Here is a 238,061-nt window from a genome sequence, read left to right on the forward strand (position 1 = left end):
AAATTATTTGAACGTACATTTATGTAAAAAATTTGTATAAAAATCCTTTATTAGGCCAAAGGATTTTATAAGTGATAATAATGTATGGAAATTAATTATTACACTTTATTAAAGACATTGTAACTTACCACAATAAAAACATAGTTTATTGTGAGCTTCTATTACAAAATAGTATACATTGCCCGTGGAAAGATTTGCCAGCTCCAAAAAAAATTTTCCCAGCGTTGGGTAGACCCTTGTCTTCGAATAATACACTATAACAGTGTTTCCCAATATTCCTCCACCCACCCCCCTCCCTATGTAACGTATACATTTTTAATATTACAGCAAAAAAGTTTAAACTCGTATCCAGTCCATTTTTGAATTGACCCACTTAACCAAATTGCCCCCCTGTGGGAGGTTAAGCTACAAACATTGCACAATGAATATAATTAATATGATTACGGCACATTTCGAAATTTTTATTGACATTGGGACAAAAGTATCAATATTATTACATATATTACTTCGTTAATACAATGGAGATGTATGGTGAAGAAATACAAAATAAAACACATTTTTCCATACAAACCATAGACTATAAAGAGTATAGCTATCAAATATTTGACATATAGAGCATTAAAAAATTAATCACAATATTATTGAAATCATAAATTGTATGGGACAGAAAAATTTGTATGTAGTTTTTGTATGTAATATTTTTTTCATTATAATTTATTCACGTTTCACATTGGATTGCGCCGGGTCTACAACTATAATGCATAAGAGCAGCTAGTATATACATCTTCATACATATATGTACGAAATTTCAATGCATGAACTGACTCATCAGGATATCTCTGGAAACAAAAGTCTGGGAGACTTGAAATTTAGTAGGAATACCCCTTCGCCTTAATCGCCAAGTAGAGATCAGCTAAGAAAGGATTTTACTAAATTCTATCCGGAAAATTTCTAAAGGGTGCGTTCATTGAAAATCTCTTTTCGTATTAAACATGATCAAAACTTTTTTTGCATGCAAATTACCAAGATTGGATTTTATGAAATTACATATAAAATAGGCAGTTAGATAAAACAAATTTATGTGATTTAGTGGACCTATCCACAAATATACTGACTCATCAAGATATCTCTGAAACCTTAAGTCTTAGAAGATGGATATTTGGTAGGAATATTCCTTTCGTCGAGTAGATATCAGGTAAGAACGCAACGAAGTTCCTCTCGCTAGGGACTTAGGGAATTGCTAATCAAGTCCGCGAAGCTGGCACGGTTAGTGTTTTATATTGAATTACTACAGCCTTATAATAGGGCGTGGAAAGACCCCACTAAATAGACCGCCGACATAATCAAGATGTGGGCAATCGTGGGCAGCGAAAGATCGGTCATAGTGACGATATTTGAGAAAGGCCTGTACCTTGTAGTGGGTCTGTATCGGCTGAGATGTATGAATAAAGCTTTTAAATTCTGACAGTAGAAAGTCTGTGGGGTAGCTAATTGTCATATATATGTATAGATCACGTCTGTTACCACCTTAATATAATGCGCACGCAAAATGTTTCCGTCCAGGTGTTGAAATCCTGGGCATATTTCACAAGGTAAAGGTCTTATAGTTTACGTTGAGGTGTCGAGGATCTGGGCGGCATGTGTCGCGAGGTCGAGGGCGCGGGGGCTCCGAAGAGTCGAGGGCTGCGCGGGCGCGGGCTGGGCGGGCGGCGCGGGCTAGGCGGGCGGCGGCGGCAGTGCCGCGGCAGCAGGTGCCGGGCGAGCGAGCGCAGCGCGTACGCCGGCCCTCAGTCAACCCCTGCAAACCCTTGCGAGCCCTCAATCGCCTTGATCAGCTTCTCGCGCAGCTGTTGGTAGCTCTCATACGGCGGCAGGTCGATCCGGTTGAAACTGAAAATATTCAATTGATGCTATTACCGCAAACGGGTAGATGGTGAATATGCACCCACTAAGTGAACCGATGGTCAAAAGCCGGTCATTATAGTGATCTAGGAGGAAGACTAGAGGCAGTATAGAAAAAGTCCGAAACATCTAGGCGCATTTACGGATTCGCATTGTTTGCCGCATGCACATTTATCAGCGGGCTAGCGGGCGATGCACTTTATTGCACGACTACCACTGCATGTGCAGAAGTTTCTATATATTGGTCCTTTTCTTACTTAGGATGAACTTCCGCAATGTAACGCCTGAATCCATTAGATATATCCTTTAATTTTAAAACACCGTAATATATTTTATCAATTTAATAATTTATTTTTTTAATTATGAGAGAATTTTATATTTACCATGTATGCGCCCTGGGATAGTTTTCGGGGGTGCCCCACTTCTCAATGGTGAACAGCTGGGGTCCGTTCGAGCCGTACAGCTCCTTGAAACCGTTCATCGGTACCCTGGAAGTACCCGTCACGAACTGGAGCAACCGGGAGCGCATCTCATTGGAGAAGGAAAGGACCACCTGCAAAGAGTTTTAACCAATTTAAACGAAGTTCTACTACTTTATATCACGTTGCTGTGGAATACCTGAAATTCCAGTTAAAGAGTTAGCGGCTTATTAAAAGATATTTGTAACACTTTATCAATTTATTTAACACACGAACAAATTTTTATTAGCGCTTGAGTGCGAGCAAAAAGGACGTGCATTCGTCGTAGGACTCTGGGGCGGCAATGTGCTCTGCGACCGAGTGAAAGCGGGCAATAGAACAAAGGCGCAAAAGAAACAAAAGTAACAAAAGGTCTGCGCCCGCGTCACCGGTGCGTGCATGTGCCCGCTGCACTAATTCGGCACACTAAGTTCGCCCGTCGGCTACGCTCGCCCACAAAATCTTACACCTATTATTCATTCGGACATCACATCAGTGTATATACGACTCCCACACAGTCATAGCCCAGTGGTAGAGGAATGAAAGAGCGATCAAGAGTCGCAGGTTCGATTGCTGGGATTAAATGTTATTGCGCATTAGTTATATAAGATTGTTACAGCTCACAAAAAAGTTTCAAGAGAATGGGCAGCAGTCCTGTGCATATCATAACACCAGTAAGAAAAGGACCAATATTTAGCCACTTCCGCACATGCAATGGTAGTCGTGCAATGAAATGCACCGCCCGCTAGCCCGCTGATAAATGCGTATGCGGCAAACAATGCGAATCACACAACCGCCACCACCAAATCACTCAACACGTGTTTCACCCCTCCACGGGGCATCTTCAGGAGTTATGTTACACCGATTAGTGCCAAACACAGAGTCACAAATCGGTGTAACATAACTCCTGAAGATGCCCCGTCCTTTTCTTACTTAGGATGGACTTACGCAAAGTAACGCCTGATTCCATTAAATATATCATAACACCACATTGATCGCCAACCCGCCTGCCAAGTGTGGCGATTATGGTATATCCCCCATAGATATCTATGGGGGGGAACTTGCTTGATAAGTGGTAATTACACTTCTTTACACGAAGACGGCATCAAATTTTGAATGTAGTTTATATTAATATAAAATTATACTAAGATATAGATATAAATGTGCCAAATGCCAAAATAATAATGTAATAAGTGATTTGTACTTGTATAAAGATAGGTTAAGTTAATATATAAGTTAAACTAGATATCAAAGCCGTAAGGCTTTCCACAATAGAGTGGATAGTACGATAATTTAAGTACAGTACCAGGCGATAAATATTGCTCATCGACTTTTGGAAAGAGACAATCGACCAATTTCGACTTTGTAGAGCGTTGTCTCTGTCGCACGAAATACAACGACTGACAAAACGTCACATAGGTAATGTGGGACAGAGATAGTGCTCTACGAAGTAGAAATTAGCCGATTGTCTCTCCAAAGGTCGATGTGCAATATTTATCGCCAGGTACTATATAACATAGGTCGACATAAATACTTGAAAATAAGAAATTAAAATTAGACCAAAAGTAGAAATAATGTAAAATAATAAAGTAGATCTTAAAAAAAAAATAGAATACGTAAAAATGTTAAAAATTTTTACGTTACTAGAAAGTCTCTGCCAATTGACGATAGAGATATGAAGGCTTAGAAAAACCAAGCACGAAAAAATGAAGTTCTATAAATCTGATTTAATTTTTTCTTCATTGATTCTTCTGAACCATGAAACAAGTGAAAATGACATGACATAAATACTTACTAATAAAAATTTAAAATTAGACCAAGAGTAGATATAATGTAAAAATAATAAAGTGTAGCTTTATTATAAGTAATAGAATAAGTAAAATTAAAAAAAGAGTTAAAAATATTACGTTATATAAAAAAAGGTTCTACCACTCGACGGTAGAGATATGAAGGCTTAAAAAATGTGGCAGGAAAATAATGAGGTTCTTTCTATAAGTTAGATTCATTTTTCTATTCCTTTGAACCATGAAACAAGTCTAATATAATCTGTATTCATAAAGTTATGATCAACAAATCCAAGAGCTATTAACTCACCCTCCAGAACCACTGTACGACGAGATGATTCGCGTGGTAGTCTCCCTTGTAGAGGGTGTTGGCACGCCAGTCCCGCACGTCTATATGCTGGATGCCGCAAAGCAGCAGTTCCAGCTCGTTCTCATCGAAGATCTTCAACAGAGGTAGCGGCACCAGCCCGTCGAAGCCCTCCAGGAACGCGTACATCTGTTCCTGGACCCGGCTCACGAAGCGCCACTGGATCACCAGCCTATAGGAATACGTTATAGCCAACTATGCTTTAACAAAGACGAACTTATATATATAGCTTTTTTCTGAATAAATGACCTAAAGTTCATATTTGACGTTAGTGTAATACCAAAGAGAACGAAGTGATATATGTAAGAAAAGGACCAATATTTGGCTACTTCCGCACATGCAGTGGTAGTCGTGCAACAAAGTGCTCCGCCCGCTAGCCCGCTGATAAATGCGTATGCGGCAAACAATGCGAATCACACAACCGCCACCGCCAAACCAATCAACACGTGTTTCACCCCTCCACGGGGCATCTTCAGGAGTTATGTTACACCGATTAGTGCCAAACAGAGAGTCAAGTGATATATCACCGGAAAGAAATTAGTTTAAAATTATTAATACTTTTAATGTTATTTATACCCAAATATCAAATTAGTAGCAATTATTAAAAATCAAACAAATCAAACTTATGAAATTTTGTCATTTCATAAGTATATCGGAACGTAACTTCAGACAGCGCCACTAGATGGCGCTCATAGTCGTACAAATGTGTTTACATTCTGTATCGAGTTTCAGAACAAGGTGAACAGAACATCGGGAAACATTAGCCATCCCATTGGAAAACAATGCAGAGATGATAAATCAAACAATACTGACTTGATATATTCGAACTTGTTCTCGTTGTCCACGGAGATATTGGCACCGCCCGGCTTCAGCTCACGCTGCACGGTCTTGCCCAGCTGTTCCTCGTCCACGGAGAAAGTCAGGTACAGTTCCGATGGATCGTTTTCCTACGCACAACCAACGAAACTATAAGGGTGCGATCTTAAAAAACGCTATCTAAAATTTCACTTCGTTATTTCAGTTCATATACGCCTACTACAGGACATAGGCTTCCGCCAAAGATATCCGTAGGGGGATATATCATAATCGCCATAATTGGCAAGGGGATTGGCGATCGTAGTGTAGTATTATGGTACGCAGGAGACGCTGCTGCCCAACTCCTGGAAATTTGTAAGCAGTAACCGATAACCACTGGGACCCTAAGGTTCTAGAGTAAACACCACGAAGCGACCAGAACAGCATATAAGGTGGACACCACAAGTGGACACCCAAACTTGTTCAGTTCATTGGATGATGATTATATTGGAAGTCTTTGTGGAAGGCCAATGTCCAACAGTGGACTTATAGCTGTAATAATATATTGTATATGTTACCTTAATCCACATGAGCGAGTTGTAATACTCCAAATCGACGGACTCCATGTCTTGAAGGGCTATCGATTTTCCCAGCATCATCTTGTAGAATGGACGGATAAAGAAAGCTGCAAAAAGTGATTATGATCCTGCGTTATTGGTGACTGGCACGAAACTTGTTACTGACTGACACTAAACTACTTAGAGAAATCAATCGTCGTGACAAACAAGACACTTGGTTTAGAACGCGCCCATCATCATTGACTGACGCTCAAGTTTTAAAGCGCGTATTGTCGGTGACTGACACGAAACTAGTTAATGTCAGTCATCGAAAATTTAATCTTATACCTATACTTTAGTGCCAAAGTATTTAAACGCATCAATCGTCGCGATTATCACGAAACTACGTTTGAAACGCGTCCATCATCAGTGACTGACACTAAATTTACAGGCGCATATTGTGGGTGACTGACACGAAATCATTTAAAAAATGCGTCAGTAATCGGTGACAGACTTGAAAATACATTTCTAATCCATCAGTCGTTCCGACTATCAAGAAACTAGGTTTGGTATGCATCTATCATCAATGACTGACACTAAAGTTTCAAAGCGCGTTTTGTCGGTGACTGACACAAAACTATCTAAACACAACAATCATCGCGACTATCACGAAACTAGATTTAGAACGCGTCTATTATCAGTGACTGACACTAAAGTAAGGTTTAAAAAACCTATTGTTGGTGACTGACACGAAAGAAGACTCAAAACGTCTTAAACTACCTCTATCTTAATTAAAAAGATTCTATCTCAGTATCAGCCGTAAGACGATCACTACAAGGCACAGGCCTCCCCAAAGATCATAGCCCCAACAACCAGTTTTGAGGTGCTACTTACTTTCCAGCTTTTCATGAGCAGACAAGGTCAATGTCGTCGATCTACCTAGTGGGGGCGTATCTATGGGGAGATATACCATAATCGCCGATTGGAACTCAGTGTGGTATTATGGTGAGCAGAGAACGCTACTGCCCATCTTCTGGATACTTGTTTTTGAGCAATGGCAATCATTTATAATTATTGCACAAATTAAATTACATAGGATTGCGTTCCGGAAATCGAAACCATCGAATCGAAAGTCTCAATCCTCAACCGCTGATTTACCACTGCTCGTATAAAGAGTGTTGGTCCATGAATTTCGAAACTTACGTCCTGGACAATAAGGTATATTCAACCCCCCATACCTTGGGTGGAAGAGAAGCGTGCAGCACCTACCGTCAAGGAGTTTCCCATGATAGACAGCCATACCGGCAACTCGACCAATGAACTTGAAGTAGTTGAGATGTTCCTCGTTGCAGACGCCGCTGTTGGGGTTTATCTGCAGCGTATAGTTGTCCATGGCGGAGTACTCGAAGAGGCCGTAGTAAGGGTTGAACATCTCCTTGGACAAAAGGAAGAACCACTCGCGTGCCAGTCCCCCATAATCTGTAACACATCACCTGCTGTTATCATCACCATCTATTTATCATCTAATTTACTATTACATAGATCACACAATAGATTTATTGACAGCAAATATTAGCTAACCAATCACCCTGTATATAGAAACAATGTCCTAAACATCTTGAATTTTTCTTCTACCGTCCACATTTCTGCATCCTTAGTAACACTGTATTCATGACCTGGTCACATGTCAGGAAATTCCTGTCAAAATTTTACGACATCCACAAAATTCACATTAATTCCTAATTTTCATGAAGGTATTTCAGAAAATTAACTTACCAAGCCCCACTTCGGATTCGAACTCCACCCACAGCTTTGTCTTGAGCAAATCCAGACGGCTGACTGAGCTGATGGTGCGGTAAGAATCTTCTAGAATATAGTTGCGTCGTACTTTGATCTCGAATTTGTTTGGCACATTGCTCTGTTGAAAATTTATGAAATTTTTTTTGAATTTTAAAGAGTGTCGATGCGAAGGTCTAAAGAAGTAGATGGATATGAACAGTGTTAAATTAGACATCATGGCGATCTTTGAGGAATCCAATAACATGCAATAGTCCTTTATCAGCTGACACGATGATTAAAGCTTTTTAATGGGGAACAGAAAATTGGAAGCTAAAAGATCCTATAAAAAGAGTACAGGATGCCGTCTCCTGATGCCGAGTGGCTCGAAGTCCCGACCAGCTGATCGTAATCCAGCTTCTGATAAGAGCATAGGTAACTTTAGCTCAAAAGAAATATTACTTATGGTTTTAATATGCCTGTAACAAATTGCCAATCAGCTGGACTGTGTGGGTCATTTTCGTTTGTCTACAGATATCCTCATTCCTGATTATATCTCGCAGAGAAATACCGAATACTGTCTTCTCCATGGCTCGTTGACGGCAAGTTTGTCAATGAGGTCTCAAGTGATATACTACGTTTCAGTACCGTGAGCCATTGCCGCTAGAATTTGGTTATATACCTTTGTCGAGAGGCATTTTGAACGAGAAAATCATTCGTAATTTCCCGAATGATGCCGAATTGAATTAGACTTGATTTCTTGATTTCTTTTTTAAAGTTTGATTTAACTTTTGACTGTTTGCCCCTATGACATATACGAGTGTGGACATTCCTTTCATTATTCGAAAAAGTGTGTGTTATATGTATATGTGTATATATATATATATATATATATATATATATATATACATATATATCGCTTTTTGAGAAATAATTCTCTATATGTCTACATCATAAATGCGAAAGCGCAAAAACATTTGGCGCTATTTGTAAAAATTAAGGCGCGTTCACATTATGACCTTACTTTTGCGCCAACTGTTATGTATCCGTTTTATATTTACGTTGGTGAATATATTCGTAATTTATATAGCAAATATCGATACCTAGATATGATCTTTTAACAGCTATATTAAAGTCAATATATTTGTATGTGTGTGGTGTAGGTACACCTAAGAAATGTGAATAAATAAAAAGAGTATGTTATTAAATATAATCTGTGTTAATTAATTTAAAAAGACTGTGACCTAAGAATGTAGATGAAGAAAGAAACGAGATGCAAATAACGGAAAAATACATTTACATAAGAACGCTTAGTATCGCTGACCACTACGGCTTCAATATTTTTTTGTTTTAAATTGAGAATTTGAATTTGGAAGCCGTTAGTGTTCTCACCGCTGGTTTAGTAACAAATACATTCAAGTTCACCTCCGTCTGCTTCACGTGTATATTAGTGCCCCGAACGTGATTTTGTTTGTTTGTGATAAGAGTACATACCGGTTTACGGAGCTGACTCTTCAGGTATTCATATTTACGCTTGTAGTCCCTCGAGTACGGTACGGCAGGGCCAGCGATCTGAGGGTTGGAGAGACGCGGGTCCTCCCACTGCGTCGTACGTGTATCTGTAAAAACATGTATGCAATAAAACAGTCGGTTTTCCGATCACCCTTTTGAATTTCGAATTTTCTTTTTTTAAATCACATGAAGACTTATTCAGAAGTCAATATTGGCTGTTTAGTTGAAAGTTCTTTCTTTGGACAACAAGCTAGTATACATAACCGTTTTAAACGGTTTTATTTAGTTCGACCCATACGGAATTTATTTGAGTCAAAATTAGAAATTGAAATTTAAGCACGTTTCCGTTGTCAGATTGATCTGAAATTTGGTACACACATTTAATTTAGATGACAATACAATATAATAAAATCAATAACATTATAAATCTAAGATGGATGCCGATACAAAATGACGGATTACATATTTTTCCTTAACCCCCTCGATATGGATATCAAATGAAAGGGCTACACTAGTAAAACACGATGATTATGTCAAAATTTAAAATTCAAGATTGACGCCGTTCCAATATGGCGGACTAGGTACATATTTTTCTACAACCACCACAATATGGGTATCAAAAAACCGTTTAACTTAAAAGTTTTTTAAATGTATTTTTTAAGAGCACATATGTACATACGGGATCCTAATTTAAAAAGTCGCCAACTAACTATGCAAACTTAATTATGAGTCATAAATTATAATACTTTAAATTCAAAATTCAAAATATTTTTGAGTAGACATTTACATGTGCTGTTGGATCGTCCATTATTTTAACATTATAAGCAGTAAGCTACCACTAAATGAACGCTGATCTGTAAATGAACTAAATGAAATTTAACAATTTTACATATATACATTATATTATCAAACATGTGAATAAGACAACAGACCAAGTTCACATTTCGATGAAGTAAAAACTCTTGTATGCTATTATAATATTTATTTAATAATATACTTTTAAATTTATATTTAAAACTAAAAAAAGAAAGGTCTAAGATATCTTGCGGAACTTTATTATATATGCGTACACCCATACTCGTGAAGGTTTTATAAACTTTTTATGACGAAATTCAAGCGTCATGAGATTATTTTTATTCTATGCAAAACAAATATTAGAACACAAATTACTTTAAAAAATAAATCTTATTGAATTTCTAGATTTTAACCCTTAATAGCCTGATTTACGAAAGCGATTTTTTTTATATTTATGTGTATTTGAGGGTCTAGATGAAGGGAAAAATAGATTTTTTTTTAATTTCGTTGGAAAGAATATTATACAACAGTAAAATACGTACAGCCAACCTATAAAACAAACTAATAGTAATGTGAACATTCGGTTTAAAAGATTGGTTTCAAAATTGAAACTCTAGGCTATTAAGGGTTAAGTTATAAATAACCCGTATAGTCCCGTTTATGTAAAAATAAATATAGAATTAATATCGGCTCCACTGTCCTACAATATTGTTACAAAGCACGAGTTACAGAACCCTCTAAACAATAAACACATAACCCTAGGATCAAGAAGTGTAAACACGCGTGACCTTGAAGTTATTTATAGATTTTTGTGTACAGTTCTCGGAAATTCAAACCCAGTACTATCTCGAACTTACTAGAACCTTCTTTGTAGTATAAATAGGTGTACTCCCTATGTCGACAGTTCGGTGTTGTTTTTCGAGTTATAAGATTAAGATCTACGATCAGTGATACAAAGTGATTATTTGGTTAAGTTATTTGGACAGTGATTTCTTGAGCGATTTGGAAGCGTAGTTTAGACTAAGCGAAAGTATTCTTTGTGTTAAAGTAGGGTGACCATCTGATTTGTGAATAAAGGACTCCTTGTGAACCAGTGGTGTTTCATTCCGAGTCAGAACCCACAATACGTAACAAGACTAACTGACATTAAAGTCCATGGGGCAAGCCTGTATGATGGCCAAGGTGGCGATGAAGAGCTAGCAATAGAAAGAACACTGACTGTGATCAATGAAGAATATGCGGCCATCAGTGTGCACTCTCTCCTCCCAGCCCTCTGGAAGAGGTCCGAGCTCGTCCGCTTCTGCTGCGGTGCTAGTCTGTGCAGCTGTAGGCAGGCTCGACGCGCAACCTGAAATAAACCTTATCGTCAACCACAAAAAATTCTATTTCACATAGACACTAATATTTACTTGGAATACAATCTAAAAGCTTTCCTACGGGGTCCAGGGTTGGCCAAACTGCGGCTCGCAAGCCACAAGAACGATTATTTTTGATTTGAATTGATTGTCGAATTATTTCAATATTTAAACTTATATAACGTATGCCAGCTCGTGGGAAATCGAAACGAATTACTGATGTGAATTATAATTATTATGCTACTATAGATTTAGCGAAATCCAAATGCCGATCATAATTAACTAACCGGCATCTTAAGTATTATTAAGAGTGCTGTCATATATGTATGCCATTATTTCTAAGCCCGATACACATATTTTTTACTTTTGTTTTAAAAATTTTAATAAATTTGATTTTAATAAAATAGTCTTTTGCGTGTTTTAAATACGTATTCTATTACGGCTCGCAAAAAATTAAAAATTAAAATTTCAAAAAATGCCTCTCACCATCAGAGCTTGGCCACCCCTGACACACACAAAGAGTTGCATTTAGCTTGAATCCTTTAACAATCTATTTAAAAAATTACCTTATACCTATAGGAAGAGAATTTAATGATAATCCATAATTATAATTACGCAATTCAAAATCAACTTTATTGTTCATCACAGAGGGTAGAAATTCAATCAAAAACTGAAATAACTTTATGGGCAATCTAAAATCAACTTTATGACTTATGTAACAAATTTGACATTTCAACTACACTGAAATTAATAGCTGCATTTTCATAGTATACATGGAACTCGACTTAGACTTTACCTATATAGTTCCAATAAGACCAAAAGAATACTGTTCGGTGACAAATGAGTCATAATTTATTTACCAGTTCTAGGGTCAATCCATGTGGTGGTCTTCTGATTATGGTCGATGAAGAATATTCTACCATTCGGAGCCCGTTGCATACTCCAGCCGGGTGGCAACCCTGAAAGAAATTCATCACACTATGTATACCTTGTATCTCTACTTCTACTTCTCTTTTATAACTATGTAGAAGATTTAACTATGGAGGAACAGGGGGAAGAAGTTGCGATGTAGCTCTTCCAAAGAGTCCACATATCTCGGTACTTCTTTAGTCATGGATCAGCGCTGTTTGTTCGTACATAATCTATGGTATGAAAAATCATGGTATTGTCGTATTAAGTACTGAGAGCAATTTATTGCTAGAACATTCCTTCAAAATCCATGGGAAGCACTTTATAGTGCATGGTGTAGTAGCCTAAAGTATGAAGGTCCATGGTGTTGTAACCTTTGGTATGGTATACTTTAGTTAGCAGGCTATAGTGTGACAAATCATGGTTTAGTTGTATAAAGCATTACTGCCTATGGTGTGGAAGCCCATTCTGTGGTTACCCTTGGTACAATTAAAAATTTAGCGTTCCTAGGCAGTCTATGGTGGGACATACTATTGTATATTTGTCTAAAAGCATTATGGTCTAATGTGTGGCATTATGGCCTATGGTGTGGCAGTCAATGTTATGATAACCCTTGGTAAGATACTTTAAAATATAGCAGCTCTTGGCAGTTTATGGTGTAACAGACCATTGTTTATTTGTCTAAAGTATTACGGTCTGTGGTGTGGCATTATGGCTTATGGTGTGACTGTCAATGTTATGATAACCCTTGGTAATATACTTTAAAATATACCGGCCCTTGGCAGTCTATGGTGTAACAGACCATTGTTTATTTGTCTAAAGTATTACAGTCTATGGTGTGGCATTATGACCTATGGTGTGGCAGTCAATGTTATGCTAACCCTTGGTAAGGTACTTTAAAATATAGCGGCCCTTAGCAGTCTAGGGTGTTACAGACCATTGTATATTTGTCTAAAGCATTGGTCTAATGTGTGGCATTATGGCCTATGGTGTGGCAGTCAATGTTATGCTAACCCTTTGTAAGGTACTTTAAAATATAGCGGCCCTTGACAGTCTATGGTGTAACAGACCATTGTATATTTGTCTAAAGCATTACGGTCTATGGTGGGGCATTATGGCCTATGGTGTGGCAGTCAATGTTATGATAACCATTGGTAAGCTTCTTTAAAATATAGCGGCCCTTGGCAGTTTATGGTGTAACAGACCATTGTATAGTTGTCTAAAGTATTACGGTCTATGGTGTGGCATTATGGCCTATGGTGTGGCAGTCAATGTTATGATAACCCTTGATAATATACCTTAAAATATAGTGGATCTTGGCAGTCTATAGTATACTTGTATACAGTGTCTGTCACACCATGGTATGGTAGCCTAAGTTACTACGATCCATGGTGAGGTATTCCAAATGGAATCCAATGTAGTATAATACTTTAAATTATAGCAGACCAGTCTATGGTAAGTTTGTATGGTGTGACAAATGGTGTGGCTGTTAAGTTTTATTTTGTCACTCCGTGTTTTCTATTCCATGAAGTGGGAGACACCATCAAATGCTTCTTTTTCTTCTTTTGAAGGTTTTTATTATTTGATGATTATAATATAGGTTTATTATATGGTAGTCTAAGTACAGTATGGAAATCTATGAATAGGAGTACACAGATTCTCTATATAAATAGTCGAACAGGACAAAGCAGGGGGAGGGTATATGGATATTTAGTTATTGAACGCATCAAACCGTCGCTGTTGGGCAGGTTTTGACTCTGAGAACTGCTCGCGCTGCTACTCCTTGTCGTGTCCGTCGACGCGTCCGTTTCGTCCTAAAACATACCAGCCGCTGCAATCTCGACTTTAATACCCGGGACAACACAATTGAAATTTCAACAAGATAATTTATGCAGTGACGTCATCAAAAACAGAACTACAATCAACAGATGAACATACATTTAATAAATTACGTCAAACTACTATATTCTCAAACAGATACATAAACAATACAACATGCCAGCTATATAACACTAAATACAGATAACATATTTTTACACAACAATATTACATAGATTATATACGCTCATCGCAAAATACAGAGTATACACGAAACATGCATATCGTTTACAGGTGAGAATTATAATATTTAAATAGGTAAGCGAAATAAAGCAAAGAAGCATAAGCTATCTGTTACTTCGTGTCATCGTGTGCAAAAGTTATGTATAATCTGTAATAAATGTCAAAGTTAATGTCAATGTATATCGTAGAGTATTATATATTTTTGTCTATGCTTATGCGTATCCTGGAAATATTCCTATATGTTTTTGATTTTGCGACTGTCTATACAATAACTGTGTATCCTTGCTCGCTTTGTACTGTCGGAAGTTATCAACCTGTGGCATTCCAATATAAAAATAAACTAATGTAACTTATTTTAGAGTGATCGCTATATTTATAGATTAAATATGAATTAATTAAATATTTTTTGTTCGTTAAATACTGGCCGAAGCGCCTGTTGAAGGTAAATTAAAATTTAAATCTCGTGAATTGTCAAACGCGCGAAGTTCATATCGAACTGTCAAATGTACAATGTTACAATAATCATTACATTTTCTTATTTCTTTTTTTTATCCGTAACAGCCATACAAAGTATGAGGAAAATTATTTAAAAAAAGATGAATGAAATTGGTAGTCTAATAATAAACACCATAAAAATGATCTATATCAGAATTTTAAAAAAAATCAACAAGGGGAATGGTTTAAAGTGGAAAAACTTTAAAGGTATGAATGTGTATCTTATTCGTAAGCAAAATAGTTTAAAACCTTTTCACACAAATATAAAACGATCACTTTGAAATATGTTACATTATTTTTTTTTTTTGCTACAGTCAAATAACTTCTATCTATACCAAGTTTGAAGGAAAGACAGTAAATAATAGTTAATTTTAATATGTAGTAAAAACTAATTTTGAAAACATTTTAAAATAGAAAGTACCATACAAGCTTTTACGACTATAATTAAACACATTGTAGATTATTGAAAATTCTTCCTTCACTAAAAATTATTTAAATCAAAATAAAAAAGTTTCTATATTTTTAAAACCTAACGTCATCAATTTTCATAATAGGAATATGTCAATATTTAACAACATTAATAATTTAAAAAAATATGAGTTTTATGTAAACCTCTACTGTTAGTGAAAAGCGTTAGCATGTTAAAAATTGCCGTCCTCACCGCCGTCATAGACAATTGTGTAAAGCGTCGAACACACGTGTTTTGTTCATACGGCCAGTATTTCAATTTGGAATCGAAATGTTTCTGCCGAATTAAAAAAAAAAGTCTGGCCAGACGAACCTATTAGACCAGTGTTTCCCAACCTTTTTTGTGTCATACCCCACTTAAGTCTCTAAAATTCCTATTCCCACCTTATGTGGCATACGTCATTTTTATACTAAAAATTGAATTGTGTTAGAAATAAATCATTGGGAAATCTATAGAATGTACATTATTTATAAAATCAACGAACTTTTACAATAGTTTTACGAAGTTATACCTACAGAACGAAAGATCTACATTTTTTGCCACCCTGTGGAGCGTGGGCCCCACGTTGGGAAACACTGTATTATACCAACTACATTAGCGTGTACTTTTGAAGCCATTTCGTGTACAGCATCTCATGACTAATTTCTACATATCATCTTCGGTTGTCATTTCTTAGGGTACTGCCTATTTGAATAAACAATATTTTAGTTTCAAGCTCAAACTATAGGATTATATCATATTTAGTCACAAAATCTTATAAACATTATTCAAAATCTGATAAAAATGTCACTATATTATAACAGAAAAAAAAATATATATCGAAACGTTGAACTTTTTTGACTCATTTATAAGGTCAATACTATACTGTACATATCGGTATTAGCTTACCACTTATATTTTTAAAATTGACGATTCAAAAGTGCATGTAAATGCAATACAGATAATAAAATACATGACAATGTACAATGCACATATCAAGTTTAAATGTAATAATTCGAATTGAATTTTAAACTTTGACTATAACATGATGTATTCGCTATTCGAATGTTTTGAATTTAATTTTTGACACATAGATATGCATGTGTCAAAATTTAAATTTAGAACAACGCTTTTTTTTTTGGAAGAACGCATTAACGAATTTAAAAAATTTCAACCGTAAATTTTTACTAGTTCTTATTAATAATCCAAGCTCACTCATCACACGTGTTATAATAAAATATTATGTTAACCTATTAACTGTACTGTATGCTCCTAACAGAGATATAGAATGCAACTTTTTGAGTCGACATAAACTAAAGATGCTTTTACATTAGTGGCAAAACATTAGCGTTCATATTCAGTGAAAATGATACAATTGTAATGTTACCGAAACTGCGCGTCTTAGGAAACCACGGCTAGGAGGAGCCAGAGGAAAGAAAATGAGGCCAACACTCCCCCCATAGGTGTGTACATATAAGGTGTACGCACATAGTTTCCGCCTAAAATAAATAATTTCAAAAATATTATTGTGAATATTAAAATTCCACATACTGATATAACTTTTAAATGTGCTAAATGAACAGACTTAAAAAAAATTAGCCACATGTAAACGCATCTTTAGATTTATTAACAATCATCGGAGCCAATTATAATCATCTATCCCTTTCACTCAAATATTAAGTCTGTAAAGAGAATACAGTATAGGAATTGTGTTTTGATTGGTTTGTACTTTATGGAAGTCGTTCGAAGCGATACTAATTGATAATCGGTGTGACCAGGACAAAGGTACTGCTATACACATTTTGTACACAATACAACACGTCACTCCCGCAAAACTCGTGTCTTACCTCCGAGTCCTCCATGGAGCTGGCCGTGGTCCTCCTTCTGCGGGAGGTCGGTGACCTGCCTTCTGGAGTACCTCCGGTTGGAGTGCTAAAGTGGTTTTCATCGAATGTTAATGACTCTGCTACTATTTCTATTAATTCTACTTCCTCGTCTTCTTCCTCTATCCCTGTTGTCTCTTCTGCTACTCTTGAATTTTCTTCATTATCATTTAATTCTCCACTTGCATTAGTTTCGTCAGTCCCGTTCGATTGAACGTCGTCATTTTGTTCTACATTAACTTCTTCGTCATCTTCGTTGCTCGCTGCCGGTGGTACAGTGTCGTCAGGAACATTGTCTATAATATTAACTTGACTAGTGGTAGCGGTTTCGTTATCACGAGTATCTTGAGCTTCTACCGGAGGACTTTCAACGCTGTCGACAGTTTCTGAATCGACATCTTGTTGAACGTTGGCGTCCACTACATCATTTCCATCTTCATTTCTATTCTCTCTTATAATACTATCACAGTCGTTGCATAAGTTAGTTGTCTCCGTGGGTACGTTCTCCCCGGCCGGTTCCGGTGAAAGGACGGGTGTGGAGAAAGGAGTCATCTCAGCGGAGACGCTATCGGCTCGCCTATCGCCTATATCCTCCTGTCAGACAGTTTTATTTGATACCAACTTGCAAGCATCCATCAAACCATTCTCAATCCTCATAACCATATTAAAAAAACCCCCCCAACATTTCAAATGACATTTAAATATGAACTTTGATAGATATATATGATTGCCAATTCGACATCTAAAATTTATTCAGTGATTTTTGACTGTAAAAAAATTGATACGTAAAATTCCAATCGTGAAGTAAATTCCAAATTATATTTCACATATTTCCTACTAAACATTCTTGGCGCCCAAAATTGTCTATGGCAAGGACAACATGCCTAAAATGGCGGTTATATATTAAAAACAGAGAAGCTAATATTGCTGGTTAGAAAAAACGAAAAGCCATTAATTTGAAACCAATAAAAAAAAAACTTCGTTGCAATTCTTCCATTAAATGTGACAGTCATGAAACCTGTTAGTGTGCAAACATGTTCGAGTTATGTAGTGTCCATTTCTATATCTTGAAGGAGTATATATATCTACCCTAATAATTTTTATATCTGTGATTTCTGCATTACTCCAACAAGATACGATACATGATATATGTTAGTTGTCCCTTTATCCACAGAAGCCCATGCTGCGAGAAAAAAAAATCAAATTTATGAAGACAAAAAAAAATAGATAATTGCATTTTTGTATAAAGTATACTGGATTTTTTTTATCCGTATTAACAGCAAATCGATGCGATTTCAGTGAAAAAATCATAATTATACATACGTGTTGGTAATTTTTTCAGCTATACATATCTTAAAACGGCAGACCTTATATTACTGTGATCAAAAATATAGTGAAACTATCTTTAACATATGCCAAGAGTCTGTTTGTCAAAAGTTGGGACATCATTTGACTCAAACCCAAACATTTTAAAAAATGTATTCTGTTTATCGCGTCAAGTCTCGATTGGTAGATGTTTTCACTTGTTTTTGACGACTTTTTTGCTAGAAACTAAACTGATATCTTTCCGTAACCACTGTATTAGCCTGATTTAGCTTCGTGCGATATCTGGCTATTCAAATTCAAAAGCTCAATGCCGTTTTGACATAATTGAATATACCACCAGAAAAACAGTACTCCGACTATTACTTTGCAGGGGATGAAATTCATTTAGAAGATTAAATAAAAAATTTACGGTGTTGTATTATTTCACACGAATTGCAAAGTATAAAATTACCTCATGTTTTGACTTTCAAAATATCCAGTATATTTTATACAAATCACTTCTGCGTTTCGTATACCAATACATCGAATTAATGATGTCTTATTCAATTACCATCATGCAATGACAATTACATGCAAAGATTTTAAAAACAAAATAATGCACGCTTCACAAAGACGCCCGTGTTTTAAACACAATTAAATATTTTACATTCAAATATAAAAATTATTAACATAGCTACGTTTATATCAAGACGTCTGTGTGACGCGTGTCTAAGAATAAAGTCTAAAATGCATAAACTTTTTATAAACTAATATTGCCACTTAATAAAAAGTACATTATCATCATTTCGACCTTTAAATGTCCTCTGTCGAACATTAACTTCCACTATTGATTTCCAATAGAATTTCTAATAGATTCAAGCGTTACTTTGCGGAAGTCCATCCTAAGTAAGAAAAGAACTAATATATAACTACTTCCGCTATGTAGCAGTAGTCGTGCAATAAAGTGCACCGCACGCCAGCCCGCTGATAAATGCGTTAACACCGTTAACCGGTGTAACATTACTCCTGAGGATGCCCCGTGGAGGAGTGAAACACGTGTTGAGTGATTTAACGGTGATAGTTCTGTAATTCGCATTGTTTGCCGCATGCACATTTATCACCGGGCTGGCGGGCGGTGCACTTTATTGCACGACTACTGCTACATAGCGGAAGTAGCTACATATACTAGTACTTTTCTTACTTCCAATAGAACTGGTTAGAATATGTCTTCCCATGACCTTGACAAGGTCATCCTCTCATGCTGTGGTTGGACATCCTACTTAGCACTTATTATGCGTAGCCCAGGGGTAAATGACAGAGGCCTTCAATCGGGTTTGATTCCCGGGATACGATCTTAAGTAGATCGCACTTTGTGCATTAATTATGCAAGATTGTCACACAAACAGATTTCCAAAGGATGGGCAGCAGTATCCTCTGCGTATCACATAACACTTCTATCACTAAACCGCCATCCAAGTGTGGCGATTATGATATATCTGCTAATAGATATCTTTGGGAGGGGCCTATCCCTCGCAGGTTACAGTTGCCATCTATTCTGCAATGTGACTTGCCCACTACAACTCACCGATTCAATAAAATATACAAGGTAAAATGCTTAATATTATAAGATATACATAAATATCATCATAATATGCATCTTAACCTAACTCATGTCACTGGTGCGATTATCGGTAAGTTCATGTCATAAAAAAAAACATTTCACCACCACTATCATTGACTGGACTCAGTTCCCAATGAGAACATATATGTTAATACAATAAAAAATATATATATTATTATAAGTACAAAGTAAATACTATGACGAATGGTGTTTTTTTGAACATAGTATATCCTCTTATTTATATTATCTACTTACCCTTATATGAATCGAAAAAAAAATTAAAAAACTGACAGCTGTCATTTATAATCTATGGTCATATTGTTCAATTCAAGTATAAAAACCAATACGTAATTCCTGCCTTAATGTAATAGCAGCAGAGTTCTTTATTGAACAACTAAGCAAAATCATGCATTCTCTGATATGTTAATACGAAAGCCGACCGATTTAGAACTTTATTGCTACAGTCTTACGGTACAAATTTGAATGTCAGCTGCGACTAAAATCGAGATTTAAGTAAGCATCTCCAAAATTGCACTTAAAACTGATGGCGTAAGGTTGAATTCTAGTTGTCGGAGTACCTGATGGTTCGAAGCTGACGGGCTTGGGGTGTGGTCTTCATCGGCTGATATATGGAATCGCCTTTGAAATTCCGTCGCAGCGGTCTCCATTCGTTCAGCCTGCGTCTCCGTGCTGATGTTCCGGCTGGGGTATAACACTCCTATTAAGCATTACGTCTTAAAAGGTCAGCAAGACGCATCTATAAGACTTTTCTAGCTCAATAAAGACCACGTGGGCTATACACGCAGATCTGACGAAGTTAAAAAAAAATGAAATATTTAAATACAGGACCCGGCGATAGATACTGCACATCGACCTTTGGAAAGAGACGATCGACTAATTTCTTCCATTTCACTATCTGTGCTCTCAAAGAGATCAATGTCACAGTCTGGGAACTGAACTGAGAATAAGAATTATCATTATTTTTATATTACAATGTCTCATTTTAACTTCAGATATAATGGTGTTTATTATGCACAGTTGTAATTTTCCTAAATAAATAAACACGTTTTATTTTATTTTATTTTACCCAAACTTAAAGCCACCATTTATAGACAAATTGGTGTAGTTTATACAAAGAATAAAAATTATTATCGAAAAAAGCAAATGATACTTGTTTTAACAGCTCCTTATAGATACCGGACTATTTAATTTCGTGCGACAAAGATAATGCTCTACGAAGCCGAAATTATACGACTGTCTCTTTCCAAAGGACCATGTGCAATATTTATCGCTATATATTGTATATATATTATATAAAATTCTCGTGTCACGGTGTTCGAACTTGAACTCCTGAAACGGCTTGACTGATTTTTACCAAATTTAATATGCGTATTCAGTAGGTCTGAGAATCGGCTACTATCTATTTTCTATACCCCTAAGTGATAAGGGTGGTCCACCCCTAAATTTTATTTTTAATTTTTTAGACATTTTTTTTGGTTTTTATTTTATTATGATACAGCATACAAAAATACATACAAACCTAAATTTTCACCCCTCTACGATCAACCCTTATCTTACATTTGTTAATTAAAAACTTTAATTTTTTTTGCAAAACAACATTTGCGGGATCAGCTAGTATTGTATATAATTCTGCAAAACTGTTTTTGGATCTTATAAATAAAAGGTTGAGTACCACTGGAATAGACTATAAGTGAGTGAATCTTACGTGAATGTTGGTCGTTCCCATTGCGTAGACCTCGCTATATGGTTGACGTAGTACGTTCTACCGTTGGCATCCTGTCGTTCCTCCCAGCCCGGTGGCAACGGGTCGCCACCGATCGTCTGCAACAACGAAAATTACCTCCAGCTATAAACTCCTGCGCATTTAACACACCACGTGAATTTCGACTAGGCATTTACAATTCAACATAAAATTTCTATTCTCGTGAAGAATACTTTATTTATTTACTTTATTGGAGATAGACAGTAATAAAAGGCAGTAAGAAAGTACAAATTTAGAAGCTTAGAAATATAAAATTAGTTACAGTTGTTACCTTATAACTATCTCACTGAGAACATATAATGATTTATAGTCAAACAATGAAAAAACAAAAACATTACTAAACAGGGATCAAGGACTATGGTTTAAAAATTTATATTATGTTTGTTTAAAAATAATTATGGACACCGAAAAGCTTATTCTCGGATTTCTATCGTCTAAATAAACACGGTTTTCTTTTATATTCAAATAAGATCATAATTCAAAATAACTTTATTGAAGTTGACATTTACATGTGTTTTTAAATCGTCGATTTTTTTAATATTATAAGCAGTAAGGTACGATCAGATGAACGCTGATCTATTGAGAAGTCGATCAGAAACTCAACAGTTGCACTTTTAAATGAAATTCAACAATTTTACACATGTACATTATTATATCAACCATTCAAATGAGTCAACAAACGAAGTTACTCACATTTCGATCAACTAAATATCTCGAGATCTATAATAAGATTTATTTAATAATATACTTTAATTTTAGATTTAAAACAAATAAAATGACGGTGAAATATATCCTGTGGAACTTTATTATATATACGTACACACACCCATAAAGGATTTAACTTTTTGAAGAAGAAATATATGCGTTAATTTTATTTATATTTTTCAAATTTATCATGTTTGTTACTATTTGATATATAAGATTTTAAATTATGGCGTATAAATATTATGTATAACAGTGGCGCCGTGTACTCGCGCCAGTCGAACGCGGCACAAAATGGCGACGGAGCTGGCCAGCGGACCGCAGTAAGCGCGCGGCCGCGGCACGCGAAACAGCTCCGATATGTCTATGCAAACACCCAGTCCGCGTCGTACGTTATATATTTTAATAAAAATATATTGCAAAGCAAGAATTTCTTCTCTTTTTCTTATCTCTTAAATAAACATAGAACGCTTCTAGACAAGCTTGTGTCCTTGATTAGTTTAGTAAATCGATCATTATATTTCAGATATGACTAAGCATCTTTTCAACATGAGATATTATATTTATATATATATATATTAGTGGGACCGGAAAGTAACGTCGTTTCTGTCGATATGTTTTACAGAAAATCCGATTGATTTTCACATTCAAAATGTGTATACTAAATGGCAAAAGGTCGTTGATAACGATGGTGAATATATTGTTGATTAGAAATAAAAATATGTTAATAATGTAGTCGTGTGAATTTAACTTAAGAAAGCGACCTTACTTCCCGATTATAAATTAGCCGATTGTCTCTTTCTAAAGGTCGATGTGCAATATTATTATAAAGGTTAATCATGAAACCGGATTTCAAAGAAACAAATCAATAAAAATATTAAAAACCAATTAAATAAGGCGTAAATGCAAATTATTAAAAAAAAACAAAACACCTACTAATTGATTCATCAATGTCGTCTCCACCAACTGCCAATCACCGTCTCCCATAAAGGAAGCTACAGTCTGACCCGAAATGGCAACCTAACAGTGCAAAAATGAACTCTATCACTATTAGTTAATGGAATCAGGCGTTACCTCGCGGAAGTCCATCCTAAGTAAGAAAAGGACCAATATTTAGCCACTTCCCCACATGCAGTGGTAGTCGTGCAACAAAGTGCACCGCCCGCCAGCCCGCTGATAAATGCGTATGCGGCAAACAATGCGAATCACACAACCGCCACCACCAAATCACTCAACACGTGTTTCACCCCTCCACGGGGCATCTTCAGGAGTTATGTTACACCGATTAGTGCCAAACACAGAGTCACTCAGACTGTGTTGTGGCTGGCGGTGCATTTCATTGCACGACTACCACTGCATGTGCGGAAGTGGCTAAATATTGGTCCTTTTCTTACTTCTATCACTATTGTAATAAGGTGCAAATACCAAATTAACGACAAACCAGTGGTAGAATACTAAGACATGCAATAATAGGTCGCGGGTTCAATTCCATATAGTTCATACTATGTGCATTAATTGTTCACAAATAAATTTCTAGAATATGGGCAGCAGTCTTCTTACTTTTCTCTGCATACCATAATACCACACCGCGATTACCCCATAGATATCTTTGAGAGAGTGCTATGAAATATAAAATAAATACACCTATCCCCCGATTTAAACGGTAAATACGTTCCCGAGAAAAACGTGTAAATCGAAAATTAAAAATTTTCAAGTCAAAACCGTGTAAATCGAAAAACTTGCAGAAAATGCATGATTTTGCTATTTAACAGTTGTGATTTATTTCGATATTTTTAGGTGTACACAGAAATAAAAATTGCATTGACAAGTTAAAATATTTAATATGGAAACACTGTTTTTTTTATTTAATTACAATACATTAAAGAGAAGAACAAAAAATAAATTACTCTCATTCTTTTTCGGAATCGAAGGCTCGAATTCACTTTCATCACTCCAAGTTATTTGTGCCAATTCGATGTTTGAAGCAGAAATATTTACATTATGAGAAATAGTAATAAAATCGGTTATTAAAACAAAAAAAAAACTTATTTGAAAAACCGTGTAAAAGCGAAAACGTATAAAACAAGTACCGTGTAAATCGAGGGATAGGTGTACAGTGCTTATTTATTTACTTTATTGGAGATAAACAGCAACAAAAGGCAGTAAGAAAGTACAAACTTAGAAACTTAGAAATATAAAATTAGTTACAATTGTTACCTTATAACTATCTCACTAAGAACATTTAATGATTTAAAGTCAATGAAAAAACAAAGAAAAACATCACCAAACAGGGATCAAAGATCCAGCGCATTCTGTATATCACACCGCAATAATTACGAGTCAGCAAGCCGTCACGTTCCAATGAGGTTTATTGTATTGTGTGTACTCAATAATTTCGAACGAAATTGTCTTTTAAAAGATACGAGAGAGCACGAGAATATATCAATATCACTAATATATAAATTGTGGAAGTCACACATACTATATAAGTGTGCACGTTTACCAATATTTGTATTAGCAGTTGAGAGAGAGAGATCTAAAACGCGTTCTTGCTGCAGGAACTGTGCGATTGAATCTAGTAATATGTAAAAACTTTTATAGCTACAATAGATTGCTCATTTATTAGCAAAAAAAAACTTTAAATCATCTACACCTATCTCATAGCACCCTGTATGTGATCACTCGAAAATGTTACATCAATTTCTACATATACTCTATTTTTATTATCCTCGTTCCTAAGGATCCATTCCCATTACCATATATAAACCAGGGATGTTATATTTCGGGTAAATAAATTTTTCAGTTTGTTTTTTTACTTTTTTTACATACTTCTTCCTTCACAATATCTTTTATCGTTCGCATATTCTATCTTTCATTTGTACATCTTTCATACATCGTCTTTCTTCTCTCATCTATATTACCTTCATTTCTAGTTTTACAATTACAGTTAAAAACCGTTCTTTTTTAAAAAAAAAAACATTATTTTGCCTGTGTTGCTTTTTATGTATTTTTATCAACTGATTTTTTTTCTTGCAAGTCAATTTTTTTTAATTCTAATGCGACTGGCCAATAACTTTTGTCAGTCCAAAGTCTGCAAGGACAGATAATTAAATATACGTAAATTCGATTACTCCAAATTACGAAAACTCTTTTTATTTATACGAGGGCCAAACTGAAAGTTTTTAGAACTGGCAACTTAAAAGCATTATATTAAAAAAATAAGTTTAAATTTTGAAAATAGAACTCTTTACCAATAATATTGAGTATACATTTCATTCATTTGTCATTTGTTTTACGATTTGGCGGCAAATTGAAAATTGTCTGTGCACGTCAGAATGAATTTAAGCCGAGAAAATTTTCGTGCAATGATTTTTTATGACTTTCGATGTCATATAAGTCAACAAGAAAGTTATGATAGACTTCGATTGGCTTTTCACGATGAAGCCCCATCTCGTGCCACAGTTTACAACTGGTTTAATGAATTCAAACGTGGTCGAACTAATCTCACCGATGATTTGCGTGAGGGACGGCCTTCTACAGCGACGACTGAAGACAATATCAGTGTTGTGCGGCGTATGATAGAGACTGACAAAAGAGTGACCTATCAGCAGATTCGGACAAGTCTAGGCATAGGTATGAGTCAAGTGCACAAAATCCTCCATGAACATTTAGCGGTCAGGAAGCTTTGTGCCCGCTGGATACCGCATAATTTGACCGAGGCTCAAAAACTCCGTCGTGTTGATTGGTGCCGAGAAATGTTCCAAAAATTTAACGGAGGTGACTCAAATGCTGTGTTCGACATACTAACGGGTGACGAAAGCTGGATTTACTGTTATGATCCGGAAACCAAAAGACAGTCTGCTCAGTGGGTGTTTCCTTCCGAAGAGTTGCCAACTAAAGTGAAGAGAGGTCGAAGTGTTGGAAAAAAGATGGTGGCCTCGTTCTTCGGAAAGACAGGTCATTACGCGACAGTTGTCTTAGAGGATCAGAAAACGGTTAATGCAGAGTGATAGACATCTTTCTTCTTACATTGTACAATTTCTGTCTTACTTTTCCTTATTTATTACCGTTCATTCATCGCCCCACTTCCCATGTCTCTTTCCTCAAATATCACAGATCTAATTTATCACATTTATTTTCTTAGTATATACTTATTTACCAAAAAAATTTGCTAATTATTGCTATATATCACTGTTCTACCTTTCTTTTTTTTTCGTCTATCGATATTAGCACTGATATATTTCATAAATTGCAAGTAAACACAGGACAAAATAACTAGTATTTAGGGTCCTAGAAAAGAACGCAATCTACGAATTATCTCGTGGTTGTAAATCAACATGTTAATATACCCATGACTTATATGACAATAGTTATTGAATATAGTGTTAAAATTCACGTGCAAAAGCCTCAAGCGAAATTAAATAAATTTTCCTTACCGGTTGTACAGTTCCAGTTTGAGACTCTGGTTCAACCATCTCCCAGCCATCGGGAGCGGCGGGGGCTGCAATCGGCTCACTCTCATCTTCCGTCTCCCCCACTCTGCTGACCAGCGCCGCGTATACTTCTATATGACCACGCACTCTAGACCTGGCACTGCAAATATATATTTGTTAGTCTTGATACTTCACTTTTAGTAAACAATCTAATAAATGTTAAGCATTATAATCATAAACCAATACGTTACAGGAATTCCACAAATATCTTCAGATATGATTTAAAACAATTCTATCCAACAATTAAAAGTTCTGTTGAAGAATTGCCTTCCGAACCAGTGGTAGCTTGCTAAAGATTAACAAAACCGACATTTTATGTTTATCAACGAATCAAAAATGCTTGTAACAGCCTATTCAAATAAATAATATTTTGATTTTTAATTTTACATACGCTCATATTAAACATGTAAGTTAAAATTAATTAAACAACACTTGGAAGACATAAATAAAAGGTAAACAATCAATCGACCCAATGATATATTTTTAATCATATAAAATATATATAAATTAAAACTGATAATAAAACACTGTACCGCAACTACCTTTACTTGTGTGAAAGATTCATTTACTTATAGGCATTTATTTTACAATTACGATATTTCTTAAGATCAGATATTCGGATAATTACACCTGTATATCATATTACTAAGAATCTATTAAGTTTATTATAAATAAATTGACTAATTTAACTATTTTACGTATAGTTTATTCTAACATGCCAATACGAATGATTGTTTCTAAAAGAACTTTCCAGAATATTCGAACATCAAATCTCTAGGACATGGATTCACAGACCGCGGCCCGCCGGTCGAATACTGGTGGCCCGCCGGCAGCAAAAATAATACTCTCGTACATTCGAAAAATATCGAATTCTATTCCAGTATAAAACCAAAAAAAAATTTACCTATACTTCTGGCGGCCGGCCCGCCATCAGTTCATGATTTGCCCGAGTGGCCCCTAGTCTCAATAAGTCTGTGCAACCATGCTCTAGATTCTATTCATAACATATATATCATCTATAGGTGCATCACACGGAAAAACAAAACGATCGAACGAAAGCATTAAACACAAGCGCAAATAACAATTGAAATAATAAAGATTTCATATCTACATCTAATAAATGTGCACACTGCCATATACAAACGCATGCACGACATATGAACTTACAGTAAATCTATCTTCAATAGCATAATGCTGGTATGTTCCGATGTGATCTTATATAAACTGCTTTCCCTTTAATGATATAATGAAAAAATATCGACATGTTTTAGATTTATATTTTAGGTAATCGATTGATCTTTCTGAATATACGATACGAAATAAATATGTCCACTTATACAGGATGTTACACGACTAATTGATCAAACGTGGCACAGGAGTGGTTGAAGATACACATATATATCTCCTCTATAGCACTACGGGGATTTCTGAGGTAACGTGAACTATATAGGGAAGACCGCGTGGCGATGCCTAACCAGCAGAAATAGCACAAAAGGCGATCACCCGGGGGAGTTTAGTGGGTTTGAATCCCACTTAACCCTGTCCTTCACCCAGGTCATCTTGAACATTCGGAAGATTCCCCCCACCCCAAACCAAAAAAATAGGGGTTGAACTCAATCTATCTAGGTATCTAAAATAGCACAGCGCAAGAGAAGGCCGCGTGGCGATTCCTGACCGGGAGATACCGCGGTCCTCCGTATAAGACAAAGGCGATCACTGGGGGGTGGGGTTATTGGGTAAGAATCCTACATAAACCTGTCCTCCCCCCAGAGGCCATCTTGAACATTCTGAAAATCACCCCCCCCCCCATGTCAAAAAAAGAGGAATTGAAGTCATTACATATTCATGTCTCCATTTTCAACGGTACGGCATTCCTTCAGAGAACTTTGTGGCTGATAATTTTGTGGCAGGTTTTTGGCTCAAACTAGCTGTACCTTTTGTTTATGACCCCCCCCCCCTTGGGGGCCTCTCGTACCCCTAACGAGTTTGGGATAGGGACTTTTATTTATTTTCGCGTTTTTTTCTATGCATCGGAAGATCTTTCATTAATTTCCTTACTTTCCACATTTCATCTGTCTTACTCTTCCATTCCATTTTCTCTCTTTTCCGATACCTTGTGTTGTAACATAACATATATATATATATATATATATATATATATATATATATATGTCGTAATGTTGACTGCACTATATGTATATACAAAGTTTTACAGTATTATTTCTTATAAGTGTATAAGTTTTAAACCGGTGAATATATATCTTGTTAGTCGGCAACACCTTGAAGCTATTTTACCTATTTCCAAACACTCTGTATAAGAACATCACTCTGAAATATATTACATTAATATTTTTTTCCAATTGAATGCGACAGACCTAATAACTAAATATAGTCTGCAGACAGATAAGTAATACTAAATTTAAATATATATTAATTCCAATTTTTAAACGCTTTTTCTTCCTATACTTTAATAGTTATTTATTGTTCTTTAAGCTACTGGTTTTTGAATATCGAGTATCATAATTGGATAGCAAATTAGTCATAAATTCACCCTTTTAATGCTTCTATAGCTATAACTAAACACCCTGTATGTTATAAGGTTTCAAATTAAATAGTAAAAGTCAATAAAGTATACTCACACTTAACATCCAACACGCAACGAGCTACAGAATCTAGAAAACTCAAGAAAAAAAAAGGCATCGCATGCACAAGTCACTACTTACACAGACCTTCGAGGACGCAGGGGGTACTTAGCGGGGGGAGGTCTTGGCGCCGCTGCAGACTCTGTAGGAGCACCGGCGAGAGGAATCTCCACCATGCCGAGGAAGTCATCCCTCGTCAGCCGGTTCTCATCGAACACCTGAATCAGCAGCTTCTGCTCCTGCGGCTTTACCTGCATAATATTTCATGGTCATGTCATCCAATCACACTATCGCTTCACATTCGAAAAGAAGAAGAAAATTTATTTATTAACTCTCAATAATCTATAACTTTTGGCGAGGTTAACAAAATGATAAACGGAATACGATAGCGCGATTTAAAAGACAACTGGCGCCATCTATAAATTTCATGGAGAACTATTCTTAATAATAAGACAATAATTTCGAACAGACGCCGACTACAAGGCATAAGCCAACTCTAAACATCATCACGATGATCATTCCTGCGTCGCGTCTACCAGCTCCTGGTCGCCACTCTTCAGACATATTTACTTATGAATGATTTCATCATAATGCCATACAAAGAATGTCTATTTCCAGAGATAATTCTCCGCCAACGATCACCACAAAAAGCGGTCTTACTCTAACTGCGTTTAGCGACTTTTCGGGTCCTTGCACCCAGTGGGGGGGTATAACTATTTCTTGATCATCATCACCAGTTCAACCGTAGAACGAGGACAGTTACATATCCCCTACTCTCACTGTATCACACGGTCTACTAATACTTGTGGCATCTTAAGAAAGTTTGTCCCACAATATGTTACATCTGTGCCGATCTTCGGCTATATATTGCTTCAACTAGCAATATCAATAATGATCAACAAATAACTGTAAACTTTAAAAGCAAAGTTAACCCTTAATTAGGCGCATGGGGTCAGGGCCGCTTAAAATTCAAAAAATAATGGCTTACAGTCTTCAGAGCGTACTAACGCTCTTTCTAGCTTCCTCACTCCCCCCGGGGTACGCAAATTAATCGCATCCAGAACATTAACTCTTGCACACACATCGCTGTCCCTTAGAGAGCTGACCCCATGCGCCCAGTTACGTTCCATTTTTTGGCAAAGGTAAGTTTTTACTTTTGTGATTTTTTTTGTGTTTATATTAGTATATTGTTTACTGTTTATCTTTGTATGTGTGTATTTTGATACGGTATGATTTCTTTATGTATTTTTGAGTTTTTTTCTATGCTTTTTCTTTTTTTTTGAATTGAAATGCCTAACGACAAACTAATATTGCAATGGCTGGATGAAGTGCTTGATGAAGAGCAAGATGTTGCTGGTTCGGATTCGCAAGACGAAACTTTAAACGATGCTGTCATTGATAGTGCTCATAATTCAGAAAGCGAAATTAAGGAGTCTGAACATATCCAAGACATCCCTGTATCGACGGAAGATAATTATTTTTTATCTCGACATACTCAGAGAAATGGCCCGAAAGTGAAATGGTTAAAGTACCACCAACGAACGCAGTAAGGATCCGAGCACAAAATATTATTTTACATTTACCTGGAGTATAAACATATCTGGAATCAACCCATTTGTCATACACAAAGCGAATACTGAGAAGACTTTGACATATACAAGACGGATTTTCTTGAAGAAAATAGCTGCGGCACATGTGGAAGATCATCAAAAACGTTGCATACAACTACGTGCTGTACCAGCGACAACAAAAAGACGGCTCCATGAAGTTTATAATGTGAACAAGGCGGTTTATCAATCGAAAACTAAGCGCGGGCGCTGTTCATCATGTCCTAGAAAGGACGACAAAAAAGTGCTACCAAAATGTTTCAAGTGTCGTAAATTTATTTGTCAGCAACACTCAAGGATTTACTGCGTCGGATGCAGAACAGAAGATTCCGCTGATGAGGCTGAATAAACTTTATTTCTTAAGTTGATCTTGGCTATGCCAAAAAAATTAGTTTAAAGTGAGGTTTACTGTTTTTGTTTTTTTTTTAATATTTTTAATGTCATAGTAAGTATTTGTTTCTTAAAGTTAAGTATATTAAAGTACTTTATTAATTACTAAAGAAATCCATTAAGTTTTATTCCTTTTTGATACTCTTTTCTCAATATTTTTTTGGGGTCATTTAAGACCCCATGCGCCTAATTGAGTGATTTTCTCAATGCGCCTAATTAAGGGTTAATAGTAATAAAAACGTTCCAATACATCGTTACGGAATGACGTAACGGAACGTAGATCTAGTTACGGGTCATAAAAGCAACCGTAAATTCCATTATACGTAATAAAGTATTTATTTGGCGCCAGAGTTCTTTCTATATATCTTTTATATGCGCCTGTATGAGAAATACTACTGTTTATAGAAATATATATCTATTATGAGAGAAACCCCCTATTTACCCCCCCCCCCCCCCCCCCGCTGCCTCCATCACCACTTTGTCCTGATCATTAGTTCGATCAATCTTCCTTTCCTAGAAAGTGTTCTTGCTTTAGAATAAACTATCCACAGGAATTACTAATCTGCAAATCGACATTCTTTCAAAAAGAAAGTTCGAGAACTATCGATAGAAAAATATTACTAATAAGTTGTATAATAGACCCGAGGATTGTAAATAGATATAACACATTTTTTTTTCTATTCAATGCTGCAGGCCATAGTAGATCACGGATTCGATTTTCGGTGATACAATCGTATATAATTCACAATTTGCGCATTAATCATTTAGGATTGCCACTGCTCATAAACAAATGACTGACCCCAACGCCCTCTGCGTACCATAACACCATAATGCTATCCAACCCGCCTGACAAGTGGCGATTATGGTACATCCCCCCATATATATATTTAGGGTTGGCCTATGCAGTGGGCATCTATCAGCTTAAAAAAGAAGTAAAGCTATGGATTTACTCCTGCTTTACACTTATAAACAATCATCCTCTATTTTTGTCCCCTCCCTGCCATGTTTGGAGCAGGGGAATACTTTTCCTCGCTTACATATATTTTTCATCATCCTGTACATTGTACTTGTACTTGCACTTGTACAACCGTGGACTTCTGCCTCTTTCCCAGTCACTATCAAGCATTCTTAGTTATTGTGATCTGCGACCAAAAATATGGCCAAAATACCGTGTTGTGGTCAGACATGAAGTGATCTCTATTTTTATAGCAAGACATTTGAAAGATATACTCACCCTGAATACGAACTCCTGATTCCATACCGGATTCAAAGTCTGTAAATGAAAATAATAATATATTAGATACAATTTACATATGTACGGATTCTTCTACCATGAGACGGTAGACGCTACGATGGTATGCCCACTACTAGATGGATGGATGACATAGTTGAGGTAGCGGGAAGTTTCTGGATGCTGGCAGCACAGGATCGGCCATCGTGGCGATCTTTGGAGGAGGCATATACCTCTCAGTGGGCGTGTATCAGTTGCAAATAAACAAGACATTTTCAAAACTCGACGACGCCTTTAAGATTCGAACCAACACAACGTCAAATTATCTTTATAATCTTATATGAAAAATAGTGACAGACACATGATAAATACAAGAAATAAAATAAAGAACCAACACTACAACAACGACTTAACTTCGTCTTCAAAATGCTAACAAATCCTTCACGGCTGTGTGTACGCATATATAATAAAGTTCCACAGGGTATCTTACACCTTCCGTTTCTTTATATTAAATCTATATGTGTGTGTGCGTGTGCGCGTGTGCGTATGTGCGTGTGCGTGTGTGCGTGTGTGCATGTGTGCGTGTGTGCGTGTGCGTATGTGCGTGTGCGCGTGTGCGCGTGCGCGTGTGCGTGCGTGCGAGCGTGCGACCGTGCGACCATGTATGCGTGCGTGTGTGTGTGTGTGTTAGACGGAAGACTGAAATCATAAACATTGCGAGAAATTGCGGAAGACACAAATTTATACTAAAAGAAATATAAAAGAAAGAAAACACTCATGAACATTGAATGGCGTATTTTATAAAGTTTTCCTCTCTGTTGCGATGCTATAAATAAAAACCCGACAATGTAATTCTGTTGAAGGTTTTCATGTCTTTCTTTAAGTTAATTAGTTGGATATTACAATTTTCCCTTTCACAAAGGCGATAACCACATCGTGAGAAGAATATATTTCATTAATAACACTATATGACAGTGGTATATCAAGTCAATATTATGTTGATGATGAATCGACGTAGATTGGAGGAACTAGGAGTGTTTTAAAAAGAATAGTGTCATCAACTATGACATATTTAATGGAATCAGGCGTTACCTTGCGGAAGTCTATCCTAAATAAGAAAAGGACCAATATTTAGCCACTTCCGCAAATGCAGTGGTAGTCGTGCAACAAAGTGCACAACCCACCAACCCGCTGACAAATGCACAAATGCGGCAAACAATGCGAACTAAACAACTGCCACCGTCAAATCATTCAACACGTATTTCACCCCACCACGGGGCATCCTCAGGAGTTATGTTACACCGATTAGTGCCAAACACAGAGTCTGTGACTCTGACTGGCTAAATATTGGTCCTTTTCTTAATCAACTATGACGTCACCGACATCATTTCGGTGATTATTCTTCCACCAAAAATGTTTCGAAGGATCTTTTGTATTCTTCGAAACCCTTACCAAACTATTCCTTACTTAAGTTTTGCTACAACAAAACTTACGAATAATGGTCTATGGTAAAATTTTTTTTCAAGAAATAAACCATCAAATCAAGTAATATATATCAAGTGATTTTTTGGAATGTGTATTCCACGCCATGTGGGGCGTATACGACCCCCGTTGCACTTTCCGTTCAGGCCATTTGCAATTCTCATTGGAAAACAAATGATTCTTAAAAATGAATTGTAACCTCAAATATAGATAAATTCACATCACGTACGCGCGTACGTAATGCATATTAAAATTTATAACTTTTTCCCGCTAATTATAGCTTTGCAGTTTTGATAAAGTATAAAGCGTTCGTCCTTAACGACTACTTTTAATTTTTAAAGTGTGGGTCGTATACACCCCACGCGTCCTGAATGGAAAACTTCAAAAATTGTCGCGGCACGGAACGTGTTAAAATACATAGCTGCCCGATTTGTAAATTTTTTTTGTTGAGGGTAGACAGATATTTGTTTAATGGAAACAAACGTTATTTTGCGGAAGTCCATTCTAAGTAAAAAAGGACCAATATTTAGCCACTTCCGCACATGCAGTCACTGTTGTTTTGCACATGCATGTTGCACGACTACGACTGCATTTACGGAAGTGACTGAATTTTGGTCCTTATCTTACTTAGATATTTTTGTTTTAGTGGGTATAAATAACTATGCACAATTAGCACAGATAGAGTTGTCTCTTGAACCGCCGGAGCGTTTGGATCTATCAAGACAGTCCCTAGACGTTCTTTGAAAGGCATAAGCCTTCCGAAAAGTTATCTATAGAGGGATATGCCATAATCGCCTCGCTTGGTAGGCGGGTTGGCAATCGCAGTATGGCCACATCTTCTGGAAACTTATTTATCAACAGTGGCAATCCTTTATAATTTGATGCACAAAAGAATGAAATATATGTAACATAGTATCCCCGGAATCGAACCCGAGATCTAGGATCGCAAGGCTCAAAACATTGTTACAAAGTCTAACATAAGAAGATTCTCAAAAATTTTGTAATTATCTCCAAAATTATTTCAGTGATGACGACAAAGCTGAAATTGCTCTAGTAGAAGCTACATTACGCCATCAGCGTCGCTTAGAAAAGGGGAATCCCACAGAAATATAATTCTTTGTATACATCGTGCGAAAGAGAGCGCTATACAAGACTGCTCGACTTGTGATTGGCTGACGATTTTTATTGGTTGAATATTGTTTTCACACTTCTACTTCGGACTTCGTGTTGTCATTACCTTTAAGACAAAATTCCACTATTTCTCAGAAGTATGCAAGCGAAGAAATTTAAAAATAAGTAACGTTACCTTCTTCTTGGTCTTGGTGAGGAAGGTCTCAACGGTGACGTCTCCATCAGTTTTCTGAAGCTCGACACGGACGTAGGGATCGCTGGAAAAAAGATAATTCTAATTAGTGAAAAATATTTAAACTTTTTTAATTATAAAACGAAATAACATGTGCAGCCGATGACAGTTGGGGTCGAAAGGCGACCACCAGGCGGTGGAGGCCTGGTTGGAACCTCTATTAGGTGGAGCACGACATAGTCAAGTCGATGAATTCCGGCAGCATAAGACTGATCATCGTGGTGATCTGCGCTTTGCAGTGAACATCAGCTGTTATGATGACGATATGAATCCAAAAATTACAGTTTATCATCCCAGCAAGGAGTTACTGTAATTGTTCACGTCAAACCAACATGCAATAGTAATGACGCAGAAGACTGCAAAGATCGAAGAACATCAGAGCTTCTCATACACAGCCGAAGACCTGGATGTCGAAGTAGACTTGGCGACGGATTCCAATCCACGATACGTATCCTGGCCTGGTAAATAAGCGGCTGTTACTTGAAAAAAATTTGCATATTCCATATACAATACAACGTGTAGACTTTTAACGTGCCGCCGACGACAAAGTTAGGTCACATACAAAGGGATAAAATATGATTTATACGCTTACAAATACTTATTCGTGATTGGAACTCAAACTTTAATGCAGTTTACATATTTATCGTCAAGTTTATCAACTGCAGTATGTCCAATGGAATCAGATTAATTTTGAATGACGTCTTTCAGAAAAAAATTCAGCGAACTTCTGTACCAGAACAACACTACGGTAGTATGCGAAGAAGTTTCGGTAATTTTGACATATATCAATCTCAATGTATTTACTAGGTAGCGCAAGCTATGCAAGAGATAACATATATATGTCCTTGGACTTTGACGAGTATGTTGACTCAAAGATAGTGTAGACATCCAATGTCCTGTTCGAGAAAAACAAGTCAACAACTCGTAGGACATCGAATGATGATAGAGTCGATATCTTAGGCTACGAGGAAAGTCGCTGTTCACCAGAGCTCTAGCTTAGACTCACGGAGACCAAAACTCGACTTTAGAGGAATCTCTCTACATTACAAATAGTCGCAAAATCGAATCTCTCTATATTAGAAATAGAGTCCCAAAATCGATTCCAGGAGAATTTCTCTACATTAGAAAGAGAGTCCTAGAAACGATTCCAGAGGAATTTCTCTACATTAGAAATAGCGTCCCAAAATCGATTCCATAGGAATTTCTCTGCGTTTGAAATAGAGTCCCAAATTTGATTCCGGAGGAATTTATCTACATTAGAAATAGAATCCCGAAATCGATTTCAGAGGAATTTTTCTACATTAGAAATAGAGTCCCAAATTCGATTGCAGAGGAATTTCTCTACATTAGAAATAGAGTCCCAAATACGATTCCAGAGGAATTTCTCTACTTTAGATATAGAGTCCTAAAATCGATTCCAGAGGAATTTCTCTACATTAGAAATAGAGTCCCAAATTCTGCTCTTAACGAATTATAAAATTAAGATCTACGATCAGTGATACAAAGTGACTATTCGGTAAGTTATTTGGACAGTGATTTCTTAAGCGATTTGAAAGCGAAGTTTGGACTAATCGACAATACACTTTGTGTTAAAGTAGGGTGACCATCTGACTTGTGAATAAAGGACTCCTTGTGAACCAGTGGTGTTTCATTACGAGTCAGAACCCACAGTACGAAACAATATATACCAACATACATATGTATACAACATATACACCTATAATAAATACGTTTAGATCTCACGCCACTATGGCACACACCTCGGTGATTAAATTATTAAAAAAAATTAATTTCCCATGTGTTATAAATGTAAATTTTCCTAAGCTTTTTAATTTTTAATGTTTTCAACTGAACAGCCTGTAGTACAAACAGTTATAATTATTTTTAAATAGCGTTCATTGCTAAGCGGGCAACTTGACCTTATGCTTAGTCGTCATATGCAACTTAAGACGTTAGACAGCTGCTTATTATTACATAAGCGCATCACGTGCAACTTACAACCAGTTAGCAAACATTATACTGCCATTGTATGAATTCGCTAATTTTCAAACTTAAGTTATAAAATCCAACTTCATACGAACAAAATAAAATTTGTGATACACGAAATTCACATCTAATTATGTTCATCACCTGATCACCACCTGTGCCCCTATTTGGCGCAGAGAGTATTGACTGCCAGTCTCGGTTGCAGGAGAGAATAGAGGAGGGAAACATTACCAAGCTGGTACAGGCAGAAGAAAGGCGCCGAATCTCCTCAGAGTATTGTAAAAAGATAATAAATATGATAATTAAAAGCAAGAAATACTAGTCCGGTAAGTCAAGAATGAGAAAACGATCTGTTATAAGTATGTGATATAGAATTTAATAAAAACAATTTATAAATATATTACATATAATAATATTATGAAGTGGCCATTAGTATATTTATATGTGATTTTTCCTTCTAAATTTAATTTTAAATTTTTACCATATTTTTCATGTTTTATGACATTATCTAGTTTAACCTGCTTTTATTAACTAAGAAAGGTACTAATATATAGCCACTTCCGCACATGCAGTGGTAGTCGTGCAATGAAGTGCACAGCCCGACAGTCTGTTGATAAATGTGCGTGGGTTAAACAATGCGAAACACAACTACCGCCGTTAATTTACTCTACACGTGTTTCACCCCTCCACGGAGCATCCCCAGGAGTAATATTACACAGACTAGTGCCAAAAGCTTACTCGGTGTTTGGTAGTATTAATCCCTTTATTAGTTAGAATGGACTTCCGCAAGGTGACGCCTGAATCTATTAGACATAATAATGTTCTGTTATTACTTCTACAAATATTTTTTTTAGTGATATACACCCACTGTTAGGTAAGGTTAGGTTCGTGGAGGGCCGTGGTCTCTTTCTGTGAGACCGTCATGGTCCAGAAGGAGGCGGTCGAACGGGATCGGCAGAGGACAGATCCCGCTTGGAGACGACGCCGTCAGCGCAGGGACGCACCTCGCAACGGCCCTCCGGTCAATAGTGCTCCCCTACCATAAACGGGGCCTTCGGAGTCGCAGGAGTTTAGGGTGGGGGCCCTAAACTCCCACTAGCTTCGGCGACTCTGAGGCGGACGATGGTTCGACGTGGTCTCGAACCATCGTGATAGCACCACGACAGTTTCGGGGGTAGCGTATACACGCATACCCCGGGACGGGCTATCGAAAATAGCACAGCGCGAGGGAAGACCGCGTGGCGATCCCTGACCGGGAGATACCGCGGTCTCCCGTATAGCGCAGAGGGCGACCACCGGGTGGAGGGGCTAGTGGGTAGGAATCCCACATACTCCTGTCCTCCCCCCAGAGGCAGGGCATCTTGAACACCAGAAGATTTCCCCTACCGAAACAAAAAAAGGTTAGGTTAGGTTAGGTTATTGACCTCCCCAAATTCATCCAATGGGGTATATACCGTAATCGCCACGCTTGGCAAGTTAGCGATCGCAGTGTGGTATTACGGTACGCAGAGGACGCTGCTGTTCAAGAGCTGTGGCAATCCTATATAATTAATGCACAAAGTGTGAATTATAAAACATTGTATACTGGGAATTGAACCCGCGCCTATAATCACAAGTCACAGCACTCTGCCGCAGGGATACCGCCGCTTAGATCCGATACAACGCGATAACGACGATATAATTACGATATAATGGTTCATATTTCATAATAACATTCAGCAAAGAATCATAAATTTCTTCAATTGTCATGGTAAGTGTTCAATTCTCTGACATATGCCCCCGCGATGCGTATATATAAATAACATGGAACTCTAAATTTTTTATATACTTTAAATACTAAGATTTTGACCTCTGTCTCGCCTCATGTGAAGCTACGACGAGGTCTACGATACTATATGCTCGCTTAGAAACCTATTCAATTTTAACTTGATGACTCCTAAATTATAATTGTCTGAAATTCGACTTAAAATTGTTTGATGCCACTGTTTCTCTCTTAAAAAATAGATGACAAAAAATTCTTGTTCTTATATTTCATAGATAAATAAATAATATTATAAGTCGTGCTAACAACTAATTTTCAATTTTATTAACTCACGTTTATTTTCCTCTTATTTTTTTTTATTTTATGATGTTTAGTTAGTCAGGATTGATGGAATTTTTTATAAAATATGTAGACTGATTTCTTTATTTAAAACAGAAATGAATTTTTATAGTACCGACTGCATAATTGTTAACATATATATATATATATATATATATATATATATATATATATATATATATATATATATATATATATACATATATATATATATATGTTAAATTATTAGTATATATATATATATATATACTAATAATTAAGAGATGCTACAATGTCCTATTTTAAAGGCGAAGGATGTGCTCTTTTACCATTTTTTTAAAATACTGACAGCTATTTAGCGCATCTATTTAGTTCTGGTAGCTCATTCCATAACCTGACAGCGACAACTGTAAAAGATTTCTCCATAAACATAGTAGAATGATCAGATATACTCAATTTCAAGTTCTCCGATGATATAAGCAACTTATAATGAGTAACGTAAGAAAATAAATCTAGATAGAAATAGAGAAGCGAAAGAAAGTATGCTTAGTACGAAATTTTTATATTAGACTGTTCGTTACATTTGACAGAAGTAAATATAACATTCTACCACCTACTAAGTAAACCAACTTAATCCTTCGTGTTATATTGCTCGATCTATTTCCATCGCACGCACTGCCGCCCAGACGTAGATATAATTACATTAACACGCAGCAATGTAACGACTTCGCGTATTATCGTCGCATTTGAACGACTCACAATAAAAAAATTGATTTGCTGAGATGTAATTGTTCAAGTAAAACCCCTCACGTAGCTTGTGTTTCAACCATTTAAATGGAAGCACAAAAAATAAAACCAAATGTGTTTTATTATCCTTCATCAATGCCAGAAATTACTCTCATTCTTTTTTTCGGAATGGAAGATTCGAATTCACTTTCATCACTCGAAGTTATTTTTGCCGATTCGATGTTTGAAGCAGAAATATTTACAATATGAGAGATGATAATAAAATCGGTTATTAAAACAAAAAAAAAACTTATTTGGAACCGTGTTAAAACGAAAACGTGTAAAGCGGGGGATAGATGTAGTAGTGATTTGTGGATCTCTTTATTACTTGACTAATCTAAGGGCAGGCCCGCTTCTAGTTGGACGGACGCCATAGTTCAGGTCGAGGGTAACGCAAGACCAGTGATCGTGGTGATCTTTGGAGTAGACCTATGCCATGCAGTGATCATCTATCGGCTGATACGATGATGATAATGAATATACGTTTCCTTAAGTATTAACTGTATTTACCAAAGATCATATATGATATTATACAAAAGATCAAGATAGATCTAATTATAGATTCTAGTACATTCATCAATTATGAGGATTGCCATGATGAGTAAATATTAACTCGACATTAATGTCCATATATATTTACAAGTCTAGATTAATGTTAGTCATTAATTCTGACCATCGTTATCAAGTTAAAGTGTTAAGACCTAAATTACGAAAACTAATTTTTTCGCATATGGAAACCTAGAGATATATAATTAAAGCTGCAAAAAAAAATTGATATCCATTCGCTAGTATGGAAATCTATTCTTACTTGGAATTATATTTCTGTCTTCTTTCTCCCTCCCCCTCCCTCCCCTTCTCTCTCTCTCTCTCTCTCTCTCTCTCTCTCTATATATACATTCTGTATATAGAGAGAGAGAGAGAGTAGTATATATATACAGAACAGTGTCAATAAAAAGTACGGTGAAAGTGTTTACAGAATGTAAATTCTTTATTTATTCTTTCAAATCAATTTCGTCCCCTACAAAGTAATTCCGGCAGATTTTCCAGTTGAAAGAGTAGAAAGTCTTTTCCCGGTACATCCTTCGCATCCTTCTACTATTCTGTATATATATATATGACCCCCGCTGCACTTTCCGTTCAGGTCATTTGCAGATCTCATTGAAAAACAAAGGACTCTTAAACAAATGAACTGTAAGGCTCGAATATAGATAACTTCACATCACGTACGCGCATGTAATGTACTGTATGTAATGTACGTAATGCATGTTATAACTTTTTCTCGCTAATTATAGCTTTACAGTATTGAAAAAGGGTAAAGCATACGTCTTAAACAACTTTATTGTGGGTCGTATACGCCCCACGCGTCCTGAATGGAAAATGCTCAAAAATTGCCGTAGCACGGAACGTGTTAATACATACGCAACTTTCTTAACTTACAACACTCAGTTTTGATCGATAATATTATTATTTAATTCTTTCGGTTTATCGTGTACCGCCATTTTATTATTGTTGATTATATAACAATATATCGATGATAGAAAGTCGATAAAATAAATTTAATTTTAGAAATACTCGGCGGGTCGCATAGACATGTTTAACGGGCCGCTAGTTGCACACCCCTGTTTTAGTACATATTAACCTACAACTATAAATGCATGACGAAAAAACCATTACCGATGAAGCTGTAAAAGCCGCAAGGCTAACAGCACAAACTTCACACGAGACTATAGACTATGACGAAAAACTGCAACATACCACTTAAACGTCAATGTATAGTGTTGTACATCTGCAACATTATATATATTAATTTATATTTATATATATATTTTAATAAAAAGGTATAAAAAATATTACATATATTTCATTTCTTTTCTTCATTTTTTTTTCTTTTCTATTTTCCCTGCATTGTAGTGTACTTATCTGCATGAAATATTTTTTAAAGTATAAATAAAAGTCATGCATTTATGGGTCAATGTAATGAAGTATTGAAATAGATGGCTGAAGCATATATATATATATATATATGTCATAGAGGAAAAGGCTTACCTGGCACCAAAAATGTCTTTTTTCGCCAACGAATAAGCGCCAATTATCTTCAAACGAAGAAGAAAGCTGTTTTCGTCCGTCTGAAAAAATATATACACAATTATCGATTTTTATTTTACAATATACCCCCATAATAATAATAGTAAATGTAAATTATTGCGATATATTAGGGGGACCGGAAAGTAATGTCCTTTGTCGCTCTAGCATTGGTTTTGTATACTAGATGGCAAAAGGTTGTTAATAACGAAGGTGAATATATTTTTGACTAGAAATAAAAACTTGCTAAAAATGTAGTCGTGTGAATTTAACATAAGAATGCAACATTACTTTCCGGTCCCCCTAATAGACAGTAAGGAAATAGAAGTAAGAATAAATAAGTTGTTAAACAAATGATAAAAATAATAAACGTAAAATTGTAGTACTCTGGAGATCAGGCGAAGAGAGTGAAGCGATGTATGGAAATGAATAAAGATATTGTGAAGGAATTTAGAGTTAAGAACGAAAGATGAGTATTGAAATAAAAAAAAATTGAGAAATTATTATTCAAACAAAGATCCTGTCCACCCATGATAGGGGTTGAACGAGAGGCTTTAAAAAGCGGAGTAAAAAAGTATATATTATAATACTGGCCAGTACGTCCATAATTATTTTTAAATTAATATTACGCGTTCGAATTTCAAAATCGGATGCGATCAATAATATACACCAATACCTCACTTTGCGTCGTAGTTACGTTCCAAAGAAACACGACGCAAATTGAAACGCCGCAAAATGAACTAAGATTTTCTATAGCAAACCATATAAAGATCGAAGATAGGTTTCAGGGTTACGAAAACACTACTTTTTAAAAAGAAAATTGAACAAAGCAAACATTTAAAAAAACAAAAATAATATTACTCCGCCAATAAATAAATTGGAAAAATATTTACTTTTTAGTAACCAGAAACAACACGTAAAAATTTATATAAATTTATCTTTTTAAAAAAGCACAACACCCTACATTACAACACACTAAGTAATTGAAACTGTACTCTAAAATTAGCAAAACAAAGTAAAGATAAAACTGTATTGCGTTGTTTTTAGTAAGAAAGGGAATCCCCGAGTTTTGATGGCATGACGCAGTTAGAAACAAGTGTTGGTCTTTTCGAAAAAAAAGAAAATTTAAAGACTCGAACCCAAAACAACGCAACCTCGAAAATCTAACGACGTACAGTGAAAATTAGTACTAATTAAGCAGCGACGCAACTTCGAAAAAAAACGCAAAACGAAACGACGCAAAGCGAGGTATTGGTGTAGTCGCTGCCATTGCGTTTGGGACAAAATAGTATACGCTTGTGAAATATACCACATCGTTCACACCTGGCGGTATTTTTCCTTGCCATCTAAGTAGGAGCATACGCGCACTGGTAGATTCTCACAGCTACCCCTAATACGCTTATATTTCAGAGAATCTCCCATAAGGCCAGAAATCCTTCAAGTAGACGTCAAGGTCGAGTTAGGTTTAACAGGAGGTAGACATAATTTAAAACTGTTTTTGGGTAATCGAGGTTAATATTCGAAATTTGAAAAACCGGGGTACCAGTATTAAAAACGGTATTATTAATAAAAAATTTACTTGTCATGTTCTTATTTATTTCAGTTGTTATATGGACTTGTTAACAAATAATATATGAAATCCAATAATAACAGGCTTGTATGGCATTATATAATTGAAGAAGCAAAATATATAATTAAATAGAGAGTATTTATGAAATAATATTTATATCCTGCGTTTTGTTTATTAAAGTGTGCTCTTAAAAACATTAACAATCAATCTTTCATCATCAAGCGAGGACGGATTTTTTGTACAAATTAAATTAGACTTATATTGTGCATAAATTCAATTTTTATCAACTAATGTAATACGAAAATACCGGTATTTTTACATGAATACCGGTTTTTAATATCGGACAAAAATCTTCCGGTATCGTATTGTAAGCCCTAGGTGTTCTTACAACTTTCAAGATATATAAATTTTTAGTTAATTCTACCGCTGATTTTTTCAGCAGTTAAAATTTTTATGCACATTCCGAAACAAAGTACAAATTTTTCTTCATCATCAGCCATAGGTCCACTGTTGGACATTTGTCTCCGCCATATATCACCAATAGACCCGGTTGCAAGGGTCCTGTATATTACGCAGCGCTTTTTAATCTGTGGTATCCAGAACTTTGTGTACTAGCCCCTGTTTTTGGGTACCTTTCGTTCACCCCTACATCTGGGATAAGAACTTTCTTTATTATTTTCATCATCTATCATTCTTCACAATATCTGTCACTCTTTACAATCTTTGCATTTATTTCAGACTTCCTCTTTCATCCCTCTCTTGCATTCTCAGGATATCACAGATTCCAGAGACTCCAGAGTTTTACTGACCCAGCAGTTACCTGTTCAGCGTCAAATGGTCAACAAGAAGGGAAGTCCAGTATCGGACAGAATCACTGTGTTCCAATTCCCAAAAATATATTACATATAGTAATGCAAATACTTAAGTCGTTGCAGTACCAGATTTTTTTTTATTTCATAAGAATGTAACACTACTAAGGCACCATCATCAAGTAAAATTAACAAATATAACAAGGTTATTGAAACATCGGAAGTGTTGTATCAGAAACCGGTGTAACCAAAAATGATATCACATCTAGAACCTCCAAGGCGAGAGCAACCTTCGAATTCCGTCAGGTATGGCATTCACGAAAATTTATTCGCAGATTTAAACTCTGAGTACTTCAATACAACATAAAAACCGGTATTTCTGTACGAATGTCAAACGAGGAAGGTCACAAGGTCATTGCCGAATCCATGGGAACGCTGCTATGAGACCTATGAGACCCCGGTAGATCAAACACCAGAAATGGAACTAGATAGGCCACATGATCCAAAATGAATATATACCAGGTAAACCCTTGACCTGAATCCCAAGGAAATCGAAAACATGGTCGTCCTAAGCAGTCTATGTGGCGGACAATTGCAGAGGCGAAGCAAATAACTGGCCCAAGTTACAATTCCAGCCTCAAGATGGCGACTGCATTGTGAACTTCCTCTGCCCCACGTGGGAGACATAGCATGACAAGCAGAGGTGTATGTGATCCCAAGCAGTATAGTGAGTGACAACCACGAGTCGGTAGACGGGAGGTGAGTAAGACTCCCACTATGGATGGACTGATGACATAGTTAAAGTTATGGGAAGTCTTTGGCAGCGCAAGATCAGACATTGTGATGATCTTTTAGGAGGGGATAATCCTTGAAGTGGGTGGTAATTGGGTGACATGATAACAGTACATGGTAATCATCAAAACCTTGCATATGTCTCATGATTCATCATCAAGCCCTAACAAAAATCTTGAAATAATTACTTCCATCCATAATGTTTGATTGTCGGCTTAAATTATCTTATTTATTTTCTATTTTACAATTAATTGCATGAATATCATCATAATAAAAAAAAATATTAATCTATACATTATTAGTTTAAGTAAATAAAAAATTTCAAGATGAACTAAACATTTCAAGATGACCCATAAAGGATGTTTACCAATGATATTGGGAAACAACCTAGATAAAGCTGTAGGTAGACGCTAGATCAGTGTTTGTAAACCTTTTTTGTGCCATACCCCTCGTAAGCCTTTCTAAAATTTACGCCCCTATATGCAACATATATAATTTTTATATTAAAACAAAAGGGTTAAACTTGTGTCAAGTCTATTTTCAAATTGCCTCTCTGTGGAGTGAGGGCTCCACTGCGCTAAATACATGACACTTCAAATATGTCCTACTGCTTAGAGTGGCATAGTGGAAATAGGAGCATTGCTTGCAACATAGCTTCACTTTTGGAAGAGGAAGAGAGTCACCACACTTTTTTGAGGTTGTTGCAGGGTGGTGGGTGACGTAATTAGGCACTACAAAACCTTGTAACAGGAAGTGTGGTGAGGGATGGGAGGCGATACGTAAATGTAATGTGAATGCTGTGTATTGAATAGATGCTAAATGATAGAAAATATGAAGGATGAGAAAAGGAAGGTGAAAGTAGGAGAGTATATCCCTATCCTGAAAATGAGATGGAAAAGAGAGTATTTTTAAAAAAAAGGTCCCACTGAAATTATGGGGGAGGCTTGAACTAAAACAATGATGAAGTCTATCCATTGTTAAACTGTTAATAAATAAATAAAGCTGTCATTCACTAAACATACTTTAATAAGGGTGATATAAACATTAAATCACTACATTGTATGTATCAGGTCAGACCTTGAAAACTTGTAGTGGTGAATACCTACATAGGTTGATCAAACACTTCACAGCCTTATTTTCAAAGTGAGTACTCTGAAGGTAAGGCTGAAGCATTGTGACAAAAATTTCCATTTGTCATGTAGAATCACAAAAGGGCTATGCTCCTGGATTTCCCTATAACTTTGAATCAGAAATAAGAAAATCCATAGATGAACAAAGATAATTGTGTACAATTGGACCACAAAGTTAAAGTGGCACTAGGCAGGCCACATAACATGCAAGGGATAGCCACTAGAGCCTTAATGTTCTGAAGTAAAGACCATAAACCTGCAAGCACTGTCTGATGACCTTAAACAACCCTTTAAGGTCTTCGGAAGATGCTATGTACAGTCTAACCAGTTCCATGAGAATTCTATCGAGTAGACCTATGTTCATGATCTCATTTCTATGTTAACTTTAACTTTAAATAAACTTGAATACCCACCAAGGATGCTAAGTTCAAAATTGCCTATAGTTGCTTGGCTAAATTTACATGCAAGTCAAATTACAGTAACATGAGCATTTGTTTACATCTATACAACCTTATATGTAAGTTGCAGATGTAGCAATTGGTTCCTTTGTAACTGACATACAATATATAACTTATTCCATTATAGTGGTTAAAATGTAGACTGCCAGAAGGTTGTGCTGAAGGAGTGGGACACAGTTAGTAGGGATATAATGCTTTGTTTTCAGAAATTAATTAACTAGGGACTATTTCAACAAGGGTTCTAAACAGTTTAACCATCATGGTCATCAACAACTACTATAATTGTTTTAACCTGAGGAAAGTCCTCTGAGATAGGGCAGAAATCATGATCAGTAAGAAAGGGACCAATATATAGCTACCGCTATGTAGCAGTAATCGTGCAATCAAGTGCATCGCCCGCCAGCCCCCCCTGATAAATGCGCGTGCAGCAAACAATGCGAATCACTACTACCACTGTTAATTCACTCTACATGTGTTTCACCTCTCCACAGGGCATCCTCAGGAGATTTTACACCAACCAGTGCCAAACACCGAGTTTATCAGCGGGGGCTGGCGGGCAGTGCACTTTATTGCACTACTACTGCTGCATAGTGGAAGTAGCTATATATTAGTCCCTTTCTTACTTAGGACGGACTTCCGCCAGGTAACGCCTGAATCTATTAGATATTTGAAATCATGACCGTTTCATAAATACAGGCAAGGTTGGTATCAGAGAGGAAGCTTTTAAATTTATGTGATGTTGTTCATAGAAGAAATAAATGTTAAGCATTTAAAGGGAGCAGGAAGCATGTAGTAGAGGTAGGTAGCTTTTCTAAGCTATGTAACTTTTTTTCTGTTTTCATAAACCTATACTATTACTAAGATACATTTAAAGAATATTAGAACCTTTAGTAATAGAAATTATTAGGGCGACTAGAAAATAGTGTTGTTTCTATCAACATTTTACAGAAAACCCATTGCTTTTTACCAAATTCATAAACTAGATGGGTTAGAAGGTTATTGATAATGAAGGTGAATATATTGTTGATTAGAAATAAAAACTTCTAAAAAATGCAGTTGTATAAATTTAACTTAAGAATGCGACATTATTTTTCGGTCCCCAAATACATTTTCGCTGGTTAACAATAGTTAGGTAATAACCTATATACTTAAAGACAACTCAAGTACAGGTTAATTGGTTATAGGTGTTAAAGCTTTCGAGGAGTGAATGGATAGCCAATTTACTGTCAATTAATGTATGGTACACACCATCACAAAGAAATAGTTTAAAAAAAAATAACAATAATATCATAGCCAGAAATTTTGTTATCCAAATTTGTCAGCCAATAGACACATTGCAAGGCCAAGGTTTTTTTTCCAAACATTGCCACAATAACTGGTCAAGCTCTGCCCACTGACTTCCTGCATTCTTGATTACATTGTCAGCCTACCTAGTGCTGGCCTACCTACACTGCATCCACCAACTCATGAATAAATAAATAAGGTAAATAAAAATCACTACAAATTAACCCTTTGCACTAGAGAACGTTTCCACATAGACCATCCAGCAACTCGAGACATTTCTGAACATTTTTGATGAATTTACTACCTCCAATGTAACATAATTAGACACACAAAACTTTTATATTTTAGTATCTTGAAATCTATATGAACATAATTTCTTAAACATTAGTCTTTGTAATTTTGTATTGTTTGATATTTTATGAAACAATTGCCTAAATGAATGCATGGGTATTCAGAACTAATATTACATTAATATTTTGTTTAATGTCCTTTGGCATGTTCATTTCATTTAGAGCTTTTGCAATCTTTTCTACTCCAATTAGAATGATAAGTGTATCTTTTCGGAAATTTTTTACATTTTACAAAAGAATTTTACAAAAGAATTTTTTACATCACCATTTCAAAGATTCAAACTTCAACTTTTCTAGACTATTTGCTGCAGCTGTCAACTTCACACTGAAAGCGATAATATAATCCGTTTCACAGTTGCATATTAATTTCAAATAAGAAAATCGCATATGCATTTGAAAGTGTATGATTTTTAACTCTGTGAGATAATATAAAGAGAGAAGGAACATTACCAACCATCAAGAGATAATCACCTTTCAAGTTGCAGCATTAACCAGCATGGTAAACGAGACTCATCTTTCAAGTGCAAAGGGTTAAAAGTAATTATCTTATCCCTGTAGACTTACGTACTTCTATAAGAAATTGGTCGGTCACATTCCAGAAGAAAGAAGAAAGAGTGAACACTTTATAAAGTGTGATTAGAAATATGTGTAAAAGCATTGAAGCTTTTTACTAACCAATGAGCTATAGCTATATATATCAACCTTTTAGCAAAGCTATTATTATACTTTCTAACAAATATTATGCATATGTTGTGTACACAACAAATTTTATGTATATATAAAAATGCCTATCGGAACCAGAGAAATCTTAGAGATATATTCACTAAGTTGTTATAGTGGTAAGTAGTTACAAAGACAGTGTAATGAATTACAGACAGATAACAAAAAGAAGCAACTATTTAACCTCTATCTATATGAAATCAGGTGTAGTCTGTTATCTCACTCATTCAAACAGCTAAAATTATCTAGCTGACTCACTCTAGCATTCCGGAAGTTTATCAATTCAAATTGTACAATACAACATACTGACAATACATAATGTAATAATTTAAAATAAAATCATTAATTGGCAGCTAATAAGACATATTTTCACCTAATTAAACCTTTACACCTATAACCAAGGACCCCAAACAGGACATAATTTAAGAGATAGCATTTTTCTTATTTGACTTATGTTTAATCCATTATCAATACCCATAATATTATTGTACTGCCACATTTTGATACTATATGCTGTTTTAATAAGTAATAATTCAAAAAACTACCATTACACACTAAATCTACCACTTTTAGGTCATGAAATTTGGTAACAATATTTGTCTATAATGTATTATAATTCCAGTGATAAACAGTGATTTTTAGGGCAATGCAGTGTGGTTAGGCTCCATTCTAGGTGGGACTACAACATAGTTAAGGCTGCATGAAGTCCCTTTTGGACCAGTCTTATGCCTTGCTGTGGGTGTCAATCTGCTGTAAAGGGATTTGTTAGGAAAACTTCTAGAATAGCAAAAATATATTTAGCAGATTTACAAGTCTATGATTAAGTTATTAATCACTTATGTACAGTAATTTCTCCTACGACATACTATTTTGTTATGCATTAAAAAGTATACATGTATTTGTATATATCTACATGTATATTCTACAAGAATTTCCAATGTCTACATGTTGTTAATTTGTAATGAAATGCAGTTTATGATTATATGTGTAAAAGTTATATATTTAAAATGAAACAACCCTAATTTTAATAAAAATAAAAATACATATTTTATTTATAACATACTTTTTCCGAGAGATTTAACAAAAAACGTAAAATTCCTTTATTTATTATATACACAGAGACATTTGAGTGCTTTATAGGAGAATGATTGCACAATATCACTTACTGTTTGCAACTATCTCATATCTGCTGTTATAGAGAGGATTACTATATATACATCTTATAACACCTGTTCAGACTTCAAAATATTAATTTGAACAAACTCTATCCAATATAAAATGAGGCTATTTAAAAATATTTTGTCTTCAAAGTTTATTTAAAACATAAAAAACACTGAACTTTATAATGTATAATATTATATGTTATATTAACGATATTAATAACAATAGTATTTTAAGCTTTGACTATTATACGTAATATCAAAAATAATGACTTAACATCTGGTAAAACATTAATAATGATATAAAAACAAGTTTACACCGGTTTATTTTCAAGGTATTAACATCTCAAAAACACAACAATACATCCGTTCGTGAAGACATCAACCTCGGAAGAAACAGTCGTTTAAATATTAAATCAATTACGAGGACATATTTACATAGCAATGAAATACAATAAGACTTCCGATTAGCTAAAAATGCACTACTTACACGTGTATCTGACTGCCAAGCCATCACCCATGTGAATATAAACTAATTAATAAACGGAACCGTAAACAAGTTGGGCACTTTACGTATTACATCGGTTGGAATAACTTAAAAGTAATGACACGTTAGCTAGAGAATTCTCTTCTGCGACACCATTAAACTCGTTCTATTCCTTGAGAACATCAGAAACGCGCACTCTTCGGGGGCCTTGAGAAAAAACCCAAACACAACAATCATACGAAATACTACAATTACTAAAACTTATAAATAAAAAAATAGATTATCACAAAACTATCCACTGCGCTTAGTATGACAAATCAAGTGACAGCTTGACAGGCTTTGTCATTACACTTTTACGCATTGTACTCCTTTGCACGCAAAATAAACAACAAAGTGTGTCGCCCACACAACGAGTTTAATTGTAGTCGCTGACATTTAAAAGATGAAAATAAGAAATGGCTTTCGTTTGATTGTATTTTGTGAAGAAAATTTGTATAAATACGGACTTAACTGAATGTTCTTAGAAAATGAGTTTGGTAATGCGGAAACTTTTTTGAAAAAATGAATGAAAATACATATTACCTATATTTCTAGTTATTTTTTAAAAAGATGTCATATGAAAAAGATAAGAATTTATATTTTACTTTAATTTGAGTCAAAGGGACTAAATGAAGTAAGTTAAAATGAACTTATTTAAGATATCGTGTATTTAAGAATTGATAATAAAAACTTACAACTTCTTTAAATTGGTCTATCCTCAAATAATGTCATGACCAGTTACATTAAATCTCACACTAAGCGGCAAAAATTAATGATTTGATATTATCGTATTATTTTAGATTTTTAAATTCTAAGTCTACAGATAAATAACATTCTTAAAAAGTTTTATATTCTATAGCGATGGAATAACCATTAATTTACTAGAGAAACTGCGTTGTAATATATATAATTACCTCATATTGTAAAGAGAATCTTGGCTCTGTTCTTTGTGGATAGTTATGTCTCCTCCATGATGACCAGGACGACGACCGACTCCGATGCGGCTCAATAGACCTTGTAATAAACTCCAACGGTCTAACGTTATGCATGACTGTTATAGATCGATAATCTCTCATTTCGAAACACAGCTACACATTTTTTCACCATCACTTTCGTCTTGTTTTACAATATAACGTCATTTATTTCACTATCATACCGACAAGAACAATATTCACGTATGATTTCTTTACAAAGTGGCGCTGCAGTACACCGTATGACTGTCGTAATCTTATCGGGCCGAGAAATGAGCACGATAAAGAGAGCGTGCTTCAATAATTAACTACAAGATGATAACTGGATTCGGCCTAGAGAAGTAAAGTTCATATTCTTTGTTTATCATCATTTTTTTATGATAATGCTATCAGTCAGTCAATATTTTCATACGCCTTCCTTTGTAATTGCATAGAAATATATTTTAAAGACTTCGGTTTCTACGGACACTGTTTTAAGTTTATGGGCAAACATATTTAAATTATCCTAAGCAAAACATGACAGTTCATTTTTTTATAGATACGCCAACATGAAGTGTAAATTTGGGAAAGTTTTTTCAGTGTGTAATAAAGAAGTCGAAAACTAGTTTTCTTAATTAAACAATGGTAAATTTTAAGTTAACAGTATTTATTATAAAATTTTTACTTTATTTGCATATTATGTAAAAATAATAATAAATATAGTATAATGTAACCTAATTTTGCAATGTAACGATTTCTATGTAAAGGGTTTTTTGGTTTTAGTTGTGTAAGTTTTAAAGGGGTAAAAGTATAGCACGTTTATCAGCACAAAGGTTTACCTCTATTCCCGATCACCTTATATAAAGTGATGACTCTGAAATTTGTTACATACATTTAATTATCCTATTCAAATGCGACAGCCTAATAGCTTCTTCCCCCCGCATCGTTTAGTTTTTTTTTTTTAATTTTGGGATTGTTCACAGGGCCGATAGGTCTTGGAGATAATGATATCACGAAGTCCGAAGTAGAAGTGTGAATATTCTTCGAGCTTCTTCTTATTATATTTCTATGGAATTATTCTTGTCGATGCGCCGCTGATAACATAATATAACTCCTACAAAATAACATATTTTTGAATTTCATAATAAACGTAAGTGGTTATCGATTCGACTTCGCTTGAATGCACGAATAACACGAAGGATTAACTTGGTTTGCTTAATAGGTGACAGAATTTCATATTTACTTCTGTCAAATGTAACGGTCTGATATAAAAATTTCGTAATAAGCCCGCATCCTTTTCTTTCTCTATAGAATCTTGTTTAACCCGCTTTCTCGCTCTTACCTTAAAACTTGAAATCGTTTTTTTACGTGACTCACACAATAAGTTGTTTAGATCATATTTAAAATTGATTATGCCTGCTCATTATACTATGTTTATGTAGAAATATTTTACTGTTGTCACTGTTAGGTTATGGGTTGAGCTACCAGAACCAATTAGATGCGCTAAATCGTTGCCAACTCTTTAAAAAATGGTAAATGAACACTTTCTTAATCTTTAAAATAGTATTTTGTGTAGCATCTCTTAATTATTCGTACTTTAGCCACGTAAATTGCCCTCACCTTCATGTCTCTCATTTTTATCCAAAGGTTGTCTGGTAGAAATCTATTGAATATAATCTATTATGAATTGTTAATTTTTTCTGTCTTATATTTATTGTCTATGGTGTACAAAAACGTGTTAATAATATTAATAATAATAATCGTGCTTAAAACACAATTGTGCGACCAGATACCTTGATTAACACAAATAATCATATCTTGGGTCACTGATTCATAACGCAGATAAAAGCGGCAACTACAATCATTATGGCAGCGCGCATTAAATTTAACAAATATATTGATTGCTATAAAAACTAATACTTCTATGCTCAAAGCTAAGAAAATTCTATTATTTCATTAAAAGCACAGCATTTTAAATTTAGTCGTTACGTCGTCGTCGTTAAGAGTTTTGGAAATGTAAAACACATCGTCGTTAGCAGCGTATTATGTTATACTTAGGCTTACCATACGTCCCGGTTTGACCGGGATAGTCCCGGTTTGAGATCTCTGTGCCGGCGTCCCGGCCGGTCTGCATTAGCGTCCCGGTCAAACTTGAACAGCACCGACACCCCAACCAATCGTTCCCCCGTGCCACCCGCGCCGAAATTCAAATTACTACGAGAAACGGGTCCAGCAATTCACCCATTTTCACAAGCACAATATTGAGGTGCCAAATTTAAGAAAAATTGTGGAGTTTGCTATGTGTCTACCCGGTACTTCAGCGCCAGTGGAAAGATTTTTTTCACAGATAAAAAAATTTGGTCTGACGATCGGGGGAGGATGGAAGAATGCGTTGTGGAAGCCTTGCTTACGTGCAAACTCAACTTGAACATGTCATGCAGTGAATTTTATGACAAAATTAAGCACGACAAAACGATTCTGAAGAAAGTGCACTCTCACATAATAAAACCGGGCAAATTTTTAGTGTTGTTTGTATTAATTGTACTTTGTCTCCTTTTCTTTTTAATAAAAAATATATTCACATTTATTAAGTTGTTTTCAATTCATAATAATTTTGATGGCATTTCAAATATGAAAAACACAAATTAAGCGAAAAGCAAAATGAAAATGAGCCTCTTTCTCTTCTGCGTCCCGGTTTGGCACTTCGTAATTATGGTAAGCCTAGTTATACTGCAAGTCGATTTAGGTTTTGTGCAGCTTCATGAAAATTCAACTCACGAAAACAGGTGTCCGTGAGCTAAAAATTACTATGGGATTGTATTTCAGTTACATCGATGTCGTTCACACGAAGAGGGGCTATACTCTTGGAGCTGTATAGTGTTGTGAGTGTTATGAAGGTTTGCCAAGAGAGGACTTCTCGGTGGTCAACGCCTTTATTTTCTACCACCTGTGGAGAAATCTTGCATGTAATACCCCTCCGCTGGGAAGGCAATTTAAGGTTACGCTGACTCCTATCGGCTAAAACCACACGGTCTTCATCAACGCTTTTATTAAAACTACGGAAACGCTTTCGCATACTACAATGGTTTTAACGGCGGTAGCCTATTGTCTCAACATATTGGGAAGCCTCGATCATAAGCGAAAAAGACACCAAACAGTCATTCATCACCCTCTGCAGAAAAATCGTAAAAAATTCTATAGAAAGAAATAAATCGTAAATATTGCAAATAAATAGATAATGAAGACAAAATAAGAGCAAAATAATATACAGTACTGTGATATAAAATAATTATAGAATTTAAGTAATAAAAATGTGATATAAAATAACAATGTAATTATGAAAATGTAAAAAGAAAAGAGAAATGAATGAAAGGTGATACAGAGCAAAAGAGAAAGACAGCAGAATTGTGGCATGAAAGAATAGACCGAAAGACAATGTGAAGTATGAAAGAAGAGAAAGTAAATAATAAATAATTATGTGAATAATTGAATTTGCCCGTAAAGTCCCTGTCCCACAAAAGATAGGGGGTACGAGAGGCCCCCAATAGCGGGGGCCATTAAAAAAAAAACATCTTGAGCTGCAGTCCCATCGCACCACCAGGACATACGTGCGGCGGGTCACCTTGAATCCATCGCCAAGGACACGTTATGGAGGTTGGAGTTGGGCGCGGTATAATCCACTCCGACGTCCAGGTCTTCGACTGCGGATGAGGAATAAAAATGGTCTCTCTCTCTCTCTGCAGCCTCTTTCTGCAACATTATACCAGCTCAATGACCGCTAGTTTTGTACAATCACCCTAACGAGGCCTGGCAACGACAGGTCAATCCCTGCAATATTCTCCAGACAACCCTCCTATGTGCGAAGAATTCTATTCTATATCTAATGTACTGTATTATTTTAATAGTTTTAGAGATTTGTATTAACTTTATTTATTTTAATTCTATTTTTACTCATTTTGGCCATGACCATGGTTGCACATACTTATTAAGACTAGAGGCCACTCGGGCAAATCATGAACTGATGGCGGGCCGGCCGCCAGAAGTATAGGTAAACAATAAAGAATTGATAATAATTTATTAAAATTGAAAAATAATTCATTAATTTGAAGCGTGGCACTGCATAGTGCTTACAATCTTTTTTTATATTTGGCTCAAATTTATTTGTAGCAACACGTAAAACTGCTTCCAAACTTTCATTTGCAAGGCGGTTTCGTTTTTTTGTTTTATTATTATTTAGTATTGAAAAAATTTGTTCACATATATAGGTAGAACCAAATAAACTGGCACATTTCAGAGCGTTTATGCGCAACACTTCGTACATACTTTTATCAATGCAGCGGTAAAAGTTCAGCAAGTCTTCTTCGTTGAATTTGTTGCGTAAATCTTGGGCGTTTTGAATGTCGATAATTTCTAACTGCATTGACTCTGGCGCATTTTCATATAAAAATCGTGAAAGGATTGTTAAATATGTCCAGCAGAGGTTCACTTTTTAAAATTTCGAAAACCTGTCTTGAAAGGATTGAATCAAAAAATCTATCTTTTCTACATAACTGAAATTAATCGCAGTTTTGTTAAATTTTTCAGCCATTCTCTTATAATTCGAAAAATGTTTGTAATTTCCAGAATTCAATTGTGATCTTGATGAACACTTCCGCACATGCAGAGTCGTGCAACAAAGTGCACCGCCCGCCAGCCCGCTGATAAATGCGTATGCGGCAAACAATGCGAATCACACAACTGCCAACGTCAAATCACTCAACACGTTTCACACAGAGACTCTGTGTTTGGCACTAATCGGTGTAACATAACTCCTGAAGATGCCCCGTGGAGGGGTACAACCCGGGAACAACCGGCTGTTGGTGTCGATAGTTTCGACGAGCCAGTAGACGCGGCGTAGATTCTCTACCAGATGAACCAACGACAGTTAAGGAAACGGGAACTCGCTTGACACAGACAGCGCAAGATTAGTCATCGTGACTATCTTTGAAGGTCTCCCTCTTACCTTGCAATTAACGACTATCGGCTGACATGATGTTGACCAAGAATAATTTTAAATTAAGAAATATTTTTGGGTGAAATTTCAATTCTTTTGGTTTCGTAAAATGTGTCAAATTTCGGATCCATAATCCGGGCTAAAAAAAAACTCATTATAGCACTATGTCACTTATTATTGGAAAACATTACGCATACTAATCACACATTAAATGTGATAAGTATGCGCAACTAAATTTAAAAAAAAAGCAATGTAATGTATCATACATAAATAAATGTACATTATCAGACTCATAAATAAAGTTGAATCATGATTGTACGATAAAACTCCCCCGTCCAAAAGTCCATATTATGGAACATTGTCCTAGTTTATGAAAGGTTTACTAAAAGCAGCTGCTGCTGCATACGGAATGCCCCTAGCTATGTTCTCTTAAAATATAAGAAAACCTCAGACATAAACACAAGCGTTGATCAGTCAATGTTTATTTCTGACATCGTAAAACAAAAAAAAATAGTTGAATGGTTTATTTCAGAATTTAGCGTAGTTTACCTTTAACTAAAACCATGCTCTTAAATTGTTTTCAATAATATGTTAAATTATAAAAAAATCTATTATTAATAGTCGACCGAGTCAATGTTGCGATGGAGTCTTTCGAAAACGGTATTTTCAAATGTCAATTGAGAAATCACAACATGACACACAGCAGCAGTTACCGGTGATGATCTAAAAGATTGAGAGAAAAATTTAAAAAATGATGAAGATCAAAGTATCACCATTTCAAATAATGGAAGGATGACTTCTAAGTCTCACTATGATAAAAAATTATTTTGTAGAAGCTTCATTACATGATCGTCAGCGGCGCATTAAGAAGGGGAATTCCACAGAGATATAATTATTTATATACATCTAGCGAAAGAGAGTGCTCAACAATATTTCTTGACTTGTTGTTGGCTGAACATTGTTTTTATAGTTTTAAATCTGTATAATATCTAGAAGCAATCTCATATATACACTTCTACTTCTACTTCGTGATGCAAGCCCTAGTAGTAAGAATAGTTCCACAATAACTTGTGTATAACCCATGGTTAATGAAACAAGGGAATCAGTTTTCAATGTGTTATATTTTGGGTAACTATAAGTCACACATTACTGCACCTCTGATCGAAAAAAAAATTCAAAAAGAAACTAATTACTTACATTTATAAAATTTACTACATCAACAATTTATCTTTATAACTTAATACAAAAATCGAAACTGTTTTTGTGTTACTTATTTTGTAAGATAATATTTACCTATTGTTTTTTAATTCCTTTATTTTTTAATTCACTGAACTAATAGTCAATCGGTATATTAAACAACTTGTGATACAGCGGATACACAAAAATAATAGCTCGAAAAAAATTGTCTATGTTTCAGTGCATTCTGTGCTCCATAATTTCGGATACATCTTGAAACAGATGTTTCATGAAGTGTTCCAAATTATGTACAGATGTACACATTTTGTATTACACTATTTGTTAAGTACGGTGAAATGTAAAACCTTAATTTTTATTTAATACATTAATATTCTAGTTAAAATTTACTTCATAATTATTACCCCTTTAGTGAAAATCAAAATAACAAACGATTTGAAAAGCTCAAAGTTTAAACTCAATTTTCTGTAAAATAATTATAACTGCACCTGTTCATTAAGGGGCACACCTAGTGTGACAGCCAGAAAAAAAAGCGATTTTTGGGAATTAATAAAAAAAAAACTAGTGGATCAATCGTTTTAAAATTTTGAGGGTATATTTATACATGTTTTGAGAATACACAGTATAATTTTTGCAATAATATATTAAATATTTTTGAAATAACACGCGATCTCCAGCGGCGCCAAAAAAAAAGGTCCTCCACTGCTGGAGTGATTGCAGCCTTCTCCGTTGATAAAACCTAAAAAAAATAAATTCTCGTTAAATAAAAACATATTGTCTGTACGATGACCCTCGGACGAATCAAATAATCAAAAATTGACAAAATGGCGGCATGTTGAAAAAAAAAGTTAAATTTTACCCAAAATTTTGGAGGTTTTTGGCCTACCAAAATCCGATTTTTGATCAGATCAAAAAACTGGAGGGTCATCGTATGGAGAACTATATAGAGAAGATGTGAAAAAAATTTGATAGCGATCGGATCATTTGTCTCCGAGTAATCACTCCAGCAAATTCGAAAAATGCTGTTTCGAGAAAAACGCGTTTTAAGATAAAATGATCGTTTTCACTGTTATAAATGGATTAAAGTCATACTTACAGCTAATCTGCTATTCCAGGCCCATATGTTTCACCTTCCTCTTCCTCAAAAAGGGCTTGTTGAGCTGAAGAAGCTGTCCACAAATTTTTAAAACATCCATCAAAAGTTTGATGGTAAAATTTGCTGCTAGATCCATTAGTCCGCAAAAAAGATTGATCCCATTTATTCCGACGTCCAAAAGACGCATCACAGCAACAAGACGTCTGTTTATTTCAAATGCATTATCGACCTTTGGTCCAGAATTAATGTACGAATTACCACATTCACAAATGATAGCTTTTTTAAACCCCAGGCCTCTTGGACTTGCTTGATTAAAAGTTATTTTCTTTGTGACAAGTTTTGCACATCACTAAATTTCTGATACCTGGAGGCTCACAAAAGAAACCTGAATCCTATTTGCATAGGTTGGAAAAGACGGTAGACTCTGAACAGTATCAGGTATGTCCCGTAGCCAATGCAACTACCTAACTGCCGAGCGGCTACTCTTTTAAATGGCTGTAACTCAAAAACTATTTAAGATATCGATTCAAAATTTTAGTATGTTATTTTTAAAGGTATAACCTATCGAAATGTGAAAATAAAAAAAAAATCGATTTTTTGAAAATTTCACACTAGGTGTGCCCCTTAAATGTTCCATAGTATGACCATTGATATAGCCTAGTCTCAAAAATTTTGAACGTTTTTTTAAGAAGCTAATTAGTATTTAATTATTAAAAAAAATCATTATTCATTTTGTTGCAAAAATAAAGAAGTTTTACTTAAAACTATTACAATGTATAAAATTCAATGTACACAACGAATCGTTAACTATAATACCGTTGACGTAAATTTTGACGTTTGACATTTGAGAACACAGCTGGAGATGCGAGCTGTGATTATTACAATTCTATCCAAAACAAAGCTTTGATATAAACTAGTTTGTATTTAATACACGTTACAATGTCACAGCAACATATAAATGAACAAAGCAAATACATTTTAGAGTATGTTTGCTATTTTAACTTATACAAATGACACATGACATATATTTATTTTAAATGTCTTAAAATTTGGCTTGCAGCTTATTCTCCGAGCAGACCATTGATTCGCAGGCTTTGGACACGCTCTCCGCACAAGTGCAGAAGAGGTTTCCCAAATCTGAGCATTTTAATTGTAAGTTTTTATGCTTCGGTTTTCGTCCCAAACGTTGAAAGATATTTCGATATTAACGGGTAATTACATCACTTAATGGATGCTTTTATTTTTTTTTGCTTATATTTTATTTTCTTTTTTTTTTTGATTACCGAAATTAAATTGTATGTTTTTAATTGCATATTTATTAAAGGAGGAACAGTTTGCTGAAAAAAATTGGTTGAACATTCTCCATTTGTTAAACTTCAAAATTTAAAAATGGTGGAATTATCTGATTATCTGGACTTTTTTGGAATAAATGTTTTTGATAGAGATTTAAGAAAATAGTGCAAAATTATTACTCAGTGGTATCCAAGAGTGGGCCAAATAAAGAGAAAGATCGTTAAAACGTTGGGAAAACAATGTTTGAGAGGTAGCTAGAAGGATATATTTACAGAGAACAGAAAAGGCACATGCATTAGAATCACTGAAAAGGTCTGATTAAAAGGATACATATGCCTAATGGTGCACGAAATTAAAAAGAAAATAATATTCATAATGTGTGCTTGTTGAGTTGTTTGTTGTTTGGTAAGGGGTTATTCTCGTCTTGTCCTAATACTGGACTGGTTTCCAACTATCAAGCAATACTGCTCATTTTACATTGGAGTTGGCAATGCTAAAGCAACCACTAGAATCTTAGCACATCTAAAGGTCATTATTACAAAAACTATTTTTTTGTTCACAGTATGCCTCCTTCTGTCATCGCTTGTTACTGGAGGTGACTTGACTCTCCCTGGTCAGCGTGTGGTCGCCTTAGCTATAGTCTTTGATGCATACAAACAAGACAATCCATTCAGTGCCCTTTTCCTGCACCTACTCGAAGGCAAGCCAGGGTTGCTACCTTTGGCTCCACAGGAGAGGCTGTTCATTGGACAGCTTTTTGGATTCTTGCCTGTTAATATTAAAGATGTAAGTGTTACTTAAAAGATTTAAAATAGGTGAGATAGCATTTTTAAAAGTAGAATGTGTGATGTCAGCTTTACCAACAACAGCACACTTTCAATACAAAACAATATCAAACAACACACAACTTACAACTTAATTTGTGCTCATGGCCAGTTTTTGGGGCTTCTTGTTCTTCCTATCATATATGAAGGGTGATTCAGGTGAAATAGGTTTTACAGGTCTTAATTTTTATTCTGTATTCTCCTATCTTCCTTCACATTTTCTTTTTACCTTTCTTATATATTTCACATGATCTATCTTTCCTCAATTACATTGCTTTCTTTTATATACATACCCAGATGACAGTTGTTTATACAGGGTGGGCCAAAAATTTTTGCAAATAGCAACAAATGAGTTTTCCAAAGTTTACGTAGTCGATTACAGGAGTGCCAACGGCGAGACGGAGCACATCTCGACGATGTAATTTTTAAAAAATAAATCTTAATAAATGATAATTACGGTAAATAAATCATAAACAAAATAGCATTTGTACTTTTATTTCTACACATGTTTCAAAAGTGCGAAAATTTATGGCCCACCCTATATTTGTTACCACATATTCTTTGACTTGTTCTATTTATTTACATTTTGTTACTGATTTTCAATTAGGCAGTAAACACCATATTTTTAATCAACTTTATTTTTACATTCTTTTTCCTATATTATTTACTCAACTTAATTTCTAAACTTTTTTTCAGAGTGTCACTCAAACTTTTATTTTAAAATATGAGTCATTACTATAATAAATATTTTATATTTCTATTAAACTTCCAACCATACTTCCTACCTCTATCTTTTTCCCCATCTTGACGGCATCAGAGCACTGTCCTCTAAACATAGTATAGCCGGCTATAAGGTGAACCATGGTCTGATCCACCCACAGGTCATAGATGCATGAGGAACCCTTGATGTGCTCAAACCTGTGAAGGTACTTAGAGAATCCCCTGTGAACATCTGAACCGGATATGTGTTCAGCTGTACTCTCTGGATTATGTGATGCATTAGATTGTATTAGCCAGTGTGAGTTTGAGAGTGGTGAACATTTAAAGGAAACATGATGATGAATATTACTGTTATACCTCTCGTTTAAAAATTACCTTTTTTTTTTAAGGTAGGAACAAATATAAAAATTACACACTCTACATTTTGTTGGCTAGGTGATAACATTTGTTCACCTTTTACCCAAAATTTTTAACTCTATAAAATCTAGAATAATAAATCTATTCTTTATAGGTATTAAAAAAATCAGCAAAACAGGTGATGCTGACTGAGGTATCATCAAAAGACCTAGAGTTTGACTATTCTTCGCTCCAAACCTTGGTGGCCGATAGGACCACAGACACCAGCTCCTTGGCGAAGGCCACCGCCCCAGCGCTGATACCACTTGGCGATGGGTATGTTTTTTTGATGATTATTTTTTAAAAGCAGAAAGTGTCATATGATGAAATAATAAAATCAGTGATCAAATTTTTGGACAGTAAATTAATATTACATTTATTTCACAATTTTAAAATAGCTAAAAGACTAATAATAAATATTTAAACAAGCTACAAGTTTGCTGACAGTTTGCACAGATTATAGCTGTGAAAACTTTAAAAGAGGTAATAACTTTATGAATAAATTCATAGTTTCATAATTTAAAAATAACAATGATTAAATAGAAAGAAAATTCAAGTTTTGAAAATTCAGATTACTACATATTAAAATTTATTGTTTATCTGTTTCTGCAGATTTTGTAATGACAGAAATTATTAACCTTTACATAGCAATAGAAAAAAAATAATTTGGCATATTTCAGAGTGATTGCTTCTACATGGAGATTGCAAATAGGTATAAAAGTTTTAAAGGCGTAAACATGTAACTCATTTGTCTAGAAAATGTTTTAACGCGATAGGTTAATTTCTGGCAGCACAAAGTGAAGGAGGCAATAAACAACAATTTATTTTATTATGCAATAAACGAAATTTTTAAAACGCTTTTTATTACTATTTTATTATTCTGAAACCATTAATTTTGAATAAGCTGTACCTATCTTAATTAACAGCAAATTAATATACACATAAACTCCTCCAAAACTTGTACACCAATTACCAATAATCCTGTATAAAAATAAATCACGTATATTCATATTCATTTAATATAATATACAATTAATTTGATATATTTCAGTGTGATAACTTTATAAAAGATGATTGGAAATAAGTATAAAAGGGTTTAAAATTTTTTGAGTTAAACATTTACCCTATAAAGATTTTAACCATTCAACTAATTTAGTATAGATTTTCAACCTTTTATGGACTACCGCAAACTTTATAAGAAGAATAAAAGATGTTCCATAGGAAAACCAAATATTAATTTTTTTATGGTTTACCTATTTCAGAAGTCCACCAAATCGTATGGCAATGAAGGAGTTACTAGAAGCGCTTATGTCAAATGAATACATGCCATTACATAGGACCCTGAAAGCCACAGGGCCCATACCGCCCCCCACATTCCTTCTTGACCCCACGGAGATATCATTTGCGGATGAGGTAATTACATATGTAAAGTCAAAACTCTATTTCTCTCGCTAATTCATTATTATATTGTAATTATTATTAAAAACGTTTATTTTTTAAAACTAAACAGTTGCTCTTTTAAATGAAATTTAAAATTTTTTGTATATTATCATGATCTCAACTCCACAAATTAGTCAACAAAGTTCCACACATTTCAATCAACTAAAAACTCTTGAATGCTATAAAAAGATTTATTTTATAATATACTTTTAATTTAAAATTACAAGGAAAAAGGAGGTCATAGATATCATACGGGACTTTGTTATATATGTGAACACTCAGACCAATAAATAATTTGCTAACTCAATACAAGTATGACTGATTTGTATATATTTATGTAAGGATATTATAGTTTTGAGTACGTTTTAATAATTTTAAGATTCCAGGGCGTTTGGAAGAACCTAGTGAATCGTGGTGCTTACGTGCCCCTGTATGACACGGAGTACGAAGGCCTATTGGGATTGAAGCCACCAGAGAAGGTTCCAGAACGCCGAGTCGTCCAACAGCACAAACCTAAGGTATCTTCCTTTGTTGTCAACTTCTGCGGAATGTTGTCTATCTTTAAGTCTTCCTAAGTATTTGGTGCTTCAGCTCTGGACAGAGCTTTGGTGCTTTTTTGAACCAACTACTGTGCTTTATTTAACTATAACTATTATATTAGGTATTTTTTGAGGTCTGCAACTAGTATTTGAATCTAAAATCAAAAAAAAACTTTATTTATTTTATTTGTTATTTCACGCCATTTATTAATTTGAATTATTAAGAATAATTAAAATAATTATTCCAGACGACACTATTTTCTTAGCACGTTAAAACAAAGCGATTGTGTAATTTGTAAATATAGGAGGAGAAAAAAGAGAAGAAAGAAGAACGGGAAGAGAAGAAGCCGGAAGAGAAGGACACGGTGTTTCTTGTCGCCGAAGCGAAAGAGCTGACGCAGCTGGCTCTCAAAGGTGCTCTCAGCGTTCAGCATCAACAGAGACTCCTGACCCTGCTCGACCAGGACCCAAACATCGTCTACGAGGTCGGAGTAACTCCGTATCAGGTACTTCAATTTAGTTTATTGTTCATCATTATTTTTTGACTTACACAGTCTTTCTCCGTTGATTTACAATAATACTTATAGATCTCCATATTATTTCCAAATTGGGAGACCACTGAGGTCTTAGATTACTTCGGAGAACGCTTCCCTTGCGTACCCCCTAAGCTTTCTTGACTTGATCGGTTGTTATTTCCTGGTTATTATCACTACTGCCACTTCGGACAGTGTTAGCACTGACAGAAGAAGTATCGGAAGAAACTCCAACAACGCTTCTATCAGGATGATCAGGACTTGGTGTCGCCTGTAATATACGATCCGGTATAGTTTCCAATGAATCAGGTTTGTTATACAATAACAACGATGACAGGATTCAGTGTATGATTTCGATTTACGTATTGAAATTGAGTTTATAATCCTAGGCGACACCTAGATAACACGTTTAAGTCACCCATGGCTCTGGACCATGAGTGTGATCAGAGCTGGTAGAGAGGAGCGGTCGCACTACGATGACGGCATTGCCGTACTTTTGGGGGGATTATTTACGTTCCTCCATTTCAGGAACCATCGTCTGTTGACCTTGTTCTGGAGATGTTTGGTGATGGCGCTAGTGGCGTCACTAGAAGTGTATGTGTAGATGTCGACTGCAAATAGTTCGAGCTATACACTTTGACAAGAGACCACGTTAGTGTAGAGCGTGTATAGAAATAGTCCAAAGATCGATGCTTGGGGTACGCCCGCCCTGACGAGGAGTAGTCAGGAGCGGACTCCTTCACGCTATACTAAATCGTTCGATTATTCAGAAAATCTATTATGTTTACGAGACAGGAAATGTCTCAATTATGTAGAACATTCGGCAAGTGATTTGGCACAATAAATTTCGACTGCCACGTTCTCCGTCTTGGAGTTACAGTAAAGTTTCTCATCAGTTTACGAAACTTGTATTCGAATGACATTTGAAAACTTAAGAATTGGCAGTCTGAAGTGGCAATGGACGATGGCCGTTGGAGCTAAAAGGTTTTCGAGTGGCAACGGGTCCACTAGGACAACATAAAACCGGTCACCGTGGCGATCTTTGAGGGTTGACCTTGCAGTGGGCGTCTATGAGCTGAAAAGAAGAAGATACAAGACGGTCCAACATCACAACTTCATAGATTTACATCCGGAACATTCTATCTCGTAATTTTAATAATTACTAACAAAAATATATTCAGGGAATGCCATTAATGTCTTAGATGTATGATAATGCTTTCACAGCTACCAGAGCTGGTGGAGAACAACCCTATGGTAGCAATATCTGTGCTTCTGAAGCTGATACATTCCCAGCACATCACGGAGTACTTCAGTGTCCTTGTTAACATGGAGATGTCGCTCCATTCCATGGAAGTTGTGAACAGGTAAGGAAGCAGATGTTCATCATCTCAGGATAGAGATATCTCTTATTCACAAACTCTTTACCCTGATTTAATACCATCAAAAGTTATTGACCTCCGCAGTCTAAAGCAAAACATATTTCCTATAAGAATGATCATAATTTATTGTTTTAAAGTCTTTATATTACTAATACTATTTTTAATTCATGTTTTTTTTTGGACCTCCTTTTTGGGACCACTCGTTCCCCTTCCTTTGTGTGAGGCAGGGTCATTACTGTGTTGGTACCAACTGGAATAAACTTTGAATTGTTAAGGTACCTAATGCTTTAAAAATAGATTATTTTTTATATGTTTTTCTATCTATATGAGTTACATATATATCTTATGTATAGCTACATAACATTTTATTTACAGAAGAAATTAAATAATTTCCAAACTAATAAATAATTACCTAGATCAATATATATATAGACACTTAAACATATTGTCCGTACCTAACATTAATATGTAGTATGTATGTGTATGTATATATGATTGTATGTATGTTTTGTACACGTCAACTACCCATTATTTATATTTATACTGTTTTCATACTATGTTTGTCTTGTAGAGATTGCCTCGTCTGATGAGACCGCCCATTGTACTTTCTTTATTATTATGAAACTATTTAAATGTATCTTAGTGTGTACAATAAAGAATATTAAATTATATGTAACATTGTATGTTATGATATCATATGTACTAAAGAGCATATGCTCCATTTTTGAATATATATTTTTTTTAAATTTAATAAGGTTAACAACATCCGTGGACCTGCCAGTTGAATTCGTTCACTTATATATAAGTAACTGCATATCCACATGCGAGACCATCAGAGACCGCTACATGCAGAACCGTCTCGTGAGGCTCGTCTGCGTCTTTCTGCAGTCTCTCATCAGGAACAAGATCATTAATGTTAAGGTCTGTATCATTCATACTTTGTTTATCATCATCAGCAATTGGATGTTCACTGCTGGACACATCAATTTCATCACCTTCAAAGTAATCCCTATCCGATAAAACATACTATTTTGCCAATGGTTTCTGCAATTTTTTATCAGGAACAAGATTATTAATGTTAAGGTCTGTATCACTCATACTTTGTTTATCATCATCAACAAATATGATGTTCACTGCTGGACATATCAATTTCATCACCTTCAAAGTAATCCCTGTCTGATAAAACATACCATTAAAACATACTATTTTGCCATTGGTTTCTGCAATCTCTCATCAGGAACAAGATTATTAATGTTAAGGTCTATATCACTCCTACTTTGTTTATCATCATCAACAAAAGTTATGTCCACTGCTGGACACATCAATTTCATCACCTTCAAAGTAATCCCTGTCCGATAAAACATACTTTTGCCAATGCTTTCTGCAATCTCATCAGGAACAAGATCATTAATGTTAAGATCTGTATTACTCTTACTTTGTTTATCATCATCAACAAATATGATGTTCACTGCTGGACATATGAATTTTATCACCTTCATAGTAATTTGTCCGATAAAACATACTTATCCAATGATTTTTCTAGTCCTGGAAGCAGTAGGAATAGTGTTGGGTTAGGTTTTGAAAGTTGTACTGTAAGTCTACTTTGTAGATTCGATTTTTTTCTCCTCAATCGTATCAAAACTGCGTCCCCGAATTTTTGCATTTTGAGTTTGGTGAATAGCATGGAGTCGCAGGAGCCAAATCAGGTGAATACAGTGGTTGCTGAACGATATCAGATGAGTTTTTGATGTTTGACAAAAGCAGCTGTATCTTAGATATAATGAAACCTTTTTGACAAACAGACTCTTGGCAAATGTTATAGACAGTTCTACCAATCTTGGAAAAAATATCTGCCTATTATCCGGGAGTTTCAAATGACAATTGCACCTTACTTTATGATAACAGTAGCATTTATTTCACAGGAGCTCTTTATTGAAGTGGAAGCCTTCTGCGTAGAATTCAGCAGGATCAGGGAAGCGGCTGCACTGTTCAGGCTACTCAAGCAGTTGGACTCTGGTGAAGGAATCGGACACAAGGAAGTCAAGGAAAACTAGCAAACGGAGCCTACGGAGGTCTACTACTAAGACACGTTCGTCGAAGGGCTCTAAATAGACCAACTAAAATAGTATATTACACGGCATGTGATTTGGCACGTGGGTCAAAAAATTGTAGAATGTTGGACAGTGCTCTGGCAGCCTGATATATATAGTAACAGAGTGTATAGAATCTTAGTAACAGAGTAATAGAATCCTCATATGTCACGTTACACCAGAGTTTCCCAGATCTATTTCTCATAGTGGTTGAAAATTGATTCCAGTGGACCACTTGCAGCTATATTTCTAGAATATTCCTAAAGTTCAATAAAATGATTAACAATATCAAATTTAAAAAAAGTAAAAAATGAACGTCCAGTGACATCACTATTTGATCCGACTTTGTCTGCATATATGAAATCTGGTCATTATTTTAGTTCTTTACTATCAAAAGCAGATATACTTTCGTGAACTCCCGCTAATTAATTGTGAACAGTCATTCTTTTCCTCCCGTGGACTTTTGGAGGTCCACCTGGCGCTTTGAAATCAACGCTCTACGACCTCTGTAAGGTATAAGTCTTCCACAAAGATCGGCATGATGACAGGGCCTGTGCTGCCGGCATCCAGCGACCTTCACTATGTCATCGGTCCGCCTAATTAGATGCCTACCGGTCGCCATTCAAACACCTTTCGATCCACGCCCATCATTCACTGCCACTTCAGACGCGTAAATCTTCCTTAATTTTTCAACATCATTCGAACCCTTGTAACGCATTTAAAGTCTTAAAACCGATAATTTATAAGATAGGTTTTTATATCCGACGTGCCAAATCAATTGCCGGGTACTACAAAAGTGAGACATGTTACTCACGTACAATTGTAACATTTAAGACTTGAAAAAAAAACTATATTTTAGTATATGAACTATAAGTAGCATAAATAATGTAGTTAATTTTAAATTGTATTAAAAATATTTGCGATTTCTTTCATCAATGCCGTATACTCATATCCCGCTCTGAAGTTGATTATAAAAAGTACAGTCTGAGAGAAAACGTTTATAATATTTATTTATTTTACCAACTGTATAGGAACATTTAAAGTGACCATTGTATACGTAATAAGAATGCCTAAAGAAGAAAAGCCCAATTTTTTAAAAACTACAATCAGCAACAAAAGTTCCTAACGTCATACATAATAACACAAAATAAATAAACAAAACAGTACTGAGCGTGATTGTACTTTGAGTAGAACAAGCGTAAACTCCATAGACATTTTTGCTGCGTTCAAAGCGTACTAGAAATTTGCTGTGAACTGTACCTCTGAACAAATTGCGTGATATATCTAAATATACCATACAGAATTAATATTTATTTTCTTTACGATCCAATAAATTCAAGCCTGACATTAATATGAAGTCAGAAGTTTTGTTATATAAAACCATATGTGTTGAAGTATGATTACTTCACCACATACAGTTTAGTGGTAGTGGACATATCGTCCATGTAACCGAAGACCATAAGGTTTCAGAGACCACCAGATGAACCAACGACATAGTTCGGTAAACGTGTGATATGAATATAGCTACTTCATCATTTTTATCTAATATATAAAATTCTCGTGTCACGGTGTTCGAACTTGAACTCCTCTGAAACGGCTTGACTGATTTTTACCAAATTTTTTATGCGTATTCAGTAGGTCTGAGAATCGGCTACTATCTATTTTTCATACCCCTAAGTGATAAGGGTGGTCCACCCCTAAATTATTTTTTTTATTTTTTAGATAACTTTTTTGGTTTTCATTTTATTATGATACAGCATACAAAAATACATACAACCTTAAATTTTCACCCCCTCTACGATCAACCCTTATTTTTTTTGTTAATTAAAACCCTATTTTTCTTTGCAAAACAACGTTTGCGGGAACAGCTAGTATTATATATATAAGTACGCTGTTACTTCGTACGACGCCGATAGATGGCGCTAGCAGTATATTACCTCGCGCTATAGTTTTGCGTCGAATAATCACATACACATTAATCAACGGTGACATGTTATATATTAAAAATGGTAGCTAATTGCTGATATCTTCACGGTTTTACAAGGAACTACTATATATGTATGTAGTAAATAAAAACCTGAATAAAATTATCTTCTCAGCCGTAGGACGCTGAACATAGGTACCTAAAGTGAATGGACTGCGCTGCGCTCGTATTTGTGCATCGAACAAATTAGTATTTTTAAAATACCAACAGTATAGCAATACAGATAATCCATGAAAAGCATAAAAACGTCTTGGACAGATCTGGATGCTATGACGGTTCAAGACAATTATCTTTTCTTTGTCGTCGGTGTGCCTTTATTAAATAAATAAAAAAAAAATTATGCCAACTATTCTTCAGTAATTAAGTTTTACAGTGTTTGATCTTACAATGATAAATCTTCTATAATTACGCAATTTTTTTTTTTAAAAAGTGAGATGAATTTGTTTAAAAAAATCGTTTTTTATTGTTCCAATTTCAACCACTTCAAAGTAATTCCCGTCTGATGAAACACACTTTTGTCAACGCTTATTCCAATTCAAGGACTCAAAAAGTTCAAGACTTTCAATTTGGTTTGTATCTCTTCAATTGTATCAAAATTCCATCCTTGCATTGGCTTTTAAAATAGCCAGAAGTCACACGGAGCCAAATCAGGCGAATACTGTGATTTCGGTATGATAAATTCGCGAAGAACCAATACAGGCTTGACGTGTTTGACACAAATCATTCAATATGATTTTGCTCGAACCAAATAATATTCCAGCTTTTCACAAACAGATGCTTGGCATATGTTATACAACCTATCAACGCCAAAAAATTACCTACCTTTAATACCTGGGGGTTTTAAATGATAAATTTAACTTTCGATTTTATCACAATAGTATATTATTTAATGTTCAGGGAAGTTTAAATATATAAATTTGACAACTTTAAATTAATCATGTGATAAAAATAAATAGACAAGTTCGACAGATTAACAAATAAAAAAAATTAAATTAAGAAATATAATCTAGGGAAAACTAAAAATTAAAAATTCTCAACTATTTATCCGTTTTCCAATCCTTTGAATTTTACAAAGCAAGAATCAATATGTTTCAATAAGCGTTCCAACTAAACAGCCTTTGAAAGGTAGAAATGTCAAAATATTTTTTTACATATAAAATAAATACCTTAACTAACGTAAGTAATGTCATAGATATTTGACATTCGGGTATCTTGAATATAAATATTGGCTTGTTATGTAAATACCTTTTTTTTAAAGAAATCGAGAAATTTCGAAACTAAAATAGAAGGAAAAAAACGCATTCAATTCTAGAACGTTCTAATGCTCACTATTATGGAATAGATTTTCGTTTAAAAATCCTGAATTTCAGTATCAATATAGTTTCTTCTAATTTATAGAATTATATGCATTTTTAATTATTTATGTTGGGTACATGGAATTTATTTTAGAATCCAAAATTTACAGAATTTCAGTATCAAAATTATTTCTTTGATTTATAGAATCGTATGCATTTTTAATTGTATATGTTGGGTACATGGAATTTATTTTAGAATAAAATATAATTGAGCAACTTCAGTATCAATGTTTTTTGTTCTGATATATAGGTATGTATTTCTACTTATGAAAATGTATAGAATTTATTTTAGAATAAAAAATCCGGAATTTCGGTATCAAGAAATTTTGAGTTTAAATTTAAGGAATTGCATGTATTTTTAATTTCCTTTAGATTGTATTTTACAATAGAAAAAAATCCGGAATTTCGAATGAATTTTCAATAATGAATTATAGGTTCTGATTTATATAAACGTATGTACATTAAAGTTATTTTAAGTGCTACTTGTGTTCTTTAAGTGCTATTTTAAGCGTTAATTATTCAATTTATTTCAAAATAAAAAAAAATCCGGAATTACTGTTTTAAAATATTTTGAGTTCTAATTTAAAGAATTGCATATACATTTAATTATCATAAAATTTTAGCTATAAATGAATGTATATTGCAATAGAAAAAAATCCGGAATTTCAGTTTCAATGAAATGCAGATTCTGTATTAGGTAATCAACGTTAACGTTTCTTTGGGTATTAGATATTTTGCAATGTATTTTAAAATGGACAAAATTCCGGAATTTCTGTATCGATTAATTTTAAGTTTTGATAATCCAAGTGAATGTTTTCACATATTGGCTCAGGTTTGAGAAATAACTAAGTGATTTGTGTTTCTCTCTTACATCTTGCATATTAATTTATTTATCTAATATATAAAATTCTCGTGTTACGGTGTTCGAACTTGAACTCCTCCTAAACGGCTTGACCGACTTTTACCAAATTTTATATGCGTATTCAGTAGATCTGAGAATCGGCTACTATCTATTTTTCATACCCCTAAGTGATAAGGGTGGTCCACCCCTAAATTATTTTTTTTATTTTTTAGAGAATTTTTTTGGTTTTTATTTTATTATGATACAGCATACAAAAATACATACAATCTTAAATTTTCACCCCTCTACGATCAACCCTTATTTTTTTTGTTAATTAAAACCCTATTTTTTTTTTGCAAAACAACGTTTGCGGGAACAGCTAGTACTGTTATAAAATTTTAATTGTTTATAATATTCACTTGTATACTTCAAGGTAAAATGGTATCCGAGCTTAATTAGATAGAAACTATTATCTGATTAATAATATTTTATAATAATAAATAATTTTTAATGTCTTGGTTAAAGCTCACTGTCCACGGCGACTTTGTACGATGCAATAACAACACTCGCTGCATCGGTACAGTCGTGACGCAAACGTGGTACTGTCGCGACAAAAAAACTATTCAGCAACTTCCGTTCTTTCTGTCACGAACTAGTAGCGCATTGCAAATGCGACTATCACTCGTTGCAAATGCGACTAACACGCGGTTTAAATGCGACTAACACGCGTTGCAAATGCGACTAAAACGCGTTGCAAATGTGACTAACACGCGTTGCAAATACGATTAACACGCGTTAGTTTGTTTTTGTTTGTTGGCCAAAGGGCCTGTGAAGCCGTCTCTATCTTTTCCGAGCTTGCAAATTGAGTTACGTGTGCATGCATCTTTTTTCCAATCCCTTAAAATAAACATTACATTGTGATGAATTTTAATTGCCGAATTTTTAATCAATTATGTATTAAGAGTGTGTAAATTGTATCAATTTAGGTATTTTAATGTTCTAGACATATATATGTGTATTTTATATATAAGTTATGTTTGTCTAGCGGTAGGGGACTGAGACTTCTAATCTCAGAAAACAATTTATATAAGATTGCAACTGCTCACAAATAAGTTGCCAGAGGATGGACAGCAGCTTCTTCTGCGTACCATAATACCACACTGCGATCGCCAACCCGCCTGATAAGTGTGGCGATTATAATATCCTCCTTGAATATTTTTGGGGAAAGGCCTATCCCTTGCAGTGGGCGCATATCAGCTTCTTATAGTTCGTAGGATTCTTCCTATAGGCTTGGAAGTAATAACAAGACGAAGTCCGAAGTAAAGGTATATATATTCATCAAGCTTAGCCCATATTTATAACGATTTAAAACTATAAAAACAATTTTCAACCAATAAAGTCGTGAGTCAATCACAAGTAAAGAAGAATTGTATAGCGCTCTCTTTCGCACGATTTATATAAAGAATTATATTTCTGTGGGATTCCCTTTTTCTATGCGACAATGAAAATGTAGCTCCTACAAGTTGTACAACTATATATAAGAATGTTACCTTGCCGTTTTATATTTAACATAGTGAAATTATCAATATACATTAAATTCTGATGCATGTTTAAATATATATGTGATTATATATGTTATTTGAGTGGAACTATGTAAAATTTGAGAAATTATGTTTATTAAATGTTCCGGAACTATAATGCTACCGAATATAAGTGTAATTTGAGTGATGTTTTAATTTTAGCATTAAAGAGAAGTCTGCAAAGGTAAAGTATATGTATGTAACAATAGATGTGTATGCCTCACCATAGAGTAAATAAACATTTATTAATTCAAAAAATAATAATACATTATTTTTAAATAAACTGATGTTAAAAATGTGTGTACTTTATTATAGCATGTATTTCTTAAGTAATTGATTTGCAAAAATTCATAATTAAAAAATATTTTCGAAATTCTTAAATATAAGCCTCTTGAAAGATATTATTTTTTAAATTAATATTACATATTATTGGATGTAACGATTAAATTTGAAAATCTAATTTAAAAACTTTTTTTAAAAAAAAAACCTATTTGTTAAAATATAATGTTAGATTACTCATTCTGCGTGTTGACATATAATAAATTAATACGGATTTTTCAAATCCAGAAAATAATAATTATAATACGATACAAAAATTATCTACAAATATATGTGTGTACTGATAAATTCGGTTGCATAATATTCTCTATAATTTTTTGAATTTTTGTGCAATTTCCGATTTTAGTTTTTTGTTGGGCCAAGAATTCGTCAATATTTAAAATGACGAATGATTTCTAGGCACTAGAATCTTATCTGTCGCTGGAATTTGCTACCTAAAATCGTAACATGGTTTCAGCAAGATGGATCCACTTGTCTAGATTCCCTGCCGGTGGCAAAAGAAATATTTACGAAAAAGCTTATTTCTAGACAAAGCGACATCTCATGGCCACTCAGGAAATCAGATCTATCCCCTGCAGGTTTTTATGGAGTTATTTGCATCCATAAACCAAAAACGCTACTCAGACTGAAAGAAAAAACTTGCAGACATATCGGCAATTTTGCTAAGTATTGTTAAAAATTAGCACTCGTTTAGATGAGTGTAAAAATCGAAATTAGTTCTAGTAAATTATTTAGATTTAAAATTTAAATTTAAAATATAAACTTATTATTACATTTCTTGAAAAGTAAAAAAATTAAGTATATCTAATAGTTTATTTTAATTAGAATCAATTATTTACTAAAACATGACTCACACTATACAAAGTAATATAAAGCTTAAACAGAAAATTTATGAAATTGTAGTCATTCTCATGTTGTGAAAATAGGGATTCATTTTTATACACGATGATTGGTATAAAGTGTACAAACCTTGAAGTTGTTAAATTATATATTAATTTTCAATTAAAATATGTACAGCTTATTCAAAGTCAATGGTTTCAGAAATTATATAAAAACATAGTAACAAAAAGCATTTCCAAAATTTGGTAATGACATATTAAAATTATTGTTTACTGTCTGCCTCTGTACTTTGTGCTGCCAGAAATTATTAGCTTGTCGCATTAGAACTTTTTGCTATCAAATGAGCTAAATATTTACGCTTTTGTACCTATTTCCAATCTCCCTGTGTAAAACAACCACTTTGAAATCAGTAACATATAATATTTTTTCTATTTTAATTCAACAGGCCTATAACTTCTCGCAGTACAACATATGTAGAAACAGATAATAAACAATAATTAAATAATCAATTTAATTATAGTACTTGCTATATTATTTTTTAAGCCATTGATTTTTTGATATACCATACATTAATTAACAACCAATTGGCTTTACATTCACCCCTTTAAACCTTATACATCTATACAACCAATCACTATAGACATATACTTTGAGAGAATGTATGAAATAAATAAAAACCTTTAGTGTAAAATTTATTTTAATCTGGAAACTAAACATACAATACTAACTTAAGAGCTATGACTACTGAGCACCTTCCAGAATGTTCCTAATCTCTTCATCAGAAGCCACATCTAGAGGAGTGTTCCCTTCCTCATCTTTAATAATTGCAGCATTATATTTAACAAGAAGTGTGGTGGAATTCACATGGCCACATGATGCGGCATAGTGCAGAGCGGTTTGACCACTGCTATCAACCGCATTGATATCACAACCACCTTCAATGGCAGCTTTTAATGCAGAAACAGCATCTCTATCTGCCGCCCAATGTAATGCAGTTAAACCATCTTCATCTCTCTCATTCTTAAGCTTTGGAAACTGTGTCAATAACTCCATTACCCTCCCTCCCAAATCTTCCCGAGCAGCATCAAGAAGAGATAGTTCATTGTGGACTAATTCTGGTTCTGGACTGTAACGGAGTGATGATACAGCAACCCATGTCTCCTTTGCACCACCCTTATTGTCAGCTTTGACATTACAGTCTGGATCATACTTCTCAACTAATGCAATATATTTTTCCTTGGCTTCATGAGATGGCAATTCTTGTAAACTATTCCAGGCGTCCCATTTTTTACGTCCCCTGCCATCTAACCAACTTGGTTTTGGAATATTGCATTTACCTTCAGTACTTTGTTTGTACAAGCCATAGAGCTCTAACAATTGGTTGTTATTTAACTTTGATGTTAGTTTTTTTACATGGTCAGCTGCTTTGTTAAAAGATACATCTAGTGGTGACAGATCATCATCGGAGAAGTCAGAATCTGGATAATCTGGTAGTGCTACAGCCATTGTCATTCCTTTAATTGTTTTGTATTTGTACAGTTAAATTTGCGTCTTCTAAAGTGTGCACTTGTTTATTTGTTACATTAGCTACTGCAGATGGACTCACAAATTCTACAAAACCGAAACCTTTACTTAAACCAGTTGATCTATCGAACACTACTTTAGCATGTTGCACAGGGCCAAACTGGACAAAGTAATCTTTCAACTGACGATGACCTACTGTCCATGGAAGATTGCCTACATAAAGGCGAACCGCTCTTGCTGTACTTGCCATGCCCTAAGCAGATATTATTTCAAGCAAATGTAATGACCTGTCTCCAATCAAAGCCCTGTAGTCAACCCCAGAACTTTCACTCAGTGAATCTAAATCCAATAAAGCACCTTTCAGCCCCCACTTCTTTAGCAAGGCTTCTATAGACCAGTCGGCGCTCCGCTCCTGGTAAGCACACAAAAATCGTCCGTCAGTTCCGTCTAGAAGATAAGCTACTGTAGATATAACCTCTTCGAATTGTGACGGCTCGTAAAAGCAGTCCGAAGCTAAGATCAAATCTACGGGTCGTAAGTTATGAACATCTGCTAAGAAAAGACCCCACGCTAGTCCAAGCAATTGGACGTCACGGCCAGGAACGAGGCCGTTAGCTTCGCAACACGCTGATAAATGACGCAGGGATCGTGGCAGTGCGACGCTATCGGTCAACGTAACGTGAGCCCCACACTTCGCAGCAAGTATACCGGGGAGACCGGTGCCGCAGCCGAGCTCCAATACTCTTAGCCCGTGTAAGTGCCGCCTCTGCGTCCACAAATACCAAGCCAGGAGCGGCGCAGATGGCCACGTGTAAAACGAGTAGCCAGCCGACAACAGTTCTGGTATTACAATTTCCAAATATTCACCTCTCGTGTCACCGTTGCTGGCGGATTTTCCACGAAATACAAATTTCTTCAATTGACCGCTTACAGGACGACCATCGCTCATTGCATAAGCATATTCTGTAGATAGATGAAATAAATAGATAAAATTCACGAGTACTTTTTGACAGAAGATTGACGTAACAGACTAAACATACAATATTTAAAATTTCGCTTATTAGTATAAATTATCGTCTAAAATACTTAATTTAATTCGTCCCGTATTCTTAATTTATTTGCACATTTTGGTGTATATATGATATAAATAATATACCACTTTATCGTTTTTCACAATAAAAAATTATTACTCCCCAAACACATAAAACAAAACTCATTCATAGTTGCATTTAAGTTTAAAAAGTTAACAAGCTTACTTATTAGATATGTGTATCTTATTATGCTGATTTTTCTGATTTATTAATTTTAGCTTAGTGCGAATTTTATATAAATGTTAATTGTAGTTCGTTTTAGACAGTAAGGGGTCGGAAATATAAATGTATCTATTTTGAACCGTAAATAGTAACGCCAGCAGTTTCTAATGAGATATGCTGCAAAGGTGTAAGGTAATGAAATGGTTAATAAGAAAGATTAAAAAAAAGTTAATTCATAACAAAAAGAGCAAGGGTGGTAGAAAAATAAACGATTATATTATAAAGCTGCTATTAAACATAATAGAATAGCTAAAGAATAGCATAGGTTATTGTAAGAGAGCCTGTGTCAATTACTTTATGCAAACCTTATTATATAAATTAAGATCAAATTATATAAATTAATTAAATTATATAATTAAAAAAAATTATATAAATGAACGCCTTTGCAAATACAATATAGACGACATTGTATCCGCCGGACCAATTAATTATCAGAAAATTAAACAAAACCAAACAAAACTTATTTTATTGTTACAAGACTTAAGAATGCGTTGTAATGCGATATTAGTATTAAAACAAAGTAGTTTTTAATGATAATAATTATGTACATAATTATTATCATTAAAAACTACCATACAGCATGCTATATTGCAGACGGAATAAAATATGGTGACGACTACATTACTAAAAGTATAAAATCGTGATTAATATTAATTTGGACCATTTAAAATAATTATTTACTAATAAATACTTAATCACAAATACACGCAAATAATATTTTTCAAAAATAACGTTATTTACCGTTTTAACACTGAGACTTTGTAACGATAAAAAACTGTTGATAACTTCGAATGCAGTGTATTATCTATACTGTAAGTACCGGGTCGCGTCATATAGTGGTACTGATCTTTGCTCTCATCAATAAAGTTTTATTTTTGTGATTTTTATTGTTAAATAAAATAAAATAATGTCTGTCGCTGTTAAAGGTATGTTTACCATTTATTGTAATACTTCACTAAATACACTAGATGTTTATTACTGGTTTATCTTTTGCAGTTTTATCGTAAGGTCAAATTCCAATTTCTATTAAGAGTTTCGTAAATAACTTTCCATATTTAACTTTTTTGCTAGTATTTACGAAATAAACAAGTCAAACGTGATATGTATTATTTCTTTTGAAGTATTTTTTTATCTGTAACGTAGAATTATAAAATTATTTGTTTGACTGTGTTTGGCGGACTCAAAGAGTTGATGAAAAAATTTATCGAGTGTGTTTATTCTGATTTGACTTGGACTTTGGCACAAGATTGTAATAACAAGCTATCTTACGTGCCAAAGACCAATAAGTCCAATAGTTTCACAAGCTAAGACTTTCAAATTAAAAAATGATTTATGTTCCATTTTTAAATAAATTCATCGCGTTACGGTAAACTGAACGAAATGTTAAAGTAAGTATTCATAACGGTTTTAACCAAAGGAAACCGTTATTGTCTTTTAGTTAAGTACGAAACAGCTGGCTGTATATTAATTATAAACACAAATACGCCAATTTATTAGGCTTAATCTTAAATTTTGTCACACATGGTCAAAGTCCAATAGGCATCGATTTTTTATCTTGAATTTAGAAAAAATAGCACGTTGCGATGCGTTTTTTTTTTAATGCTGCTCTTTAACTCCATTGTGTAATTTTTTTGTGGAGAATTTAAAAATGAAACAAAACATCATAGAACAAAAGAATTTATTTTTGTGTGAGAAGGCACAAAAATAAAACCTTATTTTATCCTGGAAACAGCAGCTGAAAAGACACTGTGCTTCTCATATTTTCTACAACAATCAAACAGTATTATTAAAACTTATTGTTCTCTTAGAAACAAACGTACGTAATGACGTGAATAATTTGTAATAAAAGTATTATATGAAATTTTTTGTTACCTTATAACTATCTCACTGAGAACATATAATGATTTATAGTCAAACAAATAAAAATAAAAACATTACTAAACAGGGATCAAAGACTATGGTTTATATATTTATATTATGGTTTATATTGCATTGTATGTACTCAATAATTTCGAACGAAATTGTTTTTTAAAAGATACGAGAGAGCATGAGAATATATTAATATCACTAACATATGAATTGTGGAGGTCACACATTCTATATGAAGGTGCATGTTTACCGATATTTGTCCTAGCCGTTGATAAAAAAAAGAGATCTAGAACGCGTTCTTGCTGCAGGAATTCGAATGTTTACCTCGGACAACAGTTCCAAACAGTTAACATTGCCACAAATATTTTTAAGTGTAGTGGCGTCCATTAGTGAACGTCGATCCTTCAATGATAACATTCGGTATCTCTTTAACCTTCTAACTGCCAAGCTGTTTTGGCCATGACTTCCCCAGGTGCCAAATGGTAATATCAAGTGTAGACTTTCCTTATGTGAAAAATTTGGGATCTTTACATTCTATGAATGAATATAACACAATATGTATATCATTATGTACTGAGACCGCCGGCGACCTTCATGGCACTTAAAGGCAAGAGAGTACTCGGTGTGCCAAGAGGTCGCCGGCGGGTCACGTTTTTGTAACACAGAAAACACGATAGGTTTTCAAAGCCAGCTTTGAAATATGAATAAATTGTGAATTCAATACAAAGAAAGGTTTCTATATACACATTCTAATGTAAATTTTATATAAAAAGTGAGGCCGCCCGCGGTCTCATTGGCACCCATGGTAACCGCTTCTAAAACATGCTGCAAATCGTTTACCATCCCGTGATCCAGTTGCTAGGTGCCTAATGAAGCTAATAATTATCGGAGGGTCGGAAAAAAATAATATTCCTTAGATGTACAGGTGAAAAATTGTGAGGTAGCCGGCGGCCCTCACGGCACCTATTGTTGGGTATCGTGAGGTAGCCGGCGGCCCTCACGGCACCTATTGTTGGGTATCGTGAGGTAGCCGGCGGTCCTCATGGCACTTAAAAGGTTAAAAACATTTTATAAGAATCCCGGGGGCAATTCATTCGGTAGTTCAGAATACGAAGGAATTTTTTTTTGTACTCTTTCAATTTTATTTTCGTAGACTGCATACAGTGGATTCCAAACGGGGATTTCAATCAATAATGCTAGAAAACGAAATGCTATCTATTGTATTAAGGATATTGTTAAAATAGTTACAAAAAAATTATACTATGATAGGCAAGTTCTTACTCTAGCTTCTATTAAATTTTGTTCTTCTTTCATTCTTCTCATGATGTATATATGTGATCATTTTCAAAGATATTTTGTGAATAATAATACAAATAAATTGTATCACCATCATCAGAGAGATTAGACGTCCCACTTCTGGACATAGGTCCACAATAGGACATACAGTGTCTTCGGAAGACCGTAAAAATGTCTTCTGTCCATCTCGTCGGACTTCCTACCTTACATTTTAAGTAAGAAAAGGACCAATATATAGCTACTTCCGCCATGCAGCAGTAGTCGTGCAATAAAGTGCACCGTTTCACCTCACCACGGGGCATCCTCAGGAGTAATGTTACACCGATTAGTGCCAAACACTCACTCGGTGTTAGTCGTTGGTAGTTGTGTAATTCGCATTGTTTGCCGCACGCGCATTTATCAGCGGACTGGCGGGCGGTGCACTTTATTGCACGACTACTGCTGCATAGTAGAAGTAGGTCCGTGGCTTCCACTCCAGAAAGATAAGACGCCTGTGGTTATCTATCTTACTCGCCAAGTGCCTTATCTATTGCCACTTCATCATTCCAATAATCTGGACTATGTCAGTACTTTCGTTTGTTTACGAATATCCTCACTTTTGTTTCGACCTAGAGGTGATATCCCGAAGATAGCTGTCTCAATACCTCGTTGAGATACTTTGAGCTCATCTATGAGACACAAGGTGACAGTCTACTCCAGAATCTCAATGGTATCACAGCATCTGGTATTTGTTCCAAGGTATATTCATCGTGGGGGCGAAACGCACCCCGTTTGGTACATTCGGGGGCGTGTTCCGGAACACGTCTGCCACTGAACTGCAAACAGCTGCAACGGTGGCTGCACTGCGAGAGGCAGGTGTTGCACCAGGTCAGGTGGACAGTGTCGTCATCGGACAAGTCATGTCGGTAAGAGATTCTCATCTTTGCTCGACCATCAGTCATAAACAGGGTGATACGTAACTAATTACTTCATTAAACGGTTTTATTTAGTTCGACCCGTACGGAATTTGTTTATTTGGGTCAAAATTATAAATTGAAATTTAAGCACCTTCCCGTTGTCAGATTTATCTGAAATTTGGTACACACATTTAATTTAGATGACAATACAATATAGTAAGATCAATAATGTTATAAATCTAAGATGGCCGCCGGTACAAAATGGCGGATTACATATTTTTCCTTAACCCCCTCAATATGGGTATCAAATGAAAGGGCTACACAAGTAAAACACGATGATTATGTCAAAATTTAAAATTCAAGATGGACGCCGTTCTAATATGGCGGACTAGGTACATATTTTTCCACAACCACAACAATATGTTTATCAAAAAACCATTTAACTTAAAAGGTTTTTAAATGTATTTATTTCTTTTTAAATTAAAAATCGTATATACAATAATTGTATATACAGAGTGATTAGAAATAGATATAAAAGCTTTATATGTATGTTATGTGAAGGTATATCACATTTGATGTCAATTAGTGTAAGATACACCCTATCCAAAAATCGATGATTTCAGAAATAATAAATAATGTAAGTTTGAAGTTTTTATTTATTATTATATTTATAATTATGTATTATACCGTATTTATTATAAGTATGTTTGTCTATATGTACACGTTAATTACCCGTTATTTATACTTCTACTACAGTGGCGTACCTAGAACTTTTGCCGCCCGGGGCGATCTCCAGTTTGCCGCCCTTTCTATTATATGTCAATCAAATAGTAGTTTTTGATTTTAAAAAATATTGATATATCACTTCAAAGTAATCATATAAACTGTTCAAAAGAAATGACATTTATAAACTGACATCAAAAAATTTTAATTACGAAAGATTGCCGAACAAAGTCGTGAAGATTCTTTTACGAATTCAACGAATTTTAATGAATACAATAAAATAAAATTATTATCTTGTTCTTGAATTAGAATCCAAAATTTACACTAAAATGCATTTATATACACCGAGGAATAATATTCGAAATAATAAAGTTAATCATAATGTATATAAATCAAATATTAAACTTATAATAATCATTTATTATTCAAGAAAGAAAATAAATTTGAAATGAAAAAGTTGCTTTTTAAAACTATAAGTAAATATAAAAAATGCCGCCCCAAGGCAAGTGCCGCCCGGTGCGGTCCGCACCCACCGCCCCCCCCTAGGTACGCCACTGTTCTACTATTACATACTATATGTTGTCTAGAAGACAAATGTGATATGACCGTCCACTGTATTTTTTTTACTATTACGCAACTATGTATATATTTATTATAATGTACAATAAAAAACATTTAAAAAATGTAATATACCGTAATATAGTTATGTAAGTATTAATAGAACCTTACGAAAGTATAGCAGTGTATTCTTATTGTTTTGACATACTAAACATATAAATGTTAATCGAAAGGTTTCTTTATATCCCCCGTAATTGGGACTTCTCGTAGATTCCAGTCTTGGATACACTATATTCTTCTCAAAAGGTTCTATATTTTATTATTATTCTTAATTTTTTAAAGTAATATCTTTACGTGTTTGTTCAGGCATCGCAAACAGACGGTATCTATACTCCGCGACACTCATCACTGAAAGCTGGTATACCGCAGGAGAAGCCGGCACTCGGCATCAACAGACTGTGTGGTTCTGGGTTTCAATCCATCGTCAACAGTGCACAGGTACCGTGCTTTGTTGTTATCATATACATTACCAAGGTCACTGATGTTGTAAAAGTTGCTCATCTAAAGTGGCAGTCAGTGGGGTACATTCGGAGCACAGGAGGAATGGTCCTGCCGAAAATCTCCAAGCAGAGAGGGGTAGGATTCCCTGGTGGTTGGAACAGCTCTCTCTCCTCAAGGCAGATGCCGAAAAAAGAGACGGATCTGAAACGCGAGGCCGGCCCGTAAATATCTGGTCCGGCGTATGTCGATGTGAAGGTGGCCTAACCCTTCGAAGGCTAGACGCGCACAGACCCAAACTTGGAAGCGGTTCTGTGAGAGGCAGGGGCACAAGACCATGTGGGACGGTCTATCGAGGAGAGAGAACGTCCCCCTCGTCCAGTCAGGTCAAGTGTTGGATGCAGCGTGATCTCCCAGGTTGCTGGCGGAGGTCTTCTTCCTGGAAGACAACCCCGGGGAGTACAATGCGGACCATTGTTATGTAAGAGCTAAAGACAATGAAGCCAATTTGGGGGACCATTATGAAAAAAAATACTCTGGGAAGTTATTTGTGAGCAGAGCCAATCCTGTATTTAATTCACAAAGTGTGAAATATGTAAGATTGTATCCCGGGAATCTAACCCGCGATCTTTTACCGCAAGTCGCAATCCTCTACCGCTATGCTACTACCCCTCGTTATATATATAACCATAATTAATGTCATAAAATTAAAAAAATGCTATAGGATAATAAACTCCAACGGGGACTTTGATTAAACAGGTAAGCACTTCAACAAGTTACAATAAACGGCGATAAATATTGCACATCAAGGAAACCTAGAATGTAGTGGTTGAGGATGGACGTATGGCTAATGGAATGAAAGAGAAAGACTGGGAAAATTGTAGAATGAATGAAAAAGTACGACAGATAATATGATATATGAAAGAGGAGAATGATAATAATAAAAATTTATATGAATAAATTATTAGAAATAAAATTCTCTGTCCCACGCGAGGTAGGGAAATGAGAGATCCCCAATAGCGGGGACCATAAAAAAAATATTGCATATCGACCTTTGGCTTCGAGCACTATCTTTGTCCAACACTACCTATGTGACGTTTTGTCAGTCGTTGTATTTCGTGCGAGAGAGATAACGCTCTACGAAGCCGAAATTAGTCAATTATCTCTTTTAAAAAGTCGATGTGCAATATTTATCGTCGGGTACTGTAACATACCTTCACAATGGCATAGATTAACAAAGACTTTTGAAGTATTTTAAGGTTTATTTAATCTATATAAATACTTAAACTTTGAATTATTTGTTTAAACCACTTATAAGTTTACTAATCCTCACAAATACTTCGTTAAGATACTGGTCATTAAGAATTATTTAAAGATATGTAATTCATTTTAAACAAAAGGTTATATTCAATAAAAAAAAACAATAATTTTAATGTTCGAGGCGTAAATTTTAATTTAAATTTGCTGACAGAAATTACATATGATCAAAATTAAAACTCTATAGACGGTTTGCAATCAACTAAGTACACCTGTCCCCCGATTTACACGGTAGATACGTTCCTGAGAAAAACGTGTAAATCGAAATTTTAAAATTTTCAAATCAAAACCGTGTAAATCGAAAAGCTTGCAGAAAATGCATAATTTTGCTAATAAAACAGTTGTGATTTTTTTCTATATATTTAAGTGTACACGGAAATAAAAATAAAATGCATTGACAAGTTAAAATTTTTTAATACATTACGGAAACACTGTTTTTTTATTTAGTTGCAATACATTAAACAGAAGAACAAAAAATAAAACCAAAGGTGTTTTATTACCCTTTATCACTGTCAGAAATTACTCTCAATATTTTTTTCGGAATCGAAGGTTCGAAATCACTTTCATCACTCGAAGTTATTTGTGCCGATTCGATGTTTGAAGCAGAAATATTTACATTATGAGAGATGGTAATAAAATCGGTTATTAAAACCAAAAAAAAAAACTTATTTGGAAAACCGTGTAAAAGCGAAAACGTGTAAAACAAGTACCGTGTAAATCGAGGGATAGGTGTACTTTTATTACAGATTATACATACATCGTTAGTTCACAACTAAGACACTAGATGACGCTAGTGGTAAATAAATATTGTTTTGTTATATTTATTAAACAATCAAGACTAGTTGTATACTTTTGATTGTTTTTATAAATAAATATTATACATTGACCATTACACTACACAGCATTACGTCACTACTCCCATTACATAAACTACCATTACATAGCACCGCGTCAGGATATTCGTAAGACGGACTCACCTGTTATTGTAAGGAATAGTTTACACGAGTTAATTTTAAAACTAAATTAAATATACATTACTCGCCGATAAATATTGCACATCGACCTTTGGAAAGAGACAATCGGCTAATTTCGGCTTCGAGCACTATCTCTGTCCCACACTATCTATGTGACGTTTTGTTAGTCGCGCGACAGAGATAGCGCTATACGAAGACGAAATTAGCCGATTATAGAATTCCATACGCGAGAAGAGATCATCCCACAAGTAAACTCGGGGTATTTTTTGTGGTCATTTTTACAACACCCTTAATACAGTGATAGAGCAATTATTTCCATTTATTATCATCTAAATATCTTTCAGAATATATTACGTATTTTATGTGTTAGAAATATATAAATGTATATATATACCACATATACCACAGGACATCCTCACCGGCGTGGCAAACATATCATTGGCTGGCGGTGTAGAGAATATGTCCCAAGCACCGTTCGCTGTGCGTGGTGTTAGATTTGGAACAGCTCTTGGAACCTCTTACGCGTTCGAAGACACGCTTTGGGCTGGCTTAACGGACTCTTACTGTAAACTGCCCATGGGCATGACCGCGGAGAAGCTGGGCGGGCAGTTCGAAATAACCAGAGACGAAGTTGATAACTTCGCATTGAGATCCCAACAACGGTGGAAAGCCGGTGAGTTCACTTATATTTTAATTCCGTTTATCATCTATCTAATATATAAAAGTCTCGTGTCACGGTGTTCGAACTTGAACTCCTCTGAAACGGCTTGACCGATTTTAACCAAATTTAATATGCGTATTCAGTAGGTCTGAGAATCGGCTACTATCTATTTTCCATACCCCTAAGTGATAAGGGTGGTCCACCCCTAAATTTTATTTTTAATTTTTTAGACAATTTTTTTGGTTTTTATTTTATTATGATACAGCATACAAAAATACATACAAACCTAAATTTTCACCCCTCTACGATCAACCCTTATCTTACATTTGTTAATTAAAAACTTTAATTTTTTTTTTGCAAAACAACGTTTGCGGGATCAGCTAGTATCAATATAAGGTTAACAAAAGAGCCTTTTTAGGTAGAACTTGTCCATCTGTGCACGTAATGAAATTTTAATACTGAAGTATAAAATAAGGCAGTAAAAATATCACAATACCAAAACACTTGGTTGCAGCCAACGACGCAGGTATATTCAAAGCGGAGATAGAACCGTATACCTTGACCATCAAGAAGAAGGAGGTGAAGGTGGAAGTTGATGAGCATCCGCGTCCACAGACGACCCTCGAGGGTCTTAAAAAGCTGCCGCCTGTGTTCAAGAAGGATGGACTGGTTACTGCAGGAACTGCTTCTGTGAGTGTTCATTTTGATATTTGACAACCTAGTAAGTAAGAATACCTTTGATGAAGAAGAATTATAGTTCTTTCTATTTTACAGAAAACTAGCATTTTGAAATTATGATTATTTTTCGAAAATTTCAATATTGTTATATTATTTAAAAAGAAAATATACAATTTCATAATCTATAAAGTTTAACTCAAATCATTTCACATAAACATACACAAATTCTTGCATGATGATAATCTTGTGTAATGATACGTAACTGTATATAATGCTCTCAATTATAATATAGATATTGAAAAATTGTCATAAAAAATGGCAATGAATCCAATAATATTTGAATTTTTTATATAAAAAAATATTTCGATCAAAATAATTATATATTTCGACACATATAAGCAAAGTTCTACAATACCAGTGGCGTACCTAGGGGGGGGCGGTGGGTGCGGTCCGCACCGGGCGGCACTTACCTAGGGGCGGCATTTTTTAAATTTACTTATAGTTGTAAAAAGCAACATATTCATTTCATATTTATTTTCTTTCTTGAATAATAAATTAAATTATCTTCGTTCTACAATGAGTCAATTAGGACCAAAAACTCTTGCAATATTGCCAATAGAACAAGAAATTACAAATAATTTTAATTTTGAGAGCATTATACACGATTTTTCTAGTATGAAAGCTAGAAAGAAGAGTAGATATTATATAAATATGTTTACGAGTGCATACACATATGTCTAAAAAAATTTACTTTGTGTATTAATTAATATTGATTAAATAACTTAATAATTTATTTATGTGTATCAATTTATAAAAAACCACTATTTGATTGAATTATAATAGAAGGGGCGGCAAATTGGAGACCGCCCCGGCAAAAGTTCTTGGTACACCACTGTACAATACTAATGTGCATGTTCCCTAATAATAAATGACGATAAAAATACATTGCATGTATAAATATTTTGACTAAAAAAATGTACTAACTTTAAATTCACATACTGATTTGATACACTTGTCAATGTGACTTCATAACATATAAATCTAAAGATATCTGGTCACCTTTGACCAATAAAATATACAAATAAAGATTAGATTGTTATAAAAATAAAAAAAGGTATTTCTAACATATTTAGGTTCATTTACAGTTGCCATTTGTATATGTCAAGCTAGTAATGTCAAAAAAGCCTTTTTTAATATACAACATAATTGAATTAAGTTCAACTATAGAAGTGTTTCCCAACGCAAAGCTCGTGAGAAAGTGGACTCGACAAGAGTTTAACCCATTCGCTTTAATATAAAGAAAATTATTTATGTTACAAAGAAAGGCTTAGGTGGAACATTGCACAAATAAGGTTGTTAAGTGATATAGTATCCTTTAATAAATCTACGGAAAAGCCTTCAACAAACAAAGACGATTTTTCAGTCACAATACACTGTTATATATTTTTTTTTACAATTTTTTTAGTGCTATTATATACATCGCTGCACATATAGAGGGTGATAGGTTATATATGTAAAAACTTTTAAAGACGTGAACCTATATCTCTGACTTTATATATGATGATTGAAAATAGATGAGAGAAATCATTTTATATACCGACTATGAATTTTCATAAAATTTTGTTAGTTTTTCAAATTCACATAAAAAAAAATAATATAAAATTAATATAAAAATTATTATTTCAAATTAATATAAAAATAATTTAGTGTGAAAAGAACCAAATAAAAAACTATATATGATAACATATGTAACAAGGTTTTATTATTTAGTTTTAATTTCCAAAGATATCACGTTTTGAAACAATAAAGCAAAGTATGAGGTACAGAGATATTATAGTATAAGATACAGAGATAGTATAAGATACAGAGATTTCGAAAAACTTTCAAAAATTGAAATACTCTCAAACATGGTGTTATAAAACCAAATATACTTTACCATTACTGATGTTATCTTTGACAGGGAATAAGCGACGGTGCCGGAGCCCTAGTGCTGGCGAGCGAGGAGGCTGCGAAGAACCTGAAGCCTTTAGCACGCCTGGTCGGCTGGTCGTTCGTCGGCGTGGACCCCAGCATCATGGGCATTGGACCCGTGCCAGCAATTGAGAACCTCCTCAAAGCAACAAACCTGACGCTCAACGACGTTGACCTGGTTGAGGTGAGAAATTCATTGCATAAGTCATGTCTTCCTTGATTCTTAGGGCTCCTAGCCTAAGTGCTCTTTTAAGGTAGCGAAGTTCGTAGGCTTCCAAAAGTCTGCCACAAGGGCGTCCGCGAGGGTTGAACCACGACTTTTGTCGGTGACTATTACCTAGGTAACACACAGTTTTCTTTTTTTTGGGTTTGACTTTTTTAATACATTACTACACTTTTCTAATTCTATTTTAGTCTATTTTGCTATTATTAATTGACTAGTTATTTTATGTGCAGTTTAATTGGTACCTACTTATCTATACTGTTTTATTCCTTTTAACGGTATCGCTCACCACCGTGCGAGCAAACGATAGAAATGATGGGCGAAGGTTGTCGTCGCTCATCATTAAGGCGATGCTCTCCATATCTACTTTAAGTTTTATAATCGTTTCCAGGGCACTGCGCATCCCTGCATGTGCGAGACAATAGCGGTTACTCACATCATACAAAAGCATATAAAATCAACTAAATCATCAATATTGTTACAGATCAACGAGGCTTTCGTAGCACAGACGCTGTCCTGCGCCAAGGCACTGAAGTTAGATCTTGAAAAGTTGAACGTGAACGGCGGCGCCACTGCCTTAGGTCACCCACTCGCCGCGTCTGGCTCACGCATCACAGCGCACCTCGTCCATGAACTCAGGTACGAAACCTTAACTTGATAAGTACACAATACGATACCTTATTGGTATGGGCTGAAACATACCAAGTACACTGTACAGCTATATACTAAAACATAACGAGTACACTGTACAGCCATATGCTGAAACATAACAGGTATACTGTACAGCCATATGCTGAAACATAACAGGTATACTGTACTGACATATGCTGAAACATAACAGGTATATTGTACTAACATACACTGAAACATAACAGGTATACTGTACTGACATATGCTGAAATATAACAGGTATACTGTACTGACATGTGCTGAAACATAACGAGTACACTGTACAGCCATATGCTGAAACATAACGAGTAAACTGTACAGCCATATGCTGAAACATAACGAGTACGCTGTACTGACATATGCTGCAACATAACAAGTACATATACTGTACTGACATATGCTGAAACATAACGAGTACACTGTACAGTCATATGCTGAAACATAACAGGTATACTGTACTGACATATGCTGAAACATAACAGGTATACTGTAATGACATACACTGAAACATAACAGGTATACTGTACTGACATATGCTGAAATATAACAGGTATACTGTACTGACATGTGCTGAAACATAACGAGTACACTGTACAGCCATATGCTGAAACATAACGAGTACACTGTACAGTCATATGCTGAAACATAACAGGTATACTGTACTGACATATGCTGAAACATAACAGGTATACTGTAATGACATATGCAGAAACTTAACAGGTATACTGTAATGACATATGCAGAAACTTAACAGGTATACTGTACTGGCATGTGCTGAAACATACCGAGTACATTGTACAGCCATATGCTGAAACATAACAGGTATACTGTACTGACATATGCTGAAAGATAACAGGTATACTGTTCTGACATGTGCTGAAACATAACTGGTATACTGTACTGGCATATGCTGAAACATAACTGGTATACTGTACCAGCTTATGCTGAAACATAATAGGTATACTGTACTGACATATGCTAAAACATAACAGGTATACTGTACAGCCATATGCTGAAACATAACAGGTATACTGTACTGGCATATGCTGAAACATAACGAGCACTCTGTACCGACATATGCCGGTACATAACAAGTACACTGTACTGACATATGCTGAAACATAACAGGTATATTGTATTGGCATTTGCTGAAACATAACAGGTACACTGTACTGACATATGCCGAAACATAACAGGTATACTATACTGGCATGTGCTGAACATAACGAGTACACTGTACTGACATATGCTGAAACATAACAAGCACACTGCATTGGTAGGCGCTGAAATATAACAAGTACACGGTACTTGCATGTGCTGAAACATAAAGGGTACATTATACAGGTAAACGCTGAAACTTAACGGGTATGCTTTTGTGGCACATATTTTTTTTCGTGTAACGAAATCTTTGAAAGATTTTGTAATACAAAATGTTAATTTCTATAAGCTTTTCTAAAGTTAGATTGTGTAAGTCAAAATCTAATTATTCTTTTTGTTTTATTTTTGTAAGGTTTTATATTAAATAGGAGTATCTTATTTGTATTACAAAGACTTTTGATATGATTTTGTAATGTAAAATTTTGTTTAAGTACACATTCTTTTCATCCAATAAGGTTACAATATGGAGTGATTGTTACAGACGCCGTGGTCTCAAGCGGGGTATCGGGTCTGCGTGTATTGGAGGCGGCCAAGGCATCGCTCTCATGGTGGAGACTGTCTAGTTGGAAACCCAAGCGTGGACTGTGGATCTAGATACGATAAAAAGAAATCACAAAAAAATCTACATTAATCATGAATTTATAAGATGTTAAAATATACACAATTATTTTCAATTTGTACTATATTTATATGTCGTATATGTGGTACATTATCAGTGTTAATTCAAGATAGTGAAGTTACTGGGCAAATTTAAATTTCAATTTTTGGAAGACAAAAGATGAAGGCCACCACTAACCGTCCCTTTACAAAATCTAGGGGGGGAGGCCTATGTCCAGCTCTGGATGGATTGCATAAATGATAATGATAGTTGGTAACCTGTTAATAAGACATTTAATAAACCCGTACATATGTTACAGAATATATATATATACAAAATTTCAAATTACGTACTAATTTAATAAAATATGGAAATATAAACTCTGCGCTTATAACAGTTCGCAATGAAATTCGCGCGTTTAACTGTTCAAATTGAACTTCGCGCTTTTGACAGTTCGAGAAAGAGAAAATTAATTTATATTCTTCTATTAAACACTAAATAGAGTGATCACTGTGAAATATGTCGCATTAAATTATATTATTTGTTTAAATGCGACAAGCTAATTATTTCTGGTGGTTTGGCGGGGCCGTTATTTTTCAATAAAATATATTTTGTATCTTAGTGTTTTACATATTGTACTAAATATATGCTAAAATATTAATGAATATTTATAGATACATTTACATTTGCTTATAATTTGTGCAATTTTATGTAAACTTTAAAAAAACTTTCTCATTTTATGTATTAAAATTTTTATATGATATATCTATATTTCAAGATATTTTAAGAGTATGAATCAAGATATTTTGTATCACATTGTTTGTAAATTGTAAACGTTTATTATAAATGTTGATTTATTTTAATGAGTTTTATTCGTGCATGATAAATTTATTGTTCTAGAACTTTTCTCAACTTCTTCTTTAAGTGTAAGTATGATATTTATTTATTTACTTTATTGGAGATAGACAGTAACAAAAGGCAGTAAGAAAGTACAAACTTAGAAGCTTAGAAATATAAAATTAATTACGATTGTTACCTTATAACTACCTCACTGAGAAGATATAATAATTTATAGTCAAACAATGAAAAAACAAATAAAACATTACTAAACAGAGATCAAAAACTATGGTTTATACATTTATATTATGTTTGTTTATATATTTATATTGTGGTTTAAATTGCATTGTATGTACTCAATAATTTGGAACGAAATTGTTTTTTAAGAGATACGAGAGCGCAATTATACCAAGATACGGGTTATGATGAAGATAAGTTATGTGACATGGTCAACCAAAGTAGTAAAAAAAATCTATTTTTATGAGACTCGTTCAAGATATAGATAATAATTAAAAAAAACTTTTACATAGATACAGATTAAAAAAGTTCCAGGCAATAAAGATTATACAAATTTGTTCATTATTTTTGGTCATTTCGATAAATAAAATTCAAATATATTTAGACGTGTTGCTAATCGGAAATGACTGAACCATTTTTAAGTTTTCTATACAACACGAAAATTCTACATAAGAAATAAAAAAAAATAGCGTGTTTATTAAAGAACAATGTTACCTTTGCCGACATCTAACATATAATAATATCGACATAACACGTAATATCTTTACTATCATATTTAGAACCTCTGGACCCTATATCTATAGATAATAAATAGCAATGCTTAATCATAAAAATGTTCGGGGGTCGTTATCGGGCCAAATTGATAAAAATATATTTAAAACCGATAGAAACAGATACGTGCAAAAATTGAAGTTTTGAACGTTTATATTATACGGACATGCTATAAAAATAGAATCATAGAAACTGAATTATTAAAATAGCGGATAAAAACTAATCCGGTTCATAAATCGATTGGCATGAAAATCGATATAAAGTGTCGCTAATGCCCGGTAGTTTTAAATGACAACCTTACTTTTTGATAATAGTAGCAAAATCCTTAAGGATGTGGTGGTGATATGTTTTACACCAAACTTATTCCAATTTTTAAGTACGTTGTTACTAAAAGAAAAACTGTTAAATTGGTCTAATTTAAAAACTAATACAGTACCTGGCAAATACAGTACCTGGTAAATATTGCACATAGCATGACTGACAAAACGTCACATAGGTAATGTGCGACAGAGATAGCGCTCTACGAAGCCGAAATTAGCCGATTGACTCTCTCCAAAGGTGTATGTGCAATTTTTATCGCCGGATACTGTAGCTATTTAAATTTTTCAATTTCTATTTTTTAATACAGAAATTTCAGTACCATCTAACGTTGTATGACAGTCTAAAATTTCAAACATAATTCACGCTACGACACTGGCTGTGTAGAGTTTATATTTTTTACTTAAAATTAAATTTTATTGTAGTATCAGATGTTAAAAAAATATCATAAAAAAACAAGAAAAAAAACTTCAAGCGCAATAATTATGCGACCATCTTGTAGTGTAACAAACGGATTCCTCTTACAAAGTCCATTTTAAACGTGACAATACAGATAATTTTTATTGCTCGCGGTTTTAAATAATACACATACCAAAAGATACAACGATTTCACGAAAGATTAATTTGATTATTTACATTCCGTTCATATCGGTTTATATCGTCAGTCAGACGTGTACGTGTCGATTGATTTAGCAGTGAAATAATGGCCGTCGCTATTAATAAAGGTGAAGTAATTGATAATTTTAAACTATTTTACATGTTTGTTAAAACTCTACAATTAATAATTTTCAAAATTATTCCTTTGATTATTTACACAAATTTAAAATAAAAAGGTAAATAAAGTTTTTTTGTTTACTTACATAAAATATAATCAGTGATGGTTCATTGCAAAGGTCAATGACCGATGAAAATACATGATATTTACGTAAGTAATGTTGAGAATGTTCAAAGATAATAACAAACTAAACAACGTGAATGTGAAATAACGTTATAACACTATTATATTGTATAGCGCTTTTAATAAATAACTTGTTTTAAAATAAAATATTTTATGAAGTAAACAAATTTAAAAATCATTTCAATAAATATCTTATTTTAAATAAGTATATATTTTATTATCAAAACATAATCTATTGTGCACAGTTTAAATATATCGATAATTTAGCTATTGATAATAGTTTAAAAACTTTCAGTTGGTAAAATATATTTTTTGGAATTAATAACAAAATGTTACATTATAATAAATGAAACAAAAAACAAGGTTTATTTAATTTTACCAAGGTTATTACATAGGCCCCCATAACAATTATCTAAAATAATATTTTTAAATTAAGATATTATGGCAGGTTTTATATATATATAACAACGCAGTTTTCACAATTGTAATAGTTCAGAAACTCAATTTTCGCATAAAATTATTGTTGATTTTAATTGTTCATTAATAAACGGTGATAGCTGTTATTACTTTAATAATGATACCCTAAGTATATAATTATTACTACTATTAAATAAGTTTTCTTTAATTAAGACGTTGCAGAATAAATGAATCGGGGTTGGGGAGAATGGGTTGAGTTGCCCGTTTTTTGCAATTGCCATCGACTTTTGGAAAGAGACAATCGGCTTATTTCGGCTTCGTAGAACGTTATCTCTGTCGCGCGAAATACAAACAGTCGGGTATTTACTAGGACCTGTTAAAACAAGCATCATTTACTTCTTTTGATAATTATTTTTATAATTTATATAAAATACACCATTTTTTCTATAAGTGGTGGTTTTATTTTTTTTATTATATTATTTTTGGTTACATTATTAGAAACAGCTGTTTTAAAGAAGACATTGTTAGTAGTGGCTATAATAAATAACTTTTTAGAAAGGATTTTTTCAATGACATTGATAATTACCTCTATTTTAAAGAAAGCTTTGTTAGAGAGGACTATTTTAGAAATAGTACGTAAGGAACAGTTGTAGAAATCACCTGATGCAGGAACTACACTCGTGAACTGAATTCTGTTGTCTCAGGTGTGTTCATAGTGGCAGCGAAGAGAACTCCTTTTGGGAAGTTCGGAGGATTGCTGAAAGACGTGCATCCTAGTGACCTGCTCGCTGCTGCCGCTAAAGACGCCTTCAAATCTGGCAACATCGCTCCAGCTTCAGTGGATACGGTCAATATTGGACAAGTATACGTGGTATGTATAATTTTTGTATTTCGAAACAGTCTAGAAGTTCTTGTAAAAGTGAATATTTCACTTTGAATTAAATATTGATTTGATTATTTTGCACGTACACTTATGAACATAGGTCTCCCCAAAAAATTCTGAAAGGAACATATGGAAGTGACCTAAATACATAGTCTGCTAAAGACACAAGGTCGTCTGTCAACCAGCGGATTTCTGACGGCTGTTCTTGCCGCTCCGTGGTCTACACTCCAAAACCTAAAGGCCATAGCAGCGTCTCTTCTGCGAATTATATAGTCAACTTGCCAATTCGCTAAACTATATACGTACTTTCATTCATCAACATACTCGTATCTAATTCCTAATTAGATCTCGTAGGAAAATTACAAGCATTGCTCCAAGATTCGTCGAGCAATTTGGAGTCTTTTATATTTCATAACCGCATTTGAATTAGTTGATAATGAAATAAAAACAAATGAAAACTTATTTTATTGTTTTTTTTTTTAAATATTTAGTCTAATTTTGAACTTAATCTGATCGATCGTTGTCCAAATGTTGAATTAAAAACGTAAAAAAATCATATTTTAAATTTCGAATAGTTGCGTTTCATTTTTAAAGACCTAATTTTTTAAATACAAATTAGGTCTTCAAAACTTAGTTATGTTAATCTATAACATAAACTTTATAACATGTTACTTTTTCATTTATTTAGCAGCATACTACTAAGGGGTGGTTGTTTGTACAGGCCCGTCGTTCTTAATAAGAAATCCTATGTAAGGAAAATATTTGCCAAAAGTTTTAAACATATAATGTAATATCACAGCATAACAATCTAGATCTGAGTTACAATAAACTTTATGTTGCTACAGCGGTTGGAGCGACGCTACCAGTCCGTAGCACAGCGCGTCAGAGAGAGCGAGATACACATAGTCTAAAGAGGGAGTAGAAAAAATAAATGCGTTCTTAAATAATGAGTTTGGGTGCGTTCTAATGAACGTCACATTACTATTGTTTCTTCATTGCTAAAGGTCGAGTCAGTTATTGGCGTTGGTCTAAGAAATAATTTTACCCTTGTAAAATTTTCTATTGGAAATAAATAGGACAAGTCTGTCTATAAATGTTATAAAATCATTGTATAACATCGTTGTATAACATCATGCAGCTGAAATAATATTGATGATGAAAAAATAATATCTAATTTCAGCTAGGTGGCTCTTCAGATGGAGGACTCTCTCCTCGTCATGCTGCCTTGAAGTCTGGTGTGCCGCAGGAGAAACCTGCTTTAGGAGTTAACAGACTCTGTGGGTCTGGCTTTCAGGCTGTGATAAATAGTGCTCAGGTAAACAAGAGCTCTTATCTAAAAACCTTTAATGATTTCTCAAGGTCAAATACTTCCTTATGTCGAACCCATGTGCATTGCGCTGGTCTTCGGCGAAATATATTGCTTCTTGTGCTGTGGTATCGCAGGGTTTACATCTGATTCGAGCATTTCATGGGTGCGGTCTGATCGTCGCCTTCCGTCCACTTTTCCGGTGAACGAAAGCCTTACAAATTGTCACCACTTTTTCTGGCTCAGTGATAAAAAAGGATTCAGGGGAAATCTTGGTAGAATTATTTTTTTACTACTTGAATATAATTTAATACTAACAGCCCCAAACTAAATCAATTAGTCATTATATTACATGTACTGAAAAACGGAAATACTCTTTGAAAGAGAACACAATAACAAAGTGACTTCATCTTAATAGAGACAATAAGAAACGTGTTAATGGATACATACTTAATATATTGTCTTGCAGTTAGTTTCTGTGGGGTTTCTAATGAAAGGTAGATACACCGTATAAAATAATATATATATATATATATATATACATACATATACATATAATTTCTTCACTATCCCATAATCCTCCCCCATGGATTTCCGACCGATAGGTAACGGCTTAAGGTTCTATTTTCCGAAGACTCTAATAAGGGTGGGTGTCCACCATGTTTTTTGGTCTTTGGTCTTCACTCCAGAACCTTAAAACTCTAGCAGTCGACAGACAGTACGACAAAACAATATGTTAAACATTTTAAATAACTCTACATGACCGTGTAAAGCGCCAAAAGTAAGTAACATCACCGACCCTGGTGAAAACAATTGTCCTGGACCTTTGACAGGTCTTTGATAGACATTACCTTTCAGGACATTCTCACAGGAGCAGCACAGGTTTCTCTAGCTGGTGGAACAGAAAGCATGTCCTCCGTACCATTTCTGGTGAGGAACATTCGTTTCGGAACTCCTCTTGGAGCTAAAATCGAATTCGAGGAAGCATTAAGCAAGGGTTCACTGGATACGTACTGCAACTTCGATATGGCCGGTACCGCTGAAAATCTGGCGGAGAAGTATAATCTGAAGAGGGAAGAAGTGGATGATTTTGCCTTGCTTTCACAGCAGCGGTGGAAAAAAGGTATTATTCTTTTTTATTGCTATCATCTTCTTATGTAGAAGCAGAATGCGTAAGGTTATTTACTTCCCTCCATGTCTCTTGTTAGGGTATAAAGAAATGCGCAACCAAGCGCATGGCCAATCCAACTCAATGTCGATAAAAAAGATAATATCAGTCCAGAAGACCATGGATTCGTTGGAGGCTTCGGATACCGAAGACTTGGATTATATGACTCACAGTGGACTGGACACACACGTACACTTGGATATTAATATTTGTAAAAATCTATAAAGATGTGTTTACACGTGACTACACTTTTATCATTTATTTATCTTATCTTCATTTAGGTTGTTGAAAAACGCGATCCAAAAAATCCAATTCAACTTTATTGTTAAGTTTTGTCATTTACTTGACATTCTTTGTCTAGGAAACACGCAAAGTTACAGGTTGACCAGAAATCAAAGTAAAAACATTATCAAATTTTCACCGGTATGAAGTCTACTGCTGAACTTAGGTCTTCCCCATTGATTTCTAATGTAAGAGCACGTCAAATTAAATTAAAATTGACACAAAAACTGTGTCATAAGGTAAATAGAAACAGATGCATGTAAACACATCCTTATGTTCTTATTACTAACCAAGGTGATAAGCATAGATGGACATTTAAGATTGGCAAGTTCATTTTGACTCGAGAAATTTAATAACTGTTTGTTTTTAACAGCACACGACAGCGGAGTGTTCAAGACTGAGTTGACGCCGGTGACGGTGAAGGTCCGAAGACAGGAGGTGGTGGTGGACACGGATGAGCACCCGCGACCACAGACCACGGCTCAGATGCTCGCCCAGCTGCCAGCACTCTTCAGGAAAGGAGGAGTGGTCACCGCCGGAAACGCTTCGGTAAAGTACCTTGCGACGGCGACTTTTTGAACAGTTGCACATTATTAAAACTGAAACTCTAATTTTAATATTATAATGTGGTTTTATACTATATATAAATGAAATGAAATTAACAGCTCAAATCGATATTAGCGTTCCGTAGATAACATCAGCGCGGTTTACTTCAAACAACTGTCTTTTATTTCGTTTAGGTTGAAATATCTCACGTCTGTAGTAGTTTTTTATTACTAAACTACCATTGCAGTAGTTTGGTAACTCTCATATATTTAGTAGAATGTTACCAATTAACACGTTCACTGCGGCTTGAGGTCGATTCAGCCTCATGGTAAACTTTGCACTGGTGCGGCGCGTAAAACTCGTGTTTTCTCTCTAGTGCGGCGGCTGTTTACACTCAACCGTATGAGGTATGACAAAGACAAATATAGCTTTCTTTATGTCTGCGAAGCATTGACTCAATATTGTAAAAAATATTGATGAACATGAGGCAGAAAAGGCCTCAACCGCACTACTAGGAAGTTCAGCTTGAGGCTGATTCGACCTCACCCACACCAGCTGAAAGTTCTTCAAAATTGGGCCCGCAGTGAATGTGTTAAATATACCTGTAGAAATGTCTTCTATGTTGGTATCATAGTGTATAAAAAGAAATGTTATTTCAGGGTGTAAATGATGGAGCGGGCGCTTTGCTTTTAGCGAGTGAGGAAGGAGTGAGACAATACAATCTAAAGCCTTTAGCCCGGCTTGTGGGCTGGTCGTTCGTGGGCGTAGATCCTAGTATCATGGGCATCGGACCCGTGCCCGCGATCGAAAACCTTCTCAAAGTCACTAACATGAAATTGGACGATGTTGACCTAATCGAAGTAAGTAGGTTAGGTTAGGTGAGTCCTTGCTTTCATCACCCATCATCATATCACCCGTAAGACGTCCACAGGTGAACATAGGTCTCTTCCATATATTTACTATATGTCCGGTTGGAAGCAGATCATCCGATAATATTACAAGATCGTTGCAACTTGTGACATCCTACGCCGCACTTACCTGGCTGTAATCCACACTCCAGAAGCTATCTGTTATGCGAGCTATATCTTCTCTTCTCATTTCTGAACCGAAGACTATAAACTGTTTTTTTTTTTTAATGACTCTCTCATTTTGGGAGCCTCTCGTTCTCCTATCTTTAAGCTGTGACAGGGACTTTTACATTATTTAGTTATTATCACAATTTTTATACGCATTCTCTTCTATCATCCTTCTCAATCTTTACTACTATGTCATGTATAAGTCTTCACAATATCTTCCATTCTCTTTCCTTTGGTTCTTAATATTTTTATTTATAAAGGAATTTATACATAAACCAATAACCAAAATTCATGATATATCCACGCAGATAAACGAAGCATTCGCACCGCAAACGCTGGCGTGCGCCAAGGCTTTGGGATTGGATCCTGGCCGATTGAACACCAACGGAGGTGCAATCGCCATGGGTCACCCAGTTGGAGCATCTGGCGCCAGGATTACGACACATTTGACTCACGAGCTCAGGTATATCTCTCCTCATATGATGATATGTAACTTCTCAGCATTTCATGGCTTAATCGTGCAGTTGCCGGATCTATCGAGAGAGGCAAATTAAAAAACTCGGGGCTGACGACCTACGGAACAGGTTTAAGGAGTCCTTTTTTGATGGGTATTCACCCTTATCGTCCTGATTTCACTCCTTGCCTGTAAATATTGTAAATAACCTACCAATGCAGCCTCGGAAGCTTGTTCGGAAATTAACTGACGTTTGCTATTAAAAGGCTCAAATCCTATAGTATATTACAGGAGGTCTCTCTATTATATCCTAACTCTATCTCAAAAAAAAATCACTATTAAAATTATTTCTAGTAATTTTGCCTAAATTGTTTTTAGGTATATTTATATAAGACAATTTGCCTCGACTATGTAAGTATATGCTTCAAATAAACAATAGAGCGTTGTTCTGAAAACAGAGATTTATTTTAAAAACTTTAAACGCGGTTGGCAGGTAATAATAATCACGCACACACTGTTTTACACCACTAACCTACCTGAAAACACAAATGAAATTTAAAGTTTATTATTTAAATTGTCCCTTCCTTTTAAAAGTTTACTCTGCAACATTCTAAAATATCACTTTGACCCCTCAAATACCAACTGTTGTGTTACCGACCGGCGACCGTAATGGACGCCATCATAACACCATTATTAACAGCGCCATCTATGAAGTGTCAAGGTTAAACAGCCACTGCTTTACCGACATTAAATAAACGCGGCACAATTCAAAATAGAATTATCAAAGAAAGTATTGTTTACATTTTTACATTTTTTCCCCATGTTTATTTTTGCTTCGAGTGTTTATATCATGTATATAAGACTTTCTGGAAAAAAATCATTATCTCAAAAAATCTAAATTAAAAGTATCTTTATTCAAGTAAGCTACCATCGTCTTGGAATGCTATTTTGTTGAGAAGAGCCGACCAGAAACTCAAATATGTATATTATAATATCAATTATATAAATGAGCCAACAAACCAATTTCCACACATTTCGATCAACTTTAAACTCTTGGATGTTATAATAAGATTTATTTAATAATATAAATTAAATTTTAGATTTAAAATCAAGAAAAGGAATGTATAAGATATCTTGTGGAACTTTATTATATACGTACACCCATATCCATAAAGGTATTGTTATATTAAAACTAAAATAAAGTTTCTTTTTAAAGTCTTCAAACTTGAACTTTGATATAATGTGAACGTCTGAAGATAAAACCATCATAAACATTATAAAGTATAATTATCTTTTTAATTGCGTACCGCAGTTTTATTATTTGCAAAGATAACCTTCATTTGTTTCTGATATAGTCATTGTAAAATAATGTATAATCTTGTTGATATTAAAGCCAATAAATGATTGTGACAGATGTCAAAATTTTGACAGCTGTCATGTTTTGTCTTGTTGTTGTATTCTGTTGCAATAAAGCCAGCATGAAGATACCTTTGGTGTTTCGTTAAATGTTATAGTAATTAATATGATAGAATTAAATATAATTTATTGTATGAATCATTGCACATTTACATTTATAACGACAGATTTTTAATATTTCAGACGGAGAGGCTTAAAAACCGGTATTGGGTCGGCTTGCATCGGTGGCGGACAAGGCATCGCTCTACTTCTCGAATCCGTTTAATTTCTTGTAATATATTCTTAAATAAATATTTTTTTTTCACACTAACATATTGTTTTTTATTTTATAACCTTTATTCTTAATTTGAATTTCACTAGGGGCGAACACAAGCCAGAAGACACGCCGTAGATATTTTTTTTAACGGGGCCACTCGTACATCTATCTTGGGTACAAAGGGACAATTTTTAATTATTATTTTATTCACACTCCAATATTATTTAATAAGTTCACTGGACCCTTCTTTTCCGTGAACTCAGTGTCGCTGAAACAATAAAAGCCCCCGGGTTAACAACAACAACTTCTGCTAAACAAGAGTAATCTATTATTATCTTCTCACTTTTCTTTGGTCCCTCTCAATTTCTCTAACTCATTCTTCTTTTTTCCCCAACATTATCTTTTGTTCCTTTTCACACGGCGTAGATAGGTTTGACAGACGACATACTTAAAGTCGCTAGAAGCGCTGAATACCGCGATCTTTTAGTAGACATCTATCGGCTGATATGATGATTATTATCACTCGATTGTGTCTATAAAATTAACTACCGCCATTCATGGCATACAGTCTATATACATCTCGCGCTCCCCTTGATTATTTACTGTGGAAATTAACCCATAACCTAATTCTATTAAAATTTGAAATAAACTGACTAAGAAAACCAAGAAATGAAATGAAGACGGAAGATTTGATTTCATATTTATTTTAGAGTATATCAAATGTTACGAGTTATCTGTACAGCCATTTGACAGGTCACATAGATTTAATAGTTACTAAACAAATGAGAGATATCCAATAATATATAATGCGCCAGCTAAACAAGAGATTGTATCTATTTCTTATGACCTAAAAGCTGCTTCAAAGATGGTGTAAACATCCGTCATCCTGTCAGAAAAAAACCCCTCATCGACTCCACGGAAATCAGATGATAGAGTCGGTTCTAATTTAGGCTGCGGGGGAATCGCTGTTACAAGAGTTCTACCTTAGACTCACAGAGTCCCAAAATGGACTAATGGAGAATCGCTCACAATTAGAAATAGAGTCCCAAAATTGGTTATAATAAGTTGAACACATGTTTAATTATATTTTTTAAGTGTCTCCGATTGATGAAACTTCATTATCTTTTAAGCAGAAAGCTTTAAACTTACACCTAAGCATAGTTTTATATCTCAAAACACGGGGTAGCATATCATAACTAAATAAAATAGCACCTAAATTCACTTAACAAGTTATATTTTTTATTATCTGTACCTCAGAAAATCATTGACCACATGCAGGTATTAAAAAATTAAAAATAATAATCATTTCTTATCTTCTCGATACTACTTTCAATTGTTGCTAATTTATATTTCAGGACTGAAAATATTATTCAAAAGAAAACATAAATTATTTAAATAATGTAAAAGCGATATTAAATCATTATAAATCTTACAAGAGCTATTTAAATTATATTAAGTTATTATTAAATTAATATTTATATAACTAAATTAATTTTTAAAAATAATTGTTCAATAAAAACCATTAATAATTTTACCAAAAATAATTAAGCTAATTGAATAATTTAGTTCAACAAAAACAATGCATTATCATAACGCAGATTTAGATAAAAAATTATCACGAACTAAATGTTTATTTTGTTGACAGCAATGTTTATCAAGAATTACATGGGAAGCGAATAACAATAAGCGTTATATTGTTTTGGCAAGGTCACACCTACATATGGCACTCAAATGTAAAGGTAAGTCAATTTATAATTAAAAAACAATATATAAAACAATATACAATCCTTAATTTTTACTATATTTAATTAAAACAACTTGTGTTTTAAAATTTATTCAAATAAAAGAGTAACGTTGTCAGAAAAAACATTAAAGTTTTCAGAAAAACCCAAATGAATGTAAAGAAAATAAAATAAAACATAATTATACTTATAATTTTGATAAACACAGGTAACATAAACAGTATGCTTATTTACATACAGTGTTGCCATATAATATATGCATTTATTAATACATATATCTAAATTATTATTTTAATTTGGATTGATAAGTAATATTAATATAATAGTGTTCAATAGTTGGTCTCAAAAAATGTACTTTATATATTTTCTTGTATTAATACTTCAATTTCTCAATACCTATAGCGTTTCCTCAATTAATCCGCTTACCTTCTAAACACTTTCAATATCTTTTAGATTCTCTTCCGCATGATTAAAAATTACTTTCTCGATAAAATATACTTAAAAAGATATTTATGTAAATAAAATATTCCTATTGATACTTCTACATAATTATATAATTTATTTTTAACTTTTACTTTTCAAACAATAACAACCCTGATCTTGTCTTTAAAGTCAAATTTCTATTTAAACAGTTTAGTACATGTTATATGTAAACTTCGATATACTAGAATAAACGTATTTATGTAATTTCAGGAATATTTGTTGTCGGGGCAAAGCGGACGCCTTTTTGTCGCTATGGTGGATCACTTCGTAATATGCAAGCGTCACATATTTTCGCAACCGCGGCAAAGGAAGCGATATGTTCTGCCAACTTAAAGCCAGATGTTATTGATAATACTGTGGTCGGGAATGTTAATTTTGTAAGAATTTTTTTCAAAATTATTATTAGAAACCAATAATCTAATTTTTTAAAGTATTCATAGTGACTGAAGGATAAATCAAGAGATTTGATAATTTACCAAGTCTTCTCTCTTGTGAAAAATATTTTTTTTACGTGTACGTAAAATTATTTTTAAAAGTTTTTTCTTTAACATGTCAATATTTTATTTTTAAATATCTGGGCATTATATATAGAACGCTATATTATTGCGTTATTTTTAACAAAAATATAGCTTTAATTTTTATTAATTTATAAACATCTACATACAAGGTTTTAAGTGTAAATGGGTGACTCTATAGTTAATTTCTTTTTAAAGCTCTTAAACTCATAATCAATCACTATGTTAAAGTCAACTAACTTTACGGCAGACGGAGGATGTGACAACCCTTAAATCATAAAAAAAATTATGTCTGCGAATGTCGCGGTTAAAGAAAAAAGGCGGGAAATTATAAAAATGGCGTGCCACTGTCATGGCTACTCTGCCAAGATAACGTCATTAAGAAAAAGAAAATTTATAGATTTTTTATTAAAAAAAAAATTGTTTCAGCTTAGTCAGTGCGACGGTGGTAAGACTCCAAGGTACTGTGGAATTTATTCAGGAGTTCCGATAGAAAGACCTGCATTAGGAGTCAATAAAGCCTGTGGTAGTGGATTACAGGCTATTATAACAGCTAGTGTTGTAAGTTGCTATATTTATTCCGTTTAGACTTGTAATTTCTTTTATAATTTACATTTTGACTGTTTGACGTTTTAGTCCTTAGACGTCAAATACAAGGGATAGGCTCATCCAAAGATATCTGTGGGCGATATATCATAATTGCAATACCAGGGATGTGGTTTGGCGATCGCAGTCTGGTATTATGGTAGTAGAGGGCGCTACTGAGCAGTGGCAATCCTATATAATTAATGCGCAAAGTCTAAATTATATAAGATTGTATCAGTATCTGTAAGACCTACGATCGCAAGTATTATTCCTCTACCGCCGGGCCATCTCTGCTCATTTTTTTCTTCTTTTTTATGAGTTAGGATTACTTTGCCTATGTTTTTTATGAAAAAAAAATTTGCAAAAATTTATTTAATTAATTACTTGCGAAATAAAATTTACCATATTTTGGAAATTGCCATCGAAGACGAACGCCGTTATTATTTTTAAAATTAACGGAATCAAATATTGTTGATGCGCAATCGGGAAACTAATTATTTTCGCGCACTATTAATAAAACTATATTTGTATTGTCGAGTTACTCGCCGGCTTTTCTCAGCAGAACTGCGTTCCGAGACGGTGGTAATTTCCTGTAGGGACAACAACGCCGACATTTTATGTAGATTGATGATTCGAATAAAGAATATTTCGATTCTTGAATTTAAATATAAAACTTATAAAAGTAATGCCTCTTGCTGATCTACACAAATTTAAAAGCACATTGACCAAATCGAATGTATATATCTATTTAATCGTAACATGTTTTAGGACATTTTAACAGGTTCAGCTAAAGTATGTCTAGTTGGTGGAACTGAACTTATGTCTTCGATCCCACATCTTGTTCGTAACATTAGATTCGGAACGACTTTGGGAGTTAAATATCAAATGGAAGATCCAATAAAACAATTGCAGGACAGCTACTGCGGTATGACAATGGAACAAATAGCTGAACGCATTGCAAAAAGATTTAAACTCACTAGAGAAGATGTAGATAAATTTACTTTGGATAGTCACAAGAAATGGGAACTCGGTGAGTATTTTTATATTAATTTTTAAAATGTGTTAAATAAACTAGACATTTATATGCACATTTGAAATCGTCAATAATTTTTAACACTATAAATATATCACTGAGGTTAATAAGAAACTTAACAATAGTTATTGTTAAAAGTTTCATTTATTTGTTTTAACTAAAAACTATAAATGAGATTTATACAATAATATGCTTTTGATTATAGATGTAAAACTAATAAAAGTAAGGTATAGAATATTATTACAAAGCACGAGTTACAGAACCCTCTAAACAATAAACACTGGACCCTATTATCAAGAACACGCGTTACCTTGAAGTTATTTATTAATTTTTGTGTACGGTTCTCGGAAATTATAACCGAGTACTATCTCGAACTTACTAGAACCTTATCCGTAGTATAAATAAGTGTACTCCCTATGTCGACAGTTCGGTGTTGTTATAAGATTAAAATCTACGATCAGTTATACAAAGTGACTATTTGACAAGTTATTTGGACAGTGATTCCTTAGCGATTTGGAAGCGAAGTTCGGACTAAACGAAAGTATACTTTGTGTTAAAGTAGGGTGACCATCTGATTTGTGAATAAAGGACTCCTTTAGAACCAGTGGTGTTCCATTATGAGTCAGAAACCACAGTACGTAATAATATGTTGTAGAACTTTATTATATATGCATACACTCAGACCCGTATAGGATTTGTCAACTTTTAGTGGACGAAATTTATGCTTTACCAAATTGTTATTATTCATTCATTCAGTTCTACCATTCGTTGATTTCCAATCATCCTGTATAAAGTGATCACTCTGAAATACGTTACACTCATTTTTTGTTAGAATACGACAGATCAGTAATTTCTGGCACTACATAGTCTACAGGAACAGATATAATAAGTAAAAAATTATTAGTTTTAATGTCATAATTCGAATTTAAAAATATGGTGGACGCGGCGTTGGTAGGCCTCCACTACGTATAAGTATGGGGGACAGTGAATCGAATATCAAAAACCTATAAGAGCCAATTTACTAACGCGATATATGAAATCTAATAAGCAGTTGCAAGCTGCTATTAGCTTTTAACGTTGGCAGCTGTTTTGGGTTACTAATTTAGCGTTGCTATTAGCGTTTATTTAAATAAGGACGTTTCAATTGTGATTTTATTTCGAAAAATGACTTCTATTTATATGTGCGAATGAGGGCGCTTCATTTGGCGTCCCTTTCGCATATTTTAAGAAGGGAGTGCGGCATAAAACGCATGTTCGCGGTAAGCCGGTCCTACAACACCCGTTTTTAGTGAGCGGCCGCCCGCTCTCTAATCGCGAACAGCGTGGGCGAACCGTGGTTGGATCCGGATCCCTCTTCGGCTCGCCTGTGGTCCACGCTGCCGTCCTAACCCCGCAAGCACACTCCAGCAACACACCCCGTCAAAGCTCTACCGCGAAGAGTCTTAACAACGTGCGAGCGTCCCCGTGCAACTGGTAGGCGCCCCACCAGCTTTCAGTTTCTACTTTTAAATCTAGTTCACGGACCCTTCCGCTCCGTGAACTCAGTACCGTTGAAGCTGTAAAAGCCTTAGGGCTAACAGCATTAACATCTTCAGAAACAATAGAATAGCCGGTCCTCAGTAGCTGTCGAACGGCGTACGCGCATGGAGCTGCCACAAGCTAGAGCTGCAATTTAAATTTATTGGCTATAATTTAAATTTTATGCATAATAACATCCCGAGTATAAACTATGAGAATGAAAGTGATTTTAGAGCGGTGTGCTTAAATTAGACCAAATAAAAATATATATTCATGCGATTTTTTATTATTAATAATATAGATTTTTCAATACGGAAATATTAAATATAAAAAAATAATTGTAATACTAATTTATATGCATAAACATAATGATATAATGGCCATTGAAAGTATTTACAGCTATTTTTTTTTCTTTAAAAAGACACGGGTTAAATATCACTACCTAAGTTCAGACAACATTTGAGTGTAGCAATCTATAGGGAAGCCTATGTCATACAGTAAGGCATCTAACCGCTGAAAAGAGAGAGAAAAACAAATTTTAAAAGTAGTGTTTCTTTCTTATATTATCATTATATTATTTATTATTTCGAAAACCCATTTATTTTTAAATAAATTGTACCATACATAAATTAAGTGCAATGCAGCGATACATTCACACCTTAATTTTACACCTATCACCAATCTGTCTTTATATTGTTAAAAATATTTTTTATTATTGCTTATTGGCGAAGCAATTGACGTCTGTCTCGATTGATGTTAAGAGAGACAGATGTCAAATGCTTACATAGATACATATTGACTCTTTACTTGACTTTTAAATTAATATCACAGTGTATATATACTCGCTTAAACTATTTTAAGTTTTTTTTTGTCCTATATTCCACAGACATTAGCGTCCGAGCCTTTATTTGTGTATTTAAATTTATTTTTTCATATATAACCATTTCGTATTTGGTTGCCGCCATTACGCTTCCCAAGCCTATCCTCAATGGCGTCATCTTCATTGCTAGCTGTTTCAGTAGTCATATAGTACTTTATTGTTTTTATATAAATTTTAGCACAAGAGACGAAAATCTTTGATGCCGAAATAGCACCTGTGACAATAAATTTAGAAAATGAAATGGTGTACAACGACGAGGCTAGGTCTTATTTGAATATACGTGACCAAAATAATTATAGTATTATCACATCTGAGAATTCTGCGGTGCGTATAATTATCATTATTGTTTTAACCTTAAAAAGTATTCACAGCTAGATATAGGCTATCAGTCCAGCTTGTAGCTTCCTAAGCTGCGCTTGCCGATCCGTAGCCTTCATTCCAGAACCTTAAGGCTCTAGCGGCCATTTATTCAGTGTGCTATGTGACTCGTCCAGTGCCTCTGACACTTGCTTCAGGTTAGATTACATTCGTTCGTCTACAGATAACGTAATTCCTCAATCGATCTCGTAGAGAAATTACGTCTCCATGTCTTGTTGAGCGAGTTCCGTTCCCCGTACACAGTCTTTTACTTATAATTCATAATTTGTGAATCAATTACATGGAATTTCCACTTCTCGCAAACAAGTTTCCAGAGAATGGACAACAGCGCCCTCTACAAAGCGTGACAATTATTGTACATCCATCCATAGATATCTTAGGTGGACGCTTATGCCTAACATTGAACGTCTATACGTTGAAACGACAAAGATAGACTTGCTTTATTTATAACTTTTGTATTAATACTTTATTAACAATAAATAGCACGGTAAAGTAGATAGCTATATACTTAATCTCATAGGTTCCAGCAGATGGCGCTGCTGCATTGATCTTAGCTGACGAGGAGTCAGTGAATAAACACCAGCTGGTCCCATTGGCGAGGATCTCTGGATGGGCTTGCGTTGGAGTGGACCCTGCTTACACCGGCTTGGGTGCGATAAGCGCAGTCCATAAGTTGCTCACCGTTACAGAGAAAAAGATAGAAAATATTGATCTATTTGAGGTAACTAAACTATTATTTAAAAAAGGATCTATTCCCGTTCAGCTATATTTTTATAGCTAATTAATATAAGCTATTTAACCATAGAAGCTATTTTAATGACAACATTTTTAGTCTGTAAACTGATTGACTTTATTTAAAGTTTAGCTGTCACATTTGAAGCTTCATATGTTATTGCCATATTTCTGTCGATGCAAGAAATCTTTAATAGCATTCTGTGTTGAACTGTTATGTGGTGTACTTCAGTGTTTCATTACATAAGGTGCATAAGGATTTAGCTTCTCTATTCCTTAAAACCTAATCATTTATTCCACAAGCTTAAAACGATTATTTTAAATTTTACTTGAGTTCTTGACAAAATGCTTTTCATTTTATTTCAAAAGCATCTTAGGCAAAAATAAAGGCTATTATTTGAAAAAACGTCAGTCGTGTACACAGATCATAACGTACAAAAGCGCGGCAAATACAATTAGAATGACTTTGACATCTTTCACTTTGTCAATAATTTCTGAATAACTTCTGACAATACAGGGACAGATTATAAACAATAATTAATTTAACATTAAATAATTAGAATTTTGTTAATAATTTATACGCATTACATTATTTATTATTTAAAAAACCATTGATTTTTAGATAAGGTGTACAATACATTATTTACGAGCAAATGGGCTATACTTCTTTCTATAAACAAATGCATATAGATTATGTTTACATTGGTCCACAGGTGGACGAGACATTCGCCTCTCATTCGTTGGCGGTTATCAAGGAATTAAATATAGATCCTAATAAAGTAAACGTCAGTGGCGGAGCTCTAGCGCTTGGCCACCCAGTAGCTGCGACTGGCGCGAGAATGGCCACTCATCTTACTCATCAAATAAGGTATGTATTCGCCGGATATTTTCCGTTATTGTACAATTTATGTCATAGTTTAGTTGCATTAAGTTAATAATGTATTAACTACTCCTTTATGACCCGATTTGTTTTCACACGACCTTCCTTCTTCAGGAAGGAAAAGTCTTGTTTCTTACTGTGTGTCGTCAGTCGGGACTCGCAAGTAAATTATTGGTAGTATTAGTCATTTAATATCGGTAAAATTATCACTTCATAAAACTATTCCATATGGAACATATATGCGGTTTACCTCACCTTACAGTGTTACATTTTATTAATTTAATATTCTTTATTGGCTAATTTTATTTATGAATTATTCTTTATTTACACTATAGTACATATTTAAATAATATCATAATAATAAAGAAAAAAGTACAATGGGCGATTTTATCGCATTATTTTTGTTAGGATATAACTTTTCAAGTCGCTGTATTTAATGATTCGCAAAGAGCAGCCATTTTGTTTTAATGATTTCAGAAGAAACAACGCGCGAACGACAATAGCCACTTCGAACTGCGGCGCAGGACAAGGAATTGCTGTCATGTTGGAATCCATTTAAAGAAATTAATTATCACAATAAAAATTAAAAAATACCACCAATGGTATATTGTCTACAGCTATGGTGAAATGAAACTAACGTCGCCCGCATCTAATAAACCTGTATTTCAAAAATCAAATTTTACAGGAGAAGCAAAAAAACGAATTTATTTACTAACTTCCACTATATTCAACCTACAAGGGTTATTTATGTACAAAATCAGAGCTATTTTTTCTGCGTGCATACATGTATTTAATTTCTCGAAAATCGGAGTTATTACGGAAAATAGATTTTACTGGTATTAAATTTAAACGTTTTCGAAAGTAATGTCATTTACGATGTTATTCGTACGAAATTTGATATTGACCGCCATCGGTAAGGATGCAATACAATATTATTCATGTGTACATTTCTGTGAACTCCTTAGCCGCATTAATTTTTTTCGAGTCACATTGGCTTAGTTTGCGATCCTTTCTTTATAATAGATTATAGTAATAAGAAGTTACCGTAAATATATTAATAAAAAAACTACAAAAGCAGCCAAAGTGGCGGTAGATCTAAAAGATTCTGGAGTATGCCATCTACAATCTATAACAATTGAAAAACGTGTAATGAATTGTAGGCTATATATTTTTTTTTATGTATGCATGTTTTAACTTGTAATATTTTTTATTTATATATATATATATCTCTTTGTTATCTTAGTTTATATTCTTATACAGTATTTTGTAAATTATCTCGGAAAAGTAGCCTCAGTAATGTTTTTATAATAAATAAATGATCTTCGCCGACGTCACCAAAAAAAGGTTGAAAAATCTTCTTACTTCACTGTTGTAATCATATTTCAAAAATAATTATTCCTATTGTAAAAGTCGAATTATTAAATAACATTACATTAACGACAGATTTTTTAAAAAAAAAACTTCATGTCTTTGTCATTAAGGTTAATAAAAAAAAAATTTTTCTTTCTATATCTTTAATTTTTACAAAAAAACTTAACATTAATACAATTATAAACACATTGCGAATGATAAAATTGTGTAAAGCACATTTAAAAATTACATAATTAAATTTTCCAATACTACATGTTTTATATAATAGTAAAGGAATGCATTACATGTGTTTTTGTGTTTAAACTATATTAGATATTTCCGATAACATTAATTAATAGGCGACCATGAGACTTGTGCTAAAACATATAGGAAAACATTACCAAGTTCACATACCAGGTTTTCATTTTATACCCTACTATTAAAATCTTAATTTCACTCAGAAGTGACGGACCAAGAAGCGCGACATAGAACCTTCACTTTAGACAACCTTATGGTTATGCAGGCCGCTTTCAACTAGCACAATTGGAAATCTATAGTCCAGTTATGGACATCTTATTATATACGTCATACACAATACATATAGAATATTGCCTCGTGATTTTGAAATACAAAATTTCGTGCAACACTATTTATATAGGAATAAATCAGTACTATATGCTATGCATAGACTATGCCAAGACTAAAATTTAGACCAAAATATGTGTTGCCATCAGTAAAAAAAAGCCCAACTTTATAATGCAACACGATATTAATTAACATCAAAACAGCCTCTAGATTATGTTCATTTTAATAAAATAATTGTCTTTTTATTTATTACCAACAAAATACAATACAACTGTATTATTAATTGCTCATAATAGATCAAACACCTAGTACATTTATTAATAAATGAATTTTTTTTTGTTGGATTATTCAAAAACATATAAGATCAACATTTATACCAATTTTCTTTTTATAATTTCATTGATTATTTCTTCTAAATTGAAAGTTTAAATAATTTCTACATTGAGATTTTTTTAGTTATATCTGTGAAAACTTCAGTTAATTCAGATAACAAGATCATTATGCTTGAATGTGGTCTTGAAATTATATTTAAATATGTTCTCGCCTTTTATTAATTCTCATATTTAAGTCAGTGTTTCACCTTTAGTGACCTGGAAATAAAAAAAAAAAAAAAGCTATTTATATTGTCTATAGAGCAATGTATACAATTTATACACAACAGATATTGTAAGCAGTGGACATTAGAGCAAGAGGTATAACAGTGAAATCTTTATATCCTGCTGAAGGATTCAAACCTTTCAAAAGTGAACATCAATCATTCCATATTTGGTAGGAAGAATAATCTGGTCTGCGAAGATGATGGTAATGCATTGGATGCATTAGCATTCACCTTTTTTCACTGTAGCATTCTTATTCAGCAAATTTTACTACAACCCTGAACACTATATTGAACTTTACAGACCCAGCACCCTTACATTAAATTTAACTGTTGCCATATACAGCTTTTTTTTGGCCCCCACTATTGTGGACCTCTCCTTCCACCCCCTATTTAATTGGGAACAGGGTTTTGTATTTCTTAATAATTTTGTCACTTGAATTTTATCTTCATTCTTGTCTTCCGTAGTACACAATATCTTTTTTTCCTCCTTCTATCATTCTACGATTCTATCTTCCTTTCTCAATCATTTCATTCCTTTCGTAAATCCTTAAACACTTCAGTTATCCATTTCTATTATTTTCTCGTGTACATCACCATATACAGCTTTTTAACTTATTAGAACACTGAAGGTTCATAGTCTTAGTCTCTTATTAATCACCAAGATGGAGGTCTCTTCTTAGAGCTGTGGCTTAGGCCCTTATGATATATTCTACAAATATAGGATACCATAGCAAGTACACATGGTGATTATGTGCAAGACCTTCAAAGAGATGACATCAGCATAGGCTGACAAACATTTCATAATAAGTCTATGTTAAATGGTGAAGCTACTACTGAATCAGTTCTTATTACCAGAATAAAATGTTGCAGTGTTTCCAAATAATATGCTAACAGTGCAGTAACTTTTGGGCATAAAACAGTAATGTCTTCCATATTACTGTTTTATGATTTATATAGTTACAACTTTATTTTAATTAAAGTTGAAATTATTGTTTACTATGCAAAAAACTTTTATATAAAAAATCACAAAATGTACACTAGTGACTGAGATTTATAGCTACATTGGATTAAGCAAATGCAATGATAAAATACACCTAATAGTGATAAAACTGAAACGTAGTTGGCCGAGTATGGTATTAATACCACTTATACAACTTTTTAGTGAAAAAAATAAAACTTCAGATCAACATGCATCTAAATGTGAACTTTTGCTCGGCCAAATAACAATGGTTATAGAGTATTTTGACCAGAATATATGTATGTACAGTAGTAGTAACAGAAGCAAAGATATACAGTTGCATTTACGCAATGCCTTTTAAGGCATACGTTTAAAGCAGTGAGATATTTTGTAAACATCTTGTTACAGAATCAAAAAGAAAATAAAATGATTGTAGATAATAATTTACTCACACATGCTTCCAAATAATCAATTTTTCTCTCTAAAGAAGTCAATTTTTCATTTAAGGTCGCAAGTCGTGATCGGCAAGACATATCTGCAATACAGAACATGAAGAAATAACTAATGTAAACACGAAAGAACTTTATGAACATAACTTTGTAAACAAATTTGAATTTAACATATAACACATATCAAATTTATAAATAACCAAATATTTGTTTTTAATTAATTTAAAAATAAACCTTCCACTTACCAAATGAATTAAGAAAATCTGTAATTTTTTTAATACTTCCTGTGATAACTTCTATATATTCCCTGTTTGCCCAATCTTGTTGGATTTGTTTTTGTATTGTTTCTCGTGGCGGAGTGGACATTTTACTTATTTATTGGAAATTTAATTAAACACTATATTAAATAGGCAAGTATAAAATTTTAAAGACAAAGATTAAAGTTTTATGTGAATATGAAACGACAGTGAATTTTTCAGTGTTACTATGTTTAGTCCAAGTGATAATAGTATTGTTACAAGGGTAAGATAAAAAATAACACAGAATTATAATATACATTTTTTAAGATATTATTTAAAACAAATTTATAACTTTATTGTATTTTTGTTTTTAATTTAAGATGTCCAATATGACTTATTACAATAGTGTTATTTATATTTTTATCTTAACATGAGGTTCAAAGTCTGAAGAAATTTCATTTACAAAAAGATTTAAACAAAATAATTAAAGGTGTCCTAAGAAGTAAGATTGATACCTAATAAAGAAAAATAATGTAGACTAATGAATGTATTTGAACAGCTGACTGCTACTACGAAAATTTAAATTGTCAATCTGACAAATCGAAGTAAACACGATACGTGTAAATTTTAATAAGAAAATCCTAAATATAAATTAACATGGACGAAATAGAATATAAGTTAAAAACTAATAACAGTGTTCTAATCGTAAATGCTATTGATAAGTTAATCTCCACCATAAAGTCCAAATATAAGCCGGCTGAAAGACAGAAATTCGTTCTAGAGAATGAAGAACTTAAATTTCTTAGGGAGAAATGTTCGTCAGAGAATACCCTTGTTAGTCTTACTGCATTTCAGGGGTTATTGGCCCTTGTGGAGCTTGGAGTTCTTGAAATTGGACACACTATGTCCACTGTCATAACCTTGCTTCCAAGTGCTCAGTAAGTTATATTTACAATGATATATTAAAAAAGCAAACATACTTTATTTATAATTATTCTTATACGAAAGTCATAAAGGCAGAATTATTAAATTTTTATATAATTTTAAGCAATTACTCTGCAACAATATCGACAATAGCCGGCCTTTTAATTCTGGACCTTCGATCGCGTCTGATGCCTGGTCAGCTGTACAAGTGTCAATTTTCGCTTAAATCTCCGCAGCATCCTCTAATATCTGTACTGGAGAAGAATAAGGATTCGGAAGATGATGTCCTTGCACAAATGCATGCATTATGCACACACCCTGATTACAAGTAAGAATTTTATTTATATAACTGTTTATCAAAAACACTGCTTCTTCTTTTAATGACATCACTTAATATGCACACTCTGTTCAATTGTCTTTGACTAATTAGTCACCTTTACTAAAGAAATAATGTTTCTGAAATCACAGATAAAAATTGGTTAACCTAGGGAAAATTGGGATGAATGGCATCAGAGATCTACCTCCAAGGAGGCTTTCAAGAATAAAATTTTTAGGCAATGCAAATATATCTTGCTATAAAATTTTATATATATAGAAATGTCTAAGCCTATGTCCAGGAATTGATATCTTTTGGCTGAAGCAATGATGGTCCATTAATCCATTTTGTAATTTGTTTTCAGAATTTCATCAAACAGTTTAGAGTTACTTCGGTCAGTGTTCCTATGGCTGACATGTAACCCTCAGAGAGGTAGTGCAAGCATTAGACCATGGCAGCTGTTGCTAAGTTTGCAACAGACTGCTGCCCAGGCCTCACTTCTTCTGGACTGCGTTTGCTGTCAACAGGTATAGTCAACACAGAAGACATAACTGGTCTATGTAAATTCTAATAGGCATTTAAGGAACAACATTGAAAAAAATATTTTTGTTGTTTGTTTCAATTTCAAGCAGGCTCATAATACAGGATGATTTTTTTTTTTTTTTTTTTTATGACCCCCGCTATTGGGGGCCTCTCGTTCCCCTATCTTAGGTGGGACAGGGACTTATTTTTCAATTTATTTTTTTCACAGTTATTTTTATTTTCATACTCTTCTGTCGTTCATCACATACTCTTTCGGTCTTGTCTGTCTTTCGTGCTACATTTCTACTTTCTTTCTCGTTCGCTCTGTTCGTCTGACATTCTTCCCTTTTTTTCTTTTGACATTCAATTTGTAATTTTGATTAACATTTTCTTATCATTGTAACTTATACTATAATTATCACATATTTGTTCTCTTAGCCTTTTATTTTGTTTTATCTTTTTTATAAATTGTTTGTTTTGTTTCTTTCAATCGCTTTTTTGGCGATTTCTCTGCATAGGGATATAAATGTCGTTTTGTTTTCGCCACCAATCAGGGAGGGTATTGTCTCCTCCCTGATTTGAACCCCAGACCGGCACTCGAAGCCGAACCGGAGTCCCCCGAATGCGGGACACCGGGCCACAAGGTGGATCACGGTCTGGTCCACGCCCGGTTCACAGTAGCACGAGGGGTCCTCCTTGAGCTTAAACCTATGAAGGTACTCAGAGAACCCCCCGTGCCCCGTGAAGAGCTGGGCCGAGACCGCGTCCACCTCGATGCTGCGGAGCACGCGGTAGGCTGAGACGGCGTCCGGGAAAAACATCCTCGTTACCGAAGCCGTCGTTCCTTCCACATACCTCCTGTTCCATTCGTCGAGCGACTCCAGTCTCAGTTGCCGCTTGACGAATGAAACAGGGCATCTCTCGTACTCTGGTCGTCTTTTACTCTTCAGGGCCGCTTCCTTGGCCAGCTGGTCCGCCCTCTCGTTCCCCTCCATCCCCGCGTGCGCTTTCACCCAATACAACCTTACATCCTTCCCTTTTTCTCTCGCTTTCATTACATTCTCCTTCACTCTTAACGCTAAGGGATGGAGGGTGTCCGATCTTGCGACAGTTTCGAGAGCGGACCGCGAGTCGCTCAGTACGGCGCAGACTTGCGCCGACTCGCCGGCCGCGTACCCTGTTGCCTCAGCTAGAGCCAGCAGCTCTGCCTGGTATACGGTGCAGAAGTTGCCCAACTTGAGTTTCTTTGTGTATGACTCTACGGCGCCCCGCTTGACGCAGAACGCCGCACCCACCTTATCCTCTATGCGGCTGCCGTCGGTATAAATTACCAGATCGGCAGCCGCGGTGGCAAGTCGGACTTCCTCCGCACTTTCCCCCAGACAGGAGAACTCCACACCAACTTGACCAGACGGGTGTGGTAGTCTCAGGTAGCTGACCGGTACCTCCAGGTCTCGGTCCTTTACCACCTGCCGGGAATGACCCTTTCTTATTTCAAATAAGCGGGCTGCTTCTTGGACCCGAAGGTCCAGGGGAAGCAACCCGGCAAGTATAAGGGCCGAGTGCAGGGACGCGGTCCTGTGGGTCCTCGCGATCTTCTGCGCGAAGCCCCGCTGGACCGCGCCCAACTGCCTGCGGACCAGCAGCTTCCTAGCCGCCGGCGCCCATGCACTCGCTGCATACAAAATCGTCGGCTCCAGCACCGCCAGATACATCGTTCTGATCACCTCCGAGTTCAGACCCCAAGATACCTTCGCAGCCCTGCACAGCTGACGATAGAGGCCCTGTGCCTTCTTGCTCACGTTCTTCACGTGACTGTTGAACGTGAGCCTATCGTCAACTGTGAGGCCTAGTATCCGGACCTCCCCAGTCCGGCCAAGCGGCTCACCTCCCATGCTCAGTAATGGGTAGTCGAACTTTAGCTTGTTGGTTAGCACCATCACCTTGGTTTTGTGTGGTGCGAACCTCAGCTTGTTCCTGACCCCCCACTCATGAACATGGGCGAGAACGGCGTTGGCCCGACTCGAGATGTCCTGGGCCTTCTGCCCCGAGAAGACCAGCACGACGTCATCTGCGAACGCCTGGCAGTGTGTCCCGGTCTTTGCCACCTCCTCCAGGAGAGGGTTGATGAGGAGGGTCCAGAAGGTTGGGCCGCCTACGGATCCCTGCACGCACCCCTTGGTGGTCTCTCTGGCCCACTCTGCCCCCGCGTACCGTACGGACACCTTGCGATCGCTAAAATAGCTGTCAACAAGACGCCGCAGATTCGCGGGGCAGCGAGTCTCTGCCAGTCTGCACCGCATAGCAGGCCACCAGGCGTTATCGAAGGCTCCCTCTATGTCCAATGATACCAGCACCGCGATCTCCTTCTCCTTCAGCCGGGTTCGCAGATGCTGGATCAGGTCATACAGGGAGTCTTCGGTACACCTCTGCGGCATGAAGCCGTATTGGTGGCTACTGATATACGGTGCAGTGTACCACCGGATCCTACGGACCATCATTTTCTCAAGGACCTTGCCGAGAATCGGCAAGAGTCCGATGGGCCTGTAGGATTTCGGGTGCGTGTAGTCCTCCTTGTCCGGCTTCCGCAACGCTACGACCACTGCCTCCTTCCATCTCGTGGGGAAGTGGGAAAGCGCGAGACACCGGTTGGAGAGCGCGAGGTACAGAACGGGGTCCACGGCGACGGCCGCACGGCAGATGTCCGCGGTGAGTCCGTCAGAGCCAGGTGCCTTCTTGGCGTTGAAGGTCGATACGGACCATCGGAGCTCCTCCATCGTAAACGGGGGGTCGCATGTTCCATCATGGTCCCCCGAATTGACTTCATCGGCCTTAGCTCTTACAGTTCTGTGGTCCGCATTGTCCTTCCCGGGGTCGTCCTCCGGGAAGAAAACCTCCGCCAGCAGCCTGGCTGATCCCGCTGCGTCCAGCAGTTTACCTGACTGGACGAGGGGGACGTCCTCTCGCCTCACCTCCGTGCGACGCATCACACGGTGGATCCCGTCCCACATGGTCTCGCGATCCTGCCTCTCGCAGAAACGCTTCCAGCTATGGGTCTGAGCGCGCCCCGCCTCGAGGCGGTATGCCTCCTTCGCGTCGCAGTACTCGCGCCAGACCAGCTCCTTACGAGCCGGCCTCGCGGCCCTGCTCCTTCTCTTCTTCCTCAAGACATCCGCCTTGAGGAGAGAGAGCTGTTCGGACCACCAGGGCAATTCCGTCCTCTTCCGCTTGGAGACCTTCGGCAGGACCAACTCGCAAGCGTCCCTCACGGTTTCCACATACCGACCGACCGTGCTGTCCAACGCCCCCTTTTCGGTGATCTGATTCACCTCGGTAGGCGTCAGACAGCGATCCGATAGCAGCCGAGCGACAGTTCGATGGAACTCGCCCCAGTCTGCCCTACGGGTAGTGTACTGCCGTGTGGTCCGCTTGACGTCCGTGCCTTGGGACCTCTCAAACTTAAAATACAGGATGATTAAAAGTAGGCGTTAAAGCTTTGAAGTGGTCAATATAAAGCCTATTTGTTGCCAATTAATGTATGGTATGGTGTAGAATTGGTAAATAATGTAAGATATATTGTTTTCAAAATTATTTTTGTGTATTAAAATTAATTATTGCTTCACCAACCACCCTGTATAAATTTACTGTTTTACATCAGTCATACGACTGGTTTGTTTCATTCCCACAAGCAGATATAGCTATGTCCATCTCACACATTTGTGTTTCGGATTTTTTTTCATAAGCTCTTTCCATAATTAGCCGACCATTTTTCCGAACTATTTATCCTATTCGTCTATACTTAAAACTGGTTATCCTATATATTCAGATCTGCAATCCGAAGATGTTAGAAAATGCTTTTGCAGCGTACAGTGTGGTGGTGGATGCAGCGGTGTACCAGCAGATAAGGGAACACGTGATGGCTTATGTTCCGATCCTGGCGAGGATATCCTACGAAATGCTTAAAAATGGGTAACCTAATTTCTCTTGCCTGAAACCTGAATGTTGTTAAATTTGACAGTTCTCTGAGTATAATTTTTACTCTATTTAAAATATACTTTATTATGTTGTATATATATACATAGAATATATTACATACACATATATAAATTATAATGATCCCTTATATACGCCATGAGGAAGCCCAAAATAATTTCCATTATAATTGGGAAAAATGTGACCGACAAAACTTATCGGATTGACAAGTTAAATAGGCAGTAGGTATCCATAGGAGACAGAACACATTACCTCTGGGTGCTTAGGGTTTTGAAGATACCACGAGCCGGTAGGTGCAGCATGAGACATCCAAGATGGGTGGATGGCCTGGTTAAGGTTGTCGGAAGACCCTGGTTGTGGGTCGATCCCAGTCAGTCCTATTAGAAAATAATGGAGAGAGGCTTATTCCCAGCAGTTTATTAGAGGGTGGTACCGTCCCATGAAAACGCACTAAGGGCGTTACCGCCTCATGAAAAATGCACTAAGGGCGTTACCGCCTCATGAAAAACGCACAAAGGGCGTTACCGCCTCATGAAAAACACACTAAGGGCGTTATCGCCCTGTGAAAAACGCACAGGGCGGTACCGCCTATTGAAAAGCGCACTAAGGGTGTTACCGCCCCATAAAAAGCACACTAAGGGCGTTACCGCCCCATGAAAAGCGCACCAAAGGCGTTATCGCCCCATGGAAAGCGCACCAAGGGCGTTACCGCCGCATGAAAGGTTTAAGGACAGTAAGGCCCATGAAAGATGCACTAAGGGCGTTACCGCCCCTTATGAGATCCTGTGACTTATGATTCATGATATAACAAAACGCAACTTTAATAATTGATACTTAATACAATCATAGAAATTTCCAGATACAAATAAAGATATTTATTAATCCTGCAGGTGAACCAGTCATATTGATTATCTGGAAAAAGTCTGTGTCCAGCTGTGGACGTATGGTTCAAATGATGGTAATGGTTCCTTTTTGTCTATTTTAGTCGAGACCCACGTGCGTGTTATAGTTTGATAGAGCGTTGTTTCGGTTTGGACGCACCTGAACTAAAGACTGTTGCTGGATTCACATTGATGCTCCTCACTGAGAACCTGACCCTTAGCTCCGCTCTCTATCTGCACGAGCTCTTCAATTTATGTGAGTTTTACTATACTACCTAGTAGATTCAGGTGTTATTTTGCGGAAGTCCATCCTAAGTAAGAAAGAGACCAATATATAGGTGCTATGTGAGTGACTCGGTGTTGTGTGTGTTATTGTGATGCCCCGTGGAAGGGTGAAACACGTGTTGTGTGAATTAACGGTAGTAGTTGTGTTTCGCATTATTTACCGCATGCGCATTTATCAGCGGGCTGGCGGGCGGTGCACTTCATTGCACGACTACTGATGCATAGCGGAAGTAGCTATATATTAGTCTCTTTCTTATTTTACTCTACTGTATTGTCCGGACTGTTGAATGTTTCTTTCTTTTGGCCAATCTAGAGGAAAATAAATTCTAAATTCAAATCACTTCAATTCATAGACTTTAGTAGCACTTATAAGAATAAAAGAATTTTTTTAAATTAAAACAAAGGTTTTCCTGGATGATAAAATCGATTCTAAACTTCAATGGAGGCCATACATTGAGTATTGCAGTCAGACTTAGTGCTGCAACTTATGCCGTTAGGTAGATAAAACGTTACTCTGATATTATTTCTGCTCGGACAGTGTATTTTAGTTTTTAACCAGCATTATGTATTATGGATTGAAGTGTTGGTGTAGAAGATCAAAGGTATTTACGCTTTAGGGCTGTGAATCTCCTTGAGATATCGGTTTAAAGAAGTATTTCTCCTTTCATTCTTCACAATTTATTTCCCTCATCTATATTCCTTGTTAACCCTTAATAGCCTGATTTACGAAAGTGATTTTTTTTAATATTACTGTGTTTGCTTGAGGGTCTAGATGAAAGGAAAAACAATTTTTTTTTTATTTCGTTGGAAAGAATATTATACAACTATAAATTCATACAGCCAACCTATAAAAAAAAACTAATAGTAATGTGAACATTTGGTTTAAAAGATTGGTATCAAAATTGAAACTCTAGGCTACTAAGGGTTAAATTTGGTTGTTATTACAGATTATTCTTAATAGCACTTTTAATTTATAAATTTTTGTTTGTTAATTTACTTTTTATTTAGTTAATTACATCTATAGTTGACTTGATATCTCATAATATTTCGTGTTTTTATGGTCTGGTTTACCCGACCCTTTATCTTGGTTTTTACAGATAGTTTCCTGTGTCACTTTGCAGATATTTAGGAACCTTATGCATTGTAATAATATTTTCAATTTCAGGTTTAAATATAATAAGTAAATATGAATGTGGAATGCTCAGTTTGAATGCATTCACTGGTTTATCCCTTCAGTGGCTTCATTTACCTTCCTACATGACTACGAACGCATTAAAAGTTGCATCAAAGATTCTAGATGTTTACCAAAGTGAGAGTACAGAAGATAGTGGGTTGTACATGCCTAATTTGATGGCAAATAAAACCTTCCAAACTCTACTCTACACCGATGGACATATGTGTGAAGTATTCAAGTTAATTGAAACATGGGAAAGAGTTAGAGATGAACCTAGTAAGCTGAACGAATGGATTGATTCTCTTCTCCTATCAAATGATACCATTAAACTTAACATCTTACCATTCTTCGTTGGTTTAATATTTGAAAAGAGAAAAGGAGAGTTTGAAGAAGTTATGTTGAAGGTGATCAGAGTTGTGATTGGTCTTGTTGAAGTGAAAAAAGATGTTTCAGTTATTGTTTTGCCTATATTATTGTATGTGATAGCGAATGACCCAAGGCCAAAGGTCAAGCTTGAGTGTTTGAGGGGGCTTCCTTTGATGGCGAAGACAAAGGTATGTATTTATCTATATATTTTATATCAGATTTAGTGTTACCGAAACTGCTGTACCGCGCCTAGGATGAAACTGGGGGAGGGAGGGTCAGACGTTAAGCCAGGCTTCTGTCAACTCGCGGCGGCGCTAATGTTTTTTTTCTCATGCACTCCCACCTCTCACCAGTTTCCTCAGGCGCGGTACAGCGGTTTCGGTAGCACAATAAAACATTTTTTTTTTAACTTATCTAACTTATTAATTTTTTAGGAGAATGTACCGTCTATAGTGTCGATACTGAACAAGTTGAAAACTAACAGGGGTGTTCCAACTTCGCTTCTCATTATGTTATATACGAGCTTAGCTGAAACACAGGTAAATGTCTTGTTAAAATAATGTTTTATCATCCTGTATTTTATAGGGATAGGTACTTACATAGAAGATTCAGCTTCTTGGTTCGTACGAGACAGGATCCATCTCTTAGTTCAGATCTGTGGATCTTTTCATTTCTTTTCTCTGGGTGACCCTGGATCTTCTTATGAGTCAATCTTAAGCGACCACGTCTTGGATCCTTGGTCATTGGTCAACCTTCACCTTGGAACATCGCTGTATTTTGGATGAAATATTTCGGAGCATGGTACGCTATGTCAGACATCAATTGTACATGCAGATATATTTTATATCCATTAGCCTTTATTTTGACATATTCTATTTTAATGAAGATTTTTGTCTTGAGTTTATATGTGATTCATAAGTGTCATTGCAATATGAAATAAATGTTTATATATCTATCAAATCCATTAACACACTCTATAAAAGAGTACTAAAGGGTGGTGCAAAAGTAATGTCATAATTCCTATTGCTTTGTTTCTTTAAAATTGCTTGTATGATTAACCATTGAGTATATGGTTGCACGGAGTCTAGTTTTATATTTGTTTTTCTTTTGCTGTTCAATAATCAAATCGCCTAGTTGGAATCGAGGTAGGTTCGTATATGATAGGGGTCGCCAGCCCAAGATAGATGGAAGCGTTGATCAAGTTTCTTCTGCCAATTCTTTCAACGCTGACATTTTCTGAAGTGCTGGCAATGTTGGCCAGGTAATATTAAGTGGCGCAAAAGTAATGTCATGATATTATGACATTACTTTTACGCCGTTCACATGAACGCGCATTAATTTTTACAAATGGCGGCAAATGTCACTGCGCTTTGACATTTATGATGTAGGTATAAAGAGAATTAGTTGTCAACTAGCGATGGAGTATATACGAGTATGTGATAACTGGCGCCATTTGTAAAAATAAAGGCGTGTTCACATTATAACATTACTTTTGCTCCTTTTGTTGTTATAGCGCTACTTATATGATAGTTTATTGGTTCTAAATCAGAGTTCCCCAAACTTTTTCATGTCGTAGACCCCTTGCCATGTTTTTTCGTGTTAGGTAGACCCCCTAGTTACCTGATATTGATTTCATGTAAATTTCTAACTGTAGTGAAGTTTAGTGTTAAAAGCTTAAAGTAAAAACACATGTTAATTTAAACAGTTATGAGTTTTTACAAGTTCCAAATGTATTGCGACCACAAAGCGAAAACCAACATCCTACAACTTCACAATTTTATTAACATATATAATATTTTTTTTTACTTCATAGGTACTTTTATAAATAATGTAAATGTTTTGATATAAGATAGTTTGATGTAAGTAAATAGATACTATCAGTGTATGTGTTGAGATTCACTATCGTGGACCCCCATTTACATTTCATGGACCCCCAAATTTTTATTCGCTGACGTAGACCCCTTGCAGGTTGTCATAGACCCCTAGGGGTCGATATAGATCATTTTGGGAATCACTGATCTAAATCTTTAAGAAAGGATCTAAAGATATGTATAAATTTTTAGGTTCGATGTTTCCCGTATCTTCAAGAGGTGTTAGTTGATCCCGGAGTTGGTAGGTCCGATGACCTCAAATGGGAAATTGACGTGGCGAAGGCCGTGGCGGTTAAAAGAATATGTGAATTGAGGTCAGAATAATTTATTATATTATACTTATAGATTATGATAAGTTTTCTAAGTTTTAAATTTGTTGCCACGACATGTACTGTATTGTTATCTGTCAAGTGTTTTTGTTAATAATTTCAAATGGTACCGTAATGTCCGAATCTCTGGAACATCTTGTTTGTATTGGAAATGACACCAATTTAGATCAGCTTAGCCAGACTGGATTATAAATATTTAATGGAATCAGGCGTTACCTTGCGTAAGTCCATCCTAAGGAAGAAAAGGATCAATATTTAGCCATCTCCACATATGCAGTGATAGTCGTGCAACAAAGTGCACCGCCCGCCAGCCCTCTGATAAATGTTTATGCGGCAAACAATGCGAATCACACAACTGCCACCGTTAAATCACTCAACACGTGTTTCACCCCTCCACGGGCCATCTTCAGGAGTTATGTTACACCGATTAGTGCCAAACACAGAGTCACTCACATAGTAGCTATATTTTAGTATCTTTCTTACTTAGGTTGGACTTCCGCAAAATAACGCCTGAATCTATTAGATGTATATATACGGGGTATACATATGTATATGTATATATATATTAAAAAGATATATATATATCTTTTTAATATAAAATAATGCGGATTAAAACAAGACTCAAGAATATTACAGGGTAAGGTAGGATTCTACGGCAAGTAAATTTAGTAAAGCAGTAAATATAGTAAGAGAGAAATATAAAAATGGTGCTAGTAAAAAGATAAGATATACACGTCACACTATCTATGTGACGTTTTGTCAGTCGTTGTATTTCGTGCGACAGAGATAAGGCTCTACGAAGCCGAAATTATCCGATTGTCTCTTTCTAAAGGTCGATGTGCAATAATTATCGTCGGCTAATGTAAAACTTGTGTATCAGGGCTTCTAGTCACGGATTGGAGGTGGTGTCAATAATCTCTTCGATCCTGAACAAGTGCACGGATAAAAATGGAGCAACGGCTACCGCGCTCGCACTGGAGGCACTGGCTGCACTTTGGAGGGGAGCAGCCGTCGCTCCCCCCAGCACCTGGCGAGCTCTGGAGCCCCGTCTCGGCAAGGACTCACGACCAGCTGTGCAGATCAGGTAATCTTGAATAAGTCCACATAACTCTTCATATTTTTGTGCACGTTTTTCTCACACATACACACACACATTTAAATTAATTGTATATGCTGTTGGTTTTTTTTTAATCAATTAAAAAAATTATTATTAGTAGTCATATACATTTCACACTACTTATATATATTGGTTTTCAAAGAGTATTTGTCACCATGATCAAAATCACTTCGGATTTATGTAGACATGGAAACCGAACATAAATTCATAAACTATTCCGTTTACAATAGTATATTATGATTACGATTTATAATGATCACAACTCGTTTTTGTTATAACATGTTGTGATCATAGTATGTTATGTTCATAAATTGTTTTTTCTTTTGGCCTCGGTTTTTGTGAGCCTTTCGTTCCATCTACCTTATTTGGGACAAGGACTTTATATTTCCGGATAAATATATATACATATTTTTAATATGTTAATTTTATTCATAATTCGCTTTTCATCATTCTCTCTTTTTTTATTTCTCTTTCATATGTTCCTTCACAGATCTTCTTTCCCTCTTATTACTAGATTACAGATTAAAAGAGTGTCACAGTTTATTTGACTCTTATATAACACTAGCTGATCCCGTAAAAGTTGTTTTGCCAAAAAATTAAAGGGTTGATCGTAGAGGGGTGAAAATTTAGGGTTGTATGTATTTTTAGTGCCGTTATAACGTTATAAAAAAAATTTCGTCCAAAAATTAAAAAAAAAATTTAAGGGTGAACAACCTTTATCACTTAGGGGTATGGAAAATAGATAGTAGCCGATTCTCAAACCTACTGAATACGCATATAAAATTTGGTAAAAATCGGTCAAGCCGTTTCGGAGGAGTACGGTAACTAAAATTGTGACATGGAAATTTTATATATTAGATGTATTTATGTTTCTGTTTTTGCTTCCAGGCATAGCTTATCATGGATCTTATTAGATCCTTTTGTATATCCCTGAGTCTTTGTTTTTCTTACACTAGACCTTTATATAGAACTCTAGAAAGACAAGGTGACATTTATACTCGTCCATGATGTAGGCAAAGTTCTTCCTTTATTCTCTGTCATAAATTGGTTGTGGTCTGTCAGCTTGTGCAAGCTGCTAGCAGAGGCGCCGCCGCTACGCGTGACGTCACCGGAGTACGATCGGATGCTGCAGGAGACGGCGCGACGGTTGTGGTGCTGGGTAGCGGATGCCCACCAGCCCGCTGTGGCTGATGCTGCATGCGACGCCCTCGCTGGATACCGGCTCGAGGACTTTAAGCTTGCTGATATGCCCGAGGTACATAAGCTAGTAATATGAAATATATGGAGGACCAATATTTAGCCACTTCCGCACATGCAGTGGTAGTCGTGCAACAAAGTGCACCGCCCGCCAGCCCGCTGATAAATGCGTATGCGGCAAACAATGCGAATTACACAACTGCCATCGTTAAACCACTCGACACCTGTTTCACCCCTCCATGGGGCATCTTCAGGAGTTATGTTACACCGATTAGTGCCAATAACTAACATGCATGCCACACAATAACATACGACTACCACGGCATGTGCGGAAGTGGCTAAATATTGGTCGTTTTTTTACTTAAGATGGACTTCCGCAAGGTAACGCCTGATTCCATTAAATATTTAAAATATATACTACTGATAGAAAACAAGCACGCTCTTCGATAGGTGTATGCATATATAATAACTTTGACAAGTTAGTTAAGTCTAAAAATAAAGGTATATTATTAAATAAATCTTATTACAACATTAAGAGTTTTCATTTTATCGAAAAGTGAATTTGGTTTGTTGACTCATTTACATGATTGATATTATAATATGTATTAAATCCAGGCGTTACCTTACGGAAGTCCATCATAAGTAAGAAATGGATTAATATATAGCTACTTCCGCTATGTAGCAGTAGTCGTGCAATTAAGTTTACTTCACGTGAAAAATTGTTAGATATCATTTAAAAGAGCAAATGTTGAGTTTCTGGTTGACTTCTCAACAAATCAGCGTCCAACCGATGGTAGCTTACTACTTGGAGAATAAAGATATTTTGAATTTAAATAGGTTTCCCCAAAGATCGTGATGATAAATGGTCTTCTGATGCCCGCATCCAACGGTTTCATCCAACCTTAGCTATATCCTCAGTCCACCTAGTGGGAGGAATACCACCTGGTGGTCGCCACTTGGGAATCTTTCGGTCCCAAAAACCAACTTAGCCAAGCGTTGTACCCCGCCCACTGCCACTACGACCACTTCTTCGAGCTATGTCGGCGATTTTGGTTCTTCTGCGTATGTCCTGATTCCTGATTCAATCTCCGAACGTAGCCCTCGTGAAACTTAAACCTATGACACGAGCTGAACATCCTACATCCCAGATTTATAATGGGATCGATAGGAAGCGACATTTATCCAGCATCTTCAGGTTATCTTCAGTTATCTCTCTCCCTTTAGTGGACGTACTACGCAGGGTCATGTTACGAAGTGCAAATTAGCAAAAGTATATGTTAATTATCACATCAGCTACCTGCCTGTATAAGCCTCCTATAAATCACTCCAGCCATTTCGATGACTAACTGGAACAAACAGACGGAATAAGTAAAAAAAAAATGTAATTTTGTCAAATGTATCGTATATATCTAATATATAAAATTCTCGTATCACGGTGTTCGAACTTGAACTCCTCCGAAACGGCTTGACCGATTTGTCAGTATGTCTGAGAATCGGCTACTATCTATTTTCCATACTCCTAAGTGATAAGGGTGGTCCACCCCTAAATTTTATTTTTAATTTTTTTAGACAATTTTTTTTAGTTTTTATTTTACTATGATACAGCATACAAAAATACATACAAACCTAAATTTTCACCCCTCTACGATCAACCCTTATCTTACATTTGTTAATTAAAAACTTTAATTTTTTTTGCAAAACAACGTTTCCGGAATCAGCTAATATTCATATGTATGTAGTAAATAACGGTTGTTTTAATATTACAAAAATTAATTGAGTAACATTCTGCAAAAGTTGACTTTTAATCTGTGGCTTTTAATCTTTTTAATCAGATATACAGACGGACTGTGAAACTGCCGGCATCATACTGCAAAACTCCTGCTGATGCTGCAAGGAAGCCTGAAGATGTCCTCGATTATATACCGTGTATGAATTTTCATTATTACTTGATCTTAGTTAGAGCAAAGACCTGATCATTTTAGGGCCCCCGCTATTGGGGGCCTCTCGTACCCCTAACTTTTTGGGATCAGGGACTTTATAATAATTTTTTTTCAGTCTTTTCTTTATTTATCTCTCTTTCACGCGTCACAATATCTTTCATTCTTTACTTTTGTCCTTGACAATATCTTTTGTTTTGTTCTTTTATACCTTCTTTCTTTCCTCGCCTTTCTTCCATCATCTTTTTGGGGTGTAGGGGTCCGAGTTCTCGTGGTAAATCCAGTCTGGCCAAGCTGATCTAAGTTGGCGTCAGGTCCAATACAAACAAGATTGATCAAACTGAGACCTGATCATTTCAATCTTAAGTTGTCTACTGGAGGACTAAAGCCTCCGCCATTTCGAAAGGTTGTATCCAAAAGATTGATTACGGGGCTTGGTGAAATGACAGGATATCTTGACCTATTAATAGGTGTGGCGCCTAGCTCATACACATAGCTATTGGGACAAAAAAGTTTCTCGAGTGTTTTAGGTACCCCCCCCCCCCTCTCTAGTTGGACCAACAACTTAGATCAGGGCTTCTTAAGCTTTTGTCATTCACGACCCCATTTATGATTGCGAGTTTCTTGACGACCCCATACAAATATAAAAGTAAAATAAATTAATATTTTTTTGATGAATTACTTATAAGGTAGCAATGTACTGCATACACATGAAAATATGTATATAGTTTTAGAATTCGTTTTGTAACATACAAAAATCTCAAATTAAAAATTTCACAATATATAACAAAATTGAATTTATTATAGTTTTAAAAATAAAAGTGGATTCTTACCGTCTTAATTCGCTCGAATATATTCAAGCAGTAGTAAAATGGTATGTATAAATATTTGTCATTAAAATCTCCCGACCCCATTTGGGGTCGCGACCCATAGTTTAAGAAGCCCTGACATAGATAATATCACGGAAAATCCCTAAGAGCGGTTCTCGTAATGACTGTTATGAGAAACTTTGCAATGGGCGTGTTTCGGTTGACATGACAATGTCCTGACCAGGTGAGGTGTGGCCGGAGGTGTTCAGGTGTACGAACCAGGCGTCTCTGGGTGGTGTACAGCGCCTGGCCGCAGCGCTGATCCGTCGCGAGGTACGAGGGTACCGCAGCGGGGTGTACTCTACGGAGGGACGCGGTGAACAGCACTCCTACTCGCACCTCAGTCCCTCCAGCGTCCTTCGAGGGCTCATGGAGTGCTTCAAGAAACAGGCGAGTTGATCATATAATGCATCCTAACAGACTTATGAAATAGAAATCGTATACACATACATATGGTAATCGAGATGCGGGGATTGAATTTTAAAGTGTTTCGTTGGGCACAAATATTTATTTTAAAAAGAACACCTAACCTAAACTGCGCACGCACTTTCGTCGTTCAACCGTCGTCTCCCTTCCCCTCACACCTCTCGCTTGCACCATCTGACGTTAGTATTCACGTATGCTAATATCCTTTCCACATACATATATCATAGCTTGCAAAATTTTTTAATACTTGTTAAAAGATGGCGTTAGAGACGCTGTAACTTCGAACAGTAATAATAGATGGCGCTGGATGTTGTTGACTAATATAAGAGTCGATCATTTCTCTAGTTTTAGCACCAGTTAAATTCACAGGTAGTTAGAACTACCCGGCATCCTGTATTTGTATCCTCTATATATAGTTGGTACACCACAAGATGTTTAAGTAAAGTTATTGATATGCCTTAAAGATAAAATAGAGAAAAATTGTACACGTTTTATTTTACTTCCTCCTCAAAATATGTTATCTTACGACTAGATTATTTTGGCTGCAATTGATCTTTCGAACGTCTTTGATATTATTAAACAAAACTAAACATGAATATCATTGACAGTTTGTACAATTATAAATCTTATTACGTTCACCACAAAGTACATTGTGATTTTTACAAATAGTGTAAACACATAACTTTGGTTCCTGTATCGAGTAATGCGTAGTACAAACGACCCGGCCTCACTCTGACCGCCCGTTCATTATGAAAACGAATTTTTTTTACGCCATCGTAACTGTCTACACTGGCTTCGTTTACCCAAATCTAAACAATAATAAAATCCCAAGTGAATTTAAGTACCATTGCTGATTAACTGGATCATTGTTCTTAAACTAGTCAATAAGACCGTTCATGTATATCAAAATGTATTTATAGTCGCATTAAAGTTTATAATAATTTTGATTTTCTACGTATATGCTATAATTACACCAGCTCGATAGTGTTATTGCGACGTTTCAATTTAAAACCGTCTACTTATATACTTTATCAAATATAAGTTTTATTGATTTTAATTTATACTGATCACTTCTCGGATCCTATGAGTAGAGATCTGTACTATCTACTAAGATCCTATTCATGATTATACAACTAGAGTTTCCACGAAGGAATAACATAGCCCCGAGTCGACAAGCAGGAAACACACACGCAATCCCACTGTAAAATAAATATTTAAACTAAATAAAATATATTTAATATAGTTTTTAACGGCTTCGAGTGCCGGTCTGGCGTTGAAATCAGGGAGGAGACAATAGCCTCCCTGATAGGCGGCGATGACAAACAGGCGTTCATATCCCTTTGTAAAGAGATCGCCAAAAGGGCGATAGAAAGAAATAAAACAAACAGAGTATAAAAAGATAAATAGATTAAAAACGTAAATTGAAACAAAACTGTGATAGAAATAATTATAGAATAAGTAATAATGTGTAAAAAAAATGTAAAATAAAAATATAAATCAAAAAATGTAAAAAGAAAAGGAAAGAATGATAGACGATCAGAGCAAAAGGGTAAGAAAGAAGAAATGTGGTATAAAAGAATGGAATGAAAGATCATGTGAAGAATGGAAGCAGAGAACGGAATTAAAAAAAAAAACTAAATGAAAAAAAAAATTGCCCAAAAAAGACCCTGTCCCACCACAAGATAGGGGTATATAAAAAAAATATAGTTTTTAAAATTATCACATGTAAACTATTCCTTACAATATCAGGTGACGAGTCCGTCTTACGAATATTCTGACGCGGTGCTGTTGGCAATCCTGGAGACCCTGACGATGGAGTATCCTAAGCCGCTGCCGCCCATAGACCTGTGCTTCATACACGAGGCCGTGCACCGTGGTGCAGCGTGGAGATCAGGATGTATAAAGCTCGCAGCTAGACAAGCTCAGATTTCACCATCAGGGCGTCGTCTGGCGGAGAACTTTCTTCTTGCCGTTCAACCTGACAAGTCTGACGTGAGTTCATTCTCTTACATTCGATTTTTTCCAGGCGTTCAAGTTCATCGAGCTTTCGTAGCTTAAAGATAGTCATTATATTATATGTGTAAAAGGTTGATATGGGTAATATAGTAAGTACACGAATACCTCGCTTTGTTTCGTTTTGAGTTTTTTTCGAAGTTGCGTCGCTGCTTAATTAGTACTAATTTTCACTGTGCGTCGTTAGATTTTCGAGGTTGCGTTGTTTTGGGTTCGAGTCTTTAACCCTTAATAGCCTAGAGTTTCAATTTTGATACCAATCTTTTAAACCGAATGTTCGCATTACTATTAGTTTTTTTATAGGTTGGCTGTACGTATTTTACTGTTGTATAATATTCTTTCCAACGAAATTAAAAAAAAAATCTATTTTTCCCTTCATCTAGACCCTCAAGCAAACAGTAATATTAAAAAAATCACTTTCGTAAATCAGGATACTAAGGGTTAATTTTTTTTTCCAAAGATGGCAATACTTTTGTTTCTAATTGCGCCATGCCATCAAAACTAGAGGATTCCCATTCTAATTAAAAATGAACGCAATTTTAATACAGTTTTATTTTCACCATGTTTTGCTAATTTTGGAATTCAGTTTCAATTACGTAGTGTGTTGTAATGTAGTGTGTTGTGCTTTTTTTTAAAGAGAATAATAAATTTATATTAATTTTAACATGTTGTTTCTGGTTACAAAAAAGTTATTTTTGGTTTTTAAATGTTAACTTTGTTCAATTTTCTTTTCAAAAAGTAGTATTTTCATGACCCAGGAACCTATCTTCGATCTTTACATGGTTTGCTATAGAAAATCTTAATTCTCTTTGCGGCGTTTCAATTTGCGTCGTGATTTGAACGTAACCACGACGCAAAGTGAGGTATTGATGTAAATACTTTCTAAGTTAAAACCAAAATTCGCATAATTTATTATTTTGTGTGTTTCAGGAGCAAGATATAATGTTGGTGTTTGAAAATTTAGATATATTTTCTCGAAGCTTGCCCCCTAACAGCCTTCGTTCCCCTCTGGAGCTGTGCTTAGGAGCGTCCTGGACTTCCCTGACCAGTAATCCTCGGGAAGGGACCGAGGAACCTCTTTTCGTCACTCAACTGCGTCATATCCGCACAGCCCTCGCCTGCGACAGGATCCACGAGGCAAACAGGACTCTCATCTCACAGATCCTGGAATCCTACTTCTCCGTTATAGATATTGACAGTGTGGTAAGTCCTTTAATGTAACCTCATTTTTTTAAATTCCTTTGTAAAAATACTATGCTTCATAGGTTTTGGTACTTGATTAATTGTAAATAAAATTTTAATGTCAAACTTATACAGGGTGATTGATTAGTTGCGATCACTGTCACGATACTACACTAAATATATAAGATATAGGAACAATAAAAGATATATTTTTTAATTTCTTTATTATTTTAAAATCAGTATATTTTGTGACGTAATATTTTCAGGGAGTGAGGGGGAGGGGTTAGATTGACTCCAAATTTTAGTAAATCAAATTAAAAACAAGGGTAATCTTGTTTATGATCTGCAGGCATGGCCAGCTTACGTGGAATGCTGTTGTCTATTGTCCGTGAATTACCTGGAGCGCATGACGGCACCAAGCGGCTGGTGGGAGGTGACCGGGGCGGTGTTAAGACGCGCCTGCAGTGTCCGCGGAGCCCTAGCGGCTGCTCCTGACTGCAGCGCGCCGCTGCCATGGCTCAACGAGCTGGTGGACGCTTGCGCAGCCCTAGTGCCGTGAGTACCATTCTAAACTGATGACTAATTTCTGATCTCTTCCCTCTTTATATTTTTGAGACCTTCTTTATATAAGTCTGCTTCCCAATGTGGTTTAAGTAGACAACAAGGGGTCCGGCTGGATCCGAGAGGTTCAGGTGGATCCCGAAGGGTCCAGGTGAATGCATAGCGGTCCGGGTGTATCCCAAGGGGTACATATGGATCCCAAGGGGTCTTGGTGGAGCCACTAGGATCCAAGGGAAACTCGACAGAAGTTACGTAGGCCTGACAAAAAATCCAGGTTCACAATTCATAAGCGGAGCAGTTAATAATTTTATCCGCTGTCGATATTGAAGAACTAATATGTTAGTTTATCACCTACTAATGTAGCACGGCGTCTGTTACTTGTAACAACTAGCATATTAAGTATATGTCGTGTTCAGATGTACAAACGGACGACATTCTATTAATAGATTTACTTTTAATGTTTTTCGAACTTTGAAATTACGTTATCTTCAGGAAATCTGGGAGTCCTTTCTACATGGATCGATCTTGCCAATGAGACTCGAAGAGATCACGTTTGAATTCCAATGATCAAACATAATGTTTGAATGAAGATGATGTCATAGCTGAGTAGGCAGTTTCTCCCTTCCCCCACAAGGGGGATGTCGACAAGGTCACGGGAATTTGCTGCTCATCATCCACCTCCCATATCAAACACCATGACAAATCAACAATGAAACAAATATTTATTATTAATTGTCTTTGCTAAACACCTTCAAAAATTTAAAACAAACATTATAATGTACATTTAAATATGTATTCGTACATAGTATTGTTAATTTCAATTTTCTTCATACACTAGGGGAATTGGAATGTGATATCGTTTCTGTCGAAATATTTTACAGAAAAACCGATTGATTTTGTATACTAGACGGCAAAAGGTTGTTGATGTCGAAGTTGAATATATTGTTGAATAGAAATGAAAACTTGTTAAATATGGAGTCGTGTGAATTTAACTTAAGAAAGCGACATTACTTTCCGGTCCCACGAATGGTAGACGAGACATGGTTTACCCCCACTAGGTAGACTATAATTAAAGGAAGCTGGCAGATCATCGTGGTGATGAAGGCCTATGGTAGTGGACATCCATCGGCTGACATGAGGTCCTCGTTTGCAGAGAGCAGGAGTACTCGTTGCGGTGCATGGTCCCGGCGCTGCAGAAAGCGCAGCCCGACGCAGAGAGCACCCGGGACTGGTTCCTGCAGCTCATGGCACGCACGCAGGTCGCCTTCAAGGAGTAAGAGCATTTCTCATACAGTTACCAAGATCCCAGTGTATTATTTTCCACAACAACTCACTGAGAAATATCTAGATAGGTATCCAGGCACGCATAAAGTCTAGGAATCAAACGACGCTGTATCCTTTTCAATAGTCATGTCTTCGCAGACTGGAACTACCTTATATAATAAAAACATATGTAGATATACCTATGTTGCACTAAGTTTATGGAAATTATTTTTATTTCACTTTATAAATAATGTGTAACAATGTTGAAACGAATATATATTCGTTACAAAAACATTGAAAACTGAAAGTACGTAATTTTTTTTATAAAAGCACAATCATATCCGTCCAAAGTCAAGTGCAACCTCCCCTCCCCCCAAAGGTCTATCACCGATCTTGGGCTGCCTGCATCCACTGACGTTCCACGACCTTAAGTATGTTTAATGGAATCAGGCGTTACCTTGCGGAAATCCATCCTAAGTAAGAAAAGGACCAATATTTAGCCACTTCCGCACATGCAGTGGTAGTCGTGCAACAAAGTGCACCGCCCGCCAGCCCGCTCGTAAATGCGCATGCGACAGACAATGCCAACTACACAACCGCCACCGTAAATTCACTCAACACGTGTTTCACCCCTCCACGGGGCATCTTCAGGAGTTGCTGCACCGATTAGTGCTAAACACAGAGATCTTAAGTATGTTGTCGATCTACTGTTTGTGGGGGGTAGGGGGAGGGGGGGAGCTACCCGCGCCGATTTTATCAGCTCGAAAAAACTTACTTTTAAATATAAATAAATTAATGATACAGAACGGAAGATGAATCTGCGAAGCTGTACCTATGTGACGTGTTCATGTTGAGCGCGATCGTGTTCAGTGGAATATGGTCGTTTGAGCCCGGCAGCGACAGGCTGGTGACGAGTCGAGCCGTGCGCTGCGCTCTGCTGCCTCCCGCCGCGGCAGCCTTGTTGGCACGCGACGCCTGGAAGACCTGCACCCTGCAGGTAATATATATTCACACTACACAGAACCTTGGATGTAGGGAGAGAGATTGTCTTTCTTGGTTGAAATGAAAGATTATTGTATAAAGCAGTGCTTTCCAAACATTTCTGTATCACGCCCCCACTTAAGCCTTTTCAATTCTTGCACCCCCCCTATGTAATATATAGGACATAATTTTAATATTTTTATATATATGTATATTAGCAAAAGGATTATAATTGTGTCGAGTACATTTTCTAATTGCCACTCTTAAAAGTCAACTTCCCCACCTGTGGGGCGTTGGCCCCACGTTATAAACACTGGTATAAAGTATACCGCATGACAACGATACATATATATTATATGTATATATATACCTACAGGTTTAATAGTATGAAAGGCATTTCAGCCAAAGTCAACAAAACTATTATATTGGCGCCGATTGGGACCCGCAAGTTAACAAACGGATAAAATATGAAGTTCGAAGTAGCAGCTGCAAACGGAATAAACTAAACACCTTTTTTTAAATTTCGTATTCCAAAAGTTAACAAATCAAAAAACAAAGTTCACTAAGATATCTTATACATTTTATTAGTTTTAAATCTAAAATTGAAAGTATATTTTTAAATAAATATTATGAAAGAAATGTGTGGTACTTGGTTTGTTGACTCATTTATATATGATTCAAATTATAATTAAGAAAAGGACTAATATATAGCTACTTCCGCCATGCAGCAGTAGTCGTGCAACAAAGTGCACCGCCCGCCATCCCGCTGATAAATGCGTATGCGGCAAACAATGCAAATTACACAACTGCCACCGTTAAATCACTCAACACGTGTTTCACCCCTCCACGGGGCATCCTCAGGAGTTATGTTACACCGATTAGTGCCAAACACAGAGTATATATCTGATATTATAATGTACACATGAAAATATGGTGAATTTTATTTAAAAGAACAACTGTTGAGATTCTGGCCCGATTATTAACAAGATCAGCGAGCTCAAGTAAATGCCTTTTTGAATAAAGATATTTTAATTTGAATACGTTCCTCGAAGACCGCCATGATGTCTTCCGCTACCCGCATCTAACTTCCCCTGACCTTCAATATGTCCTTTGTCCACCTAACAGGAGACCTACCCACATCAGCTACCAGATCTTGGGCGTTCTTCAAAATTCTTTACATCCAAAACCATCGAATGTACGAACGACTCTTCGAGCTACGTCGGTGATCTTGATTCTTGTGAATAACTCCTCATTACTGATTCTATTGGCAAAATGTCCAGCATAAATTATTTAACTTTGCAAATATGGTTTCGTTTGAATAAGCCATTGATATGCTTTAACTAGATTTGGTGTATACTATACCCAAAACCTGGATCGTCTCCAAGATTTGTGAATAATTGACGGGTTGGTGATACAGATGTTGGAGTGGCTCTGTCACACACGAGGCGCCACTCAGGACCCCGGCATGGCGTTGAGCTGCCAGCGGAGTCTTCTGGCCCTTCGTCACACCGACCAATTCATCCATCACAAGATCTGGACACGGCTGTGAGTTTATCACCTATCATTACATACGTTATTTACGAAATTAACATTAATATATATATATATATATATATAGTAATACCCCGTTTTACGCGACCCCGTTATACGCGGTTTCACTATAACGCGAATTGCAAATTTCACGCTCAAATGCCTCGAATTACGCGAAAGAGTGCATATAAATATAATGTAGTCATCAACTTCTCTATGGTGTCTTGACCATCTGTAAAACAATTAAAAACAGTGTTGGGTGTTATGAACGTATTTTATAAGAACGTAAACAAAACGTTACCCAAAAGACAATAGATGCATTTTTCCGTAAAAAATAAGAGTATATATTGCATAAAATGATCAAAATGATTTGTATTTTTTTGTAATAATTTTTGACTATGTTTAATCATAAACCTCGTTATACGCGAATTTTAGTTACCGCGATTTTTTTTTGAAACGTATACCTCGCGTAAAGCGGGGTATTACTGTGTGTGTGTATATATATATATATATATATATATATATATATATATATAACTTATATGTCTCTTGTGTTTTATTACAGGGAGAGCCACTTTGCCATTATCAACTCCAGCAGCAAAGACGACTGAATATTTTAGACTGACTACATACTGCTCTATTCTAGTCTACTCCCATACTCAGTATTTTTCACTCGATCTCTTTCTGCCACTCTACTTGTGTTATTCAGCTACGATGACATACAATATGTAATCCTTAGATGATATCCAAATAAATGTTTAGATTTTATATATATGTATTAAATAGGCGATTCTTAACACATTTGTTAAAGTGATTGATTAAAAAGTTTTGCTATCCAATACAGTGTACTTTTGTCTCGAAAAGTCCAGACTTTTAATAATTCTAATAAAAACTAGTGTCTGTTTACTGTAACAATTGTTATGCTATGTTGACTTTATATGCTATGTTTAAGATCTCATATAAGCATTGTAATTGTAGAGTGAAATGATATTGTTGTGCCAATGTTTTCTTAATAAATATTAATTTTTATTATGTTTGTGATTTAATATCTCGTCATATTTATATGAAAGCTTCTATTATATGTGAAGTGCTTTTAAAGACTTGCGAATTCATTATAAATAGAAATAAATAAAAATAAATATAATTCTGAATAGATTGGAACAGGAATAAATTAACAAGCTGCATTAGAATATATATATTTGAAGGATACTTAATACTGGGCTATAAATATAAGCAACCACTATACAGATATATTGTTACATACTGTGTGTTCTTCAAGGAGCCCTTCATTCACAAATCAGATGGTCACCCTACTTAACAAAATATACTTTCGCTTAGTCCAAACTTCGCTTCCAAATCGCTTAAGAAGTCACTGTCTAAATAACTTAACAAATAGTCACTTTATATCACTGATCGTAGATCTTAATCTTACAATTCGAAAAACAACACTGAACTGTCGACATCGGGGAGTACACTTATATATACTACGGAGAAGGTTCTATCAAGTTCGAGATAGTACTCGGTTTGAATTTCCGAGAACCGTAAACAAAAATCTATGAATAGCTTAAAGGTCACACGTGTTTACACTTCTTGATCCTAGGGTCCAGTGTTTATTGTTTAGAGGGTTCTGTAACTCGTGCTTTGTAAGAATATTATAGATGTAAAAACTTTAACACTAAATATACCGTAATGGGTCAAAATGACCCATTCGGGTTCATATTATTGAATTTGCAAATTTTTATATCATGACTTTTTGTTACTAATCAATCTACAGCTATTTACACAAATTAAATTTAATTTTTATTTCCTTCCTAAGAAACTTATTTCATACATTCAAGCAGGATACAAAGTCGGGTCATTTGACCTATTGTGGTAGGAATAAGTACTTAATAAGTGTTGGTATGATTAGTGTTAAAGGGGCTAACAAATAGTTTATTTGTCAGCAAAAAGATTTAAAACTTTTACATGCAATACGAAATACCATATGTATATAAGGAAAACATATCTTTAATTATAATCTGTTTGAATTATTTGTAATTTCATAACTGTCAATGTCAAAGTGTCAATGACTTGTGTGAAACAAACTTTTTAAACAATTTTTTTCCTAACCTCTAAACTTTAATCACGAGAAGAAATGTTAAAACTAATTAATATGAGTTAAATGCTTTAAATGTAGTTTCTTTAATTTCAGGTAATTATCCATAATTTGTTTACTTATATTAAATTTGTGTTTTGTATTAACGAAAATAATAATTTTCAATTCAGAAATAATTACTCCGAAAATATAATATAGCATTATTTGTATACATATATATAATTCGAACTAACGGCGTTTCTTTCGACAATATTTCTCGAAACTTCTTAAACATGGCTGTCTGCTGAACCTAATTACATTAAAATCAGAAAAAAAAGAATAAATTAGGTCAGATTTTTAATTTAAGTATTTGTTTAATATTCACATTTATTGAGAAATAAGGATTTTATTTTATAGTCACGTATTGTATTTCAGACTAGCAACATTGCAATATTTATATTTAACACTAAATAACAACACCTTTGAATATAAAATTAATACATAAGTATCATATTATTATTATCTACAAATGATATATATGAAAAACTATAGAAATATCAAATCAAATATCACCACTGGCCAAATTTGGGTACACCCATAATATAACTTCTTCTAATATAAGTTTTTTAGATACACCTTACTTAGCTATGCGCCCTATTTATATATACATACATATATATATATTTGTATATATATGTATATATATATGTATATATATGTATATATGCATATGTATATGTATATATATTTATATATATATATATACACATATATAAATATTTTGAGTCGTGGTTACGTCCCAATAAAACACGACTCAAATTGAAATAACGTGAAGTGTTTTAATTTTTTATATAAATGACCATGTCATGATCGAAGATAGGAACCCAAGAATGTTAAGAAAATACTAATTTTTAAACACTTCTTATACTATTTATGTCTAACGACGAACTTAACCATTGATAGTCTGATTCACGAAAGTGATATTTTTTTAATATTACTTTGTTTGCTTGAGGGTCTAGATGAAAAGAAAAATATATTTTTTTTTAATTTCTTTTGAAAGAATATTATACAACAGTAAAATATGTACAGCCAACCTATAAAATAAACTAATAGTAATGTGAACATTCGGTTTAAAAGATTGGTATCAAAATTGAAACTCTAGGCTATTAAGGGTTAATGCTGAAGGCTTTCTATAATAGTAAACCGTTTAGGCAGTGCAGAGATAAATTAATGACAGTAAGTCAAAAAAGTAAATACCAAAAAAGACAAAAAAAAATGTAAAACCAAAATGAATAGGAAAATAATCACTAAGATAAAAAATAATAAATAAATATACTAATGGTTACTATATTTTCTTACATCGAAAATTAAAATTAAAACCATGTCAGCTGATTGACAATTTCATATTACCATGAGGAATCCCTTCTTTCAATATCTTCTGTAATAATTAATACTCCTAAAGCCGAATTCCAGCAGAATATAGCAAGTTTTATCAAAGTGAATTGAAAATTATTAGCGTAATTAATATATTATACATTAACAACTTGAAAATGAAAATAAAAAGTACAAAAAATCAAGTTACTCTCTCTAATGGTAATGATTTTAAAAATGCGAGAAAGATCTTTTTATCTAATGGATTCAGGCGTTATTTTGCGGAAGTCCGTCCTAAGTAAGAAAAGGTTCAATATATAGCTACTTTCGCTAATGCCAATGCAAAAATCTTTTTGATCAGATTAATTTTTTTATATTATTGGCATCTTCACGGATTAGACTTTTTCTTCTTCATATCTAAATTACAAATAATCATACCAATGCTGAGAAGTCAATTCAAAAAATAAGCTGAACCAAATTTTTTCAGTTTCGTGGCTGCTTAATTAGTACTAATTTAATTACATTTTCAAGGTTGCATTGTTTTGGGTACCTGTCTGTAATTTTTTTTAATTTTCTTATATTTTCCTAAAAGATTGCAACGCTAGTTTCTTATTGCTCCACGCCATCCAAACTCGTGGAATTCTTTTATAAATAAAAATCGACGCAATTTTAATACAGTTTTATGTTCACTGTGTTTTACTAATTTAAGAGTATTCATTTTTTTTGAAAGAAAGCCTAATTATGACGACAGCCTCATTAGACAGTGATTTTAATTTTGATATTGTTTATCATAAATTAATTGAATAGTTTATTTTGTTTTTTGTACATTACATATGTATCAAATTTTATATTAATTTTGTTTTTGAAATTTTTACTTTGTCCAGTTTTATTTTTAAATAAATAAATATTATATCATGAAACTACAGGTTGATCATACAACCAAATATACAATTAACAAAGCTATGGTATACTCACACTACACTTTAGGCTTTATATACAAACACTTAAGGATCACATTTGAACCACTTTGTTCTCTTTTATTCTTTTCTTTCTTCAAATCTCGTCCGGTTCCAAGCCGCACCACGTTAGAGAGTCTTGGCGTCGTGGCGGGCACGCCGGCCTCACACGGCCGTCTCATCTGCTGGAGCCTTCACCAGCGGCTCCGTGGGACTCTTCACTGGCACTCTTATGATCTCGTCCTCCATCTTCGAATCTACTGGCATATTCTGGAAAATTAAATTTTTCAGATAAGAAATATTACACTGGAGAAACAACTCATCATGATATCTATTTTACCATAAGGATTTAGATGCTTAAAATTTGGTAGGAATATTCCTTTCGCCTAGTAAGAGTCGGCTAAGAATGGAGTTTACGAAATTCCGCCAGGAAGAGATTGTGGATGTGGTCATTAAAAAATGCTTACTTTCAAACTATGGTATAGTGTTATATCTACTCATAGATATAAAACTTAAGATTTATTTTAGTATGCTAAAAATGACAAAGAAAAAGCGAACATAGCCAGCGGGTGTCACCTACTACATTAAACATATAAAAACTTAATATATATAGCATGTTTGTAATCTCACCTCTAGAGCAGTGTACTGGTTGTGTAAAACTGCCGGCAGTTTGTTAGCCCCTGGCAGGGCTGCCAGGGCAGTGGGGCGAAGTCTTGCTGGGTCCAGGAGCCTCGCTGGACGTCGCTGCGGACTGTCCCTTGGAGAAGTGCGGCTACAGGCGCCTACACTCTTTAATAGCCGAGCCCTGAGAATAAGCAACATAGTGTTTTAATTTATTTTCTCATTTAGATATACAGTTATTAAATCTGCAGATGATTTATTGCAGAATAATGTGCAGGTTAAGCAAGAAACAATATCTATCCTAGACTTATCTTAGCAGAACATAGCTTAACATAGCTTATATGTGCAAGGCTATTTATTTAAACATCCGACGTCTCTTCCAAGAAACACAACAATATGACAGACACTGGATGGTCTTAACATCAGTCCAGGGTTAGATTAGGTATTGCTTTTTACTGGAGTACTAGCTCAGCCCCACAAACTCTCCAAATGGAGTCTCAATAAGTTAGCCCAGTGTTCTTGCTCGTGCTTCCAAAAGTGGTCTATATCGACCCCTAGGGGTCTATGACAACCCATAAGATGTCTACGTCAGCGAAAAAAAATTTGGGGGTCCATGAATTGAAAATGGGGGTCCACGATAGCGCATCTCAGCACATACACTGATAGTACCTATTTACTTACATCATACTATCTTATATCAAAACATTTACATTATTTATAAAAGTACCTATGAAGTAAAATAATTATTGCTTATGTTATTTTATTCATAGTTTATTTTATGTTTATTTAATGTTACATATATTTTACAAAACAGATACAAAATTTTATTTTGAGTAGTTTTAATTTAAATTCAAATGATAAATGTATAAATTAACATGTGTTTTTACTTTAAGTTTTTAACACTAAACTTCACTACAGTTAGAAATTTACAGGAAATCAATATCAGATAAGTAGGGGGTCTACCCAACACGGAAAAACATGGCAAGGGGTCTACGACACAAAAAAGTTTGGGAATTCTGAGTTAGACTATAGAAATATATTCTATTTTAACTTTTTTAAGAAAGGAGTCTCTGATTTATGAAACTTGACTATATTCTAAATTGTATGGATTTTTGATAAGCGCTAGGATGTTGTTGATTTATTGAAATGTGTTATAAACTAGCTGTACCGACAGACTGTACTAAAAGTCATTGGCTAGTGACACAACCCAATTAAAAAATAAAATTATTTCTTTATTTATTGAATAAATTAATTTTGTGATCAATAAATACTGACCAATGTATATAGTGTATTTTCTTTACTTTTAAATTGAGGAACATATCCTCAAATTTACCTAATGACACATGTATTTTTTTAAATGTAAGGAATTACATGTGTAAAGATTTGAGAGTGGATGTAAGAATAAAAAGCTCACATTATAACTATGTATAAGTTTTGCCTTCATCTATAATTGAAAATAATATATAAGTATTTCATCTTACGCATCCAACAACTTGAGTAGAAGTCTTCCGTAAGCCCTGTATTCATCCTCTCCAAACTCAGCCGGGTGGTGTCTGGCACACTCGTAGGTGTCACAGAACTGGTGCACCAGCTTCTGTCCGCGGCCGTCGAGTGGCGCCGCCAGCGAGGACAGCAGGAACGAGCGCAAAGACTCACGGGGACGTCGCCGGAGCCCTGGATCCTGACGAGCTATCTCCTCCTCTGCAACAGAAAAAGTTGAACAGTGGGTAGAATCTATAGAGCGCACAAAAGACGACATTTGGGACTCGATTCTCGATTCAGACCTATAAACTAGTGACAATCTTAATAAAGTTAAGAGTCTAAATATAGACCACTTCCAACCAGTCCTATTGGAAATTAAGATGAGGCTTATGTTCAGAAGTCATTATTCTACAATTGAAATTACTATTAACTTTGTTTTTAGAATACTCTCTGTTAAAGATTTATATATTAATTTTTATTATAATCCATTAACAATATTTTAGAGTTATCATATGTGTCATAAGAATGCCAAGCGCCTTTTTGTTTAGAAACAAGAATCAATTTGAGCCTTCCTATTATGGCATACGTCAACTGCTAGAAGGGTTCCCAATGCATTCTGGTGTGAAAGAAACCCGGAACAAACTTAGATTCTCTATTTGCGTTCTCCTCTCTCGTTTTTCAAAATTTCTCTTACTAAATTTTCTTTCATTCATCATATTGTCTTTTGTTCTATTCCTTTGTTTAACAACAAATTTTGTGGAGTATAGTAATGTTCCTATTTTTCTTAGATGTATTAATATTTTTATGGTCTGAAAAGAAACTATCATGTATACTATATTAACATGTGTAATTTAAAGATAGTTAAACCTTTTAACAAATCTTTCTAAAATTCTTAGGTCCCTAAGTAATATATATTTTTTTTTATTAAAATGAAAAGTGGTAACTCATGTCGAGTCTTATTTCAAATTGCCCCCCTTAACAATCAAATTCGATCCTCTATGGGATGTGGACCCCATGGTCCATGGGATAGAATGGGGTCCTACATGGGTAGGGAAACATTGTTATTAACAGTCCAACTAACTGAGAAAAAATATTACCAGCCTTCCAAATGCCTGGGTTTTAAATGACAATTTCACCTTACTTTTTAATTATAGTTTTATATCAACTATATACTGTCTTAATTTTATTGTGACAAAACTTGTCTTTAAATGTCTTTTACTTTCACTAACAATTATCTTTTTTAAAACAAAGATTATATAGACATTATCCTATAAGTCCCATAAGAAATATCTCTTGTATTTTGTAGCTGCAGATGTTCCTGAGGAAGCCATTAATTATAAGGGGGAACCGTCATCTCCAATCTTTAGAAACTGTAAATTCTCTTATAGTATAAAAAAAACTCCTAACCCAAAGTCACAATAGTTATTTACCTAATGTTTTCACATCATCAACAGCTCGAAAGCGGTAGTGGTAAGGCTGCTGTGGTTCCAGGATATAATGTGAAGGTTCAGCACTCAGAAGCCGAGGTTCATACACAATCCAAGGAACTGCTTCTATCCGTCGCTCTATCTCCTTCTTCAGGCTCTGCAAAACACATTCAAACATGTGTAATAGCTTAGTGTGTGAATAATCATGCTCTCAAATCAAAATTCCAGTAAATACTTATACACAGACCAGGGCATTGGATTGCAGCCAAAGAGCTATGGGGAGAAGTATGACTGGTTTTAAACTGGATAAAGTAAGACACAGTGTAAAGAGAAAAAAGTAAAGTTGCTGGTATCAACACCTCTGCCAACCAACTAAAGTGGAAATTGTCCAAGACCAATGGCAAAAAGGGTGCAAAATATTGATCCACTGGTGGACTTACACACACAAGGAGTGATGACTAAAGGCATAACATCATTGTAAGACATTTGCACAAGATAGAACCAAAGTGGAGATTCGTTAGAGAAGGCCTATTCCGAGAGGCAAACTGAATTATTGTACATACTCTGATTAAAACTAAAACACTAATGAGACCTAATGTATTGTTCACTTTATCAAAAGATCAATGGTTGCGGAAATAATGTGATGACAATAAATTAAGATATCAATGTTTTCAAAATTCAGATTACTACCTATTAAAATTGTTTATTGTTTATTATATACTCCTTCAGACTTTGTACAGGCAGAAGTTATTAGCCATTTGAATATTACATGTTTCGGAATGTTTTTATTTCATTTATTTTTTTTTCATCCTATATATTTACTGTCTTTATCATCATCATTTTTTGATGTCCGCTGTTGGACATACTTTTAGACTTTTATAGATTTCCAGCAAGATCGGCCGAGGGCAGCCTACATATAGCTGTTTTATAGGACCTGAACACTTAGTTATAAAATTTCCATAATCAATATAATACTAAAATCACAAAGCCTGTCAGTTTGAGATCTTACTGAAAATTATTTTCATAAGACACACATTTTTAATAAAGTATATATATTTAAGTTCAAATACCTTTTTCGCGTCTGTGCCGATTGGTACATGGGGACCTCGTCTAGATCTTAATGCAAACCTCGTAATTTGTCGTTTAGCAAATATAAACAATATAACGAACGTTAAAACACCCCCACTGATTATAAAAATTATATTTCTTATACTTGTAAAAGCTTGCATATTTGCTTTGTTGATTAAAATCCAATTAGTAATTTTAGTAAACAATGCATTTGACGTTTTGACAAAACGTCAATGTCATTTTGATTATCGATTGTTATTAAGCGTTCTTTTATTATGGTGAACTCGGTTTGTGATTTATACAGCCACAAACTTTGAAAAGTTGCAAACATTTTTAAAAGCCTTAAAAATATATATTACCATGTAATGCATTATGTTTTTATAATTTATGATTATTATGTTTCCAGCTTCAGTGTATGCCTAATAAAAAATGCGTTACTACCAAACTTAAGAATATAAGTATGACGGCCCATGGCGGTAATGGATCCAAAGGCATTTGATAAATATCGTAGAGATTTTTTTTTTCGTGAGACCTTAATGATTAAGAAAATAGTTTGAATCTTATATGTTAATCTGGTAAATTGCCCTTGGGTAGGATAATATTTTCTCAAAGGGCAAGACGGTATTTATAAAAATTAATACGTACTTTCCGTAGTCACGCCAAAATTAGAAAATGATTTCAGAATATACATATAAATAAAATTAGAAAATTGCACAAAAACTTGAAATATTACAGTGAATTAATGATTATACATAAGAGATATAAACTTTGTTGGTTTGACAGTTCCTTTTGAACTTTGCGCATTTGACAATACACGTTTATTTTACTTACATATAATCAATAAATAAAGAGATTACTTAGAAATACGTCACATTAATTATTAATTTATATTTTGAAACAGAAAAAATAAATTGATGTCACCTGTAGCCGATAAGTTTTTGATAATAAGTAAATTCGCCTATCGAGATATATTTTTTAATAATATATACTTTTTTTGTTTTCAGTATTTGGTATAGAATTGACAGAAAACTCATAGAATGTTTAGCATAAAAATATAGTTGCTTTCACGAATAAGGATAAATTTGGATTAAAAATGTGTAATGGATAACACGAATTAAACATTAAATTTTACACCATAGTGCATTTGCAACTTTCTATTTTGAGTTGTTTTACGTGTAAAGAATTAAAATAATTCAATACGAACGTTTTTATCGGACACGACGATTGAATATCTGTTGGCATGAGTGAAACTATGCACGCATTCAAATATAATATAGTTCTTAGAAATCCCTTATTAGTTATTCATCGTATATCATACACAGCACATAGGAGGCGTACACAAATTCCTTCATCATGATTCTTTCTATCGAGCGTTGGGCGAGCCACGAACGTCTTCGACGGGCAACGCGACCTGCATACAGATATGCAATATGGCGGCGACATGCGATGACCAACCGCTCCAATATGGGCCGACGATTGTTCTAACAACAAATGGTTTCGTGCTCGAATATGGACAGCAATAATACCATTATATAGCTGGTGCGAACATTAAAACGTAAATTGATATTTATATTCAATCGTACGCAAGACCGACTTAAAAACGAATGTCGTCTTACATGAAAATTGCAATATTATAAAATGATTCTATAATCATTTTGAGTTGAATATGTTGCAAGTTTTTTTTTTCAAATAGATATATTTCTCCTGGATTCATAATCGATTTCACACAGAATCAAAATCTATTATTTTCGCACAGATTCAAAATTTGATATTAGACCTTTAGGCGTGTTGGTGTTCCAGAGGTGTATATATGCATCCATCCCATGTTATTCGCGGCTTTTATAGTGTTTCCAGAAATCTTAAGCAGAGTGTTTGCCAGAGAAAACACAAGGACATTGGATAACTGCTGCACGAACTATCAGTAGTAAGAATAAGAGTAGATGGCTAAAGTAAATACATGTTTTCTTTTACACGTGATCACTATTTTTCGTATTTAATGTTGTTTTTTGGAGTTTTTGCAAATTTGTTGCGTACGTTTATCAGCTTTTCTACATAAAAATCAACAAATATATAAGGAAATCCGCCTTTAGTGGTAGTATCTCGATAAAACATAGTAATGCGTAATTAATAACACTTCACAGAAATTATAATTTGCAGCGTAACATAACAGAAGTAATTCTGTAAAATATGTATTAAAATGTAGATCGACTTTAATATAAATATTATAATAATGTGCTAAACCTTTCTCTTTGTTTTACGAAATATTTTCACGTAGTCGGTGAAGACATGCTAGATTATTAATTAATTATACTTATATTTGTCACGTTATATAATAATTAAAATGTATATAAATAGCAACTATTTATAATTTTTTTGTTATTTTTTATTATGTATATTAGCCGTTTTCCTTTCCAACCTATACAAATAATAATATAAGAGTGTCTGTTTGTAATATTAAAATATACGCCTTTTATTACATAGATTTGAATGATATACACGGTACATTACCTAAATTACATTTTCTTATTTTTATCTGGGAAATGGTTAGATCGATTTTGACGGGACTTACATTGGCAGATAGCTTAGCTAAGGCTAATTTTAATTTAGAAAAAAAATTAAACTAAAATAAAAAACTAAATGTTGTTTGTATAATTCCACGCGGACGTAGACGCGGGCAAAGCTAGTAAATTAAAAGAAAAGCTCTCATGCCTTGTTAGTCTTTTTTTTAATGACCTTCGCTATTGTGGACCTCTAGTAAAACTCGTCTCGGGTTCACATGGACACACTCATTCTTCTTTTATCTGTCACATTATCTTCCATTCCGTTCATTCGTTTACCTTTCATTCCTTGCCTCATATCCCTCACCGTTCCTCCAGAATTTTTAACAACTTTAAATTTATTTATTTACTTATTCGACATTTTGTTACATTCTAATTTCTTATGTCGTTAGTTCCTTAAAACCAACGCTAGCAGCAATTGTTGCCATCTGCAAGGTAATTATCCGCTGTGGCATATCAGCTACCTTTACCCGGTAATAACAAAAACAAAAATAAACATTTACTTTCTCATAAGCGATCGCTTTTAACCGGTCCTATAGTAAATCTATGAGAGACGTTTAAGTTGATGATAAAAAATCGATATGACTCTAAACGACTTATCTAAAACTCGATTATACCTCCTGCAATATTCGTTGAAATTGTGAATTTCACAGTTATGCTAGTAGGATCCATTTTGTCCTTTCTTCTTTTTCAATTGATGGATGCCCACTGCAAGGCATAGACCTGCTCCAAACATCGCCACTATGACAGGTCCTGTGCTGCCCGCTTCTAGCGACTTTCTACGACCTGAACTATATCATCGGTCCAAATAGTGGGAGGTCAACCCACGCCACGTCTACCGGCTCGTGGTCGCCACTTCAGAACCTCCCGACTGCCAAATCAGACGAGCAATTCATCCAGCTACGTCGGCGATGTTGGTTCTTCTGCAGGTTTCATTTCTGATTAGATTTCACAGCTAAACTCCGAGTAAAGACCTACCCTATAGTGGGGACATTATTTATAATACTTTTTCTCGCTTTTTTTTGTTGTTGTCCACTGTTCTATTTCAGACGTGCAGTTCTTCGAGATATGTAGGATATCTTCATCATTTTATCTCTACTTGTACGTATTTCGAAGACGTCAAAGTCAATACTTAAAAACCCAGTAGTGGGATTGAGGTTTTAGATGACAATAAACAATTTAATATATTATAACAGTAGCATGTTTGCGAAGCGTCGACTGTTAGTGTCGTGGACGTGTATTTAGCGCCTTGTACTGTGACGTTTCTACGGCGTTGGCGGGTTCATGCTAATATCGGCGACCTTGCGATACAAGAACGTCTTTTTACAATACATTACATACGTATATAGTCTACACAATACACGTGATCAATTACACAAAACTTCTAACAAGCGATGTACAGAAAACTCTGCTTATTTAGAAATTGTTTCTCTTAGAAATTATTGTACAGTACCCGGCGATAAATATTGCACATCGACCTTTGGAAAGAGACAATCGGCTAATTTCGGCTTTGTAGAGCGTTATCTATGTCGCACGAAATACAACTACTGATAAAACTTCACATAGGTAGTGTGGGACAGAGATAGTGCTCTACGAAGTAGAAATTAGCCAACTATCTCTTTCCAAAGGTCGATATGCAATATTTATTGCATGTTTTAAAGTCATCGTATTATTCGGAGAATAAAGCATGTATTTCAGAACGGCGTTTCATTTAAAACTATCAAATGCTATTGTTTTACATCTATTAAGTAGTACCTATAAGGGAAATTTTCAAACTTGCAAATATTCGCCTACCCTCAACATTTACGTTAGACGCTACTTAATGGTATTTTTTGATGACTTCCTTTTTTTGGTGGCATTACGCACCCCTGTGCTAATGTATGACGGGAACTTTGTTTACGAAACATTTTTTCCAGTCTTTTGTTCTTTATTATTCTTCTTCCATCCTTCATATTTACATTCTTTCTTCATTCTTCCTCAGTCTTTGACTGTATAACTTTTATTTACATGTGCATACATTGCCTTCTATTCGACGCCATATTATTATTACATCTGTATAGTCTGTTAAAATTTGTTTTGTTCATAGTTATAACTTTCTACTTCATCCTCAATATCATTTACACCGTCCACTGTTGGATATAAGCCTGTCCCAAAGATTCAATTAAAATTTGATCAAAACAAATAAGGCATGTCGGTAATATTGTTAGTTGTACAAAGTTAATTGTAATTCACATCACAAAATCGATGCTAATCGAAGAGTTATTTTTAAATCTTGTCCAAATCTAAGCTTCATGTTTTAACTCGAATATGAAATAAATGGCAGCGTTTGATATTTTTTTCTGGATAATATAAGACTAAGTTTGTCATGGGCTCTTCTCAAATAAGGTTATGTTTGGAACTCTCGTAATACGAAGTGGCATTGTGATGGCCCTGCTAAATATCTCTCATTCATGTCAACAATGTTTACAGATATTCTACAGTGTTCAATTTTTAAGAATTACGCGATTTTACAATGCGGTAACGCTGATAAAAATCATTCATAGTATCTGCGCTTTAAGTATAATTAATAAAAATATAATAATATGCAATTACATAATCCGGGTAAGATGTATCCATTTTCAAAATTCGCGGTCGTTGTACCTATATATAGGGTGGGCCAAAAATTTTTGCAAATAGCAACACGACACACAAACAATAGTCGATTACAGGAGTGCCAACGGCGAGACGGAGCACATCTCGACGATGTAATTTTTAAAAAATAAATTTTAATAAATGATAATTACGGTAAATAAATCGTAAACAAAATAGCATTTATACTTTTATTTCTACACATGTTTCAAAAATGCAAAAATTTATGGCCCACCCTATATATCATATCCGGCAATACATATTACACATCGACCTTTGGAAAGAGACAATCGATTAATTTCGGCTTCATAGCGTCATCTCTCGCACGAAACACAAACAGTCCGATATCTATTAGGAGCTGTTAAAACAAGTATCATTTGCTTCTTTTGATAATTACTTCTATTCTTTGTATAAAATACACCAATTTTTCTACAAGTGATGGCTTTAATAATAAAACCTGATCTCTTTGAGAGCGCAGATATTGAAATGGAAGTAACTGAGAATTATTTTAACAATAGGTATAATGGTGTTTGTTATGAGCAGTTGTAATTTTCCTAAACAATTAAATACGTAAACATAATGTCAAAATGTTTTTTTATTTTATTTTACCGCAACCTAAAGCCACCACTTATAGAAAAATGAGAGATATTTAGATTAAAAAGAGTAATCCCTGGGTAACAAATTAACATCTATTTAATGAACAGATGTTAATATTACTGACTTCCTGTTTCACCGGAAATGATCATATGTCACACGCACCTAAACAATGAATTAATTAATGACTAAATTTTTGCATAATTTCTCGCAATTCATCTAGTCATTACAGCCCATATGGTGCTATTTAATACCACTAGATTATTTTTATACATAGTAGAATCGATTCTAGCATTAAATGTAATAAAATCCTTGAAAAAAACCCCAAACAGATTTTGCCAATGTTTTTAAGTTACTTTTTTTGTCTGTGAAATATATTTTTTAACTTCAAATTACCTAACCTTATTCTATTCAATACAATGCAAAATTATTTATACATTATTTCTTCGTTTTAATTTAATTTTAAAAAACAAAGATTCAATTGGTAAAAATCCATACGAGGATTTGTTTGACACGTGATTTTTTTTACATAACACTGCAAAGAAATTTTCTGTATGGAACAAATATGCGCGGGAGTCACGTAAGCACCCACTAGTTTAATATTCATCATTGATTTCATCAGATTTTTTTATAGATTTTTCATTTGAAGTAACGATCTTATTTATTTCATGAAATAAATAAGAAATAAATTATTTTTAAATTTATCGGACTTTAAATTTACCTTTCTTAATGACGTATTTTGACAGTTCAGATTTGACAATTTAAAAATGGCTGTCATCAACATTAATCTATTCCTAAAAATGTTGCAATGATTTGTTTTATGAATAAATTGAAACTCAAAGTGAACTTTCCCTTTTCCTTATGTCATTATTATATTCTTTTAGAACGAGTGAAATTTAATGCTAACATACGGAAGTGTTATTTGATACTGACGCCATTATTTATTCCTATAATTATTTATTTTTATTGGAGAAATACGACTGTATCAAACGACCAAAGGGGACAATCTGAAAGTGCAAGGTTATTGAAAGTATTAATACCTTTGAATATTAGGTCATAGAGGGATAAGTACATCTTTTTAACTGAATTCTCGATAGTGTAATGTATACTTTTTTTCCTAACCTACATTTTTCTTAATGATTAGGACATTAAAAAATTAACAGTAACCAATTCATCAAAAAATTAAAGAAATATTTTGTTGCCAGTATCCAGTGACAATTGACATATGTCACATGTCTTTCTGCCATCGTTAAAAATAATATATAATTCATAAATAGTGTCTACACGGCATTCATTAATTTATTTCTGGTACTGTTTACCTTTCATTAACATTTCAGACTTAACCCTTAATAGCCTAGAATTTCAATTTTGATACCAATCTTTTAAACCGAATGTTCACATTACTATTAGTTTTTTTTATAGGTTGGCTGTACGTATTTTACTGTTGTATAATATTCTTTCCAACGAAATAAAAAAAATCTATTTTTCCCTTCATCTGTCTAGATGGTCTCCTCAAGCAAACAGTAATATTAAATAAAAACCACTTTCGTAAATCAGGCTACTAAGGGTTAAGACATCTACATCTGGACATAAATTTACCACTGAGATTTCCAATCGGATTGGTTGGAAGCATCTTCTTCTTGTACGTGCATGTTAAAACTTCGTTTGCCGAAATCTTAAAGTCCTGATCTGCCTACTGGAACTTTGATTGCCAGCTCTCTGAGCTATGTCAATTCCTTTAGCGATCTCCTCATTCTTATATCTATATTGTAGTCTGTCTATTTGTCAAACTTCACATCTTTCGTAAGTTCATCGAACGTCAACAATATCTCGCTATCTAGAATCGATTAAAATTGTCTAATCGCAATCGATTATTTACTAAATAATTAGTATTAGAGTGTTGTCAGTGTAAAAATAAATAAATTATCAATTTCGTAGCGTTTGTTTTAGCAATAGTCGGCCGTGTGTTGCGAAAATCGAACGCAGCTTTACCAGCGTATTCTGATCGCGTATGTGTACATCCACAATGGCGTTGAGACGTGCAGCTATGCGCACGCGCGTCCATTCCGTCGCCCGTAATAATTCACTACAGCCACTATATAATTACGAAACTAAGTTACACTAAGTTTACCTATGGCGCCACTCACAAACACAGCCAATATCAGAAAATACATAACTTATCTCATTGGTTCCTCTAAATTGTTTCTTAATTTATGTATATTATTTTATATATTTAGTTCCATGACAGCTTAGGTTTTCTTTTATTAGTATTAAATCTGAAATCAAAAGTATATTATTTCAGATTTAAGAATTTTTAGTTGTTTGAAATGTGTGGAAATTGGTTTGTTGACTCATTTACATGATTGATATTATAATATTAACATAAAACAATGTTAATTGTAATTCAAAACGAACGACTGTTGAGCCGGTATTACATTTCGTAATGGACAATTTAAAAGTGTGTTTAGGTAGGTAGGGTAGGTATATGCCTCTACCAAAGATCGTCATGATGGCAGGTCCTGCGCTTCTCTTATCCAGTCCAGCGACTTCCATGGACCTCAACTTCCATGCCGCTGATATAAATGTCTAACTATATCCAAGTGGGTACAGATCCATGAAAACAGAAGAAGAGAGCTCGTAAAAGTAAGATACTAAAGAGAGAAGCAAACAATAAGCCGAGAACGATAAAAAAACATGAAGTGCTAATGTACCATCTAGAACAGTGATTCCCAAAGTAGTCTATATCGACCCCTAGGGGTCTATAACAACCTGCAAGGGGTCTACGACAGCGAAAAAAATTTGGGGGTCCATGAAATGAAAATGGGGGCCCACGATAGTGGATCTCAACACATACGCTGATAGTACCTATTTACTTACATCATACTATCTTATAATATCAAAACATTTACACTATTTATAAAAGTACGTATGAAGTAGTTTAATTTTGAGTAGTTTTAATTTAAATTCAATTAATAAATGTATAAATTTACATGTGTTTTTACTTTAAGTTTTTAACACTAAACTTCACTACAGTTAGAAATAATAACTAACTAACTAACCCAACACGGAAAAACATGGCAAGGGGTCTACGACACAAAAAAGTTTGGGAAACTCTGATCTAGAAGATCGACATGTGGTATGTCTGAAGAAGATGAAAGATAGAACGAGTTTCATTGTCATTTTAGCTAAAAGGTTTACACTGGTAATAAAACTGGTTTGAAGTGGCCTATATCGAGAATTTCTAACATTCTTAACATGGTCAACTCTTCACTTTGTGGCTGAACTTCCCCCACTGCCCTTGCATATCCTTAATAATTGTTTAGCACGCTATGCACTACACCTACTGTCATCGCTACTCAGCTGCCTTGTGTCAGTTACATTCGTTCTTCTAATTATCTCATTCCTGATTAGATTTAATGGAAACCTTTATCTCTGATACAGTTAGGTAATCATGGTTTTATTTACTCTGTTGTATATTTGGAAAAAGTAAAGTTTTTGTTTGATTTTACAATTTTTCTTACAATTTCTTCATTTACGTGTAGTTGTACGTATTAGTTGTGATATCAACTCTAGAACCTTAGAGATTGTTGCAACGATAATAAGAAGAAATCACATTTTTTTTGTAAATACGCATTCTCCGTCGTTTCTTCATGAATAAAGGTCGTGTTCGTTCATAGACCTTGGTAGTATCGAAGAAAATCTTTATCGATGACATCCTACCTTCTTCTTTACACAAAGCTGTAGATTATACCAGTTATTGACTTGATTTGTTCAGAACAACTGCTAGATGATCGTTCACGTGGTCTTTTATCGTCTATATTCTTTACAGCTAGTAATTTATTGAAATTATCTGTTTGTGATGTAAACAAATTGACTTAAACATTTATTGGTAACTGTAGAGAGATCTAGATCTTGAATGATAAGGTTAGGATGCGTTTACATTCATCTATTTGCACGATGCTTATATGCTCTTGCTCTTCTGTTTATCATCACAACATCGCCTATAAATTTTGGAGTTAATTTGGTATTTGGAGTTTATATGGTATTTTTCTCACGGCGCTTTAGAATCTCTAGAAATCGAGAATGGTTGCTTTTAAAGGTTTTCCCGCCTTTCTTTACCCAGCGCTAGCACTTTTCAAAACGGTAGTAATTTTAGCTAGGTGATGGCATCTGACCAAGTCAAGCTTCAGTCCATTCTAGCGCGACGAATGACAGCTTAAACTAAGATCCCCTCATGGAAGCCTGCATGCTAACTACTCCGTCCAGATTAACTTCCTTTTCCTGTAATTAAAAAATAAAAATAATATTCGCGTACACCTAAAAGTCAATTGATCTGTTGTATTCATAAAATAGATTCACATGAAGGCCTGTGTGTAGTGTTAGGTGTTTATGAAAGGTCTCGACAGATGAAGTAACATCTGGTACTGGCAAACATAGGAAGTGGGCGTGGACTTCGACAAGATTCTCGCCCACATTTCTATTTATTAAATATATAATTTATTAATTAACATTAGTGTCGACGATTTGGGATTGAATATAAAATTACGTCGAGAATGTTTCTTCGTGAATACAAAATCTAACCTCATTTAAGTTTGAAATAAAGAGATATACATAAGGTTAGAACTTGAAATAAAGATAAGCTTTTTATATATTTCTTTAGGTTTATGAGATTCTTTCTAGGTGCGGTAGATCTTGGAAGTAATAACAAAAAGTCCGAAGTAGAAGTGTGTACGTTGGTCTATTGTCTCATGTGAAGTTTTTGCTGTTAGCCTTGTGGCTTTTACAGCTTTATCGGAAACGAGTTCACGAAACGGAGGGGTCCGTGAACTATATAAAATTTACAAGATTCGAGTTTCCGAACCCGTATCAGTACTCGGCGGGGAGACGAGGAAGTCGCAAAGATAGTGGCCGCGAGATAGAAGCAGCGGGGCTCACCCAGCCAGCCCTCGAGGACACAAACCCAGCACGACCCGGTGGTATATTGGTCAAACTTAGAGCATGTTTATACCGATTTAAAACTATTAAAACAATGTTTAACCAATAGAAATCGTCTGCCAATCACAGGTTGAGAAGTATTGTAGAGTGCTCTATTTCACTGGGGATGTGTAAAGAATTATATTTCTATGGAATTCCCCTTTTCGATGCGCCGTTGATGACGATATAATTTCTACAGGCTATTTAAAACCAGTGACCCTTTTACAAGCAATTGTGTTCAGTTTGACAATACGCCCCCAAATAATGTCAGTAAATTATCAAATAAACAATTTAAAAAGGTCATTAAACAAAAAGTCTTCAGGATTCTGTTACGGTGTGAAGGATATTTGTGATAATAGAACTTTGATTTAATTGCTTTTAAAAAGTTTAACTTAACACACCGGTTTAAGCTCAAGGAGGACCCCTTGTGCTTCTGTAAACCGGGCGTGGACCAGACCGTGGTCCACCTTGTAGCAATTGTCCAGCATTCGGAGGACTCCGATTCGACTTCGAATCCCGGTTTGGTATCAAAGTCAGCGAGGGGACAATGTCCTCACTAATCGAGGAATAGCAGACGCGACCTGATTTCCTCAGGTTATGCAAATAAATCATAACGCAGGTGATAAATAATAACAAAACCTAAAAGTTGAAACTGTAAAAAGAAATAAAATCAATGTATAAAAATAGAAATAAGTATATAAAATAAACAAAAACGTGAAATAAAAGTAAAGAAATAAATTATAAACCTGAGAAATGTGGTGATGGATCGAAGGCGTCGGAAAGAGGGATGTAGAATGAAAGGGAATGATAGATGAAATGTGGAAAAAAAAAAAAAAAAAGTGAAAGAATGGAAGAACATACGATGCATGGAAGAAGAGAACGGTAATAAAATTATTAAAAAATATAATAAAACTCCCTAACCCACCGTTGGCTGTCTTTGGGGAGGCCTGGGCCTTGCAGCGGGCGTCTAGGACATGATTATGATGATTGCGTAGCTTGTTTCAGTGCCCCTAGTTACGTCACTATAAATATTTTTGAAAATTAGCACTGTGATATGACACTTATATCACAATATTAAAGTTTCATGTTTCAAATAAATATTATGATTTATGTATAAATGATAGTATATATGATTATATATTTAAATACTATGATTTATAATACTATTTATATTCAATCAATAATAATGAACAACACTATTCATATTTCACATCCCTATCTGACAGTTGGTATTTTTACTCTGTGTTTCTGTGTTCACCTATGTCTAACCTTCATTATGACTACTGTTCCATATTAGATTAATTGTTCGAAACAATTTCAATGAAACTTTTAGTTAATATTTTTTTCATTTAAAAAGCAAATATTTTTAAATACAAGTATCAAACGTCTTTGATTAGCAATTAACATGACCGCTGACAAGAGCAAACTACTAAAAAAACTATTACAAAATAGAATACTAATTGAAATATCAATTACACTTAATTATTTTTTAAATTTAAAAATAATCAATGATACTTAAATAGATTCGTGAGCGTCATATACTATTTTACGCGTCAGTTGATCCAGTGAAGGCGTAATTGCATGATTAAACGAATGACTCACGACGTTACATCAGATAGACATTCATCAGTGATCCGAGCCGACGCCCACGCGTGGGCAAATAGCATCCATACTCTGGGAATAGAACCGGTTACGTCCTTTTGTTCGCAATCAACTTTGACCCACTTAGATGGTACACAGGTGATTTAAAGAGAATTTAATTTGCACCCAGGTTTAAAAAAAGTTTATTCTTTTAGTTCATGACATTAACGTACGATTTATGATGGGATTTACGGATTCCGTGGGTTTCAGGCGACAGACTACAGAAGGCATCTTGCCTAAGACCTCTTCTATGGTAGTGAAGGTCCATAGCTCCCTGGGAACCTCGCTCGGACTGCTACATAATGAATCACCTCAAGATTTGGAGATCACCGAACTCTCCACTCAATGTCCCCACTAGAAATCCTCGGCTTCAGCTGTCTCTCGTCGATAATATCCTTTTAGTATTCAAGTAAGAATAGGACCAATATTTACCCACTTGCACATGCAGTGGTAGTCGTGCAACAAAGTGCAACTCGCCAGCCCGCTGATAAATGCGTATGCGGCAAACAATGTGAATTACACAACTGCCACCGTCAAATCACTCATCATCATTTTGGTATTCAGACAAAATTGTAGCAAGCGGTAGAGGAGTGAAATGTGATCGATGTGTCGTGAGTTTCATTCCTAGGATTGGGGGATAGTATTGTCACTGATCACAAACAAAGTTGGACAGCATTTCAATCTGCATACCATAATACAACACTGCGATCGCTAATCCCAGCGGCAGATGACTGAGTCATGCTATAGTAGGTCGCGAGTTCGTTTCCCGGGATAGAATCCTATTTAATTAAAACTGTGAATTCATTATATAGGATTATCACCGTTCAGAGGATCGGCAGCAGCGCCATCTACGTACCGCAATACCACACTTTGATCACCAACCCGCTTTCCGAGCGTGGTGATTATACTATATCTCTCAATAGATGTTTTTTGGGAAAAACCTATGCCTTGCAGCGGCGCCGATCGTTTTTTCCTGGCTAATAACACCACTACCACTTTTGAAAGCATAAATGCTGGAAATAAAAATGGTGGAAAATACACCAGTAACGCTTCTGTCTAGTATGATCAGGATTAACTGATTTGACTTTTGGTGGTTTGTCCACAAGGGTAAATCATTATTTTTAGTTTTGAATTTATTTTCATCATCTTTCGTTCTTCAAAATATCTGTCACCCCTAACATTCTTTGAATTTCGTTCATATTTCCTCTCACATCTCTCTCCAGCATTCTCAAGATATAGATTTAACTTTCACATCACTTTACTATCATAGATGTAGTTGTTTTATTATTTATTAAATAATTGAATTACCTGATTATTTGGTAATAAGTCTAAACCATAGCAATATGGTTATACCGAATATTACATTACAAAAATGAGAAATTTTATATGTAACAATAATCGTAGCATCAACAAAACATGTAAGTCGATTTTTAATATCATCTGATATTTACATACAAAATTTATCTTTTGTGTAAGAAAGGAGGATGGTGAACAAAATTAAAAAAATATGTATTTACCTGGCCATGTGAAGTCCTTGCTTCAAACACGGTAGGGGGAACATACAAAAAATATCATATGATATTGTTTTGTATCTGTAATAATTTATTATTCTTCTTTTTAGTCTATAGATGCCCACTGCAAGGCATATGCCGATCGCCACGTTTGCCGGTCTTGCACTTCCCACGTTCACATAGTGGGGAGCTTTCCCACGCCGTGTCTACAGGCTCGATTGCACCAGCAACATGTTCCACCCAACCCACTACAGATGAGGAACTCTTCAAGCGTTGGTTTTCAACCATGTGTCTCTTCATTGAATTTTTTTTAAATTATAACCAATAATAATAATAGTTCACATAGTATCAAAATTTGTTCAGTACCCCAAATTTCTGTGCACGATGTAGATCTGTATATGTATTAGAAATTAGAATCTGGAAATTTCTATTTACGAATTTAAACTATTCGAAATTCGAAATAAATTTAATTTCGTTTTTTGAATTATTTCTTTCAAACGCCAGATGTCAAAACGTTTGTACGTTGGATAGGCGACGGTAAATAGACATTTTATTGACATTAGACAAAGAAAAAGTGTTTAAACTAAACTCATTAGTTCCGGTTAAACACCTCCGGTGAAAGTGAAGGTTAAAATATTGTGCTCAATTTACTATATGATTATATAATATTCTGTGCACCGTAAAAAGAAGCTTTTAACATTAGCATAGCATTTAACAGACAATATATAAATAGCACCTTCTCGAGCGATCTTTTGTCTAAATTATAAACGGGTATAATCAAACGAATGACCGCTAAAACTCCCTTCGTGGGGGAGACCTTTGACCCTAGTAATTCCATGGAGTATCCACCGAAATAATCTAAGAGTTCAGCGGCCTATCTATCTGGTAAAATAACAGTGTTTAACAATCCGAGCCGAAGCTCCCGGGGAGTCTTCGAGCTACGCAATCTTAGAGAGAAGAGAGGAGGTGAGAGGTCTTATGCTAGACGCCCTCTGCTCCCTGCCATCTCAATCTGTAAATGCCACTTGACCAGCAGTTAAAGTCAGGTTTAAAAAATATATACCCACACTATATAAATAAATCCGTGGATATTACATAACGCAGGTACAGCAGGAAATTTTCTCTTAAAAGCTACTAATTTGTAAAATAAACTATCCTCCTTTTTCCGATATTTCAGTGTGAATTTTAAAGAGTTAGAAATACCGATGCTTTTTCGTAAAAATAACGCAATTAGCTATATGCTAATAGCTTGATTGTTATTAACGTTTTGTTTTAAAAAGTTATAAATACACTCGCAAACTAAATGTCATATTATTAGCATTCTATTCTTTTTTTTTTTTTAAATTATGTTATAAGTCCATATTATTATAATACATAAAAAAAGTAATCGAATATTATTTCTTTAAAAAAAATTCTATTGCAATTGTTTAAGTACCGTAATACAAAATAAAAATTAATAATAATATTAAAAAAATTGTGTCGAATTAAAACTATTACCACTATTGTCAGATTTTATTGTAAATATTTTAAATCTCTTTAAGAAAATATTTGATATATTTTTTTAATTTATAATCTGCGTAGAACTTTACTTCTATTAGTCGTATGTTCTGGGCGGTGCAGTAATCCTTACGTGACATTGATTAACTTAAAATAATTTGAATTTTAACAGTACATTAGTGTACCATTTATGTTAGACGTTTCCAGACTTTTTTCTCATAATTAATATTTAAAATTTAACTGGTTCTGATGGACCCTATGCAGTTACATTTCCACCATATTCCTAAAATTTTACAGGTAACCGCCTTCGAGTTTGTAGCATATTTTCTGCTTACATTAGCAGGTGAAGTCAAACCTACATTTTAGTGGATGATCACTCACGAATTGTGAACCATCATTCTTTAGTATGCCAACGTAGATCCTCTTCGAGTCACCCGTGGACCACGGAGGAACAAATATTAATTGGTTATGTATTTTTACGCTTAAAGAACATTTAAAATATATGTATACATATAAAATTGAACCAATACAATAGGAACATAGAAGTATAGATGGTGATTTTATCGTATTTCGATACAAACAATATTTAAATGGATTGGAAATATTTTGTAATTTAAAATAGGATAATATCCTATTTTAAATTACAAACGACTACGACAGATTATACAGAAGACTGAAGAGTGTAATCCCACTGTGCTTTGGGTTTGAGGATAATAGGATTTTGATTCGATCGAAATTTGGATTATGTTGTTGTTTTAGTAAGATGACTAATAACAATGGATATTCCCGAGGAAACATTAAACTATAATTTTGACAGTCGTCACCCGGAAATTGTCCGTTCGTCGACTTGAATTTAAAATGCGCATTTCTTCGTAGTTCCAAAAGTGTCGAGCGGAAACAAACCAGGATGTCCTCTCCCTTTATGGTGCACTGTCTCCATAGCATCCAGACGGACTTATAACCGACTCGAAGCTTTAAAATATGGCGGTATCGGCCATTTTGTAACACTTGCGCGTGCGCTGCTTCCTGCGGCTAAAGGAGCGCTGCCTGCCCATTGTTTCGTTGGAGGGGATGCATGTGACCTGAATAATGATTACGTCTTTAACTGTCGAAACGATAAAAAAAAATGCTTAGGCTCGAGTTTTACTTAATTTATTCGTGACGAAAAGATGTTTAGATTTTTGGGGTATCCCAACACAATGCCAGGTATATTTTTGTCGGTGGTAATAGAAAAGCTAACATAGTTTAAGGTGTAAAGCGGCGTAACTGACGCTTTAAAGCAACAGCGATGAATTCTTAATGAACGCTAAACTATGCTTTTGTTTTTGTTCAAAATGTATTTTATTAGGGTTATATATTTACGTACACTTACATCATTATCACGTAATAATCAAACAATTCAAATGCTTGTGTATGTAGAAACATTTTTTATCAAGAAAAACATTCTATAAAAAAGTATATTTTTTTATAGTTTGAAACATAATGTACCCTGTACATTGGTTTTAGGTTTAAAAGATTTAAATGGGTGAATGTATAGCTCATTTACTGTCAATTAATATATAGTAAACCATAACTTGTCACACGTAGCGATTATGTTATCTAATATATAAATTTCTCGTGTCACGGTGTTCGAACTTGAACTCCTCTGAAACGGCTTGACCGATTTTTACCAAATTTTATATGCGTATTGAGTAGGTCTGAGAATCGGCTACTATCTATTTTTCATACCCCTAAGTGATAAGGGTTGTTCACCCTTAAAATTTTTTTTTTATTTTTTGACGAAATTTTTTGTTTTTATTTTTTTATGATACAACATACAAAAATACATACAACCCTAAATTTTCACCCCTCTACGATCAACCTTTATTTTTAAATTGAAAATTAAAAATATTTTTTTTGCAAAACAACGTTTGCGGGATCAGGGATACTAGATCCCCCATAAATATCTTTAGGCATGGCCCATGTATTGCAATAGGCGTCGATGGAATGAAATGGACTAAACCGATGACGACACCATTACCTAAAATCAATGCTGTCAAAACTAACAAGTAACATAATAATAAAATAGTAAGGAAAATCGTTAAAAAAAGTTTACTAGATTGCAACATATTAAAACTAATTATTGTTTACTATTTGTCCGTGCCGACTTTGTACTGTCAGAAGTAATTAGCATGACGCATTCCAATAGAAAATATAAATTAATGTAACATTTTTCAGAGTGACCACGTCATTGATGGAAATAGGTTTAAAAACTTTAATTTGCAGACAAATGAGCTACAAATCCAAAACCCTTTATAGCTGTTATACCTTTAACCAAACCACCTGTGAATTTACGTATACAAAAAGAAATGTCACGGTTATTTTGTAATGAAGAAAAGGATAGAAAAAAAAACATTCTTTTTTTAAATTACCGCATGGATTTAAAATTATCGAATAATGCGTATGAAAAGTAAGATATTTATAAACATTTATAATTGAGGAAAATTTTCGTTTAATATTTTTGTTGTGTTAAATGTAATTTATATTTTTACATCGTATTACGAAAAATTAAAATCGGTATTCACAATATTTAAATTAAATTTTAAATAAATTGTTGTAAATTTTGAAACGGGAATGGCGCTCCTTTGACAGGGAAAACAATAAAAAAGTACTTTCTTAGCTAAAGCGCTTTTAAAAATGGAAAACGGTAAGAATTGCAATTTTTGTCGCGGGAGATGTCTTGTATTTACGATTGAAATAACTCGCTTTAATTAACAAGCGTCTTATTTCAATATAGAAAGATAGAATAATGTACAATTTAATTATCAATCTGCAATTATCTGGTACTCGATGTTAAGTCTTTTCCAATTCCTCTTCCTTTTATCCACTTTGTCTTACTTCAATATTATTACATTACATTTTTTACATTCATTGAATAATTTATAAAAGAAATTATGGACTTACAACGTATGGTAATTAGCGTGCTCCCAAAAAAGTGACAATAAATGCATATGACAGGAATACTTTGTCTATGGAATTTTTTTTCAAATCAGGTGAATGCTACTTATAGATTTTTTTTAAAATAAAGCATTCAGTATTTAAATGCATTCTTTTTTACAGAATTTTGTGCAACAAAATCCATTATAAAATAAATCTAAGAATAACTTTGTTTATATTTACAATAGTGTCCTTATAATTGGTAACATTAATTAATTAATGGATCAAGAGAAACTTCCAGAATCTTTAGATACTTTGCAGAGATCTAGGCTAAGTAAAAAAATAAACAATTCCGGGTGTCGAATCTATGGTACATACTTAGACAACCATTAAAGGCACATAAACCTATCCACCTACCCATAACATATTGTTTATGATCATATTTATATACATTCACTCATTATATACATTTACCGTTTTTTAAGTGTATTGATTATGGAAGAAATAATTAATTAAAAAATAAACATTGAAACATTTACGGTACATAACAATGTGTATCTTATATCTAAGCAGAGATAGCATGCGTTACGAAAACAAAGTAGATACTCAAATAAAATGATTTCTAGGTATGATGTTCATTTTTTATATTACTTGTCATAATGTACTTCAATTTTGATAAAAAAAAAATACTGAAAACATCTATTAATAATTGATAAAAACTGAAAATACTACCAATACCGTTACTAATTATTGTCGATTGGCAATGTTGTAATTCATTAATGCTTTTAATATGTTATGCAGTATGGCCCGACTCAAGACGGGTTACCGTTTACTTAAAACATTTGTTCAAGCGCACATGCTTTTTAAGACTTTATTAGTTTATCTCCAAGGAGCGGTTTGTAAAGCAAAGGACACACGATGTAATGCTGATTCTCAATTTTTTATAAATATTTCATAAATATTATTAAATGAATATTTTTCCTTGTAAAGCTATGCGGGTAAGACAAATATTTACTTTTTCTGTCAGTTGAAACGTTTTGAAAATTTTACATAAAGCATTTAGTATTTCTATATGTAATAAATAAAATTGTTTTAATAATCCGGACATGTAGAACGAGTAAAATTGTCATTGGATTCATGTGTATTATTTACGGAAAGTTTCATAGCACTACATGGTATTGTCGGTGTGGTCTCACACTTGCCCATAAATACCTCGACGGAAATGTACGTTTGTAAAGTTTAGGGAGTATTTTTTTTCGTATGCTAGTTTAACAAGTACCTACGTTGAGTGTCTAATTGGTATTCATCTGAGCGCGTGTAGACCACGCCGCGGTGGGGAAGGGTTATTAGCCGGTGCCGCCTCCGCGCCGAAGCATATTGTACCGAGGACCGCGGGCGCCGCACGCTCCGCCAAACATTAATTCACTCAATATTTGAACAACGGTGACTGAAATTCAAAAAGGAAGTCAGGCCGGTGGCTGGGAAGGCAAGATGTCGGCATAGCTGATTGACTTTGATATACGGCTGTGTCACATCGAGCCAGCTCAATCCACCGGCGTTCTACGCACGAAGATACTCAAGGTGGACGCTCCCGTAGAGAAATTGCGGTCGCTCCCGTAACGCGGCGGGAAGGGCGCGTCTGACAGCTGTCATTGCATGCAGTTGTGCTCGGCGGAGGATATTTATTTTTACTCACACACGACGATGTTCCCGTAGAGTGCGACCGGCTCCGTGCGCGCGTGACGAACCGATACGAATAACACGAGAGAATGGCGAACGACGAAGTGCTGGGGCCGCGTAAGACGATGTTCGTTCTAGTGATTGTTGTGGGGTGTTTCGCCGTCCTGTGGCCCAGGATCCTCTCGCCGCTGATCCTGGGCCACACCCAGGAGCAGCTTAAACCCAACCAGTTCGACCGGGACGCAGGTAATGTCGGTATTTATAACTCTAGCTCAATGTCAATAGCAGAGCGCGCGATGTACGCGACATTCTCAACTCACGCTTAAATCTAATTACGTCGATGGTTAATTACAATTGTTTAAACGAATAGATTAAACGTTAAATTCTAATTTTTATACATTATCATATATCCTAATTTCCGGGGCCGATCAATTGTCAATTTAATTCCGATAATAATCGAATATAAATTCGAAAATAATTACTTGAGCAACAAAATTAATTACCCGAAAGATAAATGTATATTTAACAGACATTAATAAAAGTATAAAATAAACTACTTGATCATATTTTTATATTTAAAAATGTTGTCCTTGAAAAATACATTAGTGAAGCAATGTACAATTAGCGAGAATGATGTATGTCCAGCAAATATTCCTCGGTCCAATTGTTGACACTAAGAAATCATATTTACAATAGTTCTGATTGGAATCCGGTAGGCGGGTACTTGTTTAACCAATAGAAAATATGTACATGATTGCATCAATGTGTAAATATATGCAGTCCTTCTTTCATGTTATTTAGTTCTCGTTTACCTCTCATACATTATAAAGTACATGAGATATTTATAAATTTTAATAATTGAATAATAAGTCTTATTTAGCATTACTATGTGTCTACAAAATTTAATTTCATTAGTAATATAATAATTTCATATCTCTTTTATAAGCAAAAAGTTATTTTTTTTTCACCTGATGTTAGTATAATATTATCAGGTGAAACTTGATAATTATTGGTTTATACAATTTTATGGCATACAAATTCTACTGGACTCTCGCAGAAACAGTATTGTTCAGTGTCTTGCAGAAACTGTATTTTTAATGGGAATGGCTCCAAATATAATCACAACATATTTTGTATAAAAACCACTTACACTTTAATTTTTAAAGTTGAGCAAGTATATATTAAATTCCAAAAATCGTTCTCTGATAATTGTGAAATGATAAAGTGCTTACTTGTTTTATTAATAAATCTATAAAATAGGCCAGGGAAAAAGCTCTGTCAAATTTTGTGTGGATATTCAAGACATATGTTTTTTTCAAACATTATTTTCATTAAAATATACTATATACTTACAATTTTGTTCAATGACTTTTGGCCATCTTGTTAGTACTGACATGATGCTGTGCTGACACTACATAAGGTCTATAAAGAACACATTTTTTTTAAATTTAAATTGATTTTTTTCCCTTTTTTTAAAGTAAACTTTTTAATGTCACTAAAACCAGCTAGTTACAAATAGTACAATCAAAGAGATTTTACTACAAGTTTATACATACTGATTGTAAAAAGACTTTTTCAGGACCTAATATACTCTACCTCACAGAATTAATTAATACAGTAAAAATATAAAGTCTCATTGTTCATTATTATATTTTTTAAATTATAATTAAAATTATGACTTTTTGATAAATACATTTGACCTTTACATTACAAATATACACTTGCAGATAACACAAGGATAATAATTTATGTGGTATAAAATTCCTTGCACTGTGCTAATTAAAAGAATTAGCATTGTGGACTAAACATGGAAATGAAATGGTATTTTTGTGGATATAAATTTAACTATATAAAAAGCAGTTTATTTGATGGAACTATCAAAAATTATATAAAATTTTGTTTCAGCTATAGCAAGATATTCCGTGTTATAGTATTATTCTATCTACTCAATATTATTCAAGAACAGATAAAATTAATACATTGTAATTTTATAATAGGTCTTATCATGTAATGTCAAAAAAACAAGCTTGAGGAAAATAAATATTGTTTTTTTTTTTTGGTAATTTTAATAACATGTATTGCAGCTATCATTGAGTAATAATGAGGAAAAGAGGATATTTGGATGCATTACTTCAATTTAAGTATAATGAGGGAAGATAGGATTAATAGATATAATAAGATAAGATATCATTATATCTCTGTATCTGATAAAAGATTTTGATCTGTCAAGAGAGAAAATCAGATTATTTCTGGAACAAGCTTCTAAAGCAGCATTAGTAGAGTAATTTAAAATTTGGTTGAGTTGGAAGAGAAGTCTGGTGGATCAATCCCATAATTTTACTGCTTAGTTTTTTAGGCTAGTGCACCACACCAGGCTCTCCCTTCAATGTGATGAACTCTGCACTAATTCAGTAAACTCAAAGAATGTTGAGAAGTTATATCTGTTTGTCTATTTTAAAAAGTAATGTAGGAAATTTTTTTAACAAAAATTTTTAAACAACAACCACTTTGAAAATTGTCATTTTTATTAATATATCTATCATTGAAACCATGTTCATCTATTAACAAAAGTATTTGGGCTTCAAAATATCCAATCTGTTCATAACAGATCACTATTTTAATTTGTTTTATTTATAATTCTTTATTATACATGTTAGGATACATTTAAATAGTTTTATAATAAAAAATAAAAGAATACAGTGGGCGATCTTATCACACAAGGTAATCTCTTACAGGCAACCATAGTATTGAAAAGGTAGTAAATAAATAATAGATAGTTACTGTGTACAAAACATAATACATATATACCGATAATAATTAAGGTATAATACATATTATAAATATAATACAATAATAAATAAAAACATCAAAGTGATTTGGATAGCACTTGCCTCAGAAAGAATAAAGAAACAGAAGGAGAAAAATAAATGAATTAACAGATAAATAATCATAGATCTAGTAAATAGTTCTTAACCATTTTCTTAAAAATAGGTAGTGAGTTAGCATGTCTTATATTCAGCGGTCATTCCACTATCAAACAACATGTGTGGTAAAATATACATAAGTGGCTGTTATATACATATTATAATTAATAGATATTTAAGAAAAATTGAGTATCATAATTAAAAAATCGTGTCAAAGTGTTTTTTTTAAAATAATTATTAAGGTACAGGATACCAACAGTGTGCATACAGATAAAAATAATTAAACAGAATTTTTAAAGTTAACACAATAGCAGCTACCAACATAAAAACACAAACATACAAATTTCATCTGCAGAACAATGGTAGCTTTATCTGTTGCTGTTTGAAATACATTCTAATGAAATATATTGTATTTTTAAATGTGTTAGGATGCTGCGAAGTTATGTTCGAGACAGAGATAGCGGTGTTGGAGTTAGTCAATGAAGTGTGCAGTTCAGCAATAGGAGTCGGTGGGAAGTTGTCTCCAAACTTAGCAATTGAGTGCCGGAAAGCTGTCAATCAGACATGTGGCCTTGATATAGCAGCATTCCTGAAACGGAGTGAGAATGTGGGAAAGACAACCAAGATGCTGATAGAGACAATGAAGAACAGCAACGGGTCATGTCTGAAGGAGCATTTTGGTGTGCAACTCTCAAGTCTGAGCAACCATCCTGCGCTCAACTCCTGGACATTCGAAGACAGTTAGTTATGTTATAATTGTGGATTAACATGCATGGGTTTGCTTGTACTAATTCTAAAATCAATTAATAATTATTGATATATAAACTTTTTTGTTACTATTATATGTCAATGCTGTTATACTTGGGCTATTACAGCTACATTGGCTACAGAAGGGATGACCAACCTTTTTAATCAACAGACCAATTTAAATTAAATATTTTTTAGGCGCCGGTATTAAAATGAATACTGATTAATAATTAAAAAAAAACATTATTTATTATAAATATTAGAAATAAAACATCAAAATTATTATAGTATATGTAACATTGACCGATGGTTATTTTTTATTAATTTCATGATAAAATTTATTTTAAATTTTTCGAAAACATACGAAATTCCGAATACAGATACCGTTTGCTTTGCATTTCTGGACGAAAGCGAAAATTTTCTAGAACTCAAATAAAATTTGGTGAGTGGGAAAAATTTTTTTTTTTAAATTTACAGCTATGTACTACCATTTTATAATTAATTATTTTTATATTGATGGGTGAAAATCGATATAATTAATTTAATTTTAAAAGATTTGTGGGCCTATATTTGAAGGGCCAAAAGCGACTTGCGGCCCGCTCGTAGTTTATCCCTGGATTACATGGTTAAAATTAAAATTTTAATGATACCATCTCCACCGTTTTCTTGCTCCACTTGGATGTGACAGGTCTGTGTGTTTTGGGTACATTGTTTCTTTGTCCTTCCAGATGTTATTTGGGGCAGCAGCTGCCAAAGTTTTACGCTGCTTCTCTAGTTCTAGATCTTATTCTTCACCATGGTTTTCCTCTTGCAGTCCGGGCGGTGCTTTATGTTGACCGTCTCCACGCTCTTTGGAACCTGTTGTTTATCCCTTTTAGGATAATCTTGTATGAAGACAAGTAGTAACAATTTTGTTGACCACTGTAACTCTGTAAGCCTTTACGATAAGATTCCTGAATTATTGAGAAATAAATTTAAAAAATTATAATTCTAAATTGAACGCAACTAAACTGTGATAAGTATGCAATCACATGACCGTTACACATGGAACGCTACGGAACGCATGTGTTGTCAAAGTTACATATTACTATTATCAAAAAAGTATGGGATGTACCATGAAAAACTATTTACAAAACCCATTAATCATTCACAAAATTTCAAACGCGTATTAAAAGTAAATTAACGGAAAAGGTTTATAATATATATTTAATCAATAAACCAATATTTCAATGACGTGAATTTTTGGTTGTCAATGACTTAACATTTAAATAGAGAGATTATTCTTATTTTTACATATTTATATATTCACAGTGCGTATTAAAATAAATTAATTTAAAATGCTTGTTAGTTAATAAATGAATATTTAAAAAAAGAATCCTTGGCAGTGATGTTGCTTGATTATTTTGACTTCATTCAGGCTATATCTGATAAAGTGTATATGTGTAAATCTGTGTTAAACTCTATTAAAATATGTGTTCTTGTTGAGTTCCTTCATGTTTCTTCTCTATAACTAACATCTTGCGAAGCAGAGTACAGTCAAAATATAAAATAAATAAAAAAATAGTTGACTATCAATAAGAGTTCTATTAAAAGTTCCTATGTTGAATAAATGAATTTTATCTCTATCTTTTTATATATATATATATATATATATATATATATATATCATGAAGGGTTCACAGTTGCGTCACTTGGGACTCTGTGATGACAATATACAGGAGCGGCTTAACCAATAGTGCAGGGTGTGCGATGCACACGGGAGGCGCTCCCTGAGACAGCTAAGATCATCGTCTTGGAATCTATCGCGGTTCGTCGCTTAGTTTCGCAACAGATGTGCTACAGGCATAAAAACAATAAGTGTTATTCTGCCGTCATTAAAAAGGCCGTAACTAATACCATACTGTAAGCTATACCTACTTATAAAATAGCTTGTTGGAATATGAACTTTCTTGTTACGACGACAAAGTTAATAGTTATAGCCGCGGATGGGGATCAGGTCTAGAGGGCACCAGGGTTTGCACACAGGCGCTACACGAGCTAGAGTCGCCCCTGACAATATAAACGTGTACCTGTTACACTTTAGGGCGTTGCACGAAGTGCGTAATTCTGTGAAGAAAAAGGTTATTATTTTCTCTTCGTATAAAGTGTGTCTCTGGTTGGTTCTCGCAGTAAATAAGGTAAATACGAACCTGTAAACTCGGAGAGGGTAGATCGAGATGTGTTATTGGTTGCGGGTAGTGCAAAATCTGTCATTGCCATGTTTGGAAGAGGGGTATTCCTTGCGGTCGATGAATAATAGAATAAGTAAGAAAAGGACCAATATTTAGCCACTTCCGCACATGCAGTGGTAGTCGTGTAAATAAGTACACCGCCCGCCAGCCCGCTGATAAATTCGTATGCGGCAAACAATGCGAATTACACAACCGCCACCGCCAAATTACTCAACACGTGTTTCACCCCTCCACGGGGCATATTCAGGAGTTATGTTACACCGATTAGTGCCAAACACAGAGTGTCTAATATAATAATAGAATGTTTGAATGAAATCTGTCCACAATTACTAATTTTTATTAAAAAAAATATATTAAACACTTTTGTCTTTAAATGTACCTATTATATAGATGTACTTAAAAAATATCTTAAAGAATGTCGCTTGTCGTTATATTACATAAGACATTGAATATAAATAACTCAAGTTATGCGTGTTTCATCAATTCGTGTTTTTTTTTTAATGTCGATAAAGACGATAAAACAAGTGTTGTGAAATTTAAAGATTAATTACATATGAAATATAAATGTATTAATTCAAGGGCTATGTTCACACTTCTTTATTTAAAAATATTTTTTTATTTATCTGTATTTTTTATTTTTGATGGTTTTTTGTTCGCTGGTTGATCAAACCAACAACTCGTATGATGAACGATGTGGTTTAAGACGAAGCACGCAGATTTACTAAGTACATTCACTGTAACGTTGATGAGATCTGGTATATGATTCTCGGGAAATAAAGAGAACAAGAGGAGTTCGATCCTAGCATCTAAGGAAACTCCACAGTGTAAGGGTGGTTGTAGGTTAAATTTTCTCTTTCTATAGAGAACCACGAATGAAATAAAGCCTTGAAGCTATCTCTCGCATCTTACTGTTTCTTTGTTTTCATCAAGACGGTGCATATTGAATTCAAATTACATTCAATGACAAAAAACTTATTTCATAATGTATACACCAATACCCCACTTTGCGTCGTGGTTACGTTCCAAAAAAAACACGACGCAAATTGAAACGGCGCAAAGTGAATTAAGATTTTCTATAGCAAACCATGTCAAGATCGAAAATAGGTTTCAGGGTCACGAAAATGCTACTTTTTAAAAAGAAAATAGAACAAAGAAAACATTAAAAAAAAAACAAAAATAATGTAACTCTGCCATTTAATAAATTGGAAAAATAAAAACTTTTTTGTATCCAGAAATAACACGTAAATATTTATATAAATTTATTATTCTCTTTTAAAAAAAGCACATCACACTACATAATTGAAACTGAACTCAATTATAATATAAAAGTGAAAATAAAACTGTATTTAAATAGCGTTGATTTTAAAAAAGGGAATCCCCGAGTTTTGATGGCATGGCGCAATTAGAAACAAAAGTGTTGCCATCTTTTAGAAAAAAAGGATAATCAAAAAAAAAATTAAAGACTCGTACCCAAAATAACACAACCTCGAAAATCTAACGACGCACGGTAAATTAGTACTAATTAAGCAGCGACGCAAGTTCGAAAAAAACGCAAAACGAAACGACGCAAAGCGAGGTATTGGTGTATATCAGGGATAAGCAACCTTTTTTCGGTCGGAGGGCCGCAGTTCAAAAACAGTGGGCCATGAAAAAAACTAAAGTATAAGAAAAAAATAAAGTATTTATTCAAGGTTCAAACCATGTTCTAAACGTAATTTATATTCGTAATCAACCGATTTATAACTAATTAGACACTTTTATTATATTTAAAGCCTTGATTCTAGCATTTTTTTTTAAATATAAAAATTAATTAAAATTTACTTGCCTCTAGGGCCGCGGGTTGCTCATCCCTGGTGTATATAAATAACTAGTCTATCTTAGTAGACTTACCTCTGTTCATCGTTTTCAACCTTGTCATTTTTGTTTCTATAAAACTTGAGAAAGGCGTGCGTATTAAATAAAAATAAAACGAATATCAAATAGTAACTAGTTTAAATCTTGCTCCATTTGACGCTCATAACACCGGTGCAAGTCCTGGAATAAGGAAACCCTGCAAGTAGATTTTATGTACTTGTTTTTGGATGCCTCTTGTAAATCTCTTGTCTCTTTCTCTCACTCTTATATCCGTCTTAACCATTTCGTTACCAGCGCCGGAGTAAGCCGGCCTTGTAATGCGGGCTCATGTGTAGTTCCCTGTTTTAAGATTTATCACAGCCAAATAAATTACTAAGAATTATCCTAAAATCCGTTTTTAATTAATATACCAGTAAAATCTTTGAATATGTTACACAAATTAGAATATTCGAATATCAGCCTACCGCCATGCAATGTGTACACTTCGCGGCGCGCATGCCCGGTTCAGCAGCGTCACTTAGACGGAACGGACTACGGTAAGGAAAGGGTTAAAACACTCGCCTATTCTTCTTTATTCTTTCACATTCTTCTGTAGAAGATAGGTCGATGAGTAAAAGTTCGTAGAACGTATAAGAAACACTGTATTAAATATTGCTAGTCGATTGTTGCTGATCGATTTGGTTCTTGATTCTCTTCTGGATTGTTTCTAAGTTTGTTTATTTTGCCGCTATATCTATACAATTAGGGTAGTACAACTCGTGGGTGAGTGAACACGCACAGGTCTGCGTGTGAGTACTGTGCGAGCGAGACAGCACTAGGGTTTAATGTTTGACGTCGTATTGCTTGATTTCACCACCCATACTTCCATTCCTGTACCTTTTTTACATCGCCTCTTTTCCTTCTCCATTTGTTCCGTGCTGCTACTTTACAATATTTATTTTGTTTTCTATATTTATTTAAACATTTTATAATTCTTTAAATTCTTATTTTTGCTTCAATATTATTATTTCTTATATCCATATCATCCTTTTCCTTTTCTACTGTTATTTGGTTTTATTATCTTTTATTACTTTCCCTCTTATCTTTCGACAGTAGCCCAGAAAGATCTGGCGGCTTTCCTCTTTGTTCATGAGGTTCATGAGGCGATTTTCTCTTCTTCTATCTTATCATGCAACCTGGCATCTTGCAAGGAAACTAAACTAGTTTAGACTTCTATCGTTTTAAGCTGCGTGTAGATTAATAATAATTTTCTCACTAAAATGTTATCAAGTCTGAAAGAGACGACATTATAAACTTGAGAAGGGCTATCGAATAAGATGTTGGAGTGTTTGCAGCCACACTCCGTTGACATTGGTCTTTGAGATATTTGGCGCGGTTCCAGTGCACCTCTATGCTAAATTCACGCACACACACAATAGTAGTATCAAGATGGCTCATGTAAATACGTACAATCTATATGGGTTTTAAATTGTCCGGTTAACACGTATTTAATATATAAATTTATATATATGTATGTATATATATATTTAACTTATTGCGTAGCCAAGGGTGTTCTCTACGTACCATAATATCACAAAGCGATCGCCAACCTACCTGACAACGTTGCTTATACGATATACCCCCCCCCCCCCGTCAAGGGAGACCTATGCTTCGCCTTAAGCGTCTATGGGCAGAAAAGTGGAGAGAGAATTAAAAAACAGGGTACCTGTATATCACGCGGCACGCCTTAATGTTAGCGGAGAAAAAGATTATATATATATATATACATGTGTGTGTGTGTTTGTGTCGACGGGCTGCCAAAAATAGTGACGATGAATGAACGGTAGAAAGTAAGTAAAACGAAGATAGAAATTGTAGAATGTATGACAGAAGAGCATGTAAATACAAAAGAAAAGAAAGTGAATCGTTAAAAGATAAAACGTCCCTGTCCCATAAATAATATAGGGGAACGAAAGGCTCCCAATAGCGGAGACGTTAAAAAAACACACACACATATATATATATACACATATATCTTTGATATAGAATAAAAAAAAAATTGTAATAGTTAAGGTATAAGGAGAATAAAGAATGGTGTCGAGTAAAAGGAAAAATGGATATGAAAGAGTAAAAAAGAAAATAAAATAATAAATAATCAGGAGGAACGATAGAAGTGTGCGAAAATAAAAATATTACATACGAAAATCATTAAATAAAAACAGAGTTCTTGTCCCACAATATATAAAGGTACAAGGGGTCCTCAGCGGGGATATCTAATAAAAAAAACATATATGTCTTTGAGGATAACATTTATGCGAATTGATATAGTTCAATGCTAATATTTTCTTTTATACATAATTATTGTTTAATTAAAAATAAAAATCTATCATTTTTATTATTATTTTAATATCATAGAGCGGATATATAGTTTATATCAAAACTTATAGTGGAATGCACTTTTCTATGGAATAAATTGTTATCTGTCTCACTTTTGCTATGATATACTACGTATATAAAATAGTTAATTTTAATAATGTAACTATAAATTACTCGTTGGATTCGTTTTAATATTTCTCAGCAAAACGACGTGACATATATTCGAGCGCATTCTAGTATATTCTATGTGCTATATAGAAATTCAAAAATGGAACAAATTTGAAATTCGAAATATATTCTAATTTATGAATGCTCGTCAAGGTAGATATGTATACCTACGGAGTATTTTGCCACCGTGTTGAGTACGCAGTTAAACTGACTACTCGGTGTGCCTTCATGTTTACTAATGACTTTATTGATTCACTTACAAATTCCTCAAGAAAGGCAATGGACTTATTTATTTTATTTGTTGTACCCGCTAGGATACATATATATAGTTTCGTAATAATAAAAAAGTACAATGGGCGGTCTTGTCACACAAAACAATATCTTACAGGCATCCTATGTAAAATTTAGAAGTATAAATGATAGGTAGTTAACGTGTACAAAACAAACATATGTATATAACATATATACTTATGATAAATAAGATATAATACAATAATGAATAAAAACAACAAACTGATTTGGATCGCACTTGCAAAAAGAGTTAACAGATAAATAATCAAAGGTTTTTAATACTTACGGAAGTTATAACAAGTACTTATTTCTTTCTACCATGATTAGCTATTTTTGAAACATAAAATTTTAGCTGTATTTACCCACAAGAGAAAATTATGTAAGAAAAATTGTAAATAATTATAAAACGCTGTCGTGCCTCGCAGCTGGGAGAAGAAAGATCCGATCAAAAACGAAAAAAAAATTATATATAAATAAATACATTTAAAAAACTTTTAAGTTAAACGGTTTTTTGATACCCATATTGTGGTGGTTGTGGAAAAATATGTACCTAGTCCGCCATATTGGAACGGCGTCCATCTTGAATTTTAAATTTTGACATAATCATCGTGTTTTACTCGTGTAGCCCTTTCATTTGATACCCATATTGAGGGGGTTAAGGAAAAATACGTAATCCGCCAATTTGTATAGGCGGCCATCTTATATTTATAATGTTATTGATTTTATTATATTGTATTGTCATCTAAATTCAATGTGTGTACCAAATTTCAGATCAATCTGACAACGGGAAGATGCTTAAATTTCAATTTCTAATTGTTATCCAAATAAATTCCGTACGGGTCGAACTAAATAAAACCGTTTAAAAACCTAGATATATATTTTTACGTAGTTAATATTTAAAAAAAGATCATTAGATATATTTTAAATTAAGTCTATTTACAAGAAACGTAATTTGTTGGTATTTTATAATTATATCATGAAAATGACCATCATTTCGATTTTTGCACTCTTAAGGGATTGCGGAAATTTTAAAATAGTTGTCTGCGAAAGAGACCGCCATATTGTCGACATCTTTTAGCTGATTTTTTTTTCGTTGACAGCGCATTTGGTTTATGGATGTATTATATTTTTGTAGTTTTTAATTTAATTCTTGGCTGTGTTCTTTATTTAAAATTTTTATTGTAAAAATATAGATATGAAGATAATTTATAAGCGACGTCGGAAGGTTTGGTTAATGGCGGAGCGAAGTCACGTCTCCGTATGTAATAATTTATTTAGCGGGCAAATGTAAACAGTTGATGCTTTCACAATGCGGTATGCGACATGGTACGCGATTTGGTACGCGGCATTGCGACCGAGACCAGTTTTCCGCCGGCCCCTGTTTAGTTGTTTGCGCGAACAAAAGTTTCAACGCCATATTGTCACACGCTAAGGTCGTGTCGCGAGACGAGGGCCGCGGGCGCGTGACGTTTGGCGCCAAAAATGCGCGGGAAATTACGTGCGAATTTTTTTTTCTGCCAGTGACAGTTGTTTTTTTTTTTAGAAAAAAGATATTGTACAAAATTCTTTCGGTATTTAAAAAAATGTAAAGTATAAATGCAATGTAATAATATTGTTTTTATAATCTTCATTTCTTTCTCTTTACGCTCAGGTCATTTGCAATTTTCATTGCAAAATAAAATAATCTTAAAAAATGTCTAAATAGGGTCGAATATAGATAACTTCACATCACGCATGCGCGTACGTAATTCATATTAAAATTTATAACTCTTTTCCGCTAATTATAGCTTTCAGCATTGAATAAGTGTAAAGTATACGTCTTAAATATTTTTTTTTTAAATTTTTATTGTGTGGGTCGTATATGCCCCACGCGGCTTGAAGAAAAAATCTTCAAAAATTGCCCTGGCACGGTTCGCGTTAATCATTATTATAAGCATTGAATATTTATATATTCAATAAAATATGACATATAATATGAAAGTAATTGAGGTATATATAGGATGTGGTGTATATATATATATATTATAGATTTTTGATTTAGAGACATTTATCAAACGTGTTATCAGATAGGCGGAAGTTCCTATATGTCGGTGTTAAGTGTAATTGCGTAATTTTTTAATTTCTGTAATAGTAATGTTGACAAATAATTAGTTTCATTATATAGATCTGTGAATGATGATAGGAACTTAATGAAGGTTCGATTGCAAATGCTTTAAAAAAATTATGACGAATTTTGAAAGGTATTTCAACGCTTAGACGAGTCGATGTTATTTCGCAATGAAGTTGTCTGAAGCAATTCGCCCCTGAAATGTATGTACACACTTAACAGAGGTATGTGAAAATGTTTCTATTGTGAGGCAATGGATACACAAAATACTATAATTTATATCGTTTGATTTTTTTATATTTACAATCAGCCAGAAAACTTTATTTCTAAGAGAAGAAATACTTCCTATAATGTCGCGTCTTATTCAGCCATATACGATATACTTCAACCTGGTCTTGATCTTTTTAAACGAAATAAAATCGTTCATCAAAAATATTACCATCTGTGTTATATCATGACATATCAATCTTTAATATCTAATAGATCGCGTTACCTCGCGGAAGTCCATCCTAATTAAGAAAGGGACTAATGTATAGCTACTTCCGCCATGCAGCCTCCATACTCCTATTTCGTTCAATGTCATAAGTGTGACGTCATAGCGCTGACAATACATCAAATTTTACTAATAATAGGTTACAAGCTGTTTTTGTGTACACACACAAAACTGTAACATAACTATCTAAATGATTCAGGCGTTACTTTGCGGAAGTCCATCCTAAGTAAGAAAGAAACTAATATATAGCTACTTCCGCTATGCAGCAGTAGTCGTGCAATGAAGTGCACCGCCCGCCAGCCCGCTGATAGATGTGCGTGCGGCAAACAATGCGAAACAAAACTACCACCGTTAAATCACTCAACACGTGTTTCATCCCTCCACGGGGCATCCTTAAGAGTAATTTTACACCGACCAGTGCCAAACACCGAGTCCACTTCATTGCGCGACTAATGCTGTTTAACAGCTTTAAACAGCGCATATTTATTTTACTGGAATCTGTTTTTCCTCCTTCTAAGTATTTTTTTTTTCTTTAAGTACTGCACAATATTATTCCAGTACCCCAAGAGTGAGGGGCAATTCTCCACCGTCAGGGAGGCAATGCTTTATTTATCTATTCGCTTCTGCTCTATCAAAAGTCACACAGAAGTATGAGGAACTCTCCTTCAACTTAAACCTGAATAAGTACCCTGTGAACATCTGCACCTGTATCGTGTCCAGGTGCACTTGGCGAAGTAGTTCTATTGGATAGCTATAGTTCAGGCTTATCATCTGCAGTGGACGTGTTATGGTTGAAATGATGATGATATTATCATAAGTTAAGGTCGAAAGCAAATAAGTTTGATTACATATCAAAGATTTCCTTGAAGCAATATTTACTTCATCTCGAGGTTCGTCTCGATTGTGGGTGTTGTCTTACATGTTTATTTGCATGCCTTGATTATTTCTTTCGGTCATTGTACTTTCCTTGTGTCTTTAAAAGGATTATCAGAGGTCACTGAACTTCATTAGTAAGAAAAGGAGCAATATTTAGCTACTTCCGCACATGCAATGGGAGTCGTGCAACAAAGTGCATCGCCCGCCAGCCCGCTGATAAATGCGTATGCGGCAAACAATGCGAATCACACAACCGCCACCGCCAAATTACTCAACACGTGTTTTACCCCTCCACGGGGCATCTTCAGGAGCCATGTTACACCGATTAGTGCCAAACACAGAGTCGGCGGTCAGCGGGCTGGCGGGCGGTGCATTTCATTGCACGACTACCACTGCATGAACGGAAGTAGCTAAATATTGATCCTTTTCTTATCAATTTAATCATATGCATAGATTTTAATTTATAATATACAAGTCTTTTTTTTAGTTTTAATGTTCCCCGCTGATGGGGACCTCTCGGTCCCCTATCACATGTGGGACAGAGACTTTATATTTCTAATAATTAGTTCATATATTTTTTTATTATTATCATTCTCCTCTTTCATGTATCATATTATCTGTCGTACTGTTTCATTCGTTCTACAATTTTTCCAGTCTTTCTCTTTCATTCCATTAGTTATACATCCATCCTCAACCACTACATTCTAGGTTTCCTTACTATTTTATTTTGCAACATTACATTTATTGTTTTATCATATTATATTATACTGTTTATTACATTGGTACTACTTTATTTATTTTATTTGTATATTTTAGTGTTTGCTTTACTTTTTTATTCATATTCAAGTTTATATATAATATACCAAGTGTTAGTTGAATGGTTAAACTTAAACTATATATATCTATATAAAAATCTAATATATAAAATTCTCGTGTCACGATTTTCGAACTTGAACTCCTCCGAAACGGCTTGACCGATTTTTACCAAATTTTACATGCGTATTCAGTATGTCTGAGAATCGGCTACTATCTATTTTCCATACCCCTAAGTGATAAAGGTTGTTCACACTTAAAAATTTTTTTTTTTTTTAACGAAATCTTTTGTTTTTATTTTTTTATGATACAACATACAAGAATACATACAACCATAAATTTTCACCCCTCTACGATCAACCCTTATTTGTTATTTGTAAATTAAAATATCAATTTTTTTTTGCAAAACATCGTTTGCGGGATCAGCTAGTATATATATAAAAGCGAAAGGGTTAAACTGGTGTCGAGTCCGCTTATGAATTGCCCCCCCGTGGGGTGTGGGCGTTAAGAAACAGCTACAACGTCTTGGTTAAGCATCTTCAGTTTCAAGGGTTTCAAAAGCGTGTGCTAATCACAACTAAACTTCTCTAAGTGGGAATGTCACCTAGCGACGTGTCGTAACACGTGACGTTTGAATGTTTGCCCATCGCACGGCTTTGCACAATAGTGGGCGAGTGTTGTAGAACTAAAATTATCGATTGACCATGCGATATCTATTCAATATTAAGGGGGTCTATTCTGAGAAATTTAAATATGTCTTATTTTACGAAGTTTTTAATTTTTAAACGGATTTATTTAGTTCGACCCGTACGGAATTTATTTGTTTGGGTCAAAATTAGAAATTGAAATTTAAGCATCTTCCCTTTGTCAGATTGATCTGAAATTTGGTACACATATTTAATTTAGATGACAATACAATGTAATAAAATCAATAACATTATAAATCTAAGATGGCCGCCGATACAAAATGGCGGATTACACATTTTTCCTTAACCCCCTTCATATGGGTATCAAATTAAAGGGCTACACTAGTAAAACACGATGATTATGTCAAAATTTAAAATTCAAGATGGACGCCGTTCCAATATGGCGGACTAGGTACATATTTTTCCACAACCACCACTATATGGGTATCAAAAAACCGTTTAACTTAAAAGTTTTTTAAATGTATTTATTTTGGGTGACTACTTATCATTTCATCTATAGGAAGTTCACTGGTAGACACCTCCCCCATACTTTAGATTTCTAATAGGAACGGTTCCTAATGGTCTGAATGCAGTTTTTTCAAAAGATTAACAAAGTATATTCAAAGTGGAAGTTTTATACTGCACTTGCCGGCCAGTAGTACCTGCAGAACCTTAAGGCATAAACAGCCATATGTTCTGCTCGGTATATAGCCTCCCCACTACAACCTCCACTTGCCAGTCCACTGGGCCATATTGGTTGCTTTCGTATATTTTGTTCAAAGTCATTCTGGTTTTTGAACGATGTCATAAATTCAAATAATTTACTCCTAATCATCTGTTGTATAGTTCTGTATTCTAATGTTATGTACTGTATATCGGTTGTACCGTGGAAACGGTTGAACCATATGTAAGTTACGTAAACATTTAACACGATATTACGCTTGTTTTAGGGCCATACGGGCCTTGTCATCCCATATGGTTTTATACACAAATTAGGTAATACAGCAATTGAGGAACTGGGTCAAATTGTACTCGACGTCGGTGTAAGCGATAAGCGACAGCGGGTGATATATTTTTATTATAGAAATTTTAATACAGGATATTCAGGCCATCTGTTTTGCACGATGTGTAGTCTGCCCATTATCACTTCAATGATCTAACTCCAGAATCTTGTGGCCTTCTGTTTTGCACGATATGTAGTCTGCCCAATATCATTTCAATGGTTTAACTCTAGAATCTTATGGCCTTTTTTTTGCACGATATGTAGTCTGCCCAATACTATTCCAATTTTCACACGAGGCTATGCTCGGTTACGACCTTCCACTACGAATCTTCTCATCCCTGATTCCATCTTGTGAAATCAACGAGTCAACGAGACTTACTCTGACGTCATTCGATGTCCTTCTCAAGGTCATTTGTCTACCTCGTCGGACAAAATAATATATTCGATATCACTAAACACGCTGTCAGCTCATAACTTGCGCGTTTTTATAGGAATTTTTACATTTCTACGTACGTCTTTTTCTAATGGCATATTTTAGATAGAGATAGAGAAGTATGGCGCCAGGCAACGTGGTCACATGTTGTTAATTTTAGATGTACATGAATCATTGTGTGGCGGCCTTTGATAAGGGAATTGGGTTTTAGCATGAATTGTGTTTAAATATTGCTTCCTACTGTACCCGTCTATTCGTATACACCCTGTAGATATACAGAGTAATCAGGTATAGATATAAAAGCTTTATATATAGCTATTTTTCTGTCAATTAATGTACGCTCTATATATATTATACCCAAAAATTAAAGGTTTGAGAAATAAATAGCATAATGATATGTACAGTAAGCAAAAGCGTTTTCGAAATTTAAATTACTACGTATTAAAATTAATTATTGTTTATTATCTGTCCCTAAAGACTGTACTGCCAGAAGTTATTGGCCGGTCGTAATCCTTAAGAAAAAAAAATTTGGTATTTAAAAGTAACAACTTAGAACTTTTGTCTCAGTGTTATTCAATCATCATGTATAGAAAAATATCACGCATGTGAAATATATTATTTTTCCTCCGGGTTAATTTTATTAGTGCATATACGGAACCTATTTTTTTATAACAAAAGAGAGTTGCTAGAAAAAAAAAATATTCAAGCGCTTAGTATATATGTTGGAAAATTTTGTCTATAAAATAAGATTGGTAAAAAATGTATGAAGAATTTTGTAGGCAAATGTACACGGTTTAATAATGCAAGATGTATTAGCTGAATGACTAGATTTATGTAATGAATTTAAAAAGTTGATTTTAAAAAAAATTACGTGTATTTTTTTTTATTCCATTGACATTAGCGTCCGTGGCTTTGTCTAATTACGTTTTTTTTAAGATTTTTTTTTACTTGCATCTGCATGACAGTATTTACTGTCTTGAAGTATTTGATGACTTATATCTCGGGTTCCTGAATCTGGACCAATTACACTGGGGAACTCGTCAGTGTGGATAAGTTGGAGCCTGGTTTTAGAGTTTTGTCATGCCGAGTTTTGGCTCCACCGTAGAGGGGAAGGGGGAGGGGGTGTATCCCAAGTAATCCTCCCACCTAGATGCTGGATCCGAGCAGGACAAGACCGTCGTGGCGATCTTTGTGGTGGACCTATGCATTGCAGTGGAGGTCCATAGTGTGAAAAGAAGAAGCCGTTCGAGCCAATGATCGAAGGGAGTCCTCGCTACCATAAAAGTAGTTTTAAGCTAGAAGCATTTCAGGCTATGTCTCCAACTCGCGGAATCTGTAAATGCCATTTGGGTAGCAAAATTCCGCCACAAATAAACCCACATTATCGAATTTTTTAGTGTACCATGTTATGAAAATAAAAAAAAAATATGTTTCAGTATTTTTACGAATTTTATATGTTATCATTATTTAAATATTTGGTTTTAATGGCAAAAGTATGTTGTGTTTCAGAAATGCGCATGCGATGCGAATGGTTACATTTTTTTTATTTAAATTAAAAAAAAAATCGAAGAAAGAGAACTTTACTCAGCATGTAACAAAGATTTGATGCATTTAGATTACCTGTGTTAATTTTAACTAAACCATGCTTGCATACAACCTATTAAAATTTGTATGTAACCTAATTTTAATAGTATGATATGTTTAGAACTATTTTAGATGTAAATAATGACTAACGTGCACGAATATTAAATACATACTAAAATAAGTTTAAAAATCTAATCTTAACGATCTATAGTATCCGGCATTTGATTTGGCACACTGAGTTTATAATTCTGCACCGAGTTCGATTTTGAAGTACATGTATATATAGTTGTTAAAATCGATTGTTTATAAAACTTTAAATTTTTCTTTGTGCCCTAATGTCGGTTACAATTGCTAAAAAGTGAAAAAAAAAGTGCTACTGAAAAGGTATGTGTGCAGTGAGGCAGAAGTGGGGTGTCGCCGCTATATACATAATATATATATATATATATATATATATATGTACATTTTTAACGTACTGCGGTTTTAGTAAATAATTAACAACATAACATATAACATAATTTTTTTCCTTGACAATTGGACTGACTCAGTGTTGCATTATGTTGCATTGATAACAAAAATAAATAGTATAGATTATAACAAAAATAAATAAAGGAACAAAGTCTTAGAGATAGTTAAATATATATATGGTTTTATTTTTGCATTATTCTCTTTCTATAACTCCAGTTCACGTGATGATTGACCGATCTTGCAATGATCACATCCAGCGGCTTCCAGACTTTAACTATGCCGTAGGTCCACGTGGTGGGAGTAGGCTACCCACAACGTGGACCAAGGGCGTGTCTGTCGACTCGTGGTCGCCACTGGGGTATACAATACCATTGGCCATATATAAAACACGGACTATCAAGATGGATACCACAAAGTAACTTCTCATCTTAATTATGTAAGTCCATCTAGTGGGGGGGTTAACCATTTCGTGGTCGCCACTCGAGATCCCAACGCCCATCGGTTTAACGTGCAATATTCCACGCTCACTGCCAGTTCATACAATCAATTCGTTTATATATAGTGTTATTTGTGTAAACATGTTCTTTCGTTCCCCAGCGTTGAAGCAGGAAAGGTCGCCGATACGTGGAATGGGTCCACATCCAGCGATGCGGGAACGAGGCCGTGCAATTCCACCAGGAGCTCCACCTCAGCAGCGCCCTCCCACGCCGCTACCACCTCACATCAGGGTACGAACCTCCCCCCTCTCAGTGTACTACGAGACAGATATCAAGGTCAGTTGAAGGTGTGTCAGTGTGCAGGCTTTTGCGCGAAGGTACGTATCGATGTCTCCTAAGATATATCGTTCGCATATAACATTGTTACTTAACCCTTTCCTTACCGCTGTACGTTCCGCCATAGCGGTAGGATAATGTTCAATTTTTTTCATCTAAGTGTTATATATATTTTTTTTATTTCATGGTCCCCGCTGTTGGGGACCTCTCGTTCCCCTATCTCGTGTGGGACAGGGACTTTTTAATTCTAGTAATTTATTCATATTTATTATTATCATTCTTCTCTTTCATGTATCATCTTATCTGTCGTACTGTTACTTTCATTCTACAATTAGTGTTATATATTTAAAGATTTTGCTGGTAAATTAAAAATGGATGTTAGGATAATTATTAGTAATTAATTTGGCTATGATAAATCTTAAAACAGGGATATACATATAAGTCTACATTCCAATTTTTATATTCATATTTTGAGTCCCGTCGTTTTGACATTTGCACTGCAAACAACGCACCGTTTACTTCGATTTATTTGTACTGATTTATAAATTGAAAGTGAAATGTTTTTCGGTTAACACTAGTACATTATTATAACGGTGATACTTTTTTGATATTTTAAATTTTAGTTTCCAAATACATGTAATACTTTCGAAGAATTGATTTTGAGTGAAGGCGCATTCGGCAAATGGATGCCACCTAAATACGGCGCTGATACACACACGGGGCGTCCAGAGGAAGCCGTCTAATTTCAGCGCTGGTAACGAAAGGCTTAATTATACATGTACTTGTTTAAAATAATTGATAATAATTTTAAAAATACTCTATTACTATAACTCGATTTCGGCTTGTCGTTGATTTATGGGACACTATATATCTGAGGAGACATTCGTAATAATTCCTAACTTAGTCGCAGCTTGCAGCTAAAGGACTCACATATAACCCGTAAGTACTAAAATTGCTTATAATGTGTGGAATAATAAACGTTTTAAATAACTTTGTTTGTTTTAATGTCTCTGTGTGTATTATAAATATGACAAAACTACAGGTAAGTTTAAATAAGTTGATGTGATTAGTGAATGGTTCCTGGTAAACTTGATGGTAAGGTGAATGCTTCAAATTGTCGCCATAATTACAGCATCCAGGGACCTCCTGACCCTTATTATGTTGCCAGTCTACTTTGGTGATGGATAGGCCTCTTAGTCGTCACTCGTGAACCTTTCGGTCCCAACGGCCTGCAACTGCAAAAGCCTTTATGCCTTGCAAAAGAGCAATTCTTTGAGCCTTCTTATAAGGCTCATCGTAAGCGACCACGTCTCGGATTCTTATGTCTGTATGTAAATATTCAAGTGTGGGATATGATTTGAAAACAAAATTCGAAGCAAACCTCATTTAAATATTAAATTATCATCCTAAGACACAGATACGTTACTCTGTTCATAGACTCTTTTATACTATGTTGTCATCTTCAACGAAAAGTTAACATAATTAAAAAATATGCTAAATTAAAATATAATCTAAACCACATAAATACTGTAATGAAAAGGTAAGGTAAATTTGTTTATAAAATGTTAAATTATTTATTTATTCTTCCATATCAATTTCATTCCTTCAAAGTAATCCCGTCAGATAAAACGCACCTTTACTCGCTTTTGGCAGTCCTCGAAACTGTTTGAAAGTCTTTTTCCAGTATAGTCTTGAAGGTCTTCAATTTATCTTCTCAATCATATCAAAACGGCGTTCCCGCTTTAGCTTTTTGAGTTTGCTGAATGGCTAGAAGTCGCACGGAACCTAATCAGGCGAATACGGGAGTAGGAGTAGTAGGAGGGCGGAACTATACGAGTAACATCAATACAACAACACATCATAAAGTCGAAACATTTGAAAACATCTCGTGTGACTCGGAGATAGTTAAACCTTTTGACAAACAGACGCTTGGCTAATGTTATAGACAGTCCTAACAAGCTAGGAGAAAAGAAATACTATCTTCATAAATCCTGGGAGTTATAAATAACAATTTCACCATAATTTTTGATCATAGTACTATATATTGTATTTGTTTCAGATATATTCCTTTACTAACTGTTTCTTTAGCTAAAACTAAGTATCTTAAAAGTCTTCTTATTTTCTGCGTACAAGATCCTAACATACTTTTATAAAAGCCTATTCTTTTGTTTCTTTTTTTTAAATGTACACGCGTAATCTAGTTTTAAGGTTATGTTTGAAATGTTATCATGGAGAAAACATAATTTTGTATATGACTTGCATTTACTGTTGATTATTAAACCGAAGCGGTTGTCTTCGATTGGTTGAACGTGCAAGTTTTTTATATATTGGATATATATTGGAAAAATATTATTACGAATTATTTACCTCAACTGTTTCTTTGTTAATCAAGTACATCGATTTGTGTATGATACCTTCTTTTATCTATTTTTCTTTCTCTTGTATCTTCATGTATAATAAAATTTATAGGTATCTGTATATCTATCTATATCTATGTACAACTAAATAAAGATGGATGTAAAGTTTAAAATTAATATATTATTTACTCATACAGCGTAGTTATGTAACTGGCAACACACTAAATTTGCTCTGAAAATAGTGACTATGACATCATGCGTGTAGCAGTTGATTCTTTTATCAAAATTATGGTATGGTACAAGTGACAAATGGTAAGCGATTCTTTGATAGTTTCACACTGGCGTTATTTTTTTTAATGGTCAAATATTTAAATCACAAGAATCCTTGGCGGTGATGTCGTCTGATTATTTTGTAAGTGTATATGTATATATCTATATTAAATTTAATAAAAACATGTGTTGTTGTGGAGTTTCTTCCTTCTTCTCCACAACTATAACATATTGTGAAGCAGAGTTATGTTAAATTAGATAAAAAAATAAGTAGACGATCAATAAGAGTTCTGTTAAAAGTTCCAATCATGAAATAATGTGTTTTATCTGTATCTTTTTAAAAGAAAAAATTGTATCTAATGAATCAGAGTTCGGCACGCCCTTGGAGTTAGCTGCAACACATGTGTTCAGTCATTTGAACGCTTGGCAGTGTTGTTGGATTAATTAGTTAGTGTCAGTATGGAACATTTAGTTCCACGCTATTTCGTTCAATGTCATAAGTGTGACGTCATAGCGCTGACAATATATCGAATTTTACTAATGATAGGTTACAAGCTGTTTATGTGTACACACACAAAACTGTAACATAACTAATTAATGGATTCAGGCGTTATTTTGCGGAAGTCCATCCTAAGTAAGAAAATGACTAATATATAGCTACTTCCGCCATGCAGCAGTAGTCGTGCAATAAAGTGCACCGCCCGCCAGCCCGCTGATAAATGCGCATACCACCGTTAAATCACTCAACACGTTTTTCACCCCTCCACGGGGCATCTTCAGGAGTGATGTTACACCGATTAGTGCCAAACACGGAGTCTGTGGTAGTTGTGTAATTCGCATTGTTTGCCGCATGCGCATTTATCAGCGGGCGGTGCACTTTATTGCACGACTACTGCTGCATGGCGGAAGTAGCTATATATTGGTCCTTTTCTTACTGTAACATAACGACAGGGACGGCTTAACCTATAGTGGAGGGTGTGCAATACACTCGTGCGCCGCCGTCTCAGTGGGCGTCTATAGGCAGCGAAACAGAAATTCGGTATATTTCCCTTCTATTTAGCTGTCCATAAAACTTTAAACACAAGACGAAACATAAACTATCGCGGTTCGCTGCTTAGTTTCGCAACAGAGATGTGCTACAGGCATAAAAACAATGAGTGTTAATCTGCCGTCATAAAAAGAAAGGCCGTAACTAATACCATACTGTAAGCTATACCTACTTATAAAATAGCTTGTTGGAATATGAAAAAACTTTCTTGTTACGACGGCAAAGCTAAGTTATAGCCGCGGGGTTGGGTGGGGTCAGGCCTAGGGTGCGCCAGGGTTTCATTGCACACGGGCGCTACACGAGCTAGAGCCGCCCTTTTATAACAAAAGTATAAAAGATATCCGCAATTCACTATCGGGACTTCACTGCCAGTGTCTTGAACATAGGAGTCACTCAGTAACCAACTTGTTTAATTTGTTTAAAAAGGATTCATATATTATTAATTATCATTTACATATATAAGGTAATTAAAATAAAAAAATACAAATAAAAAATATCACGCGCCGGCGCGAGACCGGCATTGCGGAAGGAATTCTCTCTATCAGTGCCGGGTCTTGCTTTTTTGACACGTGGCGGATTCTTTCATACTCATATTGTAGGCGCAATGTAAAAAAAATTATAAAAGGTAACTAAAAATAGTTTTTTTTTTTAATTCGCCAACGACATTTGAACGTTCAAGCGCAGTACAGAAAAATTAATATACTTCGCGATATATAAACTAAGAGAGGGAAGGTATAAGATATCTTTTGGAACTTTATTATATATGTGTACAACTATACCCGTGTAGGTTTTGTAAACTTTTTGAAGGCATTACGGCGTTACGAGTTTTTTTTTAATTTCTTGTATTTACTTAAAGAGAGTTTATCTTTCATTTTATTTTTAAAGTCACAAAAAGGCACTAGAGGGTAGGTCGGTGTACGGATAAAATAATGTATTAATTGAACTCAATGCAGGTTAGTTCGATAGTTGCTCCTCAAGGGAGCGCCACTGTCTAATTAAGACTCAACCTTTTGACTAAGAAATTATTGAAAGAATGCACAAAGACTTTGGGGCATATTTTAATAAGATGTCATATAAAACTCTCATTTAGATAATAATAATAAATTTTATTTCCTAATCCAGTGAGTCCATATAATATAAGTAAGTAACAAAATTTACTTATAATAAGAAAAGGTACTAATATATAGCTACTTCCGTCATGCAGCAGTAGTCGTGCAATGAAGTGCACCGCTCGCCAGCCCGTTGATAAACGCGCAGTCTCTGTGACACAGAGGGACTCTGTGTTTGGCACTAATCGGTGTAACATTACTCCTGCCCCGTGGAGGGGTGAAACACGTGTAGAGTGATAAAACGGTGTTAGATGTGTAATTCGCATTGTTTGCCGCACGCGCATTTATCAGCGGGCTGGCGGGCGGTGCACTCTATTGCACGACTACTGCTGCATAGCAGAAGTAGCTATATATTGGTCCTTTTCTTACTTAGGATGGACTTCCGCAAAATAACGCTTGAATCCATTAGAAATTTACTTAAAGGCTATATTAGTTATGGATTAGTATGTCATACAATTTAACTGTAACACTTATTTTAAAAACGTCGCTTAATATGAAAACTTACTTAAGATAATTTTCTCTTAAATAAATATAAATCAATTTTAATAATTACTTTTGTACAATTTTCACTTACTCTTCAAGCAGTGATGATGATAGTTATGGGTGTAGCATCAGGTAGAAGTGTACATCTAGGAGTAACAGAGACAATAAAACTTGCAGAGCAAAAGATGCAAGTCATAAACGAGTTACTAAGTCTGTGGTAGATAAAACAAATCTGTGATATCTTGGGAATGCAGACGATGTAAGAGGAAGACAGAATGTAATACAAAGTATGTAAAGAGTAACAGATATTGTAGAGAACGAAAGAAAATATGAAGCACGAAAAATAAAAATCAAGACTGTAAAAATTACTTTTGTAAATTAAGTCCTTATTCTACATGTAGATGTGACCTGAATAGATTCACATCTCACACTCTGTTTGACACTTGATGTAACATTACTCCTGAAAATGCCCTGTGGAGGGGTGAAACACGTTGAGTGATTTAACGATGGTAGTTGTGTGATTCGCATTGTTTGCCGCATGCGCATTTATCAGCGGGCCTATTTGATGTAATTGATGTTGTGCTGTGTTCATCGAAATTTAGCCCGTGGAAACAGAGGTCCACAGACTAAAAGTTTTACGTTGGGGTTCGTACCTCAGGTACGACGAAGACGTCTACACGCGGAGGACTATAACCGTGTAGGTGTATAGTGTAATGAGTGGGGTGTTGAGTATGTTGCACGAAGCGAGGATTATTCGGAGGTCGGGAGAGACACGGGCCTCTCCGGACCGCCCTCGCTTGAACGCGGGTTAGGTTAGGTCGATCAGCGGGCTGGCGGGCGGTGCACTTAATTGCACGACTACTGCTGCATAGCGGAAGTAGCTATATATTGGTCCTTTTCTTACTTAGATTCACATCTGTCAAGTCTTATAAACACAAAGCGTACTATGAATTTAAACTTACGTATTTGCAAAATATAATCAATAGTTTCTTATTTCATATTTCGTACACATAATTGAAACTAACAACCTTGTAGAATTTGTCGGCGGAATTAGCATTACAAATGCACTGAGGCGACGAACTAGCGTAGTCACTCGTATTCTGTTATCACAATACTTCCTGCGCGCAGTACACTTTTGTTGAAAATGTACAATTTTGTATTTTTAAATTTAGAATAGTTTTAATGACAGTTACGTGAATAATTGGCAGTAAGACCTTTTTTGATTAAATATATTAAATAAAATAGCAAATATTAAGATAAAATATTACTAATCAAAAATTGAGTCTATATTTAAAAAAATTAATGCTTTTTTGTTAGTTAATATTGAATATATATACAAAAGAGTTATTTGATTTATAATTAATAAATCAATACGAACTGCCGATGGCTTTAATCAAGATAGGGTATTTCATCATTACAAATTTATGGATTTCAGCACTTCTAGATGGCGTATTCCATGATCATAAAATGGTGGATAAGGGCGTCACTAGATCGGATATTCCATCATCGCAAAATGGTAGATTTGGACATCACAAAATGACTGATTTCAGTGTTACAAGATGACGTATTCCATCATCACAAAATGGCAGATTTTGGCAACCTGAGACAGCGTATTCTATCATCACAAAATGTCGTATTCTATCATCACAAAATAGCGAATTATATTATCACAAATTGGCGTATTATATCATCACAAAATAGCGTATTATATCATCACAAATTGGCGTATTCTATTATCACAAAATGGTGTATTCTATAATCACAAAATGGTGTATTCTATCAACAAAAATGGTGTATTCAAACATCACAAAATGATGTATTCTATCAACGCAAAATGGCGTATTCTATCATCACGAAATGGTGTATTCTATCATTACAAAATGGTGTAGTCTATCAACAAAAAGTGGCTTATTATCATCCCAAATTGGCGTATTTCATCACAAAATGGTGTATTCAATCATCACGAAATGGTGTATTCTATCAACACAAAATGGTGTATTCAATCATCACAAAATGATGTATTCTATCAACATAAAATGGCGTATTCTCTTATTACTAAATGGTGCATTCTATGAATACATAATGACGGATTTGGGCATCACAAAATGGCATAATCTTGTATCACAAAATGGCGTATTCCACCATCACCAAATGGCAGTTTTGAGTATTGCAAGATGACATAATCCGTCTTAACAAGATGGCGGATCCCAATATCATAACACAAGACTGGATATGAAATTACAAAATGTCGAAATCGGCCATCATAAGATATTGGTTTCGACATTTTATTTTACATTGTTGATTTATTACTTGGAATGTACACTAATCTTACTAAATGACTAAATTACTTCAGAAAAAACACTTTTGCAATTCAAACTACATGGCAAGATGGCTTGCAGTTCAGAAAGTTAGTGTGATGGTATATTACAGAGAATTCTATACATAATGTAATAAATTTGAAATTTAAAAAATACTAAAAGATTAAAAACGGGAACATTGGCTGAAACTATTAGAAAAACGGGTCAGATCATGTCTTATCTATATCGAGTCTTGTTAATAAAAATGTCTTATGTAAGAAGTATTATTTTTATTTTCTCCTTTACCACGCGTGGATGTTACATTTCGGGTATAAATAATTTCTCTCATTTTTTACATCTTCAACCAAAATCTTTTATCTTTATGTTATTTATTTATCCTGTATTATCTTTGCTTCTTATATCACAGCATATTTATCAAGTACTAAGTATTTATAGAGTTTTAAAATCCATTCCTATCGTTTTGAAATACAAACAGAGGCTCATATCACCAATATTTTTTTGGGAATTTTTGTAATGATAGATTCATATAGCTATCTCACAAGTCTTACAGTAGGATGTCTCTGTCGCACGAAGTACAACTGCCAAAACGTCACATTAGTAGTGTGGGACAGAGATAGTGCTCTACGAAGACGAAATTAGCCGATTGTCTCTTTCCAAAGGTCGATGTGCAATATTTATTGCCGGGTATTGTACTCGTTCAATAATCGTTTCAAATCACTTATTAATCTTTTAGATTTTTTCTTTTTTTGGCCTCTGCTATTGTGGACCTCTCATTTCACCCCCTATTTTATTGGGAACAGGGATGTACTTTCTTTATTAGATTTTTCATTTCCTTTTTATGTTTTTCATGCAACAATTCAGTCAATTTTTCTCTTTCGCTCTAATATACTTTCGTTCATCCTAAATTACTACAGTTTAGTTTATTTATACGATTTATATATAATTGACAGCTTTTTAGTTAATTTTACATCTTATAACTATTTTCAATATTAGTATTTAGATATTTAATTTATTTCTATTATAATTTTGTATAGCACTGTCTATCTTATAGTCTTTTAGGTTACGAATAAATTCAATTATCAACAAAGAGATGCAAAGTACCAATCATCATTGCAATCAATCAATGTAACTAAAACATCAGTATAAGTGTTTGTCTGTGTGATCTTATACTGTTAGGGAAGGATATTACTTAGATAATTGATTTTAATATCGAATGCAGTCGCGTATGTACACGCTCCGGTGAGAATTTAGTGTATATATATGCTTATCACGCAGTATCAAGTTGCATTACACAAATATAAGTATTCCGGTTTGATAGGCGCTTCACTTAAACTTTCTTAACTTGATGTAGTATAACATGTTATGGGCAATTTCTTTCGAAAGAAATCCACGCATGATGTTTAATTCAAATTTATATTGATTTTAAAACTACCCGCAGTATACTAGACTAATAGCCAAAGTATTAATTAGTTATACAAATACATTTTAAATTCTTGATAACATAGGTTAAGATATATTGAAAAGTTGGAGACGAAAGAAAGCAATCGACATAGTTCAGCGTGTTACCAAAATTGAAGTAGCAGAAGCCATCACACTGGGTAAAACAGACGGCAATTTTTTTATTGGATCTCTTTTTTTGCTTTACCATGGTAAAGCAATCCTCTCGTATCCTTCGTAATATCTTCAATATCTTTTTCTTCTTTTTTCGTTCTCAATACCTTACATTACTTTTCTTACCTGAGGATTCCATAGCCTTGGCCATTAGAGCCTTAAAGTTCTGCAGACCGTAGACCGGCAAGCTTAGCGTTGGACATCCACAGGGGAGAAAACTATTAAGATCCATGGAAGAAATTGATTACTGGCTGCTTTCTACAGGTTTCTCTCTCTGGTGATATCCTGGCGTTCTTCGTCGCTCTCAATGGGGACATTGATTAAATTCCTCTTTGAGAACGAGGGGGAACGCCGTTCCTCTCCCCCCTCTTCATGTCATCATCGTCGTCTTCCCCTCGTCATCTCAAATCTATGGCACCGCTAATCGGGTCCCAGTTGGGCGCCAATAACCACGCACTCATCATAGTAATACTCACGACACAGGCGCCCGCGTGCAAGCGAGGGCGGTCAAGGTCTTCCTGCATTGCTCCCAATCGCCAAGTAGTTCAGGCTTCGCAAAACTAACACTACACTACAGTGACAATACTATACACCTACAGGGATATAGTCCCTCTTCGTGCGTACGTCTTCGTTGTAACTGAGATACCATCTGCCAGCAGAATAACTTTTGGCTCCGGACCTCCTGTTTCCGCGGGCTTAATATCGATGAAGCTGCACATAACCTAAGCCAGTTAACAACATGTCTATCACATTAAACACTCTCTTCTGATATTTGATCAGTCATTTGGCTAAGACCAAATCTCTTGATCGTAACTTATTTTATAAATACAATTAAGTATGTCCATATTATCATCATCTTTGTCAGATGATAGACCGCCTCGGCAAAGGGAAACCCCTCCCCCCCCGTCCTCAAAGATTGCTATAACAGCTGGTCTTGTGCTGCCCATGTCTGGACGAAAATTTACACGAACGGAATCATATCATCGGTCCATCTGGTGGTGGACCTATCCATGCGGCATCTACTCGTGGTCGCCACTTGAGAACTTTCCGGGCTCCGCCTATTGCCACTTCAAATGAGCAAATCTTGAAACTACGTCATTCCTTTATGTACGACTATATTATTATTATTTTTTCACTTATTGTATAATGCTTATTTATTTGATCTGACAATTGAATACAGGTGTAGAACGTGTTAACAAAGCGATCCCGTTTCTCGTCGTCCTTGAAGTGTCCTGTCTACAATTACGTCTGGATCGTACTAGATTTACATGTTTATGATTAGATATCACTTTTTTAAATATAATAAATCATATTTACTCTATGAATAATGTAAATGACACTATCCTTAATGGAATGATTGTCGTTATAGTCTTGTCCACTGTTGGATATAGGCCGCCAACATACTTTTTTTTGTTTTTATATGACCCTCGTTTTTTAAACGGTTTTATTTAGTTCGACCCGTACGGAATTTGTTTATTTGGGTCAAAATTAGAAATTGAAATTTAAGCACCTTCCCGTTGTCAGATTGATCTGAAATTTGGTACACACATTTAATTTAGATGACAATACAATATAATAAAATTAATAACATTATAAATATAAGATGGCCGCTGATACAAAATGGCGGATTACATATTTTTCCTTAACCCCCTCAATATGGGTATCAAATGAAAGTACATAATCATCGTGTTTTACTAGTGTAGCCCACACTAGTAAAACACGATGATTATGTCAAAATTTAAAATTCAAGATGGACGCCGTTCCAAAATGGCGGACTAGGTACATATTGTTCCACAGCCACCACAATATGGGTATCAAAAAACCGTTCAACTTAAAAGTTTTTTAAATGTATTTATAGAGAAACTCTTGTCTCTAATGCCACGTATGCATATTCAGGTGAATTTTCTTTTAATTTCGTTATTTCCTATTTTCTTTTTATTCCATTAGTCCTTTACAATATCTGTCGATGCCTCGTTGATTTCCAAGAGAACCTTTTTTTTATTATTCTAAAAGGCTTTTTTATTATATTTGAGGGATCTCTCGTTACCCGTATTATATTGTTGGGATAGAGACGTTACATTTACGTGTATTAAAATATTTTCAGGGGGTAGTTCAATTTTTTCAAAATTTCTTCTCATGAAGAACACAAGTGATCATTAAGCGAGAAAAAGACCAATATTTAGCCACTTCCGCACAGAGACTCTGTGTTTGGCACTAATCGGTGTAACATAACTCCTAAAGATGCCCCGTGGAGGGGTGAAACACGTGTGGATTAATTTGGTGGTGGCGGATGTGTGATTCGCATTGTTTGCTGCATACGCATTTATCAGCGGGCTGGCGGGCGGTGCATTTAATTGCACGACTACCACTGCATGTGCGGAAGTGGCTAAATATTGGTCATTTTCTTACTTAGGATGGACTTCCGCGAGGTAACGCCTTATTCCATTAAATACAAGTGATCATTGTTAATTATCCTGTGGATAATCAATATGATTTTAAGTGAATATTGCAAACTGCAAGAAAGATTTCGCATGGCCTTGATAATGATGTCGAATGATGTAGATACTAATTCTAAAGATATTAGTTGTACCATCTCCCGAGAATCGAACCTATAGGTAGCCAATAATCCACCACTGCGCGTTCTATTCCACCGGAAGTGACGGTGTATCGTAAAATTCGGAACCGGCCAGTGTTTACGATCGTGCTCCGGAGTCACCCGGTCGCCTGCCGCTCGGTGCGATTTCGATCAATTTAAAAATATAATTATAAATAGTCCAGTTTCGTGCCAGTGCGTAGTGCGCCGACATGTCAATGGAGGATATTTCGAAAAAGGTTTTATATATTTTTATTTTTCTGACCAAAAATTTTAACATAATAGACATATACCAACGTTTATACTAATTACGTGAAATACATAGTAATTACGAAAAAATTAAGTCTAAACGAATGTAGTATGTCCGTGATGAAAGCGATTTTTGAACCAATTTACCACAAGAGTTCGTGTATTGTAAGATTACAAAGGATAATGGTCATACGATTTTGGCAATTCCTAACTGTTTCGTAAGGTGTTGAGGATTTTCATGAGAGTTTTTATATATCATCTCTATTCACCGCATAAAAATACTTCTAATTTCCCGGGGGCTTTCACCAATTTGCGACTCTAGAATATATATACACCAATACCTCGCTTCGCGTCATTTCGTTTTGCGTTTTATTTTTTCGAAGTTGCGTCGCTGCTTAATTAGTACTAATTTTCACTGTGCGTCGTTAGATTTTCGAGGTTGCGTTGTTTTGGGTCCGAGTCTTTAATTTTTTTTTTTAAATTTTCTTTTTTTTTTCTAAAAGATAGCAAAACTTGTTTCTAATTGCGCCATGCCATCAAAACTCGGGGATTCTCTTTACTAAAACTAAAAATCGACGCAATTTTAATAGATTTATTTTCACTTTGTTTTGCTAATTTTGGAGTTCAGTTTCAATTACGTTACAAAATATGTAGATATTATCCTAATATATTTATTGGCAGAGTTATATTAATTTTGTTTTTTAAATGTTTACTTTGTTCAATTTTCTTTTTAAAAAGTAGTATTTTCGTAACCCTGGAACGTATCTTCGATCTTTACATGGTTTGCTATAGAAAATCTTAATTCACTATGCGTGGTGTTTTTTTGGAACGTAACCACGTCGCAAAGTGAGTTATTGGTGTATTTTGATTACATTTTTATTTTCTTTCTTTCTTTTACTTATCTTTTTTACTTATCTTTCTTATCTTTTTTTTAGTTTTATACGCGTCATGTTAATATTCCCTGAGATGTATAAATATTCACGTAACTTTATGAAAACAAACTCCGATACGTTTCCGCCTCCGTGTACAACCTATTTAACAAAACAAATATTTAAATGTATATCGAATACATTTATCGAGAGTCACAACTATCCTTCTAAGAGAGGCATATGGCTCGCGAGCCGCAGGTTGGTAATTATATCTGTAGCATCCGGCCAAGCAGAAGTTTTGTCCTCCTGGACGTCCTTGTATCGGAATGATAAGCGGGTATTATCAGTGACAGCCTTGTGAGAGCCTAGCCTTTTCATAGAAGGTTCTTTAAAGAGATCTAAAAGCTCGATGGCCTTCCAATCCGGTAAAATAGTAGTAAGTAGCATCCCGAGTCGAAGCTCCCCTGGGAACCCCCGAGCTTTTCTACCTTAAAAGATGTCTTGGCTAGGCGAACTCTCTGCTCTGTCACTTCAAACCCGCGAAGTCTGCAAGTGCCATTTAGACAGTAGTGACAGTACAGTCCAAAAAAAGTAATTACATTCGTAGCGATTTTTAAAATTATTTATCCAGAGATAGTGGGGTGTCCTTTGGCCATCGAAGGAATTCATTTAAAAAAATATCTTCGCTGATACTAGCATTGTTCAGAAATACACCTATCCCCCGATTTACATGGTACTTGTTTTACACGTTTTCGCTTTAACACGGTTTTCCAAATAAGTTACAGCAAATACTAAGTGATATCCGTATATTTGCTATCTGATTTCAATTTGACATACCTTCTCCGTGCTATTTTCATCTCTTTCTGCCACGATAAGTCTGGATTTTGTAACCTTAATTTTGATATGATTTCATGTTCTTTATTTAAATTTGTGTTACACAATATAGTTCATAGTTCTTATACTTTATATGTATTTGCAGCCTCCTCCGATACCGGGTATGCGTCCACCGCTGGGATCCCCCGGCGGTCCGGTTCCGGCGCCCAAATCCTCAATGGGCTTCGTGATGCCGATCTACACCATCTGCATTATCGTGTTCTTCGTCTATACTCTCAGTAAGGTAATTAATTTTCTTATCTTTACTTTATCTAAGATCTCTTCTGATATTTCATCATCATTATCATGATTTAAATCATAGGATGTTCACTGTCTTACTTCCCCTGTTATTGGTGGACGGTGACAAAATTTTCTTAATAATTTATTTATTTCTAAGAAAGAAAAGGACCAATATGTTGATACTTCCGTCAATGCAGTAGTATTCGTGCAATTAAGTGACACAGTCTTTGTGTTTAGCACTAATCGATGTAACATTACTCCTGAAGATGCCCCGTGGAGGGGTGAAACACGTGTTGAGTGATTTAACGGTGGTAGTTGTGTAATTCGCATTGTTTGCCGCATGCGCATTTATGAGATGGCTGGCGGGCGGTGCACTTTATTGCACGACTACTACTGCATTGGCAGAAGTAGCTATATATATGGTCCTTTTCTTACTTAGGATGGACTTCCGCAAAATAACAACTAATGGAAGTTGTTTATTTCATCACTATTTTATCCGTCTAAATATCTTTCACTCATTCATCTGTTTTTGCTATTACATTCTCTTCCACTCTTTTCCATACCTTATCACCTTTCATGCGTCGCCTATCTTCCTTCGACTTTCCTCCAACATACTGCTTTATATATGCCCACTGTTGGACTTTTACTTTCAATAAGAACCATTGAAATCAGTCTATATCGTCTTCCTAACCAAGGTCGTATGTCCACTATGTGGGCGAATACCCTAAACTGCGTTTGCTGGGCTGTAATCTCTACTCCAGAACTTTAAGGCTTCAGCGGCGGTCTATTCTACGTGCGATATAACCTATCCATTGACACTTGCCAATCCTATGCTATGTTATTGGTGATGAATAATTTTATAGTTTTAATGTTATAGTTTTTAAAATGAAGAAGAATCTAGATTATTTTTTAAACCGTACCCTCAATGGACTGACAGAGGTGAAGGGCACCGTGAGTGAACTACGTTTTGGACTTAATCATATAGCAAGGGTGTCCGAAAATGCCTGTCAAGGAGACAAGTATAAACTTTGATGAATTTAGCTGAGTAACATCACGTAACAGAATAGTTGAATACATGTCTCATTTGTCGTCAATTATTATACGAAACACCTTACACTAAAATCAATAGTTTGAAATAATAAATAACTTAATGATTATATAGAAAGAAAATGCGTTTATTTTTAATTTCAGTTTTCTTCATATTAAATTTAAATATAGTTTACTATCTGTCTCTTCTGAACTTGTACTGCAAGAAATTATCAGCCTTTTGCATCCCTATAGATAAAAATAATTAATATGATGCAATTCTTAACAATCATATCATACAGGATGATTGTAAATAAGTGTAAAAACATTAAAACATTTTGCTGATAATTCTATACATTGAACCATATATAGCTTTTACGTACCTATTACTATTTGTACTGTATACGATAAAATCTAAACGATGCAAAAAAGTGAGAGGTAGAGTAATAAAAGAAATAAAAGGTGAAGAAAAATCTATGAAAAAGAAATAAGCAATAATAATTGTAAAAAAGCGGTCCAGGGGGAAATGGTGAAAGAAAAGAGACGATGCATGAGTGGTAATGGAATGTAAAGGAATGAAAGATTATTTGAGGGAATATAGAAGAACGAGTGAGAGAAATTGAGAAGAAAGAAAGAAGAGCGAGAAAAGATAGGAAGTGTAATTATCTCTCCGTACCAAAGACATGGGAATGTACGAGAGACACCCAATAACAGGGACCATTAGAAAAATCATTCAAACCCATTTGCTGTGTCCCCAGATCTTGTTCAAGCGCACAGGGTCACCCTACGAGAGCATCCCACCAGATCCACAGTTCAGGAGGCGGGTCTTCCGTGACGATTCCAGATCTTCGCCGGACAAGTTAGGTGAGATATATATATTATGTTTGGTGTATGTTATTACGTAGTTTACAACGGATGCCATTTATATAGCATTGATCTTGTTATATCCTGTAGCAGGAATGTTTTCCCTTGTACCCTTAGGTAAACATTCATAGAACTGAACTATGATAAAATTGTTAATTTTATCTACCCGTTATCTGAAAAAAGTATGAATATATAGGATATATAATATATAAGAATGCGAAATAAATTTTATGATCGATAAATACCTACCGATAAATTTGCCGCATGTATCGTTAAACGCGCGAAATGTAAAGCGGACTGTCAAACGTACGAAGTTCATGGTGCACTGTCAAAAGCGCAAACTTTATAGGGAACTGTCAAATGTGCGAACTTTATAGTGAACTGTCATAAGCGCGAACTTCATAGCGAACTGTCAAAGACGCGTTTCAACTTTTCCTTCTGCTAGGTATTAGCAAAGTTATATAAAGATAAATAAAATCGGTAAAGTCGTTTCCAAGTTTTGACGTGACCAAGAGAAATAGATATTCATTTTTAGACATCAACTCTATAAGGAGTTTATTGCGTAAGGATAATTATAGAAAACAAAAAAAAAATAATGTAAAACTAACTCATCAAATATTTTCAATAATTTAAATTACCCTATGATTGTTTTATGTCTCGCAAATACAGGACCGAAAGAGAGAGATGCAAGTGAGTATAAATCGATGACGCAATGTATTTTATTTTTAATTAATATTTTATGGATATTCATGAAGGAAACGCGGTAGTCTAGCGTTATCGATATTCAAATTTTTCGAACGTTCTTTCATAAAATTAGTAACGTAAATATTGCAGATATTACCGTTATGTATTATTTTATATCATACGATATCAAATATATATATATGTATATGTGTCGGAACTAAGTAGTTTCGACAGATGACGCTAATTGCTTCCCGCATAAAGGTATAAAAGGGACACCGCGTGGTAAAATCGACATTAACAAAAATACAAAGACTGACAAAACGTCACATAGGTAGTGTGGGACAGAGATAGTGCTCTACGAAGACGAAATTAGCCGATTGTCTCTTTCGAAAGGTCGATGTGCAATATTTATCGCGGGGTACTGTAAGTTATAACGAGTGACTAGTTTTATATTTTACGACTAAAATTTTTCGTGTATACCTACGTCGTAAGAGTAGTTATGACGTCACATTTACGACGTTAATATGAGTATACGGGCGTAGGGGACGTGGAGCTGGAGGCGCTTCGAGCCCGGCTCGCTGAGACCGAGCGCGCCATGCAAAGGATCGTGGGGGAGCTGGCGCGCCGCGACGCGGTATTGCCCTTTGTGTTGGACTGTTTGCCAAATGTTTGGCGCATCTTTTGAACGAACTCTACACAAGCTAGCATACACACTTAATGAACGAATTTAACTGTTGAAAAATAATCGTAACCAAAATTTTCAACTACCCTCAAATCGTATAAATTGACGAAAAGTATGAAAAACAAGAATTCTATTCGATAACGTTCAAATTTTTAAATATCGAAAATCATTTCGAATTTTTCATCTACCCTCAATTGACAATCGGACATTTTCATTCATTCATTTGTTATCAGTAACAATGTTGGCTATAATTAATATTTTTCAAAGTAAAAAAAATATTGTACAGTTAATTTCAATTTATTAACTACCCTCATTAATATAAAAAAAACTATTTTAATCTATACCTATTTAACACAATTTTAAATATTGTGTAGATGTATAGACGTAATATTATAGACATTCAGAGTTTTATGCAAATTTAAAGATATCGAAAAGTCACTGAAATAACTCAAAGACAGTAATTTTGAATTTCGAATTAATTTTAAATTAAATTAGAAATAAATCCAAATAAACATACATATATTTTTAACTAAATATTTTCGACGGTAGTTAGAATAATTACTAGTCTAGACATTTGCGGAGACAATCCAACACGAAACAAGGGCTTCGTTCAAATATGCGTGCTGTGTATTTAGATTTTGATAATATAGTGGCTTGCGGCATGGTGGCGGATTAGCCCTTTTACCCCTGGGCTGGTGTTTCTGGTAGCTGGCGCTGATCTTGAGCTATCCCATATTACCAGGAAATATGTGTTCTAAATATGAAATGGTGTTCTAAATATGAAATTAAAAGTATTTATAGTCCCTTGACTGTACAGGGCTGCCCAAAATCAACGCCAGACTCCGTAACAGGACCAAAATGATTGCGTTTTGACGAATGTAGAATGTAAAAGTTATTTTGCAAGGTATTCCTAAAATACATCGAAATGTATCCTTGTAAATTAATATCGGAATGTCAGAGTATTTTTTTTTAATTCCTTACCACCCAATCTAATCATTTAACTACCCACCTTTTAATATTGTAAAAAGTACTATATAAAATTGATTAGTATTATTATTTATTTTATTATAACAAAGTAGTAGTATAAATTTAAAAATTAACCAATATAAATATTAAACTTTATTTAAAAATAAACTATTTGACATTGACAGTTTGATGACAGATGGAATGATTTTTATTTTCTCTGTTTTTTTTTTACTTTTAATTGTTGACATGAGTGCCTGTGCAATGAAATTAAAATGGAATATGCAGCAATATAATAATTGTTTAAAAATTATTTCCTTGTATAATTTATTTTATTAAAACAAATGTAGTAATGTTTATTTAAAAATTATTCTTTATAAATTCAATTAATTATTAGAAATTGACAGTTTGTTGACATATGATATATTTTTTTTATTTTGTCTATGATATTTTAATTTTAGCTCTAGTACAGTGAAATACAAAACAAAATTACTACAATATAATAATTGTGGTATATTAAAAGGCGCTTAATTTGTGGTTTAAAATTTATTAGTTTTATAATTAACAATGTTGTAATCTTTATTTAAATATTAATCATTATAAAGGCATTAAATTTTTGACATTGACAGTTTGTTGACAGATGTTATATTTTTTTAAATTTTGATCTTTTTTTTTATTTCAAATTTGCTACGATGTTATAATTGTGATACATTATAAGAGAAATTGGCCGCGTTTCAAGGGTGAACGCATATTCGTCAGACTAACCGTTTATTTTGGTCCTAACATCCTGCGCTACATAATGGTTTATTTTTAGTTCATTTTAGTCTATTTTAGTTAGATATATAAATAGTTTAAAACACGTAAATTATTAAAATCTATTCAACTACCCAACACTGTCACAAATGTTAATAAATCTACAAATATTGTTAAATATATACAGTATGAAGTGTATTCTTTTATCGAACATTTTTAATTTTAATAAAGTTCTGTAGGATGTTAATACAGATAATCAATTTTTGATCATAACGTCATATAGTAAGCTATGACGTCATTAGGAATCTCAATTTTTTTTTTATGAAAACGTGAAATGGTTTTTTGAATATATCTTTAGTCTTATATTTAAATATATATCTAATTTGGGCTTGTTTAAATTTAAAATTGTAATTTATGGATATATATATATATACACATTTATTTCACACCAGAATTAAAATTAAATGAGTTACATTAAAAGAGAATATAATTGGATTTAATTGTTGTTAAATCGTGTACACGATACTTAAGAATATGGAGGCACAGTTGTGTGTGTGTGTACCGAACGTAATTAATACAGTAATTTGTCGGGTGCAGTTGTGTCGGCCATCTCAGGCCTGGTAGCGGAAGTTCAACAGCAGATGGAGGCGAGCGACGTTCAAAGCCAACAACGACAGGTTTCTGCATGCCACATCAAACTGACTCCTATACCAGTTTTACACTTAGTATATCATCCACTCGCCATCATCATATCATGATGTCCACTGGTGGACATACTTCGACATATATTTCTAATATCACTGGTTGGTCGACACCCACTATACATATAGTTCCACTCAAAAATACTCGTATACCATAACTAGCTGATCCGGCAAACGTTGTTTTGCAAAAAAAATTGATATTTTAATTTACAAATAAAAAATAAGGGTTAATCGTAGAGGGGTGAAAATTTATGGTTGTATGTATTCTTGTATGCTGTATCATAAAAAAATAAAAACAAAAAATTTCGTTAATTAAAAATTAAGTATGAACAACCTTCATCACTTAGGGGTATAGAAAATAGATAGTAGCCGATTTTCAGACCTACTGAATACGCATGTAAAATTTGGTAAAAATCGGTCAAGCCGTTTCAGAGGAGTTCAAGTTCGAACACCGTGACACGAGAATTTTATATATTAGATTATCTAATAGAAACAGGCGTTACCTTGCGGAAGTCTCCTAACTAAGAAAGGGACTAATATATAGCTACTTCCGCTATGCAGCAGTAGTCGTGCAATGAAGAACACCGCCCGCCAAGTGGCTCACTCGGTGTTTGGCACTGGTCGGTCTAACATCTGAGGATGTCCCGTGGAGGGGTGAAACACGTGTTGAGTAAATTAACGGCGGTAGTTGTGTTTCGCATTGTTTACCGCTAACGCATTTATCAGCGGGCTCGCGAGCGGTGCACGATTGCACGACTACTGCTGCATGGCGGAAGTAGATATATATTAGTGTCTTTCTTAGTTATACCATAATTAACACGATAGGCAGGCAGGTTGGCGTTCGCAAGATTTTTTTTGTCCATTTCAAATAAATCCAATATAGTATCTCATAGGCGTTTCAACTAATAATCGCTATCGCACTGTGGTATTATGGTATGCAGAAGACAAAAATATGGGCATCGAATCTGTGAACTGTCATAAATCTTAGTCCAACGCTGGGCTATAACTATTCACAACCGGTTGACAACGATCTGCATTAAGTGTCCTTCGACATTCTTAACAAGTATATTACTTGTCATTAAAACATCATACTACCTTTTTAAATTAACGTATTAGCCTTACAACGCCATTGGACACAGGCTTCTTCAGGTCGTCGACTTCTGAAAACTTCCACGAATTCACAGATCTTCAAGGCCTTAGCGCCGCTGTTGACTAACCACTGTCACTTCAAGTCAAAATAGCTCTATTATATAACAGGGGTGGTCAACCTGCGTCTCGCGAGCCATAAGAGTGGTTTGAACGATTGTTTTTGGTTCGAATTTATTGTAGAATTATATAAATATTTAAATTTATATTGCATATATCATAGTTAATGATAAATCGAAGCAAAGTACTAATCTGAATAATTTTATTCTACAATCAAATTAGTGAAATAAAAATCATATTTAACTAACCGGTTAAAATAATTACTGAAAAGTGCTGTCGTCACCATTCATCATATTTGAATTAATTATCTGTGTCAATTTTTTATATCTAAAAATTATACCTTTTGCATCTTTCAAATGCGTATTTAATTGTCTCGAAAAAAATTTCAAATTTCGAATGATGACTCCAACTGTCAAAGTGCTTGGGCACCCCTGTTATATAACATCATTACAAACCATCTATAATCGACAGATTAAAATAAAGTTTACTCACGGTTAGTTCGTAAAGCGACATCTACTGAGAAATAACAAGAAACTTAGTGGAAATAAACTTTTTTTTAAACGGTTTTATTTAGTTCGACCCGTACGGAATTTATTTGGGTCAAAATTAGAAATTGAAATTTAAGCTTCTTCCCGTTGTCAGATTGATCTGAAATTGGGTACACACCTTTAACTTAGATGACAATATAATATAATAAAATCAATAACATTATAAAACTAAGATGGCCGCCGATACAAAATGGCGGATTACTTATTTTTCCTTAACCCTCTAAATATGCGTATCAAATGAAACGGCTACACTAGTAAAACACGATGATTATGTCAAAATTTTAAATTCAAGATGGACGCCGTTCCAATATGGCGGACTAGGTACATATTTTCCTTCAACCACCACAATATGGGTATCAAAAAACCGTTTAACTTGAAAGTTTTTTAAATGTATTTATTTAGTTTAAAATTAGAACAAAAGAATTCCGATGCATCAAATTTAAATCCGATGAGCTATATAGGTTATATTTATTTGTCTGTCTTTTAATTCTCGATTCGATTTTGTAAAATGAAAATTTGAATTAGGAATTTTATATCAATTATCCTTAGTTAGAAGTACACTGCAAGATATATACCTACTCCAAAGATTGCTATGACGAACGATCCTGCGTTTAACTATGTCGTCAGTCCACTTCCACTAGTGGGCGGTCTACCCACGCTTTGTCTACTGCCTCGTGGTCGCTACTCGAGAACCTTCCATCCCCAACGGCCATTGGTTTTGCGAGCGAAAAAAAAAACTAATAACAAAATTTTAATAATAATTTTAATTCGAAGGATTTTTGATATTGGATCATTTGGGAATTCGCATCATACACACAAACTCAAAACATAATATAAGTGTAACACTGGTATAAGAAGCATCATTATTTTTGTTTTTTAATTATTTTAATTTGTGTATTGTTTTTTTGGAATTGATTTCCGCCTTTTTTTCATCAATCAAATCACGACATACTAATTTCATTGTATATTACATTATATAGATAACAATAAAATGTGCATACAAAATAATACGCATATTATATTCGTATTAATTGTGAAGTGTTTTTGCACTAAAAAGAAATTAACTAAATTTCTCTTACTACTACAGTTTTGTCTTGTATACATTTTAAAAAACTAATATTGTATTTTGTTTTTTTTTTTATAATTCATTGCATAAAGTATTCTGGAATTTCGAATAAAAAAACATAGTTTGAAGAAATATTATTTGTGTAAAATTTTCTAGAATCATCCATGTTAAAATATTTTAAAGTAAATAGCGCGGCCTCATTTGAAGTTATTAGCGCCGATTGCGTTCCGAACGACCACCGTTATGGTGGATTGAGATGCAAAACATGGCCTTAATACGTTTTGGCACATTGAATTGTAATAACCTCAAAATATCTTTGGCGCGCATTTTCCCGCTCCTTGTTTATCGATTACGACACCACGTGTACATTGACAGAATTCATTAGTCAAAATTCTAGCCGGCCAGTACACGAGCAATAAAAAAAATAATATTACTCTGGTATAATTAGTAAATTCTTTTTGGTTGCATTGTTTGTATTTATTGGATCTTTGATACCTTTAAATAGACATTTTAAAAATTAAAAAAAAAATTAACGCTAGAATTATTTTATTATCTGTTTGATTTTTGATACCATTAAATAGACGACATTTGAAAAAATTAAAAAAATGTTTGCATTACCTGCCATTTTCCTATTCGTTTAATTCCCACCAATATACCTTTATTAAATATTTCTTTATATTATTGGATCGTTTTTTTTGTTACCATTAAATAGGTGACAATTTAGAAATAAAAAATTAAAAAGTTTAAATTTCCCGCCATTTGTCAATCAGTTTTCTTCCCGCCAAAATGAGCGATACTAACAAATAAATTAAATACATTTTGAGGTTTTACATCAAGAATGGGCCGTAAAATGCGACGCGAGCCACAGACAGTTATATAACACAAATATATACATTTAATATTGATATAAAAAAAAGCGTTTACGTCAAATTGATTAATATTTTTTTTCTGTCTCATTGCTGTTTTATTTTATTTGCATGTTCATTTAATATTTTTTAATCTGTACTGACGTCCTTGCCGCCATCTCCTGTTTGCACAGAGTTACCCTATATAACGAAATGACAATAAAAATCTATTATAACATATGACGTGTTTCCCTTGTGTTGTAATATATAACCAAATAAAGAATATACAATAATTTGTACATTACTTTTATTTATTTAGCACTTTACTTTTGTTTTTATGTGTAATAGATATAGTGTTGCCAGTAGATATATCTAATCTCTAGAATGCTTATAAATAGTCATGTGTCTGTGTGTTTAATATATTTTCTTTTCATGGTTTTTTGTTTATTTTTATAGCTTTTCAATAATTTGTGTTATATTAGTTAATTCAGTATTTACTGCATAGTATAGTTTTAAACCGTTTTCTTGTATATTTTGCAGTAATAATAGGAAAATATGTCATAGTATACTATATCACTTAAAATAAACTATACGCATTTTCCTTTCCAGGAAGCCCAGGATAACACTCGTCCTTACACTAATGGAACAATTTTACTAAATAGCGGTCCAGTGCACATTATAGCAAGCGAATTCCAAGAACCAAAAGAGAAGAATCCAGAGAAAGTAGAAAAAATAATCGAACAAAAAGAAACAATAGATGCAGAAAATAAAATATCGGATAGTTCTAATAAACAAGAAGCTGACAATGCTCTCGAATCTGTAAAAGAAGAAGTTATTTCCGAAGAGAAAGAGACTCTTACGGAACTTGAACCTATAAAACAAAAGGCAGATTTATCTAACGACATTATAGAGGATTTAATAGAATCAAAAGAAAAAGATACACTTCTTGATGATGTACAGCCTAAGGAGGAAGAACATAATAAAACAATTCAAGAGGCACCTAAATCTGAAACTGAAGAGAAGAATGAATTACCCGCAGATAAGAGTCTAGAAGTAAATGGAGAAAGCGTAAATCTAATTGCCCTATCAGAAGAAGTAGAATCAAGTAAAGATAAGACACTAGCACAGAGCTCCGAACAATTTATTCAAGAAGAGAGAAAAGAAAAACAATCTACTCCAGAACTATTAGAAGAAGCTCTTAAAGAAGATTCAATTAAAGATCAAGACGAAGAAGATGTAATTCAAGAAAGTCCGAGTGTTAAAGTAAGTTTTAATATATTTTTATTCATTATTAATTCTATCGTAACAGAATGAACTTGTATACTTGCTTTTTAAGTTTGGTAAATTAATTGAAAAAGGTAGGGTTCATGAAATAAGTTTAAATCTGTTATTTGGGGTTAAAATACGTGTTAGCAAACTTGTGGGTAGTGTGTTAACTAGTTGCGGAAACGTTCAAATTAAACGGAATTTAGCGGATATAAATAATAAACGAATGCAGTTGATAGAATGAATTTACAACAGTACCTGACTATAAATATTGCACATCGAACTTTGGAAAGGGACAATCGGATAATTTCGGCTTCGTAACTTTTAAAGGCGTCAATATATATATGTGTATATAATATATATGTCAATATATATATATATATATATATATTTATATATATATAGACATATATATATATGTACACACACACACGTCATTTACGAGTGCCCACCAACCCCATTAGATATAATGAGATATGTATATATTTTATATACTTATTATATCTAATGGGGTTTGCTAAGCACTTTCGTAAAGGTAAAACATTGATATATACTATACATTAAGATTTTAAGATTATATATATATACATATATATATATATATATATATATATATATATATATATATATCACCCGTATAATATGTGCGACAGGTAGTGGGGATGGAAGTGACAGCGCACTCAGCGGATGGGGGGGCGTGGCCCTGTGCGCCTCCGCCACTCGCAGCGCCTGCGCCCGTGCAGCCTTCGAAGCCACCAGTCAGTGCATTACACATTCTTTAATTTTTATTTATCACCTTCAAAACAATCCCTCACAGGACATTCAAACTTCGTGCCGTTCTGAGACCGAAGCACTTTCTAGTTCAGTATATTCCAAGCTTTTTTGTACCATGCCTGATCTTAGCCTTTCTAAAATTCTTTACCCCCCCTCTGCCCCCCCATACAGGGGATAAACTAGTGTTGATTCCAATTTCAAATTGCCCACCTGTGTGCCCACCATACCTCACGTAGGGCAATACTTCTTTAGACTATCCGATGACAATAACATAAAGCTTAAAGGAAATCGCAACCAATCAAAAACAAGATGTCCTCGCTGATGACTTTAAAAACGTGTAAAGGATGACAACCCCTGATCATCAAACATAAAACCGTTGCTTGAATATCTTCTAACTAGAAGTAATGGTTGCTCAACAACAACTGAAAAAGTTTGGTTCTTTTTAAATGTTTGTAAAGAGACAGCCAAGTCAAGGTCCCGTAATATATTTCCTTGTGTGGTGTTTACTTTGAATAAGTCCTATTAAGCGCCTATCTAGAAGACCCACCAGGTAAACATAACTGCTGAGCATACATCACCTATATCCTACTGTGATCAAAAAGTGATGTGAAATTATTATTTATATCTCCCGGGCATTAGAAAGGCAGGTAATTTATTTTCCTAGGTTGGTCGGACTGTATACAACATTTGCAAAGCGTTTGTCAAAAGGTTAAACACTTCGGTACGAGCGTCGAGTATACTCGACGGCCATAGGTGCATTCCCAAAGCCGGTTTTACTTGCCGCGACATTGAGCGCGTCTTGCTCTAACACACTTGTAATAAGAGTTTTGGAATACAAGCTGAAAGATACGCATTACGTTCACCTAATGTTATTATAATAAACTGTAATTGCAGAGATGGGTTAAAATTTCTTGGTTAACGACTAAAGTCGACGCTCGGCCGTGCGCGTTCATGTTATAGTACCCGGCGATAAACATTGCACATCGACCTTAGGAAAGAGACAATCGGCTAATTTCGGCTACGTAGAGCGCTATCTCTGTCGCACAAATGACATAACGACACATAGGTAGTGTTTTGTATCGACTGATATCGTTCCGCCAGGGGCGGCTTAACCTATAGTGCAGGGTGTGAATCGCACAGGAGCGCCGCCGACTCGGGGGGCGCCACGGTGCTCCGCGGGGGAGGGGAGGGGGGTCAGACCTATGGAGCGCCAGGGTTTCATTGCACACGGGCGCTACACGAGCTAAAGCCGCTCCTGCATTCCACAATCACCGTATTCGCCTGATTTGACTCCGTGCTACTTCTTTCTATTCAAACTCAAAAGGTCAAGGCAGGGACGTCACGGATGTGACTGCCATAGGCTATGTCGAATAATTTCGTTGGTCTACCTATCATACCATTCTTTATTCAATATCGTAAATGACGGTTCTTCTTCGTTGGTTCATCATTAATATGAATTTCTGTACGAAGCGAAGATTTGGTTGTTCCCCAGCACGAGGCTGAGGAGGTGAAGTCCATATTCTTGGAGACGGAGATTCCTCAGCAAGCTCGAGTCCTGGTTGCGGACTTCGCGGAGAATAGAACGGATAGAGCGAAACCGAAGAACGCACCTGTGAGTTGTACTTAATAAAGTATATTTATTTTAAATTATACATCATATTTAGCGTTAGAAAATATGTTTACACGTGTATAAAAGACATTAGGAGGAGTCGCCGTTACAGCCTAAACACAAGGTACAGGCCTCCACCAAAGATATTTATGAGGGATATACCATAATCGCCATGCTTAGCAGGCATTGGCGATCGCTGTGTGGTATTATGGTACATAGAGGGCGCTGCTATTTCGAGAAAAAAAGGTTTATATCATGAAAAATTGTAAACGGCGTTCATTTTGCTGCCAAGTACTTTTTGAAACGATCAAAATTCCGTACGTGACTATAGTATATATATAAAAATGACACCAAGAAAATATATGTTTTAAAATTATTTAGTACAATGTACAGTATATCAATGTTTTGACGTTACATAGGTGCCTAGCAAAACCCATTTGAAATAATAAAACATGAATCTTATGTACACATACTCATAAATCACGTGATTTTTGAAATATCTCCAACAAAATGGAACCGGTAAACTGATTATTTTTGCGATAATAATTTGCAATCTGTTTAAACAAGCGATTTTGTTTTCCAGTTGGTCGTAAGCGGAAAGATGACGCTGTCACTAATACAAGATGGACCACGGGACACCCCCGAAAGGGACCCAGGTGATTATTTTAGTCAAAGACAACTAGTGTCATAGAGCCACTATCGTGATAGATTACAAATAGTATACATACGTCTACACTTTAGTTATGTCTGCTAGACGCAAAAAATATTTCTTTTACAGTAATATATATTGTAGCCTAAGCGGTTTCTGTAACTTAGATCTGGAGTTAAATAATAGATTTTTATTTAAAAATTGAAATATCTCTGACTACCCACACCCAGTTAACAAATAAAAAAGTATGCCCTGTTTAATCGATATACTATAACTATATATCTGTATATATATATACTATAACTCTATAACTTCATAGTATGTTATCGACATAATTTCAGCCGTGGGACTTTCACTGCTGGACATAGACCTGGCATAGATTACTAACAGGAACCTTTCTCAAAAAAAGTGTAAGCATTTAGAGTATTCTGTCGACCTCGACAAAGTCATTTGTCCACATGTCCACACTCACAAGGCGGGTATTCAATGCGGTAGCCAGGCCTTTGGTTTCCACACCAGAACCTTTATGCCCCTATGGCTATCTGTTCTGACCTGACCACTGCCACTTCCAGTCTCTTCCGCTGGGTGATGTCACTTTATTTTGACAAATATCATTACTGAGTACGTAGTCTTCATTTTAATAAAGATCCATTTATTAGTTAAGATTTGTGCTCCGTTTTTTTTTTCAAATATCAATTAGTCGATAATGGTACTAAATCTGTAATTAAAAAAATTACAAGATTGTTGTAAAAAAATGTTTGAAATTCCAAAAATGATGGTATTTGAAAATTTTGCAGAGTCCACGGTAGACGACTTCACAACCGCCAGCGCGATGACCCAACCCCAAGCTGAGGTGAGCTATAAGATTAACTTAATTTGTAGTTTCAATATGAAGGTACATGTCCGGAGAACAATTGACTTGACCACAGACTTACTTCGAGTAACTCCCTAAAGTTCAACTGGTGACTATTAACAAACCGACCTTTAAGGATGAGAGAACATGGCAATGTTAAATATTAAATACTAATATACAGTTAAAATTATTAACTGTCTAAATAACCCCTGCTGTATCATGTAAAGTAGAATCGAAACGGGGAATGTATAAAAAAACCTTGACTAAACTAGACTTGGCTTGAAAAAATAGACTGTGGCAACCCTTTATTACTTACCAAGGCGTCTAAATAACTGTTATTGTCAATACAAGCATTTTGTTATTAAAAATTGGAATGCAAAAAAATATAAGTAAATATAAAAATGTAAAAAATTGTACTTTGGAGGTGAAAGCGATGTGAGAAAGGAAAATAAAGAATGAAAAGGAATAATAGATTATTTACATGTTTATTTTTAATTTTATTTATAAATAAGCTCGGTGAGGTTTTTCTTTTATGATCTCAAAAGTCAGTAAACCTTTTTTGATGTTGACTTTCACAGATTTCACTGTTGTAATTTTTAAATTTTAAATTTCTTCTATTTAGCCAATAGCCATCTACTTCGAGGCATAAGGCCTTCCTCAAATACCCCCACTAAGACCTGTATTGGTCATAATTCCAGCAACTTCCAGGGACCATAACTATATCATCGATCCACCTAGTGGACGTCCTACCCACCTACTTGAAGGCACATACTATAGTACCTAGATACCATTGGAGGCACCGGTTCAGTAACCAAAGTGCTGCCACTTCAGACATTAACTTAAAATGTAAGTATAAAAAAATATTGTTGTTAATTTAAAGAGTACATTCTCTTAAATATTCTTGCAGAAAGAGGACTTGTCGGATGAAGAAATAGAAGAGGAGATAGAAATAGAAGAGCTTGAAGAAGAAATCATAGAAGAGATTGAAGAAGAGGAGGAAGAAGAGGAAGAAGTTGATGAAGTTAAAAACGCGCCAAAGACAGGCTAAGTAGCAAATTGTACTGATCTTTCACATTGTATATCCGTAGGTATGTTTGATATTAACCAAGGTAGGAGTATATTGTGGGTAGTAGGTAGTTATTAAATGGGTTTACAGATAATCTAATTGATCAGAAATAATTACAATTGTAATCATTATAAAGATTAACATTTTGTCTTCAGATTCTTTTGAAACAATTTTTTTCTTATTTCTTGCAGTTTGAAAACAAAAAATACCTTATTCAGGAACATATTAAAAAAAAATTTAATATAGACGAGATTAAATTAAATCATTTAATATTTCTTAGGAGAAAATTAATTTACCTTAAATGAGATTAAATTATTAAAATTTTAAAATGTTTACATTCAATCCTGTCTTCTTATCGCCAGTATCTTTAAATAATATGATGAACTAACAAAAGTACTGATTTGTAAGAATTATTAAAGGAATTGGATAATCTTTGATATATATCATTAACATAGATTGGATGTCTAGGTATAATGTTTATGCTTTTTATTGAAAGAACTTTTATATCAAAGAATTGCATAAATTTCAGTATATAATATATTACAATTGAACCTAACGTATATTTTAGTTCACGCATTCTTTGTTATCGAATTACACATAATAAAAACAAATCGCAATTAAAAAATTAAAACAAGATATGATAATCTATGTTAATAATATATTTAAAAACTTAGATCTTCCCGCTGAAAAAAAAAAACAGATTATATAACTAATAAGAAGCAAAATTAATTCATTTTGCGAACAGTAGAATCGTTTGCTGTGTTATAATTACGAATTTATGATCATCGTTCTTTTTATTACGTGCCAAATGTCACTTCCATCTTTTCGATGTATGATTTATTTATTTTAAATAATGTGGAAAATTAAAAAAATATTTATTCACCCAGGTTATTTGATAAATTTAATTATAATTTGTTTACTTTACAAAAACAAGGTAATAATTATTTAAGATAATTTATGTTATCTTTATTTAAAATTTGATGTTGATTTATTATCTGTGCACGACTTCTGTCAAAATGACATTTGTTAATTCGCTCCAAAGTTGTTTAGCCAAATTTTTTCGTTTAATAGAATTAACATTTCTATTTATATACTTCTCGTTTAGGGTTTTGAGAGTTTAGATATATTTTATATTTACCATTGTGGTGTTATATAGCGAAAATTAGTTTTACATTTTTATAATGAATCGAAAATTGTTTACGTAAAAATTATGAACTGAATCTTAATTGTGCGTATATGCTTCACCGTTGGACAGAGTTAAGTGTTTTTAACTGCACTTTTGTGAAAACGAAGAATTGTAATAAATTTAAACATGGGTTTAAATACATTTACTGTTTTAAAAGCTTGTAAGTAACAATTAATCACAGTTAACGAAAAATGCTACAATTCAATCACTGTCACGTTGCTTTTTATCCTGTAAACTTGTCATTATTATCCGTAAAATACGTAATTAAGTTATATTTTTGAAACTACTTTTAAAACATGAGGTATGTGTACTTGCCGAACATCAGATGTCTTATTATACATACACCTTCACGACACATTTAATTAATTTCAAGTTGAATTATGCCATTATAGAGAAACTCAACTATATACAAGAGAGTTTTGACAAATTAGGCTATTCCGGAAGTTTTATCGAAGCCATACACCTATTCAAATGCTCAAAAGTAGAGTTTGACATATGTTGGGACTGACTGGGGCATTAGGAACCTCTTTACATTTTTCTTAGCATGATTAGTCTTTTAATCTTTTGCCTTATAAAATCAATTATTATTTTACAAAACTAAGTGAAACATAACACTAGACTAATAGAACAAAACAAACATGCAAAACTGCAAAGGGACTTTCCAATATAAAAAGTATAAAAACAAATAAAACTATAAATAGGTTCTAAATGCCCCAATTAGTCTTCAACAATATTAATAAATGAAAAAACTATGCATCCTACATATATAGATACATTATCTATAGCAGGGGTGGCCAAACTGCTGTTCTTTGAACAATTATTTTTGGCCCTGATTGATTGTGGAATTATTTAAATTTATATTGCCTATGTCAGCTCTTGGGAAATGGAAACAAATTACTGTGTAAATAATAATTATTATTATTCCACAGTTAAATTATCAAATTCAAAACTCTGATCATAATTACCTAACCTGCATCTTAAGTATTATTAGGAGTGCTGTCATATAAGATTTTTGTAAAAATACATTCTTTTGAGTGTTTTAAATGCATATTCAATTGCAGTTTGAAAGCAATTTCAATTTTCAAAAAATGGCTCGAACTGTCAAAGAGCTTAGCTACCCCTGATATATAATTACCGATGTTTAGGTGAGATATGTCAAAAAAATTAATCTTTGATAGATCTCAACTAAAATTTGACCATGGCTGTCCCTTTAGGGTGGTCATGTGCATTTTATTAACCCTTTCGTTACCAGTGCTCGAGTTAGTCGGCCATTTTTAATTGATATACCAGTAAAATCTTCAAGTATGTAACACAAATGATAAAATTCAAACACCAGCTTACTGCTACGCAATGCACACACTTTGCAGCACATGCCTGGTTCAGTGGCGTCACTTTGGTGGAATGGACTGCGGTAAAGAAAGGGTTAACACTGTCCAACAAATATAGGATGTTGTATTTCTGTAAAATCAGTATATGCTGCCATATACTTAAATTAGGTGATAGATATATGATTTGTGCACTGGTGTGGGATTTATTTAGTAATTATGCATTTATATATTGTGTTTCAGTCATATATTATCTGTTATTTTTATTTATTATTATGGAATATCTAAATTAAAATATTGTTCCGTTATTAATGTTCTATTGCTTGCCTCCTAACAGTGTATTAGTTAAGCCCTTTATTGCAACGCTTTGAACATTCCTTTGTATTGAACAACAATATTACCAATCATAAACTACAATAGAACAAAAATTACCAATTGCAATGTTTATACATTTAACAATAGCATTTTTGTTATAAGTCGCTTGAATTTTGTCTTGTTAATTGAAAATAAAGTTTTAACATAAACAGTTGTTTTATTCAACCTAATGTCTTGAAGTAAATTATCACAGCTAAGTTAATTTTAGATGGCCAATCTAATTGTAAGTAATGTTACAAAGCACAAGAAATAGAACCCGTTAAACAATAAACATGGAACCTTAAGATCAAGAAGATAAACACATATAACCTTGAAGTTATTTATTAATTTTTGTGTAAGGTTCTCGGGAATTCTGGGTACTAACTCAACCTTTCTAGAACCTTCTCCATAATATATATAGGTGTACTCCCCCATGTTGACAGTTCAGTGTTGTTTTTTGAGTTATAAGATTAAGATCTTACAATCAGTGATACAAAGTGACTATTTGGTAAGTTATTTGGACAGTGATTTCTTGAGATATTTGGAAGCATACTTTGGACTATTAAAAGTATGCTTTGTGTCAAAGTAGAATGACCAACTGATTTGTGAATAAAGGACTCCTTGTGAACCAGTGGTGTTACACAGTATGTAACAGTAACATTAAGTTAAAGTTTAAAGTTTTTTGTTAAACATTTGACTTCAATCAAAACCATGGACAGGCTTTTTGTTGTTACTGACTGGCTTGCCTTGCCTTATCTCATGCTAATTCCATCATAAATATGGTTGAATCATCTCAACCAAAGAAAATATTAATTGAGATGATACATTGATAGTACTTGTGATGCTTATGTAATAACTTAACAATCTTTATTATACAGAAAGTATAAATAGGGAAAAGTATACACAATGTAGCCTTTAAAAGCATTTAATGTAACTTCACTTAAATAACATTGATTTTATATACACACTACTTGCAGCTAGCTTGATCCACCTGGATTATCTAATTGGTACCTGAAATTAGATGAAACTGAAATATATATTGTCTACCTCATATCAGTAATAAGTAGAGAAAAATAAAATAATAAAGTATTAAATAAATAAAAAGGTTGTATAGTAGATCGCCTCCAACAATAAGACAGCCTATTGTACCTGTGTGTATATATATTTTTTAGCTATATTATTTTGTAACATTTCATTTTAAATGTATTTTATTTAGTTTTTTGGTGTATAATAAAGTGTAAATAAGGAACTAAAATGGAGATGTATACGAAAAAATTGTAAAAAGAGGCATTGTAAGGCCTTTGAATATAAGAGGATATAGTGGTAGAATTTGTAGATGAGAGATGACAACATGAATAAATTAAAGTATGATGAAAAATCATTGAAATATAAGTCTTTGTATAAAAATTATTGGTGAACAAGAGGTCGCCAATAATGGGGACTATATAAAAAAGTATGACAAGAAACATCAACATTATATCAGCCCTAGGAGATCCACAGCTGTACTAATACTTCTCCATAGATCCCCTATGAATCTAGTTGTGGAAGCAACTTGCAACCAGCATTTATTATCTGTTAAATTTATCAATATGTTTGAGTGTAATTTGTGGGCAACTGTGTATGATTTAAAAAATATATATTAATAAAGACAGTGTAGCAGCCTTTGGAAATCTTTGGAAAATTAAAAAAGATTTTGAATTTATAACGGGCCATTATTTTACATTTTTTCATTGATTTTAAAATAAAATTTTAAAAAGTTGAAAGTTACTATTGTAAGGGAGTTAAAATCTATTATTTAGTTTTCATAAAATTCTGAAAACTTAACATTATTTGAACCTATGTGAACTAAGTTCTTAAAGTGCTCGAGATGTCCAGAGAGACTCAATGGATGTCTGTCTACTGACAAAAAATGGGGTTTATGTCATCTACATACTATGGTATATATATCAGTTGCTCCATATCTATATCATGTGTCAGAAATGTTGTATGTCAATCAACATAAATTCCATTGTTCACTTCGACCCTGGGTTATATTTCTCAAGAAATAAGGTAGCCAGCAGATTGTTCCAAACTTGGGCAGTGGGAATCAGATCAAATGTTAAATCAAAATGCTTTATATTTCTCTAAGTATTACTTCACAGAATAAGGGTGGCTGAGGACTAACTTCCATCTTTTTTAGATAAATGGGGATGGTGAGGAAGGGTTGAGAAGTTCCACAGGACATTCTCCAAAATGAATGCTGTATATAAATTTATGGACTTGCTACTTCCTAGCTGTGTTTAAGTCTGAATTGTCTTAAAAACTATCAACTATAAGTCAAAGATGCCATCTGCTATAAGGTGGAAGATATCTGATTACACTTAGCTTAAAACTTTATAAGTACTTAGCCCTTGGATATTACCTAATACTTGAGGCACACAGCAAATGACAACCTTTACAAGGTCGCCTGTCCCCCACATGCTTGAATATCCTATCCTACTATTTAAGACAATAATATATTTCTTTTAAAACTAACAACTACATCTCTATATTGTGTAATTTTGTAAAATTTTTACTGCTCCCACATTAAAAATTTGTATACTAGATGGCAAAAGGTTGTTGATAAGAAATAAAAACTATGTGATTACATATGAATTAACAATCTATGTGAAACCTATGGCTGTAATGATAATGAACGCTGAAACAGATATCTGATGGTCGATAAAAATCACCAAGTAAGTTGTTTTGTTTATTGAAACACCACATGATTATGTGAATGTTCTGGAACAATATATATAGACAGCAAATTCTGTAAAAAAAATGCTAGAACTACTATATTGTTCATCTTTCAGCTTACCTTTAGTCCAAGTTTTAAGATTATCCAAGTCCTTTACCAAAGTCCAGTCATGTCTAACCGACTGTATAGTTTTCGTGGCACTAGGAGGCATTTGGGGAATTAATATCCAACCGTTGTCTACTGCTGCCTTTTTTATAAGCGCAACTGCACCTAAACCGATGCAGGCAGGCACAGCCACGGTCAAGGAACGCATCCAGGCGCCAAAAATAGAGCCCGCTGCGACTCCGCCAAGAAAATAGTTGACACCGTCGTTTTTATTTCTAAAATTCTGTGCGACATTGGTGGTAACAGTGAAGGCGGTCGCCATTCCAACTAGTGGCCCCAGGTAGAACATGTACCGTCCAGTCGTGTTCACGATACCTTTGGGATGAGAGTACATCAGCACATCGTAAGTAGCTGCCGCCAGGCCAGTCAGCGTTGCATATTTCCCAGTCACAAACACTTTCTTATAAACGTCCTGGCCCTCGGGACTGTCGTAGTATTTATAATTGAATAATGACATTTTTCTTGCTATAAAAACGAAAAACTTTTTCGGAATGAAGTTACACAATACAGTTTGACATGTTGTTGTCTTTTACTTGCAGGCAAAAGCATGAAATGTTCGGCCAAGGCTTTCCGTACAACCGAAAAACTTATAGCCCAACATAATAATTAAAATTGTATAAGTCTACATCCTAATGCAATTCAAAGTTAACTTTTACAAGCATTCACAAAAGTAACATTGGCTTAACTCTGTTTTTTTCTCGTAATATAATAATATTGAAAGTATTTCAAAATTTGCCATAATTTATTTATTATTTTTTATTACGCTTAAGTTAAATACAGGTTTAATGTTTTTTACCAGCTATAACATTTATATTATGAGAATACTTATCTAAAATTTTATTTTATGACGAATAAATTCAAAATAAATTGACTTTGTATACAATAGGCTTAATAACAATTTTTGTTTAAAGTATTTCAGCAGGAAATTACCAATTCTACTTGTAGTATATGTATTAAATTTGTGTTTGTATATTCGTACCTTGTTAATTAATTCCTTGTTCACTTCCTTCCGTCATTGGTTATGCCTTCCACTTCTGGTGCAGTTTTATCTGTGCCAGTGTCAAAAAGTCAAAAGTATCAAAAATGGCGGCGGACGGTGACGAAGTGATTAGTGATCAGGAAAAAGTGAGAATTGTTTCGGATTTCATTTTACACTCGCCGCCAGGCGAATTCAATGAAGTCTTCAACGATGTGAGGGTGTTGCTAAACAACGACAGCCTGCTAAAGGAGGGTGCGAGCGGTGCATTCGCACAGTACAACAAGGACCAGCTCACGCCCGTGCGCCTGGAAGGCTCTGAACTCCATACTTTGATAACAGATCACAACGAGCTCGGCGGCGGTAGGTTTTTCGACCCTCGCTCCAAGCGATCGTTTAAGTATGACCATTTACGCAAGGAGGCGTCGGAATATGAGCCATACGAGCCCGACCGAGTGGCCGAGCCGTGGCGGGCGGCGCTTGACGAAGAGCTGACCGCGTACGTGGCTGCGCATTACAAGCATGGCGCGAGCCTCGTGGTGGGGCGCGCGCTCGACTCCAGCACCGTATCATTGGTGGCTTGCATCGAGGATCACCAGTTCCAGCCGAAGAATTACTGGAACGGGCGGTGGCGTTCCGTATGGTCGCTGACGGTGGGCGCAGGAGCTGCCGAGCTGCGAGGCATGCTGCGCGTGCAGGTGCACTACTACGAGGACGGCAACGTGCAGTTGGTGAGCTCGAAGGAGGTCCGCGCGCCACTGGCGGCGGCGGGCGAGGCGGGCGCCGCTAAGGAGTTCGTCCGCCTAGTGTGCGACGCGGAGAACGCCTACCAGACGGCCATCTCGGACAACTACAAGACGATGAGCGATACGACGTTCAAGGCGCTGCGACGACAACTGCCGGTGACGCGCAGCAAGATCGACTGGGCGCGCCTGGTGTCCTACACGATTGGCAAGGAGCTGAAGAGCCAATGATGTCCCGCCGCTGCGCTCTGAGCTGCAGCGGTCGCTCCACGCCTCTGTACATATTCGCATAAGAATAAATCTTGTTCAAATGTTTACTGGCCCCGGGGCCGGAGTATATAGAGAGATCGCTATGTAACTGTTGAATTTTATGCGTTCTGTTACTCTCCTTACAAAATACTAATTGCCGCAGTCTTTACATTTGTTGCTATCAAATATTCATACTATAGGCTTCTCTCGGAGGAGTACAAACGGTTTCTGTTAGTAGCATTGAGATTATAGCAAATAATGTACTTAGGCTGGAACCTATATTAGACCCCGTTGGTAGGTTCTTAGTGGAATCCGGTCGTAGGGTTGTCATGGAGGACCTTTGGATGCTGCGTCTCAACAGAGTGACTCGTTTGCAATAGATAGGTAGTTGTGTAAGCAATACAATTGATTTTTATGATTTGTTCATCAACACATGTCAATTAAAGATGTTTATTGTAACACATTGGTTCATTACTGTTTTCACTCGACTGTAAATCCATCCAACCTATATACGTTATGGTCAGTATTATTTGCAATGTATGAGGATTATTGCTTGCATAACCGAGTGCTATGCGGTATGTATGAACATTGGAAAGGAGGTTCTTATGGTGCATTTAATTATAGTTATTTTAAAAGAAATTGTCCACGTAGCTTTAACGCGGTGTTTATGAGCATAGAGCACAATATATTCGATATTTTTCAAATAAATATGTGGGGAGTTGCTCAAACTATGGTAACGGTTACAGTGAAATTAAAGAATGTAGCGTACTATTGTCTGCGCCGCGGCGTGTGGCCATGGAACAGATCATTCTCTATATTTAACAATTGTAACATCAGTAAGGTTTATTTTGTAATTATTATTCTAATGAACGTACATAAAAATCCAAGTATTCTGTAATGTATGATTGAATTCATTTGAATAAAAATATATATTAAAATGTTGCTAAATTTTGGCTTTTTATTTTAATCCAACTTACTATGAATGTTTCATGTTTATTTTTGATACTTGTGCTAAATAAAGTTATATTATGATTATATCTATAGGTGTATATTTTAATTCCTGTTGCAGTATCTTCCTACAAACAAGATTGTTTATTTCAACTGGTTTTGTTCAAATTCTTTAATGGATGAAATATAGGTTTTCAAGGGAGCCTAGCTTTTAAATACTAGCTCTAGAAATTGTGACCTGTATAAACTAGGTGTTGTCCACAGTAGCAAAATTATCTGTCCACTGGGAAAATTGATAATGATTTTGGTAAGGTTGTTCAAAAATGCTGAATGCAGACTGCTTCCAACAGGTCTTTTAACAAATCTATGAAGGAGGCTTATATCCAGGAGTGGATATATTATGAATTAAAATTAACCTATGAAATCTACACCTTTGGCTACATAGTAAGACAGCTAAATATGAAATATATTCGGTAGACGAGAATAGATCAGGGAAATTCCCGTTAACAATGCTGTATGGCAGGAAACAGTAGCACGAAATAAGCTAATAAATTCTATTACTGAAGGTTAATTAAAAAAATATTATATTAGCAATGAAAAGAATTATAGAGAATGGTCGGGTCGGGTCTTAGATAAAATATGTTAAAAATAATTATTTTTTAAAATGAGTGCATTACAGCAACCTCAACTAACAAACGTAAAAGTTTGTTCCCTTGACCCACTTTGAAATGAACTTGACCTATATGGGCGCGGGCTTGGAGGAATCAATATCACACGAGAGGGTAATTAATTATCTGTATTCATACGACTGAATTCCACAATCTTTTTATTTTTTTCATACTTTTTTACTATAAAAATTTTCAATCTATATTTCAAATTTAAAAATATAAAATTCTGCAAAAGAATCCACAAGGCGGTGAAAATTTGTAGCATATATTTGCAAGTTGTTTATTAATCTTAAAAAATAATTAGTGTTTTTTTTTTATTTAAAAAATTCATGACCGAACAAGTCGTCCAAGCTTTTGTATCAAGCACAATGCTTCTCATTCTATTGTTTGACAGAATGTGCTCGTTTTGAGGCGAGCTTTTCACAAATATATGCTTTTTGAGCTTTATCAGGCCGGATGCGAGCACAGCTGCGACCGGACGTTCCTATCATTTGCAGTTCCGACCTAATTTCTCATGTTATGTCACTGTCAAAAAAAAATCATGTATAAATATACCTTTATTTAGTAATTAAAACAATTTGACAATAATAATTTGTGTGCCAACTAAATTCTATAATAAAAATAGTACAATACCCGGCAATAAATTTAATAAAATTATTGCACATTGACCTTTAGAAAGAGACAATCGGCTAATTTCGGCTTCGAACAGTGCTATCTCTGCCGCACGACTAACAAAACGTCACATAGGTAGTTTGGGACAGAGATGATGCTCTACGAAGCGTCTCTTTACAAAAGTCGATGTGCAATATTTATCGCCGGGCACAGTAAGTAACTTTTTGCATTATACGGACTGAGATAACTAATCGCAAAAATATTTTTGTTAAAACGTTTTTAAGTCCAAGTCATACTTTTATATGTGAGTAATATATTAGAGTGACCGGAAAGTAACGTCGTTTCTGTCGACATATTTTACAGAAAAACCAATTGATTTTACTGCTTCGGCATTCAAAATTTGTATACGGATGACATCGAAGATGAATGAATATATTATTATAAATAAAAACATGTAATAATGTAGTCGTGTGAATTTAACTTAAGAAAAAGACATTACTTTCCGATCTTCCTAATAGTTAAGATTTGTTTTTTGGAAAGGTCACAGATGTATTGTTAAACACTAGGTTCAATTTGAACCTGGGAAATGGTTTATCTCCAAATACAATTAACGTTTAATCAAAAAAAAAAAATTATTGAAACCCTCTATCTGTAAACAGAGAAAAATAAATTTGTGATTTTGTTATAAGTCGATTTTTTAGTTTCTTGGAGTACCCACGTATTTTTAGGTTACTAGTCTTTTTGGTTTCAAAAATCCAAAACTTAATAAAACTGTTTTAACATGTCACAACTTACAGAACCAATTAAAAATATACCCATTAATCTTATTCTTTTATACACTACTCAATAAATAATATGTTTTTTACCATTTTAAGGTCTTTATAAGGAATTGGTTGACAGATAACACTCTAGTCAATTTCGGGGATTCCCCTATGAATTCTTGTTGCTTAAATTGATCTCGTGAAGTTGCTTGACCTCCACTGACCCGTGCCTTGAGCTTGCTCAATAACCCTTTGAATCTCGATGCTTTGTGATACTATATTGCATGTATGTCAGACATGTAAATTGCAATTGCCTTTAATTAAACCACTGTTAAATTTAACTAAAAAATTCTTTTACTTTATTAAACAAGAAATTGTTGTTTTCTGAACCAATTCAGACTAAATCAATAAAAGTTTAGGTATAAAGTAACTTTAGGAGTAGAGAGAGGTTCCTGTATGTTCCACACGGAATGCTATTTCGGAATGCTTGTATTTATTATTGATCCTGATCAAGTTTTTTATGTTAGCCAGTAGGGCTTTTACAGCTTCACCGGTGATGAGCTCACGGAACGGAAGGGTACCTGAACTTACAGAAATTATTACTGGACATTCCAGTTGCACGAAGGCAGCAGCTGTACACCTGTATGTACACCTGTAAGTGTAGAGTGTGAGGTTTGAATTGCCAGCGACGACCACTCGGTAGTCTAAAATAGTAATATGGATTCTTTCTAGGATGGTTCTCGTTGCACACGGAGGCGGAAACGTATCGGAGTTTGTTTTTATAAAGTTATATGAATATTTATGTATCTCAGGGAATATTAACATGAAGCGTATAAAATTGAAAAAAAGATAGAACAGTAAAAGAAAGAAAGAAAGTAAAAATGCAATCAAAATACACCAACACGTCACTTCGCGTCGTGGTTACGTTTCAAAAAAAAAAAACACAACGCTAATTGAATTATGAATTTCTGTAGAAAGTCATATAAAGATCGAAGATAGGTTCCCGGGTTACGAAAATATTACTTTTTTTTAAAAAATAGTATAAAGTAAACATTTTAAAAACAAAAATATATATAACTCTACCAAAAAATTAAATTTCAAAAATATTTACTTTTCTGTAATCAGAAACAACACGTACAAAATTATATAAATTTATTATTCTCTTCCTAAAAATGCACAACGCTATACGTAGTTCAAAAACTGAACTATAAAATTATCAAAACTAAGTGAAAGTAAATCCATTGGAATTGCATTGATTTTTAGTTAGAAAAGGAATCCCCGCGTTTTGATGGCATGACGCAATTAGAAACAAAAGTGTTGCCATCTTTAAAAAAAATTAAAGACGAACCCAAAACAATGCTACCTCGAAAATCTAACGCACAGTGAAAATTAGTGTTAACTAAGAAGCGACACAACTTCGAAAGAAAGCAAAACGAAACGACGCAAAGCAACATAATAGAATAGACAAAAGTAAATGTGATACCAATTGTGATAATATGTATTAATATAGTTAGTCAAAATGGTATATGCACTAAATGCAAGTGTGATAAAAAATAAAGAAAATCCAATATCTGTGATTTATTTAAGAAGTGAAGTGATGGATGAAAGGTGATGAAAAGTAAAAAACTAAGACTGGATGGCTATATAAGATTATGTGAAGTGTGTCTCTGTGTTTGGCACTAATCGGTGTCACGTAGCTCCCGGGGATGCCCCGTGGAGGGGTGAAACACGTGTTGAGTGATTTGACGGTGTCAGTTGTAATTCGTTGTAATTCGCATTGTTCGCCGCATACGCATTTATCAGCGGGCAGGCGGGCGGTGCACTTTGTTGCACGACTACTACTGCATGTGTGGAATTGGCTAAATATTGGTCCTTTTCTTACTTCCAAAATGTAGTTCCAAAATACTGATAAACTGGCAATTTTTAGCCAGCTCTGAAGTTTAGCTTCGTCTCTTGTCCATCTGTGTGTACTTTTCGACAAAACGACTATTCTCTCCTTGCTTGAAGTTTGGTGGGACTTACCTGCTATCACCATGCTTCATGTACCCTGTAACTTCCATTGCTATTGCTTCAGATAAAACTTAACTTATTATATTACGTTTCAAAGTTCAAATGCACTGTTTATGCAATTTTATATATAAATAAATACATTTTATACGTGGTTATTTATATTGTTAGTGTTTTTGTCACTTTAATGTAATTATATAAAAAAGAAAAATGGCGAAAAACCCTCGAACCGTAAAACAAAAAAGCCGTTTAGAAGGTACGACCTTGCCTTTTTCATTTAAAAAAATGAATTACATAGTTATTGATTTATATGTTACATATAGTTGTTAAGTATATCTAAGCTGAAATATATATAAATAATTATTTTAATATTAAAATATAAACTTTCGCAGTGCAATATATGTTTGATACTTCATTCACAGAACTCCCTATCTTATCCGATTCGTTGTAATTCAGTGTGACTTCATGTAAAAAATGATAATTAAATTGCGATCAGTAACAATTAAGTGTTTGCTTACGAATTATTATTATTACTAATATTATTATATATCTAAAAACAAAAGAAACTCGTTTTCAGAAAAAAATCTGCCTAAATTTAGGTAATTTTAGCACAAATGTTATCTATATTAATAGCGCATACCTGTATTGAAAATTTCATATTTAGAACGGAGTGGATTCTAAATATGAAATTTTCGTTATTAATATATTGATTATTTTTTCGTTATACTTTTGAAAAAACGTTCGGTATGTACAGACTAACAATTGATGCCCAATACGTTCTTGTACGTTATATGAATATAATAAATTATAATGATGTATAATATATATCTGTAATATATATATAATCTGAGATGCGATAAATGTTAATTTACCTGTAATTTTTGAAGGTACAAATAAATAAATAATAGAAAAAAATATTTATTTTTGTAAATTTTGTAACGATTTTTGGACTGTTTGGTATAAATCGTATTTTGTCTATTTAGTATTATCGTCGTCGTTTTACCCCATAAATGCCCAAAGTATCGGCTTCCCCCAAACACATCTATAGAGGGATATATAATAATTGTCGCCTTTGACGATCGCAGTGTAGTATTATGGAACGCAGAGGATGCTGCTGTATCTTCTGGAAGTACAAACTGTGATTTATATAAGACTTTATACCGCGTATCGAACCTGAGGCATGTGATCACAAATCTCATTCCTCTATCGCTTCGCTACCACTTTTCATAGATATCGATAATTCACCAAATATAACTAAGTTATATTATTACAGATATACAAGTAATATTGGCGATATTTAAGTCCGAAATAATTTGTTATATTTGATATTTTACTTTAAATATAATTGCATTGGCCTACATTTTCGTCTAGTTTTGTTTAAGTTGTTAGTATGATCAGTTTTGGTATACTGCATATTAAACTATCGAATATTTAACAAAGGAATGAATTCTAATTTCAAATTAAAGTTCAAATGTATTCCAAAGTTCGTTGTTACATTTTCCGTGTATATAATTGTTTTAATAACACTAAAACTATATACAATTATCCTTATTTATTAGTTCAATATATACTTCGAAGAACATGGTTTGAGGTTAGTTAGAATCTTTTTAAGTAATTTACATTTTTAAATAAATTCAAATACATTACATGAACATGTTATAAAATCTCTTTTGGCTGGTTTTGTTCATTAAAAATGTTACATTTTAAAATGTGAAACGAATTAGTAAAATTTATTTATTTTCAAGTTTTTAATTTATCATCTCTCTGTTAAAATGAACAAATTTAATTAAGAATTTTCATATGTTTTAAATTTAGATTTACACAAAAATAAAAATTCAAAAAGGCGCGAAAAAGAAATTGTGACGTTTATGGACCTATGCGTTGTAAGTAACCAACAAGATGGCTATCAACTGTCAAAATGGCGCCTATATTTAAATGTAAATAAAAACAAATGGCCTCGAATTATCAAATAAAACTTTTAAAATACATTATTTCACAACAGTTTATATTTAGCACATACTTATGAAAATAAATTTTAATCCAATAACCAATGTAATGAACTTAAATACATTTCTTAGTGTCTTTAAAGTTTCGAATACACCTATCCCCCGATTTACACGGTACTTGTTTTACACGTTTTCGCTTTTACACGGTTTTCCAAATAAGTTTTCATTTGTTTTTATCGCACTCTACTAAATGCTACTGCGATTGAACACGTGTGCTGTGTACACATTTCGCGGGGAATCCCGAGCTTCTATGCTGACTTGCTGCACACAAAAATGCAAAATTAAAGTTTTATCTACGGAAAATTGTATCAGAGTGAAAGTTTCACAGTTGCAGAAAGATTTAATTTTCCATATTCGTCAATTACAAGTAAGTGCATAATTTAGATTATTATAATTAAAAAAAGAGTATTTCCGTTTTATATTAAATATTTTAACTTATCAATGCATTTTATTTTTATTTCTGTGTACACTTAAAAATATTGAAAAAAATCACAACTGTTAAATAGCAAAATTATGCATTTTCTGCAAGCTTTTCGATTTACACGGTTTTGACTTGAAAATTTTTAATTTTCGATTTACACGTTTTTCTCAGGAACGTATCTACCGTGTAAAACGGGGAATAAGTGTACGTGTAAACATGTTGAAGGGTTGACCGTTGAATGTACTTCTGACTCACCTGTTTTCATTAACGTCGCGTGAGTCAGCGGTCAGAATACGTTTGACTCAATAGCTGCCGCTCGGAACAGGTATATTGTTAATTATTTTTCGCTCGTTCCCCTATTATATATATTACAGGGGGAATTTTAACTAAGTTTTATCTATTTTTCATTTTCACATTTTCTTTCATTATTATTGCCTTTATTTACATACCTTCTATATATCGCTTTCTATCCTTCGCCATAATTTTTACCACTATATCTTTTTTTTATACAATTTCTTAAAAAAAATCATTTTAATTTTGTTTGAAAGCATTTATTTACAATTGTAATTTTTTAATGTCTTTTTTTCTATATCATAATTATTATTATATATCTGTTTATTTCCTTGCCCGACGATAATTTTTATTTTATTTTTCTTGCCTCCTTTATTGTAATTTTTACACATTGCAAGTGTGGCAGTAAAACCTCCCTCATCAGGAAGGTGATGCTGCCATTGCCTATTTTGATTCCTTTCTCTTTTATGCCGGAAAAGACGTAATAGTAAGGGAAGGTGCATTGTTTATTGTAATACTATTTGCTACACAACATTTTTAGTTTTATTTTCTGATTCCAAGCATTTATGTAAATTCCAAACGTACATCGCTATATAATTCAAATATTTTCCCATTCCAACCTTCTACAAAGTATAAGGATACATATAAAAAGTATTAATTAAATAAGTTAAGTCATACTCAAGGGCGAAATAAATTCTTTTATGTACACATTAGTTTGACATTACTAGGGTTGCGTTCAAATAATGGTAAATGTTATATATTGCTTATGTTACATTTTACATGATTTTGGAATTCAAAGTTTGAAATACTAATTTGGTTTGCGTTTCTTAACCTAAAAGTAAATAGAGGGTTATTATAATTTGTTAAAATTTATATTGTGTAACTTGAATTTTTTTAATACATAGACATCGATAATTGCATTTATAAGCAAACAGAGATGTCAAAAGATAGATGTACTTCATAATAGTTTTTTTTTATAACTAAAAGATGCGGCTTTCACGGAACGCTACGTATCACTGGCCACTACAGTAATAATGCTTTTTAATGTAAATAACTGTCGCGCGTCTGAATTGAAATTCGAACGCCGATATAAATGACACTACTAGTGATGCAGTCGCTGCTTTTGCGTTAGGGTCGAAATTGTTGATAGCCTTTGTATATACCTTATAACAGGTGGCGCATTAGTAATGTCATAATTAGAACGCACCCTAATTTTTATAAATGGCGCCAAATGTCACTGTGCTTTGACATTTATGATGTAGATGTATAGAGAATTAGTTGTCAATAAGCGATAGAACGATACACAATCAAGCGTTTGGCTGAGCGCCTTGTGCAAACTGGATCCACTAAAAATGTCTCGATTTACAAGAGTTGGTTGCTAATATTGAAGAATATATCGCTAATTTAAAGCCAGATGCGAGCAAGTAAATAAAATGCCGTAAAAGGGGCACAAGTATTCATAAACTCAGGAGGTGGCCACTTTAGCGATATATTTTTTTCTAATAAATGTTATCAATCTTAAACTTTAAATAAACTTTTTTCAACTACAGTTTTTTTAATTAATATCAAAATGGCTGCCGATTCAAATTGTGTCATTACTTTTGCACCCCCCCTCCGCTATGTATCGAACCTTTTTATTTTCCTCGCCATTATCAGAACAAATACATAATGGTGAATGATGATTTGTCACAGCCGCCTTCTAAACGCGTGAAAGTCATTAATTTTTTTTTTAAATTTACAGCGATACTAGTCCTTGTAATAATATTCTCATAATGCAAAGAGTATTTACATTATATACATATTAGCATTGCACCCCTCCACGATTCACAATACCTACACGGGTATAGTTCACCTTCGTACGTATTTGTCCTCCTATGTCTTCTTGTTGTTCTTTAAGTGCTTGATTTGAAACAGTGAAACTACTATTTAAAAATGTCGTATAAACATATGTAAAATTAAATTAGCTTTAATAAATATAAAGATAATAAAAATTAATTTACTAATGTCTTACTAAACTCAAAATACGAAAACGGTCCTACCAGAATCGGAATTTTTTCATTTTTATCTTATTTTAAAAAAAGAACAATCATTATATTCAAGATTACAGATTATATTAAAACATATTTACCTAACTGTCAAATATTAGACGTAAATAATAAAAATAATGTACCAGATTATGAAGCAAATTTTAACGATAGGCGCTCGTTAAAATACGAGAGCAGAGAGTTTTTTTTTAATTTCGGCGCCCTCATTGTTGGCCGTGACGTTAAGATACGGGGCTTTTGCGCATTAAATAGGTCAAGCTTTTCATGCGTCGGAAAAGGAATTGTATTCTTGCATTGTTAAAACATATATTTTTTATGTCAGTATAAGGTTAATGTGTCTTTTATTTATTCACTTTTTTATGTTCGTGTAATTATTACTTAATTGGAATTCTCTATCAGGTCAATTTAAATTAGTGTAGAGTATGGTTGTACAGACTTATTAAGACTAGGGCCATTAGGGCAAATCATGAACTGATGGCGGGGCTTCCGCTAGAAGTATAGGTTATTAAAGAACATATTTTTTTGGTTATATTCTGGAATAGAATTCAATATTTTTCGAATGTACGAGAGTATTATTTTTGCTGTCGACGGGCCACCAGTATTCGACCGGCGGGTCTGTGCATCTATGGTCTAGAGATAACGTAATACCGATGTTTAAGATCGTACAGTTCCCGGCGATGAATATTCCACATCGACCTTTGGAAAGAGACAATCGGGTAATTTCGGCTTCGTAGAGTACTATTTCTGTTGCACACTAGCTATGTTAGTCGTATTTGTATTTCGTGCGTCAGAGATAGCGCTCTACGAAGCCGAAATTAGCCAATTATCTCTTTTCAAAGGTCGATGTGCAATATTTATTGCTGGGTACTGTAAGTAGATGCCACATAAAATAATGTACTATAATATATATTATAAATATACAGACATATACTATTTTTCATTACATTTACTGTATGTATTAGAGACCCGAAATCTTGGACGATGCACCGTACCAACGTATCAATCCTTGAAGAACTTAATATAAAAGAAAGGTTATCGTCGACAATGTAATTAAAATAATTTGTAATGAGGTTTCAATGGAACTTATGACGCAAGGCAAAGTGGTAGCCATGCGATCTTGTGAACACTTTGTAGCAAGATGAACGTATTAAAACCGCCACCGAAAATTCAGTAAATGAAGTAAGAAAAGGATCAATATTTAGCCACTTCCGCACATGCAGTGGTAGTCGTGCAACAAAGTGCACCGTCCGCCAACACAGAGTCTCGGCGCTCTGCACTAATAGGTGTAACATGACTACTGAAGATGCCCCGTGGAGGGGCGAAACACGTGTTGAGTGATTTGACGGTGGCAGTTGTGTAATTCGCATTGTTCGCCGCATACGCATTTGTCAGCGGGCTGGCGGGCGGTGCACTTTGTTGCACGACTACCACTGCATGTGCGGAAGTGGCTAAATATTGTTCCTTTTCTTACTTAGGATGGACTTCCGCAAGGTAACGCCTGATTCCTTTAAATAAATCAGTAAATGAAGGCTCTCACTCTCCCAAACATGTAGTTACATGGGAGCACCAGAACCAGTAACATGACCGCGACCATTCTGACATGCACGACTAGGAACATACTGAATATTTTAGATCGGCGATTCTTCCGCCAGTACATCTCGATTCTTTTAAACATGTGCGTGAATCATTTGACCTAAGTTTTGTGACCGCAGAGGCTAACAATGTGAATGCTACATCTTCAAAATGATTACAAAGTAATGTTCTTATCGTAACAGAGTTCTGGAAAAATAGATGTCGTAATTTTTGTCATCTCTCAAAATAGAAAGATGTCATTACTTTTTGCCATCAGTCAATATAGATAGATGTTAAAACTTTTTGCCACCTGTCAAAGTAGACAGATGTCATAAATTTTTGCCGTCTGTCAAAATAGGCAGATGTGATTGCTTTTCACCATCTGTCGAAATAGACAAATGTCATAACTTTTAGCAATCTGTCAAAATAGACAATTTTTAAACGTTTTGTTAATACATGCTTGTAAATACATATTTGTAAGACATGCTGTCTTTTTTAACAAGTAACAAAACCATTTTTGCCATCTTTCAAAATTGAAAGATGTTATTACATTTTGCTATCAGTCGAA

The 238,061-nt window shown here is 34.5% G+C and overlaps 12 protein-coding genes across 20 annotated transcripts; 7 read left to right on the forward strand and 5 right to left on the reverse strand.

Moving 5' to 3' along the window:
* Positions 1-312: 312 nt before the first annotated feature.
* Positions 313-52,636, reverse strand: Nedd4 (E3 ubiquitin-protein ligase Nedd4). 5 transcript variants are annotated; one of them, XM_068764650.1, is made up of 22 exons: positions 52,364-52,380; positions 51,414-51,617; positions 42,615-42,694; positions 35,660-35,741; positions 32,875-32,913; positions 29,725-29,894; positions 26,945-27,101; positions 23,445-23,528; positions 21,750-21,865; positions 20,602-20,725; positions 17,062-17,691; positions 13,943-14,024; positions 12,162-12,260; positions 11,166-11,294; positions 9,134-9,258; positions 7,640-7,781; positions 7,133-7,342; positions 5,885-5,991; positions 5,325-5,458; positions 4,455-4,683; positions 2,286-2,455; positions 313-1,890 (listed from the first exon to the last, which is right to left on the reverse strand). In XM_068764650.1, exons 2-22 carry the CDS (start codon positions 51,435-51,437, stop codon positions 1,788-1,790), a joined length of 3,036 nt encoding a protein of 1,011 aa, XP_068620751.1. In that variant the 5' UTR covers positions 51,438-51,617; positions 52,364-52,380; the 3' UTR covers positions 313-1,787. The 5 variants fall into 5 exon arrangements, with proteins under 5 accessions (XP_068620751.1, XP_068620749.1, XP_068620748.1 ...); XM_068764648.1 differs by lacking the exon at positions 51,414-51,617 and having other exon boundaries at positions 29,731-29,894; positions 52,364-52,636; XM_068764647.1 differs by lacking the exon at positions 51,414-51,617 and having other exon boundaries at positions 52,364-52,636.
* A 7,912-nt stretch (positions 52,637-60,548) lies between these two features.
* Not11 (CCR4-NOT transcription complex subunit 11) lies at positions 60,549-70,210 on the forward strand. The gene is made up of 10 exons (XM_068764250.1): positions 60,549-60,665; positions 60,743-60,834; positions 61,538-61,761; positions 63,031-63,191; positions 64,178-64,328; positions 64,742-64,873; positions 65,200-65,400; positions 66,652-66,791; positions 67,562-67,727; positions 68,729-70,210. The coding sequence occupies exons 1-10, from the start codon at positions 60,622-60,624 to the stop codon at positions 68,858-68,860; spliced, it is 1,443 nt and encodes a 480-aa protein (XP_068620351.1). The 5' UTR covers positions 60,549-60,621; the 3' UTR covers positions 68,861-70,210.
* A 6,303-nt stretch (positions 70,211-76,513) lies between these two features.
* On the reverse strand, positions 76,514-78,369 carry LOC137921373 (uncharacterized). The gene is made up of 2 exons (XM_068764106.1): positions 77,672-78,369; positions 76,514-77,352 (listed from the first exon to the last, which is right to left on the reverse strand). Exons 1-2 carry the CDS (start codon positions 78,306-78,308, stop codon positions 76,577-76,579), a joined length of 1,413 nt encoding a protein of 470 aa, XP_068620207.1. The 5' UTR covers positions 78,309-78,369; the 3' UTR covers positions 76,514-76,576.
* Positions 78,370-79,482: 1,113 nt separating this feature from the next.
* On the forward strand, positions 79,483-93,570 carry LOC137921303 (3-ketoacyl-CoA thiolase, mitochondrial-like). Its single transcript, XM_068763976.1, has 8 exons — positions 79,483-79,598; positions 82,576-82,742; positions 84,381-84,512; positions 87,212-87,476; positions 87,979-88,154; positions 90,103-90,297; positions 90,821-90,975; positions 92,645-93,570. The coding sequence occupies exons 1-8, from the start codon at positions 79,580-79,582 to the stop codon at positions 92,724-92,726; spliced, it is 1,191 nt and encodes a 396-aa protein (XP_068620077.1). The 5' UTR covers positions 79,483-79,579; the 3' UTR covers positions 92,727-93,570.
* A 1,683-nt stretch (positions 93,571-95,253) lies between these two features.
* On the forward strand, positions 95,254-103,446 carry LOC137921781 (3-ketoacyl-CoA thiolase, mitochondrial-like). The gene is made up of 8 exons (XM_068764605.1): positions 95,254-95,430; positions 96,725-96,891; positions 98,084-98,218; positions 99,068-99,332; positions 100,033-100,208; positions 100,865-101,065; positions 101,590-101,744; positions 103,335-103,446. The coding sequence occupies exons 1-8, from the start codon at positions 95,409-95,411 to the stop codon at positions 103,414-103,416; spliced, it is 1,203 nt and encodes a 400-aa protein (XP_068620706.1). The 5' UTR covers positions 95,254-95,408; the 3' UTR covers positions 103,417-103,446.
* Positions 103,447-105,080: 1,634 nt separating this feature from the next.
* On the forward strand, positions 105,081-113,295 carry LOC137921731 (3-ketoacyl-CoA thiolase, mitochondrial-like). Its single transcript, XM_068764545.1, has 8 exons — positions 105,081-105,146; positions 105,843-106,009; positions 106,577-106,708; positions 107,501-107,762; positions 110,342-110,487; positions 111,062-111,262; positions 111,987-112,141; positions 112,631-113,295. The coding sequence occupies exons 1-8, from the start codon at positions 105,128-105,130 to the stop codon at positions 112,710-112,712; spliced, it is 1,164 nt and encodes a 387-aa protein (XP_068620646.1). The 5' UTR covers positions 105,081-105,127; the 3' UTR covers positions 112,713-113,295.
* A 399-nt stretch (positions 113,296-113,694) lies between these two features.
* HSPC300 (haematopoietic stem/progenitor cell protein 300) lies at positions 113,695-116,559 on the reverse strand. Its single transcript, XM_068764379.1, has 3 exons — positions 116,339-116,559; positions 116,097-116,179; positions 113,695-114,678 (listed from the first exon to the last, which is right to left on the reverse strand). Exons 1-3 carry the CDS (start codon positions 116,457-116,459, stop codon positions 114,652-114,654), a joined length of 231 nt encoding a protein of 76 aa, XP_068620480.1. The 5' UTR covers positions 116,460-116,559; the 3' UTR covers positions 113,695-114,651.
* A 399-nt stretch (positions 116,560-116,958) lies between these two features.
* On the forward strand, positions 116,959-140,850 carry LOC137921403 (focadhesin). The gene is made up of 19 exons (XM_068764151.1): positions 116,959-117,270; positions 117,381-117,584; positions 117,937-118,099; positions 121,921-122,063; positions 123,073-123,224; positions 124,419-124,981; positions 125,228-125,332; positions 126,857-126,978; positions 127,874-128,077; positions 129,173-129,365; positions 131,140-131,233; positions 132,298-132,503; positions 134,289-134,531; positions 135,483-135,755; positions 136,084-136,289; positions 137,449-137,568; positions 138,363-138,555; positions 139,957-140,084; positions 140,635-140,850. Exons 1-19 carry the CDS (start codon positions 116,990-116,992, stop codon positions 140,678-140,680), a joined length of 3,639 nt encoding a protein of 1,212 aa, XP_068620252.1. The 5' UTR covers positions 116,959-116,989; the 3' UTR covers positions 140,681-140,850.
* A 2,310-nt stretch (positions 140,851-143,160) lies between these two features.
* LOC137921527 (protein C1orf43 homolog) lies at positions 143,161-149,282 on the reverse strand. The gene is made up of 5 exons (XM_068764315.1): positions 149,071-149,282; positions 148,004-148,157; positions 146,573-146,792; positions 145,101-145,275; positions 143,161-144,740 (listed from the first exon to the last, which is right to left on the reverse strand). Exons 1-5 carry the CDS (start codon positions 149,227-149,229, stop codon positions 144,636-144,638), a joined length of 813 nt encoding a protein of 270 aa, XP_068620416.1. The 5' UTR covers positions 149,230-149,282; the 3' UTR covers positions 143,161-144,635.
* Positions 149,283-168,810: 19,528 nt separating this feature from the next.
* Positions 168,811-221,436, forward strand: RIC-3 (RIC3 acetylcholine receptor chaperone). 5 transcript variants are annotated; one of them, XM_068764019.1, is made up of 13 exons: positions 168,812-169,313; positions 172,420-172,731; positions 188,698-188,828; positions 202,760-202,897; positions 204,678-204,783; positions 205,453-205,473; positions 208,463-208,542; positions 212,841-213,494; positions 214,151-214,255; positions 215,764-215,883; positions 216,464-216,536; positions 217,327-217,382; positions 218,290-221,436. In XM_068764019.1, exons 1-13 carry the CDS (start codon positions 169,157-169,159, stop codon positions 218,428-218,430), a joined length of 2,094 nt encoding a protein of 697 aa, XP_068620120.1. In that variant the 5' UTR covers positions 168,812-169,156; the 3' UTR covers positions 218,431-221,436. The 5 variants fall into 5 exon arrangements, with proteins under 5 accessions (XP_068620121.1, XP_068620122.1, XP_068620120.1 ...); XM_068764016.1 differs by having other exon boundaries at positions 168,818-169,313; positions 188,698-188,873; XM_068764020.1 differs by lacking the exon at positions 214,151-214,255 and having other exon boundaries at positions 168,811-169,313; positions 188,698-188,873.
* A 786-nt stretch (positions 221,437-222,222) lies between these two features.
* ND-B14.7 (NADH dehydrogenase (ubiquinone) B14.7 subunit) lies at positions 222,223-224,716 on the reverse strand. The gene is made up of 2 exons (XM_068764382.1): positions 224,150-224,716; positions 222,223-222,324 (listed from the first exon to the last, which is right to left on the reverse strand). The coding sequence occupies exons 1-2, from the start codon at positions 224,649-224,651 to the stop codon at positions 222,314-222,316; spliced, it is 513 nt and encodes a 170-aa protein (XP_068620483.1). The 5' UTR covers positions 224,652-224,716; the 3' UTR covers positions 222,223-222,313.
* A 526-nt stretch (positions 224,717-225,242) lies between these two features.
* cpa (F-actin-capping protein subunit alpha) lies at positions 225,243-227,110 on the forward strand. The gene has a single exon (XM_068764237.1). The coding sequence runs from the start codon at positions 225,278-225,280 to the stop codon at positions 226,142-226,144; it is 867 nt and encodes a 288-aa protein (XP_068620338.1). The 5' UTR covers positions 225,243-225,277; the 3' UTR covers positions 226,145-227,110.
* Positions 227,111-238,061: the final 10,951 nt, after the last annotated feature.

Source organism: Battus philenor, unplaced genomic scaffold (assembly GCF_028537555.1).
Source record: "Battus philenor isolate CCGP_79_NKW_IND1 unplaced genomic scaffold, ilBatPhil1.0.hap1 SCAF_19, whole genome shotgun sequence".
NCBI lineage: Eukaryota > Metazoa > Arthropoda > Insecta > Lepidoptera > Papilionidae > Battus > Battus philenor.

Bases quoted from the DNA above. Each gene is read 5' to 3' on its own strand.
- Nedd4 (XM_068764647.1), bottom strand. From the start codon at position 52,525: ATGAGAGATTATCGATCTATAACAGTCATGCATAACGTTAGACCGTTG. The intron at 23,529-26,944 runs GTAAGGAAAATT...TTGCACTGTTAG, and splicing joins AAACTGGAACTGTACAACCG to GTTGCCATTTCGGGTCAGAC. The intron at 11,295-12,161 runs GTAAATAAATTA...GGTTTATTTCAG, and splicing joins ATGGATTGACCCTAGAACTG to GTTGCGCGTCGAGCCTGCCT.
- Not11 (XM_068764250.1), top strand. From the start codon at position 60,622: ATGTCACAGCAACATATAAATGAACAAAGCAAATACATTTTAGA. The intron at 63,192-64,177 runs GTATGTTTTTTT...TACCTATTTCAG, and splicing joins CTGATACCACTTGGCGATGG to AAGTCCACCAAATCGTATGG. The intron at 64,874-65,199 runs GTATCTTCCTTT...TTGTAAATATAG, and splicing joins TCCAACAGCACAAACCTAAG to GAGGAGAAAAAAGAGAAGAA.
- LOC137921373 (XM_068764106.1), bottom strand. From the start codon at position 78,308: ATGAGCGATGGTCGTCCTGTAAGCGGTCAATTGAAGAAATTTGTATTT. The intron at 77,353-77,671 runs ACTACAGGGCTT...ACAAAACAATTA, and splicing joins GAGTGAAAGTTCTGGGGTTG to AAGGAATGACAATGGCTGTA.
- LOC137921303 (XM_068763976.1), top strand. The intron at 87,477-87,978 runs GTGAGTTCACTT...ACTTGGTTGCAG, and splicing joins CCAACAACGGTGGAAAGCCG to CCAACGACGCAGGTATATTC. The intron at 90,298-90,820 runs GTGAGAAATTCA...ATATTGTTACAG, and splicing joins ACGACGTTGACCTGGTTGAG to ATCAACGAGGCTTTCGTAGC.
- LOC137921781 (XM_068764605.1), top strand. From the start codon at position 95,409: ATGGCCGTCGCTATTAATAAAG. The intron at 98,219-99,067 runs GTAAACAAGAGC...ATTACCTTTCAG, and splicing joins CTGTGATAAATAGTGCTCAG to GACATTCTCACAGGAGCAGC. The intron at 101,745-103,334 runs GTATATCTCTCC...TTAATATTTCAG, and splicing joins CATTTGACTCACGAGCTCAG to ACGGAGAGGCTTAAAAACCG.
- LOC137921731 (XM_068764545.1), top strand. The intron at 106,709-107,500 runs GTAAGTTGCTAT...AACATGTTTTAG, and splicing joins CTATTATAACAGCTAGTGTT to GACATTTTAACAGGTTCAGC. The intron at 110,488-111,061 runs GTGCGTATAATT...TTAATCTCATAG, and splicing joins TCACATCTGAGAATTCTGCG to GTTCCAGCAGATGGCGCTGC.
- HSPC300 (XM_068764379.1), bottom strand. From the start codon at position 116,459: ATGTCCACTCCGCCACGAGAAACAATACAAAAACAAATCCAACAAGAT. The intron at 116,180-116,338 runs GTAAGTGGAAGG...TCTGTATTGCAG, and splicing joins AGATTTTCTTAATTCATTTG to ATATGTCTTGCCGATCACGA. The intron at 114,679-116,096 runs GTGAGTAAATTA...TTTTATTTCCAG, and splicing joins TTGATTATTTGGAAGCATGT to GTCACTAAAGGTGAAACACT.
- LOC137921403 (XM_068764151.1), top strand. From the start codon at position 116,990: ATGGACGAAATAGAATATAAGTTAAAAACTAATAACAGTGTTCTAATC. The intron at 134,532-135,482 runs GTGAGTTCATTC...TGTGTGTTTCAG, and splicing joins TTCAACCTGACAAGTCTGAC to GAGCAAGATATAATGTTGGT. The intron at 140,085-140,634 runs GTGAGTTTATCA...GTTTTATTACAG, and splicing joins CACAAGATCTGGACACGGCT to GGAGAGCCACTTTGCCATTA.
- LOC137921527 (XM_068764315.1), bottom strand. From the start codon at position 149,229: ATGCAAGCTTTTACAAGTATAAGAAATATAATTTTTATAATCAGTGGG. The intron at 148,158-149,070 runs GTATTTGAACTT...TGTGTTTTGCAG, and splicing joins TCGGCACAGACGCGAAAAAG to AGCCTGAAGAAGGAGATAGA. The intron at 145,276-146,572 runs GTAAGATGAAAT...GCTTATTCTCAG, and splicing joins CTACTCAAGTTGTTGGATGC to GGCTCGGCTATTAAAGAGTG.
- RIC-3 (XM_068764016.1), top strand. From the start codon at position 169,157: ATGGCGAACGACGAAGTGCTGGGGCCGCGTAAGACGATGTTCGTTCTA. The intron at 172,732-188,697 runs GTTAGTTATGTT...TTCGTTCCCCAG, and splicing joins CTCCTGGACATTCGAAGACA to CGTTGAAGCAGGAAAGGTCG. The intron at 202,898-204,677 runs GTAATTAATTTT...CTGTGTCCCCAG, and splicing joins TCGTCTATACTCTCAGTAAG to ATCTTGTTCAAGCGCACAGG.
- ND-B14.7 (XM_068764382.1), bottom strand. From the start codon at position 224,651: ATGTCATTATTCAATTATAAATACTACGACAGTCCCGAGGGCCAGGAC.
- cpa (XM_068764237.1), top strand. From the start codon at position 225,278: ATGGCGGCGGACGGTGACGAAGTGATTAGTGATCAGGAAAAAGTGAGA.